This window comes from Panthera pardus, unplaced genomic scaffold (assembly GCF_024362965.1).
Source record: "Panthera pardus isolate Hobbes unplaced genomic scaffold, ASM2436296v1 HiC_scaffold_1, whole genome shotgun sequence".
Lineage (NCBI taxonomy): Eukaryota > Metazoa > Chordata > Mammalia > Carnivora > Felidae > Panthera > Panthera pardus.
In genome coordinates, this window is record NW_026526654.1 from 29,148,176 (window position 1) to 29,379,221 (window position 231,046).

Sequence of the window (231,046 nt, forward strand, 5' to 3'; positions counted from 1 at the left end):
ACACTAACTCCACCGGAAATGAAGCCCTCCGGAACTCTAGTCAGGAGACCTGGTATGGCTGAGGATTTGAGCTGTTCTTCCAGGGGACAGGCCCGCTGTGCTGGAGCTGAGGCAAGTTTGACAGAGAAGGATAGTCCTGTCAGAGCATGGAGGGGTGAGGATTGCTGTAAGCAAGTTAGGCAGCCAATCTCTGCAGGGAGTTGTGTCTCTCAGGTGGCTGTATTTATGCTGAGGAGCAAGGGAGGGAAATGGTGCTGGCTAGCTCCTTTGTTCCTGGAGAGGAGTTTCTGTGAACACTGCCTCTCAGGGATGTGCTCTGAGAAGAGCAAATAATCTCCCCACTGTGTGCCCAAAGCACATTTCAGATAGCTGTTCCCATGCTGTCTGTCCCTGAGTTATTTGCCTAGCTTCTCTCTAGGAGCAGTGCAGTACCCTCTGGGCTCTATCCCAGCTAAGCCTTCTGATGTTTAAAACTTCGGTCTTTAAGTCCCATTGGTTGCAAGAACTCATGAAGTGCAGTCCTTTGTATTTTCCAAGCCAGTGGCTTTGGGGAAACATTCTCCTCTTGCATCTCTCTGTGTGCTTCTCTCTCTTGCCCTTCTCCATGACTGTGGCTAGCTCCCCCTCCACAGCATGTGCTATTGGTTTCTTCCCTAAACCACATATGCGCATTCCCTACCTTCTTTGATGTGGCCTCTTCTGTCCTACTCAAGTATTTGTGGAGTTTGTTCTGTCAGTCTTCAGGTCAATTTCTCCAGTATTTAGGGTGATTTGATAGTTATCTAGTTGTGTTCGTGGGACAAAATGAACCTAGAGTCCTCCTACTCCATGACCATCTTTCTCTCTCTTCTAAATATATTGTTAAAGTGTAATGTATCATTAGCATGCTTTGAGAGTGAAAGGAAAGAAACTTGGCAATTGGAATGATAATTTCAAAGAGAAAATAAAAATTCTAAGAATGATTTTATCTTTGAGGAAGAAAAATGGTTTTTGGGATGTACCAATAATATCATATTTGAATATCATAAGAGGCTAAAATTCATGTTTAGAAAAAGAAGTTTTATTGTCACCTTAAAATTAAATCCAGGTATTCTCAATAGTAAGATATACAGGTTTCTGTGTTAAATATCCATGAAAATAGATTTGATACACTCTTCTGTAGACATGGTATTGATTCATTTAGATTATGATATGTTTTTTTCTATACAAGAACATTCCTCAGCTTTTCATATTGCATAATCTCTATTATGCTTCTTATTAAAATTATGATGTTTCATTAATTATAACTTTAATATTAAATATTAAAGCAACCTTATGATGGTACCAATTATTCATGAGCAAACCCAACTTACTCTTAACATCAAAATCACACTATTTTTAAATATGGAAAATAAAGCATTTCCAGTTGAGGATATTGGAGATGTATTGATCCTTTCAATAAATATTTTTAAATGTTCTGTGCTCTTTTATGTGTTTCCCTCTAAGTATTTTAACATGCTACACATTTTAAGAGTGAAAAATAATTCTGATTGGCAAATAAAATTCTCATGTTGGGGAACTTATAAGAATAATAATAATAAAAAAAAACCAGACATCCAATGTAATTTTAGATGTCCAGTGGAATTTGTGCTTTGGCTGGAAATATCACCAACTGAATTGCCAAAAATGACAGTCATTTTGTATAATAATGCAAAGGTATAGTAATGGCAAAAGACTGAAGAAATGTGTGGAGAGACAGATATGAAATCTTCTGTGAGGGACAAAGAAGACATACCACAATGTCCAATATAAAGTGAATTTCAGCATATAGCTTCATATGTTGCCATCTTATCCTTGTCCTATCACAGCCACCAACCACCATCACTCACTGAATTCTTCTTTGTTTGATGATGTAACTATTTCTATCAGTCTGCTCTTGGAAAGAATCCTCATTTAACCCTCCACTTGCTAACTGCTTCTTTTTCCACCATCACTCTTTACTCTGAACGTTTCTGAAGGAAAATGAACTGTCTCAGGAAACATCTAGCAGAAGGTGAATTACTTTGAAACAAGGTGCTGTTTTTTTCTCTCATGCATTTTGTACTGTAAACATCAGTGCCTCTCTAGTATTTCTTGTATTTTTAAATTTTCTTCATGGATTTACGAACTTTTTATTTTATAATGACTTTATTTATGCCTAGTATCTTCAAAACAGTAAAAATAATTGAAATCCGAGTTGTTTTCTCAATCTATACATTTATAAAGGAAATATGTAAGTGTTTGTGAAATTAATAAGATAATGTAGGGAGTTCTCATGGCTAATTTTATATATAATAAAGTTATTGGAACCAGGAAATTCAGATGAAAAAGAAAGTTAACTTTTTTTTCAAATATAAAGGATGTCATTTTAGGCAGAAAAATAGTAAGTTGTACTTAAAACTTGTTTGAAGCTTTAAATTTTCCTCAAATTGATACGGTAAGACTTAGCTTGAATGAATATATTGGCTGTCCTGTGTGTGAGTTTGTGTTCTAGCAATGACTTGTTTTTCAGATGCAGTAAGTTGCCCTTGAGTCCCCAGTCACAGAACACTTCAGATTTTCCCTCAAACTCTGCCTACTCCTAACACCCTGGTAACTCCTTAAACAGGCAGTATTCTTTGTCTTTCTACAAGGAGAATGATCTCTCTGGGTACTTTTCAAGCCAGAAGAGAATTGAATTTGGTTCAGAAGGACCTGCTTGGGGAGTCTCCCTGCCCCTATTTGCACTTGATGATCTTTGGTATGCCCTTCAACTACCTTCTGAGACTTTCACTTTGATACTTCGGTGCAAATGCAGGATACCAGTCCGGCTATTAGCTCCTATCTCTATTTTCTTCTGCCCACAATTATGCAATTCTTAAAGAATAGGCTTTCTATACCGTCTATATCATTGTAATTTTATGTCCACTCCCATGTAGAATCTACACTTTCTGATGTAGTTAACTCTGCCTTCCTCTTACTATACAGGAACTAAGAGACTTTGAGTATAATTTTTCTCTCAAAATAAAAGAAGTTTTTCAGATATGAAAGTTACTCAAAATTACTATGTTAGTGATGAAAGGGTGAGTACTAATGTTTCCAATCCCAATATATTTATACTTTAACAATGCAAAAGCAACCATCTTCTATCTCTGTGCCTCCATTCATGGAAACAATTGCTAGAGTAGGCTGGAGAGATTGTTTGAACTGAAATGTACAAGACAAGAAAATGATGTTTATGTTTGTTACTTTGTAGAATTGGTATCTTATGTAGTTAACTAAGTATGTTTGAAATCTTAGAGAATAAAATCATTAACATATTTTTTTTAGAATTAAAATCTAAGATATTAAGATTTTATTTGTTTAGTCATAGGGCAAAGATAATTTTGCTTGATGATTTAACATTATCTTACAAAAGATACTACCATTAAATTCTTACACATAAGCCAATAAAAGTAAAGTTTTCTTCTCCTTTTATACTTTGAGAAGTGACTTTATAAAATAAAATGATTTTAATATTCTACTTCTGTCTTCCATTATTAGTAGTCAATTTGTTAGGCTGCTTGTGAACTGTTAATCTCCTCACATTCTACAAATGTTCTATTGAAATGTGTTTGGTCAGTTGAAAAAAGTAAATGACCAATGCAGAGCTACCATGTCTATTGGGATTAGAGGAAATCAAAGAAAAATCACAAATTAACAGCAAAATAGTTTATCCAATTAAAATTTAGTACTACTCAAATCTTTCAAATTGCTCATATTCAAGTTACTTGGTAGAAATACTTTATTTTCCAACTTGCCAGAATTGATTTTCATAAGCACAATTATTTAATTAAAGTTTAAAAATTATCCATTTACTAATCTTAATTTAAGATTATATTATGTTCTTTTAAAGAGTGTTACTAATTATTAATACTATGTTAATAATATATTATATACTGATATATACTCCCCCTCAATAAAATAAAATAGAAATTAAAATAAATCTAATGAATACTTTTGATAGCCAAGTTGTAGATTAAGTCTATTTGAAATTATTTTTCAAAACAAAGGATGCTTATGTAAAAATGAACACTGATGAATCAGAAAAATAAAAAGCCAAAAAACAATGATTGGCTATGAAGAGGAAGGATATTAAGTTAAAAAATATTTCCAGAACAAATATATAACTACATAGAGCATAAATATGGTATAAATATAATATATGGCATATTATATTTCTAATAATCAAATAAATAAATTCACCAGGGCACATGGGTGGCTCAGCCAGTTAAGTATCTGACTTTGGCTCAGGTCATGATCTTAGGGTTCATGAGTTCAAATGCCACATGGGGAGAGCTTGAGCCCTGCTTAGGGTGAGTTTGAGACCCACTAAGGGTGAGCACCGCTTTTCTCTCTCTCCTTCTCTCTCTCTCTCTCTCTCTCTCTCTCTCTCTGCCCTTCATGGGATTCTCTCTCTCTCCCTCTCTTTCTCCACCCTCACTCACTTGCACCCTTTCACTTTCTCTGTCTCTCAAAAAAAAAAAAAATATATATATATATATATTAATTCACCAAAACTTATTTATTGAGCTCATGACTATGAACCAAATGTAATTTCCATTATTATTTTATAAAATGGCATTAATTTATACATCCCTTCATAGCACCAAGTTATTATGACTTTTCATTACCAACATGCAACCTAACAATTTTCTTCCCTGAACAACTACTACTACATCTTGCAGAAATAAGTTACAAAAGCTAATGCCAGGCTACAAAGGGTTTTTTTCTTTTAAGTTGTTCTATTTTTTTCTATTCTAAGAGTCTGAAGTCAATATCAATACTAAAACTAATAGTTGTCTTCTCATCACACATTTTGATGTGACTATAAATGTTACAAAGATTCATATGAATCACTTTTATGTTCCCTTTTGTCTTGTCTTGAGATTTTGTTCTTACTTTCCGTGAATAATTTTCTGTTTCCTACAGGTTATAGAGGCCCTACTGTCTGAATCATTAGACATCTGAACTCGTCTTATTTGTTCTTTTCCCATCATTATGCAATTCTTAAAGAATAGGCTTTCTAAGAGCATGTAATTCTAGCTCACAATCAATTTTCCTACAAGTATCTGTAAATAAAGTTGAAATGTCTTCTAGTTTCTGTGTTGAAGATGAAAAGACTAATACATATCAGTCAGCCATTTCTACATAAGTAAGCTTTTTAAAATATATAATCATATTAGATTTCCTATTTCTTACATTGATTCATACATGTTACCACAGTTCATCTGGACATATACCTTTTCTATGTAAAATGCCAAGAACTTGAGATACCTTTCAATTCAAAAACTCAAATATTTATGTAGGTAAGAGATTTTTTTTTCTATTAGTTATTAGGATGTATTGGCCCAACAGTTGTTTGTTTTACCATTCTAAAATTCCTAGTTGCATATTAGGTCTCTAGGATCTTTGTTTCAAAGTATCTCTTTTCAGTTTTGCATTGTTTCTTCATATTCTCTCTTTATTGTAAATATTTTATCTGTTTGATGTCCATAGACTTAATTCATTTCTGAGAAATTACCTTTTTTTTCCATTGCTTATAATTAAAATTCTAAGGGGTGCCTGAAAGTTAGTTAAGCATCTGACTTCGGCTCAGGTCATGACCTCATGGTTTGTGTGTTCAAGCCCTGCATCTGACTGTGGGCTGACAGTGTGGAGCCTGCATGGGATTTTCTCTCTCCCCCTCACTCTCTGCCCTTCCCGCACTTGTGCTCTCTCTCTGTGAAAGTAGTTAAATAAACTTAAAAAAAGAGAAAGTTTTAACTATGACATCGTTTATTTTTTAGTTTTGTAAAGTCATTTTGGCTTGAAATAGTCATCTCTCTTATTTAACATAATTTTCCTTTAACTATATTGAGGTTTCTGATCATCAAAGTCACCATATTACAGAGGCTTTATCCTGACCACCTCATCTACAAAAATACTCCATCCCTCTGGCAGCCATGCTGTAAATGATTTATATCCCTTACTTTTATTAGTAGCATTTTTATATATATTCTTACCATATTAAATATTTATTGCTTTGCTTTTTTTCCACTCCTTAAGAAAATATAAGCTAATTAAAGCAGGGAGTTTTTTAGTCATTTTGCAAAAAGAACCATTGGTCTTTTAGGAAGTGAATAAATAAGCTCCTTGAAACTTCTAATTATTTGTGAAATTACAATTATTTTGCTCCTTATTTATTTCTCCAAAACAAATTCAGGGAAAGCAGATCTTGTCCATATAGAAAAGATACGTGTTATTAACTCAGAAAGGAAGTCTTCTTCTGGTGTAAGGATTTCATAAACTAGCCCCCCAAATGGACTCATAAAGCTATAGTCATTACCATCCTCGTCAACACACGACCAGGGGGAAAAAAAAAGTTAGAGAGGGAAGGAGGCAAACCATAAAAAACTGAGAATAAAGTGAGGGTTGATGGGGATGGGAAGGAGGGGAAAGTGGGTGATGGGCATTGAGGAGAGCATCTGTTAGGATGAGCACTGGGTGTTGTATGGAAACCAATTTGACAATAAATTTCATATTAAAAAAAAAAAAGACACCTGCCAGAATTCTCATGTCCCCTGATAAATTTGTGTCTTTTCCACACCTATGTTTGGTTTCCAGGCCTCTCAGACAATAGAAAGCACTCCTATACTCACCTCTAGAGAACTTCTTGACAAGCCTAAATTCTATCTCATTTAAAATAAATGCTTAATTTGTTGAAACTTTTTATTAACGAATTGGAAAAGAGAGAAGGCTTGTATCTATTTTGGCCTTTCTTCTTGTTGCTTTTGAGAGGACTATATTTTTATTAGAGAGTTCTTTCTACAAATACTTAAATATATTTTGTATACTTGTGTTATTGTTTTAATTCAAAGAAATATCACCAAGAGTCAACAGTTTAAATTTTATTTTGATAAAAATTTGAGTATTAATCCAAAAAGTTTTTAAGACATCCAGTGTAATAATTTTGTTATATAGATGAAAAACCTCTCAGCCTTGAACTCTACTGAATATACCAAGCTGAGTCATAATAATTTTACTGTAGATACAAAGACAATTAACATATGAAGTTATTTTTTGTGTTAGAAATTAGTATAAAATTATTTTTAAAGTGTTTATTTTTTAATCTAAGCATAATTAAAAAATATGTTTATTTAATTTTGAGAAAGAGAGAGACAGAGCCCACACGGGGGAGGAGCAGAGACAGAGAAGGAGACAAAGAATCTGAAACAGGCTCCAGGCTCTGAGCTGTCAGCACAAAGCCCAGTGCGGACTCAAACTCAGGAACAACAAGATTACGACCTAGGCCAGAGTCAGATGCTTAACTGACTGAGCCACCCAGGTGCTCCACAAATCTAAGTATATTTAACATACTGTGCTATATTAGTTTCAGTTGTACAATAAAGGGATTCATCAATTCTATATTCAGTGCGTATCATACTAAGTATACTCTTTAATCCCCTTCACCCATTTCACCCATCTCCTTAGGCTTCTCCCCTCTGGTAATCATCAGATTATTCTCTAGATTTAGGTCTGGTATTTTTTTTTTTTTTGTCTCTCTCTTTTTTTTTCTTTGTTGTTTGCTTCATTTCCTAATTCTATGTATGCATGAAGTCATAGGGCATTTGTCTTTCTCTGACTGACTTATTCTGCTTAGCATTACATTATACCTTCTAGAGCCATCCATGTTGCTGCAAATGTCAAGATTTCATTCTTTATGGCTGGGTAGTATTTCACTGTATTTCTTTCTATACCACATCTTCTTTATACATTTATCTATCAGTGGACACTTGGGTTGTTTCCATATCTTGGCTATTGTAAATAATGTTGCAATAGATATAGGGTTGTATATATCTTTTTTAATTAGTGCTTTTGCTTTCTTTGGATAAATATCAAGTAGCAGAATTACTGGATCATATGGTAATTCTATTTTTAATTTCTTGAGGAACATCTATACTGTTTTCCACAGTGCCTGCACCAGTTTGTGCACTATTGTCTTATAATTTTAAATCAGTACTTTAAAAAGTATAATTAAATATGTGTGTACTTGCAAGGAAAATATTTTTTTGGTACACTTAAGTTTGAAAATTTCCTATATTAAAACCTTACTAAAGAAACCATGGCAGTTATTACAGAAAACACTGTGTGTGTGTGTGTGTGTGTGTGTGTGTGTGTGTGTGAAATAGCACTGCAATCTCTTTGTCATTTATAACTTCTAGATTTTTCAAAGCAGATAACTTGACTCCTCCTTAGTCACAATTGAGTGAGGGTACACATATTTCATCTTTTTATCTCTTGCTTTACATCTAACTTCAGAGCTCCTTAATCATACTTCTGAGTTTTCTTCAAAGCCCTTGCCATTTGTCAGCATCGTTATGACACTGAAGTGTCTCAAACTGAAAACAGTATTACAGGTGTGTGACCTTATCAGCCTTTTTATTTATTGCTTATTTTTCACCTGTCACAAAAATATAATGGAAACCTGATATGACAGGACATTTTCAATGTATGACATTGCTCTATATAAATGGAAGGCCTCCGTTTCCCCATGGGATATGTAATTATAGCACATAGTTAAAAATTATCATCACATGTACCATGACACAAATAAGTGACATTTTATACAGAATTTAGGTGTTTTGTATGAGTTCATATAGGCTGAGTACTCTCAATTAAGAGTTAAGATCCAGTGGTAACAAGTTTCAGTTCTTCAAGTTTACTCAAAAGGTTTCTAAATGTAAAAGTACAGCAATTTACTCTTTACATTGGAAAATAATTAATTCTTGAAAAGTTGGAACTTTTTTATAAAAAAAAATAGGGTTGCAAACAAAGTTTTAAACTGATATCTGGAACTAAATTATCAACACCTACTAAACAGTTGAGTATGTTATAAAAGTAAGTTAAATGGCTTGTGTTAATTCCTTCCAAAGTATAAAATCCTAGATTTAGCCAGTAGGTAGGTTGGCCAAAGGCAATATTGGACTTAATCCAAAGATAGATAGAGAAATAAAGAGAGAAAGAGAGAGACAGAGACAGAGAGACAGAGATTGAGAATGAATTAAAGAAGGTAACTTTTCTTTCCTTCTCTAAAGTGGAAGAGGACTCTTCCCCATGACATAGGAGGTCACTAAATACTGGGATGTTTCAAGAAGTAGAAGGTTATCAACGACATTTTTTGACAAGTTATAAAATAAACAGACCGTGGCATGTTTTGGTAAGAAGAGTATGCCTGAAAACTGGTAGATACATAAGAGGACCCAAAGGTATGTGAACAACAGCAAGTGCAGGAGTAGAGGGTGTGTTGACAAGCAATCCCGGAAATAGCCTACCTGAGGTGGAAGAAGTGTGCACAAGCGGAGGAGGGCTGCTATGACTGGCAGTGAGTTAGGCATCTTCTGGCATGCCTTCTACTTCTCAGTAGTGTAATAGAATCTTGGCTTCCTTGTCAGGTGGAAGCAGGCTACAGAGTTTCCTCATACCATCCTGTGCTCCTCTCCCACTTCCCCTAACAACCTGCTTTAGTGGTCTTAATGGGGTGAGGAGCTAGCTTTCTTGTGAGGCTTTTCCTGTACGGAGGCCTACTTCAACCTTGAGGATGATTCACTCTGGTCATCACAGTGCCTTTGGCGTGGTAACCGTGCAAATATATCTGACTCCCTCGGACAGCCTGAGGTCAGTGGTTCCATTTAGGGAAACTTAAAAGCATATGCCATTAGCAAGAAAGAAACTATTTTAAAACCATGAAGGGGTGCCTGGGTGTCTCAGTTGGTTACGTGTCGGAATCTTGATTTTGGCTCAGGTCTTGATCTATCTCACAGTTCATGAGATCGAGGCCATGTTGGGCTCCATGTTAATGGTGAGGAGCCTGACTGGTATTCTTTCTCTCCCTCTTTCTGCCCCTCCTCTGTGCTCTCTCTCAAAATAAATAAATAAACTTTAGAAAAATAAAAATAAAATCATGGAGATTTGAAGGAAATCTATGCAGTCTAATCTTGACTGTACAAAATGATATTAAAAGGCTCTTTTGGTATTTTTTTTTTAATTTCCGAGTTAAGGATATTAAAATTTATCACTTTCTTGATTCATTAAATTTTGGTCAATATTGTATTATTTATATTTGGGAAATCTAATGTTAGCAATATATATGCTTTAATAAAAGTCTTTTTTAAAATGTCCAAATTCACTCTAAAAAATATATATGGGGCTTTGAATGGCTCAGTCAGTTGAGTGTCCGACTTTGGCTCAAGTCATGATCTCTTGGTTCCTGAGTTCAAGCCCCGTGTCAGACTCTGTGCTGACAGTTCAGAGCCTGGAGCCTGCTTTAGATTGTGTCTTCCTCTCTTTCTGTCTTCCCCTGCTCATGCTCTGTCTCTCTCAAAAATAAATAAACATTTAAAAAATTAAAATATATGTATATAATCTCTGATTTTAAGGATGTGGATCTCTCTATCTATATCCATTGCTCAGTCCAGATATTTGTAATTATCTACATGCTTATACTGCCTATCGTGTGTCAATCTTGGTTGTTTGTGTCCACTTGATTTGTCTAGATCTGAAGGCTGTGTTAAAAATCTACTTTACATTGCATATATCAGTCTCTGTGAGCATCTCCCAATAGTTTCTGCTTAATGAAAGTTGTCATTGGGGCACCTGGGTGGCTCTGTTGGTTGAGCATCCGACTCAGGGTTTTGGCTCAGGTCATGATCTCCAGGTTTGTGTGATTGAGCCCTCTGTCATCTGGCTCTGTGCTGACATAGGCTATATGGAGCCTACCTGGGATTCTGTCTCTCCCTCTCTCTCTGCCCCTCCCCTGCTCACTCACTCTCTCTGAAAATAAATAAATAAACCTAAAAAAATAAAGTTGTCATTTTATTAAATGTTACATAGATATAAATAAATGTTATATCTTCTATGTGAATTATAGCAGCATTTCACTCTTTATCTTTTTAAAAAATATTCTTGGGGCTAACTGCTATTTTATCTACTAGAGAAATCAGGTCCCTTGTTTCACTTTTATTGAATCATTTTTGTTTAATTTTTGACCCATTAAATTTATTTTAGCCTTTGTAAAACATTATATTTTAGGTGTGTTTTTTGTATACAACATGAAGATAATATTTTACTACTACATGAACTGGAAATTTTCTTTTTTTCAGTAGATGAATTAAACTTACCTATGTTTATTAAAATGGCAGATTTGTTAGATCTCATTTCTTTAAATTAGTGGTCTTTTCCTTTTCTTTATTTTTCTCACTTTTTTTTTTTAGTTTACTTATTTACTTTCATTTGATATTTAGCAACACAAGTGTTATTAAATCTGTTTTGACATCAGGGAAACTAAAATCCAGTTTTAGTTAACCACATATGGAAAGGCCTCAAGAGCAAGAGGGAATGTACTTAGAGAACAGAAATGATAGAATATGTAACAGAAGATATTATATAATTCTCACATCATGATAATTACCATCCATTCATTCTTCTATTCGCATTTTTAAATATGATTTTGATCCATTTCCCTCCAATGCCACAAGCTTTCATCTGGTTATTCTGTCAACTGCTGCTGGATAGACCATGTTTTGCAGTCTGAAAGCTATGTTTCCCAACATTTGGATTTGAAATAATATATAAATATTTGGATCAATTTTTTTCAAAAAGTATTTTTTTAACAAGGAAAACATTGTACACCACAAACATAAAAATGAAGTGTTGGAGTGCCTGGATGGCTCAGTTGGTTAATCATCCGAGTTCAGTTCAGGTCATGATCTCACGGTTCGTGAGTTTGAGGCCAGCATCCACTGTTTGCTGACAGCCTGGAGCCTGGCGCCTGCTTCAAATTCTGTGTCTCCCTCTCTCTCTGCCCCTCCCCCACTCGTGCTCTGTCTCTGTCTCTCAAAAAATAAGTAAATATTAAAAAAATTAAAACAAAAGAAATGAAGTGTTATGTTTTATCACTTTTGATGCAGTGATTTAGTTATCAAAACTATGTTCAATTCTTATACTCCATAAGGAATTCTGTTGGGATCTATTCCTGACATAATAACAAATAAAGACTTGGTGGACATCAGGAACTTACTACTGAGCAAAAGAAATGGAATCAACACAAATTCATACTTTCCAATATATGGCGATGCATTCTTAAATTTATTAAAAAAAGAGGAGTTATAATTTAAAAAGAAGTTAACAGAGCTTCAGTGAGATTCATAATTAATTTCAAAAGTGCAATGAATAATGAAGAGTAATAATAAATATAGAACTAATCCAAGTGTGGTAAAACTTTTCACTGTATGAGAAGAAAAAAAAATTTGAGCATATCTAATGAAAAAGGAAAAAAAAAGAAACACTATCAACTGAATTCTTTGGTTGTAAGCCATAATAGCAACTCCTATTACTTAAAGAACGAGGGGATATTAAAGAGGTGTGTGTGTGTGTGTGTGTGTGTGTGTGTGTGGTGATTGTGTGCATTTTCTAATGTTTGGAAGTTATGGGAAATCAGTTTTGATAGCAAGGAGAGAGACAGGAAATAACCTATTCTTCCATGAATGCACATCACTGGAATGACTAAATGTAGTATTTCTACCCTGGAGACATACACGCGCGCGCGCACACACACACACACACACACACACACACAGAATATGAAACCATCAGAAACATGAAAATTATGAGTAAAGGCTTCAGTCAGCAAGTTTGTAATTTATTTCAAAACTGCAGCTGGGAGGCGCCTGGGTGGCTCAGTTGGTTAAGTGTGTCTGACTTTTGATTTCCCATGTTGGGCTCCGTGCTGAGAGTGCAGAGCTTGCTTGGGATTTTCTCTCTCTCTCTCTCTCTCTCTCTCTCTCTCTCTCTCTCACTCTCTCTCTCTCTCTCCCCTTCCCCAGCTCACATGCCCTCTTTCTCTCTCTCAAAATAAATAAAATAAACTTAAAAAAATACTGCAGCTGGTATTTATGATTTTTCTTGTACACCAGCCATTACTACACCCAACTTGGTCATGGCCTTCTGCCTGTTCTAAGGCATCACTCTGTGGGGAATGAGCTGGTAGTGGACCTATCTGAGAGCTGATGCAATAGTCTTCTATTTTTCCTTACTGTTGGGAATCATATTAGTTGAGGCTGCTGTAGCAAAGTACCATAGACTGGGAGACTTATAAACAACAGAAATTTATTTCTTATAGTTTTGAAGTCAGGAGTCCACCATCAGGGTGCCAGCACAGACTGGTTCTGGTGAGAGTCCTTTTATGGGCTGTAGGCTGCCAACTTCTTGCATCCTCACAAGGTGTGGAATGGAGCAGAGGAAGCAAGCTCTCTCATACTCTTATAAATATATGCACCCCGTTCATCAGAGTTACACTGTTATGACCTCAGTAACCTTAATGACTCCCCAAAGACCCATCTTCTAATACTATCACATTGGAGGGTAGGGTTTCCACATATGAATTTTGAGGGGACACACATTCAGTTTGTAACAGGAATGTATCACCGAGACATATCCCACTATCATCTAAAAATTTTCAAAATGTTCTACCCAACTCCATTGTAAGAAATGGCAGGAAATAAAGATATGAGAAAAGAAAAAGCAAAATTGTAAGTATGTCCTAATCATCTGTTCATAGGTTTTGTTGGTATATGGTATAAGTAAGGGTTTAATTTTTTGTCAAAAGAGAAGACCTACTATTCTATGACAATCTATCCCAACTACTATAGTATGAAGCCTTAATTATTCTTCTCCAGTGAACAATTATTACTGAATCCAGGTTTTCCTTTTTTCCAACCCAGTAATTTGTCTCTCTGTTTTTGTGGAAACAACATTATATTGTTCTCATTGCTTTAACCCTATAGTTGTTTTCACTGTCTCTTTATGGGTTCAATTGTTGTTTCCTTCTTTCTAAAAATTGTATTTATATGTAGTAATATAATTATGAAATATATAATTCATAATTATATACATTTACAGGAGAAAGTACTCTTACAATTATAGTCCTGATTCTTCAACTGGTTACATGGCAATAGCTTGTACTTATAAGTATCTTCTTCACTACCCATTCCATAGCCTCTTTATTGTCGGCAATTACTTCAACTGGTCATTGTTTTTTGCAAAATGGGACAACAAAAACTTGTATTCCTGAAATATAAAGGTCACTTATTCCTGCTTGAATTTAATTGTAATTTTCCATTGACATAATGTCGGAGTTTATATTATTGGTGCTGGTAACTGAAGTGGGATCATTTGCCACACCTTGACAAAATTTTGTCAGGATAAATTAAAATATATCATCAAAAATTTCACGGGGTGCAATACATGTGCCTAAAATCTGTTTTTAAATATATGTAATCATAAATGTATGTATATATATGTGACTGTTGATTGCAGCAATGAATATGTTGCTAAAACATAAAAAAAATAGTTAAAAGCAAACTTGAATGTCCGTCTAAAGGAAAAATACAAAACGCATGGTGTTACAATGAAAAATAAACACTCGAATGGCTTGTAATTGCACAACACATCTTCCATTGGTGTCTTCCACCCTTCCTTTGCAGTGTCTCATGGGTCCTGCACGTGCACATATATAGGCTTCTACTGTACTAAAGTAATTGCTTTTCCTTCACTACTCATCATCATTTTGGTCTCTGCAACACCCACCCCACCCCCATACTGAACCATTTTCTTTACACACATTTTCATTTTTTTTAGTGAACTCCTACTTATTTTTAAAATTGCATTGCATACTTCTTCATTGTGAAATCTCCCATGAGTCAAACTGACAGATATGTACTCTCTTTTCCTTTGCAACACCCTTGTGTTATAGAATATTTCATATTTTAGGACAACTGGCATTTATCTCCAATATGTCTTGTACTTCTTTCAGATACTAATGTATATTTCGAAGTATGTACATTTAGCACAGCATCAGGCAATAGGAACTGCCCCTAGAAATTACAAAATAAATGAATGTTTATACATATGCTCAAACTAGTGTATGAATGGGTCATACATGTTCTTGTCAGTATTTACATTTTAATAAATGCATTGTATTTGTGCATAAAAGGATGTTAGAATGTTAGTGAAACATATTTGATAAACTAAGAATCATTATATTTTCATGCCATTGAGTTGCGTAACCATTTGGGGTTATTAGTTTTTGCTTAAATCAGAATCATATAATTAAGTGATAAATCACGTAATAGAGATTGAACAATTTATAAAATATTCATCTGGAGATATAAATCAGCAGTAACTATGTTTCTGTAAGTAATCACATAAAAATCGATATGAATGGCATGCATGCTGATCATTTTACAGTGTCTGTATGACATAAAATGTTTTGAAATGACATTTATGTAGCCATTTTTCTGTATTATACAGATTGCATACTAAAACTTAATTTTATCAATATTATGGCTGCAGGGTCAAATAATTTGATCATACTATTGCTTTCTTGCTTTAAAAAATTTCTTGGAAATAGAGTTAAATCAACATCATCTTAAAACCACTGAAAACAGCACTCTTGTAGGTGGGTTTTGTTATATGCTTACTATGTTTCAGGAATGTATAAGGCCCTTATATTAATTTCATCTAATTTTATAATACATTTTCATAGTATTTATTTTTGTTAGTATTTTTAGATGAACAGTTGATTTTCACAGAAGTTAGTTTCTTAACTTCAAATTACTCTTAAGGCTACATCCAAAAATAGAATGCATGCCTATAAAACTGCAGTCAGGCCTGTTACCTAGAAACCGTGTCTTGTTTGTATTTTTGTTTACTCATAAAACATATTAACCTACATCAAAAATTTAGATAAAATAGTTTACAAATACACATGTGGGAATTATACTATCATAGAATTTTAGAAATAAAAAATGGCTACTAGAAATTCTAATTTAAAAAAATATTGAGTTCCATGGAGGTTAGGCAGTGGAAGTTTCTGCACTAAAATATTTTTACGTTGCTTGTAAATTTTATGTGGCAACTTATTTTTGAACATACTTAACACTCATAATGATAGTCCATACTATTTTGTAATCTCAGGAAGTGCTATTGTGCTGGTTATTTACCTGTTACCTTTCAAGCTATTAGTCCCCCTTACTAACATCTTCTGTCTTCAAACTACTTTGCTGTTAGTGTTTCGGAGTTGTGTCCATGCAAAACACATTGGTGGGCAATTGAAAGACGAGGGAGAAGAAGGGACCTTACTTCTTCCTCTTTCTACATCTCTCAGCATTTTTCATATGTGTTCATATATGTGTTTTGCACCTCAAACATCAGCTCTCTGACCCTCAGTATGAGCCAGCTCTGTCCCTCAGCTGTCTGATTCCAGGACATGAGTCTAAGAGACTTTTCTCCAAGCTCCTAATTTTTGGTAACCCCACTTCTTCCCTTTAGTTGTTAATGCTGTGGATGGTACCTGCTTGCTGCTTCCGTGTTCTGTCTCACATGCAGCTTCTCAACAACAGTGGAACCAAGTCCCTGTATTCCAGTCATTAAAAGGCAAACTGGACCTGGTTTTCTCCACTACCAATATAGTACTTTGGTCAGAAATAATCTTTTTAAATCTGCAACCTATTAATTATTTGGTTTCTCACTGAGATATCTTTATAAATAATAGATATTTATATTATATGCAGCAGGTTTTTTTCAATACAAAAAGATGTTTGGATTTTTCATTATTGACACAAAGTAAATGTGGTATATCTTATATATTCACACTTATGTAGATCTTACTAAGCAATTGATTACCATATTTTAAACATTTCTGCCATATGCCCATCAGTGCTGACATCCCATATGGAAGCTAATCTTGACAACTTCCTGTGTTTTGATGGCTGTTCTTACTTGTCTCTCCCGGTTGGACTGTCCTTTCTCTGGTACTTCTTGACCCTTCTCAAAATCAAAGGAAGTTAGCCTGAGGCTTGAACATGAGGCTTCACTTTTGATACTACGTTTTTAAAGACTACAAAGACATTTTGTTAGCCTTCCTGACGAAATGTTCATTTTTCCTTTAATTGCATGTATTATAAAATTTATCATAATTTTTATAAATTTGGAGTACATATGATAGAAACAAGGACCTAGATGTTCACATATTTTAATCTCTGAAATCACTTAATACGGTATTTCATGTATTAACTGAATTTCATTGAATAATAAAATATAATAACTATATATTTTAAAAAAACACTAGAAACCAATATTACCAATGTTTTTGGATGCGATATTGTTGGCAATAAAAACATTGTTACTAGAAGGAAAAAAAAAAAGCAAAGATAAATTGACCAAACAGACTTAAACGATAAAACTGAGAGGTAGTAAAGGATAATTTTACATTGTGTTGCTCCTGCCTGAAGTAAGATTTTCTAATAAATTAGAAGTATCCATAGAATAAGAAAATTAGTCATTTTTACATAACATTAATCAGTTCCATATTTCCTATCGAAAGCATGCTATTATAGAATGGATGTTTGTGCCCCCTCCAAAAAAAATTCATATGTTGAAATCCTTACCCCTAGTGTCATGGTATTAAGAGATGGGCCTTTGGGAAGTGATTGGGTGATGAGAATGGGGTTTTCATGAATGATATCAGTGCCCTTATAAAAGAAACCCCAAAGATTTCTCTTGTTTGTTTCCCACCACGTGAGGACACAGTGAAAATGGACATGTGGGAAGTGAATTTCTTCCATTAAGAGAAACCCTTCAGCAAGCATCACAAGGTGAAGATAATTTAGTAGAGAAAAATCATATCTCTTGCATTTATACACAAGGTGGCAAACAGTGAAATAAATAGCTAGTTTTAGAAATGGAAAGTTTATGAAGGCCCTCTGCTTTAAAATCTCAGTGGAGATAGGAGATTGAAAAACACTGAAAGTAATCTATTAACTTTAATACAAGACTAACGGGGAAGATTGGATGATATAGAAGAGAATAAATAGAAAATGTATGGGACATCTGGTTGGCTCCGTCATTTAAAGGTCTGTCTCTTGATTTTGGCTCAGGTCATTATCTCATGGTTTCTGAGGTGGAGCCCCCTGTGGATACCCAGGTCGGGCTCTATGCCGACGGTGCAGAGCCTGCTTGGGATTCTCTCTCTATCCCTCCCTCCTTTGCATGCTCTCTCTCTCTCTCTCTCAAAATAAATAAACATAAACAAACAAACAACGAAGAACAAGAGTTCCAAACTATGATTAACTTATGGAACAATTATAAATTGTCATTTTATACAATTAAAACACTTTTATATACAACACTTAAAACAATGCTTTTTAACTGTTGATAATATAACAATTACATTATTGTCATATCTGACTTTGTAATCTATTTGTATTAAACTGTTTCTTTAATTGCACCTAATGTATTTCATAATATGTTATAAACCCTAAAGAAAAATATTTAACAAAGTGAAAAAAATTTTTAAATAGACTTTTAAAAGCAGACATATTTAAAAAAGCAGTTAAAAGAACAATTTGTTAGAAAGTTCTTAGCTACACTATGTACACAGCAATATTTACAGCATAGTCTTTGAAGAAGAGGATTATACATCATAGAGCATTACATTTTGGTGTAGAGACACACAACTTTATCCTGGATATGTCATCCTGGAAACAAACAGGTTTTTGAGCCTGAATATCTTCAAAACAGACATCTTTAAAAGTGACAATTCATACTTGAGAATTTAAGATTCATGTTCAATAAAATACTGCATCCTGGTACATAGTATATGCTGAAATTGAAGTGTGGCATTGTGTACAAAAATCACATTAAGGAATGTAAACTGAAAATAGTACTGGGGAGAAACAGTACCCATATTAGTTTCTGAGTTTGAACTTACTTTTATACAAGGTTAATACTGCTTTAGAAAAGAGAATTATGATTTTTATCACTCTAAGCCACTGCTGTTTAGAGTCAAAGTTGACTTTGGATATATCCTCTTCAACTTTTGTACTAAAAGTTACCTAGAGAAACAAAGAAAACAGTAAGTATAGTCTTAATTCTATGCTCAAGTCTAAACCCAGCGTTCTTCCTATAAGATAATGCTTGTCAGTCTAACCTAGTTAACCCAGTTAACCTTTATGTTACCGAATTTATGGGATTCACGTGTTTTCAAATGTTTAACTTTTTTCAATTTTTATGGTATAGTTTAAATATTCAGGATTATTAATTAAGCTTGGGGGGTGGGGAGAACCTAAATATGCATTATTTGTGATATTTAGGTTTTCAAAAGTTTTGAAGACATCGATCATTAGTGATTATTTTAAAAAGGTACTATATGCCTATTGTTAAACTAGGATTATACATAAAACCATAAACAGAAAAAGAAAAACAATGCTTTTTGGTCTTTTTCAATAATTAAGTTTGGTTCCCAAGATTTTCTGTACCAAAATATTTGCTTGTGTTTACATACTTCTGGATTTGAATCACATATTATTCATGTAGGCCTTAAGGGAAGTGAAAATAAAAGTGAAGTCCAGGAAATCTAATTGGAAAATAATTACTAAGAGTGCAAAGAAATAAGAAGTATTTCAGACTTTGAAAATGCTTGCTCTATATAAGTCTTCCGTTTGGTTATCACTTTTTTTGGGGGAGATTCAATATTTAATGTGGATTTACTACATCTAATAGAATTCTTAAGTCAGTTTCTTTTTTTAGATGTAGTTAACTCCAGATGTGTTCACTTGGGAGTGAACCCTCATTCACATTTCACTGTGGAAAAAATGAAGTCCATCAGAGAGAATTTCTTTCAAATATTTGTAAAGACTCATCCATTTTGATAATAAACTGTTCAAGCATTTTAATTCTAATGAGTTAAATTAATCTCCACTGCAAAGGGAAATTTATTTCATTTTATACATGAGGGTACCATTATGGAAAACAGATTATACAAAGCAAGAATACATATAAAAAGGCAAATATTAATTCTGAACTATATATAAAACATCTAAAGCGACCACATCTGTTTGGATACATCAGCAAATTTGGAAACATGGCAATACCAAGATTTTGAACATTTTATAAAGATTCTCTCAAACTCAACCTTAAACCAAAATGTGAAAAATAATTTTGATGGGTTTCATATTTTCTTAATGTGAGAAGAAAGTATGAGATGTTCACAGTTTATTCAGAGTCTGTGATTGCCTCACCTAAGGTAATGATAAAGTAAACATATAAACATTGTATTCGTAGAGAAAAAGCTAACCTCACCGAGCCTTTCCTTAATGCACAATATGTGTGTGTGTGTGCATGTTGGCGAGATTTCTCTCTCTCTCTCTCCTTCTGTCTGTCTCCCCCTCTTCTTATAAGGCCATTAATCCCTTTATGAGGACTCCAACCTCATGACCAAATTTAGCCCTCGTTACTTCCAAAGACTCCCATCTTTAAATACCATGACAATAGAAGTTAGGACTTTAACATCTGAATTGTGAGGGGACACAAATGTTCACTCCATAACAAGGCTTCAAAAGATTGGGGAAGAAAGATATGTGGCAAACATTACCATATTCTAAATGATATACTGGGTGTCCTATAGGGAATTAAGAAATACATACTCAAACTATTAAATGATTTATTTTTAAGTCTTGTTTTCTTAACTATTTCTACCCTTGGCCTACCTCCCTCTTGAGGGTATAAAAAGGCTGATGTAAAGAGGAAAGAAGAAAATATGTTTGGGAGGAAAAATGAGACTTTGCCTGCCATTTTCCTTCCCATCCCTATAGAGGGAAGTGGAGAGGGTGGGTAGATATGTCATCATGCTGACAGATTCCCATGGAATTTGGAAATAGTAAACAATGTGCAGTTCATTTAAAAAGAGCTTGACGTGTTTGTATCTGTCTGAGATGGCAAAACAGGGAGAGAGAAAGACTTTATTGAGACTAGCTACACTTTGTGTAATTTTGGATTGTTTCTCGTGTTCCAGATGTGTGCTATGCAGAGAAGGAGCCAGCTGCTGCCATTCACAACACTGCTTCAGATGGCTGTCTGGAGGGGTCATGGAATGCCAACAGTAAGGCGGACCTCTGGATGAGTAGGCACTGAGAAAACCATAAGCAATCAGCCTAGGAAAATGCACTGCTTCCGTCACGAAAACGGAATTCCAGTATTCTCTAGACAGTCGTGTTTTAAGTGAAGAAACTAAAAATGTACTCTATTTGAGCGGTATCTTTGGTTGCATTCCAAGCACCAGGAAAGCCACAATCAAACCATATTTACTCAACTAGGTGAGTAAAAAATGTTTCTGCCCTTTAAACTTCCTTTCTAACCTCTGCTCTCACTGTTTCCCTGGGGAAATCATATACCATTCTCAAAAAGCAAAGGAGAAAAATAAAAGAGTAAGATAGGGAAGGAGAAAAGTTCTGCCAAATGTCCCTTTCCCACTTATGTCTCCAGTCTAAAGTGGGTCCAGGTCACTGAATGAAGAATCTTTAAATAAAGTTTAGTTTTGCTATTACACAGGATAATATAATTATTGATTATGCAAATCTTTGGTGAGACTGAATGCAACTGAAGAGGCTTCTTATTGTTGTTGTGTTGAGTAACCACAAAAGTAATGAAAAATTCCTTGAATTTAATAGGAAGGAATTAGCCCCTCAGAATGGATTTGTTCAAGAAGTATGACAAAAGAGAATGTTTTCACTTATATCCTGTGGAACCCAACTGTCTAAATCTTGACTCAGCATGAAGTGAAGTATACTGCAGAGTATTTCTCATACCAAGACCTAAATATTGTTAAATTATAATACACCCAAGCAATAAGTGGTGGTAATCTGGGACTCAGATATAATTTGAATGAAAAAAATTCCCTCAGTTTCTAGGTGCTATTCTTTTTCTCCTAGGAGCTTAGACCTAATTACTGAAGTTGACGAAAGGCTTTTTAGAAACCGAGCAATCTTTTAAGAAGTTCACATGTATTATTAACTATTTTAATCTTCACAAGAATGAATATATGTGAGGAAACTGAGACAAGGAAAATTAAGTGACATGACAAAAAATGGAGGTGATTATCAGAGTCAAGATTTGAGCAATGGATATGTAGATTCACAACTTTGTCTTAAATACTATACTTTACTGTTTAATTTGTGATGTTAGCTAGTCTGGATTGGTTACACAACTAACTCCTAAGGACCAGATTTTAATGTTCCTCTACAGAAATTAACTCTTTCCACTTATTTTCTTAAATTCATCATTCAGTTTAAATTCATTTGAACAATATTGGGAAAATCTTTTTTTTTTAATTTTTTTTTCAACGTTTTTTATTTATTTTTGGGACAGAGAGAGACAGAGCATGAACAGGGGAGGGGCAGAGAGAGAGGGAGACACAGAATCAGAAACAGGCTCCAGGCTCCGAGCCATCAGCCCGGAGCCTGACGCGGGGCTCGAACTCACAGACCGCGAGATCGTGACCTGGCTGAAGTCGGAAGCTTAACCGACTGCGCCACCCAGGCGCCCCTATTGGGAAAATCTTTTAACAAACTAACCAGCAATCACAGACAGTGAATAATCTTTAAGCTGTAAATTATTCTCAAATTCTACATTTTTCAGATTCTCAGTGTCTTGTCTGATCTGACATAGGTTGAAACATTTTTTTATATTCTCTATCCAAGTTGTTTTTGTCAATTTCCATGTGGTTTGAAAAATTGAGGTTATTGAGATTGTAGGTTATTCATTACTTAAAAGTGGAACTATTAAAGTCCTATTGAAAATTTTCCCTTTTACCTCTGCACAATGATCCTCCTTTCCACAAAATGCATTTTGCTTAAATTCTTGACTGGCTGACATTATTAACACACTTATTTGTTTGTATTTGCCTGACATGTTACCATCTTTGAAGAAACTGTTGATCTATGAAATATTTCATAGACATCTGTGATAGATTGACTAATGACTCACCAAAGATGTGAGTCTTAGGACTCACACCCTAGGCCCTGATGAATATCTTAACATCACATGGAAAAAGGGAATCAAAATTGCAGATGAAATTAAATTTGCTAATCAGCTAACCCTAACATAGGGAGATTATGCTAGATTATCAAGTGGTCCCAGTATTAACACATGGGCTCTTAAGAGTGGAAGATGAAGGCAGAGAGTATATCAGAGATTCAACATAAGAAAGAAGGAGGAGAGATCAAAGCATGAGAGGGGCTCCTCCCCCTTTTGCTGGTTTTGAAGATGAAAGGAGGGAGACAGAGACAAGAATACAGACAGAATTTGTAGGCTACAGCCTACAGGGAACTCAGTTTCACAACCAGAAGGAACTGAATTCTTTCAACCATCTGAATGAGCAGGGAAATGGGTTCTCTTTTAGAGCTTCCAGAGAGGAACACAGCCTTACCCACATCTTGATTTTAGTCTGCTGAGACCAATGTTAGACTTGACCTATAAGAACTGTAAAATAATAACCCCATGTTGTTTATTAGTCACTAAACTTGTTATGCTTTGTTATAGTAGGAATATAAGACTAGTAGTATAAAATATATTTTATAACATCAAAATATATTATATGCAATAGGATATTAAGGTGGTACCAATTTGCTTCAGTTGTGAGTACAGCATGAAGATAATAGATAACAATTACCAAAGTGGGTGGGAAGATTATCTTCGTGTGTAAAACTTATAACTAAAACTGATGAAAACTAATTCTGTAATTCTTAGAATTCTCAGAAAGATGAAAAATATCAAAAGGAAGGAAGAGAGAAGGTAATTAAATTCTGGACTATTTCTTTGAAGAAAGACCTGCTATGTACCTAAATTCCTGCTCCAAGGTGAATGAGCTATACTTAAAGTAAATGACTCTTCAGAGAATTGCTAGAACACTTAGTATATGACCCCTGCATTTGGGGGATGGTAATTGGACTTATGCCAGGAAAAATATTGGGCATCGGAAGTATTGTCAAGCTGCTTCCTTAGGATAAATGGCAGAGGGAGGGAAAGAGGGAGAGAGATTGGAAGTATTCACAGTCTTTTTCAAATAGATCTAAGATAGGTGCATCCTAAAACAGATGTAGAACTTGTATTTAGGGTCATTTGTGAAGGAATCTTATACCAGAAAAGTTGTGCTGGGGGTAAGAGTCTCTAAAAGTAGTTCTTATAGGGGAGACACTGGTGAACCAAAAGCTGAAGAATATTGTAAAGGAAAATATTGCCCATGGCATGGCATTGCAGGGACAAGTCACCAATGATAGGAGTCTCACCAAAAGCATAAAAGGAAAAAGGAAGGAAAATGTAAAAGTAAAACTAAAAACAGGAAAAAGTTCTCTAAACTCAGGAAAGTGGCACTTTATACTGTCTTGAGACCTAGAAATAATGGTTACTCCCAGGGAAGAAGTAACCAGTCCCCAGATACCTTTTCCAGATAAAAGGTGGCTTCCATCAGCAGACCTTGGGAAGACTAAGCTACTTGTGAAGATTGAAACATGCAGATATTAATTTTTATGCTGAAATTGTTTTGCAACCTAAAGTTTTTCAACGGTGTTATTATCTAAGAGCAAACAGAAAACTCCTGAAACTTGACAAGTGTTTAACCAGAAATTTACTATTAGAGAAGAGAGGAGAAGCAAGAGAAATTTACTATGAATAAATTTAAAGAATGATGAGACAAAATAACTTTTGTTATGAATAAATCAAAAATTATGCTTGTTCTGCATGCTAGATACAATGCAGTGAAATAGAAAAAATAGAAACATTTCTTGGAACAGACTCCTCCCTGATTGTCTATGTCTCTAATTCCACAAGGCTAACTAGTCCTAAAGATTTTATTTTCTGCTTTTTCTCCAATTTGGTAATAGTCATATTTCGCAATAGAGTATATTCTTACATTTTTTGTGTGTTTTTAAAAGTTCTGTGAATGCTATTTTATTATCACTTCCATAACTTCCTTTTCTTTATTCAACATTTTGTTTTTGAGGGTCACTCATCTTGGTACCGCAATTTGTGATTCACTTATTTTAATATAAAAATAAATATTTTAAATATTTAGTATTTTATTGCATGATTACACTACAATATATTTAGCCATTCTGTTGTTAATGAAGATTTAGGGGGTTTTGTTTTTTCTGTTACAAACAAGGCTACCATGAATTTCAGATATACATTCCCTAGTGCCCATGTATTCAGTTTTATCTAGAATAACTGAAGAAGGTTCATTCACTTTCTTAATTAAAATATTAACACATTTTGTTTTAGATTTATTTCTTCTAAGAAAGATGAGATTAGATTTTACTTTTTAATCGATATTAGCATTTTAAAACTTTGTAAGTCTTGGAACACATGATTTCCTTTTTCTCACATTGGTAATTTTTTTTTCTTGTCATTTATTAAATCCTAAAAAAAAAAAAAGGCAGTTTCCTGCATTTGTTTTTTTGGGTGTATGCATGTGAGATATATTTTCAGGCAGATAAATTGTAGAATTTTTATATTTGAATGGCCTACCATAGTATGAGAATAATGATAAACATGATAAATACAAAATAAGACACTATTGATATTTTTATTTTACACATTAGAAAAGCAAGGATCGTCATTTGCTTATAGTCACACAGCTAATGAGGGATAAAATTAGAAAAATAAAAATTGTCTGTGTTTTTGCCACAGATAGCAAGTTAATTATTGAACAACCAAAATATGGAAAGAATGATCAATGTTAAACATTTCTGGGTCCGTTGCATGTATATTTTCCTACTTAGACTTACAGATAATTTAACAAGCTTTTGTTGTTGAAATAAATGAACATATTTAAGGTTGTAATGTTATTACATGAATATTTTGGCTTACTATCAACTGGATCTTAGAATTATACAAAAATTGGTTGCACAACTATAAGCTATCAAAACTGTAGATAAGTATGTCATAATCATTTCTTGTAAGACTAGTCAAAAATATATACATATATATTATATTTTATTTAGTTGTGTCCTAAGATACATGCTTATTTCATATATATGTGAACACATATACATGAATGTATACATATTATAAAATAAAGAAAAACTGAAACTTAAACAAGAAAGGCATACAATGTCAGAATTAAAACTTTCAAGGTCTAGTCATTTTATTTATTTTATTTTATTTTATTTTATTTTATTTTATTTTATTATTTTATTTTATTTTATTTTATTTTATTTTATTTTATTTTATTTTATTTTATTGTTTTTTTTAAAGTTTATTTATTTATTTTGAGAGAAAGGGAGTGAGCATGAAAGAGGGAGGAGCAGAGTGATGGAGACATTGAATCCCAAGCAGGCTCCATGCTGACAGAGCAAAGCCCATCTCAGGGCTTGGTATCACACAGATCTTGAGGTCATGACTTGAGCCAAAATCAAGAGTCAGACACTTAAATGACTGAAATACTCAGGGACCCCAAGTCATATTTTAAAGAAAATCTTTTTTATTGGGAAAAATATCCTGGTAACACGTCAGTCTGAATACATCTAAAAATTCAGTGTAAATTGCAAAGCTATATGTTGTATCTAGATAAAATAGGCAGCCTGTTGGGGTGCATGGATGGCTCAGTGGTTTGGGTGTACAACTTCAGCTCAGGTCATGATCTCACAGTCAGTGAGTTCCAGCCCCGTGTCAGGCTCTGTGCTGACAGCTTAGAGCCTGGAGCCTGCTTCGGATTCTGTGTCTCCCTCATTCTCTGCCCCTCCCCCACTCACACTCTGTCTCTCTCTCTCAAAAAAATAAACATTAATTTTATTAATTAAAAAACAATAGGCAGCCTATTGATCACTTGGTTTTAACAGACTGAGTGAAGTCCTATAACAATCCATAAAGACAAATTTGAGGAAAAGGCTGCTATTTTCTTAAAAATTGAGGATGGTTCCTCCTCTAAAGAGTGCGATATAACAGGGATTTTAATAGTACAGTAGTTCCCCCTTTCTCTGCTGTTTGACTTTTCATGGTTTTAACTACCCAAGGTCAGCTGTGCCCCAAAGCAGATGACTCTGCTCCTGACTTACAGTCCAAAGGTCACTAGTAGCCTGATGCTATGTCATCATGCCCACATCATTTCCCCTCACTTCATCTCATCATGTAGCCATTTTATATCTCACATCATTGCAAGAAGAAAGGTGAGGACAGTAACAGTTAAGATATTTTGAGAGAAAATACCACATTCACATAACTCGCATTATGGTACATTGTTATGATTGTTTTATTTTATTATTAGTTATTGTTAATCTCTTACCATGCCTAATTTATAAATTAAATTTACCACAAGTAGGTATATACAGAAAAAAATGTATATATAGGGTTCAGAACTATACTATATACACAGAGTGTATCCCCTGCCAATGGGGGATCTACCACTATTTGTTTAGAAATTTCATGATTGGGCATCTTGTGGCTCAGTTGGTTGAGTGTCCCAACTGTTGATTCTGGCTCAGGTTATGATCTCACGATTCATGGGATCTTGCCCTGTGTCTTGTGGAGCCTGCTTGGAAATCTCTCTCTCCCTTTCTCTCAGTCCGTCCCCTGCTTTCTCTTTCTCAAAATAAATGAAGGAATAAAAAATAAAAGAAATTTCATGAGACCATGAAGCACTTAATGGATGCCTTGAGATTCCAACATTGCTTCTACTCCCTTGAAAGAACTTCCACCAGTATGCAATTAGTATTTGTTAAATTATCAGTCATTTCATGATTCCAGTCCTTGTAAACATTTTAACATTATATATAGTATCACTTCACTCATAAAAAATGTGAAAAGTCTTTATCAATATTACATTATATATGTTTGCCACCAAATATTACAATATTGACAACTCAAGTTTTATTATTCAAAATATGCTCTCTAAGATCACTTTAACTGTTTCTTTATGAAAACCTATGCAGAAAATATCATCATTGGCTATTTCAATCTGTATTTATTGCCTTTTATTGTAAACTTAAATTACCATTAAATCTGTGAATACATTCATTCAGAGAATATTGTTAGCATCTCTTCTCTTTAGGCACCAGAAAATATGGTAAACATAAAAGAGAAAATAGTGAAACATAAAACATAGGCTGTAATCTTGTTAAAATTTAGATGGTTAGCAAATATCAGTGACCTAAAGCCTGATCCTTTTACATTCAATATGAATAGTTTTGGCTTTTTTTTTTTTTTTTTTTTTTTTTTTTTTACTTATAAGCGTTGTTTATTCAGCAAAATGAATGAATGAATGTGCACATGTAGGTCCCAGTATAAAATTGTATATTATGAAACCTATTTCATTTCTCTTCAGTCTCTAATCAAAGGAACGGATTGTTCTATTTCCAGGATGGTTCTACCAGTTAAAAAATATATATATATGCTGGTGGCCATAAAGAATACATATATCATTTGCAGAGAAATAGTTAACATAGCGATTCTCAATTTCCTTTGACACAAACCTACTTCTTACTAACATACAGAGACTATGCGTTTTGCAAGGGAGAATGAAAAATCTTCAGTATGCTTGCAACTGTCTACACAAATTCAGTAAAAGGGTAGAGGGGTTCCAACATGATCCTTCAGAGAGATATAGTAAGTGGCATCAACATAGACTAAGATATATATTTTTTTTCAGTATGGTGATAGTTTATGATGTAATTTATATTTATGGACGATCCCATTGTAAACTATGGATTCAAGCTGACAGGAATAGTCTTTAAAGTATAATTTTTTAAATACAAAATTATGAGTTTTTCTGATCAATAGTATTTTCCATTTAAGTGGAGTTAACATGTATATAATTCTCAGAAAAATAATCACACACAAGGTATTATTTCCAGGGCATACAATTGTGACTGTAATGCATGATAAGAAAAAGTCACAATCTAATTTTTGAATACAAAATGGAGTTCACATTTTTAAGATGAAACCTTTTACATTCAAAATCGTATTTATTTTTATGTTAAGGCTTATTTTGTCCATGTTGTATTTTAAAAGACTTTATTGGCATTCTAAATTCTAAATATCACTGCTCTTAGTACAATTCTTGTTTGAAAATATTACATTATTTAAATTCTTATCAATTTAATATGGTTATTATTTAATAGCATTAGCAAAACAATTTCATGGCAAAAGGAATGACTACTTTTTCTAGAGTGAGGTCAATTTTAAAACATACTAAAAATACTACCTGTTAACGTGCTTATGATCAAAAGAAGTGTGACTTTAGAGAGCTCAACCAAATGACTGATGTCAAGCCAAAGAAAAACACAATGACTTGTAAATAAATATAATTTTGTCTACTTAGATATTAAAGATTATGCCTTCCTTGCTTGGTGCAGAGAACACAAGCAGATTATTAAAGAAACATCTACAATTGTGTCTACATGCTGAGGTATCAGTCTAGAGTTTTTCTGAGCAACCGATGTCTGAAGTGAAGACAGTTATTCCCTACAGCGCTCGCAGTTTACTCCAGGGAAAACTCAATTCTTTTTATCACAAAGGAAGATAGAACTGGGGAAAAAAAATTAATTGTCAGAGCCAGTAAGATTACCTGAAGCATAATAGAAGAGAAGTTAGCAAGCCCAGGAGTGGGGGAGAAAAAGAAAAATACTGGTGAGAGCACATTATTTATGAAATATTGCAAATGACCTATTGTAAAGAGGATATAAATACTTCTGAGTAAGCTTGATGTATTTTAACTGGTGAGATTGAATTTTCTATACCAAAATTTCTCTTGATCAGTTGCAGTTATAATCCAACTAATGAAAATTCCAGGTACAAGAACAGGCATGGACATTTTAAATTCGAAATAACTTTCATTAGTAATGCTATATAAATCTACTTTAGAACTCATTAAATTGGATTTCTCAACCTCAGATTCATCCATCTTAGTAGCTCAACATATTTCCTCTTTATTCCTTTGTAGTTTAGCATCCAGGCAATGAAAGATAAAATTTGTCTAATGGAGAAAATATTCATTTTTATTCATTAATTCAACAGATATTTACTGAGTACTCATTGGATCAAACACAAGAATGTAATGATGAAGAAAATATTTTTTATGAAATTTACTTTCTACCGAAGGAGTAGAAAGTAATCAAGGTAAGCATGTAAAATGTCCAACATATCGTCTAGTCATAAGAACAAAGGAGAAAAATAAAGGAGGAAAAGAAGAATAGGAGATGATGGGGAGGTGTTGTAATAGCTCCAAATTTGGAACCTGAGCTACTGGAGATCAGGTTTACCATTTACAAAACCATGGAAGACTGTGGAAAGAGCAGATGTGTGGGGAATATCAGGACATCAGCTCTGGGTATCTTAAATTTATGTGTGTGTTTGATATTCATTGGGGTTCATGAGTCTGTGGTGAAAAGGAGAGGTCTAGGAAACCAATTTGACAATAAATTTCATATTAAAAAATAAAAAAAAATAAAAGGAGAGATCTAGGCTAGAAGTAGAAATTTATAAATAATTAGCATATGTTTGTGTGTAGTATTTAAGCCAGGGACACATAAAATTACCAAAGGAGTAAATATAGATAGAGGCTAAGTTCAAGGACAGAAAGACTCTAGTGTTATGACATTGGGATTTTGAAGAGGGGAATCCAGCAAAGCTTACTGAGGAATATTCACTAGAGAAAGAAGGAAAATTAGTATGGCAAACTAGGAACCAAATGAAGAAATGAGTTCCAATGAGAAGAGAAATTAAAATGGCAAGAGAAATATGATTGTATATATATATATGTGCATTTATATGTGAAGTATGATTATATATGTATGATTTTATGCATGTATATATATATACATATATACAGATAAATATACACGCACATTTAGTCAATGTGTTAAATGCTGTTGATAAGTAAAGAAAGATGAATAAACAGCACCATGGATATTGTTGTCAGTGGAGTGTGTTCAAAAGAGCCTGGAAAGAGAAATTGGACACAGATTATACAGAAATTTCTTTCAAGAAATCTTGTGTCAAGAAAAGGATAGGACTATACATTGATAGAAAGTGGAGTCAAAAGCACATAGTTTTGTTTTTTTTTTTTTAATTTTTTAAATTCTTTGGTTGAGAGAAATCACAGCATATTTTATATTTACGGGAACAGTCCAGAGAATAGAAGAATCTGATGATACTGAGAAAGGAAGGAATGGAATTGTAAGGGTAAAAACAAATTCAAAGTGAAAGTAATGTTTTTTCCCATGCAAAAAGGGAAGGAAATTCCCCACTTCTTTCCTTTTCTTGGAACATTTTCTTTAGGTAGCATTTTCCTTAGGTAATTGTAAATTCTTTCTCTGCCCCTTTGATACATGTATGTAAATCATTTAAAAGCTTAAGAAACTCTTGCTGGTCTCACAGTCAAGAATGTTTTTCTCAGGGGCCTGGAAAGCTTCCCTTTGAGATAGAACCATCAAGGAATATAAAGCCCTTATTTCCCAGTTTCTGAGAGAAGATAGGCTTCACTTCAGTAGGTGCCTCACTCCAAGTTGCAAAACCACTTTCTCTCATAAAGATAGAAGTTTATTTTTCCTTTGGATAAAGCCAATTAGCTAACACAGATGGTCATAATTACCAGGTGAATTTAGGATGAACTATGTGTAACCAATGGTGCCATCAATTCCTCCTAGTTAAGAATAGTTTGTCATGAAGATGTATCTAATGGATTGTGTCTGTTTGACTTATGTAAATGGATAATTTCTTTCTGTCTTTAGCAGACTACCTTTGATATACATCACATTCTGGTTTAATGCTTTTTCAATAATAAAACCATTTTCTTTCTCTTCTTCTTTGAAGAGGTTTCCTGGGTTGGCAGGAAATTTTGTTTGTAATTGTATTTCCCCAACAGCATACAGCAACCAAGTAGAGAGCTTGACCTTAGCTAGGAGCTGAGGTGGTTCATCCTCATAGAAGGAAAGGAGACAAATCTATGATCACAAATAAAAGTGTGTCATATTAAAAACACGACAACAGGCTTCAAAAGGAATTGCCTATATTAAGACCCATGTCACCAAACTATGACTTAGCATAATTACAGTTTCTACTCTCCCAGGAATGGAATCTTAAACCAGTCAGTCAAGAATCACCTGATCAACACTAATTAGGCAATCCACCTGATAGACCCCTTCCATTTCCCAAGGGAAAGTGTCCTTGCAATAGCCAACCTCCTTTATTGCCTAGTGCAACTTCCTTGTCCTACTCCCTTGGCCTATAAAAGTCTTTCATTCTGTACAGCTCCTTGGAGCTCCTTTCTATCTGCTATATTAGATGCTGCCTGATTTGAATCAATTTTGCTCAATCAAACTTTAAAAATTTTCAATTTGCATCAGTTTATCTTTTAATAGTAGAGATGATGGTGAGAACTTATGGAAACTCTTTTGATAAGTTTTCTTTCTTGGTGATGAAAGGAAGTGAGACCAACAATGACCTAAAGGATGTGACTTTTTAAGTGCAAAAGTCTAAGATGATACAACTGGTCACCTAGGAGAGTGGGGAGATAAAGGTCAAGAAACACAGTACTTTTTCTAGGCATTGCTAAGGTGCATACAAGAGTAGTAGATTGAAAGTGTAGATAAAGTAAAGAAGGGAATGGGTCTAAGATGACAGATGAACATTGCCCTCAGCAACTGGGAATTTGTTAGTGCTGTTTTTCTGAGCCCAGCAACCCCTGAGATATGAGAGAGAGAGATGAGATCAATTAGATCTCAGTAACAGTTTCATGTTACTTTTTCAACCATATACTTAACTATACAATTTTTTGTTCTCTTTGTCAAACCCTCACCTAGGATTTCAGTTGTGGTGCTTGGTATGCTGACCAAGTTTTACCTGACGAATGCACATCTCTTCTCTTTTCCTGTCTCAGTATTTCTTGGAAGTTCTAGGAGCTCTTGTGCTCCATATAAGAGAATCTTGGAAATTCGGGGGAATTAAAACACTTGGAGATTGGTAGAGGGTGGAAGCCATGGGCAGATATTCCAACCTCCTGGCTTTTAGACAAAACGTCATAAGATGTGCCTGTGTGTCTCTCAGAGGTCCTGATGGAATTGACTACCCACTGGCTACATCAGCATTTTCAGTAATATACCCTACACTGCCTTTCCCCCTTTCTGTCTCATGCTCTCTGCTTCCTTACTCTTGCTTCCCAGTATTATCTAATGAATAAACTAGCTCTATCTCGGTCCCTGTGTTAGGTTCTACATTTAGGGTAAACCAAATTAAATCATATGCTTTTATTCAGGATAAAAATAGAAGTAAAAAAATAAAAATGAAATAATGAAAAAATAAAAATTCCACTCATTAAAGATAGCAGTAACATTCTAAAAAAAATTCAGAGCTTAAGAATGAAAGTAAAGAAACTCAAACTAGCCTTAGCAAAGTGATGAGGTAAAAGGATTTTGAACCTAGAATTCTATACTTGGCTTGAGTAAATAATTAGTGTGGAGGGAAAAATACATTTTTAGACATGCAGTGCATCAGGAAATGGATTTCTGAAAACTTAACCCATGGATTCACTCAGCAAAATATTAACAAAAACATGAATTAAAAAAGCCAAAAATACTATTATGAACAAAAGCATCACCATGACAATTAGGGTCTCTTTGTAATTGCTCACCACTGTAGAGTAACCACGATATCTTGGTAGCAGTCCAGGGTACATATTTGAAGATCTATTTACAGGAAATTATCTGTATATCCATCTGTAAGTAGTAAGGTTCAATTTGTAGTCTTGTGTTCAGTACTCTTAAGACCTGGGATAAAACATGGTAGAAAAAAATATTTTTTAGGCTCCTGAAGATTTATCTTTACTTTTTAGTATTTCCTAGTAGTAAGAAAACAAAATGATCACATTTTCTCAGAATACCATTCCAACATATAATGTATATTATCATATAGATTGTTAAGAAAACAAAAAAAAAATGACAAGATAAAAACTAAAGAGAAATAGCAAATTCTTCTTATTAAGTGCAACATGCTAATCTATTATTATAATTACCCCACTTTGGATACACAGTATTAAATTCAAACATTAATTTATAATGTAGATTGGGTTCCATTTAACTTTATAGTGAAGAAAAATGCTGAAGTATGAATTAAGATATTTTTTCTTTGATATTCTTTTTACTTGTTGATAAACCTACTCGCAAGGTATATGTTTCTCAACCTTTGGGCAAGTTTGTGCCCACACGGAATGCAAAAATGTACTTCAGGGTGCTTTCTTATCTGCCTTGTAATTCATTATAAACTTTTTTTTTTTTTTTTTTTTTTGAGAAGAAGGCTGAAATGAGAGGGAATATGGTGATGGAAGCAATGGTAATGGGAGATGGGAGGCAAAGGAGGTTAGGTGGAGAATGAAGATGAAGAAGAGGAGAAGGAAACAAAAGAAGAGGAAAAAGAGTCTGAGACAGTTTGAAATTTCCTCAGACCAAAAGGAAATTTCCCAGAAATACCCCAAAACTCTTTAGGACTCCTCCATGATTTTCACCTGTTCTCTGGCAGGACCTCTTAGTGTCTTTGTGGTATGTGGGAAGGTTCTAGAAATCTGAGCATTGTTAAACAGTGTGGTAACCCAAACATGAACAGCAGTTGACTTGAAGAGGACAAAGTTACTGGAATAAAGGGGATATCATCACTGCCTATTAAATTGACAACTGGAGGGGACCATGATGCATTTTGGCTTTAAGAAACCGGGTTCTGCCCTCATGCTAAGGGAGACTAATGATAATGGTGCAGATTAAATGTCCCATTCTCCTGTTGGAATAAATGCTTAAAGTCAAGATTGATTTGACTTATCAAAAATATACAGAAGAAAGGTATCTTGTTCTTAGGGTTTATAAACTAAAATTCATAACAGTTTCATGAATTGCCTCATTCCTAGGCATTCAGTCATAAAAGCATAAAAAAAAACCAGTAGGCTTGGGGATATACTAGCATAAAAATGACTCCAATTTGAATCATACTGGGCCGATATGCTTCAACCTCTTCTGTGACCACAGTTAAAAATGGAATTAAGCCTGCTGACTGAACCCTGTGAGTAGGTCCTGATTGAAAGTTTCCAGTAAAGACTTAGAATGATTAGGAGATGCGTGTGTTTTATTTTGCCTTTTACAGGTTTTTGTTTATTGCAATTCAAACACATTTAGACAGATATTTTAGTTTTCAGTTCCCCTGGAAGCATATCCTGAGGCAAATATTTGAATACAAGTAGTTTATTTGAGTGGTGATCCAAGAAACCCTGGCAAGGAAAGTGGAAGTGAGACAGAAGGGAAAAGAGCCAAAATCCAACATAGGGTGCATTAGCAAGCAAGCCTCTGCTGTGGGTAATTGGAGCTTAATCTTGCTGGTGAATTCTGTGAGCAAGTCTACAACAAGCACCTCAGAGCTATTCCTTCCATGTGAAAAGGGAGCCAGAATACTGGTGCACAAATTTCCTTCATTTATTGGTTGAGGGCTTGCCTAGGGAACCTTAATCTTAGCACATCTGTGCATCTCAATGTAACAAAAGAAAGCCCTTAGGCAAAAAGAGTCATATGCTGGCCAGCTCAAGTACAGTGCATTTTGGGGCTGGGGGTGGGGGGAGGGAGGAAAAGGCATTAAGAAGAGCAGACACAAAACTTTTATCACAGAACTCACCTATCCCTATTTTCTGATATCTGACTTTTTGATTGATAAACATTACTGCACGGCCTTAACAGGCCTTTGAATTCAGTTTCTGACATCACCAACTCCTTGATACTCATGATTACAAATTTCTTACTTACTGTCTTAATGCTGGAAATAAGTTTTTAGAAGCATTTTGGAGGGAAAATCACACCCAAATGAACTTGTGTTAAATTAGCATTGTGTAAAAATCTGCATACAATCCAAAATTCATTTGGGGGTGGGGAAGTCACAGAAATGTTCTCTGAAAGATGAATAAATAATAACTTAGTGTATGTGTATATAATTATGTATGTAGTTATCATTTATTCAATATGTATATTATATGTATATTCATATTCTAACATTATGAAGTTATTTAAGTAATAGAGAGGACTTATTTTCTATTTTCCATATTCAAGTTTTTATTACACACAATTATTACATAATTGAACTGAAATTATAGGTCATTTAGAAGGGTAATAAGAGAGTTGTAGATGTAATTCAAATTTGCTAGTATTTGCTTTGGTTGTGAATTGATTTGCAACATCGTAGAGCAATGGAAAAAGATATATTGTCTTGAAGCCTTATTCTCATTTTAGTTCCACCTAATTAAATTTTATATAAAGAAAAAAAATTTGGTGATATATTTTGATTATTAAACTCTTAAAAAAATGGACAAAAATGAATCAAACCATCAAGTTGCAATATATGAGTCAATGCTAAATGTATGGATTGTTACCTATTTTTAAATATGCATTGTTGACCTTCCATACATTTATTCAAAATTTACACTTATGCTTACAACATCACAAATCTTAAGAATATTGTAGACATTCGTTATATCCGTAATGGCAGAGCCTGGCACTTTCTTTGGCCAGGCCATCTAAGTGCAAATACAGGCATTCATATTAAAAATCCCTATGATGTGGGATGTGACAAATGTCTTTTATAATTTAAAAGATAATAACCCTGGTTATCTGCTTACTAAATTTTGCTAGTGCGTATATATATAAATACTAGAAATTTTTACACATACGTGATCGTTGATAACCACAAGAGTGGTATTTTCAGGCTTATTGCTTCCAAAAACAGCTGGAGAAGAAAAGGTTGGCTGTAATTCCTGATTTAAACTTGAGCAAAGAAGATTAAATAAATTATATTTTTAATTTCATTATATAGTGTTTTACAACATTTACTGACGTACACTGAACATTGAAAGAAAGGATAATTAGAAACAAGTGACTTATTTTATAATACTAAATTTTAAGATACAAGAAGTCACTGAATTTTACAATTTCAGTGGATTTCAGAAATAATCTTGTTGGAATCATTCTTTTTGAATGTGAGAAAAATGACCCTCGGCTTAAACTGAAATAGTCAGTGGCTGCACCAACATTTGAGTGCAGACATCCTTTCTCCAAAGCTTATGTACAATGTATCATTGCTTCATTAGTAGTGGCGAGGGATCCAGTCTTCTGCAAACACCTGTAATTATGTTTTTCACCTATCATAGAGTCGATATCTCTGTATTCCCCTAACTGTGCAGCGCTGGTGATCCAGCATCTACAGCCCTGATTATAGTCCTATTGTAAATGGAGCAGAATATGTTAAATGTTTATTGGGAACAGAGCAGGGATTTAAGCTGTTTGTGGGTGTGTGTGCTCTAGATTATAAATAAACCCTTGCCTAGCACAACATGACAATGTAACAATACCCAGCCCTGCCACTGACCTTAAATAAGAAACCCCAGGCATCTTTATCCAGCCACTTACTCATTTCATTTGATAAGATTTTCGCTGATAGGAGAGAGGAAAAAGCTCTAGCTAAATGGTTCACAGAAATGGTGTAAAATGATTGTACTGAGGGAAAAATAGTAGCGGATCATATGGAGCCAGATATTTCCTAAATTCAGGCTACTCTCTGAATTTGTTAATCATCTCTTAAACACAGACATCCTTTCTCCAAAGCTTATGTACAGTGTATCATTGTTCATTAACAGTGTCCAGGGATCTAGTCTGCAAACACCAATAATGATATTTTTCAGGTATCATAGAGCCAGTTGAGGATTCAATTTGTTAAATCAAGACTTTGTTGTTTAAAGTTTAAGTCTTTAAAATACCAGTACAACTTTTGTACTATACAATGGTTACATTCCTTAGGGATAGCTATAATAATTCTATACTCTTAAATGTAGTAGTATAACATTCATAAAAATAAGACTTAAAATACAGTTACTATAAAAGCATTGCATATTAACAATAGAAGTAAATGTTCCATTTGGGAAATGATTTTCAGGTTTGTTCACAAAGCTAACTATTATCTTATTTGATTTGTAAAAGTACATTGTTAGTCATAATCATCAAATATCGAGCCATCATTCAAGGAAAAATCATAGTGCATTTTTGTGTGTGAGAAGAGTTTCTAGTAGCTATAAGACCCGCTTTTTACCTAACCATCTTTCACTAACCAGCCATGAATATTTTTCACACATTCTTCTTCAGCATATCAAATTCAGCACCTACAAAATGAAGTTAAACCTTTGTTCAAGTTAATTCAGAGTGTTCTAATAGAATGAAACAAGATCAAATATGTGAGAACATCTTGAAAATAAAAGCTAGTCTATAAATATTACCTTTAGGAAATGTTTAAGACATAGATATTAAAAAATAATTCTAAGTGTAGAAAACCCAATAAGTAACCCTCATTAAGAACGATGCTTTTCAACAAAATACAGGACTTGTTTTCTTTTTTCTTTCTTTTTTTTTTCTTTTCCCTTTGGCTGATCACTTATTGTCAATGCTAGTAACATAATTATAATTCTTAGCACATTTTTTTTTTTTTTTTTCATTGTGCTTCTAAGTCCCTTTAGATCTTGTTAGGACTTTTTGCCCCATAAATTAACATAACATATTGTTATTATTTATTTAGCAAATGATTGATTTTAATATGGCTTTTTTCAGGCCCATAAACAAAGAAATACAAATGAATCAGTGTCATCTTAATATACTTTAGACTTTGAGAGAACTCTACAGATCATCAAACAAAACTTTTCCTTTTTTTTTTTTTATTTGAGAGAGAGAGAGAGAGAGAGAGAGAGAGAATAATTTAAGCAGGCTCTATGCTCAGCGTGGGCCCAGACAGGGGGGCTTGATCCCATGACCTGAAAAGAAATCAAGAGTCGGATGCTCAACCAACTGAGCCATGCAGGCACCCCAACTTTTCCTTTTTCATATATGCAGAAACTATAATTTTAAATGATTTCCCTTATATTATATAAATAGGTAATAAAATAGCAAAAGCAGATTAACAAAAAAAAAAACTGAGAAACATGATGGATGCTAGAGAGTCAGAAGTTAAGTTTGAGTCAAGGATCTGTCATTTACTAGGTCTATAACATAGAGTTTTTGAAATTTGTTTTGCTTCTTCTGAGACTCTGTATGTGGGACACTATATAAATGAAATAGCATCAAACTTAAAGAATGTTATTACTGATCCTGTGCTTCTGAAACACAATCAAAATTTCTAAATTCATTTGTAAAATTACTTGAATATTTACTTGTAATTTATTTTTATATTTTCAAACTGAAGTAAAATACTTTATGAAACATATGAGCATCTAAACTAAAAATAAACAAAACATAATTCCCAAAGTGGTTTTTATAGACATTTCAGTCTGGAAATAAAAGTTGATCGTAGTTGATGCCAAGACATTTCATGAATCTAAAATGTAGAAATTCATATGAACAATGAAGAATCCTTTCACTGTGAAACCCCAGAGAATTACTAAATAGTTGATTGACCAAATAACTAGAGAGTTCTCAAAACAACTTACATAAAGTGATATTTTATTGTATAAAGAACACAGATGTTTAGACATATGCTGTTCTTTTTTTAATTACATTACATTTTTGAAGAATCCTAAGAGCTAAAAGTATTTTTCATCATTTCAATTTTTGATTGAGTGTCAAATTTTATTGCTTGGCATTCCTTATTCCAAAGTAGGTAACATAAAATATTAACTCTTCTAATATCTATGTGGTAGATGTTTCCACTCTAACAATGAAAATTGCTCATGAATTCTACATCTTATTTTTTCCCTCAAATATGAGGGAAATGGGTTACATTAATTGTAAAAGAGAGAGAGAGACAGAAAAAAATGGGAGCAGCAGCTCTCTCAATGCTCACCAACTCTCTCTTAGAGAATTCTCAGCTTTCTCTAATTTCTCTCTACGTAGTTTTATCAGTTTCCTGAACATTGTTTCTGACATGATTTGATCCTCTCACTCATTTTTTGAAATTTGCCATCATAAACCTCATGCATTTGTAGCCCAGAAGGGCTATCTGTCTTGAGAGCACCTATAACTGTGAACTGCTGTTAAGTTAACTGATTGTGAAATAAGCCTTGAATACCTTACCTCATCACTATTGAAGAAATTGTTATGTAAGTACTGAAAAACTGTTAAAATTTGGTCAAAAGTTCTTTTAGCCTTTATTTATATTTTCATTTCAGCATTCTGTCTCATGGACATAGGTATGATCCCATGATGGTAAAGTGACAAATTCAGTGACAGATATTCCACCCAAATGTCATCCTTACCCAGTAAAATTTACTAAGTCCCTCAAACAGATAGATCGCTACCTACATCATGTTATATATGGAAAAATATTTAACTCCTTCATTTATAGTTAATTCACCAAATATTTATTATGCAACCACTACAGAGATTATCCTAGACAATAGGGGCACCTGGGTAGCTCATTCGGTTAATCATCCGACTTCAGCTCAGGTCATAATCTCATGGTTCATGGGTTCAAAGCCCACATAGGGCTCTGTGCTGACAGCTCAGAGCCTGGAGCCTGCTTCGGATTCCGTGTCTCCATCTCTCTCTGCCCCTCCCCTTTTCATGCTTTCTCTCTCTCTCTCTCAAAAATGAATGAACATTAAAAAAAATTAGAAATAGAAAAAAATAGAAAGGAAATTAATATCCTGCTCAAATTTTGCCTAGTCCCACCATAGGTCCTTAAAAGAGAAAAGGTGCAGAGGGAAAATATTCAGAGTAAAGATAAGGAAAAAAAAAAACACCTATATACAATTAGAAGAAAATTATAAAACTTTAACTTGATGTACTTAATCTTATAATTATGGTTTAAAATATTATCTCTACACATGTTCTAGAACACAATAAAGCATACCTTTCAAATTTATACAAAACCACTTGGGAGAATTGGACTTTTAAATGAGATCACCACAGTTATACATGGAAAGATTATTAATCAGACATTATGGCTATTGCCACTAATTTTCACAACTATATTCTAGCAAACATGCTTAGCAGAATGAATGTGCCTTTCACATAATTGGAAAATTGGGGTTTTCTTTGTTTGTATAAACATAGGTAGGGTTTTCAGGACACTACAGAATGAATGTGGAAATGCTATGACCTCAAGTATAATATTTTGGTCAACACTGCCTTTGGACCACCATAAAAAAAATGCTGCTTTCAGAAGCAAATCAAAGGTTTTATGTGGAATCTTTTCCATGTAAAAATACTTGGTACAATATTACTGTACTTCTGAAATCTGAATAAATTATGGCATATTTCTATTTGGGGAATTGCATACTTAAGCAATATTATAGCTATCAATTCACCTTACAGAGTGCCACCAGATGGAATTTGCATAATGTTTCCAGTGCCATCCTTGTCAATTAATTCTGGCAAGCAAACCAATCAGGTAACAAAGATGGACATTTAAGTCGAAGAAGAGAAAAATGGTTTACTTCCTCCCATGGCTTGATCCTCAACTTAGTGAATGAAATAAGCAGGAAATTTGATATCAGAATTATCACAAAGTTAATAATTTCCCCATATTTAAAAAAAATTCTTTTAACATTTATTTATTTTTGAGACAGAGAGAGAGCATGAACAGGGGAGGGGCAGAGAGAGAGGGAGACACAGAATCTGAAACAGGCTCCAGGCTCTGAGCTGTCAGCACAGAGCCGGATGCGGGGCTCAAACTCACGGACCATGAGATCATGACCTGAGCCGAAGTCGGACGTTCAACCTGCCGAGCCACCCAGGCGCCCCTAATTTCCCCATATTTAACCCACTGTCAATTTTTTTTAGAATGTGGTCTGTAATATTATTTAACATAAATTAAAAAAACATAACTTTTAAAAAGTTTTTAAAAATACTTTTAATATTAATTTAAGATTTAAAATAATTTTCATCCCTTAATAAATTTATGTAAATGAATAAAACTGAAAAAACTAAGTAGAGCCAGAGTAGCAAAGATTTTCCTTTTCTACAGTTTATCCAATTAATATAATGTGCATAGTTTTATAGATGCTAATGCATAACTGACTAATAAAACATAGAAAACCCAATAGTTTCCAAAGGGATATATATTCTGGTAGGAAAAGATAAGTATACCAAGTAACACTCACATACTCATGTGTATCACAAATATATACCACATATATTTTCCTGCAACAGATTTTAGACAAATCTACCCAATAAAACCCCAGTTCCCGTAGAATTTCCAAAATGAAACTAGAACTTTTTTTTTTTAATATAAATTTACTTCATGAAACCTTGAATGGCACACAATTTATTGTGTTATTGTGTTATTTCCAAATTGTTATTAGTTCTTGTATCGAGTTTGATAAAGCTCATATTTTTCCTTTTATTTTAGTTACATATCACATTTTACAAATTAATGAGAGATTGCTCATTACCTACAATATACCATGGATTTCCAGTAGAATTATTTTATTTTTTATGTTAGATTTGAGTGATTTATATGCCCTGTGAATTTTGATTTCTGTACCTCCTAAGTAAGCAAAAGAGCAGACTTGAATGATTAGACCCTCATATTTACATTAGGCAGTATCATTTGAAGTATGTGAGCTCTGTCTATGTTGATTGGTTTCCTTTAAAATCAGCTCTGTTTTCTAAAGAACACTTAAATGTAACTGGAAGGCAGGACATCACAGTGGTTAAGAGCATGGTAATTAAAGTCAAACACATGCTCGACAGTTTATTCTGACACTTAAGACAGAATTTTTCAAAGTAATTTAATATGCCAGGTTTTTTAAATTTCATAATCTGTCAGATGGGGATAGTGATAACTCCTCTAATTTGTAAGAATTAGCTAGTTATTTATAGTTTAGCAAGTAATTAAAAAGTATCTATTAATAATTAATATTGGTGAGAGATACTTGTGACAGTCTATAATATAATAGTCAGGTTTACTTAAGGAAAATGGTCTCCTATAAGATACAAGATTTTTTCAGTGGTATCTTAACAATTCACATATAGTTTTCCTTTACTGGCAGTTTTAAGAAATTTCATATCATGTTAACAAAATTACTGCCAGTTTTTAAAATAACTTGCAAATTCTTAATACTATCAACCTGTCGATTATGGTTTTTCCCACTTTTTATAACCATTTATTATGTTACATTTGTAATTGCCTCCATGCATTTATAGAATCCCAAGTCTTATCAATAACATAAAGTGTTCACTCCAATTTGGCAAAATAAGGAATATAAGGAGCCAGATATCATGGATATAGATTAATGTGTAACACTAGAAAAACGTACAATAATGTTAGTCACACAGGAAAGAGAATAACATGATAGAAAGTAAGACACAGGACAAAGCACTAAAATGCATGTTTCAATTAATATGAGTATGAAAGAAATCATTCTTCTCATGCACATAAATGAGAGAAAGATATATTCGATTTAACAGTCAGGGAGAGGACATGGCTCAAGTTGAGGTCAGTAAACCAGAGTCAGATATTAAATAGTTATAGGACCAAGGCCCTAAGGGCAAGAGAGTCCATGAAGCAGAGGAAATGATACAGTGGAAAAAAATAGAAACCTAAACAACAGAAAACAATCAGGTATTCATGTGTATCAGACGCAGCAGAGTGTAGTGACAATATAGTTCAGACTTTTGAGTTAGACAGATACGGACTGTATTTGGAAGTCAATTCAATTATTATCTGCGTAAATGTGGTTATGACTCAGTCCACTCAACTGTAACAATAGAAAAGATAATATTCTTTCTGGCTCTTAACAAATGCTAATTGTTAGTATTGATATTTTGTATGAACACAGGCAAAGGACCATCCAGGTTTTGAGGTACCTGAAGCTGATGCAATTTGTGAAGTTCTTTTAGGAAAAGAATGTAAATTCCAAATACTTATTTACATAAAAATAAGAACTAGGAATGAGAAAGTAAATCACAAGTTACAAATACCACAAACTTCACAAAGTAAAAAAAAAAAAAAATAGTTAAATGATTTTATTAATGCACAGCTCAACACAGCTAAAGAATACCTTTTTTTCCTAAAATATCATTGGCATATTTTATGATGACTTTTTCATAGTACAGTGATTTCATAATACAATTTTATGGAAATCATAGTTTGCTCTCTCCTCTAGCTTATTTAATTGAAATTTATTTTAAATTATTATTATTATGAAAGAGAAGCAAGTTTAGAAAAAAGTTCATTCAGGTTCATAACTTAATACTGGAAACATCATGCAAATATTCAGGATTATTGTGAAATTTAAACCATTACCAAGATTCTTTCACTTAGGCTATAAAAATACAGGCATTTCCGATTTTCATTTGCTGTGATGTCTTAAATGTTGGCTGTACCGATGCTACTAATTAGCTAGTTTATCATGGCTGATTCTACAGCATTACTTATATAATTGATTTTGTGTGTTATCTTTGTCAGTGTCAGTATTTTATATCAAACCAACAACAAATAGATAATGGCCAATGAGTTCATAATACAATGATAAACTGTAATATCGTTGTATTGAATATAAAACATTCAGTTCATACTCTAAGTACTCAATATTTGTTTCTTTTTCAACTTTTTAAAAAAATGTTATTTTTGAGAGAGAGAGAAAGAGAGAAAGGGAGAGACAGACAGAATGTGGGTGGGAGAGGGGCAGAGAGAGAAGGAGACACAGAATCCGAAGCAGGCTCCAGGCTCTGACCTGTCAGCACAGAGCCTGATGTGGGACCCAAACTCACAAACAGATCGTGACCTGAGCTAAAGTCAGAAGCTTAACCAACTGAGCCACCCAGGCGCCCCCTCAATATTTGTTTTAATGCTATAGACTCATGCCCTACAAATATGAGATTTCTGATACATTCTACTTCATGCAATTCCAATACAAGTGAAAAATTATTTTCTTACATTGTATATATGCTGCATTACTAAGTATATTACTGGAAGAACACTACTTTTTTAAGCACTCCAGACCTACACAACAGGAGAGGAGGTCAGATGAAGAACAAATAAGAGTAGAAAGAAACTGTTCAGTAAATGCAGATTAAAATATATACATATATATTAATATATAACATATATTAATATATATTAATATATATATACAATACATTAATATATAATATATATATATAATGAAAGTGCCAGCAAATTTAGTGTCTGGTGAGAGCTCTTCTTGCTGCCTTGTGAAAGGGCCCTTTACTGGTATATGTGTAGGTATGCAGCTAAAGTTACATGTATAGGGAAATTTATAGGGTTAAAAGTCTATATTAGAAAGGAAGGAAGATCTAAAATAAATGACCAAAGTCCCTCACAGGATGTTAGAAAAAGAGGATCAAAACAGAAAATTGAACAAAAAGCAAATATAACAGAGTACCAAAGCTAAAACTTGCTTCATTGAAAAGTTCAACAAAAATGTTATAATTTTTAATTGAAGAGAGAAAACACCAATCAATAATGCAAGAAATTACGTATCCTATAGACCTTAATAGGTATTAAAAATATGAGACTATTAAGCCAACAAAATTGGAAAATTAGATGAAATGGGAAAATTCCCTTTAAGGTATAAGTTATCCAAGTCACTGAAGAAGAGATAGCCTAATTAATTCTGTATCTATCAATTAATGATAAGTAAAACAAAGTTAATGAGAAGATAACACAAAAATGAAACAACCTGATAATGGATATTTACAAAAATTGTATGGTGAACATCTTATTACAATGTTAAATATTTAATTCATTGATGCTAAAAATGGGAACAAAATTGGTTTATTATCATCTTTTCTGTTCAACATTATACTAGGAACTAAAAATATTAAGGCAAAAATATCCAAAAAGAAGAAATAACAACTGTCAATGCCAGAATATATATTCCTGGACAGGTAACACTACTCTGATTCTTTTCAACGTAAAGTAGTTACTCTTTTGTATCTATTTCATTCAACATAATGTTTTCTAAGTACTTCAGAGTTGTTCTTATTTTCTTACATTATATATATGCTGCATTCTTCTAGAATATTTTTAAATTTGCCTTCCATATTTAGTTCTATGATCTATCGTATATTAATACTTGTGTATGGTATGAGATAGGAGTTGAAGTTTATATTTTTCTGTGTGGAAAGTATATTATTTCAGCACAATTTATTTTAAAAACTTTCTTTTTCCATTGATTTGCTTTGAACTTTATTTTGAAAAAAGTTGACCACATAAATATGGGCCTAATTTTTTGTATTCTCTGTCGTGTTCCATTGATCCATTTGCAGGCATTTACTTGCATTTGAATATCGTATTTGTATTATTTTCCTTTGTCTTTAGTAATAAATTAGCATAAATTTGGTCTTAAAACAACAGAAAGTTACTCTCACAGTTCTGGAGGCAAGAAGTCCAAAGTCAGTTGTACTGAGTCAAGATGTACGTGTCAGCAAAGAAATGCTGTATGTGGAGCCTTTAGGGGAGAATCCATTCTTTGCATCGTTTAGCTTCTGGTCTCTGTCAGTACTCCTTCACTTGTGGCCTAATCACACCAATCTCTGCCTCTCTGGTCACATTGCCTTCTTCTCTCTGGTCTGTCTAATCTCCCTCGTTTCAGTCTTATTAGGATAATGGTGATGGCATTGAAAGCCCACCCAAGTAATACAAAATGATCTCCTCATCTCAAGATCTCTAAGTTAACCTCCCCTCAAAGAGCCTTTTTTCCAAATGAAGTAAAAGATATTAGGATGTGGATTTATTCTGCAGAGACCACAGAATATAAAGGTACTCTAATAGTGCCTTCATAGCTAGTTTTGAAAAACAAGTAATGACAGACCGCTGCATTGGATCTTTCTTTTCAAGATTGTTTTGCTCTTATAGATCTTTGCCTTTTAACATTAATTTTAGAGTCAGTTTTTAATTTCTTGAAAAAAATTTGCTAGAGTTTTGATGGGATTATTTTATATCTATGGACTACTTTAGGACATATCGTCATCTTACATATATTGAGCTTTCAAATCCATGATCCTGTTATAAATAAAGTTTATTTAAGCTTTTAATTTTTTTCAGTAATATTTTGTATTTATCACTGAATAAGTACTGCACATCCAATCACTGTGTTCATCTTCAGGTATTTTATGATTCTTGCTGCTCTTGAAAATTATTCTTTTTTACAAACTTGATTATTTTACTAACTTTTCTGGAGATTCCATAGGATTCTCTTTGTAGACAGTCATTAATTGTAAATAAGCATATGTTGATTTTTATTTCATTTTATTGCCTTATTATACTGGTTATGAATTCCAATACCATGTGAAATAAAAATAGTTAAAGGGGATACCCTTATGTTGTTCCTATTCTCAATATTGTCTAGTTTTACAATTTTTATTGCAGAAAGACACAATCCAATACCAGTTATTTCATCATGACTATTCTGATTACCATAACTGTCAAAACTTACTCTGAAACTTAGTGATCTAATTTAATGATGGCATTTATCTTGCTCAAGAGTCTTTAATTTTAGCAGTACTCATTGTATCCTATCTCTACTCAACTTGGATTCAGCTGGGGCAGCTCAAAGCCTAGGGCCAAAATTATCTACAGGTTTTCTCACATTTTGGCGATTGATAGGGCTATGAGTGATAAATGGGGATCTTAGCTGGAATATCTACATGTCGTTCTCTATGTTTCAGAAATTTGTTACAACATGGTGACTGCACTCCATGAGCAAGTGTGCTAAAAGACAGAGCCAGACTAAAGCTTCATCCCATTTTATGTCCTAGTTACATAAACTACATTGTTACTTCAATCAAATTCTATTTTTTGAAGCACTCACAAAGTTACAGACATTTGCAAACATAAGGAAAGTAGGCTTCATTCACTTCTTGATGGGCATAATACCTTTTTGGAAGGGCAAGTAGGATTATAAATAATGCTGCAAACAGTTTTTTTTAATACAACATATTGCAATGGTTCAATAATTTCTTATAAGGATGTATTTTATTTGACTATTGCACAACAACAATTGTTAACAATTAACAACATAATTGCTCCAGGATAATGAATCTGGGTGACAGGAAGAGAGGGGTAGAAGGGATAAGTTAGCTTTCTTAATTTTTTGTGCATATTAAATATTAGAATACATGTAATTTTTATATAACAGGTACATAACTGGATAAGTAAATAGTATTAAACGCAAAAGACAGCTTCTTATATGTCTTATAAAGTGGTAAATATGATCAAATAGATGTTATGAAGGAGCTCTTGAATAACCCAGTACTTCTGGTGAAGTTCAAGATGACTTTACCAAGGAAATGGCATTTGACTTGGATATAGTTTTTTCCTAATGCTGGGTCATTTCAGTACTAATCTATTTATTTTATCATTTTATAATTAACCTTTCTTTTAGATTTGTTTAAATCTTCTCACTCACTGAATATACATCAGTTTCTTCATTTTATTTTCTAATCATTGGTGGTCAGAACTGAGTCCTGGATGAACTATAACTGAGCCATGAACATTAGATAAATACAGGGCATCCACTATCAAAATGGAGAGGGGGAAATTAATGTACACCTGTTGGCTCTCTCTAAAGAAGCCTGTTGAAAATTATGTTTATTTATTGCCCTAAAAATGTTTTCAACCAAAATGAAAGAAAAACACTATTAAATAACTAGATAATTCATCCAAATCCCTTGATGTAGATTCTTGTGACTGAAACATGGCCAGTCGATGCATTCTTTCTTTACTTTGCCCATCTGGAATAAAGTGTACTATGTTAGAGCATATAAATTTTTTTCAAAATATTTTTCCACGAAAAAGAATTTAAAATATAGACTAAAATCAGTTCATATTGGTAAATAAAATATTTGGGGGGAAACATTATGCCCCAGATATTAATACAGTGCCAAGTGGAAGTAGATACTAAACTTCCTACTCTATGATAATTTGATCACATCAGAAGATATTAAGTATACATTTTGGTAAATAAAAGTATTTGGTTCCTAAATCTAAAAACCAATATTGTGATGACAAGTAACAAAATTTATATGTCTAAGCTCCCACTGAGAATTCAATTGCTTCATCTTCATTACTGAAGAGTGATACTATTTTTAGACTATTTTATGTAAACATACAACTGAGTTGTGAATTCCATAACATGGCAGTTTTGTGCAGGGTTAAAGATGCACAATTTTCAGTGGAACAATTTTATAAACCACCCTATAATTATTCATTCCCAGTTAGCCACTATTTAGAGAATCATGACAGCCACTCTAGAAGTATGTTTGAGAAATTGTGGCTGAATTTAGCACTTAGTAATTAGATTATGTTATTAGAGGAGTGCTAAGTTTCAGTCACTGAAATTTAACAGACTCCTGAAACCTCTAGCTGAGGGTACTTGATTCCATTCCCATGGAAACTGTTGCTGCCTTGACAAATAACCTGTAAGTAGTTTTTGAAAAAACTGAGTGTTAGAGTTTTAAGCCTTTGCTGTTGGTGAAAATTTTAAGCATAACAATATATGCCAGGTAATATTTCCCTTTCCTTAACTTTTTGGAATGACAACTAGAAAAACTAGGCTTTACATAAACAATAATTCCAAGATGGATTTTTATAAATAATTGGTATTTTCTACTGCATGTAAAATGGTATAATACCATTTTTAGGTAGAGTGTAATAAAGAAAAGTATTATTTTTCAAAGCTCAGGGAAATGAAGTAAAGATATAAAAATTAATTTTAAATAACAAGCCAACAGTAGAGATGAAATGGAATAGTAATATCCCATTAAGACAGAAGCAAAAGAAAAAAAAAGGGAGAAAGAAAAAAAGGAACAGATGGACTAAATAAAAAACTAGCAAGGTGATAGACTTTAAAGCAAAACATATCAATATTCACATTAAATTAAAAATATTCTAAACACCCTGATTGGAAGAAATGTATTGTCAGATGGGATATAAATACAACACCTACTAACATGCTGCTTATAAGAAATAACTTTAAATATGAAGACACAAAAATATTAATAATTAAAGGATATAAAAAAGTATACCATGCCAATACGAGTCCAAAGAAATCTAGGGTGTCTCTATTAATATCATCTGGAATAAATTCCAGAGCAAAGAGTATTACCAGGGACAAAGAAGATAGTTTTATGACTAAATAATAATAATAATAATAATAATAATAATAATAATAAAAGTGTTCATTGATCAAGAGAATTTAGCACCCAGTAATAGAGTGGGAATTGATAACGGAAATTGAAAATTAGTAAGTATATGGAAAATTTGAACAACACTCAGAACCACTTGACCTAATTGACCTTCTAAAAAGAAGACTTTTCAACACCAAGAGTATTTTCTGCTCCATAAACAAATCTTATTACATTTGAACAGAGTCAAGTCATATAAAGCATGTTCTGTGACTGTAATAATATTAAGTTAGAAGTCAGCAACAGGAAGATATCTGGGAAATTCACATATATGTGAAAACTAAATTACCCATAGGTCAAAGAAGAAATCAAAAAAATGAAATTAGAAAGAATTTTGCACTAGTGAAAATGAAAACACCACATATCAAGATCTATGAGATTCCCCTAAAGTAGAGCTGAGAAGTATATTTATAACACTAAAGTCATTCTTAGATAACTAGAATTATCTCAACTCAATTAACTCAGTTTTTATCTTTGAGAAATGAGAAGGACCAAAAAAACCAAACCAAAACCAAAACAAAACAAACAAAAAACAAGACTGAAATTGAGCAGAAGAAAGAAACCAGGAAAGATTCGAGAGAATATCACTGAAAAAGAAAACCAAAAAATAACAGAGAAAATCAATAAAAGAAAAAACTTTGCTTGAGTAGACAGGTAAAACTGATCAGTGACTAGCCAGAATGAACCAGAGAACAAGATAAAACATACAAATTACCAATCTGTTATTATACAGAAGCTAGAGTAATGAAGAAATGTTATAAAAATGGCATACAAAAACATGACAAATTAGATGAGATGGACAAATTCCTCGACATAAAAATCTATCACAGCTCACTAAAGGAAAAAAAAAAAAGCAACTTACATAGCACAATCTCTTTTAATGAAGTAGAATTGTAGTTAAATTCTTCCATTAATGGAAACATCAGGCCCAGAAATCTTTACTGGAGAATTTTATGAAAATGCTTGCTTAATAGCAAGAAATAACACCTATCTTACACAAGCTTTTTCAGAAAAAGGGAGAGGAAAGAATATTTTTCAGCTTATTTTTTGAAGGTATCTTTACCTTGGTACCAAACCAGACAAAAAACTTAAAAAAAGTCCATCTTTAGATCGATATCCCTCATGAACATAGATGCAAAAAACAAAAACAAAAAACAGAAAATCAAATGAAGTCCAGCAATTTATAAAAATGATATTATATTGAGGCGCCTGGGTGGCTCAGTCAGTTAAGCGTCTGACTTCGGCTCAGATCATGATCTCATGGTCCGTGAGTTCGAGCCCCGCATCGGGGTCTGTTCTGACCGCTCAGAGCCTGGAGCCTGTTTCAGATTCTGTGTCTCCCTCTCTCTCTGACCCTCCCCCATGCATGCTCTGTCTCTCTCTGTCTCAAAAATAAATAAACATTAAAAAAAATTTTTAAATGGTATTATATCATGATTCAGTAAAGTTTATTTCAGGAGTACAAGTTTGGTTTAGTATTAAAAAATTAATGTAATTATGTATCATATTTTTAAAAAACTAAAAATAAAACTCATATAATTATCTCAGAGGAAGTATACAGAAAATCACTGGATGAGATTCAACATTATTTTTTAAGTTTTTTAAATTATTTTGAGAGAGACAGAGACGGTGTGATCAGTGGAGGGACAGAGAAAGAGGGAAGATCCCAAGCAGGCCCTGCACTGTCAGCACAGAGCCCGATGTGGGGCTCAAACTCAGGAAACTGTGAGATCATGTCCTGAGCCAAAATCAAGAGTTGAATGCTTAACCGACTGAGCCCCCTAGGTGCCTCTCAACATTATTTTTTGATAGCTGCTGCCACAAACCAAGAGTAGAAAAGCATGATCTTACCTGATAAAAACCATAAAAATGTACATTTAATAACAACTTACTGGGCTCTAAGCAGCATAAGTTAAAAAAATAAAAAAGAAAAGAGATTCAGTGACAACGGAAGAAATGTAGAAATCTAATGGAAAACACACAAAAAAAACTACTAAAGCTAAGGAGTTTAGATAATTTCTAAGATACAGGATGGCTACAAAAGCGTCATCCATATATTCATATTCTTTAAATAAATACTAAGAAATTGAAATTAAGAAAGCAATGCCATTTATATAGCATTAAAATTATAAGACACAGAAAAACCTGACACAGAATAAACTGATACTCTGAATATCACACTTTTGATGATAGAAATTAAAGAAGGTCTAGATAAATGGAGAGACCTGTCTTGTTCATAATTCAGAAGATATAAGATGTTATGATGTCAAAGCCTATCTAATTGATCTAACTATACAATGAAATACTAAATTCCAGCAGGCTTTCTGTGGATAGTGACAAATGGATTCTAAAATTCATATAAAAACATAAAATTCAGGGCGCTTGGGTGGCTCAGTTGGTTAAGCATCCGACTTCGGCTCAGGTCATGATCTTGAGGTTTCCTGGGTTTGAGCCCCGTGTTCGACTCTGTACTGACAGCTCAGCTTCAGATTCTGTGTCTCCCTCTCTCTCTGCTCCTCCACTGCTCATGCTCTGTTTCTCTCTGTCTGTCAATAATAAATAAACATTAACAAATTATATATAAAAAAAGAAACACCTTAAAAAGCCAGCTATAGAGAGGATTATAAGTTTTCTGTAACTTTGGAATGAATTAGTGACTCAGAATTAATTATGACTTGGTTGTCATAGTATGTTTCAAATGCTGTCAGAATGAGGGTGAGTAAGCCAAGACAGGAAATAGGGTCTCTTGTTTGAAGAGCTTTTTGGAACTTATTACTTCGTTGGGGAACTTTGTAAGAGAAGGAAACACTGGAATATTTCATGATAAGACCATCTGTTTTAAGTCCTATCCTGATGGTTGACTGATAAATTTTGGGCCATGTAAAAATTATATTTTAATTTATTCTCCCTTATGTTTCTCCCCCCAGCAAGTTTCAATAAAAGGTGTTTAACATCACATAGTTCCTCTCTAATATAAGAGAGTGTGAATTATTTACATATATGGCTTCTCAAATAACTACTTCTATAAACTCAGAATGGGCTAGTAGGATAAAGGCAAAATTTAGATAAATTGAATGTAAATAATTCATAATTGTAGATTTTTAGAAGTATAAACATAGAAGAAAAACAATAAAGTAATGAAATAATCAAGAATTTCATTAAAATATATTTTAATATATAACAATATGTATGTCATTGGCTTACTTTAGCAGCTAAAATATTTAATTCAATCTCTTGTATTTAGTAATAATGTAACTCAAATATGGCCCATTTCTTAAAGTTATATAATAACAATATAATTTTGGTAACTTGAGTTGGTCAAGTGGAAATTAAGATTTTAATTATAAAGCGTCCTTTTTCCAATGGGATTTCTTCACAGTATCCATGTGCAATTTATTATGCCTTCTCTTTCTACCTAACATATTCAGGAATCTACAAAGTGTATTTTTTAAAATCACACTTAATGTGAAGACCCACTATATATTTCCTGAAGGTCATGCATTTTGGCTTCCTGATTTAATTTTATACAGTTGTTCATGATATTTATACATAAAAGCTCTACCATTTATTGGATGTCCACAAATTTCAGGATATCAAGTGTGATTAGCATAATTAGAAAGCAGATATAAATCCTCCCATTTAAACTACAGGCAGGCAGCCAGGGGCACCTGTGTGGCTCAGTTGATTGAGCATCTGAGTTAGGCCTGGGTCATGATCTCATTGTTCATGAGTTTGAGCCCCGCATCAGGCTGTGTGCTGACAGCTCAGAGCCTGGAGCCCGCTTTGGATTCTGTGTCACCCTCTCTTTCTGCCCCTCCCCTGCTCATACTCTGTGTGTGTGTGTGTGTGTGTCTCTCTCTCTCAAAAATAAATATAAAAATATTTAAAAAAAATTAAACTGCAGGTAGGCAGTTGATTGCCTACTGTGTCCCACTGAAGTCTTCCCTCAGGGTCAGGAATGAAAAAAATTGCTAATGAAAAAATTCAACCCCTGTCAAAGATACACAAATTGGAGCACAGTATTGTGCAAGCCAATGAAGCCTGTCATAACAGCACAAATATTCAGTGCAGGCACAGCTGGAACTATGGAACTAGCTAGAATGTATATTCTATGAGAACTTAGAAGATTGTAATTAGTTTTTCTATTAGTCATTGCTTTATTCCAAGTGTCTAGAATAATCTCTGGCAAATAATGGGTACTAAATACATATTTGTTGAATGAATCAAAATAAACAGGTGCATCAAGGGAGCATAATTAAACAAATAAATATAAAAATGGCTCCCTGTCCACCATCATTCAATACGTTGCCAGGTGAAATTTGCTAAATAAAGCAATAATAACAGTTTATTTTTGCATTCTTCCAGAATCACATTCCTACTGTGGTAGTGGAAAAATGTATTCTTACCTAGAAAATAGATCTTAGGAAGGAAATAGCACTAAGGGACTGCCATCATATCTTTGGGAAAGCATGACTTCTGGAATTTGTAAGACATAGATTTGAAATTTAGTTCAGCTTGTAATTGTGTTATCTAGAGTGCAGTCTAAATGAAAATGCAAGGTAACTTAACTCTAAAGGCAGGGTATTTATACTTACCTTTCACATGTTTTAATTTTCCTGATACATCATGAGAATAGAAACTATTTTTTTTTTTATTAAATGAGCATCTTAACTTGATCTTAATTTAAGAAAATAATTGCTTATGCCCCATGGTGAATAGTTTGGCAAAAATGAATGTAGTTAGTGTGTATTGTTAGTTCAGTCCTTTATATATTATAAATTAGAGGAGCTCTTCTGAGAAATACTGTTGGTTTCACACATTCTCTAGAGTCTTATTTGTTTCTCATAAAAACACATCTGAAATTCGGTAGCTTCAGCAGCCTAAAGAAATTTAGAGGAGCCTAAAATCATGGCAGTTATAGGAGTTCAGAAATGTGGTGTGCAGCTTTTTATCACATTTTATGGTGTCCGTAAGTAGAGAGGAACAGTGTTGGTGCTGAAACTCAGTGTTCAAGATCTACATTTTTGTCAAAAAGGTGATCCATTTATTCCTTTTATGCCACCCCATCTGGATGTAACTTCTAGGTTCCAGGATCATATTTTCTTGTACCAAAGTTACATATCTAGTCATGTATAAGGCTAATGGATCATGCTACATAACTTAGTTTCTAATGCATTTTATTTTTTTGCTGAACCACAGGTATATTTAACATGTCAACACAGCCATCCTGTCCATGGTCTGAGGCAAACCATCATTTGGTTGGGGATGTTAATGGCAATAACTTAATCATAACTATGTTTTGTTACATAAAGGTTTACTACTACCTCTTTAATCTGGAAAAAAAAGACATCTGTATTCTATATTCTAAAATTTTATTAAAATTTATGAATGATAACTATGTTAAGAAGTCTTGCTCCAATCTAGGGGCTCCTGGGTGGCAACTTCGGCTCAGGTCATGATCTTGCAGTTCGTGACTTCGAGCCCCATGTCAGGCTCTGTGCTTATAGCACAGAGCCTGGAGGCTGCTTGGGATTCAGTGTCTCCCACTCTCTCTCTGTCCTTCCCCTGCTCTCTTTCTGTCTCTCTCTCTCTTTCTCTCAAAAATAAATAAACATTAAATTTTTTTAAAAAAAGTCTATCTCCAATCTCTACTGATGGATTTAAGTTTTCATCTTTGTCTTTAAAGACAAATAAAGATAGAATGGCTTAGGTAAAAACAAGATGCAAATGGATTATTCTTTCCTCCCTCCCTCCTTTCTCCTTTCTCTCTTTTTTCCTTTTATAACCAATAATTAGAAGGTACTAATTTATTTTTATTTCTTCAACCTTATACTTTAACAAACAAGTCTAAAATTTTTCATATATATATATTTATTTATTTTTTAAAATGTGTATTTATTTATTTTTGAGAGAGAGAGAGAATGAGAGAAAGCATGAATGGGGCAGGGGCAGGAAGAGAGGGAGAGCGAGAGAGAATCCCAAGTAGGCTTTGCGCTGTCAGTGCAGAGCCCCATGTGGGGCTCAATCCCAAGAGCCATGAGAGCCAAAATAAAGAGGGCTGAGTCACCCAGGCACCCTTAAAATTCTTCATATTTTATGGCTATTTTAAGCTGATACGGTTTAGCATTCATTTCTTCGACTACAATTAATAACTACCATTTTGGGAGAAGGCTTAGTTCACAATTTCCAAATACTGTGTTTGTTCATAATAAATGAAATTTCCACGGTACCATAAACAATGCTTGATGTTTACAAAAATAAACATAAGTAGGCATCACCAAGGTATAAAGTAATCCTGGAAAATGGCTCTGGTCTCATCTACAGCCACATTACTAGCTTGCTGGTTGGACTAAGTGTCGAGTTCTACAAAACAAATTGTTTTGTTTTGTTTTTTCACTTTAACTGGATTGGTCTACCTATTGATGAAGTATTTAGAGAAATCCCATTTGATTGATGTACGCTTCCAAAAATCACCTTGTACCTAGTGACAAAACACTGGAGTTATTCCTGGGAGTTTCTAATTACAACCATACCAAAGAGATCAGAAAGCAGATTTTGGAAATAAGAAATAAACTTCCAAATTCTTTCTCTGAAAATAATATTCAGTTATCCCCTCCGATCAGAATTCATGTCTAGTCAGAGCTTGGCTCAGGTTTTTGCCTTTATTGATCTGAATTTGTGTTTATATTTTTTGGAGACAATTGTGGGTCTTCACTTTCTCTACCTACAGCTTCCCCTGCACCCCATGTGGTCAGAGGCATATTGGGTTTCAGAAGCAAGAGGCCATCAACAGAGTGATCCCAGATAGGCACTAACGAAAGGGCCAGCATACTGGGGCTTCTCATCCCACCACCTCCACTTCTTTTCACCGTATTCACTCCTGGATCATCTCATAGAGGAGCTACTATCTCCTACTTTCTCTTTCTCGAAAATTTTTCATGCACCACATCCAGACCATGTGCCCTGGTGCCTTCAGGTCTAGCCTAGTAATAAAAATGGCCAATGAAGGAGCCTGAAGACAACGAGTGGAATATTTCCCTTTACCCAATAGATATCCTTTCTGCCTTAATAGTTCACGCCATACACACCCTAGAACTAAAAGAAATAACCAGCTTCCTCTGATCTTCTGTTCTTTAAGGAGAAGCCACCAAATGGGACTCCGAGTTGCAGCTTGATGTTCCCTTTTCCTTTCTTATTTCAATCTCCTGGCCCAATCTCTCTAGGGTGTTTGGACTTGCTAATTGTTCCGATTTACATGTTCATCCCAGAAAAACGCCACTGGAGCTTCAGTATCATACATACCATTAAAATAATAGTGCCATGAGTAGTACAAACATGCTATGACTTGTTAAAACCCCAATATTCAATAAAATATAAATAATGCTTATTTCAAAACATGTTTTCAATGCAAGCCACTATGTTTCTGGTAAAGATAGAAACTACAGGGTAAACGCAAACCCTAAGGGTGAAAGAAAATTGCATTTCGTTTCAAGTGCTATAATATGTTGTCTGTTTATCAATCTGAAAGTATTTTCTGACATTTAAAGTCAGTTAAACATCAACATTTTAGAAATTAACCTCAATAATGTATATAATTTACAATACAATTTGTATATGTATATGCTGAGATAAAATATATTCATAATGATCAACAAATTGGCATAGATTTTATCTGCATTAAAAATACTAGGAATCAATATTCTCTAATGTCTTAAAACTGTATAGTCAACAGTTGCCCTCACTATCCTCTGGTTGAAAATCATTATTCTTACCATGTAATACAGGTGAAGAAACTTACAGGTTTAATGCCTCAGCTAATGAGATACAGAAAGACAGTTACAGCAAGGGTCAACAATCAGAATTTATTTGGGGATGTCACTTTCAAACTGCTGTTTCACATCGACATCTGAAAGAAAATCAATTATATAGAGCTTACTGGCTTAGAGAATGTCAATGCAATGCAGTTTAATTCATCATTAAACCTGTACTGTCTATTTCACCAGTCTGTTGTTTACTGTGAATAGTAATGCTGAATAAAAACCACATCTGGAGAATAAAGAAAGGTTTATTTATTGGGATGTCTCCTAGACATTGGTAGCATTCCTACCGAAGTGCTTTCCTATCACACTGAATACATGTTTTTTTTAAAGGTTTAAATTCACTGAATGGCACTGGGGTAGAAAGCAGAAGAGATCATCATTCTATCATAATGAATGTAGAGTGCTATTGTTGTAATTTCTGGAATTGCATTAAAATATGCAGGGAAATGAGCTTTCTCAATAAAGAATAATGGATTCAAAGGATAGCTGGAGTGACACAGAGGTAACTAATTTTCCCAATTCCAGACAATTTACTGTCTGACAAAGAAAGCTTATATATATTTGGGGGTGGGGATGGGGAGCATTGTTATCTCCTGGAAATACATACAGAGAGGAAGAGGGCTTCATTCACTGAATCCTTTTATAAAGAATAAACTATGATAACAAATACAATGCAGTAGACTGAAAGTATTGGCTGAAGACATACAAATCATTCTTAAGTGAATACTTCTTGAATATCAGTGAAATAGAAGGCTTAATGTTAATTTGTAATTTACTGAAATAAGTTTAGTGGGAATTAAAACATCTATAAGAATGCCTAACAATTCCTATAAAAAGTTCTAAGATAAAATTCTTAAGCAGGCATTTTGTAGGAGCTGGATTGTAGAAATCTTTTCCTAATTTTATTTGATAACAGTGGTTATGCAAATATTATATTCTGTGGGTTACAACTAAGAGATATATGTTTAGGAATAATATATGAGGGAGGAAATAAATGGAAGAGGAGTTCTCTGTATAAGACCATGCAGGTTATGCAGTGCACGACTCTGGCACTGTTTATGTTTGCTATAATGTGACATGTGTCCCTGGACCTGTTCATGTGATGAGCCCATATAGAAAGATTAGTGTATTTTCTCTAATTTATTATAAAATTGGCCTTTTAATGTAAGAGCTGTAGTGTGACTGCCCTTAATTAAATACTACAGAGTCCTTTGTCCATCTTTCTGTGCTTTGCTTTAGCCAATTGACTTAGATCTACCTTCCACTTCTTTTGAAATCTCTTCACCTCTAATCTGAAGTTTGATTAAGTTCTCCACTGATTTCTTTTATTTCAAAAATTATATTAAAATTTCTAGATGATCTATTTATACCTTTTAACAGTTTTGCCCCTTAACATTTTTCCTTTGCTTTAATTATGATATGATTTTCTATTTATCTGTTTATACACTTGGTGCAAATATTTTTACAGACTTTTTCAAATTGTTTTAACATCATAAATGATTATGTTGTGAATGGTTCAATTTTGTAAATTCTGGTGTACCCCCTCATGGATGATTGGTGTCTGTGTCTTTTATAATTTTAGATAATGCAATCATCTTCAAAATATTCAGGTGTTTTTTGTGTTGTTGTTGTTTTGTTTTGGGTTTGTTTGTTTGTTTGTTTGTTTTACTCTTGGAGTCTCTGAATTCCCTCTAGAGCAGTGAATGCTGCTATGGACTTCTGGTACTTTCGTAGGTCCATACGCAGTTTTTTTCTAACATAATTCTTATGAATTATGTCATGAATTGGATTATGTTCTGTAGCACTGATTTTGGTTCTAGTTTCTGATCTTATTGAGGCCCAAGGTCATACCTCCTCCCTTACAGATACTTTATTAAGCCCATGTGTAGCAAGTAGGTCATATAGCTTTCTATCCTCTCTTCCAATGAATTCATGGGTTTTCTATTTCTGCTTTACATTACCATCTTTTTTTTCTAACATTTTCTAGGATTTATATTTAACTTGGTAGTATATAATAAAATAAGGTTGGGTGTGTATCTGCAAATGCTAGGTTCAGCATGTTTCCAATATGTACATAATTTTATAAATGCTTTTTGTGTCTCTAGTATATCTAAGTCAATGCACATTACTTCCTCTCTAGATCACATATTCTTTTTCTTTAAATTTATTCACTTATTATTTCAGAGAGAGAGAGAGAGAGAGAGAGAGAGAGAGAGAGCACACACAAGTAGGGGAGGGGCAGAGAGAGAGAGAGAGAGAGAGAGAGAGAGAGAGAGAATCTGAAGTAGGCTCCAGGCTCTGAGCTGTCAGCACAGAGCTCAATGTGGGGCTTGAACTCCTGAACCATGAAATCATGACCTGAGCTGAAGTTGAAGGCCTAACCGAGTAAGCCACCCAGGTGCCCCTGGATCACATGTTCCTATTCAGTCTTCTGCATTTTCCATTCCCTCTATGCCATAGTCACCTGGCTATGTGATTACATATACACAGGTATTCCTATTGGATATTTGGTGGAACCAAATTATTATTATTGTAAAAGATATTAAAGATTATGTCTTTCAGTTTCTTTCTATTGCTTAGAAGTAAAGAAACTCACACCGGGAAAAGGCAAGTCATTGCTCAATGTCATTCAGAATGATGTCCTGGCACAATATCACTAAAACACCTTCTGATTTGCAAATAAAAAACTTGTGGATCACATATTTGTAAAATTTGAGAAACTTTATATTGCTCTATTGAAGTAGCACCAGAATTATTATCTCTGTTCTCCAAATACAGATCTTCATTAAATTGAACTAGAGATAGTAATATGAGGCAGGAAAGTGTTTTAAATTACTTTAGCACAGTAACCTTGATTTCTGTTCACATCGTGGCTTTTATTAAGCACTGCGAATGTTGGAAAATGGTTGTATCAATTTTTAGTTTTCTGTTTCCTAAATGGTTCTGGTAATATGTACTTCTAATTCACTATTTTAATTTAGGTTTTAAAATGTAAAAATTACAAAGGTCCTTTAACTAAAGCTTAGTTCTATTATATGAATACTCATGTCAAACCATTTATCATATTATATTCATATGTATCAAATGTATTTTTCAATTTACAAAAGTTGCTTAATATTTATATTTATATAAATCAAATATATTTTTCAATTGACAAAAGTTGCTCAAAAAGATTTCTAGTTTTTATCTTAGACCAATGGATTAGAATCTTTGAAAATGTCCACTAAACTTTTTGTACACATTAATCTTTTTGGTACTAGTACCTTTCAGAATGAGGTACAGAAATTCCTAGCATGTCAAAACTGGTTGATTGCCTTTTGGCCCGTATTTGCTTATCATCTGCATCTCTTGAAATTCCAATCTAATCCTATCTCCCTCTCTTCAGGGAGTTTTGTGCATTTTATGTGTTCTTAAACATTTCATATCACCTCATACATTCTTGCATCAGCACAGGTTGCTTTCCTTTCTTGGAAGTACTTCCAGTTTTTCTGGGAAAGTTTGATGTATCCCTGAAACATCAATTCAAATATTGCCTGGTTTATGACATTTTATAGACTCCTCCAGGTGGTGAGAAGAAAATGAAGTATGTTTTGAGGCAGTAAGCTGTGTAAGAATCTCCATTTAATAATTATAATACGGTGTGAATGTGCATGATCACCTCTGAGTGTTATTGGTAAACACTTTTTTGTTGTTGTTTAAATTATGTGAAAGATAGCTGGCTATGCTCCCTGGGTCTGCGTGCATCTGCTCTTTGGAACCACTCACACTGCTTGATGTGATTTGACCACCGAAGTTTTGCTGCTCATTCACAAGACCTGAGGAGTTACACATTTTTGTAGACTATTTCTTATTCCTTTGGGGAGTGTTGTGAGGGCAAGGAATGTTTTACAAGTGAAGGCAACTAAATTTAAGTATAAAAAAGCCTCTTTCTGCTTAAGTAAGAATTAAACAGAACATAAAATTAAGAAGCAAAACAAAACATGTCTCTCCTACCTCAAGGCAACTTGCTCTTAGTCCCTCCTTGCTGTGGGGACCAGAGTCGTATGATCTCTCTAAAGGTGTTTAATCATGTAACTTTCTTGCACAAAAATAAAATCAAGAGAATTTACTATTCATTTTTAAATTAAATTTTTGTTGAGATATGATTGGCATATATCATTGTGTAACTTTAAAATGGACAAGGTGTTGATTTGATACATTTATATAGTGCAATATGATTCCTACTGTAGCATTAGGTAACACCTCTATCAGGTCACATAATTATAAATTCTTTTTTATGGTAAGAACATTTAAAATCTGGTCTCTTAGCAATTTTAAAGTGTATAATACAATGTTATTGACTATAGTAGCTAGGTAGTAGGTTGTACCTTAAATATTCATTAGTAATCATAAAATATCTGCATGTTTTAAATACAGTCCAACAAAACAATATTTAAAAAATCCTCTAGAGAGTACACGTTGAAAGTAAAGTTTACCAAAATACTTGTACAATTTATGATCTAGGCAGTACTGCCTATGAATTCATCTTTTACAAGTACTTACACAATTGCTCACTGATATATTACATGTAAGAGAAAAGAAATAAGGAAAAGAAAATTTAGCCATCTAAAAGAACATCAGTCAAGGCATTCTGAGGAAAAAAAGCTCTTAATCCTATTCTAATCCTACCTCCTGAAGCTAACCATTCTTAATAGTTTCATATGTATTCATCCAAGATATATGTCTATCCAAATACTATCAAAAGATATTTTAACAAAAAGGAATTATGTTATAAATACTACTCTTTAACTTACTTTTTTCACTTAATAATACAATACTATGGATTATATTTTTTGCTATTCCAATGCATAGTGCTCAATTGTATATTCTAACAGCCACATAATGTTATTTAGTATACTATTTTACACACTTTCAAAAGAATAATTCAATTTGTTATGGTGAATTTAACTGATATGCTATGATATTTTACTCCCTTTATGAAATTTTATGATGCCCCAGCATATAGAAATGTTGAGTACAAAAGTAATTTTAATATATAGATAAGCTTAAAAACAAGAAAAGGGGATATCCAAGTGCTAACAAAATAGAGAATTCAAAGCCACAGTGGTAAGCTGGAATTAAAGTTGCATTAGTGTTTCAGCCTATTTTGACTCAATATATGTTTAGTGGCTTGGATTTTAAAATTAATATGGAGATCAGACACATGCATGGTTATAACAAAAACTGATAAAACCTTAGAAAGCTGGAAGCTGAGCAAAGCCATCATGTCTGTGAATAAAGAACCTTGTTAATGATTTCACATGCTGCAGTCACAAAGGATACATAGAAACTTACTGCCAGTGGTCAGTTAAAAAACAAATCTACGCTTAGGTAAGGAGAGACTTTATTTGAAAAGATTATTTAATAAAGAGAACAGTCTGACCTCAGCATGCATGAGTGTCTCAAAATCAAAGAGAAAAAAGCTTTTCTTTTATAGGGAAGAATAATTGGGGTTAACAGGGACTTTGTAGGGAAATGGGTCAAGCAGATGGGAGTGAACATACAGTATCAATTGAGCTTTTTAACAGAAAACATACTCTCTATGGTCGGCCAATTCCGAGAATGAGTTTTTAAGGGGAATGTTCTGCACTATATTGATTGTTGAAGCTTGGAGTCAAGCCAAAAATCAGGGAGAATGGGAAAGAAACTTGTGAAGATTTACTAAAGTTTAGTCACGCCAAGTCATTGAGTCAGTTATTAGTAATTATGAGCATTTGGTCACAACTGGGATCATTCATCAATGAGTTGGCAAATTCACACCCCAGGAACTAAAGATAATAGAGCAATCTAAAAGAGACTTAATTCATTTAGGCTTAAATGCATTCAGAGAGATAAAAAATGAAAATATATATAAAATTTTATTTTATATTTATATTTATTTATATTTTATAAAAATAAAAAATGTATTTTGAAGTTACAAAATATCATAGCTAAAAACTAATAGACCCTAAATTGCAAGGATTCACAATATTGTAAATTGAAGCTAGATTTGATAAAGTACCAAATAGAATTTCTATTAAATAGCCTACAGTTACTACAATAAAAGAGTAACTTAAAGTAAGTTAAACAATAGCTAAAGAAAGGATTAATGAAATGTTTTTTATATAATAACTGGAAGAAAATAATTGGAATATACATAATAGGCAAAGGATTACTACCTATGTTTTAAATGTTTTTTAAAAAAACAGTAGAGAAAATGGTCCAAAATAAAAATGACAACTCAAAAGCTAAAGCATAAAAGGCCAATAAATATATGAAAGTTATAAGAAAATTAAAACAAAATACCATTTCTCAGATACGATATTCAAAAAAAACTAAGAGTTTTTAAAACCATTAGTTAAATTTGGGAAAATAGATCATGTTATGTACAACCTTGAAAGGAAAGGAATTGTTGCCACAACTGAAGAATAATTTGGCATTATCTGTTGAAATTTTATATGTGCATCTTTGCCCTGGAGTGTGTACTTCTACAAATTTATTTAATAGGAGTCTCTTTAAGTTGGCATAAGTATATGCAGAGTTTATGATAAAAAAAACATTGAAACACTCTAAATTTGTAGTCTTAGACAAATTTTAATAAAATAGATTTTAGAATATACTTGTGCAATAAAGTTAGAAAATCTGAGGGTTTTCAATGTGCTTTTCTTGGCCTATATTTTATCTGCTTTTTTCTCTCTCTCTATATATATTATCAAGAAAAAAATCAGTAGTTGTACTGCTATGATCCTTTTGAATTGGGGAGGCCCCAAATGCATCTTAATTAGAAAACATTAATAATTATAGTAATTGGCTAATTAGTTTACTTATTAACATTATCAAATAGTTTGTAGTAGACAGTGTTAATAGTTAAATAGTTAATGTAGTAGACAGTGTTTTATCTGCTATGGCCAATAAGCTGAAACACTCATTTTAAGATGTCTGTATATAGTCATAAGACACAGAGAAGACAACTCAAAACCCAAGCAGCTTTTAGAGCCCTGAAAACTGAGTTGTTTATCAACATAAGATAGGGCATATTTTGATAACACAAGTCAAAATGAAAGGCTCAATGTGATGTAAAAGTCTAGTAGAATGATATTTTGGAATATTATCGGGTTTTTTTGTATCTTGCTGGTTATTGCATTGAGATAGCTAGCTATCTTGTAGTACAGAAGAATATTTTGCCACAAGCAATAAATGGTACAAACATTAAGAACAATGTTTTTGTATTGTGGTGGGTAGCAAGGTTGAGGGGAGCTCAATGTACATTTGCCTGACAGATACAATGCAGCCTAAACTTTCCAAATCTGTTAATTCTTCTCCAGGTGGATACAGCTAGAGAATCAGGAGGAGAAAAATAAAATTTTCTATTTCGTACGTTCCTAGGTAAGTAAAATTTTGAACACTCCATCTGTTAGGTTGGCGAGGATGAGACTAGAGATTTGTGCAAACTCCCCATGTTAACACATGATAAATGAAAAAAAAAAAATCCAGTAAGAAAAAAAAAATGTCTAGTTGACAATACAAGGTAGATAGTGTCTTAAGTGCCTCAGGTAGTCTCAGCAGATTTCCTGTGGCCTGATGAGATCCCAGAGCAACCTAATTGTCCTGGGTGCCAAAATACCCACTAAATTATAAACAAAAACTTACATATTTAAATAGGCAAAAAATGGTGTCTGGGTGCCTTAGTCAGTTAGTGTCCAACTTCATCTCAGGTCATAATCTCATGGTTCATGAGTTCAAGCCCTGTGTGAGGCTCTATGCTGACAGCTCAGAGCTTGGAGCCCGCTTCGGATTCTGTATCTCCTTCTCTCTCTACCCCTCTCCCACTTGTACTCTGTCTCTCTATCTCTATCAAAAATAAATAAAAATTAAAAAATTAAAAAAATAAATATGCAATAATAATAAAGACATGTTTCATAAGAAGAATTAAATGTCAGTTACATGCTTGTCACTATAATTTAGGACTCTGATAAAAAAGGTGGTCACATCTGGTGATGGTAGACAGCAACCTAAAGTCACATCAGTCAGTCTTCTTGCCATACTGCCATATGCCCCAACCCTGTATGATATTTAGGGCAGAGCATTTGGGAAGGTAATACCCATTCAACTATCTGAAACTTACTTTTTAATGTTAACTGGGTAAGAAAAACAATGAACTCTTTTGGAGGCACTTGAGAAGAACTAAAAGTGGTAATATTTTATATTAGGTAAAGTATGGAAAAGTTACTTCTTTTTTCCCCAGAAAAGATAGCTAGATCAATTGATCTATTGATCAATCTATGTAAGTAAATAGATTTGCAATTTATCTATCTAGAATTTAACTGATATAAAGATCTTCGTCTATAGATGATGGATTAGACATAGACATAGACATAGACATAGATGCAGAGGCAGAGGTAGAGACTGAGACAGAAAACAGACAACAACCAAGATCTTCTTTTTCTGAATTCAGTATATTTTCTTATTATATCACATCGCTGCCAGTCCCACCATCTCCCCCATAAGAAATTTGCTTTGATTGCTTTGTAAGGTAAATGAACTAGTTTCTCACCTGCAGGGTTTGCTTATTCTTCTTAACACAATTCAGAGTTAATGATCCCAAATAATTGTTTGAGCTAGTTCAACGACCATCTGCCAAATGAAAAGAGACATTTCCTTCCTGGGAATGAAAATGGGTCCGCATATATGTTGTTATATTTATGTCTCTTGAAATAAATGCTGCATGGGATCTGATAACAACAAACTTGAGTCGTATTTATAATAAAGGGGTCCATTGTTTCTAATGATAATAATTGCCACAACCATTTTCAGAGCACATTTTATTTGGTCCTTTGTTAATGACTTTATGGGAAAGTATTATTAACTTTCTCTTCCAGAAAAACGAATTGTATTTAAAGGAGATTATATCACTTGCCAAAGGTCACCCAGATAATAGGTGTCATAGACAGAATGAAAATTGAGAGGGTATTCTTAGCCTTTGTATAACACCATTTCAGTTTACTAAAAGTAATATGATTCTGGGTCTACATTTCTATTTATAAAGGTATATACCACTTTGAAAGTGTTAATTTATTGATGTTTTCTATATTAGTTGAACAAAACTTAATCTTCTAACTGCTTTGTTGAGAAAAACACTGCAGGGGAATAAGAGCAGAAGAAGGAAAACCAATTAAGAGACTGTGACAGTAATCAGAATAAAGACTATTTGTAATAGTCCAGGGTGGTGGCAGTGAAAAAAGTGGTGAGAAGTGGTCAGATTCTGTTGTATTTTTCAATAGCATTTGATAATGAATTGGGAATGGAGTGTGTGAGAGAGACAGTAATCAAGGACAGCTTCAGGATTTGTTGCCTGATTGCCTAGACAGATAAGGTTTCTGTCAACTGAGCTGGGAAACAGTTTAGAAAAAGTAGGCTTTGGGGTCAGGATATGGGACAGTAAAGGGCAGGAGTTAGTCTTGGGCATGCAAAAGTTGAGATGCTTATTGAGATGCTTATGCAAAAGTTGAGAGCTCCCGAATTGGTTTGAATTCAAGAAAACAGAGACTTGATATAGATGTTAGAATTTATAATGTTTTTGGATGAAATGAGAGTTGGGGTACAATAGTTAAGGATATTACTACAGAAGGTCAGGAAGATTATAGCTAAAAGGTCAGGCAGACAGACACTAAAGCACGTAGCCCATAATTTTCAAGTATCCCTGGGAAATTTTTATGACTTACTGATAAAGCTGCTACTATCTCAGTCTGTAGCAATAAAGCAAGTGAATCACAAGTGATCGCTTCTCTGGCTGTGACTCTCATGTCTGTCCATACATCTGGATGCCACTCCCATTATTATCCTCTTTTTCTGGTACCATCCAAATATTCTGTGAGTTCTCACTGGTGACCTACCCCAGAACCATAGAGGGAGGTAGATGCCAAAATATGTATTTCTTATCTGTTCCTCACCATGCAGAAGGGGCCTTAGAAGGAGATACTGGCTATGCCTAGGTGGAAAAAATTAATCTAGTACAACTTCCTTGTCAAAATACCTATTAAGAACTTGGATAAATTTTATTTTTTAAAGAATGAATTAGCATTAGAATTATAAATTTGGTAGTTGTGCTTGTTTCCTAGAGCTGTCATAATAAAGCACTACAAACTGAGTGGTTTTAAAAACCTGTGTATCACATTCCTAGAGGGCTTTCAGAATCATAGTGTCATCAGAGCCATGGTGCTTCCTTGCCTTTTGCAGCTTCTGGTGGCAGCCATAAATCCTCGGTGTTCCTTGGCCAACAGTAGCATCACTCTAATTTCTGTCCCTGCTATGACATTGATTCTCCCTCTGTTTCTCTGTCTTCACATGGTATCTTCCTCTCCTTATAAGGATACCAATCATATTGGATTTGGGCCTTCCCTAAGAGCCCATCTTAACTTGATTCCATCTGCAAAGACCTTCTTTCTAAATAAGATCACATTCACACATTCACTGGTACTGCAGTTAGGACCTCAGCATATTTGCGGGAAGGGAAACAATGTGCTATCCAAAGCTGTAGATCTAAATAAAAACACATAGGAAGCAGATTTAGGTAAGGAAAATTTGTGGCCGAGAGATTCTCATGTGGCACACACAAGAGATAGGCAAAATCAACAAAGGAGATTGAGAGAATGGTTATTAAGTAGGAAGGTATATGCGTTTTCTATTGTTGCTGTAACAAATTACCACAATTTAAGGGCTAAAACAAAAAAAATATTATATTTTTGTTCTAGAGGTCAGATATCTAAAAAGGGTCTTATGGACTAAAATCAATGTGTCTGCAGGGCTGCATTCTCTTCTGGAAATTTGAAGGCAGATTTTGTTTCTTGTCTATTCTAATTTTTAACGTTGAAATCCTTGGCTCATAGTTTTCTTCTGTCTTAAAGCTAGTCCAGTAGTTCCATGCCCCCTTTATCTACAATTTTGTTTTTCATGGTTTCCATTATCCACAGTCAACTGCAGGCTGGAAGGAGATGATCTTCCTTCTGACACATCATAAAGTGAACAGTAGTAGCCTAATGCTGTGTCATAATGCCTACATCATTCATTTCACTTCATCTCATCTCGTAGGCATTTTATCAGCTCACATCATCAAAAGAAGAAGAATGAATACAGTACAAGAAGATATTTTGAGAGAGAGACTACATTCACATAAATTTTACTACAGTATGTTGTTCTATTTTATTATTGGTGTAGTTACTCTCTTACTATGCCTAATTTTTAAATTAAACTTTATTGTAAGTATGTACATGTAGGAAAAAAACATAGTATATATAGGCATTGGTATAGTCTGTGGTTTCAGGTATCTACTGGGATGCCTGATCCACTAAGAGCATGTCTCCTACTTATAAGTGGGTAGCATTGTAATAGCCAGGTAAATTTTTCCCACATATTATTACTCTGACACTGATGTTTCTGTCTTACTTTTCCAAATTAAATAGACCCTTGTGCTTACATTATCTGGACAATCCAGGATAATCTATTTTAAGATCCACTTCTTATCACTTATTCTACTTGTAACCATAATTCACCTTTGCCACGGAACATAACATAGTCACAGTTTCTGGGGATTAAGACATGACTGTCTTTGGTAGACGATCATTCTGCTTACCACAGGGGGAGGGTGGAAAGAGTAATGTTCTTAGGTCCAAATTTTGCAGAGAGAGGAGAAAATGAAAAAGCATGGTTGAATCTTGCTGATGGCTTCATTAAGTTAACTAGGTCACTTGCTGATTGTTCATGAGGTTGAGAAATGAAAATTGACCATGAATTTGTCATCTGGGAAGACATTGGTAGTATGAGAGGAGTTCATGTGTATTAATTTGGGTGAGAGGCTGGTATAAGTAATTCAGTCAACAATAGTAAGACAAAATTTAGATATAGCAAATACAGACAACTCTATCTAATATTCATTGGAGAGTAATGATGTATCAATTATCATTGAGTATTCACATAATCCACACTAAAACTGTATTTAATAGGGGCGCCTGGGTGGCTCAGTCGGTTGGGCGGCCGACTTCGGCTCAGGTCATGATCTCATGGTCCGTGGGTTCGAGCCCCACGTCGGGCTCTGTGCTGACAGCTCGGAGCCTGGAGCCTGTTTCGGATTCTGTGTCTCCCTCTCTCTGACCCTCCCCCATTCATGCTCTGTCTCTCTCTGTCGCAAAAATAAATAAAGGTTAAAAAAATTTTTTTTAAAACTGTATTTAATAAAGTGGACACTTTTGTTATTCACATCTCTGTAACATGATAGAGAAATATTGAACGTGCTATGGTTGATTTTCACTATTAATATAACTTAAAATATGTCAAAAACAATATGATAAGGAGTGTTGTATGGTGTTAAGCTATTTTAAATTCTATGGTGATGAATCTAATGTTATTCTGTATGCATTTTGGTCTACTTTATTTTAGAAATGGAAACTGATGTATTAAACATCCCTTTGATTTTGGGGGAGAATTCTTTAAATATATTATATTTCTTCTTTGGCACAGAATTAGGAGATGACTACAGATATATTCATATATTAAAGATTACCTATTACTAAGAGATTACAAACTATATAGGTGGAAATAAAAGGTTTCTGATAGCTCCATTAAACTATAGCATTGTTTTAGCGTTTTATTAAATTTATTATGTTGAATATCCATCATTTTAAAAATCATACTTTGAGAACTGTAAATTCTAAGTTCTTCTCTACCAGTTGGATGCTATTTTCCTTTTATAATGTACCTAAGTAGCCTATGCTTCAGCTCCCTTGTCTGTAAAGAAACTGTAAGCCTATCAACTACTGTGTTGTATTCATATAAAACTAGCATAATTTGTATAAATTATGAAAAAGATACAAAACTTTTATTTTAACTTAAAGTAAATATTGAAAATAGAAATTAAGATGACATCAACTCATATTAATATATGAAAAAGTAGTATTTTTTTGGAAGGGGGAAGAAAATTCAAATATTGCAATGTACCTGCAGAATCTCATGATGTTTCCTCCTAAGGTATTGCTAAAGATAACATAGAAATAAATTTTATATGGTATAAATAAAAATTAAATAAAAATTTGGTATAAATAAAAATTTGGAAAAGACAAATAATGACAAAATTAAAAATAATCAGATTCTTTAAAAAAAGTTATGTCTGGATGTTGATGATATATTTTCATAGTCATGAATTATTGCTGTTATGAGTACACACTTTTTCATATGGGTTGATGAATATTTAGTTATAATATATATTTATTTTTGTATACTTGACTGTATAGCTTGGCCTAAACATATTTAAAAGTTTTGTCCTTTAAAAAAACAGATTTAAAATATTTTTCTGTATCAAAAGTATTTATGGTATACTCAATATGTGCCAAGCCCTATTCTAGGAACTGCCTATATAGCAATTAAAACACACACAGACACACACACACACACACACACACACACACACACACACACACAAAGCCCTGTCCTCATGCTCCTTACATTCTATGGGGAAAAACAGATTTTAAATACAATTAAAATACGGATTTATTTATGTAATAACATCTATTTAAGCCGTATGGATTTTTAACTAGATTTTTAACATTAAAGCTAAATCTGATATTTTAAAGGACCTATATCATAAGACCACATTACTACCACTTTTTAATGAACTTTTATTTTTATGTTTGAATATGATGATCTAGCCAATTGAAAATTTTCCCCCCAAATTGTGAACACACTTTTAACTGTGTGCATTGAGGCAGCAAGGAAATTTGAAGGAATGTTTTGTTTTTATATGCAGTTATTTTTTTTAATTTTTTAAAAATGTTTTTATTTATTTTTGAAGAAAAGAGAAACAGAGCATGAGCAGGTGAATAGCAGAGAGAGAGGGAGACACAGAATCCAAAGCCGGCTCCAGGCTCTGAGCTGTCAGCACAGAGCCCGATGTGGGGCTTGAACTCACGAACTGGGAGATCATGACTTGAGCTGAAGTCAGGTGCTCAGCCGACTGAGCCACCCAGGCGCCCCTTGTTTTTATATGCATTTAATAATATTATTATAAAATTGTGATCACAAACATAAATTTGAAGTGCCCCAAAGTTTATAAATAAAATAAGTAAGTATTGGTTTTTAAGTGAAAATTAATATATATATCTTTCATATTCAAATATCATACACAAATTACATATATATTTTTGTAGAAATATAATTACTGTTTTCAAGATACTGAATAGTTTCCTGTGAAAATATATAAAGAATTTTTTTTAAGTTTATGTATTTGTTTTGAGAGAGAGAGAGAGAGCAGGAAGGGACAACACAGAGGGAGAGAGAGAATCCCAAACAGGCTCTGTGCTGTCAGCACAGAGTCCAATGTGGGGCTCCATCCCATGAACCGTGAGATCACAACCTGAGCTGAGATAAAGAGTCAGTTGCTTAACTTACTGAGCCACGCAGGCGCTGCTTTGTGTAAAGAATTTTTAAAGTGTTTTCTAAATGTATCATGTTTTAATTTCCCCTACATTGAACTCTTTTGAATGTCAAATGAATGTTTGCTTATTATTATTACTTAATATTTTAATATAATATAGAAGCAATATTATCATGAACTTTTAAACTATATGACATCGGTATGTGTTCACAAATTTGTATGCATTGCAGTTGTCATGAAACTAGTCAGAGCTTTTCACAGAATGTGCAATTAACCAATGTTCAAAATTGCTTTTTCTATCTGGACATACTAATAGGTGCAGAACATTTTGCTAGAAAAACTATATAAAGATTATTCTGCCATATTTTAACACTAGCTAAGTAATTGGATGCATTAGGAGTCTAGGAATTTCAGCACGAATCTGCATTAATCCCCACCAAGCTTGAGTCAGACATAGCAGAAACCCTGAAGGATTCTGTGCTCTTAATTACTGCTCCTTTCTTTCTCAATATAGAACTCCCCTGGTGATGAGCGACTGAAGAAAAATCCATCACTGAGGCACTCAAAGTTTATAATCCTTACCAGTGACCTTTTCATGAACCCAAATTTAAGGACATTTTTAAAAGAAGGAGTGCTTAAGTATAACATTTAAGAAACTGACTTAATTAAAACAGTAAACATTAAAATAATCAAGTTGCTTGGCATAAAACCAATTCCTACTAGATCACCTGTCAGTATGCCAAACAATAATTTTTGGGTTTGTTTTTAAACTTAACCTTCTCAACAGAGACTGATATTTTTTTAATCAAAAATAATTTTATTTTAAAGATATTTTTTAAAGGTTACAATAGACCTAAATTTGTTATAGTTATAAATATAAATATAATTTTAAAAATATTAAAGATTTTAATGTAAACACTTTATTTTTAAATTCTGATTGCCTTTAATAAATATTCATATTTAGGAAATCTTAAATATGGCCGCCTTGTCTTCACTCCAGAGCCTCTTGATTTGTTTCATTTCCAGAATGATTTTGAGACTTGACAATGCAGTAGTCTCAGTGAAACTCCACATCATGAGATTAGAATATACTTGATATTTCTCAGCCTAAAGCATCATTTAAGTAAAAATTTTTCTTTGATTGTCATTCATTTGAGCCGTCAGTACTTTTCTACCATTGCCTGTATTGTGCACAATGATATTTTAGTCTTTTGTAAAATGCCTGTAGCACAGTGTTTTCAACTGCTATGAACACTCAATCTAACAATTTAGTGGATTATCCCTTAGTTCTTTCAACGTTTGTCACAGTTTCTGGTGTCTAAAATGTGTTGAAATTTTGTTGAGTTTGTATATGATCCCAAATGACCTCAAAGTTCTGAAGAGAGTAAGTAGGGGAAGAGAAAAGGATGGTCCATTTCTTTCCAAATGAAAATAAAAACTTTATTTAGGATATTATTCTTCTTGGTTCTCAAGAAGGATCTCCTTCTCTTGAACATAGTCACCAGGGTAGACTATTGTAGTTCCTTGAAGCAGATTTCTATGGTTATGGTAAGAAATTGGATCAAATGTGATTATTGGCCATAGCTATAGATTTCAGCCTCCAAGCAGACAAGATAAAATTCTTACCCATTATGGGATCTAAAAAAGGATATAGTTTATGACTAGATGATTTATTTTAATGAATATCTAATTTGCATGTATGTTTAAAGTCATTTTTGCCTCTTACATGTTATAATTATCAGTGGAAACGTAACTGTGTTGATGAAACTGTTAATTGCAACTGTATTTCAAACAGTATATTTTGATTACTGATGTTTTCAGATAATTTGCAAATGAGGAATTAATATTGCAAATAATTCCATAATATGAAAGCCAAGCAGTTAAAGCTTTTCTGTTTTTTTTTTTCAGTTAACTTACAAGAGCAGAACTAGTATTACAAACATAATTCTAATATAAAAGCTATGCAGTTAACATTTTTATACTCCCTGTAGATACAAAAGTTAAGAAACTAGATGAAATAAGTTCATAAATAAGTGTAAACTCCAAATATAACTTATCCTAAGCATTGATATAAAAATGATATATAATGCTAAAATTTTTTATGGGTAGGCTACAGATGATATCCATCATCCTATGAAATTCTTCCACCTTCCAATCTTTTGTCAATGTAATCGCTATTATTCATAACTGGATATTTATATATACTATATATACTGTGTTACCCAAACCCACTGTAATTCCCTTGAGTATAAAACCATATTTTAAAAGCATCTATAATAGTAACTGGCACAAACTATTAGCACAAACTATATTATTGTATCAGAATCTATCATTTCTCTTTCTTATATTTAAATATGGGACAGAAGGATCTCGTGAAATATACTCCAAATTAACATTATTATATAATACTTACTAATCATCACTCTAAACACAAAGAATAAATTTCTCAGTGAGAGTATTAGAAGTGACGTGTCACCTAAAAATATATTTTTAGAGGCAATAGTAATCTTTAGACTATATTTATAATTAGATGAGTCTACAAAGAACTGTATTAATGCTCAAGCCTGAGAGTAGAACTGGCCGTGGGTCAGAAATTTTGAGTAATGTTTGGCAGGATACATGTGAAATAATTTTTTATCACAAAGTGTTTATAACCCTATTTCTTCACTATGACTTATTCATTGACTTGTTCCTTCTAAAGTGAATAATAGAGCGATTGGGTGGGGCATAGCTCTTGAAGTGATCTTAGAGATGCTTCTTCTGACAACTCAAGTGTTTGTTGAGACATTTAGTATGATTTTGCAAGTTTTGAATATCCTTCAGAAATACCAACTTCCCCATATATTTTCATCTTAATTCCACTTAATTCCATTTAATCTTAGAATTCTTCTGGCCTCCGTGACAATTTTCATGAGGCAATTTTGAAAATTCCCTCAGATCCAGATGGAAGACATTCACCAGATAAGTTCCTGATCAACAACAGGCGATGTTGAGGAATAAAGACTGACTTAGTTTAATTTTACTCATTTCAATCTTTTTTGTTCATCCAACAAACATATTTAAAGTACTTGCTATGGGTAAGGTACTTAGTTAGGCCTTGATGATATAAAGAAATATTAAAATATAGACACAGAGTTTAAGATACTTATGTTTTAATAGGATAAATAAATAAACAAATCAGTGATTATAGTCTTGCAGATCACTGAAAGAGAGAACACTCTGATAGTTGAAGATTAGCTGGAGTTAGGAACATGAAGTAAAGGGCTGAGACATTTCAGACAAAAGAAACAGCATTTAAAGACATAAAAAAAATGACATTTTATGCAATCAGAAAAGAATATAAACCAGACTTAACCTTCTATTAATGATTACAACGTGACCTGACTGATTCTTTGCAATAAACCGCTATAAAACTTGTACATAAAACACAAAACAACATTGGTGAACAAAAAGACGTAAGCAGATTTTGGTGGAGGCACATATTCATAGGAAGGGAATTTTACAAAGTATATTCCCATTTTTTGTGGATTTTACCCTGAAGTCATGCATCATTAGGGAGGCAAATGAGGTGGCAGTGGTTGTGGAAGGTCCGTAGTTTTGTGGCCTGGAAATTTTGAGAATTGAATATGGGGAGATACTAGTTTTCCAAGAGAAGAAAACATTGTGAAAGAAAAGAGACAAAAAAACTCTCAAATTCTGTACATTGTATCTCTGTTTGACCCCTCAATCAATGCATGTCTAGACTGAAAAAAAATAAATAGCAAAAATCATCCAAAAGAAACCTCAACTAAAAACAAAGGATCTGAAATGAGACCAGAGATAAGGCCCATGAAACAGTTTTTTATCAAGTTCAGTTAAAATAATTGAATGCTAAAGCTGAAGACACAACTCTCAATAGAGAAAAATAAAATAATCTGTCTCCACTAAGTGATATTCATAATTTCCAGGACTCAATCTAAAATTACCTGATTTATGAAAAACCAGGTGAATGCAAAACATTCACAAAAGAACAGGAAATGAACTGAAACTGGTAAGATGATCCTAATATTATAAGTATCCAAAAATATGGTAAAGTAGATATTATAACTACTGTAAGAAAAGTTTAACATAGTATGTTCCTGATGAAGGGAAAGAGGAATTCTCGGCAGACATATAGGTATAATAAGAAGGAAGCAAAAGAACTTCTAGACCTTAAAAAGTACTATATCTATGGTAAACAAACAAACAAACAGTTTACTAGATGAAATTAAAGGAGATGGCAGGGAAAAGACAAAGTAACCTTGAAGGTAGTGCAATAGAAATGACCCAATGCGGGGGGGTGCCTGGGTGGCTCAGTTGGTTAAGCTTTCCACTCTTGGTTTTCGCTCAGGTCATGATCTCAGGGTTTTGTGGGTTTGAGCCCCACATCAAGCTCTGCGCTGGTAGCAGGGGGCTTGCTTGGGATTCTCTCTCTCTCTCTCTCTCTCTCTCTCTCTATCTCTCTCTCCCTCTACCTCTACCTCTCCCCCCACTCATGTTGTCTCACTCTCAATTAAATAAACTTACAAATTAAAAAAAGATCCAATGTGAAGAAAAAAGAGAAAACAAATTGTAAACAATGAACAGAGCTATGGGACTCGTTAGATAATATCAGATAGTCAAACATCTGTACAATTAAAATCCCAGAAGGAAAGAAGAAAGGAGAAAGAAAGATTAGAGCAGAAAAATTGCATATATATATATATATATATATATATATATATATGTGTGTGTGTGTGTGTGTATATATATATATACACACACACATATACGTACACATACATACACATACACATATACACATAAATACAAAAACATATGCACAAATACATATATATGTGCATATAAATATGTGCATCATATAATTTGAAGATAACTCATTTAATTTCCCCACATTTGATCAGGTAAACTTTTAGTTTCATCTCATTGAATTTGATCAATTTTTAGTTGGCTTTCCATTTTGTGATTTTGAAAAGTTTCTATCTCTATGTGAGTGTGAGTGTACACTTTATATGTATATATATACATATATATAAAACAAATAAACACAAGTTTATGTATATGCATATGTATGTATATATATATGTGTGAATATATAATAGTAGATGTATTTTACATATGCATGTATACACACACACATATATATATGAAATTTAGTATTGTTATGAAATTTAATTTTATTAATCAACTAAACAATATATCTTGCAACACAAAGACAGGTATAAAAATATGGGCCAACTTCATAATTTTTGCCCAGTTTGCTATTGCTTCACCTTGAACTGCCGTCTCTTTGCTATTGATGATGCATAACAGTTAGGGTGAGCATGTACCCTCCAATATTAAAGGCATAAAAGGCAATACAGAAGCTGATGCTCTGCTTGGGACATGTTATATGGTGCTATAATTTCTGACATAAGGGTATCCATTAATTAGTTTGTTTATTTGAAAAAAAATAGTATTTCTTCAAAATTTGAAGACTGCCAAAATGATCCCTTGTTAATTGAGCAATCTTTTTTGAACCTTGGGTGAGGTACTGTCATAACTATTCATCATAAAAGTTTGTTTTTCCCTTCTGAATATATTATTACCAATAAATTTACATTCAAATGTTTTTATATCCATTTACCATGCTAACCTTAGTCAACTTTTATACTGGAGTTGCAAAGTTTGTTTTTTTCTAATTCTACCTTTGCTTCTACATTTGTTTCCTACTTTCTTCTCCAAAGATGCAGTTTCCATAAAGGTAAAATTTTAACTTATAATAGATCTTGGAGAAGTGCAGGGACATAGAAATTCATCAGGGGGTCTCCTTGGTAGGTCAGTCAGTTGGGTGTCCAACTCTTGATTTTTGGGTCAGGTCACGATCCCAGAGTTCTGGGATTGAGTCCTGTGTTAGGCTCCATAGTGAGCATGGGGTTGGCTCAAGACTCCCTCTCATTGTCTCTTATTCTGTCTCTAAAATAAAATAAAATAAAGTAAAATAAAATAAAAACATAAAAACCACTTGAAAAAAAGGAAATTCAGCAGAGAGAGAATGAGACAGTAAGAGATTGTGAACCAATGAAAAAGACTTTCCCAGAAATAGCCTGGTCAAAAATCATATAGCACTTTTTAAAGCTACAGTGGCAGAATCAATACAAAGAGTTGTCAGAAAACCAGTCAGTACTGATATGTCTAGATTTGAGAGGATCAGCACAGACTACTTCATGCCTTATTAGGGGATTTAAAATGTATACAATTATTCTAGTCTTGGAAGAATAATGGCAGTTTCCTTAATCCACATGCCTGGGAAATTTATGGAGTTAGGATGCTGGACAAAAGGATATGGATGATGAGACTTATGGATGGTGTCAGGCAGGAACAGAACACTTCAGTGACTGAGTTGTATTTGTACTGATATACCTTCTTTCTATTGGGACCATATTGTCACATGAGAAGCTATAAATGATTGTTTGAAAAATTAAGAATTAGGTAGACCTGGAATATAAATTATATTATTTACCACAAAGGAACCCTAAGAGAGTATAAAGAGGAACACATTATAAAAAATAAATGATGTAATTTAAATGTAAATCCAGATCCCACTTTATGCCTAAGAAGTAGGAAACTGGAGTGTCACTTCTCCTACCACCACCACAACAAAAGCAGGATAATCTAAAAAAAAAAAAAAAATCCTAAACCTACACATCAAATATCTGAAGTTACAAAGCAATGGGATGGCCTAACATCTAAAGAAGGACAGATGAGTGTGAGAAGAGACAGAGCCCAAGGACTAGCTCACTGATGGCAGAGGGTTAGGAAGGGGAGGATAGTAGTGTCTTACACATGAGTAAGAAGGATTTAGTTACAATTATTAACTTATTGCTAGAGACTGATGTGACTTAGCATGAGAGCTGCAGGCACATTAGAGATTTTGTAGCCACACATGGGTTTTTAATCATGAAACTCCACAAGGCATACACAAGAGGGTCTGAGGGATGATGAAAGGAAGGCTGGATATAGTCACCACATTGTATGAGCACAGAAGAAGGTAGAGGCAGCCACAAGAAGAAAGGCAAGAGCCTTACCAAAACTCTCCTCTTCTAAGGACAAAAGCCTGAAATTGAAAGAAGGGAAACAAACCTTATGGATCATAAGGTAAAACTTGAATGTATTGGACATGGAAAAGGAAGATTTTTCTATCCTGGGGGTATGGCCATTTGAAGGCATACATAGAATTTCCTTGGGAATGACAGTGGATGGTGAGGGTATTCTCACCCTCCACAGAGGGCATCCTTAGCTTTTAGAATACCCTTTTGTCCTTGGTCTCAGGAGCCAGGTTTCTCCAACAGGCTAGCACACACTGAGTAATGGCAACAGCTATCTACCTCAGGAGAAGAACAATAGTACAGAGAAAGACACTCTAAGAAAAAGGTGCACAAAAAGTCCTAAAGTTGAGGGCAAAATAGGAACGATGAGGGGAAAACTTCAGCAAACCAGCCCCCACTCTCTAATCATAGGTAACGCTAGATGTCTTTGAGGTTGATATTAAACTCCTGTTAACTATAACAGAAACAAAACCAAAACCTAGTTCTTTTGCTGACTAGAATAATTCAACCCCCTACATTAAGGGCTTAGCAGCAAGAGGAGTATTGATATTCAAAGTCATAAGCATAATTTATCTCAGAATCAAATGTTCCTCACAATGTTTAGTTTCAGAAAACATGATGCACACAAAAATACAAGGTAAAAAAACATTATAAAGTTAATGAGCAGTAAAATAAAACAGAATAAGGGATAAGGTATGGAATTTTAAATAACAAAAACTAATATGTTAAAAGACCTAATGGAAGGAACTTCCTGTGTCTGGTTTTCCACACAAGGAGCTTGAAAGTTGTCCCTCCATCCAATCATTAAATAAAAAGCTGAATAGACAGAAAAATCAACAACTCTTCAAGTGAAGACGAAGACAGAATGCCGTCCCCATGATTGGACAGACAAACACAGAATAACAACTTAAAGGAGTGGAAATTATTGCAGTAATGAGTGCCCACAGAAGTAGAAAACCTAAATTATATTTGACCAATTACTGGAGTCTCAGTGTAGACAATTCTGAGAGTTAAAAAACTCCAGGAGAACCCTATAATTTTCTAATACTTCACTCATAGTAAATATGGGAGAAAAATCCTCTCCTGCCTCCAGCAGGGGGAGAGGAAAAGGAACCATTTGGAAATTTGGCAGACCTTACTCACAAGGCCTGACCTCAAGAGAAATTCCAAAGCTGAAGCCAAATCTGCTGGGGTTTTCACAGAGCTTAACTGACTTGAGGGAAAGAAAATACCCAACTCCGTCCAACTCTTATCTTTCATGTGAAAGAAGAAAAATATCCAACTTCAGCACAGGCTAGCCATTCTCTCCCAACCTAAGAGTAAAGACAAAAAACAAAACAAAACAAAACACACACACACACACACACACACAAAACACCCCATGGGGCCCCTGGGGGACTCAGTTGTTAAGCATCCACCTTCCGCTCAGGTTCTGATCTCCCAGTTTGTGAGTTGGAGCCCCGCATTGGCCCTGTGCTGACAGCTCAGAGCCTGGAGCTGCTTCAGATTCTGTGTCTCCTTCTCTCTCTGCACCTCCCCCGCTAGTACGCTGTCTCTGTTTCTCTCTCAAAAATAAATTTTAAAAAAACATTAAAAATGTTTTTAAAAAAGACATCCTGAAAATACTTGTTGAACACTTTGTGGTCCAGAGGCATAGGCTCACTAAAGACTGATACATAATCATGGGACTATGGAATGCTTTCCCTCCTCTGACACCAGCACATTCCTAAAAGTCTATTTATAGCAGTCTCTTTTACTGGGTACATCATGGCAAACTATCAAGAAGAAATTACAGGCCATGCCATAGGCAAACAACACAATTTGAAGAGACAGAGCAAGCATCAGAACCAGGCATGGTAGGGAGGTTGGAATTATCAGATTGCGAATTTAAAACAATTAGGATTAGTATGGTAAGGGTTCTAATGGATAAAGTTAGACAATATGCAAGAACAGATGGGTATTGTAAACAGAGAGATGGGAGCCCAAGAAAGAACCAGAAAGACCTGCTAGAGACAATACACACTGTAATAGAAATGAAGAGTGATTTTTTGGTGGGCTTATTAGTAGATGAAATGGATGAGGAAGGAATCTCTGAGTTTAATAAAAATGTCCAAACCTGAAAGCAAAGTGATCAAAGACTGAAAAAAAAAGAGATAAAAATATCCAAGGAGTGTGGGACTATGAAAGGTGTAACACAAGTAATATGAATACCAGAAGAGAAAGAAAAACATACAGGAACAGAAGAAATATTTGGAAATATAATCATTGAAAATTGCCCAAAACTAATGTCAGAAAACAAACAACAGATTCAGAAAGCAAGATAAGTTGCAAAAAAAAAAAAAAAAAAAAAAAAAAAGACTCCTATACATGTAATTTGCAAATATAGGAAAATCAAAGATAGAGAAAAAAATCCCAATAGAAACCAGTGTATAAAAATACCTTATGTATAGAGGAATAAAACTTGAGGGAATTTGTTATCAGTAGACCTGACTTGCAAGAAATGTTAAAAGAAGGTTTTTAGAGAGAAGGAAAATAATATACATCAGAAACTAGGATCTAAATAAAGGAAGAACACTGAAGAAGTGAAAGTAAAATAAAAACTTTCTTTTCTTTTTTTTTTAATTTTTAAATGTTTATTTATTTTTGAGAGAAGACAGAGCACAAATTGGGGAGGGGCATAGAGAGAGAGGGAGATACAGAATCCAAAGCAGGACCCATACTCCCAGCTGTCAGCCCAGAGTCCACCGCGGGGCCTGAACTCACTAACAGTGAAATTATGACCTTAGCTGAAGTCAGACGCTTAACCAACTGAGCCACCCAGGCGCTTGGAAACTTTTATTTTTTTTATTCTTAATTAATATAACAGCTAATAGTTCTTTCAAAATAATATGAACAATGTATTTAATTATATATGCTTATGTTATTTGTCTTATGAATATATGTAAGATTATATAACATTATATATATTCTTTTTGTTTTTTACATATAAGTGAATCAAAGACATCAATCATATAAGAGACAGAAGGGAGGAATTAGGATTATTTTGTTGTTAAAATGTACTCATAGTACCTGTGAAGTAGTACAGTATTATTTGAAAGTAGACTTTGATTAGCTGTAAATATATATTGCAAACACTACAACAACCAATAAAAGGAAAAAAAAAGAAAAAAAAAAGAAAGAAATGAGTCATACAAAATTCTCATTTAAAAGCACCCACAAGGGGCGCCTGGGTGGCTCAGTGGGCTGAGTGTCTAACTTTGATCAGGTCATGATTTCATGGGTTCAAGCCCCATGTAGGGCTCTGTGCTGACAGCTCAGAGCCTAGAGCCTGCTTCAGATTCTGTGTCTCCCTCTCTCTCTGCCCCTCCCTTGCTCTCACTCTGTCTCTCTCTCTCAAAAATAAATAAACATTAAAAAATTATTTAGAAAAAACACCTACAAAAAGAACAAGACTGGAAGACAAAATAGAAACAAAGAATAAAGGCATCAAACAGAAAATAGTAACAATTGTGGTAGATATAATTCCACTATATCAATAATAATAACTGAACGTCAGTGGTCTAAATGTACCAATGAAAAGACACAGATTGTCAGAATGGAACAAAAATCACAATACAACTGTATTTTGTTTACAAGAAACCTACTTTAAATATAAAGACACATGTAAATTAAAAGTAAATCTATGGAGGAAATACACTATATAATGCTAATTTTTTAAAAAAGCAAGAACAGCTATATTAATTTTAGACAAAGTAGATTCCAAAGGAAGGGAAGTTATCAGGGATAAGAAAAGCATTGCATTATGATACAGAGGTCAATTCTCTAAGAACATAACAATGTTTACTTTGTAAGTGCCTAACAATAGAGTGTAAAACTATGTGAGGAAAAAACTAATAAGACTGCAAGGAGAAATGGATTAATTCATTATGATAGTTGGTAACTTTAATAGCCCTCAGTTAAAAATGGACAGATTCAGCAAGCAGAAAATCAGTAAGGACATAGCTGAGCTTAACAACACCATGAATCAACTGGATATAATTGATATCTATATTGTTGACATTCAACAATAGCAGAATACTTACTCTTTTCACACCTAAGTGGAACATTTGTCAAGATAAACAAAATTCTGGGCCATAAAATATACATACAGAAATTTAAAAGAATAGAAATCATAAAATGTCGGCTCTCAGACCACAATGGAGTCAAACTAGATATCAATACAGAAAGATAACTGGAAAATTCCAAAATATGTGGAGATTAAACAACATACCTCTAAATAACATGAGTCAAGGAAGAAATCTTAAGAGAAATTTAAAAATATTTTAAACCAAATGAAAATGAAAATACAGCTTATCAAACTTTGTGGGATGCAGTGAATGAAGTGCGTAGAGGAAAATTAATAGCATTGAATGCATATATTAGAAAAGAAATAAGATCCAAAAAAGATAACCTGATTCTACTTTAGGGGACTAGAAAAAGAAAAAAAAGTATTTGATAAAATCCACAACCCATTCATTATATATATATATATATATATATATATATATATATATATATATATATAAAACACCTCTCAGTAGGTAGGAATTGAGGAAAACTTCCTCAACTTGATAAAGCATAGCTACAAAAAACATCTAGGTAACATTATACTTAACAGTGGGAAACTTGTAGTTTTCTAACTGAGATCAGCTACAAGGTAAGGATGTCCCCTCTTTTCACTCCTTTTCAGTTTCACTCATTTTAGCTAATGAAATGGGACAAGAAAAATAAATAAGAGTATGCAGATTGGAAAGGAAGAAATAAAACTGTTCACAGATGACATGATTAGTTATGTGGAAAATCCAAAAGAACTGACAGAGATAGAAAATGGAGTGTCATCATTAAAATTCTGAGAAAACAAAACAAAACGAAACAAAAACTCTTAAATCCTGTGCTTTAGTCAGTGAAAAAATACTAAATTATAAAGATAAAAAATATATTTTTAGAGAAATAAGTGCTTTTATTTCCATCACACTTTCACTATAGGATGCGTTAAAAAAAGATTCCTCATTCAAAAAATAATTCCAAGCCGAAACATGATTCTCCATAAATAAATTAATTATATGGAAATGGATAAAGTAAGGATAAACATAAAATAGAAGATAAATTATTATATTTACTTTTTAAAATATAGTTGAATTTATAAAGCAAAAGTAATAACAAAAATAATGTATTTTGAGTTTATGGCTTTTGCACCATTAAAGTATTAGAAAACAATAGTAAAGAAAATAAAATGGAAGGGGCAAGGTTGGTATTATGTTTTGTAGGTTCTTGCAGTATAAAGCAATATGTCAATTGAATGTATGGTTAGTTAATTAAAGTTATGCGGTTTAGAGTAAGAAAGAAAACAGTGAAAGAAATAGAAAAAAGTATAAATAATAAGTCCGAATTGGAGATAATATAAAATCAAAAAGGTAAATAATCCAAAAGCTGTCAGAAAATGATGATAAAATAAAGAAAATGACAATGTTGATACATTACATTTAATATAAATATTACATTAAAATTAAAGTTATCAATGCACAAAAATTTAAAAGAAAACAGATGGTCACTAGATAGAGTGAGATCTAATTTTATACTGTCTACAAGAAATACACTTTAACTGCAAAGGTAGGAATGCTTTAAAGGTAACAGGGTAGAAAAAGACATTCTAAGCATGTACTAATCAAAAAAATTGAAGTGGCTATATTAATATCAAACAAATTTGATTTCAGACCAAGGAATATAACTAGGGATGACCAGGGCATTGTAAAATGACACAGAGATTTAAAAACCAAAAATTGATGCCAGTTCTAAATGTGTTTACACTTACCAGAATCCTACATAATTCATGAAACAAAACCGCGGGAAGAAAGGAGGTACAGGGAATGACAACTGGAGACTTCAATATATTTCTCCCGCTAGAAAGAAAATCAGAAAAGATGAGAAGAATAGGAAAGCACTTCCAACCAACTGAACATAACTGGTAAGGTAAGAATATGAAATCCAACAAGAGTATAATACACATTCATTCAAATTCAATGGAGTATTCAAGAATATATTTCATATGTAGGGAAATAAAAGCATCTCAACAGATTTAAAAAATATAACTTTTATATAGAATTTGTCTAACCACAAGAGATTTAAACTAAAAATGAAAACAAAAATGATATTGGAAAATTCCCAAATATATTTGAATTAACACATTTCTAAAATTACCTACAGGTCAAAGAAAAAAGTTACACAGAAAATGACATATATATGTAAAATATGAAAATTATATACATATATATAATTGAAGTATAATCGACACACATAAATGCAGTTACTATCCATCGCCATACAATGTTATTACATATTATTTACCATATTCCCTATGCTATACTTTTCATCTCCCTGAGTTACTTATTTTATAAATGGAAGTTTGAATACCTCTTAAACTCCTTTATGTGTTTCTACCATATTCCCGACCACCTACCCTCTACAATATATATTTTAATGAATGAAAATGAAAAACAACATAAAATATGTAGATATTACTGAAGTCATACATATTATGAAATTATATCTTTAAACAATAATATTAGAAATATAGACCTGTAACAAATAACTTAACGTTCAATGTTATAAACGATCAAATAAGTAGAAAAAACTAAACCCAAAGAAATCAGAATGAATGAAATATAGAAACAAAAATTAAAGACGTTGAAAACAGACAAATAAGAAATTCAATAAAAATTAAATATTCTTAGTTCTTTAAATGATTAAGAACTTGAAAATCCATTAGTATAGATTAATCCAATAAAAAGATAAAAGACACAAATAGATCACAAAGATCAAAGAGATACCACCATGGACCATATTGAAATTTTTAAAAAATAATAAAGGATTATTTAAAATATAGATGCATAAATCTACAGTTTAGATAACAATGGGCAATTTTTTCAGAGACAAAAATCTTAAAGTTCATTCAAGAAAAATAGTTTATGTGAATATCATATATATAACAATAGATTTTTAGTTAATATCTTTCCAAGAATGAAATCTCTAGGCCCGTTTGGTTTCAGTGGGTATTTAAGGAATTGTAATAATACAACGAAGAAAGGTCTTCCAGAAACTAGAAAAGAGACTCCTTTCAAATTATTTTATAATACCAGCATGTATCTAGTACCAAAATTAAAAAAATAACATTATAAGAAAAAAACTTAGGAAAAATAGCAGTGTATTATATTGGATCATATATTGTGAGAAATTCCCAATATTAATACAAGATATTAATAATGGAGGAAACAGTGTGAGGTAGAAAAGAGCTCTCTGTATTATTTTTGCAAATTTTCTATAAACCTAAAACTATTCTAAAATTGAAAGTTTATTAATAACTCTACAGTTAACATCCTACTTTGGTCAATGACAGACTTCTTTTCCCTTAAGTTTTGGAGCGAGACGTATCTATGCTTCTCTGGTTATTTTTAACTTTATACTAGAGTTCCTAGTGGGTGCGATGAACAGATAAATAAAATACTAGTCATACAGTTTGTTAAGGAAGAAATAAAACTCTCTACTCCCAGAAAGCATGGTTCAATATACTATATAGAAAATATTAAAGAATTTGTCAATTAGCTACCAGAAGTAATAAGTGAATTTAATGTGTCAAGATAAAAGGTAGATATGCAAAAATTCATCATACTTCTTTATAACAACGAGTATCTGATTACTGAGATTTTAAAAATAATGCAACATCATAAAACATGGAAAATATAGGTATAAATCTAACAAAATGTATTCAAGATCTATGCCAAAAACAACAGAGCCAAAGATCCAAATAAAATGAACTCTACTGTCATTAATTGGAACATGTAAAATTGACCATTTCCCCCAAATTGATGTAATGATTTCACATAATCCTTCAAAAATCCCATTAGTATTTTTGGTCAAAATCAACAAGCTGATTAAAAAATGCATATGGAAATGAAAATGAACTTCAACAGCCAAAACAATTTTGAAGAAGTGACGTATTGTTCCTCATTTCAGTCTGCTGGGGCTAATACCTGTGCCTTTAACCATTTTCAGCAAAATCTGCCCAGAGCACTGTCCAGCCCTGGGGCAAATGGTAGTGGGGCAGAAGGAAGGGAAACCTTCTTGTTGGTCTTTGAAGAAGCCGCTAGACAGGCTGAGGCCACAGCCACAGTCCTTTGAGAACAGAGTTCGCTTCCTCTGGCACTGGCAAATGAAACAGGACTTCAGGCTACCATCCGGACCATGTGCACTGTTCCTGCCAATCTTGTGTTTGGGGGGATGACAGGCCATTTAAAACACACACAGTGCATTCTTATCACAAAGCATCAGCTTCTTCAAGTCTTCCCCTGCTTGCTGCAAGGTTTTGAATAGACTCCAGTGTCGGTTCTAACACTTTTTGCCAGCTCATTAGTTACTGTTGGGGAGTTAACAGAACTCTAGAATAGGCATGCTTAACTCCTTCCTGTTCTCCTTCTCTACCTGCAAATACACCAAATATGTATTGTTTTCTTTATTTATTGCTTAACTTACCCATCCAATTATGTAACACAAATGTGTTGATTTTCTTTTGCTCATCATCTTCAACTGTGCCTGGCAATCGTAGTAATAAATTAAAGAAGAAAAAGAAGAGAGCTATAGGAGGCAGACTACTTCTTAAAGTCTTGTTCCCAAAGTGGCACACATCACTTCTACCCCCATCTCGCTTGGTTACATGTCTGAAAAATACAGTTCAGAAGAAGAGTCAATGGGTTTTAGTATACTGCAAGCAGTTTCCTACGTGGGATAGTAAGAACTGGTTTCCTTCCAGGTCATTACTAAAGAATAGTGGCTATTTTTCTTAGGAAGACTAGGCTGGAGTGAAATCCAGGAAGAGAATGTGGATATGCTAAGGTCTGGAAGCAGGTGAGAGTTTGGAATATTTCATATCTGAATGAATACTGGTGTGCCAAAAGGGAGAGTAGTGAAAACTGATGTTGGAAACCATCACCAAACAGGATTTTTGTGTAATATCTTATATATTCTACTTATATAGTTATATTCTATATATTATGTACAAATTGTTTAAAGTTGTATTTGTGTTGCAATGAGAAGCTGCTTAATAGATATTAACCAAACAGAAAGTATACTGGTTTTGCATATTTTAGGAATCACTAACCCTGTAAATGCAGAATTAGCAGGCAGCTTAAATATGTTTATAGACAACTAGGAAGCTTTGACTAAGTGAATGGCAGTAAAGATAAAAATAGATATATGGAATATAATGATGTTTATTGGGGAAACTCAACAGAAAATAGTTGACACACACATGCAATTTGGGTCTGAAAAAAGGTGTAGTCTTTTGTTTTCAAATACTTGAAAAGATGTAGTAAGTAGTGTTCTGGTTACTATTTGGAGTTGCTTTTTTATTCAGTACCTTGAATACAATGCATCCTTGATATATACATTTTAAATGAATCAATGTTTTCTTTTAATTATTTTTATTTATTTTTTAATTTAAATTTTAGTTAATTAACAGCAATATTGGTTTCAGGAGTAGAATTCATTGATTCATCACTTACCTGCAACACCCAGTGCTCATCCCAACAAGTGCCCTCCTTAGTATCCAATATCCATCTAGCCCATCTCCCACCTACCTTTCTCTGTCAACCCATAGTTTCTTCTCTATCATTAAGAGTCTATTGTGGTTTGTTTCTCCATCTCTTTCTCCTGACCTCTTCCCATATGTTCATCTGTTTTGTTTCTTAAATTCTGCATATGAGTGAAATCAATGTCGTATTTCTCTTCCTCTGATTGACTTATTTCGCTTAGCATACTACATTTTGGCTCCATCCACATCATTGCAAATGGCAAGATTTCATTCTTTTCAATGGCTGTGTAATATTCATTATATATATATATATATATATATATATATATATATATATGTGTGTGTGTGTGTGTGTGTGTGTGTGTGTATGTATGTATATGTATATAGTACAATTGTTGGATTGTAGGGTAGTTCTATTTTTAACTTTTTGAGGAACCTCTGTAATGTTTTCCACAGTGGCTACACCAGTTTGCATTCCCACCAACTGTGTAAGAGGGTTCTCCTTTCTCTGCATCCTTGCCAACACCTCTTGTATCTTGTGTTGTTAATTTTAGATATTCTGACAGGTGTGAGGTGGTATCTCATCATGGTTTTTATTTGTATTTCCCTGATGATGAGTGGTGTTGAGCATATTTTCATGTGTCTGTTAGCCATCTGGGTATCTTCTTTGGAAAAGTGTCTATTCATGTCTTCTTCCCATTTCTTAACTGGGTTATTTGATTTTTGGATTTTGAGTTGGTAAGTTCTTTATAGGTTTTGGATACTATGAATCAATGCTTTTAAATACAGAAAAAGTACACTAGTGGCAGAAAAGAAAAGAATAGCTGTGTGTATGGAAGACATTCAGTTTAGTATAAAAAAAGAATGGTCTGAAAATAAGAAAAATGTCTTAATTTGAAACCAGATGTCTTAGAGTCAATGCCCTTTTCATAAAAGAGGTTGGATTGCCTGAGGTTAGACATGGAATCACAGAGGAAGAACTACCTACTTAGCAGAAGCATTTGAAAAGCTCTGTTCAAATTTAATGGGCAAGGAAACTTTGTTCAAAAAGGAGTATTTCAAAACAAGGTAGACAAAACCAAAGACCAGCATGGGGGCAAGCGTTTGCAGGCTGTCTTCCTCTCAGTGTTCACCTAACTTTTCACCATAGCAGTGGATAAGTATTATCAAAAAAAGTGGCATGTGTAATATTAAGTGATGTGCTTGGGGCAAAGATAAAGAGCATTCAAACTTGCGTTTTAAACATGTCATTCATAATTTCCCCTAATACTGTAATAAATATGTAAATATATTTTGTTTAAAAGAGGCAGCGTTTAGATTTTCTTATATGACTTCCTTGGTAAGTAATACATTTTATACTTCAAAATCATACATTTTTGTGGCTAAATCAACCTGAAAATTGATACTTGGTATGAAAACATATTTGTATTTTAATATATTTTGGAAAGAGTTATTAGAGTCTTGATTGAACCTATTACCTACTGTGAAAATGAGAAAGATTTTTTAATTAGCTTTATTGAAGCTGTGCAGATAATGATAAATGATGAAAAATCCTTTTTTTATTTTTGCTTGTTTTTGTTATTAATATTTGTTTAATGGAATTCAGTATATAACCAGTTCACCTCAGCCGTTTAATTTTCAAAGTCCATTTTACTAAAAAACTCTTCATTAGAAAAATTCAACTTTCAAAATGGAAAATCCCTTCAAATCCAAATGGCAGTTAAACAAAATAGTTTAAGTTGATCCTCTGCCTCAAGGGATAGGAAGAATAGGTCTGAGTCAAAATACAATGGGAAAGGAAGAAATGTGACAAAAAGTGAGGCAGAATAATGCGACATGTATTCATAAAGGTTTCATGAAGAACTCAAAAGTAAATTTCTCTAAATTGGCACTCAGATATGAGCATTTGTTCAAACAGCAGAGCTCACATTGTAGTAGTTGCAGAAATCAGCAAATGTGCCAAATAGTTTCTATGTTACTCCTTTTCCCCTTTCTGTTGCCACGACAGAAGTAAAGTGAGTTTTTATGGGCATTCTCTGTTGAGATCAATAGTGTATGTGACAACTATCAAATCATAGAACCCAGGGGTCTGAAGTTTTACTAAAAAGGATTGGCCCACAAACTGAGACAGGGACTCTCAGAAGTAGTGTTTTAGTATCTACTGATAATGGATTTTGAGGACAACTATTTTAATCTCAGTCTGTAACTCCAGTCAGCAACCATCCTCATCTTCCTCCCAGTACACTTTCCCTAAGCTACAAGGAATCATAGACTTGAAAGGATTCTTCTCTCCCTAGAACACTCGGAGAAAAGGGATTTGACTCTGTGTGTGTGTGTGTGTGTGTGTGTGTGTGTGTGTGTGTGTGTGTGAGAGAGCCCATTGTAACACTTAGTTCTGCTGTATTATCTGATTCTGGTCAATCTGCTTGGTCCACTTCTGACTTTGTTGCTCAATGTGATCTGCATGTTATGATTACTTGTTTCCATAGTTCTGATACTGCCATCCATCTACCAGGCACACTAGAGAGAGCCACAGGTTGCTTCCCTGGAACACCACCACCTTTGGTCTGCTCTAGAGAGACCTTCTCTGGTAGGCTTCCAGAGAAAGGTTGAGCACAACAGATGATATTTTCAGCATCCAGAATGTGATGTAACTCCTCTTCTTTCCTAGTTGCTTGAGTATGTTTAGCCTCTTGGCCTGTAGTTGCATATTTCCAAAATACTCAGTTGACTTACTGAAACCTAAACAAGAGAATATGGACATTTTGGATTACAGATTTTCTGAGCTGTTAATGTCATCAATCTATTTGCTATACCCACTTTAACTCATAACCAGAGAGATTATATATATACATTTATGAAATTAACTGTACAAGCTTTGAGAATAATCGCTGTGGATTTTCCTGTTACTAATATCACTACACTTGGCCTTTGCTGACATTTGATCATTGAAATATATATATTTTCCTTCCTTCAGCCTTTGGGTGCCATTTTATATTTAGGTGAATTTCTTGTAACTAGTAGAAATATAAATTTAGCTTTTCTCAGTTTGATTTCCAGAAATGGAAGTGAAGGCATCCATGTTTAAGGTGTTGACTAATATTTTCATTTTTATTACTGCTACCTCAAAAAATAGTTTATACCTGCTAGCCATTTTATTTTTTATTTATTATATTTAAAATTTTTATAATAATTTAATCATATTATTATTCTATTCTATTTTTAGATACCCCAAAGTTGTATTTGGATGTATTTGAAATATACTTTTATCAATATTAATACATGGCCTTTTTAATAGCCCAACTTTCATCACCAGGGATCTATTATAATAAGTTAATGAGTTAATGATCCCCAGTAGATTGTGAATATCTTGGAACTAGAACTTAGCACTATTTCTATCTCATTTCCAATGTCATAACAGTTCATGCCATACAGACTGTACTTAAGGGAATAAGAGTAAATAGATTATTTCCTAGATCCTATTGAGACGATTTTCAACTCTCTTTAAGGGTCCAACCTTCTTTAGTATCCATCTTTCATTCACTAATGTAAGCTGTTCCACTTTAGTTGATCATGCTAGGAAATACATCTCCATGATTATTCATTTCTTACCCAAGTAGTCTTCATTGTTTCAATAGCATTTCCCTATTCCGACCTATTTTTGAATTACACTCTACCTTTCTTCTAGTTTGTAGCTGGATTCTGTTTACCTATTGTCTAACTACTCCCTTCCTTTTTCAAATCTCTCTCAATCCATGTCTCCTCAGAATTTAATTAATGGTTAACTTTTAATTCCATTCACATGCATATACAAACATGGACATTTTACAACTATATTCAGTAATTATCAAGTACTCGTTACTAAGTACTAAGAATACAGAGGATTTGAACAATGGTTTTATTTCCAAAGAACATTAAAAGTGTAGAATTGCCTGTATTGAAATTAAATATATGCTTGGGCTATTATAAAAATGCATTTTCATGTTGAACAAAGTTCATTAAAATCTAATGTCCCTTCGAAGGATATAAGGTCTCACCTGACCCAGGATTAAATTCAACAGCTTCAGTTGTGTGTTCATTTATGGGGGCTGAATCCTAGAGGATTATTGACAAATTTGGGTATCCAAAGGCTGTGTTTTCAGAAATAATGGAAGACACTGGTAGTGTTTAATCTGGAAAAGAGAAATACTTGTAGGGCCTGTCATAATTATACTCAAGTGTTTGAATAAATTTTCTTGAAAAATTGGACCACCGTTCCTCAATGAGAGGAACTCATAATCATAATTGAGGAGATAGAAATTAATTCAGTATATGAAAGGACTGTTAGATGTCCATCACTGAAATTGGCCAGGTTTGAAATTTTTATATCTCAGTCAGTGGAAACATTTAGAGGCTGGTAGCCATTTATTGAAATAATTCAAGCAAAAAAGGTTGGTGATGGACTGTGTGATTGATTGTTTGAGATCTGTTCCAATCCTATGTTATTAGGGGTCTATGAAATATAAGTCTCCTCTTCTTATTCATAGTATTCTCATTTTTACTTTTGAAATGTTTGTAGATTTATAATAGAATTATAGCAATCTACTGGGATTATTACCTCAGAAAACAAACTGAAGGCAGCAATACAATGTGATTTATATAAATAGTTTCAGTAGGGAGTTTCAGTATGTGAGTGATGAATCACTAAATTCTACTCCTAAAACCAAAAATAATAAATAAATAAATAAATAAATAAATAAACAAACAAATAAGGAGTTTCAATAATGGAAAATATGGTGGGTTGGAAACTTAAACCTTCTCTAGAATGATTAAATTCATTGGAGGTACAAACCTAAATATAAATATGATATAGTTACTTATTTCCCTGTATAAGTTGAAATTTCAATTTATGGAAAAGAGAATAATTACTGTAGGAGAAAATATTTGCTATCATTTAAGGAGCTAGCTAAGGCACCCACCATGCCTTTGCACCCTGTGAGATTCTATTTCTAGGTTAGTCTGTTGCTGTTTAAAAAATGTAGGTTTAAAGCTAGGTTTGTAGTTATTCATATATTGATAAAATCAAATAATTGAGTGGATAAAAATTTTTAGATATTCTACTCTATGACATTGATAACATGGTACATTGTTTATTTTAACAATGCACTAAGGAAAGAATAATTATCTTCATGAAAATAGATAAAACTTTTATCCATCAGAAATGGTCCATGAATGTTTTATAAGTAAAGCAGGAAGTGCAAAAACATATGATACACTCAAGGTACATACTTACGGGAAAACAGGATTATAGGAAAACAATTGCCTTTGGGTCACTTAGATCAGACAACAAGTAAGGAAGAACCTAATTCCAATATTTGGACAGTCAAATGAAATGATCAGCCAAAGGAAGTGGTAGAGGAGAGAGATACATTACTGAAAAAAGCACATGGATAGGAGAAATCAGAGCATGATACATACTTTAAAATTCTGGGATTTGGGAAGGAGACAAGGAAGTCTGAGAAGAATTCTAAGTAGCTTTCTGAGTTATGAGCTCAAAAAACCCATTAAAGTCCCTTTAGGGAAGATTTAATTTTTAAAAATATAATTATTTATTGTTTTTGGAGTCAGATTTGTATTTGTATTAAATTATATTAAATGTATATAATAGGTATAATCTAACAACATGCAGAGACTGAACCAAAGAGGAATCCAATATTTTATGTTATTTTCTTCATCTAATTTTAATTTAAAATTCAAGTTATTGGGGCACCTAGGTGGCTCAACTGGTTGAGCATCCAGCTGTTGATTTTGGCTCAGGTGATGATCCCAGGGTGGTGGGATCAAACCCCACATCGGGCTCTATGCTGAGCATGAAGCCCACTTAAGATTTAAGATTCTCTCTCTTTCTCCCTCTGCGCCTCTCTCCTGCTTGTGCCTTCTCTAGCTAAAAAAAAAAAAAAAAAAAAAAAAAAAAGAATTCTAAGTTTTTTTTACAAGGACTTTATTAATTTTTAAGTTTATTTATTAATCTTGAGAGAGAGAGAGAGAGAGTGCATGTGCCAGCAGGGGAAGAGTAGAGAGAGAGGGAGAGAGAGAATCCCAAGCAGGCTCCATGTTGTCAGTGCAGAGCCCGACACAGGGCTCAATCCCATGAACTATGAGATCATGACCTGAGCCGAAATCAAGAGTTGGATGCTCACCTGACTGAGCCACCCAGGTGCCCCTAAAGACTATTTTATAACGTATTTTCACCTGAGTGTTTCCATACAAAATTGTTCCAAATAATTATCTTCAGGAAAAAATTGGGAATTTTGTCTCTTTGCGCCAGCATATATATACATTGGTTGTATTCTGTAACATACAAGAAATGCATAATGATTAATTACACTTGGTCACCAGATAAAATGATTGAGAATCTATTATAATTAGCACTAAAATGTAACTAAGTTAAGAATCATGACCTATTGTTTAACATTAAAAAGCAACATAACTTGAAGCAATTGCAGGTAATCAACCTCCATTTGAGAATTGTCCCCTTCCTCAAACAAAGAAATGTGAAGAGTTGAAAATAGCATCTTTGGTTTTTGGTAGTTCACTGACTCCCTGCTGTACATCTTCACCTAAAGTAGCATTTTAGAACAATTAGTGACTGTAGAGAAGATTATAATGTCAAAAATGTGGGATTATGACTTTAGCTAAAGAATAAACAGCAGGAGGAGAAAGTCTATTAAGGAGTAAATATCCTTTTTCCAGAGAAGTATGGTTTGCAATTAGAAAGAAATGGGAACAAGAGAGAACAGAAAGACTCAGTTATAAACACTTATGAATTTTTATATTGTTGTTAGTTTTTACCAGGAAAATATTCCTATTAAGTAAACAATCCACTGATAATAAAAAATTAGAATACTGTAATTTTGAGATGTTATTCTTTCTCCCAAGGGAGATAAATGTTTTTAGAATAACAAAGATGATGAGGACCGAAGGAGTAAAACATTAAAAGAAGTTTGAAAAATACTAAGTAACTATTAACTTTGAATGACTAAACGTATTTAATTTAATAACTTGAATGAAGAGCTCTGCTAAGGTACATGGAAAGCAAAGTAGACATCAAGAGTCTTGAAATACTCATTTCACCCATATCATAATATAAACCAAATGAAATTTTAAAAAATAGGTAGATTCAAGACCCAGACTGTGCAAATATTTATTTCTTAACTTAGCTCATTGTTATTTTTTCAAATAATGTTGCAAAAAAGAGAGAAGATAGAAAGAAAGATAGATACAGACACAGAAAGGTGATGGGAGACAACTGAGGTCATAGAACATGTTTTTGAGGAAGCTTCTTAAAAATGCAATTTCCTTCCAAAATATTTTAATTTTAATTCCCTCAGTAAATTGAAAGGAACATATTAATACATCTGAAGGACAAGTACAATTTTAATTTTAAAAAATCAGAAGAAAAACTTGAATTATTAACTCCATTTCATGATAAATTAATTCCACATGCAATAAGCTTTTTGACTGACAGTTTTCAAGGGAAAAAATTGGAATTCTAAAAGAGATAAATAAACATGGTAAGATAATGACTGAATTAAGAACTTGAACATCAGAGGGAATAAAAGTGATGAGTTCTTTTGTTTGTTTGTTTTCAAATTTTTATTTACATTTTAGTTACTTAACATATAGTGTAATATTGGTATCAGGAGTAGAGTTTAGTGATTCATCACCTAAATATAACACCCAGTGCTCAACACATGTGCCTTACTTAATACCCATCACCCATGTAGCCCATCCTCTACCCACCTCCCCTCCATCAACCCTCAGTTTGTTCTCTATAGTTAAGAGTGTCTTGTGGCTTGGTGTTTTCTCTCTCTCTCTCTCTCTTTTTCCCCCTTTCCTTTATGTTCATCTGTTTTGTTTCTCAAATTCTACATATGAGTCAAATCATAGAGTATTTGTCTTTCTCTTACTGACTTATTTTGCTTGGCATTACATACATCCACATCATTACAAATGGCAAAATTTCATTCCTTTCGGTGGCTGAGTAATATCCCATTATACATATATATATATATATTCCATAATGTATATGGAATATATATATATAGACCATTATACATGTATATGTATGTATGTATTATATATGTATATATATACCATATATATGTATATATATATACACCATATACCATATATATGTATATGTGTTATATACATATATATGTATTATATATGGTATATATATATATATGGTGTATATATATGTATATATGTATACCATATATATATATATATACACCATATATATATATATATATATATACACCATATATATACCATTATATATATGGTCTATACATATAATGGCATATAATGGTATATACCAATGGTATATATACATTATATATATGGTATATAATGGTATATATACCATTATATATATATATGGTATTTAATAGTGTATATATATACCACTTCTTTATCCATCCATCAGTCAGTGGACATTTAAGCTCTTTCCATAATTTGGCAATTGTTGATAATGCTGCTATAAACATCAGGGTGCATGTGCCCCCTTCAAATCTGTATTTTTGTATCCTTTGGGTAAATACCTAGTAGTGCAATGGCTGGTTCTTAGGGTAATATTATTTTTAACTTTTTGAGGAATCTCCATGCTGATTTCCACAGTGGCTGCACCAGTTTGCATTCCCACCAACTGTGTAAGAGGGTTCTCCTTTCTCAGTATCCTCGCCAACATCTGGTATCAGGTGTTTCCTACGTTAAGTTTAGCCATTCTGACAGGTGTAAGATGGTATCTCATTGTGGTTTTGATTTGTATTTCTCTGATGATGAGTGATGTTGAGCATTTACTCATGCGTCCATTGGCCATCTGGATGTCTTCTTTGGAAAAATGCTACTCTTGTCTTCTGCCCATACCTTAAATGCATTATTTGTTTTTTTTGATTGTGGAGTTTGATACATTTTTATAGATTTGAATACTAACCCTTTATCGTATATGTCACTTTCAAATATCTTCTTCCATTCTGTAGGCTGCAAGAATGTTAAATCCAATTAGTTGTTCCTACAGTAGACTGAGTAATGGAGAGGATAGTGGGAAATTAAGTGGAGAGAGGACACAGGTAGATCATTGTATTAGTTGGGGTTCTCCACAGAAACAGAACCAATAGGATATGCGTGTGTGCACTTATGCATATATATGTGCGTATATACACACATACAGAGACTGATTTTAAGGAATTAGCTCATACAATTATGGAAACTGATAGGGTTAAATCTGTAGGTCATATCAGCAGGCTAGTAATTCAGTTAGAATTTGATGCTATAGCTGTGAGGCAGAATTTTTTCTCCAGGAAACATCAGTTTTTGCTCCTATGGATTTTTAACTAATTGGACATGGTCCAGCCACCTAAATGAGGTTAATTACCTTTACTTAATGCCAGCTTATGGTAGTTGTTAACTATCTAGGCTAACAGCAACACCTACATTAGTGTTTGTTTAAATAACTAGGTACTAAATCTTGGCTAAGTTGACACATAAAACTAACCATCAAAATTAGGTAGTCTCCTGGATTATGTCAAAAGATTGTCATTCAGACTAAATGCAGTGAGAGCCTTTGAGAGGTAGAGGCCATATAGAAGGAAATGTCATGATTGTAAACCTGGAGCCTAACAGCAAGACATTTATACTATCTGCTTATTTATGATAATGGTTTGGAACAATAATAGACGTATTTCAAGGATGATCATCAATTGGAATATGAATTCATTTACTTAAAGAAAATTCCCCAAGTATATCAAGAAAATTCTCAGTAACAATATCAAGCCTCCCAAAAAGGATAAAGACTTCACTTCTGTTAAATGTTTATAAAATTTTTTAATGTTTATTTTTGAGAGAGAGAGAGAGACAGACCACAAGGAGTGGAGGAACAGAGAGAGTGGGAGACACAGAATCCAAAGCAGTCTCCAGGCTCTGCGCTGTCAGCACAGAGCCCAACATGGCGCTGAACTCACGAACTGTGAGGTCATGACCTGAGCCAAAGTCAGATGCTTAACTGACTGAGCCACCCAGGCACCCCTGTAAGTGTTTATAAAAATAATTTACCAAAATACTCAAGGAAAAATATACAGATATTTCCTTAGACTGAATTTTTGCTTTATTTGCTTTTTAAATATTCAGATGTTCTTGTTTTAAAAAAAATCTGATACGTACAATATATTCCAATTAAAAAAGATAAATTTGCATTGATTCTTTTCAGTAAAAACAGATTTATTATAGTATCTAATCAGTGTAAGCAAAGATGCTGCATATATATTTTTAATAGCTAAAGCATAAATTGAAGTTTACTGATATAAGGAGAACATCAGTTATATTCTAGGTCAATTTATATGATGGATCATCGACACTGGGAAATTGGACTTAACAATTATGGAACATAGGGATAGAATAACAATGTAGGTGCATTAACATAGATTATGCTTTTATGACTTTTCAATCCTATATTGTTTTTCATAACCTAAAAATATCCAACTCTTTTTGAATAAGCATAATTAATACACTTATCCCTTTCCTAGTTATACTAAAATTTATGTACTACTATCATTATTATAATATTATTTAACTCATAGAAATTGCTTTCTTAATATGAGTTATCTAGCTTATAAAAATCATAACTCTTTGCATTCATATTAAACTCTTTCTTTAAGGACTTAGATAACTTTAGTCATTAGCTAATTGAGTCACCAAATCATTACATCCTTGTAATTTATAAAGCAGTTAATGGTTCCCTTCCTTTCCTTCTTTGATATTAATCTTTATTTGAAATGGAAATATGGTATTTTGATAGCATCTGTTTTTATTATTCGGAATGGCTTTGGTAAAAGTAACTCAATTCATATCATTTGTAAAAATAGCAAAAATTTTTATAAAGAATATTTAGGGCAGTGCCTGCATATCTCTGTCAGCTAAAGATAGGACTCTTGGTTTCAGCTCAGGTCGTGATCTCATTGGTCCTGAGTTCAACCCCGCATGGGGCTCTGTACTGACAGCATGGAGCCTGCTTGACATCCTCTCTCTTTGCCCTTCCCCTGCTAGTGCTCTCTCTCTCTCTCTCAAAATAAACAAATAAAAACTTAAAAGAAATAAAGAAAAGATACCGCAGTCCATTTCTAGATTCAGGCAGTCCATTTAACACTGATTTTCATTTTTTAATTCACAATTATGATTCTATGGTAGGCAGTTTCTTAGACCGGAAAGATGTATGGAAATGTGCAATGTAGAGTATATAAAAAGCATAATGTGGTCCTTTGTAAAGTTGTGTTATAGGTTTATCATAACTAGTATGCTTCTTTTAGAATATATTGGTAACTATAGAAATGAACCAAACGCATAATTGACTACTTTAATGAAAACATACAACACTGCGGAAGTCTCAGGGGAACTTGGTTGTATGGATAGTTGTATGGCATTAACACAGTACTCCAACCTGACCCAGAGAGTCTATCTTCAAAAACTGGTTCCTGTGGTACATTTCAACTCATTCTGTGTGGTTGGTTCCCTATTGAGTTCATCTCTAGCTTCTATCTTTGCTTTTGGAGACCTTTGACTTCAGAAGTTACTCTGAAGAAAACTCACAAAGGTTCTAAGAGTTATAGATAACCTCTACTTAAAAAAAACAGTTTTTGTAGTAGTATTACTAAGGTAGGATTCATTAGTAATGCAGTCTAAAGTAAGAAAAGTCTACACACAAAATGTCACAATAAGTAATAATCCAATCAATAAAATGCTGTTATTTTGAAGATATTTTTCAAAGCACAATTGCAGATCAAATTGTAAAAATGTGTAACTTGCAAATTATTCCTGCACTTAGGGTAATAGTTAAGGATTATTTAGAAGCCACAATATTGTAAATACTTCTCCCAAAATCTATAGTAAACTATCTTAATCTTTTTATTTTCATTTCTTTCAATTTGGACAATGCAATTATCTCAATTTTATAGAAGCAAAATCTTCCTAATTAATCCAGAGATTTACAATAAGAAGTTAAGGAAACTGCCCATATGTTTTAAATTGTTTTCATAAAATAGCAGAGGCACACTTATCTATTCACTCATTCATTTAATAAATATTATGAGATTTCCTACTATGTACCAGGAATACTGCTAGATACTGGGAATAAAATTGAGAGCAACAAGAAATACAGTTCCTTCTGCTGCGGAACTTTTGGTCTAATGGATACACCAGCAATAGGAAAAAGAATAAATATACTGCTACAGATTGAGCTATGTTCTAAAGGGAGGAAAAGAGATTCTTTGAAAAATAAGTTAGAAAAATATCCTGATTTTGAATGGGATATCAGGGGTGAGGAAAAGCATCTGAGGGAAATTTATAGCTGTCTTAAATTCTGATGTTTGAGTAAAGTTAGAAAACCTAACGTTGGTTATCAAAGATTTGGCTTAAAAGGAAGAACTAGTACAGAAAGGGGGAAACAATGTTAAAGAACCTGTGGTTCAAGAAAATATGGAACACTGGTTGAATTGAAGCAGGGTCCATGTGATCTGAGCAGAAGGAACCAAGAGAAGATTCATAATAAATCCGGATAGAGCGGTAGGCAGTGATCACATCACTGGGCCTTTTACACTTTTGAAGAAATGATTTCTTTATACAAACAGCAATGGAAAGCTGATGGAAATGTTAAGCAAGTGAGTAAAACCATCTGTTTGAAAATGTCTTGGGCTTTCATGTGAAGAGTGGATTGGAAAAGACCAGAGTATATTTATAGACACGAGCATGAGAAACACAAAAGGTCAGCCTTAGAGTTGGCAAAGAAAAGCTAAGACTTTGGACCTGGTACATTGACTATGACTTGTGAGGAAGTGGAAGACTTCACATTGTCTGGCTTGTACTTCAGCACTTATTTCCAATTTGGGGGGGTGGTAATTTCATAGGATAATTAGAATGTAGTTTTAGAAATCTTTGAGATGCTGAGACATTTAAATGGATAGATCTAGTAGCTAGTTAGGTATATGGGCTGGTAGCCTAGGAAGAGGTATTAGGTATTAGGTATTAGGTATTGGGTATTGGGTATTGGGTATTAGGTATTAGAAGTATTCCTAGGTAGCCAAGGAAGAGGTATGTGTGTATATATATATATATATATATATATATATATATATATATTTATATTTTATTCATATGTATATTCATATTTATATTTATATTTATTTATGGATGTCATCCACTGATAAGGACCTCTGAAGCACTGGGATAAGTAATTTTCCTAAAAGGAAAGTAGAAGACAATTTGATAAAAGAATCTGGGATGATACCATTAAGTATTAGTGCTTAAACACTAAAAAGGCAGCTTTGGAAAGAGAAGGTATTCAAATTTGGGAACAGTTTGCAGGGAGAATCAAAGTTTTCAGTATTTGTTGCAGAAGAGAAGCAGGGTATTAAAAGTGGAGTCTCTCTGCTCTGGAAGGGGTAGACTCATTAATTCCACTTTTAGGGCTAAACATTAATAGAAAAATGTTTTTTCCAACATGATTATTCTCGGAACTCCTCACATGTTCTTAGTTGTATTTTACTCTTAATCTTCACCTTTTCACATACAGTATAATTTGCTTACTTGTAATATTAACTTCCACTTTCTCTGACAGCAATGCAAACTCCAAAAAGGAAATTTTATTTTTCTTGCCTTTTTTCTTTGACAATACCTTACACATAGTTGCTATTCCATAATATCTATGGAATGAATGAATGAATGAATGAATGAATGAATAAGTGAATGAGATAGTGGGATTCTTTGTTGGCAAAGAGGTTGGAAACGGTGTCTGAGTTCAAGTTATCATTCGGCCTTTAAGACTCTTAGTCCTTTGGAACTTTATCATTTAAGTAATTGGAAACTACTAAATTTTTTTTATAAAAGAAATGATACAATAAGAGTAATATTCTATAATGGTATTTCTTGTAACACATGAAAACTTTATTGGATTATAGTAGAACATTTTATAAATATGACTTACAATCTGTCCTATCCACAAAAATTTGGAAAGGTAATAGCAGCTTTGGAAAGAATGTATGTTATGTAAGTCTTGTCATTGCAATCTTGGTAAAGCAAGTAATGAATGAATAGCAAAGCTAGAATTAGGAAGCAACTTAGTACAATGGACAGGGTGGGGTGTGTGTGTGTGTGTGCACGCGTGTGCATATGAGTGTGTTAAAATGTGTCACAGAGAAACCACTCAGGAATTAGAATCTGTTCAACTTTTTTGTATGAATTTCAACTGCAAAATTCTAGTTGTTCCTAATAAGCCTAGCTCTTGTCTATCTCTCAAAACTCAGCTAGTGAGTACGGGACATCCTTGTTTCGTGTCTTTATATACTGTATGGGTATATAAGGAACTGTTGTCAATTTTTATCCCCTGCCTCAGCCTTTGAATATTTCTATCCAATAAACCGTCATTCAGAGCATCTGGATCCTTGTGTTATGATGAGTCCATTTTCCATTTTAATATTGAAAAGACAGGAAAGAGAGGAAATTGTGCTCCCTTTCTTTAACCACTAATAGTGATTTTAGCATTTACCTGCTTTCATAGGAGAGCATAACCTCATTCACTAGGGCATAGTTCTTGTAATCATTTAAAATTTTCTTCCTGATTTCTGAGTTAAAATGTGCCCCTTCTTACCCCAAAATGGGTAGTATGACTCGTCCTGATTCATCAGTTTAATAGGAAAATAGGAAAAGGGAAAGAGAAATATAAATGTCCACCCATAGTTAAGGAGGGGCTTAGTTATAAAATAATGCTAATAAAACCAGGCAGTGAAAACCGGAAAAAAAGCTATTGTATGAATAATACACCTTCTTATGATGATGACAAATAAAACCTGTGAGATAACCTAGATTAAACTGAGTGACGATGCTTCCACACTACTACTTTAGTCCCTATCCCCAAAGCCTTCACCAACTCTGAAATCTAAGTTAGCAAGTAGCACACAAAAGTATATTTGATTGCTGCAATTTGGCATATTTTATGTTCACGTATCTCATCATATATTTATTTGACATTTTCTAGTGAGCACTAAACAGACATCAGTGATTTTGTAGGACTTTTTTTTTTAAGTGAGCAAAACGGTTCCCTTCTGTCACTATCCTCATGCACATTTTCCATATGTTGCACTGCACCTAGACTTGTGACAATGTGGCAGACCTATATGTAGGTACACTGTGAGGGTTTAGAGTCACAATGAGTATATTTTAACCCTATATCAGTCACTTACTTTTTATACACCTCAGTTTTCTCACTGGAAATAAAGATTTCATCTGTTGAGTAGAGTGCTTTTGCAGAGTCAGTGACATAATGCACATAGGGCACATAAACATCATGCCTAATTTGTAGAAAGCCCTCAAAATGGCATGTTGCCATGACCATTAGCATAGCCAGTGACCGTTATCAAGAATAGTACATCACAAATATATAACTAAATGGGAGTAAATGTGTAATCACTAACTGTGAGTCAATCAGGGGAGGATTCAGATTACACTTTTTGTGGCTTATTCACTGTTTTTATAAAGTCTGTTGCTTTCACTTGTGGCATATATCTAGGTATATTTACATTTTGCCATAATATACATTCTGCATTTGCTTTTCCTTATTTTCTGACATTGCTATCACTCTTCAGGTGTATGTATTTTCACCAGGAAACTCTGAAAATACAATTGCATTACATTCTATGTAATAGATACAAGATCTTAAAAATGATTTTGTTCATAGATTTCCTAGCAAAAAAAGTAGGGAACTAAGGGAGTCAGGGAAAGAAATAGTTAGTTTTACTGTTAAGAAAGAAGCAATAAAAAGAAGAAGATGACCTTGAGCAGTGGCTTGTGGGAAAATAGCTTAATTGGGACCCTAGTCATAGGGCACAAAGACTACAAATAAAGGTACGAAGAAAAATTCAAGCCCCACAGATTAGCCCTAGACCAGAAAATGCACCTGTCTATAGTGACAGATTCAATGATAGCGAATAAAAACAAAAAAATAGCATGTAGAGTAGAAATATATATCAACCATTTATTAATATTCCATAACTAGTCTTACTCTGTCAATGGGGGTGCTAATAATTCTTGAATGATTGCTAAATGATCTCCATTATGAAATATTGGTGGGTTATTATGAATGCAACAAAGCTTTCTTTTGATAATTATTTATGTTATTACATGTATAATTATTGACAAAAATCTATTTGAATCATTTCATTTAAAGAAGTATTTATAAATTAGGAATATGTGATTATATCTCTAGGAATGACAAATTTTAATGAAGAGTAAATTCATTGTATATCCAAGTATGGAAATTCCAACCACAGTTTTCTCTACTTACTTAGAGAAAAGAATAAACTCTATAATGTATACATTATTAATTTGTTTCCAGCAAAAAATAATTTATTATAAACAAAACAAAATGGAGAAGACAGAGAAGCTGAAGATCATTGAATGCAAATTGTTGTTTTACATATAAACAATGTGATGTACAAACATGTATGTCATTGGGCTCAGATCATTCAGAAATAAATGTTTATATTTACATTTTAATTTATGTTGATATCTGTATTTGTATTCATATTATTCCTATTAATATTAATTTAGGATATTGACTTTGAAACATTGCTTCACCAACCTTAATGCACAGCTGTCAACAGGATGCTGTTTTATTTTCAAAATTATTCTTTAAAAGGTTCTAGTTCTTTTGCTTTCTTTTTATTCTACATTATCACCTTTTCTCTCAACAGGTCTTAAATCATATTGCTACTTTCTGTATTTTCTACATCCCTTATTTTCTTTCCTTTTCCTAAAAATTGTTTTACTCTCTGCCTCATGAGTCCTTTCTTCATCTGTAGATTAAAAGAGGAATGCAACCCTAATATTAAAGATACAGAACATAAATATTCTGTTCATCCATGTGACTATAGTATTAGTTCTTCTGGAAAAGTCTCCACTAACCTCCATCTAAACTGGCATCTCTCATCATCATTCTTTATCCTTACATGATGAAATATTCCTCCTTATTATTGTGTTTTAACATTTATATATATATATAATATATATTACATATATATACACAATACATTTACATATAATATATAATATATAATAATTATAATGTATAATATATTACAACATAATATATAATTATATATGATATATAATTATATATATAAATACATATATAATACATATATATACACAATACATATATATTTTGGGTTATTTCATTAATTTCACTAATAATTTACATAATACTAAATAAATTACTTTAGTCTCTTTTTTACTACAAGATATTTATATTTCGTTTATCAGCTTGAAAAGCTATCATCTGCAAGTAACAAAAATCTAATTAAGAGAGGCTTAAACCATACAGAGATTTATTATCACACTTAACAAGAAGTGTAGATGGAGGTGGTTGCTGGCATCAATTTGTCTGCTCGACGAAATCTTCCAAGGATCTGTTCTTTTTCTTTTGTTCTCTTCTATAATCCTAGCCTTTGGTCTTTTTTCCTCCTTTTATCACCTCATGGTTACAGCAGGACTTCCACCATCTTTAGCATGAAATCTATGTTTCAGGTGGGATGAAATGATAGAGATAGCAACACAAGGCTCCTGTCTTGCACTTTCATTGGTAAGATCCAGTGAAGAAATGGGCAGAAAACATGAATAGACACTTCTCTAAAGAAGACATCTGGATGGCCAACAGGCACATGAAAAGATGCTCAATGTCACTCCTCATCAGGGAAATACAAATCAAAACCACACTCAGATATCACCTCACGCCAGTCAGAGTGGCCAAAATGAACAAATCAGGAGACTATAGATGCTGGAGAGGATGTGGAGAAACAGGAACCCTCTTGCACTGTTGGTGGGAATGCAAACTGGTGCAGCTGCTCTGGAAAACAGTGTGGAGTTTCCTCAAAAAATTAAAAATAGTCCTACCCTATGACCTAGCAGTAGCACTGCTAGGAATTTACCCAAGGGATACAGGAGTACTGATGCATAGGGGCACTTGTACCCCAATGTTTATAGCAGCACTCTCAACAATAGCCAAACTATGGAAAGAGCCTAAATGTCCATCAACTGATGAATGGATAAAGAAATTGTGGTTTATATACACAATGGAGTACTATGTGGCAATGAGAAGGAATGAAATATGGCCCTTTGTAGCAACGTGGATGGAACTGGAGAGTGTGATGCTAAGTGAAATAAGCCATACAGAGAAAAACAGATACCATATGTTTTCACTCTTATGTGGATCCTGAGAAACTTAACAGGAACCCATGGGGGAGGGGAAGAAAAAAAAAAGAGAGAGGTTTGAGTGGGAGAGAGCCAAAGCATAAGAGACTCTTAAAAACTGAGAACAAACTGAGGGTTGATGGGGGGGTGGGAGGGCGGGGAGGGTGGGTGATGGGTATTGAAGAGGGCATCTTTTGGGATGAGCACTGGGTGTTGTATGGAAACCAATTTGACAATAAATTTCATATATTAAAAAAAAAGTTTTGACAAAAATTTCCTAGCAGACTTGCCCTTACGTGTTGCAGGTTGAAGTTGGGCATATAGCCAGCCACTGTGAACAAAAGCAGTGGAGAAAGGGGAGTTGTAAACCTGTGCTGATCAACTAATGGACTTTACCTGCCACCGTATCTTCCATGTATACTATACTGTTTCTATCTCCTGGATTCTGTGAGGACTTTAGCACTTTAATAATTTATCTTTATATGATTGTGCCTAGTACTGTTGAACTGTTTAAAATGGAATTAAATTGGATCATTTTTTCTGTTCTTTATCTTAAAAATTACCCTCCTGTTCCAGTCTTAGGCATTAACAATGATTGATTTAAAACAAAGGAACAGGGAGACCATGTCATCAGTCCTTCTTAGCAGTTGTTCTGAATCGTTTGTTGAGTTAAACGATATCTAATGATCTGCTATCTATTTGTCAGTTTCTCTTCCAAATGTAGACCCTGATAGCAAAAATCTTTTTTCATTTATTTCTACCAGTTAATACATAGAGATTTTTAGTATTTCCAGAGACTTTAAATAAAGCACCAGTCTTTTACCATTTTTAAAGAAGTGTTAACAGTAATGAAGTGCATGGAACCAACTTCTTTTGCAAATACAAGAATTACAGCACATCTGGCATCATTTCTGCTGGCCCTGCCCTGCTGTTTTTCCTCAGTGGGGACATGGGCTCCAGATGTTGCCGATGCAGCTGGATAGTCACCCACATTCTATCACCCCAAGGCACAAGAGCCTGAGCCAAAACCAACTAAAAATTTCTGTTGCCAAAAACGATCCGAACAGCAGAAGTGCCTTGAAAACAAATGATCAGGTCCTGAATCATCAGAAGTCTGCTTCATAGAAATTATTATATTTATGAAAATAGACAAAGAAGTATCAATTGTTTCATTTTTTCTGTAAAATATTTATAAAATTTTGGTATGAAATTCCTTACTCATTATAAACTACATCATAAATGTTATCTGTTTTACCTTCTAGATCCAACAGAAAATTATTTTATTTAAAATAGAATTAACATTTATACTCCTGATACATATGTCTATCTAGAAAGTAAGATTGCTTAAGATGTAGTGAAAACAGAGATTTTTTCTCTGACTTGAGAATTATATCTTAAGAAATAAAATATACATAAAAGTATTATTATATAGACTTTTTGTGAATAAAGATACTTTCACTGTGTTGTGCTCCCTCTTCTCTCCCAGCTCAAGAAAATTTATTAGGTAATTTCTTCTATAAAAGCCAAGGTTTAGGTTTGCTGGTAGACCATTCTTCACTTCATCAAAGTATCATAAGATACTTCTCTATTTTCTTTTGTTTTAAGTTTATTTATTTTGAGAGAGATAAAGAGTTATCAGGAGCTCAGGAGGGGCAGAGAGAGAGAGAGAGAGAGAGAGAGAGAGAGAGAGAATCCTAAGCAGTAGCCCGATGTGGGGCTCGAACCCATGAATCATGAGATAATAACCTGAGCCAGAACCAATAGTCAGATGCTTACCTGGTTGAGCCACCCAGATGCCCCACTGTTTTCTTTTTTTGAAATCACATATTGAGGTACTATACTTCTCTTTTACCTATTTTCCTCTAGATTTGTAAACTTCCCTGCTAATTACTTTCCTAGTATTAGTGATAAAAATAAATTCATACAATGATTAATTACAAACACAAGTTTTTTATTTTACTGTTCTACAGGTCAGAAGTCTTCAAGTCAATTAGTCAACATAGCTGTCTTTCTCCTGGGGACTCTAAGGAAGAGTCTACTTCCTTGCCTTTTCCAACTTCTGGATCTCTCCTCCTTTCTTTGATCCATGGCTCTTCCTTTATCTTCAAAGCGTTCCCTCTCTCTCTCTCTCTCTCTCTCTCCCTCTCTCTGTCTCTCTCTCTGTCTCTCTCTCTCCCACTCATACTTCCATCATCATATTTTTTCTGGCTCTAACCTTGTTGCCTGTTTCTTTTTTATAAGGACCCCTGTGACAATCCAGAAGGACCCAGACAATCCAGGATAATCTCCCTATTTCAAGATTTTATTTCAGTTTATTTATTTATATTTAGAGAGAGAGCATGTGCATGCGCAAGTGGGAGAAGGGCAGAAAGGGGGGCTGGATAGAGATAATCCCAAGCAGGCTCCACGTTATGCTTAACTGACTGAGCCACCCAGGTGCCCCAGCGCTTTCAAGATTATTAACTCAATTACATTTGAAAAATTCCTTTACTATGAAAAGTTACACATTTAAAGATTTGGGGGATTAGCATGTGGGTATCTTTTGGCTCCCATTATTCTACCTACCCAACCTTCCCTTCCAATTATTACAAGAAATAATTACATAAAAGGGCTGCCTCACAAAACTAGCTATCACTAATTTAGTATCTAGATGAGAACTATCAGAAAATGAGCTGAAAACATATATAGAAGAAAAAATAAACTACAGGTAGTCAATTTTACATTCTTAGTTCATGGAATAATGTATTGATCTTTACTTCATTAATAATTTGCCATGATTTGATTTCCTTAGCCACAGAGATTTAGATGTAGACGATTATAAGGAGAAAAAAGTGCTGATGCAGAAGCATTTGTAAGTAGAAACCAAGAGCCTGATACTCTTCTTTGAGCTAAGGATTAAATTCCAGAGTCAGTAAACTCAGGTTGTATGTAAAATTCGAGTATACATGTAGAAACCTTAAAGTATTTCACCATATTCATAAAGTGTGGGTACCCAAAGGAAATGCAGTACTAATGTGAAACAAAGAAAGATAAAGTTATTATAAAAGTTCAAATTTATCACATCTAAGAAACTCGGCAGGATAATTTACAAGAGAGAAATATTTCTATAGAAGATTTTTCAATAATTGTTTTTTATTATTGATCATTTACTAATAATTCCATAATTTTATACCTAAAAGAACAATTATATAGATGGTAGGCATTATGGAAAAATACATTCAAAATATGTGCATGTGGTGAATATTTAACCTTGAAGCCTGAATGGGGTCACTGGTTATACACTGAAGTGCATCCTTTATTGGGGGTCTCAGGAATACACATATTTGAATAAGACAACACATAAATTCTCTTGTACTAATCACCTAGTTATGGTTCGTGTCTCAAAGTATAAGTGAGTATACATTAATTAGCCTCTAAATGCATGCTGATTAGTGTGTTTGTAAAAATAAATTAAGAATATGCAGGTATCAAATAAAATGGTAAGTTTTCATCATCCCTAGAATTTATAGAACTTCCTTCTCTTGACAAATAGAGATAGTCAGTTGTGAACATTACTTTAACTCTTGACTTCATTTTATGTTTATACCGCATAAGGTATAATTTTTCTACTTGCTCTTTGATGGATCTGTAGTTATCTTTATTTACTTTTGTTATGAAAAATTTAATTCAACTATATATTTTTCTTTCTCAGAAATTTGGGATATAAGCAATCAATCTTTACACTCCATCGTGTTGTCATGAATAAATTAGTTGTCAAGTGAGAGGAATATCACCTCAAATGCTTCATTGTGCAATATGCACATTATAATAGAAGAATTACCTTACTTGCTACTCATCTATCATGTTCAGGCAGTCTTTAAAAAAGACATAAGCAGATGTCAGACATCTGGAAGTTTCAGGTGACAGGTCATTTTGAGAGAAATAATTTAAACTTTGATGGTAAAAATGGAAATGTGTAGTTACTTTATGCTACCATGGAATTCTAAAACAAAAATAAAATAAGAATCTCCCTTCTTAAGGTTTTATATCTTTTTAATATACAGCTCTATGTTTTATAGGCTTTACATGCATGACAAGGGAAAATAGAAAGAATGAGAGAGAAAGCAGGGTGAACTATATGCGTTTTACCATGTATATTATCCTCAATGATTTTTTTAAAATTTTTTAAATTTTTATTTATATTCCATTTAGTTACCATACAGTGTATTCGTTTCAGGTGTACAGTATAGTGATTCAACACTTCCATACAACAGTCCGTGCTCATCACAACAAGCCGCACTCCTTAATCCCCATATTTTAAATTCTTCAAGACTAAATTAATAGACCTGAATGCATTGATTTTGGAAGAAAAATTGCACCTCAGAAACTGGATATTTCTCTTTTTAATACTAAGTAATGATAACATTAAGTATGTTTGCTAGGAGGCCAGAAAAATAGGATAAAGTAATGTGAACTAACATTTATTAGCTGAACCAAATGCTTTACGTTAACTGAACTGAGTGGTTTATCTTACATAATTCTTTTACTGACCCTATAATACTAGACTTCAGTATGGTCTAAATTTCAGAAGTAATAATTATGAGGGCTATACATGTTAAGTAACATGTAAACAGTAATACAGCTAGTAAGTGCCCAAGATCTGGGATTTGAATACATTCATTCGCTCAACAAATGAGCTGAGCAGGTGCTAGAACACTGAGGATGCAAAGTCTTACCGCCATTGATTGTACATTATACATTCTACAGGAATGTATACTGATAGCTAATAGATCAAGTGATGTTAAATAATAAGAAGAAAAAGAATAAAAAGCAGATAAGAAATTAAGTGAACAAACTTTACAAATATGGGGGGGAAGAACATAACCTGCAGAGAAGCTGGCAAGTATAAGGCTCGTGTGTCAAGAAAATAAAAATGCAAGAAGCCAGCATTAAGACTTTGCTGGTGATGGATTAGGTGGGTACAAGATAATATGTGGCCTGGTCTTACAGGTCATAGTAGGGAGGGACTTCAAGTGTAGTCTGATATAGGAAGACACTGGATAATTCTTTATCAGAGGAGGGATATGTCTGTCATAGCTTACATTTTAAAAGAATCACTGCCAGCTGTCTGTAGAATTGGGATGAAAGAAGGGGTAAGAGAAGAAGAGAGGACAGAGAGGCTAACTAATTTCTGGGAGACAAAATATATTTGCATGTACAAAAATAGTAGTGATGAAATTGTTTAAAACTTTGTAATCATTTTGAAAATAATCTCTACAATTTTTCTATTGTTTTGGACACTGATGAGAAATGCCAGATAAGAACTTTGATATTTTTTATTCTTTTTTTTTTTTTTTAATTTCAGAGAGAGAGAGAGAGAGAGAGAGAGAGAGAGAGAAAGGGGCAGAGGGAAAGAAAGAGAGAATCTTAAGCAGGTTCCATGCTCAACATGGTGCCTGATATGAGACCCAATCCCACAACCCTGGGACCATGACCTCAGCCAAAATCAAGAGTTGGACACTCAACCAACTGAGCCACCCAGGACCCAAAAAGTTTGATATTGAAGTCTGGAGGACTACACCATAAAAATCCTGATGATAAAGATAGAGATTATAATTGGACCTCAGCCCTGGGTTTGGATGATATTGCTTGGGGAAAGTTTGTAAGTATAGAATACAGCCATGGACAAAACATTAGAGAACGACTATGTTTAAGATCAAGCAAAAAAGGAGGGAATTGTAAAAGGAAGTTAAAGTTAAGTGGGCAGTGAGTTCAAATGGAAACAAATAGAAAGTGCTATCTTAAAATCAAAGAAATCTGATTTCTTTCTAATTGGCTAGGAATAGGAAGTAGTAGGAAGTGTGATTTCCTATAATTGGCTAAGTAAGGTGACAGAAGTTAGTTTATTTTAGTTGAATACTGTGAAATAAATGGTGGGTTTTGTTGACCATAACATTGAGAGTATCAACAGGAAAGTGAGAGACATAAAACAGTTTGAGGTGAGTTAAAGAGTGGAAATTTGGGGGGCATCTGGGTGGCTCAGTCATTTGAACCTACAACTTTGGCTCAGGCAGATCATGATCTCACAGTTAGTGGGCTCAAGCTGTGCGTTGGACTCTGTGCTGATGGCTCAGAGCCTGGAGCCTGCTTCAGATTCTGTGTCTCTCTCTATCCCTCCTGTGTTCACACTCTGTCTCTCTCTGAAAATAAATAAATAAAAATTTTAAAAAATAAAAATAAGCAAAAATCTAAAAAGTGGAAATATTTAAAAATCGTCTTTAAATAAAGATAATATCAACAAGACTGATATAACAGAAACAAATCAAATAGTATTTGATAAAAAAAAAAAAAATCACCAAGGCTACCAGAAGACCAAATGACTAGGATTAAAAAACAATAGGCAATAGCTGATGTGGGGTGAGTGAGTAAGTTTATTTGTTTATGTTGGCTTTCTGTGGGGAGATGGTTAATTTTACACCCAATTTTGTAAGTGGTGGAGGACTAATTCTTAATAAAATGGCAATTTGTGTTATAAGGAGAGTGATTGTAAATTAAGGAGTAATGCTCTTCTGAAACCTGGAGGAAGTGGAGATTCAAAGAACAGAACACAAGTGGAGTGAATTTTCGTTTTTTGGGGGATAAATAAAGGGACTTTTTTCCTATTATAACAGAAGAGAAGAAAGAGAATGGGTGAACATGTAGGTAGGATCATAGGTATGGTAGGATGATGTCTCTACTAAATTCCTATGTGCTAATCTCTCAAACTTGTGAATATATTACCTGTCATATCAAAAGTTATTTTGAAGGTGTGATTAAGTTAAATTATTTTTTCATTACTTAACGTTTATTTATTTTTGAGAGACAGAGAGAGACAGAGCATGAGCGGGGGAGAAGCAGAGAGGGAGACACAGAATCCAAAGCAGGCTGTAGGCTCTGAGCCACCCAGGTGCCCCTTAAGTTAAACTTCTTAAGATGAGGTGATTAACCTATAGGTTCCTAGTGGGCCACCTTTGATCATAAGGTCTTTTGAGGCAGAAAGGTAAGATAAAGAAATGTGAAGATGGAAACAAAAATTGGAGAGATGCCATTATTGGAAGAAGCCCTTGAGTTGGGGAATGCAGGCAGTCTCCAGAAGCTTAAAACCAATTCTCTCCCAATGCCTCCAGAAAGAATGTGGCCCTGATCCCATGTTAATTTTAGTCCCTGAAGACACACTTTTGGAGTGTAAGAGTGAAGACATCTCTACAAATGTAAGAAAATAAAGTTGGTTTCTTTCAAGCCACTTAGCAGTAATGTGTTAGCCAGAGAAAATAAACACTTAGGGTTGATTGTGGGAAGATAAGGAGATAGCAACTAAGCACTTCTTACAGAAGACAGTATATCCTGAGAGGCACATAGAGGATTAGAGAATGGGAGGTAAGAGGACAGAAGAGCATGTATGAAAGTTTCATACAAAATTTGGAAAATTTAGCCAAAAAGGCAAAGCAATGGAGTTTCTCATGAAATTAGAGAAAAAATAGTCTTATCATGTCTACCGGCTTTACTAACCAGTATTCATAGGCCCAAATGCAGAATAGAGAGGCATTTCTTCTGACTAATCCCGCATGGTTTTCAGTGCGGTAAAATGGAGTGACGGATGCACAAGTGATTTGAGAACATTGGCTGGAGATTGAGTTTTATGACGAGCAATGAATCATGACAAGAAGTCCTGAAGCCAGAAAAGGGTTGATAAATTGTGCTCCAAAAGGTGAAGTCAAGTGGTGTAGACCTGAATAGGTTGATGGTTTGTACAGAGTGGGAGGAATTGAATGCATAATTATAGAATGCAGTAATCAGAGTGGGTAGCTGTGAGAGACAGAGTCCAGGATTTTTGATGATTTACCAGGTTCATTTTACTTAGTGTAAAATCACTAATAATGTTACAGAATAATTTTTAAAAAAGCAAATTTACGTCAGGATCAAAAGTCTTCATTCAAGGAGAGTAAATCACCAACAAGTCAACACTTGGCAACAAGAAAGAGGTGGAGAGGATGGTGTAAATGACATTTTCCAGATGGAGGTGACATTTTCCTGAAGGAGTAACTTTTCAGAGAGGAGGAATCAATGTTTGGACAGTCACAGTGAGAAACAAAGATGATATTATTGCTGTCTATTTAATTGAGAATACACATGCAGATTTGACAAATGTTTACAAAACCAGTTGTTAAAAATAATCATTACTGTGATGATAAATGATTTTAAAAACGTCTCTTCAAAAACAAGATATACCACAACAAAGCACAACAATGTAACATCACTCAGATTTCCTTAATGTACCTATAATTTATTTTGACTACAGATTTGTCAAGAGAGCTATAATGGGAAAACTCTTCTGCCTAATAATCTGACAAGGCTCTGCTTTATCTATTATAAATATGTAAAAATTTCTTAAGGTATGATTGCAAATAGGTGCCATAGTATATTTTATCATAAGTTTTGATTTATATAGTTTTTCATAAGGGACCTTTGAGTACATCTACCAATTGCAATACGGAAATTAATGCTAAAGTAACAAAACACACTCTTGGAAACCATTCCAAGCCTGCAGTGGAGTTTTTATCACACACATACACACACACACACACGCACACACGCGCACACACACACACACACACACACACACACACACACACACACAGCAGCTTTGGACAGATATGAACCCAAAAGAATTATAGGAATCTTCAGGCAGGAGGCCCTCCAACAAAAAATTCTTTTCTATTAAATTTTGGCAGCCCGGAATTTGAAACCTGGGAATTTTTAGTAGACCATAAAACTCTCAATTAATTATATTAATTACAGCATTTTAATTAAAGCAATAATTAATCCTTGATTAAACATAAATCAATATCTCATTTCTAAACTAGGGTTATATACAATACAACAGGGGATAAAGTTCATCAAGTAAAATGAGACAAATTTTAACATTAGCTCTGATTTTGTTTTACAACTGAAATGGAGCTATGTTAACTACTGCAACTTTTGTAATCATGTCTGTAGGCATTGTTTTATGATTCATATAGCTAAGCCTTTTTTGTCATAGCATGTTGTTGCTTTAGTCTCCACTGGAGACTATGATTATGGTATAATCATTCTGTTTGAATTTCACGTTTATTTCTGAGGATACATCATGGATTACCTTGACAACATGACAGGAAAGACAATATCCAAAGTAATTTCCAGAAAGACACATTAAAATTGATTCCTTTCAATTTAAGAGGTATTTGTTAAATTGGTTACAAATTTTATTTAGTGCTTTTAGGGGGAAATGGCTCAAGGACAATTTATGCTTCTGAGGGGCATATGCTTATTTTGCAGAAATACTACTGCCTTTATTTGGAGTCTGATTGGTTAAGCAGAGACACTATCATGAAGTTCTAAATAAGAAATTTGTAAGCTATAATAAATTCAAAGCAAAATGAACCAGATAAGAGATATACAAAATTAGTTAAAGAGAACACAATGGCAGCAAGACTCAAGTGTATCCACATTTTACTGTATTCACTTCCCTAATCATACTAGTCTCTTTCTAGTTTCCCTGAAGCTTTCAAATATCATTTTACATATGAGTTTATTCCATAGCTGTATAAAGGATAAAAAGAAGGTTAATGTGAGGCTGTGTGTGACTTATCACCTTATCTCTCTGAACTTTATGTATAAAGTTCCAAGATTAAAAAGTCCTATTTTTCTTAGTTTGGTTACTGGCATTACACACATGTATGAATGCATCCTTCTTACAGAGTATTGTCAGAGGAGATTGCTTTCTTTCTTTTTCTTCCTTCTCTTTCTTTCTTTCTTTCTTTCTTTCTTTCTTTCTTTCTTTCTTTCTTTCTTTCCCTTTCTCTGTTCCTTCCTTCCTCCCTCTGTTCCTTCCTTCCTTCCTTCCTTCCTTCCTTCCTTCCTTCCTTCCTTCCTTCTTTCCTTTCATTCTGTCTTTCTGTCTATCTTCCTTCCTTTCTTTTTTTCTTTCTTTCTTACATTGGCTGCCTCTCAACAATCAAGAAGATAATGACATACCCTAGCAACTGGCAGAATGAGATAAAAGGAGGGATTTATGACATTTCTATGCATTTTGGAACAAGATTCTATTAGTTGCTATTTTACCTGAGTTTTGACTCTGAAATGTTTACTTTTCAACTGAAAAACTGATTTTTTGTTGGTATGACACTGTTACGTGTAAACTTCCTTATCGCTTTACAATCTTGTCTTGACTTGAAGCTGTTTTTTTTATTTGTTTGTTTGTTTCTTTGTTTGTTTGTTTGTTTGTTTGTTTTTCCTGCAGTCTACTCAACAAGAGATCCCCAAATCTCTAGCCCTAAAGCCCCTGCAGTGGTGGAGTGTTTGGACTCGACAGCCTCCTCTCTCCTACAAACATGTCAGCTTTTCTGAGACCAATAGCACTGGCTCTGCAGTCTTCTCGGGGTCACTACTTTAATCTATTGAGCTTCTGGTTCCTCACCCCCACATTCATGTATGATGATTTCAGCTACTCTATTCAAAATTCCTCAGTGGCTTCTCATTGTATCTTGAACAAAACCTAAACCCCAAAGCTGGTATGATCAAGCCCCTTCCTACCTTTGCAACCTTATCTTGAACTTCCTCTTGCTCACCAAGCATTCCACATACAAGCTATTTTCCAGAACCTCAAATATGCCCATTTTGTCCCACCTGTGGGTTCTTATGTATACTTTTTCTCCTTGTCATCAGAGGCCAGATGCCTCTCTTTCTTTAGAACTCAAGCTAAATTTCTTTCCCTCAGAGTTGAGGTGTAAGGGAGTCCATTTGTTCACTACAGAGAGACTGCTCTCTCCTTAATACGAAAATAATTTTTCTAATACTAGAGTTAGGGGATCTTCAATTCTATCAGGAAAGCTGAGCATCTGTTATGAAGTCCAGTACAAAATGCTCCAGTGTTCAATTACTCATAGCTAATCTACTTAACCATACAGTATTCAAAATAATTTTGTGCTGTTTGTTGCAAAATACATCATGAAATATATTTTAATAATCTCAATGTATGTGTTTTCTCCTAAGTGTTGGTTCATGATCAAAAAATTGGCTTATGTCTTTCCACAGTAGGGAAGATCCATTTGACTTTTACGAGGCAATCTGCCAGGACTCTGAGCCATCGGCAACCTTGAGACAACATTTAACTACTAGTGTCAGGCCCTAGAAACTGTTTATCAATCTCTTTCTTCTATTTGCCTTCAGGAGTGAAAGTCCTCTCCTGTTGTACATTGAACCACAATTTAAAACTCTCCTCCCCTTCCCTGACACTGCACTTTCCAAGAATGTTGCTAGCTTCTGATGTATTATATATAGCCTCTAGAGAAGAAGCAGTGTTTGTATAATCACAAATCACACAGTGGGATCCAAGACTCCAGGTGATTTTCATCTTGGCAGCTAAGCATATATGATATGCACTTCATTTTTACCTCGATGAAATGTTGAAAAAATATATGTAGACACATATTTGAATCACAAATATTTTGAAATTCATCCTACATTAAGCATTCTTGGCTTTTGTCCAAAACAAACCCTCTAACAGTGCCAGTCACACACATGAACCACTGCAGGTATGCAGGAACACATAACCCCCCAAGACACTTAAACTTACCTAAAAGAAGGCTTTAAAAATTTCTTCAGACTTGGCATGTTCACAGGGCAGTCTAGATCAAGTTAGCAATAATCTCTGCTTCCATGAAGAATTCTAGTATTTTTATTTAATTTGACATGTATCCAGTAACTGTACCTTAATACAGCTGACCCATTATGAGCCAAGGAAATTTATAACCCAGATACAAATGTGGCCCAGAAATACAAAGTAAAATTAAATTGAATCCCATACCATTCCACACTGTCTGGGCGTTCAAACTTTGGAAGAATTCCTGAGGAGCATCTCTGTATTTTCTCAGGCTTTTAAGCACATCTTTCCAGTGAGCTGTCTGATATCTCCACCCAGGCTCTGTTCAGAGCTTCAGAATTGTCTGCCTTTCCCCATACCTTGTTAGTTCTGCACATATCCAATCTCTTGAAGTTTCATCTTCTATCCCAAGTAATTAAATAATTATTTTCCCCTGAACAATACTATTTTACTCTCTACAGAACGATTTAGCATCACCTATTTACATAATAAAATGTCTCCCAATTATCTTTCAATGAGTTATGTTAAAAAATCATAGACTTTATTATTGTGACATGACTAGATTTTTAATAGACAAATCATATTCTCAGATTTTATTAATCACTCAATTTGTTACCATGTTTAATTCAGTAGTATCTTATTTAGGATATTAACATATTTATTTGTGAGATAGGTTTATAATTGTTAGATTGTGTTCATATGTGCTTTCAGTTCTTGCTTTTTATAAGCACAGGGCCCCAATCAGAGCAAGAAACAAGAACGAAAACATGATTACTCCCTTTCTCTCTCTTTTAGTCTCCATAAATGTCTCCCATAGGCAGAATTTAACTTGAAACTAACTAGAATATGGAAGGATGAGTGTGAATCTGAGACCCAAAGACCCTTATTTCTTTATCTTGTCACTGGACTGTAGTTTAAATGAACTAAAACATTCCTCCATCAGTCTTCCCACATTTACTTTTTCCATTCTTATATTCCTTTTGTGCTCAGTTATTCTAGTTAATTACCTCGATGCAGCTTGGGTGGTCAGTGTTTTACCTTTTGCAGCATGGTTCAAATCTTCATTCTGGGGTAATCTTAGCCTTCAGGGGCCTGATTGCGTTGGGTTGCTATAGTTTTTCATTAACATTATGACTGGAATGGCAGTACTATGAGGCAGAGAAGAACACACCACAAGATCCTGGCATAATCTTCCACATATGCATAATGTAGCACATTTGAATAAGAAAAATAACCACTTTGGTCTATGCCACATTTCCTTCTTTCTTTTTTTTTTTTTTTCCTATTAGTCCGATGCTATGCTAAGACTACAATGGCTAGCAGTCAATCTAGACTTCTACATCAATGCAAGCATGACTGAATATCCTGTCAAAACAAAAATTGTACTGAACAAAGTTAGAGAGCAAGAGAGACTTTATTCAAAACTATTGCAATAGGAGAGAGACGCTGGAATCAGCCAGAGCTTAACTCCACTAAATACAAAAAGGTCAAAGAGATTTTAAGAGCTGGGGAAAGAGGAATCATAAGCCATTTGCATTTGCTAAAGGGCTTTATTCAAAGGTAAAGTGAACTTTCTGCTATTTTCATGAAAGGAAGGAGTTTTACAAGTTGGAGGAAGGTGTCTTTCATAGTTAGGGCCCCACATTCATTCCCACAGAAACTAGGATATAAGGGGCCCTGTCCCTTTCATACTGAATTTCAAAGAGATGGCACCCAGGTCATTGAGAAAGACATGCCTGATTGCAAAACTGGCAAGACTGTTTAAAAATATTTATATTGTGGGACACCTGGGTGGCTTGGTTGGTTGGCGTCCAACTCTTGATTTGGGCTCAGGTCATGATTTTATGGTTCGTGAGTTTGAGCCCCGTGTCGGGCTCTGCACTGGCAGTGCAGAGGCTGCTTGAGATTCTCTGTCTCCCTCTCTCTCTGCCCCTCCCGTGCTTGCTCTTTATCTCTCTCTCTCTCTCTCTCTCTCTCTCTCTCTCTCTCAAATAAATAATAAAAAGTTTTAAATAAAAATGATTTATATTGCAAAGAGGTAGCTTAAGAAAGAACAATTTGAAATTTTCTAAAATGAATGCTCTCAGAAAGGGAATTTAGAGCCTAGATTCAGAAAAAAAGCCTGTGTAAAGTTCAGTCTATCTGGGGAGAAGGTATTAAAGCCAATGTGTCAATGCTGATGGAATCATTTCTGCATTAAATACTAACACCTGTAAACAGGAAATTAAATTTTTGTGCCTCTCCTGCATGTACTCTTTGATACCTGAACTAAATGTCATTGGTATGGAAGAAACAGAATTATTTGCTGGTGACCGGTTTAGAACAAATGCTGTGTCCTGAACCAAAGTTGATAGGACAGTGACTCTCATTGCACCTTGTTGTCCATTCCAGTAACTGTGAGAGCTGGCCAATGATACATGAAAGCTGGAGTCATCATGCCCACTGAGGACTCAGGACTACTTCAATGGCTACGACCTCCCAACTGTACTAAGGGATTCTAAAACACATCCTTTTATGCTCCTTTCAAGGATGTTGTCCTTCTTCTTACCAATAAATTGCCCAGTATTGGCAGAAACCCCTGGCCCTTGTTGGGGGGTCTTAGTTAATAGTTGGGTAAACCAGACATGCATGTTAAAATGAATTCCACACCACAGTTTCTTTAACTCTTTAGATTCTTTATTCTGGAAATACAATATCAAATACAAGTTTAGTGTTAGCCATATATAGAATTTTCAATTTTGTAGTAGCCACACTAAAAAACAAAACAAAACAAAACAAAAAACATTTTGGAGACACCTGCGTGTCTCAGTCGGTTGAGCATCTGACTCTTGATTTCAGTTCAGTTCATGATCTCATGGTTTGTGAGGTGGTGCCCTGTGTGCTGAGCCTGGAGCCTGCTTAAAATTCTCTCCTTTCTCTCTGTCCTTCCCCCTACCCCCTGCCAATAAATAAATAAACATTAAATATAAATTAAAATGAAAAAGACACTTTAAAATATTTAATATTTTCTTTAATTCACTACATTAAAACAATTATAACTCCAACATGTAATCAATATAATCTCTATTAATGATCTTTTGCTTTTGTTTTGCACTAGGTCCTCAAACTCTGATGTGTATTTTACACTTAAACCACATCTTGATTTGGAGGAGACACAGTACCTTGATAGATACATTTAGCTAGTGGATACTGTATCAGACACAATAGTACTTGACTATACCCAGAAATCTCTGATATTTTAATCTCATGCTGAGTATACCACCACTAAATCTGTTTCAGAGATCTAGCTGAAAGACGGAAAGAAAGAGATTCCTAGTTGCTAGATGTAATACTTTGAACTTAACATTTTTTTTTTCCTCCCATCTTAGGTTAGCAAACTCGTCCACAAATTACCCATGGCTTGAGGATATGAATTTGAAAACCAGGAAACACTTTTGACATCTCAGGTTCAACTTCTTAACTGGCACACTGGGATATGCTGGCATCTGAATGTAATTATAGATCAACACTCATTGACAAGAGATAGGAATGAAGAAAACTGACAGGCACTTGAAAGGTAAGTACCTAAATTAAAGTCTTAATGGACTGCCAATTAAGGCAAGACAGATTTCATCAGACAGTGGAAGAGGAACTGTCTCTGCTGTCTAGAAAGGCTCAGTGGAATGTGGAATCTGTGGACCCCAGAATTACCTAAATGTCATCATTCCAATTTTCAGGTGTCATTTTTTTTTCAATGAGTAACTTTACCAAAGAAGTCTGTGCATTCAACCTACATAACAATTTATCATGCACTAGTTAACAAATTCATTGTAAGGTTTTAGGCAATACGGTATATTTTTATGATAGTTTTGAAACCTACTGGTTTTGTCTCTGTACCTTGATCATTGAACTGAAAGAATCCCGTTGTTTTCTTTCTTCGATTTTTCAGTGCTGTGAGAAGCAAGAGTTTCAGAACCCTTGTCTTTTGCATGCCCCGTACAAGCATTATGTTAGTCAAGTGCTTCGTCCTCCATAGCTATGCCTTCAGTAGGCATTTTCTTCCAGGTAACCACAGGTGATGATTTAAGTGGCAGTTTTGACATGATGTGCCCTAAATTACTACAGTTCCATTCTCTAATGTTAGTCTCATCCTCATTGCCTTTAAACCTAAAGCAGGTCAGACAGCCCTAATCCTAAAATGTTATCCTTGAGGTCTGGCTGTTTGCCACCATGTTTGGTACTGATTACTGAGTCACTCAGGTTTCAGCTGCAATTCAATGTGTTTTAACGGGAAAAAATTAATATGATGGAATCTTCAAAACAACATCATCAACAACAACAACAACAACAACAAAGCAAAGAAATTGGAACCTAAAATATTTGAGCTAGTCAAAAGAGAAGTAGAAACTAATTACATATAGCATATTACAATTGTGAGATAAGTAGATTTCCACTGATACTTAATGCTTTTCTTATTATAAATGATACATTTTTATTATAATTTAATGTAATTATATTTATTGAGCATTTTCAGGGTGCCATGAATCTTGAGATTGATATGTGTTTTATTTGTATTGTTGCACTGATCATTCAGCACCATACAATATTAGTACTTGTACAATGACTTCTTTCCCAATAAAAACATCAGGAATTTGGTGGTAAAGCCACCTGGCCAAGGTCAAACAACTGTTAGGGCTGAACCAGGGCTTGAAGCTTAGTCTCCCTATCTGAATAACCGCCCCCCCCCCCACCTTGTTTTCAACTGTCATATAATACAGTATCTCAAAATATAAAACTGCCAGCAGTATCCCAGAAGTCACTAAATTTTGATAGACTAGCCAGCACATGCAAGGCTGATATAAACAGATATTTAATATTTGTCTCTTCTGGTGCCATGCATAGGTTAATCCAAGAAGAAAAATGAAGGTCAGAACACCATTCAAGTATTTTTGACTTAGAGGCTACTTACTATTTCACTGTGACCATTGTAGATAATATTCAAAGGAAATTTCTGATGTGCATTCCTTTCCTTGCAGGGTATGCAATAGCCATGGAATATTATTTTCTTGAGATCAATTGGTTGTAGTCTTTCCTGAAAGGAGAGAAATGAACGAAGTGACCATATGTGTTCTTTTAAGATGCTTTGAATTAATTTGCAATTAATATTTTAAAACTTGAAAACCCACATACAGAGAAATGCTGATATCATAAGCATACCTCTAAACATATTATTGTAAGAAAACCCTTTACAAACTTCATCCAGATCATGGATCAGAATATTCCCTGCACTGCAGAAGCCTCCCTCTTGTCTCCTCCCAACACCACCCTGTTTTTTCAAAGGTAACCTTGTACTGTCTTCTAATTTCATAATACATTTTTCATGACTTAAAACTGTATATGAAGGAATTGTATAATGTATATTCTTTTGAATCTGGCTTCATTGATTAAGTATTATGTTATTTATTTATGTTGTTTACATCTCTAGTTAGCTGATTTACTTTGATGTACAGTATCCTACAGTACAATTACCACTATTTATCCATTCTATTCTTGATGAACATTTGGGTTGTTTTCCATTTCTGATAATTATTAATAGTATTTGGATAGGGGGGCACCTGGATGGTTCAGTCAGTTGAGCATCCGACTTCAGCTCAGGTCATGGTCACACAGTTCGTGGGTTCAAGCCCCGCGTCAGGCTCTGTTCTGACAGCTCAGAGGCTGGAGCCTGCTTCTGACTCTGTGTCTCCCTCTCTCTCTACCCTTCCCCTGCTCACGCTCTCTCTATCTCTCTCTCAAAAATAAATAAATGTTAAAAAAATAATATTTTGATAGAAATTCTCATTCATATTTTGATGAATGTGTACACACATTCCCATTGGGTATAAACATGTTCAATTTAGCCATAATATTTCTAAGAATTTTATCAACTGGAAGATTTTGACTCCCATTGACAATGTTTGAGAGTTCCTATAGATCCATATCTTCAGTAGCACTTAGCTTTGCCAGTATTTCCCTTAGAACTATTTAAGTGAGTGCGTAGCTATGTCTCATTCCTCTTTCTGAACATGCATTTACATGATTGTTAATATAGTTGAGCACCTTTTTACATATATTTTTGGCTAAGCATCTTTTGCCCATTTTTCAGTCAGGTTGTCTTTCTTGATTTACACAATCTTGTATATATATATATATATATATATATATATATATATATATATATAATATTAGCCTTTTATCAGTTATAAATCAGTGTTTTTCAAATATTATCTCACATTTAGTGACCTGCACTTCCATTCTTTTAATTTTGTGTTTTGAAGAAAGAAATTCTAATAAAGAGCATTTGGAGTAATGTTATTATCTTAGTGATAAGTGAGAGTGTAAATGTGGTTTCTAAAGAGCAGTTTTCATGAATGACTTACCTAATAAGTATTCTGAATTTGACATTTCTCTTTTATATAAGAACATTATCTACTAACTGCCCAAGGTGGCTCAGTTTCTTGACCGTAATTGGGAAGTCTCAAGGCTTTAAGTCGCAACACTTATAAAATCCAAACTGAAAAGAAATTGCTTCAATGAATACCTATATCTACTAATTCTCCTTCCCTTTGAAGATTACAATTGTTCCTATATTAGTGGTTCAAGTTGAATTTTTGTTAAAAGAAATTTCTCTTACACCCAAGAGGAATTTGTTCCCATAGCAACAGCATAATATATTTTGTTTATTCTTCTAGGCTGATAGCACTGCAGACTTTAGGTTTTGACTGATACTGATCTATTTTATTCTTCTTTGTAAGCTAAGGAATATGCATTGCTCAATTTCACAGGAGACTAGACCCTATCAATTTCCACTACTTTCACAATTTCCAACACTTCCATGTGATATTTTGAAAAGTGTGTCCCATTTCAGATTACTTCTGGGAAGTTGAGACTTTCTGTTTTCTTATAGGCTGAAAATCTTTGTGATAGTGGTGTTGTGAAATATATTTCATCTTATTCTTTCCTGTGCAGAAAACAAGTGATAAGCAATTTCTTGGTCCCTTAATCCACTCTAATTCAGATCGTAATAATATTGATTTTATGCTTTTCCTGAGCATATTATTTTATCTTTTTAAATTTAATCTTATAAGGAGGGGTGTGTGTGTGTGTGTGTGTGTGTGTGTGTGTGTGTGTGTGTTTGAATTAGAAGTTAATTCTAACGCTATTCTCTGACACCGGAAGTGAAAAGACATTTCACAGTTTTTTAGGGTGACATCAGATGATCTGAGCGTATTACAGAATTTCCTCATAGGAAAGATTTCCTTTCACTTCAGTCACTTGAAAAAGCCAATATTATAACATTAATTAACCAGAATCATGAATCAGAATAGGAGACAGAAACACAATACAAAGCAAGTATCAATCATGGCATAGTTGTTTCATTCCCTGCCAGAGTTCTCAGTTTCTTAAATGGTAAATCAATCATACATGTTTGAAATGAATTATAAAGGAGGAAGAAGATTATTAAAGTGTATTGCATATTTTGACAGCAATTCCACGATTAACCTTTAGTTTTACAAATAAGCCTCTCTTCAATGAGATCATTGCACAATGTTACACAACACATAAAATGAGAATTTAGAATTCAGACACTGTCTTGTAAGACAACGGATCCCACACATGATGTTGTCAGTCCCCTCGAGGCCTTTTGAGGTGATCTTGAACATGGTATTTGACCAGATTTTAGGAATTCTGTGGACGATGTAGTTGATCCTTACCATGACTAGAATCTGATACTTCTACATACTGTTGCTGGAACACTCACACAACAAATCAATATTTTCTTTATACAATACAGTTATGTTTGTGTGAATTAATAGTACATCTAAATTATATCAGTTAGTTTAAGAAGATTCTTGATATCAGGACAAGGCAGAGGCAGGTCATGAATCCCCCCTTATTTGTTGTTGCTGTTTTAGACTTAATTTTGGGGGGCAGTTTTAAGTTCACAGCATAATTGAAAGAAAGGAAGGTATAGAGATTTCCTATAACCCCTCTGCCCCTACACATACATAGCCTCCCCCATTATGTACATCCCCCCCCCCCAGAATGGTACATTTAAGACTGATGAACCTACACTGATACATCATAATCACCCAAAGCTCTTAATTTACATTACTGTTCACTCCTTGAGCTATATATTCTGTGGTTCTGGACAAATGTATGATGGCATGTGTCCATCATTATAATACCATGCAGAGTGTTTTCACTGCCCTAAAAATCCTCTGTGCTCCGCTTCTTTACCTCCCTCACCCACCTCCAACAACCACTGATCTTTCCAGTCTCCATAGGTTTGCCTTTCCCAGAATGTCATACAGTTGGAATGATACAATATGTAGCCTTCTCAGATTGCCTTCTTTTACTTATTAATATGTATTTGAAGTTAATCCCTGTCTTTTTATGACTTGATAACTCATTTATTTTCAGTGCTGAATAATATCCCACTGTTTGGATGTTGCACAGTTTATTGATCCATTCACCTACTGAAGGACATTTTGGTTACTTCTAAGTTTTGCCAGTTATGGATAAAACTGCAATAAACATCTGTGGATAGGTTTTTGTGCAGACATATGAATTTCTTTTTAAAATATTTGCTGTAGCCTACATTCCAATTTAAAAGGCTACTTCTTATACATACTTTTGTGGGAGGGCTGGGTCATTGGGGTAGAGAATTGTTAGTATGTAGTGTGTAATACTGAAATATTAGAGAAACTGAAGATTGGTGAATGAGAACCAATTGCTAATGAAGTTAATCCTGCAGTCATCTTATCAGGTAGGCATCAAGATTAATTGTCATAAAATTTTACATTTAGTAAAATTTATGCTTTTCCAAGAGGTGGTCGCAGTACAAATAATAAAATCAAAAACTAGTGATGTGGCAGGTAGAAAATAAGATGGCCCTCATGACCTTTGCCCTGCTGTATTATTCCTGTGCTTATATTGTATTATATGGCAAAAGATAGATTTTCTCAGTGAGCCTAATGTAATTACTCAATTCTTTTAGAAGCAGAGTTTTCTCTAGCTGGTGACAGAAATCAGAGATGTTCTAAGTGTGTAAGATTCAGTGCACTCTGCTGGTTTGAAGAGAGGGGTGGACTCACAAGAACAAAGATAGGCAGCTTATAGATGCAAAGAAGAGACCCCAAATGACAAACATCAAAGAAATGGTATTTCAGACCTATAACCACAAGCAACTGAATTGTTCCAATAATCATATTATGCTCTGAAGAAGATTCTTCCCCAGACCATCCATATATAAACCTAGCCCACTCCATAATTTGACTTTAGCCTTCTATAACTGGAAAACAGAAAACCCAGCTAACTACCGAACTTACGACTTACAGAAGTGTTGTTGCAGGCTGCTAAATTTATGGGAATTTGTTGCACACCAGTAGAAAATTAATACAATTTTCATACCTGGAAATGGGTACTGCATTAATGAGTTCCTTAAATATGAAAGTTTTTTGGGGAAATGGTCAGCATGGAGAGACTGGAAAAAATATTTATTTTTTAAAGTTTATTTAGTTTTGAGAGAGACAGAGTGAGAGACAGAGTGTGAGTGGGCGGAAGTGGCAGAAGAGGGAGACAAAAAGTCAAAGCAGGGTCCAGGCTCTGAGCTGTCAGCCTATATAGCTCTGTGTATGGCTCGAACTCACGAAAAGAGCCGTGAGATCATGACCTGAGCCGAAGTCAGACACTGAACCGACTGAGCCACCCAGGAGCATGATAACAAGATTATATTTCCTTGAACAAATGGTTACTAGAAATAGGGCACTAAAGACATTGATGTTGAGGGGTCGGAAGGAAGTTAGATGCACGTTATTGGAAACTTGAAGGAAAGGAAAGATCCTTTGACCTCTGCCTCTGAGATCAAACCACCTTCTCTCTGACTCTGATGCTCCTGCCACCCTTATTTAAGGATTTCTGTGATAACATTGGGCGCGTTTCGATTAGCCAGGATGACCTTCCCATCAGAAAACCTTTAACAATCAAATTTCCATTGTCCTTTTTTCCATATAAGCTAATATATTCAGTTTCCAGATATTAAAACATGGACGTGTTTTGTGGGTGGGTGACATTCAACCTATAGCAATATACCTTCTGGCCCTCAAAGATTCACATCCATCCCCAATATTCATACAAAGTAACTTCAACCCACCCCCAATATTCCTCAGAAGGCTCAACCCATTACACCATCAACTCAAGGTACCAACCTCATCTAAATCTCATCCGCTTCAAAGTCCCAAATTTCATTATCTAAACAAATTAATTCAGGTTTAGATAAAGTTCTGGATATAATCCATCCTGAGGCCCAAGTCCTCCATATCCCTTGACCTGTGAATCTAGAAAACAAGTCATTAACTTGAAAAATACAATGTTGGAACAGGCATGGGAAATTCCCATTCAAAATTGGAGAAAACTGAAAGAAAAAAGGAGTCATGAGTCCTGAGCAATTTTGAAACCCAACCTGGAAACATCTGTTAGGACTCTTATTTTTTCAGCTTTATTGAGATATGACTGATAAATAAAATTCTTGCTCTGAGATCTCAGAATAGAGGCCATCCTGGTGACATCTTGACTTTAACCCTGTGAGATCCTAAGCAAAGTACTCAGCTAAGCTTGCCAGAATTCTGATCTAAAGAACTGTTAGATTCTGGAGAATTTTATAGTGACTTTTAGTAAGGATCTTTTTTTTTTTTTTGTAAATGTTTATAATGTAATGTTTTGCAATGTTTATAAATGTCTATTTAATAACCTGTCTCAGAGTTTTATTAGGTTTATCATTTATAGGTTGCAGAATATGTTTTCTTATTTCTAAAATAAAATTTTAAAAGAACTGTAACAAAATAAAAGAGTATTGTTTTAGCCCACTTGATTTCTGTTAATTTTGTTATGCAGAAATTGAAAATTAATATATGGGCAATAAATGACATGTTTTAGTGACATCTCGGATACCATGGTCATATAGCACCCACTTTGGGTATTCCTCTCAGGGAATCATTCTGATTCCAAAGTATCATTCTGTAAATCATAATAGAGTTTGAAAAGTCTCATGAAAATGTGGTTTCAAAATATTCTTCAGTGTCTTTGATTTAGTATCTGGCTGTTATATAACTGTATAACCAGTTTGTTGCGAACTGCTGTGGTGGGAGGCAGGGTATAAGATGTCATTGAAGAGGATAGAAATATTCAACATCAGTGGCATAGATACTGGTAATTCCTAGAAGACTTGCACTCACCCTCCGCTATAAAATGATATTTCATTAGTTAGGGAATTTTGAGTGAATTACTGTTTACTAAAAGCCAAGAGAGAAAGTCAGCTCAAGGTCTCAAAAAAATAATTCTATAATCCTTGTTCAGAGAGTTAATCCTGATGAACATTAAAGATATATGCCAGGGATATTGGGGAACGATATATTGCTATAACTCAATGGATGGTAATGATAATTGTGTTTCATGTAAAAATGATGTTGGAGACAAAGAATTGAGAACAATAATAATGTACCAAAATTTAACTTAAAGAATAATTTTGAGTTTCTCCAAATATAACTTAATAAAGTATAATGGAGTTCCAAGAGTTAGCCCTAACCTCTATTGAATTTTTTTTAAAATGCCTATTTAAGATAGTTGGAGAAATGCAGTGTCTGAGTAAGAATTTAGTATAGCCGCAAAAGATTCTGAAAACCCATTGAGATTCACAATACCAGGGCTCTTTTTTACATATAAGAAATTTCTGAAACTAACCAGTGGTGATGTTTTAGTATTTTCTATTTAAAATCTATTTGAAGTATATAGATTCTGTTAATTTATTTACTTTTTTCAGGAAGTTATTAAAATAATCTAACACCTTAAAACTACAATCTTTATTTGGAATAAAATATCTCACACTGCTCATATGTTAAACTGTTGAGTTTTAAAGGAATATTAACAAATCATTTATAGAAGATTAAAGAAAGTTTTAAGAAGTTATTAAAAGTAAATTTTGTGTTCTTTAATCATTCTGGTTTTACAGTAAAATATAATTAGAGTTACTTCCTGAAAAAAAAAGGCTAATAATATAACCTGTAAATACTAAACTTAATGCAGTAAAATTGAAGAGATGCAATTAATGGATTAAAGGGATTTGAAGAAATTAACAATTTGTCAATAAAATCAACAAATAGCTCCCCCCCCATTAGATCATATAAATATTAGACTAATAATGCTACTGCCTGTTACCTTTAAAAATAAATCTCAGGTTGGGGCACCTGGGAGGTTCAGTCGGTAAAGTGGCTGACATCCGCTCAGGGCATGATATCAGGTTCGTGGGCTTGAGCCCCGCTTGGGGCTCTGTGCTGACAGCTCAGAACCTGGAACCTGCTTCAGATTCTGGGTCTCCCTCTCTCTCTGCCCCTCCCCCACTTGGGCTCCGTCTCTCAAAAATGAACAAACGTTAATTTGTTTTTAATAAATAAAAAGTAAAATTAAATCTCAGGTTAAACCAGAAAGGCAACATGTTAGTGTGTTACAGTTTATGAAAAATCACTTTGTGATAAAATTCTGCTTCAGACCCTATTGTCAGTGATGTACATTTATACACATTTGACTGGATTGACTATGTTACTCAGTGAAACACATGACTGACTAGACTTTTTTCGAGGTAATGTACAAAATAGCATAGTTAAAGAACCTTCAAGAATACTTGATTCTTAGTAGCTTTAACTATTAGATCTGTTAAGTTTTCCTCCCTTAAAAATAAAAAGAATCCATAGTACTCCTCTTTATTATGGCCAATCTAGTTAGGTAATATATCTTTGAAAAAAATAGGCACATTTCACATCACCTCTCTCTCTCTCATCTCTGTATCTATCTCTATGTCTACCTGTCACTGTCTCTTTTCTTTCTTGCATTGTTCTTAAAGAAAAGTGACAAAACTACTTTTTTTAATTAAAAAAATCAATTCCAGTAAGTTGGTAGTAATTATAATAGCTTCTGATAATGGGAAGTTCATATAATAAACAATAACAAATTATCATTATTTATCAATCAAATACAAAATAAAATTTATTGGAACTAGAATATTTCCTATACACAAAATTTTATTATGCTCAGTAATTAATATAATCATACTATGCTGATCTCATTAAAACTGAAATTTTTTTACATATATGTGATAAATGCATTCCAAAACATTTAAGTGATAAAAGAAAGGAAATTAATCTTTCATAAAAACAAAAGTGCTTACTTAATATATTATATAATAATATCAGGATATATTATTAGCAGAAAAAGCACGTATATGTTTTCTACTGTGAAATTATTAGCTTTCATTGAGTGACTCGTTTAATATAAATTGTTTAGGGTAATGGATTCTACTATTTCCACTGAAAATGCACTGTGAGCTTAACTATTACTTCTCACCTAGACTTAAAGGGAAAAAGCTATTTACTTGAGTTAGAATATATTAACCTGAAGCACTGTGCTTTGGAAGAGAATATGTAAAACTGTTTTATGAATTGGTTGAAACTGATGGCATTAAGTTGTAATCTTATATTAAATATATGTTTATAGAATGGGAATGACTTAGATATTTGTTCTAGGTCAAGAAATTTTCTGATAATTATGTATCAGAAAAAGTTACCTCCTTTTTACTTAGATCTTCTATGGTATGGTGGGATGAAGAAGCATTATAGCCTAACAAAGGTAAGCACGAGTTCCAGTCAGAAATTACTTGCGTTGGAATCTCACCTCTTCCACTTAGTGGCTATGTGATCAGGGACAGATCCGAGTATCTCTTCAGAAGGGTCTCTTTCAGCTCTATTGTCGCTCTCTTATTTCTTAACATGTTTAAACAAAGAGACTTGCATTTCCGTTTGACAGTGGATTCCACATATTTTGTTGCTGATCCTATTCATAAGTTAGTATGTATGAAAAAAATCCTTGGAACTATGCCTGGCATGGAGTGGCCATTAATTCAACTCTCAAATTCCTCAAGTTCTGAATATGTTTACTAGGAAGTCAGTTACATATATTGCTATTATAAGGCACTTGGTACTTTTTATTCCTGAGTACAACGTGCCTCTAATCTCCTGTGTTGTTAACAAATTATTGCTCATCAACATCCTCTTTCAGTAGCTACTGTATTAATGCAAGTAATCAACTTGTTAATATGAATACTTTTGGATTACAAGAAACAAATTTTAATTTCATTTCTTATTTGTCAAACAGTACTCCTTGCTTAACTATTTGTGTGAGTTGTGTGTGTGTGTGTGTGTGTGTGTGTGTGTGTTTATATTTAAATGCAAAGTAAATCCAGGAGGATTTAAGTTGTTAACCTGAAAGATGTTTCCCAGTGAATGACAAAAATGTTAGTATATCATTATTAGGACTCTTACTTTACCTCTTAATCTTTTAATCATCTTCAAATTCTTAAACTAATACTTCTGGGATTTTTTTTGTTATGAGAGTAGAAAGAAAAGGCACTCAGTCTTTCTGATTTGTGTCTATAAATAGTTAATTTTCTTCATTAAATTTAAGACCTGTAAGAGCAATAAATATGTTAATTTTGTCATTGCTGAAATATTTATGTTTATTTATTTACAAATAATAATAGATCAAGGAGTATTTGGGGATGAATAAATTGGTGTACTGAAGACAAAATGTAGGGGCACTTGGCTGGCTCAGTCTGTAGAGCCTGTGAGTCCTGATTGCGGGGTTGTAAGTTTGAGCTCCACATTGGGTATAAAGATTACTTAAAAAAATAAAATCTTAAAAAACAAGAAAAGAAAATGTAGATTATCTATCAGCCAGACCAGGTTTTCTGGATGGAACTCCTCCAATCACATATCCTCACCTTCAATATGGCACATAGCAAGCCTTTTCAAGCTTCATTCACTGACTTTTCTTCAGTTCAGTAGTATTTTCTTCCATTATATCAGTGGTCATTGTTTTTAGCACATTTGTTCTAAATTTCCATTAAAAATCCCCATTGTTTAAAGATTTCAGCTTTATTTGTTATGGGAAATTGGCTACATAAAAGTGTTGGAAGAAACTGTTGGTGGAGCCAAAGGAGAAAGGGGATTATGAAAGAGTAGAAGGCAGGAGGAGCTCCGTACGTGCCTTGGCTCAAACACATGACTTGCATGTGTCCCTCAGATTCTGGACAGTCAGCCACTCTCACTCTCACTGGTTGGGTTGGAATAGCACTGGTGCTGTCGAGGAGGAAACCAGTGGGCTGATGTTGCTGAAGACCACTGCGGCCTCTGCCTGCTGCTGTTGTTCCTGGAAGATCAATCAGGAGCAGAAATTGAAAAGAAATGGAAGGAAACCATGAACCAAAGAAATCATTTTCTTTGATTACAGAAAAAAAAAAGCCATTTTTTGTCCTTTTCCCTGTTAATTTGTCATTTTTCCTCTCTTTAGGTTCACATATTTTCCTTTGGTTCACAGAATGCTTCTTACTCAATATTTTGTGAATGTTTCTCAAGTTTTATTGAAAATTAAGTGACTTTTATGTAATAATCGAATTTCTAGGTTTGGGAGCCTGGATCTCATTAAACAGATCATTCCTGACATCCTTTGAAGTCCCTTTGTAGGCCATTAGATAGGTCATCAAATAATCAAGTATAAAGTAGAGAAGAAAAACATTCTGTGGTAGTGAGCACTCTATGGAGAATTAAAATAATGATACAATACATAGTGGCTTGTTAGCTATCCTAGATGAGGCAAAGAGGAAAGACTCTCTGAGAAGCTAATATTTTATCTATTGTTTGGGGGACAGGAAGGATCCAGATATTCAAAGACAGAGGTACAGATTATCTTAGGAAAAGAGAAGAACAATTGGAAATATCAGAAAGCAAGAACAAGAAAAAAAAAGAAAAGAAAACTGGCATTCTCAGATGACCAAAAGAAGGTTGATGTGCCCATGTAGGGGTTAGGTGACCTTAGGACTTTAACCAGTTTAAAGAATCATTTTCATTTAAATATGATGAAAACTCATTGTATTTAAGCAGAGGAATGGCTTAATAAAAAAAAAAAAACAGACTGGAGTTTCCATTGATTTAGAATACAGTAAAAGTAATGAAATATCACTTACAATACTAGGTTATCAAAAGAGTGTGGCTTAACTTGCAAGCTTTCTCTTCTGCTTCTAGGGAAAACGTCTGTCATGCTATATATAAGTTGCTCTATGGAAAACCCTGTGTTGTGTGGAATAGAGAGAGCCCACTGGCCAGTAGTGATGAACTGAGGCCCTTAGTACCACATCCCGAACTGAATTCTACCAATAATTATGTAGATGATTTCAGAATTAACCTCAGTTGAGCCTTAGACTTGAACTCAGTTAATGTCCCCTGTTAAGATTTCAGATGAAGCTGTAGCTCTGGCTAAAAGCTTGACTAGAGTCTCATGAAACTCTGATTCAGAGGCACCAAACTAAGTCACACCTGCGTTCCTGATTCACAGAAACTAGGATAGAGTACATTTTTAAACCACAGTGTTCTGATTTAATCGTTTTGTTGATTAAATCATGCATATCAGCAGTGTGTATGTATGTATGTATAAAGATTTGAGATTTAATATAGTGGCATATTGGGATAAAACAGTGTATATAAGTGTACTACATCTAAATTTTGGAAGTTCTTTGTAAAAATATGATTGAAATATCATTAGCCTTAGTTAATTCAAATGATGAGGTTACCACATTTCTCATGAACTCGTAATTTATTGAGTGGTCAGGAACTTTTGATGTGCCCCTGGTTAGAAAGTATTACTGTATCAGTCAGTTTCAAGTTTCATTTCTGGATACATGAAATGGAAAATTTTTAAGTATTTCAGAACTGGCAATGGGTTTATATGTTAAGGTATAAATAAAGATTATGATTTTCTTTATGCATGAAAATATAATAAAAGAATGCTAGGTGAATATAGAAACCAAAAGAGAAAGGAAAACTTTGAAGATGAAGGAGACAGTTTATAGCATAAGCATGACAAAAAGAAGCAGACAGATAGCAGTAAGCAGTCATATTAATAGTGGAACATTATTGGAAAGATTTATTAACTGCTGCAGTTACTTATTGGCTTAGAATGGCCTTAAATCTTCCAGGACTTGTGACTTGTATGTATGGTCTATGGACTTTGAAAATGTTATCCCTTAAAGGAAGTTTTGAACTGAATACAATACAGGTCACATAAATAATTTAATTTTTCTAAGAGCCACATTAAATAAATGGAACAAGTAGAATTTATTTTCATATATTTTATGTAATGTGTTTTTCCAAAACATTATCATACCAATATGTAAGCAACATAAAACTTACTGATTGAGATGTTTTATATTCCTTTTCTTCCCCAAACTAATGTGTATTATAGCATACCTCAACTCAGACTAGTCGTATTTGAAGTACATAATATTTACTTGTGGCTAGTGGCTACCACAGCTTAGCCCTGTATACCATTCTACACATGTTTTAAATAAAATCACACACATATCATTTATTATGACTGAAGTTTGTTTCTTGGAAACAAAAGAGCCTACCTAAAATATAAATCAACTATAGCTAATTGAGTTCATGTGGATTATTAAAAAAAAACCTGGGTTATATTTTAGGACCTGTGTTTTTGAACATTTTTGTAAATTACTTGATTAAAGATGAAACACAATAAACTGTTAATAAAATTTCCCATGAAAATGAGAATGTGAGGATGATTCCAAATCAGAATTCCTAAGGGTTCAACAAGACTACATTACATCTACCAAGTCCATATTAGGTAGGAACAACTGTAAAGCTCCAAATTAATGTTTAAACTGAGCTTTATAATGCAGGACAGGAAAAGGCATAGCTTATGATCATCATTTAGAGCAAACACAGAAGTGTTAGCTGATGTAAAATTATGATAATCTAGCAATTTTATGGTTACAGTTCCCTTGGTAACAGTAAGAATAGCTGGAGAGAAATCATGACGATAGCTCTGGCTGATCTAGACAGACCGTATCTGGAAGGGAGTTCTCGGTTTTCACTGAGACACATTAAGGAAGATTTGAAAGCTGGATAGTGGAGTAACTAGCCTAGAGTAGGACTCAAACCACATTTAAAGATAAATGAATACAGAAACTGCAGATGTCCTACCCGCAAACGGGTAGGCAGTGTGTGTGTGCTTTGGGTGAGGAGGGCTGAGAGGGGGCCGGCAGCATCTGAATGAACAGGAAAGAGATGGAGGATTTCTGCTCTCTTTAGATATTTCAAAGAATTATATTTGAAAGCAAGTAAGTGTCCTGCAACTCAGAAGAGACAAATGGGACCACTGGTACAAATATGTAAGACTTTAGCCATATTTATCTTAAATCTATCCCCATAAGGAATTTGGTCTTTCAAAGCAGTGATTATCTGATTGCTGTGTTACAGCAAAAAAAAATAGATGATTCTTGGGCTAGACTTAAAAAGGATCCCTATGTGATTCTTTGAAATGCATACATTTTGGCCTTCTGATAATTAACTATAGGAGGAGAAATTTAAACAAAACGGATTTAAGTATCTACAAAGTAAACATCCAATACCCAGAAATAAAACCTGACATGATCTTAGTTTCTAAGTATTCATTTCTAGTGTTATCTTTATACAATTAAAAAATATATAAATGTGAATGTATTTTATGCAATCTTTTATTATAAAAGAGAATTATACTGTATGTACTTCTTATGTTACCCTTTTTAGTCTAAGTTACTTCTCTCCAGATCAGTAACTATAGGTCTAAAACATTTAAACAGGTAAATAATATTCTAAAATACAGAAGTGTCACAATATATTTAATCATTTCACTATCAAAAGACATTTATACTTACTCAGCTTTCATAAACTGTAAGCAAACATTCTTTTATACCTGTGAAAGATTACTAGAAGTGGAATTGCCTTGTCAAAAAATAAAATTTCTATAGTATTGATGTGATATATTTACTTAAAAATGCAAATTAATACATTTACAAAGTGGCTTTCATATAGGGAACACATCCATAAAAAAGGAACATACAAGCAAAAAATAAATCCTAAATTGTTAGATTTCAAAGGACCTGAAATTTGTTAATATTTCTTTTTCTCCGTTGAAAGATTATGGCTTACCAAACACACAAACACATAAACTTACACCTTGATTTCAAATAAAAAATATTCATAAATATCTTGAACCTTTATTCAAAATTTGAAAAAGAACAAAAACTCTATCTTAAACATGTTGATTTATATTATATTTCTTTAAACTGAAAAATTCAGGTTTATAAAACTAGTTTCAGAAGAAAAATCTCTTTAAAACATATCATGCACTTTTTTTTCCTACTGTAAAATATAATATCACTTTAGATTGACCCTGAATACACTGGGTATAACAACCTAAAATAAAACATAAAATTGGATAAATATTTTCCCCTGACATATATTTAATACACAAATCATTTAATAGGGTTTGGAATCAGTACTTAAATGTGTCTTCTTTCAACTCTCTTATATTCATGCTATGCTTATTTTTATTTTTATGACATAAGTTTCCTTTCAATATCAAAAAAAATTGCTGTTCTCCTACGTTTAATTCTATACAGATTTTAGGACAAGTCAATTCCAATCAGGATTGCTCCATAATCCCTGAGCTCCCATACACTGTTGAATTATCTTTCTAAGTAGTCTCTGCTGCCTCATTCAGAAGCATTTTAAATTATGTAAGACCTGTTTCAATTACTCAGAACATTTTACAAGTGATTTCAGGGCCCAATTTTATGGTATTATTAAAATGTAAGGTATTTCTGTTTGAACAGTTTAAGTTCCATGTCTCTGTGTTAAAATACTGAGCATACCTGTTAATAGACAAAATTTTTGATATACAAAACTGCAGAGCCTTTAAATGGGCAGCTTAATTTGTCCTGTCAAAAAATAAGTCTATCTGGATAGTCTGTAAAGATTGTGCTTGAGCTGTTTTAGCAAAATTTATGTACAAAGTTGGGCAAAAATTCCCATTTATCTTTAAAATATAAACAATATGTATCTAAAATATCCAGGAAATTGTGATATCCTCCATTCAAAAATTATTTATTTATTTAAATGTTTCTATAATTTCACTCAAACAAGGAACTTTAAAGTACAATATTTTAAATGTTCTGTACCTAGGAAAATTATCTTTACAAAAACAAGTTATTAAGAATATAAGCTTATATAATTGAGGTGCATAAGTAACAGTAAGAAAGCAATCCAGTTAAAAAACAAGCAAAACGTGTGAATAGACGTCTTACCTGTGAATATAATAGAGGTAAACAACTATATGAAAAGATGTTCAAATTCATATATCATGAGTTACAAATTAAAGCAATGAGATGCCGTGGTGTCCCCAGAGTGACAAAAAATACAAAAATCTGATTAACACCAAATGCTGACATGGATGTGGAGTCATTTGTTGCTGATGGGAATCCAATAGCTACTTTGCTGTATAGTCTGGTGGTTTCTTAACAAATCTTAACTTAGCCTACCATATAGACATACCAGTCACATCCCTAGATGTTTCTAGTAATTTCCGGCAAATGAGTTACACAGTTATGTCCACACAAAACCTTCACGACGCATGTTTATGTCAGCTTTATTCATAACTTCCACAAACTGTAAGCAACAAATAGGTGAATGGATAAACAAACTGTAACACATTTATTCATTTGAATATTATTCAGCAGTGAAAAGATATGAGCCATCAAGCCACAAAGACACATGGAAGAACATTACATAGATATTGCTAAGTGAAAGAATCCACTGTGAAAAGTTTACATACTGCACAATTTCAACTACATGACATTCTGGATAAAGTAAAACTATGGAGACAATAAGAAAATATCTTTGGTTGCCAGAATGTTGGGAGGAAAGCAAAAGTGATAAGCAGGTGAAAGATAGTCCATATTCAGGGAAGTGAGACTATTTTGTATTATACTGTAAGAATGAATGCATGGCGTTATGCTTTTGTCATAGCCCAAAGAAAATAACACAAAATGTAAACTCTAATGTAAACATATGGACTTTAGTTAATAATAACATAAATACCATGTCATAAATTTTAACAAATATACCACACTAATTCAAGATGTACAAAATAACTATGTGAAGGTCATTAGTGATAACCACACTAATGCAAAATGTAAAGATAACTATGTGAAAAAACAACTAGGTGAAGGAATATAGTGGGAGAGGTATATGGGAACTCTCTGTACTTTCTGCTCATTATTTCTGTAAAAGTTATTCTGAAAAAATAAAATATATTAAGTTTTTAAATGCTATGCACCATAATATAGATTTGACCATGTTACTGTGGATGTTCATAGGAAAAGTGGTAAAATGTTACTTATAGAAAATAATTTTCTTATTTAAAAATGAAAAATGAGTAAAGAAAAAAATTTCACAACGGATTTTGTGAACTCTTCTGGAAAATACAAGAGCAAAAATAGGAAAATCATGAACAAGATTATATTTTTTGAATCACGAATAGCCTTTTGAAGAAAACCTCATTATTATGTTATTTGTTGTCCTCACTAAAATTCTGGGGAACTGGGGATAATCAATCAGCAAAATGAGTGAAATATTTTTATTTCTTTTTATCTTAGGAATCATCTTAATGACTCCTAAAATCATGGCTACATCAGTTTCTCTGAAGCAGACTGTATTTTATCTGCTATACCTAGAAAAAAAATAGAAATTTCAAAATGCCCAGAAATAAGGGTGCTTGATAGCTCAGTTGGTTAAGGGTCTGACTCCTGATTTCACCTCAGGTCATGATCTCATGGTTGTGAGATCCAGCCCTGGGGGGCTCTACTTTGGGCATAGAGCCTGCTTAAGATTCTCTTTCTCCCTCTTCCTTCCTCTGCCCCTCTCTTGCTCACATGTGCACCCACATCCACTCTCTCCCTCTCAAAAAATTAAAATATATTTCCTATATTAAAAAAATAACACTTCAGAAATAGAAGTCAATAATATATTTTTGTGTGTTCTTTATAATCTATCAAATGTTCAAACCACAGGCAATATTGAGTCTGACTGTAATGTACAGTGCTCTGCCTGAGGATGGAAATCTTCAGCTACCTAGGCAGCCTGAAGCCCCATGGCCAATGTTACTCTGTGGGGGCCTGGGAGTGGTGGGAGATACATCTGCCTGCAGACTAATAACCACTTTAAGGAGTGCAGGACAAGATTTGATAAAGGAGAGATCTTCAGACACCTTTATGTGTTTTCCATGGCCAACATGGTAAAACAGTGACTTCCTTTTTCCTTAACATGGGGTAAAACAGGGGCATGTGTCTTCATAAACTATGAAAATGATAAGGAAGCTCATGGGATTCCTGCCAGACAAGGGAGGGGTAGAGATTTTAAGCAATGGATTTATATAATTCTTTCAGAGTACAGATAAATGAACTTTACAAAGACCTTTGACTAACTGCTTAAAAATACTCCTGTGTACCTTGAAGAAGAAAAAATTATTATGTGGCTATGTCATATCATCTCTAGTGGCTGTCCAAAAATGCACAAAAATGAGGAAATACACATTCGCCTTCATTATGATGCTGATGCTGCATAAATTTGGAAAAATACATGAGTAGGCATAATGTCACTATGCAAAGCCAAAATATCCAAAAGTGTCTACTAAAGGTTAATGTATTACATATATAATAGAAAAATAGAAAATACAGTAAACACACATATTCCCTTTTTTTTTCTGCCTAATATATAGTTCACTTTTATACTTCTTTGATTTTTTAAATTTCTGGGGTTTTTTGATATTTAAGACAATAAATCAGATCACTAGAAATAGGAAAAAATAGGAGTATTTTGTTGCTTTCCGGAATGGCAGAAAGAGAACTATTTAATCATTATCAAGTTCCATTAATGAATACGAATATTCATTAATATTAAATGAACATCGTCAATTTAATCCCCTATTTGGGGATCGCAATGGGAAAATCATAATTTAGATTAAACTGTTGGTTAGACTCTTTGATTTTTACATAAGGAAATGGACTTTATGAGTTAGTTGAACGTGGAGTCTAACCATTCTTGACAATCTAGAATTAATTATTCAGTAATGACATGAAAAACATTTTCCTGTAATCAAATTATCTTGAAGGTACCAAAAAATTGCTTTAAGTAGTGATTTGAGGAACTTGGTTTGGTTAAGCTTCCGACTTCGGCTCAGGTCATGATCTCATGGTTCTTGAGTTTGAGCTCCGCTTAGGGCTCCATGCTGGCAGCTCAAAGCCTGGAGCCTGCTTCGGATGCTGTGTCTTCCTAGCTCTCTGCCCCTCCCCCACTCATGCTCTGTCTGTCTCTCTCTCAAAAAAAAAAAAAAAAAAAAAAAGTGATTGAGGCCATTTTCTTAGAGCTCTGATGTAACTTACTACAAGAAATAACTTTCTGAAAACTACTTAGTTTTTTACTTTAGAGATACATTTCCAATATCACTTCTGATACTCAATGAACTCAGTATGAGGTCTGTTTAAGAAATGGTTTTCACAGCTAAAGATCAGTATAATTGTATTTCCTTTAAGGTGATAATTATAGTATCTTTGTCCAAATGACATATGTTGTCAACTGTTGACAGTTAACTTGTAAGCAAAGTGTCAGGAGCTCGTAGGATATGGAGTATATTAAATAGAAATATAAAAAACAAATTATTTTTCAGGGTTATCTATCATAGAGAATATTTTGCACTCTTTGTGAAAGAAGCATCCTGAAATCTGAAGCTACCTTTTTGCCTGCTAACTTAGAATGATTGAAAGAAAATCTCCTGAATAGTCCAAATAAAGTTGCTCTTGTTAACATGACTTTTTTTAGGTCGAATCCAGATATTTTAATTTTCTCTCCTTCTCTCTCATGATAACTGTGAAGAGACTGGTCCAGTATAGACAGAGGTCTTTTGATGGGTTAGGGCTAACAGAAATTAGTTTTCACACTTACGAAGATAAAATGCAGTTTGCAAGCTGAACTCTACTGGAATGTTGAGGTCAAAAAGCTAACAATTCAGAGTGGAATATTTAAAACTGAGGGTGATTATGTTTTCGCTGTGCAGAAGCTTTTCAACTGATGTGGTCCCACTTGTCTATTTTTTCTTTGGTATCTGTGCTTTCTATGTCATACCCAAGAAATCATTGGCAAAGCTAATGTCAAGAAACTTTTCTGGTCTGTTTTGTTCTAGTGGTTTACATTTTCCTATCTTACGTGTGAGTTTTTAATCTGTCTTGAATTGATTTTTACACATAGTATAATACAGGGATCCAATTTCATTTTTTTTCACATGGATATTCAGTTTTCCTAACATCATTTGTTGAAAAGACTCTACTTTTGATATTGTATATTCTTGGCATCCTTGTTAAAGATCAGTTGACCATACATGCGTTATGTTTATTAAATTATTATTATTAGGCATATATGCCTAAGTTTATTTCTGGGCCCTCTATTCTGCTCAATTTGTCCATGTGTGTCTTTATGCCAGTGCCATACTGTTTTAATTACTATAGCTTTATAATACATTTTTAAATCAAGAAGAGTCTTATCTGTAGCATTATTCTTCTTTCTCAAGATCACTTTGCCAATTTTGTGTCTTTTGTGATTCTGTATAAATACTAAGATTTTCCCCAATCTTTCCATACAAAAGGCCATCAGGATTTTAATGAGAATAATGTTGAATTTGTAGATTACTTTTGGTAGTAGAGACATTTTAATAATATTAAGTTTTCTGATTCATGAACATGGGTTGTCTTTCCAATGATATGTGTCTTCTTTCCTTACTTTCAGCAGTGTTTTATTGTGTTCAGGGTACAAATGTTTACCTATATGGTTAAGTTTATTTCTACATATTTTATTATTTTTGATGCTGTTATAAATGGTATTGCTTTCATAATTTCTTTTTGAGTAATTTATGGTTGGTATATAGAAATGAAACTGATTTTGTACGTTGATTTTATATCCTGCAACTTCACTGAATATTAGTTCTAACAGATTTTTTTTTTGAGAGTCTTTAAGGATTACTACGTATAAGAGATTATGTCATCTGCAGTAGACTTAGTTTTACATCTCTCTGTCTGATTTGGATGCTTTTTATTTCTTTTTCTTCCCTAATTTCTCTGGCTAGAACCTTCAGTACCACGTTGAATAGAAATGGCAAGAGTGGGCATCCTTGTATTGTTCCTGATGTTAGAGAAAAGCTTTCAGTTTTCTTCACTGAGTATGATGTTAGCTGTAGGTTTGTTACATAGGCCTTTTATTACTTGAGGTACATTCCTTTTATACACTATTTGTTGAGTGTCTTTATCATAAAAGTGTGTTGAATTCTGTCAAATGCTTTTCTGTATCTTTTGAGATAATTATGTGATTTTAAGAAACAATCAATGGAATAAAAGACAACCTACAAAATAGGAGAAAATATTTGAAAACCATGTATTGAAAAGGCGTTAATATCCAAAATATAGGGGCACCTGGGTGGCTCAGTCGGTTAAGCGTCTGACTTCAGCTCAGGTCATGATCTCATGGTCCGTGAGTTCGAGCCCCACGTCAGTCTCTGTGCTGACAGCTCAGAGCCTGGAGCCTTCTTCGGATTCTGTGTCTCCCTCTCTCTCTCTCTGCTCCTCCCCCGTTCATGCTCTGTCTCTCTCTGTCTCAAAAAATAAATAAATATTTAAAAAATATGCAAAATATGTAAGAAATTCCTGCAACTCAAAAGCAAAAACTCAAGTAGCCTGATTTAAAAAAAATAGGCAAATGCAGGGTTGCCTGGGTGGCTCAGTTGGTTAAGTGTCCGACTTTGGCTGTGGTCATGATCTCACGGTTCAAGGGTTCGAGCCCCGTGTTGGGCTCTAGGCTGACAGCTCAGGGCCTGAAGCCTGCTTCAGATTCTGTGTCTCCCTCCGTCTGCCCCTCCGCTGCTTGCACTCTGTCTCTCGCATTGTCTTAGGGATAAATAAACACTTAAAAAAATAGGCAAACACCCTGAAGAGATATTTCCCCAAAGAAAATGTAAAATTGGCCAAGATGTAGATAGAAAGTGTTCATTATCATTAATTGTCAGGGGAAAGGTAAAGCAAAGCTATGAGTTATCACGTAACATCTGTTAAGATGGCTATTACTAAAAAAAAAAAAAAGTTAACAAACGTTGGTGAGGATCTGGAGAAATTGGAACCTTGTACCCTATGGTTGAGTATGTAAAATAGTGCAGCTGCTGTGGAAACACAGTGGAAAGGATGTGCTTCAAAATATTAAAAATAGAACTATCATATAACCCAACAATTCCACTTATGGGTATTTATCCAAATGAATTGAAATCAGGATCTTGAAGAAGATATGTGCAGTTCCATGTTCATTGCAACAACATTCACAAAAGCCAACCTATGTAAAAATCCTGTTTTCATTGATGGAAGAAAGGATTGGAAATGTGGTATATTCTTACAATGGTATATTATTAAGCCAAAAGAAAAAAAAAAGAAAAAAAGAAGTAAATAACTGCTGTTTGTGACAGCGGAGATGAACTCAGGGCACATTATGCTAAGCAAAATAAGTCGCTCACAGAAGGACTTTTCCTGCATGATTCTACTTACATATAAAAGTAGTCAAACTTACAGAAATTGTACAGGACGGTTTCCAGGGGCAGAGGACGAAGAGAATGAGGAGTTGTTTTTCAATGTGTATAATTTGAGTCATGTAATATGAATAAATTCTAGAGATCTATTGTATAAACATATGCCTACAGTTAACAATACTATACTGTGCTCTTAAACATTTGTCAAAAGGGTAGATCTCATCTTAGGTGGTGTTGTTACAAGTAAAAACAAAACAAAATGAAATTTAAAAATTCAAAGAACAAAGGGACACAAGGAAAAATTTGAGAATGATGTGTATATATGTTTATTACCTTGATTGTAGTTATAGTTTCACAATGTGTGCATATATCCTAACTCACCAATTTGTATACATTAAATATGAGCAGTTTTTTTGTATATCAATTATACCTCAATAAAACTTTTTTTTAAAAGTTAAAAAAAAAACACTTAGGGAAATGATAACCATGGAGTGACATGATTGTGCCAAACAAGGATTCTGAAGGAGAATCAAATAGTACAAGTTGGTGAGTGAAGTTATGGATAAGAATTCTTTGCTTTTGATCGAACAGTGAACACAGTGGCACCCTATCCTCATCTTATTTTGCTTTAGTCTGAAGTTTGATTTGATTTGGTCAATGCATAAACGTCTTGTTTTAGACATTTGGAGGATGTATTTATTTGTTTCTTAATATCAGTGTCTTTAAGAAGGACATATAATCCCTTTTAACAGAACTGTTAAGCATATTTCATGCACCAAGCAATACCTTCATACACTTAACTGATCTGCATGGATCTTAAAGGATCTGAAAGTTTGTCTAGTGACCCAGACTTGAATTAACATTTTGTGGGGAATTTATAGTCATGATGCTTTAGTATGAATTAAAGTTTGGATCCCCTAAAACCAGTACTTTTATTTTGAAGGCTCTAAATGATAACAAAGCTTAGTGAATGTTCAGTCTTTCAAATGCTGTGGTCACCTAAGCACCACTTATACTGGTGACATTTACATGTAGCAGCTTCCACTATGGCTTGCTACCCAACATAAGTAGAGATTGTTCCCAGCCAGAGAGGGGCCAAGTCTGCTGTCTGTAGTCTCTGAATGAATATTTTTTTAAGTATGCATATTTTATAAAATTATTTGTAATATATCCTATGTTTAATAAATGTATATACATTAAATTCATAATTAAGGGGCAAGAGAGTATCATGTAGACAATATTCCATTTGGAAAGGAATATTTTTAAACCAACATTATTGTTTTTGAGTCTGCCTACCAATGGGAACTATCATTCCATTTACTCATTTAGTCCATCACTTGCTGGTGACTGATTAGTATTTACTGAGCATCTTGGGTACAACAACATCTGTTAATAGAGGATAGATTGTTGACTAGAATACAAGGAGCTCAAAAGTAGGAGGATGATAGCCATATAAATAAATAAATTAAACCATTTTATAGATATGGATATATATATTTATTTACATTTTTATATAATGTAAACAAATGTATTTAATTTTTTATTAATTCATTATATATATATAAAACTAGAAGCACAGGCAAAATATAAAAAGAGTGTATTAAAGTGGAAACTGTAACAGCAAAGCTTTATAGAAAACATAATATCTGAGCTCAGATTACAGCCTACATGAAAGGTCCTTGAGCTGAAAGGAGTAACAAGGGTTCCTCGTTAAGTGGCAAAAATAAATGTATATACAGAGAACATGAAACTTCATAATGCCTTAGAGAAAGTGTTAACAATCTGATAATCCAAGTATATGTGTAAGGATAAGTGGAAGATGGTAAAAAGCAGCAAGATAAGAAGCCAGGATAATAGGCAGAGGCCACATCATAATTACTCCATCCCCCATTTCTTCAAATTGGCCATAATTATTTTAGACAATAAAGGCACAATGAACTCTAGTTGCTCAGCCATGTGTCTTTTTAAACAACTACAGGAATAGCTTGACCTTGACCTCTTTGCAGACTCCCAGATCTACCCTGAAACAGGACCTCTGGCCAATATATGGACACAGATTGCATAGTTCAGTCAGAGATTCTTTTTACACATTTTAAAAAAAGTAGATTAAAGGATAAAAGAAAGAAAAGAAAAGGGACTGGTAAATGTGGGGTGAAAAAGCTTTTAGTTACACATCCCTATAAAACAAAATATTTTATATTTCTTGCAGGGTTCACAAAAAGTAATGTAAAGCATTAGGAAAGAATAATTTTAAAAAATGGATCCTAAATGTACTATTCTCTTTTGCTTGGTTAGGATGATCCCGTCCAGAATGCCAACCAGGAAGTTGAATTGGGATCAGGACTGGGGTGATGATTGCTTGATCATTAGAGACAAGTGGGGACCTGACACCAATCTGGCTTCTTAGTAAAAATGAAAGCAAGGGAAGAGACACTGCACTAGGTCAAATGCATGTGATTTTGTGCACAGTTGACTATGTAAAATAATTGGATGCTAAAGATATCAGAAAGGAATTAGAAAATATAGTAAGATATAAGATAAGGTAATAGAATTCAGTTTTAGCCTTTGAAAAACACATTTATGCTCTTTTCTGATGCTGGTTGTTACATGGGAAAGATATTTTGAAGATCAGTTCTTGCCAGCTAGATTTAAGAGGGATTGGGGATATACATATTCATTAAATTATGAATTCCATAATCAGGGATTCTGCTGTATTTGTCATTTTAATTATTTTTGTATCACGATGGCTAACATTACTATTTGCATGTGGTAACAATATATAGTAACTAATTAGCTTATCAGTAAAACAATGCACTTTAAGCCTAGAAATATAACTACTAGATTTTCCATCAGGTACAAAGTAATTTCTACAAGGTCCAAACAACTTCTAATAGGAGAAAATAGAAAAGATACATCCTACCCTGTGGGAGTAATTATTCTCACAATGGTAGTTTTATCACATAAAATGAGTTATTTAAGTGATATATGGCATCTTATATTCCAGAGGAAGTCTTTTCATATGTAGCCACAGATCTACTACTCACCTGCCAAATATGATGTGTCACAAGTATTCATTTTAATTTAAGGGTCTTGGCCTTGAACTAAAATGAATGTTGATTGAGGAATCACTTATAATGGGGCATACATATTAGAGATTTGCCTGAGCACGTTTTGGAACTCTGGAAAAATATAAACTATTTTTATTTTCCAGGGTTGTGTCTGACATCTCATGGTTGACAGGTCAATCCTAATAAAACTATATATCTGACAATTTAGATGGCAGGCAGAGGATAGAGATCAATCTTCACCTAGAAAAGGTGATGGAATATGTCATAAACTAAGAGGACACAATTATATTGTGACCTTGTATTTAATAAGTAAATGACCCTTAAATTTTAGCAACTTGAGTCAGTTCCATGATATTAAATATCTTCTTCTATATGTTGAATTAAATTATATGATAATATTTAAATGTACCATGATAAAAAGCCCAGAAAATATGAACATCATATTTCAAGGACAAAAAAATAGCTAAGGATTATTTATATTATACACGTTATATTTAATATATGCAATTATAAAGGAATCTCAGGGAATTTTTATATCTCTTAAAACTTCTTAAACACTCAACAAATTAAGTGGTTATACCTACATAAAATTACAATTAAAACCATTTATGATGGAATTCAAATAACAATTTAAGTAGGCTGTTTCGTTATTGTTGCATTGTTTTCAGGGAAGCCACATTTCACTGACCTCTTATTTTAAAATGTAGCTCAACTAATTATTCCCTGGTAATAGTAGAAAATAGCTGATGCCTCTCCATATCAACATTAATGCTTTGTTTGCATTTGCTCCTGTCAGATGTCATTAAAAGAGTGATGCTAATAATCAAGTGATCATATCTTGCCATCTGCATTGCCTCATAGAATTAGTCAAGCTTTGCAGTAGTATCTTCCATTTGAAAAACAGAGAAAGCTTATACAAAAAATAGGGAATCATAAAAAGATGTTTTAATTATTTATAAATACACAATGTTTGCTATGTTTATAAATATTAGTTAGAAAATGATTGTTTAAAATTTCTATTTATATAATGTTGTTCAAACAATCCTTTTTTTCTTAAAAAAATTTTTTTAGGAGTGCCTCGTGGCTCAATGGGTTAAGCATCAGATTTTGGTTCTTAATTTCAGCTCAGGTCATTATTTTATGGTTCATAAGATTGAGCCCCATGTCAGGCTGTGCACTGATAGCATGGAGCCTGCTTTGAATTCTCTCTCTCTCTCTCTCTCTCTCTCTCTCTGTCTCTCTGCCCTTCCACTGTGCATGTGTACTCTCTCTTGCTCTCTCTCTCTCAAAATAAATAAATGAACATTTAAAAATAAATAAAGTTTAAGTAATCTCTAACCCACCATGGGGCCTGAACTCATTACCCTGAGATCAAAAGTTACATGCTGTACTGACTGAGCCAGATAGGTACTCCCTTTCTTTTTTCCTTCCTAAGATAGTATGAGTAACAAGCTTAGATTTAAATATGTTACTCCAATGTTTATGGGAATTTATATTATTTAATTTTTTTCAATGATTTTATAATATGAAGATAAAATCAAATTTACATTTCAGGAAAGGTTTTCCATTCCAATAATGACAGATAACAAGTATCACCTTTTAGAGAAAAAGAAGTAATAATTAAAAAAAAAAAACAAAACTACTTGAAAACTCTCCAGTTCAACTCCAAACTGGCAGAATCTAGAAGAGCTGAGAAGTACCTCACTCTTTTCTCACCTGTTTGAGAAACATCAGCGATGCCTGTGTGAATAGAAATAACATTCATTCACCTATAATGTAACCAGTCAGATCTCTTCAAAACTTTACATTTTTATCTTAAAATAGCCTTTTAAAGTGTTTTTCCTGAATTCAATCTACTTCAGATCAGTTTTCTTCATGTTCAGTCAGTACTGAAGAAGGTTAATTCCTATTCATTCTCTAGAAACATTTTAAAATAGTCGCATGAAGACAAAAGAGGTTAAAATAAAACTGTATGCTATATGGGTATTTTGCTGCACTCCCAGCTAGGTAGAAGAATTGATTGATTTTGGTTTTTTAACAGAATCTGAAAACCATGGAGTAGTACTTGTCACTAGGCATTAATACCAAAGAAAGACAGCTGTGGGAAGTATCATTTAGCTAAAATGAGTGAATCTGATCAGATTTAATTTTCTTTTCTTTTTTTTGTAAGGAATTATTTACATATTTATTTATTATTATTATTTTTAATAAATTTATTGTCAAGTTAGTTAACACAAGTTAATACACATTGTGCTCTTGGCTTCAGGAGTAGATTCCCATGATTCATCACTTACATACAACACACAGTGCTCACGACAACAAGTGCTACAGATTTAATTTTCTATCCCTGAGAAGTTAGGGAGTGCAATATTGAAATTACTTCATTGGTTTGTTTCTGCCCGCCCCCCCCCCCCAAATGTGCTCTATGGCTAAGAGAAGGAAAATAAATACTTGTTTACTAACCCTGACCTCTTAGATTCCAGTAGAACCCAAGGGGAAAACAAGTGAAGATTTTAGGAATAAAAAAAATTTAAATATCAATGACCACCAAAGTTAATTTTAGACATTTCAGGTAAAGCATAGTTATGCCTCCCATGATCAAAAAAATTTCAAAAGGTTACGGATTTAATTGTGTTTGATTCTGAAAGCTGATACTCACACTATGATTAAGAAGGTCTAGTGGAGGAAAAGTGGATCCATACTAATAGTGGTCATATCATGAGAGAATGTAGGACTAAAAAAATGAGGTAACTATGATTAGCTTAGAATACTCAAGTCAAGAAAGAATGAACTATAATGAAACACTACAGTATAGGCACATCTACCATATTTAATGTTGCATGAAAAAACAATTTGCGTGAATATTAAAAAGCTTATACAAAGTTTAGAACAACCGAAGCTAAACATTATATTGTGTGAGGATGCATGCATGGGTGATAAATGTATATAATATAAAAGAAGGTAATGACAAAACAAAATTCAATATCGTGGCTTCCTCCTGAGTCAGGAGAAAGGACTAAATGAAGTACAACCCATAATTAAATACCAGGGTTTTGATGATATAATTTTTAGGCTGAGCCATGGTTTCATGACTGGTGGTTTCATGTCTTCATTTGATTATTATGCTTCATAGCATTTATATACATACATGTATAAGTATGCACATTTTACAATGTAAATATTTTTAATGTGCAGTTCATTTATAATGTATAAGGCGTTTATGATCTGGTTGGCAATGAGAATAGTGAAAATATTCAGATGGTTAAGGTTAAGGTTATTCAGATGGTTAATTGTAAAATTTATATGGACAATGTATAAAAACAATCAGACAGTGAAAAATAGATTGGTGTGCAGTTGTACATTTAATTTTTGAAAAGAGCATAGAAGACAATTTAGACATGAATTTTATGCAAATAATATTTCTGATGGCAGTTGTCTCTTTCTTGTTGTAATGAATGCATAGAATGTTGTCATCTTTCCTGGCATTCAAATTCAGTAAGAGAAAAGATGTAAATTCTATTCTCCAACTTTACAAATTTTAAGTTTTAATTATTAGCAAGGCTAACTCTAGTTAAATCTCTGGTAAATACTCTTTTACTTAGAAATCCTAAAATAGGTTTGATTATATGTTAGAGAAAACATATCTTTCAAAAAATAAAACTAATAAAGAACACTATTAAAATAAACTTTCATTCATTTAATTTCCTTTTCCATCTCACTTTTTAATGAATATCAAAAGCAATAATTACTTTAATAATGATTTTGATAGATCACTTTAAAATCTTTATTTCATTTTGGCTTTTGATTTGTACAGTAGTTTTTATCGATTGTAATTGAATTAGAGAAATAAAATTAAAGGAGGAAATTTGCTTAGCCATTGATATTGTTTTATGACATTGTTGTTATTTTTATTTAATATCATACCATTTTCTCAGTGAAAAATGATAAGGTTCAATCCCTTTGCCTGGGATTGTAACAAAACTAGAACTAGGACAGAAAACTATTATGCTGCTTATAGGTTGATTAAAAGCCCTAGGCGCAGGACAAATTAGTTTAAATTATGTTAGATTCCTGATAATCTGGGAGCACAGAAAGTATTCTATATTAATGGGCTAAATGGGTGTTAGTGTTAAGGAGGGCACTGTGATGAGCACCGGGTGTTATATGTAAGGGATGAATCATTCAATTCTATACCTGAAACCAATTTTATCATGCATGTTAACTAATTAGAATTTAAATAAAATCTTGAAAGGAAAAAAAAAAAACATTTGAAAATATTTTCATTTGAAGACAAATGTCCACTGTATATTAATGAATGACCCCAAAAGACTTCTGAATCTATAGAACTAAAAAGAGGCCAAATATCAAAGGGATATCAAATAAGATGGCAGTTCTCTGGAATTGCTGACAATGACTTCCAAATCCTTTCAGCTCTGAAGCTTAGAGATCAAAGAGCATCATAAAGGCTCCTGGCATGTAAGTGTGATCTCTTTAAACATTATACTAAGCCAGTCAAGAAATATGTGTTGCAGTAATCTGTGTTCTTATAGTCAATGTTTTTGGTAGGTGGACCTGTTTATTTAAGCTGCATCACTGAATAGTTTTCAAGGAGTCACATCACTAATTAACTTATTTCTATTGTATTTTCTCAAAAAAAAATTCCAGGATAGTTTTCAAGCATCTTATATGTAAAATCACTTTCACACCTTTTTGTCCTTTGATCACATTTTGGTAAATGTAATCTAGGGTAACACTATTCATTACTAATGATTTTAGTGTTGTATAGGTGTTAAATAATATTTTTATATAAATTATTTTTACTTCCAACTTCACAAATGCAATTATAATTATCAGCTACTACTGAAAATAAAATAAAATACCATTTACATAATGTACTAAGGACAAAAGTCCTTAAAGAATATTAGAGTACCTAGTTTAGGCTAAACACATTTTGAAAAGCTTTAGAGAGTAAGCAGGAATCGATGCATTTGTGTATACGTATAATTAGAAAATAAATAAAGCAGGCAAGAAAAAAAAGAGAGGAGAAAGAAATAGAAAAAAAAAGAGATGGAGTTATTACAGAAACTGATCAAACAGGTGTCCTTATTTGTATTTATAATTCTGCAGTTGTACACTCTTCCCAATTTACTTTTTCATTTTGAGATTTGCCATATATGTAAAATAAGATTTTTTTAAGATTTTATTTTTAAGCAATCTCTACACCCAATGTGGGATTTGAATTTACAACCCCAAGATCAAGAGTTGTCTGCTCTGACTAAAAAAAAAAAAAAAACAAAAAACAAAAAAACCCAACCAAACAAACAATGTTTGTTTGGGAGGGAGCCAAAACATAGGAGACTCTTAAAAACTGAGAACAAACTGAGGGTTAATGGGGGATGGGAGGGAGGGAAGGGTGGGTGGGGGGTACTGAGGAGGGCACTTGTTGGGATGAGCACTGGGTGTTGTATGGAAAGCAATTTGACAATAAATTTCATATTAAAAATAAATAAAAAATAAATAAATTGAATGTTTAGGGAATTTCAAAGTGTTGATTTATACATATTAAATATTATTAGTTATAAAACATGTTGAATGTTATTAAACATTAAAAAGTTTAAAACTTGACTTTCATAGATAGTATTCAAATATATGACTACACCACTTATTTAGTCATTTGTTACTGTGTACATATAATTCCCAAAGGCCAACAATGGGACAATTTGAGTAATAAAATAAATAATGATAACACTGAATTATAACTCAGAGAATGAAAGAAATCTGTGAGTTTAATTTTTTTAATTATTTTTTAGTGTTTATTTATTTTTGACAGGGAGAGAGACAGAGCATGAGCTGGGGAGGGGCAGAGAGAGAGGGAGACACAGAATCCAAAGCAGGCTCCAGCCTCCGAGCTATCAGCACAGAGCCCGACGTGGGGCTCTATCTCAGGAACCTCGAGATCATGACTGAGCCGAAGTCAGATGCTTAACCGACTGAGTCACCCAGGCACCCCTTCTGTGAGTTTATATTGAGGAAATAAATGTACAGTAAAATTATTGGGCAAAAGTTTGAGGAAAAATAGAATAATAACATAGTCTCAAATTACCTCCCTTCAAGATGATTATTTATCACAAAAGAAAAAAAGAATACATTTAATGTGACAGAGTCTTACAGAAGTCATCTTCACCAGTTGAACAAGGTGAATGACACCAATAATAAAAAATGCCAGCATTGTGTATTCTCTGACAGAATACATTGAGAAGGAACATAACTTCTGTGGTTATTGCCAAAATCGCATAACCTCATTAATTTAATTATGAGAAAACATCAGATAAACCCAAATTAAGGGTCATTTTACAAAATAAATAATTAAATAGTGTTCTTCAAGGTAATGAAATACAAGGAATAACTGAGGACTGGCACAGATTAGAAGAGACTAAGAAAACACCACAATTGAATACAATATGGAAGCCTAGGTTGGATCCTGGAAGAAAGATAAAAGTTTAGTTTCATTCATAGTATGATGCCAATATTTGCTTTATTTTGAAAACTGTAGTATGGTTATGGAAAAAGTTAATGTTAAGGTAAGACATATATAGGAATTATTTCCACTATTTGGCAAAAGTTTTGAAAGCCTAAATATAGAGGTAGATAGATAGATAGATGTAGTAATTACATCTAATTATATATTCTCTCCTGAGAGGGAGAGGGGGGGAGAATATGTAATTAAATGTACTTTTAATAAATAATATTTAATATATATCATATGTCACCAAAATGAACATCTGTATACAAAAGCTAATCAATGTCTATTGGAAGTTCAATGAAAATGAACTGAAATTAAATAAAATTTAAAATTCATTTTTCAATCACAGAAGCCATATTTCAACTGCTCAGTAGCTTAATATGGCCAGTGATTGTCATTTTGGATATCACAGATTATGTGATAATTCCATCAATGAAACACATTCTATTAGAGCTACTCTGAAGTCTAAGAGCTTGTATAGGCTTCTGCATTATCTACAAGTGAATTAAATGATTAAAGCAATTTCATAGAGTATCAAGATTCTGCATATAGCAATTTTTAATCTTTTCTTTCCCCATGAGCCCTCATGAAACATTGACTGGAGTAAAATTATCTCCCCTGATATTTAAATAGCAGGCCATGTCTACTTTAACACCGTTATATACGTGACATTTACACGGAGTTTGGCTATTGCAAAATAATTTTTAAATTAACCAGAAAACTACATGTTCTAAGTCAAGTTGAAGGAGAGCAGCATACACTTAACAGAAAGAAGTATGTTTGTATATGTGGGGGTGTGTAAGGCTTAAAGTTGAGTGGTAATAGGACTATGTAAATAATATGACACAGAAGGAAGGGGGTTAATCAGTGGTGCTTACTCTTGTTCCTTTCACTTGCTTTTTACCAGGTGAAGCGCTTGAATGTGCTTAATGATGAATGTGGTTTTAATAGCTGCCTATATAATATATTGGCTAGATTAAGCCATTTAAAGATCCCATCTTATTCAGAAGTGTAGTCAAAAATGGGTTTCAAATATTTTCTGAACAGGATAAATGTAAAACAACCATAACAACCCTATTTTGTGATGACGCCTCAGAATGTGTATCATCTGCTTCCTCCAGACACATCCACAATGACTGGGTAAAATCCACACTGATCTCATTCTTTCAAGGCTATTGCTTCAGAAGAAGGAGCTGTCAACTCCTTGTTTTCTCTTTCAAGGAATCACTTACGGGATTGACACACAACTATTATCAGTTCAATTGGTTTTCTTTTGTTTGGGCAACTAAGTTAGTGGAAACTAATGAATTTAAAAAGGAAAAGTACAGGCAAGTATTGACCAGTAAAGCCAGCATTTCTGTTCACTCAAAATCACCAACTTTTAAATACTTTTTTTAGATTTCTACCCTATTCTCTCATTAGGGGATGAGACATAATTTATGTAGGAATTTCTCCAGAAATAGGTTAACAGTTAGCTCTTATTGCTTCATCCTCTAAAATGAGATAATCACTAACAGAAAATTTAAAATCCCACATATGCCAGCTAATTATATGTGCACTTTGTCAAATGAATGAATGAGAGCATACTGCTTCTAATTAGCACCAGATGAATAAAGATGTGTTTAAAATAAATATGTCTATATGCGTTTTGCAAGAAAGGTAATTATTTTCTAGTTTTATTCATTTGTATATAAGAGGAACCCAAATATTTTTTACTAGAACTGTAAGGACATTTCATGTATGTAAAAATATATTCCATTTGATTGTGTCAGTAATGTCTTGTTTACTCACAGGACTTAATTAGCTGGTGAGTCATACAGTCAATATTTAAATATTTATATAAAACTAGATGGAAATGGTCTGTGCTTCATTTGACAGCCACATTTTAATTATTCAGAATATACCAGCTAGGTGTTTATTTTATTTTGTTTGAAATTATTTACTGTTCCCCTTCAGCATATAATCTAATCATTATATCTGTCTTTTTCCCATTTCTGATTACTTAAGAGGAGATAGAGTATAAACTCTTACATATTCCAGTCACAATTCTTTGCTGACACGATCCATTTATGTTCAATAATTCACCTCTCTTGTGTCACTCAGACCAACTTGGTATTCATATCTCTGTGTTACTTGACATTCATCAGGGTCTTGTTCTCTTCTTGGTCAGAGATTGAGAAAAGAAAAATAGTCGTAAATACATGAGGCTCTGACATGAATACACAAAGAACACTATTCTTGGTAAAAATGCTCTGTGTCGGAATCATCAGATACAAGGCTCTCATACAAAGCATGCAGAGAGAGTGAGCGAGCCAGCAAGCAAAAGATTGAAACTGAGCAATTCAGGGGTGAAAAATCGACCATCTGAAGTGGCCTAAGCTAGGGACCAGTGACAAATGTGGCTCTGTGAAAGTGCTGTGTAACGAAGGGGCCATTGTCCTTACTGTTCTCCTACCACAAGTCCTTCGTCGCTTCTCACTCTCAGAGAGAAAAGGGAACATACAGATTCTCTGTCCTGTACAAAGAGCCTCACATTTTCCTCCTTGGCCTAAGGTGAGACCACAGTGAGCCAGGCAGTAGATAGATACCTTTCATGACTTTTATCCTCACTTTCAGATGACATTTTTAAAAGGACAATTAGGCTATCACAAGGTTGGAAAAGGAATATTATCTGTCAATTAACAATTATATATTCTAATAAAGAAAATTATCTCTAGTAAGGAAAAGGTAGAACTGGGAAGATAACATTTAAAGGACCCTTATCATCAATAATACAAATGAAAACAATATCATCCATTAAAAATTGTTTAGCCTTGTGAACCAGTTACTGAGATAAGCACTTTCATTATTTCATTAAATCTTCAAGACACCCTTATAAATAAGATATCATCATTATTATTATACGTTTTGGAGATAAGGAAACTGAAGCTCAAAGTAACATAGCTAATAAGTGATAAAGGGAGCTTTCAGTATATTTCTATTTGATCTCAGAACCCAATTTAATAATCTGATTGTTCCACTGCTTTAATGGTCTTTTAAAATGGTATCACTATTATTATTTCCTCTCATAAGAACATAATAAAAATGAAAAGAATCATCAGAACAAATTTCAAATCATGAATTACCTGAAAACAATGTATTTCATGCAATTAATGAAGCTTCAAAGTGTAATATATTCCATAATACATTATTCTGGTAATATTTCAGTAGTGGACAGTTTGAGCAAAATCCAACATAACTCACTAAGACCATTATAAATAGGGCAAGTTAATAAAATGGGGATCTCACTGATAAGACACACCTCACTACATTGTGATGTTTTTGTTGAATGAACATTTTTATTTGGGAGAGGAAAAGCCTCATATAGAAAAAGCATGGCATACTTGTTTGTGAAATATATTTGTGACAGCTAGTTTTATCTTTTTTTTATTTTTATAATTTTTAAATTAAAAAAATTTAACATTTATTTTATTTTTGAGAGACAGAGAAAGACAGAAGTAGGACGCTTAACCAACGGAGCCACTCATGCACCCCCGAATTGCATTTTTAAATGCTACATACCAAAATTCCAAAAAGGAATTTTAAATGTTATTTTCAAAATGTTGTTATCTATTTTTCATATATATCTTACCTTCCTAAGATGAATTAGTTTTTAACAGACTGAATTTTCAAAATTATATTGGTCACCTAAATTTTCCTATCTTTTGATTATGTTATATTTTACTTTCTCAGTGTAGACATTGGCATTATTTAACCTACTCTTTTGATCAGTTAAAATGTCATGACTTTCAGTTAAGTTTGTTTTATGAGATACACGAGTACATAGTGTAAACACATCCACTGCCCTATCTTTAGCAATACAAAACACACACACACCCACATCCACCCACACATAGGGAGAAAGAGAGAGAGAGAGAGAGAGAGAGAGAGAGAGAGAGAGAGAGAGAGAGAAATGTCTATTAATAGTAATTCAGATATAAAACAGGAAAAAAGATTGAGAATCTTTTTTTTTTTTTTTAATTTTTTTTTCAACATTTTTTATTTATTTTTGGGACAGAGAGAGACAGAGCATGAACGGGGGAGGGGCAGACAGAGAGGGAGACACAGAATCGGAAACAGGCTCCAGGCTCCGAGCCATCAGCCCAGAGCCTGACGCGGGGCTCGAACTCACGGACCGCGAGATCGTGACCTGGCTGAAGTCGGACGCTTAACCGACTGCGCCACCCAGGCGCCGAGAATCTTTTTTTATTTGCCATGGAATATGCTTAAGGGAAGTGAAAGCTGATCAAAGAGTAAAGGGTAAATTGCATCCAAAAAGGAAGGAATCAATTCAGAAAAATTCAAATCATATAGTAAATTACTCTGGTAGCCTAGTAGAAAAAAAGGGACTAATATTTTCCATTAAAATGTAGAAAATATATTCATATATTACTGAATTTCATAACAAGTTGTTGAATTTCATAACAAGAACGCCCTTCCTATTAGATAGCTATCTATATACTCCCAAAATATTCCTAATGTTTAGTTCCAATTTTATGGATAAGAAGAGAATCAGAAGACCCTTATGGATTTCTCAAAATGTAATTTACTAAAATCAGTTATATTTTAGTATTTCTAAATGGTCATATTTCAAAAAAAGGGGGGAACGAGGGAAAGGAAGAAAGGAAGGAAGGAAGGAAGGAAGGAAGGAAGGAAGGAAGGAAGGAAGGAAGATAGCATTCAAATAGAGCTACAATTGTCTATCCTATCCCTCAGTTATTCAAACCTGTGGAATTAAATGTCCGGGTGATTCTCAAAAGCCTAATATGGACTGTGATTCATAAAAATGTGTACACATGAACAGTGGATTTAATGCCTGGTAGAAAATAATTTACTGTAAAGAGACTTTCCTTGATTGTTTAAGCCCTCAATGTTACAGTTAATGTATTAAATAAAGGGTTACTTAATATAATAAATTAATGTGAGCAATCTTTAAGGAAATAAAGGGATAAGGAAACAAAATAAACCACCTAGACTACATTGCAAAATTGTTTATTAAGTCAATTAGTTATACACACATAAAATATTGATTTGTTTTGAGGTATTTGCCCATTTTTTTGTTTCAATACTCTACACAGTTATAATTGGACTACATGGTTTATATATTCAGGAAGATCCATACACAGATGTATATTTGTTAGGATGAATTGGTTGACTTAATCTTACATTATGTCCCTAACACCTAATTTCTTTAAAAATTAAATTTTACAGTGATTTTTAAAATGATCATTGTGGCAGAAGACCTTTACATATTTTAAATGTGTATTTATTTATTTTGAGAGAGAGAGAGAGAGAATGAACAAGTGGGGGAGGGGCAGAGAGAGAGAGAGAGAGAGAATCTCAAACAGGCTCCAATGTGGGGCTCAAACCCACGAATTGTGAGATCATGACCTGAGCCAAAATCCAGAGTCGGATACTTAACTGAATGAGCCACCCAGGCACCCCAGCTTTTACATAATTTTATTTGAAACTTGACTTTCAATATATTTTAATGCACTGTGGGGTTTTTTGTTTATTATAAAGCCTATTCAGCATTAAAATTCTCCTTTATCTTTATTGTTTACTTTATTTGTGAGGATGTTGGAATTTTGAGATAAAATAGCTGGAATTAAGCAATGCAGTAAGAACATTTTCTTTCCAAGGGAATGCCTGCATCTTCTGCAAGATAATAAGTTCAGTGGCAGAGACTATTGATTATCTAATTGTGATACCTTTTAATTAAATTCTGTATTCAAATACCTCAAAGGGAATGTGATTACTTGTGAAGTAATGCATTCTCCGTGTTCCTAATAAAACTGTGCCTAATGCTTTGATTCTATAGTCTGAATGGTGCTCCTAGAGATAGATTCAATACCTTCACAAAAAATACTGGTTTATATCCTCACATTTGACAGCTTAACACATTTTCCAAATGGTCCCAAACCTTTCTTTACCATTTAGGATCTTAAAAAAAAATAGTGCAGCTTTAATTTCATTTAGATCTTACCATGTGCCTAATAGACACCTTCTTCAACTGTCATTTTCTCAGTGAAAACTATTTTGCCACCCCTACGCAAAACCCAGTTCCACCCAGACTTTAAAATCCCAGTTTTTCTGTTCTACATATTCCAATGACTGTTTAACCATCTTAAATTTTCTATATATTTTTCTATATTTGGCAAGTACTTTTATGTATGTTTTGTTCTTTTATGTATGCTAAGCCTATGAAATGTGCCTAGAATACAGCGAATAATTAATATTCATTGAATGATTTGTATTTATATAAACATATCTAAGCTGGTGTTAATTTTTGAGTTGGGCATGAATTTAAGAATATAATATTTAAGGTGATGTTATATTCTTTCCAGATAATGATAGTACATAAGTTTCATAATGGCAGGAGACAAGGTTGTAATTTTAAAGAAGATATCACTCAAGTTAGTGATTCAATGTTCTCAAATTTAGGAACACTTCTTCCTCTGAGACTGTTGTTTCATTCTAGGATTGTGTGTCTTCTAAACTGTCAACCACACAGTGGTAAGGAGCCCTATCAAAACAAGGACCTTCTAAATTAATTGTAGTATTAACATATTACCTATTCACTTTATGTTCTTAAATATTTGAGTTGAAGGAGCTATATCATAGACTATTACAAATACATTGATTATCAGAAAAATATATTTATTTTATGTTCTAAATAAAATAAAGCTACTTGCATGTGTTGATTTTATTGTATAGCAAGTTTCTTGTCAACATTCTTTGGTTTAAGTATTTCTGATCTGAAAATATCACAGTATCTGCCCTCTATCTCCTACTTATACTTCAGTTATAAAAGTAAAATTTCATTTTATCTTGCAGAAACAATCATCTATCATCTATCTATCTATCTATTTCTCTATCGTCTATCTATCATCATCTATCATCTTTTCTCAGAACTTAGAAGCCATGTTATCCTTCCGTGTTCTTATTATAAGGGGCAGGGAAGAGAGATAGACCACAAGTCCACTTCATTCAATCCCCAATATGTGGTTGTAGTAGCAATCATAAAAACATTATTTACATCATATAGTCTCTTGACCATATTTGAAATTAACTAAGTTATTAGCATTTCAATACTCAATTTAAAAAATAGTACACACACACACACACACACACACACACACACACACACACATCAGGCTTGAGTTTAAAGAAATGAACAAATGGGAATACCTATTGCACTAAATGAGACATCACAATAAAATGGGGAAGATTAAAAGAACTTTAAAAGTCTTCTTACAATGACCTTACAAAATACTTGGTGAAAATACAGTGTAAACATCCAGAGAGTTTTAGAATACTACAAATGCCACTCAGTGGCCATATTAGTTTGCTAGGACTGCCCAGGAAAGCACCACACACTGGGTGGCTTAAAACAATAGAAATTTATTCTCGCACATTTTGGAGGCTAGACATCTTGAAGTTATTAGAAAGGCCATAATTTCTTTAAAAGCTCTAGGGGATGGGGCGCCTGGATGGTTCAGTCAGTTAAGCGTCCGACATCAGCTCAGGTCATGATCTCATGGTGGGTTTGAGCCCTGCATCGGGCTCTGTGCTGACAGCTCAGAGCCTGGAACCTGTTTGGGTTCTCCCTCTCTCAATGCCTCTCTCTCTCTCTCTCTCTCTCTCTCTCTCTCAAAAATAAATAAACATTAAAAAATTTTAAAAACAAAGAGCTCTAGGGGAGGAATCGAATCCTTTCTTACCGCTTTCAGCTTCTGGTAATTGCCAGCAAAACTTGTCATTCCTTGGCTTGTAGATATGTAACTCAAGTCTGCTGATCTTCACTCAGCTTTCTCATCTGTGTGTCTGTGTCCAGATTTCACTTTATTTTTAAGGATAATAATCAATGGAGTAGGGCTTCCCCTAAGTTAGTATGACCTCATCTTAAATTGATTATACCTACAAAGATCCTTTTACCAAATAAGGTCACCATCACAGGTTCCTGGAATTAGAACTTGTACATATTTTGGGCAAGGGACATAATTCAATGCATAACAGGGGTCTATATAAATCAGTGTCAGTAATTTCTTCTGTGAGAGAATTTAAAACATATTAGTATTTTAGGCCTAATATTTCAGACTTTTTAATCTCCTGTCCAGTGCCCACTCTCTGTTTTTGAAGATTGGTCGGAATGGGGACTAAAATGAGAGGGGTTGGGGACAAGAGGAATTAGACATTCAGGCTGAAGTTTGATACTATTGCTGGAATGTCAGGGTTAAAGTTAGGTAGTTGTTATCCAGAGAGCATACAAAATAACTAAATTCAAAATTTTAGTTAAAGCAATGACCAAGGAAAATTGCTAATGTTCAAAATCAGTCTTTGTAGTTGTCCAATTATACAGTGGAAATGGGAAATAAGTGAGAAAATGGGTATATTTTAAGAAATGGTGTACTTGTGTGAATTAAGTGGCTTTGTTTGTGACCTGAACTGTCAGCCTCTTGTTTTTAGCAGATACTGTCATGTACATGTGTTGGATATCATGGTCCTTTATTTAGATAGATCAGAATGCTCTCAAATTACATCTTTAATTTGTGAATATTTTTACCTAAATGAGCACACTGGTACCTAACTACCAACATATCAAAATGAAAGTCACAACTATGACTTAAACCTGAAAACCTTTGTTTCATGTAAATGACTTTACATTTTTCAGTTAAAAATACAACCACGCTTTTTTTTTACACTCTCTTCTAATCCTTTATCAATTATTTAATTATTTGTTTCCCTGTATGCCCTTTCTTCCTTTTCTCTTTCCCCATTGTCACTCTCCTAAATCAGCTTTTCTGTACCTCTCACTTTGACTCTTGTAAAGGCTTGATAATTGTCCTGCTGGCACCAGTTGTTTTCTTCTTCTCTGATTCATCCTTTAGAGTTCCACTTAAAGATTGATCTCCTTAAAACATATCTTTGATCAAGATCCCCCGATCCAATTAAGGATCAAAACAAAAACAAAAACAAAACTCTCTCTAGTGTTTCAAACTATGATCCAAACTACTTTCCATTCATAGAATCCACTCACTATTTCTAACCTTTGAGACAATAAACATGGTTCATGCCTTCCTTTCCTTATGCATTTTCTTATAATTACCTCTGTTTGGAATAATGTGTCTTCTACATTTACATTTATCAAAATTCTTCCTGTTTTCCGGCGTTTGGCCAAAGAATAATAATGTCTTCTAGCTCACTGAAATGCAGAGGAAAATTCTATCAGGACCACCCATGTATTAATTTATCCTTTTAAATCAATCCAATTTATTCCTGCTACAGAAGTCAATCTATGGTACTCTGCAAGTGTCATTTCACATGCAAGCTACATAGACAGGGCTCTGTGGTCATGAACTTCTAATCTAAGGTTTGTGAAATCCTATATATAACTCAATTTCCACTATTAGGTTTAATACAATGGTTTTTTCAAAGCATGTTTGCTATGCATGGAAATTATGTCTTCTCGTTGTTAAATATGATGAAATTCCTCATGCTTAACCTCACAGAGTTAGTTCTCAGACAAAAAGGTGAGACACACTTCTTGATTTTACACCTTGAAATTAATGTGTCAAGATTTAGTTAGTATTTGGCAAGTCATTCTCACATTTATGGAAGAGATCCGTCTACCTACGTAATGACAATGGCAAGTGATAGAAGATAGTTTAGTGAGGGAGCATGAATCTCAAAGTAATATTCTTTCTGGAGTAATGGGAGCTATTAAAATTTAGAAGAGGATGGAACAATTTGAAATGATATTTGGAAGCAAGGAATTGCTGACCACACTTTTTCATCTTAAGAAAGATTAAAATGTAAGTGAATAAATAGGACTTATTCCTATTTATTACAGATGGACAAACTGTAAATCTTGATCTATTTCAAAAAACATCTATTTCAGCTGTTTCACTGACTTATCTTCCAAGAACAAATGCATTCTGGAGCTCACAGCGTGTTCTCAGTTTTCCTTACAAAGGGACAAGAGTTTATATTTCAGTTCCCAGTATTCAGAACAAATCAGAATTAAGAACTCAGTACCATATTACTTTTGGAAAACAATGGGCAGTTTTCTTATATACAAAAAAAAATGTAAGGCTCTCTATCTAATGGGAACTTGCAAAGAGTAAAAGAAATAATATATGTAAAATTCCTCAAAAATTCCTCCCATATTTATTGACTGGTTGAGGGAAAGCCTAAGATGTAGACGGACTCTTCCTTGAAAAAGTTCACGGGCTTAGAGTTGCAGGAGTATAGGCAAAAGGCTGCAGATTGAATGGGCTGGTAGATTTGGTTGCAAATGAAGACCTACAGATTTTTGAAATGAGAATTTTGATAAGGAATGATGGTTATGGAAGTTTTGTCATATGATAATTAAGGAAAATAGGGACTCTGTCCACAGTAAAATTATTAGACTCCTAAGGTAGCATCATGGGCAGTATAACAGAAGTGAGTTTTCTGGGAACTGAGAGGACACCTTTTAATCAGTGATAGAGAAGACACCCAAGGATCAGCCATTGGAGGGTGTGTGCACCTCACATCCTTTCAAATAACCCTCAATATTCATTTTGTATCACAATGTTTAACACGGTCACCACTGAAAAAAGATGCTTAGCATTTGTTTCATCGAGCGCTTGTACCCTCACCCTTCCTCAAACCTGGTAACCTGGCACTACACAAATCAGCAGAAGATGTTATGACTTGAAAGGAATAGAAAGGAGCAAAATGCAGCCATAATGTACATAAATAATAAAGAAATCAAATTGGATGAATCCAAATTGATAAAATATGTGTTTTAAAGAGTAGTTTTCAAGTAGAAGACCTAGAAAATATGTCCTTTAAAAAAACAGTTCTTTTCAGCATCTTTTTTATCCTCCACCAACATCACTGCCTTCTGTAACTATGAGTAAAATTTTTAGCTAACATGTTTTATATGGGTACAGTCACAAAGAGGACAAAGTAGCAACCATGTCATCAGTATCACTAATTCAATTGCACAAGACTCGGAAATAATTCCTCAACTAAAACTCAATCTCAATTTTATTTATTTATTTTTTAAATTTTTTTTAACGTTTATTTATTTTTGAGACAGAGAGAGACACAGCATGAACGGGGGAGGGGCAGAGAGAGAGGGAGACACAGAATCGGAAGCAGGCTCCAGGCTCTGAGCCATCAGCCCAGAGCCCGACACGGGGCTCGAACTCGCGGACCGCGAGATCGTGACCTGAGCTGAAGTCGGACGCTTAACCGACTGAGCCACCCAGGCGCCCCAATCTCAATTTTAATTTATTTAAAAATTGTTTCAATAATAGAGAAAATATTCTGTGGGATAACCCAAAAGGAGAGAAAGTTAGAAGAATACCAAGAAAGTTTAAAATCTTTACTTTCTGATAACTCTTTACTTTCTAATAACAAAACCCAAAACAAGGTACCCTGGATTGTTAGCTGACCCTTTCCAAAGCACACCAAACCAATCTGTTGATCAGTGAAAGTTTTTATTTATTTATTTATTTATTTATTTATTTATTTATAAAGTTTATTTATTTATTTTGAGAGAGAGAGGGAGGGAGAGTGTGCCTATTTATTTATCTATAAAGTTTATTTATTTCTAGAGAGGGAGGGAGAGTGTGCATATTTATTTATTTATTTATTTATTTATTTATAAAGTTTATTTATTTATTTAGAGAGAGGGAGGGAGAGTGTGCTTATTTGTTTATTTATTTATTTATAAGGTTTATTTATTTATTTCGAGAGAGAGAGGGAGGGAGAGTGTGCATGTGCATCTGTGCATTCATGGGAGGGGCAGAGAGAGAGGGAAGGAGAGAATCCAAAACAGGCTCTGCACTGACAGTGTAGATCTCCACACAGGGCTCTATCCCACTAACCGTGAGATCATGACCTGAGCTGAAATCAAGAGTTTAACCGAGTCACCCATGTCTCCCAAAGCTGTCATTTAAACTACTGCACCAAGGAATAAATTAGAGGGAGAATACTAATAGACTGAGTAATTTTACAGTGGTATTGGAAGGTGGGCAATTGGTTAGTTTGGGGATGAGGTGAGGACATGCTAGCTTTGGATTTGTAGAAACAAGAGGAGAAGGAGCTTTGATGGACAAACTGTAAATCTTGATGAAACGTCTATTTCAGCTGTTTCACTGACTTATCTTCCAAGAACAAATGCATTCTGGAGCTCACAGCGTGTTCTCAGTTTTCCTTACAAAGGGACAAGAGTTTATATTTCAGTTCCCAGTATTCAGAACAAATCAGAATTAAGAACTCAGTACCATATTACTTTTGGAAAACAATGGGCAGTTTTCTTATATACAAAAAAAATGTAAGGCTCTCTATCTAATGGGAACTTGCAAAGAGTAAAAGAAATAATATATGTAAAATTCCTGAAAAAATAGTGCTCACTTATTATTCCATCACCCATGATAATCATTTAATAATTGCTTTGTAGTCCTTCATCTATATCTAAATTTATTCATAACTTATCCATATTAATATTTATTTAAATATTATTTTTATATTTTTTGCCATCACTCTTTTTCTAGTAATTTCCTTTTTTCTATTATGCTATATATCTGAGATTCAGTTAAGTTTCTTATATAGCCCTATTCATTCATTATCACTGCTGATAAAAATTGAGTGTTCTTATTTCTTCTTAAAAATACAACACAGCTGCTATGACTATCATTTTGCTTTTGTTTTTGGTGTAGATTCTAGAAATTTTTAAGAAATCTGAGTTAAATTGGGTCCTTGTTAATTGGTACCTTGTTAATTGTACCTTGTTAACTTCACTAAACTATGTCAAATAATCCAAAAAATTATAACTATAAACCTTCCCCAGCAGTGTATTAAAGTTCCAGTTGTTCCAAATGCTTCCCAAGATATGGTGTATTAGCCTTTTTAAAGCTTTCTGTTTCTGATGGAGATGAAATTGTATTTCATTCTAATTTTTATCAAATGGGATTCTTCAAGTGAAGTTGAGTATTAGTGAATATGTTTATTTCCCATTTGTGTATTTATTCTATTGACTGCATGTTTTTAAATTTGCCAATTTTTCTATAGAGTTGTTGGTGTTTTGATACTGATTGGTAGAAATATATAAATTCTAGTCACTAATAATTATTGATTATTTGTGTGCATATATCTTCTCGGTGAATAGCTTATTCCCTTCCTTGTTGTCCTTAGGTAAATAGAAGTTTTGTGTTTTCATATAAAAATGTCATTTTTAAAAACTATGCTTCTTTTTGTGTTATGTAAGAAATTCATAACTACTCTGTCTGGTCATGCAGATACTCTCCTTTTTGTTTTTCCTGATAGTTCTAACTTTATGATTTTAACATTATTCTTTTCTCTAGTAATTGAATTTTTGTGTTTGGATAAATTATGGCATTGCTTTTTTTAAGGTGGGTAACTAATTTTTCCAGCACTATTTTGTGAAAATACCATAATTTTCCCGTGACCTGCAATATATATGTGTGTGCCTGTTTATAATGTCTCATGTGTGTTACACTGATTTATCTTTTTCTGTGTCAATACCACATTTCTTCATTACTGTACTTTGATAACATGTCTAGCTATCTGGTAAGGCAACGTCTGTAACCTTGTACTTCTTCAAAACCTTATTAGTTATTCTTGTTCTTCTGCTTTTCCCAATACATTTTAGAATCAATATTTCAAGTCCTATGAAAAAACTCTCTCAGAATTTTGATTGAAGTTGCTCTAATTTCCTAGATTATTTTGGGAGAGAAATGAAAATTTTACCATATTGATTCTTCCTTCCCATAAACATGGTTATTATTTCACTAATTTATGTCCTGTCTATATTTTTCAAAAACTTTCTTGATGAGTATTATGGAAGTACTTTGTTATATTTACTTCATGACAATTTATATTTTTGATACTGTTTGAATAATATAATTTTATATGCTATATATTCTAATGTTTAAGGCTGGAGTATAACCATGTAATTTAAAACATGTGTTCAAAAACAAAACTGATTGCTGGACTCCCTTTTTTATATCTACTACTTTGTACCCTTCTCTTGGGTTACCTAAATAGATAATCAGTAGTGAGAATGGTAATGACACCAAGAAGTTGTTATTGCCCTATTCTGCCAACTGAACCTGACCTGTGTACCTTTTAGGATAATAATTATAACATGTTTGGCAAACTATATATCCCTACACATCATTATAATTAAATCCAATTCAACATGAATATTATCAAATGTTCCAAGAGGTCCACACAAAATGTTAGTTATTGCTACTTCTAAGTGAACTTAGTAGAATAGAAGGCATTCATTTCATTCATTGGAGATGTGTTCATTTTTTCCTATGAACTCCACACCAGTATATCTATGCCCATTGCCTATTATGAGATCTAAACTTTTACAGTAAGATTTAGATTGTTAAGGTGTAAAAATGTAAATTGAATTTAGAAGTGATGGTCAATAACAGTACAATGTGCAGAGGTGCTTCATACATATTTATTTTTATGAAAACAAACTTGTCTGAGCCAGGCTTGAGTTATTATTTTTTTTTTTTTTGCTACTGTGTGGGAATCAATAATCTCCTACAATTTCGAGAATTAGACACCAGAAATATTTCTCTAGTATTTTAATCCAGCAACCTATAGAGACCAAGAATCCTAAGAATTGGAGACAGAGGGAGGTGGGTGGTTGGGAGAAGGATTGTCACACGTTGAGTGATTTTGCAGCAGGGAGAGTGTATGCCACAGAATCAAGCAGACCATTTGTTTTATGTAGCTTTTATCATCCTCCATTTTCTCAATTATAAATTTGGTATGATTCTATTTATGCTTTATAATGAAGATTAAATAATATAATACGGAGCTTACCTCAGAACCTGACAAATAATAAGCACCCAGAGATGATAGAAATATAATCATACATTTTACAGGGCAGACAACCTTACCATGGGCAATTCATTACTTCAACTAAAACCTAAGCAAAAAAAGAAAAAAAAGTCATTATGATTATCCCATAATGGCAGATTTGCAAGGTCCTATGGAATTGAACTTGCTAAAGTTAAAAGATACAAAGAAAATGTTGTGGAATTAACTAATATTATAAATGTATTCATTTTGTAGGTTTCTGCTCTCACACTTCAGCCTTATCTGCAACCTCCCTTCTTTGCTCACAATACACCCCTTAATCATATTGACAACAGGTGCATTGCACAGTTTGTCATAATTCAAATGCACACTTCAAATGCTCATTTCCCTACTGTAATGCGGCTGAATCCTTCTTACCTTTAGGCCTCAGTTACTTATCTTTACACGAGGTCTTTCCTGATATCCCTGTCTAATGTAAACCTTCGCACCAACAGAATCTTCCATTATGTTGCTCTGTTTATTTATTTCCTTCATAACCTTTATCACAATCTAAAATTTCTGAACTTACTGATTTTTTTTCTACCTCATTAAAATAGTAAGCCCCTTAAGGTTAAGTTTTTCTGATTTATTCTATATTTTCAATACCTAGAACAGTGCTTGAAAATAGAAATTTAGGCAATGGTGCCAGTAAGCAAATTTATCATTAAACTAATCAAACAGGAATTTGCTGGATCTCTTCTAGTAGTTTTGATCTCACCTTCATAGAGACTGATTAGTTCTTAAAAGGAATGCAGCATCTGTCTTTATTAATATAGAAATAGGCAAACTGTTTATATCTATAAACACATATTTATATATAGAAATAGCACACACACACACACACACACACACTCTACAGATTGTTCTGGATGGTATTTTCAGGATTATATTTGACTCAAACAAGTAATGCTTAAAGTTAACTGAAGATAAATTAAGAACATTTACTGCCTAAAATATTATTCATATATTCTTGTCTATCATGTATACATTAGTCATTAATTAGTGTACTTTTGTAATATTTTATATCTTAGATCACAACATGAAGCAAAAGATTTTCAATGTGGGATGCACAGGGCAATCTGACTTTTTAAAAAAGTCTACCGAGTTTGTTTAAACCATCTGGAATCATACTGTTTATCTGACATATAAATGTCTAAACATATTTATTTTAATATTGAAATTCTGAAACCTTTCTGGAAATAGACAGTAAACAATAAAACTACATTAAAATACCTTGTAGTTTCTCACTGTGCAAAGTTGATGCAGTTGACTTTAAGAAGTCATATGTGAGTAAAGAGAGACAGATGGCAAAGTGTGACAGGTAGGCTGAGAAACATCGTGGCATAAAGTTACTGCCAAAAAGATAAATTAGTTAATAGTACACTATATAGAGATTATAACATAATTAAAATGTTAAACTTTACATAACTACAGGATTCTTGGTAAAATTCAGTATCTTCTCAAATGTATTACATTATATTATTTCTGATCGATTTCAAGGTAAATAATTTGAAAATTTTAAATGACATCCTAGTGGCTATCACCCATCTATAATGAAGCTCTTTATTATATATAACCTGAATCTCACCTCCAATGATTCAGTCAATTCCTTTGTATTTTGTTGGTGGGAGAACTGAATAACAGATCACTATCTTTCTCTGAAATAATTGGATCTGGGTAAGATGTGATCTGAAGATCGTTATGAAGTTGAGTAGTTGAAAGTAATGAAATTCTCACTGACATACACAGCAGCTAGAGTTCCTGCATCAATATGGGTTTATTTGAAGATATAACAACAAAGAAATACGAAGTAAATGAAGGGGAAGCAGATACAAAAACCTCTGAACAGGGCAAAGACCTCTGAGAAACTCCTTCTGGTTAGCACATTTTTCACCTCAAATATTAGCCTTTAAAACTCACAAGCAACTGAATGTATAGTTTAATAATAAAACCATTTTTGACTATCAAATGTCCACATCTGATGCATGAAAAGGGGCATTCTGGATTGTGTGTCTGTTCAATATTAACAAATATAAAATAGGACAATGATATGACACGGTGATTTCCCAAAGAAAATTTTACAACTGAACCCACCAATTGTCCAAGACTCGAATTATTATGTTCCATGTTGTTAAAGGGTATTAGGAAAAGATGAGATCTCAGTACAGATCTACTAATTCCATAGATTGATCTACTAAGACCATAAAACAATAATGGTGACTATATGGTAATATGGTTGTCACTTGTGGATTTTTAGATGTCAAGGAAGAAACACTTTCTTACTTTTTTTGAATTCTTTGTAATAAGAGATTTCTTTCAGCTAATGAGGACAAGATTCTTCCTTCTCTTCATTGCTAAGGTCCTCCATAAAAGGAGGGATGAATTCACTGGGTTCTTTATTGGTCAGTTTCTTGGTGATATAGCTGAAAACCAAATGTCATCAAGAAGCTCATTCCCCACTCCCTTTTCTTATAAGCCCACTGGGCCTGGCCCAACCCTGAAGAGGGATATGTATAAACTAGTGAATAGGTTCATCACACTGGATGTGTAGTAGGAAGGCTGCCTTGGCTCTGGGTCCAAAATGCACTTTCCAAACCAGACTTAATAATAATGACGTTAATCCTTCAACACAATATTTGCCTTGAAACTCTCATGATTTATGGAATGTTTGGCAGACAATCTATGAGATGCCCCTAATAATGTCTTGTATAATCTATTTTCCTTGTATAATTTGCTTCTGATCAGTAGAATACGGCAATGTTGACAGAATGTCCCTCCCATGTTAGATTACAAAAGATTGACTTCTATCTTGAAAGCCAACACTTCTTGAGAACAATTTAAGAACAATATTGGCTTCATATTATAATTAATTATTTGTAGAATTTGTAAGTTCTAAAGGAATCTAAAATAACTCAGGTGATGTCCAGATTTCTAGTTTGGGTCACACAGTTGTTTTTGATTCTATTATTTGAGATGGGGAAAGTAGAAAGCCAATCAAATTTGGGGAAAACTTTAACAATTGTGGTTTTAAAATTATTAAGTATGATACAGCTGCAGACATGCAAATGACTTATCCCACAGGCACATAGATATTTGAGTTTAAATTATACCCAAGTGCGAACATAAAAGTTAAAGATATGTGCTTGTAAAATAAGAGCATGTTGAGATTATAAGAATATGTGGGATCTCTATAGAAGAGAAAAAGAGTGAGAAGCATGAGAAGAAATATATAAGGGTCAACTGTAGAGAATAGAGTCACATAGGTACTTAAAGTGCCAAGAAATACAAAAAGAAGAAAGACTAGTACTGGGGAGGAAAAAGGAGTAAGGTTGTGTCACTGAAGTTGTGATAAAATATATTGTCATATGCATTTAAAAAAATAATTTTAGAACCTTGCTTGAGATTGTGGATGCTATATCCCCCATCTTTATCTTGATAAAGTTGCTTAGATTTATTTCATAGATTTTCTCCAATTTATTTGAGCATGGTACTTTGTGCACAATTTAAGAATTAACATTCTTTAAGACAGTATTAACGAGGCCAAGGTTTCTAGTTTGGGAAAGAATGAACATACAAGATTGAACATACAGTATGCTCAATGGAACAGAAATATCTAATAGGATTAAATATATTTAACAAATTTGCAACATGAAAGATATTGGCTTCCTTTAACCAGGAAGTTTCACCAAGAATTTAGATTATATAGAACCAAAGAGTTAATTGGAAGTTAGTGATAAAGGCATTGGGAAGAATTGAGTTTCAGAGACTACAATTTAAAGAAAACTATGAAGATATTACAGTAGAGGTAAATGAATGGTCACGTAGTGTTCTTGTAAAATAGGAGAAAATTGAGCTGTTTATTAAGATGTGAATAAAGAATCACAGAGAACAAAAACAATAAAAAATCAACAGAGAGAAAGGTCCAAAAGATGTAGAAAATACATCATAAAAGAGACACAACGAGATTCCATAAAATAACAGAGAGAATATTTTCGTGGTCACTGGCAGAGGATATTGATTTTGACAAAGAATATCACTCACTGAAACTGAAGGAAAAATAGTAAGTACAGTCTGTGATGCTGGACAAAGACAGATTCACTCTTCTAAAACAGGGCAATTCCATAAACATAGTGAAATTGATTAAATCTATTGCAGACCAAATATACGTATGGTACACTTTCAATCATACAGCATACTGGGGATGGTAGTATCATAAGCAAAGATTAGATAAACTAGTACTAAAAAGGATGAAAATTATTATAAACTGTTAAATGCAAGAACTCAAAGAAATAAAACGATTTTGAGTATATAATAGCCATAAGTTTGTATATGTAACTATAGGTTTTTCTGCAATATTAAAAGTAATAAATGCTTCAAGCAAGATTGTTGTTATTCCATATTGATTTAGTACCCAGATAAAGATAATAGAAGTGCCTAACTTAGAGGGACTGATATAAGTACTCAGTAAATGTTAAAAGACTTCTGCTTTCTGCCAAGATTTAGAAGCAAAGACCACATTTAGTCTCCCACCTGATTCAAAGAAAAACAGGGACAAAATCAATAGTTCTGTTTTGTTTCGTTTTGTTTACATATTGCACATCAGGCAACAACAACAAAAATATTAACTGAAAATCAGGAAACGAATGAGATGAGTTCTTAAATTGTATTGGCTCATTGCCATGGAAGAGTGTCTAGGCCATGGCTAAGGTGTGAGAAACCGAAGGGGAGTCCTCCAGGCTCTTGAATTTGAAGGATATGTACACACTAAACTCTAATAAAACATCCACCAGCTAACAAATAATTACACTAATAAGTAGACAAAAGAAGAATAGAATCATAAAATAGCAAAATTCAGTTAATAGATTAAAAACTATACCAATAATCATATCAACTGCAAGTGACTAAAATGCCCTAATTAAACACAGAGATTTTCAGGAAGAAGAAAAATGATGTAATACATTTGCAGTTGGAAAACACATTAAACAAGCTCCTGCAAGACCTGATGAAGTCGGCTTCTCAAAATAGTGAATACTGATCTCCTAAACTTCCTGAAAAAGTTCCTGGCTAAACAGAAAAGGAACATAAACTATCTGGAATACCAATGTAGCTATCAGAAGGAATTAGACAGGCTGACTGAGAAGGAGGTCACATCTGAAAAACCAGGTGAAGCATCAGGTAAAGAGGCTTAATATCTGAAGGCGACACAGTGAATGTTCCACTGTAATAGGTTTCAAAGGCAGCTACTTAAGAATCTTGATCTCTATTTGACAGAAGACTGCTTTCCTTTTCATCTAGTATCCCATCTTCATTGTTACACATAGAAATAAATTGGTTTTGCATTATAAAAAAAAATACATGTTGGGGTGCCTGGGTGGCTCAGCTAGTTAGGCATCCAACTCTTTTTTTAAATTTATTTATTTATTTATTCAATATATGAAACTTATTGTCAAATTGGTTTCCATACAACACCCAGTGCTCATCCCAAAAGGTGCCCTCCTCAATACCCATCACCCACCCTCCCCTCCCTCCCACCCCCCATCAACCCTCAGTCTGTTCTCAGTTTTTAACAGTCTCTTATGCTTTGGTTCTCTCCCACTCTAACCTCTTTTTTTTTTTCCTTCTCCTCCCCCATGGGTTTCCCATGGGAATCCTCTTGCACTGTTGGTGGGAATGCAAATTGGTGCAGGCATCCAACTCTTAATATTGGTTCAGGTCACAATCTCACAGTTTGAGTTCAAGTCCCGTATCCGTCAGCACAGAGCCTGCTTGTGATTCTCTCTCTCTCTTTCTCTCTCTCTCTCTCTCTCTCTCTCTCTGTCCCTCCCCCCACTTGCACGTGCATATGTGCTCTCTCTCTCTCAAAATAAATAAACATTAAAAAATTAATAAATTTTTTGAAAAGAAATACGTGTTAAATACCATGGCATAGATTTCAAAGTAAAATGATATTATAAGATATATCATATTAACACTAGTCAAAATAGAGATGGGGTGCCTGGGTGGCTCAGTCACTTGAGTGCCTGACTCTTAATTTCAGCTCAGGTCATGGTGTCATGGTTCATGAGTGTGAGCCCTGCATCGGGCTCTGTGCTGAGGGCGTGGAGTCAGCTTGGGATTCTCTCTCTCTCTCTGTTCCTCCCCCACTTGCTCTCTCTTTTTTTCAAATATAAATAAGTAAACTTTAAAAGAATATATAGCATGTCAGGTAAAATAGCTTCAAAAGCAAAGAATCTTGATAAATATAAAAAATGGCCGTTTCTTAAAAACAGAGTTGTCAGTTAACTAATAACATAATTCCAAACAGTATATACCTAATTAAGAGAGCTTACAAATGCATGATGCAAAAACTGACAGATTTTAAGGAGAAGATATATCAAATTGTATTGGAAATTTCAACACTCCTCTCTCAATAATTGATAGAATAGAAAAATCAGCAAAAATATAATGGACTTCAACATTATTAATCACCAACATAATAATATTTATATAACACTTCACCCTCTACTAGCAAAATACATATTATTTTAAAGGACATTTGAAAGAGTTTTGCAGATCCTGGGCCATAAGTCAACTCTTGGTAAATTTAACAGGATTTAAGTCATATAAATGATGTCTGGCCACAGTGAAATTAAATTAGAAACCAATAAGAGAAAATCCTCTGAAAAATCCCCAAATATGTGGAAACTAAATAACCTACTTCTAACTAACCGACAGGTCAAAGGGAAATCAAAAGGGAAATTAGAAAGTATTTTAAACTAAATGAAAATAGATACATGCCATATTAGAATGTGCGGCATAGCTCTAAAACTGTAAATATTGGAAAATTTATATCTCTAAATGTCTATATAAAAAATAAGAAAAAATCTAAATCAATGTCTTCAGCTTCCAACTTAAAACTGGAAACTGAAGAACAAAATATATACATGCACAGTTATCAGAAGAAAATAAAGACGTTAGAGGAAATAAAAAATAATTGAAAACATAAACACACACACGCACACCCACACACACACACTGAATAAAACCAGAACCTGAATCTTTTGGGAAGACTAATGAAATTGACAATCATCAGCAAAAACAAAAACACAAAAGAGTATACACAACTTACCAGGAATGAGAGAGGAATCATTCCTAGAGATGCTACAGACAGTAAAGAATAATAAAGGATAATTATGAACAACATTATTTCTAACAATTGAATGACTTAGATAAAACAGATTCCTTGAAAAGAAAGTATACCTAAACCCACTAACAAGAAATATATGAAAAGACATAGAAATAATAATTTATTAATTAAATAAAACAATAATAATTAATAATAATGAATTAACTAAAATGGTAAAAAAGACACCACAGACACTAGAGAAAATATTTGTAAATCATATACTTAATAAGGGACTTGACTACAGACTACATAAAAAAACTCTTACAACTGAAAGCTAAGTAGATAAATATACCAATTTTAAAACTGGGCCAGGGATTTCAACACTCTCTAAGGAAGATATGCAGATGGCCAGTAAAGAAATTAATCAGTGCTTAGTGTCATTAGTCATTGAGAAGTGCAAACCAAAACCACAATGAGAAACCACTCCACACTTACTAGAATGACTTTAATAACAATAACAGACTATAATGGTATTGATGAGGATGTGGAGACCCTAGAATTGTCACACTGCTGGTAAGAACATAAAATGGTATATAGTGGCTTTAGAAATCAGGTGGCCAGTTTTGAAAAATGTTAAACATAGAGTTACAATATAAGCCAGAAATTTCATTCCTAGGTTTATAACCAAGAGAAATGAAAACATATACCCATATAAAAATTTGTACATGAATGTTCACAGCAACATTATTTATAATACTCAAAGTGGAAACAATGTAAATGTCAATCAACCATTTAATGCATAAACAAAAAGTGGTATAATTGTACAATGAAATATTACTCAATAATAAAAAAGAACCAAGTAGTGATGCATGCTAAAACATGAGGAACCTCAAGATCCTTATGTTAAATGAAAAATGTTATACACAAAATAACATTGATCATTTGAATTTGCTTTTTATGAAATGTCTAGAAAAGACAAATCTCTAGAGATAGAAGTAGATTAGTGGTTGGTTAAGGCTGGGGTTAATGAGGAGAAATGGGATTATCTACTAACGAGAAAAAGGTTACTTTTTAGGGTGATGGTAATGTTCTGAAATTAAATTGTGATAATTGCACAACTCTGTAAATATGCTAATATTGAACTAACTGTACATTTTAAATAGGTAAATTCGAAGATATGTAAATACATTTCAGTAAAGCTGTTTAAAACAAAAAACAGGTAAAAAAAACAATAGTCTAATAGCAATGTTATAAATTAAATTTATGGTTAAAAATATTTCCATGTTCATTGATGAATTCTACCAAAGACTTAAGGGAAAAACAAAAACAAAAACAAAAAATTCCACACAAACTTGTTCAGGAAATCGGAGAGAAGGAAATACTTCCCAATTCATTCTATCATGTCAGTATTATGTTTTTACCAAAACCAAATAAAATCTATACTGGGATAAATAAACATAATAAAAATTCCTGACAAACATAGATGCAAAACTTCTAGACAAAATATTAGCAGATCAAACCCAATAATATATATAAAAAATAATGCATCGTGAACTTTGCCCCACAAATGCAATATTGATTTAACATGCAAAAACCAATCAATGTAAATTATCATAATAACAACAACATCATCAAGAGCAAAAACAAAACATGATTACCTCAATAGAAAAAGAAAAAAAGCATTGCACTAAAAGTCCGTGTTGATTCCTGGTAAAAACTATTAGCAAACTAAGAAGAGAAGAGAAATTGCAAAGACTGATAAAGGTCGTCTACAAAAAATTACAGCTAACATCACATTTTTTGCATGGATTTGTAGACCAATTTAGGGAGAGTTTACATCATTACAATATTGAAATTTTCCAACAGTTTTCACAGTTTTTTCTAAATGTTTCAATATTCTGTGCTTTTTAAAGTAAACGTCTTCCCGTTGTCTCCACCATGATTTTGCAAGCAGGTTTTGGTTTTTTCCTCATCCACTTCTACACACATGCATTTCATTTTACCATTCTTTGTTTTTGTATTTTTTCTTACTTAACATAATATTGAATTTTATTCACTTGCTTGGCTTACTTTCTCCTCCAGTAGAAAGAAAGCATTAAGAATACAAAGTTTGTGGGGCGCCTGGGTGGCTCAGTCAGTTAAACAGTCGACTCTTGATTTTGGCTCAGGTCATGATCTCGAAATTCCTGAGATTGAGCCCTGCTTCAGCCTCTGTGATGACAGCGTGGAGCCTGCTTGGGATTCTCTCCTTTCTTTCTACCCTTCCCCTGCTCGTTCTCTGTCTCTGTCAAAATACATAAGTAAACATTGTTACAAAAAGAATACAGATTTTGTTTGTTTTGTTCACCTCTCTTCCCTAATGATTGGGAACATCTCAAAGGCGGTGTTCAATAAATATTTACTATCTTCAGTGTTTTTTTTTTTCCTTTAATTACTTAATATGGTAAATTACTTCTTTACCAAATTTATTGTTAAACTATGTTAAAATAAACCTCAGTTATCCATTTTTGGAACTAGCCCTACATGTTCATGTTTTAGTTTTTAATGCATCGTTTGATTTTTATGCTAATATATTATTTTTAAAATATCAATGCATTTTTTCTGTTGGTAGCTGCAACTGTTTTTATCTTCTATGAGCTTTTTCAAGTATTTTTTTTTCCTCCTACACATTTGTTAGAATTTGTCTCTCTGTTGATTCCTTGGAAGTTTATTTAAACTACTGATTCGGTTTATTTAGTAATATTGATCAATTATGTTTCTTTGTTTTGTTTTTTTTTTTTAAGTTTATTCATTTATTTTGAGGAGAAAGAGATAGAGAGAGCACAGGCAGGGGATGAACAGAGAGAGAAGGAGAGAGACAAAATCCCAAGCGGGCTCTTCACTATCAGTGCAGAGCCCAATGCGGGCCGAAACTCATGAACCATCAGATCATGACCCGAGCCGAAATCAAGAGTTCAACACTTGACCGACTGTGCTACCCAGTCACCTCTCTTTGTTATAATTTTAAAAGAGAATTGTCTATTTAATACAAATTTTAAAATTTATTTCTTTATTCTAGTCCTTCCATTTATTTTACATGCTAATGTTATGGAGCTGCGCTTTGATTTTAAGTTTGTTGTTTTACTTATGGAATTTAGATTCAACATTGGTTTCGATCACCAATCAGAAAACTATTTTGAAATTTGTTTACTTTTTCCCTGATTCATCTTTCCTACTGGGTTCAATTTACATCTTAATGCAGTAATTCATTAGTTATTTTATAACCCTACGAATGTGAACTCGGTCATTTGCATCAAAAATCCCCTTCCTTATATCCTAGCCTTGAATTGATAATTATCTGGGTCAGCCAGTACTCACTCAGTAAACTTTTACAACTTACATTCTTTTTCAAATAAATTTTCTTATTATTCATTATCTCCAGTAATTAAAGTGTGACTCAATCTGTTCAAAATACAGTAAAACCTTGGTTTGCAAGCATAATTTATTCTGGAAACATGCTTGTAATCCAAAGCACTTGTATATAAAAGCAAATTTCAAGAACCATTGGCTCAGTTGTGATCATGTGATGTTCTGCATCTTGTTCTGCACTCTTTATCAGGTTAAAATTTATTAGAAAAGTTTGGTCGTCTTGCAGAACACTCACAGATAAGCTACTCACAATCCAAGGTTTTTACTGTAACTTGCTGATTTTCACTCATGGTTAATTGTTTCTTCATGAATTTTAATTTCTTATTTCTAAGATAATTTTCAGTGGGGATATTTCTTAGGTCTGTATTCAGCTTATACTGCCTGAGTTGTGAGATAGTGTCTCCATAGCATTTTGTTTTCGCCTTGGAGACATATCAGTGTTTTTTATGTTAATTTCTCAAGTTACACAGTGCAACATATACAACTTCAAACTGTAAACAGATGCAAAACACATTTTCAAGATAATATTATCTTGGGGGAGATATTTAGTCCTTTCCCAAAGTCTAAGCATAAGCAAACCTGCTTTTTAAAAAAATTGTTTTATTTGAGTATAGTTGCCATACAATATTACATTAGTTTCAGGTGTACAACATGTGATTCAACTTCTCTGTAAGTTATGTTTTATACTCAACTCAAGTGTAGCTATCCATCTGTTACCATACAATACCATTGCAATATCATTGACTATATTCCCTACACTGTGCCTTTTATTCCTGTGACTTCTTTAATCTGTAACTGGAAACCTGTATTTCTCACTCCCTTTCACCTGCTTAAACAAGCCTGCATTTCATATCACTGTGCTTATGGCCAGAAATTATTTCATTCTCCCTTTCATAGTCCCTGAAGATAGTCTCAGTCCCATCTTCAAGCCTCATAGTACTTATAGGACATAGTTTTACCTCTGATTTCCTCACGATCATAAACACGCAAGACCATCACTGTTACAAAACCTGATTTCCTCACAACCATAAACACCCAAGACCATTACTATTACAAAACCCAATGATTCCACTCCCAGTGCTGTTCCCACTTTTGTTAATAGGTTTATGATATTTTCTTTCTCATTTATGGGTTTCCCTCAGTTTCTGTGAGTCCAGTTATACATTAATTCTTTCACCATTATTATATCTGATATTTCATACCATTTCATTAGAAAAAAAAATTCATGGTTATCCATTTTTCCAGAACTAGAAGTAAAGTACTTCAAATTTCTCAGCATTTAGTTTCTGGACAGGTAGCTTATATTTTAAGTCTGCCATGATTCGTGCCTTGTAGGCACTGGGACACTAGCTACCTCTGTCTCCAATACAATATTCAATTCCCATGTTCCTTTCTTCACACATTTGTTTTGTATTTGTTTCCTAACCTCCTATTTTTCTTCCAGGAACGAGAGCTCAACATAACTGCAGCATTTGGTTTGAGAGTATTAATACCTGGATTTTGAAAGACAATTTAAAGTAAAAATGTTCCCGTCCATGAAGATTCACATTGCAACTGCAGCCACAAGGTGTGACGTTTTTCTCTTCCTCTTTTTCTTCTGAGAAATATGCTTTGATTTTTTTTTTTTTACTGGTGGCCTTTTTTATTCAAAGAAAAAGTAAAATTAAGTGAGCCAGATAGTATCAAAATGAATGTATGGATCAGGTTATGATACCTGATCCCCCCCCATGCAGGAGCGAACAGCTCCTTATAAGCTTCAGTAAGACAGTTTGCACTGAGATGGTTTCATGAGGCTACAGTTTGGCTGTTAATTATCCAATTATATTTAGAGTAAATTTTTAAATTTTCCTTCCACTGTAAATGCTTTCAATAAAACACCTCTTGTTTAAATGACTGCAGTCTGGAGAGAATGAGCAATATACTGAACTCTCAGGACATCCCATGTGCCATTTAATTATTTGAACTTCATTAAGGCCATGGTCTTTGGAAGCAGTCTGACAAGACTCAACTCCATCTCCAGTTTCCCAGAAAAAGAAAATTATCTTCTCAGGTGTGATTTATGTAAGTAGTTATTAGCCTTCAGTTTTAATGGCTCACAAGCACTCAAAGTCTGCTTTCTACCTTCATATTTGTACCATAAAGGTAGTGTTTGTTTGATCTCCACAACTTTCCAAGTTTGTTTTGGCTTCAGGGTAATTGACCTGCTGTTTGAGCCTAATGCAGGGCTCAAACTCACAAACTGTGAGATCATGACCTGAGCTGAAGTTGGATGCTTAACTGACTGAGCCACCCAGGCACACTCATTGTTTGTCTTTACTAAAGCACTAAAGATGATTCATTGATATTATGGTGGTGCCTGAATACAGGGAAAGTCCAAGATACGTCAATTCCTAGGGAGTTTCAAGGATATTATTATACAGAGAGATAGTTTTACTAATAAAAAGCTGTCACTACTGTTTCCTCACACTTTCTCCATGATTTTACCCTTTTATGTAATTTTTATACATACAATCAAAGCTCCTGTGTTTCTTCCCTTGAAATGACAATGACTACCTTTGAAACCATAATTTCCATGTTTTAGAGGTAGAGATAGTGGGTTTTTTGTTTCCTTTTGTATTGTTTTGTTTTGTTTTAAGTTATACTCTGAATTAAGAGATTGTGGGATCCTATTTTCCACCTATAATGAAATGAATGAGACAGATCCATAAAGTGTCCTGTTCTTAAGGAAATGTTTTGTGTCATACAAAGCTTCCACCAGTCCATCGAAAATTCTTTCAGTAGAGACAAAGTTTAAGTTTTTAAGCAAGCCATTCTATTGTTTTGCTTTCCCCATAACTTTTAGACAGTAAGTGAGTTAAAAAGTCACTGTCTTTTTGAGTTCAGTCTAAAACTGTCATGGCCCTAAATTGATTACCTAAGTATGCACAACAGAGGAAGTAAATCCTGTTTGCCTCAATAAATAAATAAATAAATAAATAAATAAATAAATAAAAGGAGGTGTTTTAAAAAAAACATTTTTTTGAAATAACACACACACACACACACACACACACAAGAATTCGGGGAAGTACATGGAAAGTTCACATTTGTACTTATTATAAAATGGAAGGGACTTTTTATTCTACTTCCTGATGATGCCATGGGCAGAAATGCCTCATTGTGAAGATCATTTTAATCAGCTCAATGATACAAACTCAGAATAGTTTGTGGTCATTTGTCAGAAGCATATAAATTACTCAGACCTATTTTTTGAGAAGCAGCCTTCCCCTACATCATCCTATTAACAAATCTCTTGCTATGCCTCTTGTCATCCAGAAATATCACATCCTGTTAAGGCATCTATTTAACTATTGTTTAGGTTCGATTATGTTTTTCAGAGAATTGTTTGTAGATATTTGGGGGAAAGAGGGAAGGAATAAGTTATTAATCAACTTCTACATGTTTTTGAATTTAGTTTCTCGGCAGGGGGGATTGGTTATACTGTTTTATTTGTCACTGATATTTCAGTTACTGATATGCCAGTGACCCGAACCTTATCATTTAGTTGACTATTTGCTGCAACCTGGGAAGCAGTGTTCATAAGTACTGGGTTACATCCTAGTTTTGCGACTGTGATGATTCCTTCCTTTTCCCTTTGGTCTCATTGCAAGGGCAACAAAAGGATACATAGTAGTGACCTTGTACTATTTTCTTAAGGACAGAAGTTTGAAGAACTGTTGGTGAGTCATATATTAATTACATCACAAACATGAGGATACAAATTGGATTATAGTTTGACTCTATATTTAAGACTTCTACTTAATAAGATAGTTATTAATACATATAATGATGAAACTCCTGAAAAATCCTAGCTTGATTCTTAGTAAACTATTTTTTGTTGTTGTTGCAGGGCACTCATTACCTTTCTCACCTTATGGAGGCTCAAGTGTGACATCATCGTGGTCGTGGTTCTTACGGAAGGTAGTGTCTTCTAAATTTCACCAAACGAATTGAACTTACCCCTGAGCAGAACTGTGAGCACTGTTTTAATCATTCTGTTAGTGAATCTTGAAATGGTTGAGTAAGAAGTCAAACTTCCTAAACTGTATTTACATATTCAAGAGAAAATATAGCTTTTTGGGTTTTACATGGATTAGTTTATCCCATGGGAAGGCACAATTTATAACATCAGAGTGTAAAGCATAACTGAAAATAATTTGAAGTTCCCAGTTGGTGTGAAAAGAAGCATATAAAATACTACTCTTTCATACCTATCTTCTCTATGAAGATTGTGGACTTGTTTCAACACTATTTCCTTTAATGGGTTCCATGAACATGACATCAGGTCTTGTCAACATATTTCCTTTAAAATGTACCATTTATTGTAAAAGGTACCATGACCATGAACATGCTCAGAGACAGCAACTGTCAGTCCTGCCCTGTTCTCCTGTAGTTACAATTCTTCTCACGTTTTTTACTTCATTTAAAACACTCAAGTCTAAGCAAGTATAAATCTGGGATTATCTGTCCAAATAGTCTTTTGAGTATGATACAGTAGCAAATAGGTTTTCTACTCTTTAATATGTTTAAATTCACCCCATTTAAAAATTTTTCCATTATTCAGTTAAAGATAAATGCCAAGAAAATTTTCTAGGGTCATAATAAATAAAAGGAAACACATGTAGTGTTTTCTAACCTACTTTTAAAATGTTGACCCCTTATTTACAGTTTCTGAAAGCCTAGGGAAATATTTTTTGAAGTTATAGAATTGAATATATTAAATACAAGATTCATACAGCTATGAAACAACTTGATAAATCTCTCTTGTTTTCTTTGAACCCTCTCTGTATGACTGCAATTAATGCAACCTGGGTAAGAGACAACTTCAGTAATTGTTCCAGGGTCCTGCATTAGGTTAGTGAGAGAGTAGAGTCCTTCAGAGATGGTCCTGAAATATAAACATCCATCATATCAACTGGACTCAGTTCCTCCCAGAATTTTTTTTTTCCCAGAACTTGAGGTGCATTTTGTATGATTATTGCTGACTTTACTTTGACTTGAATTGCCACCATTCTCTTTGAGTGTAGAGTCCTGCTTTGCCAGGAAGAACTTATTCTGCCTCCTGGGTGTGGCTGAGGAGTCCAAGGCTGGTGAATACACTTCTTAGATATCATTCTCGGGCACTTAAAGAGGACAATTTATGTCACATAGGCCCTTATTTACTACTACTATTATTCAGTAATAACAGTTTCATAAATGTACATATATGGTTTTTGTTTTTGATAACTTGTTTTCTTTATTTTTTTATATTATCAGTGGCATTCATTACCTCAAGAAAAAGAAGGATGATAAGGTAAGAGAAAGCAAAATAATGAAATCATTTCATGTATTTTAAACTTCAAAATAATTCTTTGAAACTTACTGCTGTGACATAAGTTTAGCAGAAAAATTTTTCATCCAAAACTCAGCTAAGTCTTAATATATTCTATGAATGAAGTTTATTTATACTTTTAAAACATGGATGGAAGAATCCATAACAGGTAAAAGACAATCCCAACTCCAACTGTTCTAACAAAAAGACAGCATGAGGTGGGTAGGGGGAGGGGTGAAATAGACAAAGGGGATTAAGAGTACACATATACTGATGAACACTGAGTGATAGAATTGTTGAAATATTATATTGTACATCTGAAACATAACACTGTATGTTAATTATACTTCAATTAAAAAAGTAGTCAAGACAAATAAAAAATGACAAAAAGAAAGCAGATAATTGTTGGTTGGGTCTTGGAGAAAGGGGCTGGTTCTGCATCCACTGGAGTCTAAATCCCTAGGGGAGTGGGAGAAGGGGACTTTCAGGTAAGCTTGAGAATTTTCAGACAAACGTGGTCAGGATTTCTGGAGTGGACCCTTAGAAGGCAAGAATTATTGTCTGTGACGTCATCTTGGGTAACTGACGATAGAAATGAATTTGTGGTGTGTTCAGGTAGAAAAAGACCAAAACAAGTTCACAGACATATTTTCTGTCCTAAGGTGGTTCTAAAAAGATGCAGAATTTTTTCTATGCCAAACAATGGTTCAGAAGGGGCTCAGGACAAACAAGAAGCTGTGAGAAAGTTATGGAGACAAGAAGAAAAGAAACATAGACAAAATAAGAATGAATTGCATTTTTTAAACCACCTAGAAATTTGTCCAAATTAAGAAGAGTCCAAGGATGTCTTGTCTTATGTCCCTGCCCTCATTACACTGATACCATGGTACTGTAAAGACATCTGGAAATCCTGACACCCAGAAAGAAAGAGGGGGTGAAATCAAAATTGACCAAAAAACAAAACAAACAAAACAAAACAAAACAAAACAAAACAAAATTGAAAAAAAGTGACTTTAAGTTTCTGTTCAAATCAGAAAGGGAATTTCTATATAAATTAGTTTCAGTTACAGAAATTATTTTATCATGTATACCAGGAGCTATTCTTATAAAAATAATATACAACTTCATAATTTTCACATATAACTATCTATATTTAAGATGTATTTCAACAGATCCACAACTATATGGTCAACTCCTCTTTGATAAAACAGGAAAGAATATCCAATGGAAGAAATACAGCCTCTTCAACGAGTGGTGTTGGGAAAACTGGACAGTAACATGCAGAAGAATGAAACTGGACCACTTTCTTATACCATACACAAAAATAAATTCAAAATGAATGAGAAACCTAAATGTGAGACAATAAGCCATCAAACTCCTAGAGAAGAACATAGCCAGCAAACTTTTTGACCTCAGTCATAGCAACTTCTTACTAGACATGTCATTGGAGGCAAGAGAAACAAAAGCTAAAATGAACTACTGTGGTTTCATCAAGATAAAAAGCTTGATGATAGGAAGGAAACAATTAACAAAATGAAAAGGCAACCCACAGAATGGAGAAGATATTTACAAGTGACATATCAGATAAAAGTTTGGTATCCATATATGTAAAGAACTTATCAAACTCAAGACCCCCCAAAAATAAATAATCAGTTAAGAAATGGGCAGAAATCATAAACAGACACTTTTCCAAAGAAGACATACAAATGGCAAACAGACATATGAAAAAAAAAAGCTCAACATCTCTCATCATCAGGGAAATACAAATCAAATCCACAATGAGATACCACCTCACACCTGTCAGAATGAGTAAAATTAACAACTCAGGAAACAACAGATATTGGCAAGGATGCAGAGAAAGGGGAACCCCCTTAGAATGTTGGTGAGAATGCAAACTGGTACAGCTACTCTGGAAAACAGTGTAGAGATTTCTCTGAAAGTTAAAGATAGAACCAACCCTACAACCCAAAAACTGTACTACTAGGTATTTATCCAAGGGATACAAAACATACTTATTCAAAGGGGCACATCCACCCTGATGTTTACAGCAGCATTATCAACAATAACCATATTATGGAGAGAGCCTAGATGTCTATCGAATGATAATAGATAAAGAAGATGTGATATATATTTTGAAAAAAAAGAAAATATGAAGTAATAAGAAACAAAATAAAAAATGAGTTTTAGATTAAACTCAAAGAATAAAACAAATATCCATGCAATCAAATCAAATCAAATCAATCAATCAATCAATCAATCAAATATGTTTCTGCAACTCTCTTAGATAATTGGTGGGGGTAGTGAAAGAGTCACTATGAAGTTCGAGGGAAAGCTATAGGAAATGAGTGAGGAAGGGTTCCAAGGAATGCATATTATGACAATGTTTGTCCTCGTAAGCCTCCATGAAGTTGTGTTCTTCCAACACACTTCCAGACTTACTGCTAACATGCTCATCATTCCCTGCAACTACTACAAGGTTATCTCAAAGCTCTGTATCCCCAAATCAGTGTGTATAATTGGACAAAGCAGAAATCACATTGGTGCATTGTAACAACAATAATTTTTAAAAACATGATTATTAACTATTTTCATGAAATGATATAGTTCCTTCTTAAATTAAATTACTATATCATAAAATGGTACAAATCTTATAATTACTTAGTTGCAAGAAACCTTCATTGTTGTGGCTTTGGGTGAAAAATTCTCATAGCTATTTGTTTCACTAAAAATAATAAAAGCCTTTATTTTTACTGGTCTTAATACAGCCTTTAACAATACAATTTATGGTTTCATTTTATTTTGATTTATATGATGTCTTCATGAAAGAAGCTAATGTGTTCAAAGATTTTTTTAAATTAAGATATGCTGGGTTTCTAGGTTAGTTTAAACCATTTCAGATTTTCATCATGCTAATCTAATATAAAATTAATCTCACCATTTTATACAGCATATTTTGGCAAACTAGGTTTATCAATTAAATACCAGAGTACATAAGAGTAAAAAGAAATGGGTTTTTTTGCTTTTTTTTTTTTTTATTCAAGACACACTTGTTGAGCACTATTTAAATAATAAATAAACCATAGTAACTCCATTCAAAAATTTCACAGTGTAGTGAGAAATATACACCCATCAATGAGTTAGGATGAAAAATAAAATAGGAACAGAGAAGAGAGTGAAGGATTGTAACAATTATTGTATCTATGTAACTATAGACAGAATCGTTTTTAGACTTCCTAGTCACTCAGAGCAGAGGTCATAAAATTTGCTGTCCTGCTAAATAAATAATGGTATGGAATACATTAAATAGTATTTCTGGAGTCTACTTAATTCTATTTTAATGCTCAATTTTTTGTTGAATAAAAAAGATATTTGTACATGGAAATGCATCCAATTACTCATATTTGTTATCATAGGGTGGCAGAATTAAATATAATTTTTATTTTCTTACTCAAAATTTTCTTTTTTGAAGGAAAGCAAAAATCCACTTTTCCTCAGAAAGATGTTGATTATGTAAATAAATTAATTCTTCTTGGTAAACACATTTGCTAGAAATAAATTCATGCCTTACTCAGGGAACTAGCATATACATCACTCCTCTACAGAATAAGGAATGTTAACAGGATTATGTGCAGGGATTTTTATCACAGTATTATTGATAACAATGAAAGACTTTAGGATTTACTAAAACAAGGCTAAGTAAATAAATGTATAAAATGGAAAATTGGCTATCCATTAAAATCATTTTAAATACTAATTAATGTCATGGAGAATATTTGTAGTACGATGTTAAGTTAAAATTTACAAGCAGATACGAATTCAGCCAAATGTGATCACAGGTCATCTCTTGTTAGTGAAATCAACTGTGAGTTTGATTTTCTTGCTTGAACATTTTTTTAACTTTCAAAATCTCTATGTTTTTAAAAAAAAATTTTTTTAATGTTTATTCATTTTTGAAAGAGAGACAGAGTGCGAGCAGGGGAGGGGCAGGAGAGAGGGAGACACAGAACCCAAAGCAGGGTCCAGACTCTGAGCTGTGAGCACAAAGCCAGAGGCAGGGCAGGAACTCGTGAACCGAGAGATCATGACCTGAGCCAAAGTCAGACACCCAACCAACTGAACCACCCAGGTGCCCCTAAAATCTCTTTGTTTTTATAATGAGAAAAACTTTTCTCAAGTGGCAAAAAGTAATTGTTCAAAGAAGCCAGGTCATTTTCTGCTACCGAAAAGTAACTAGGTTTCTTTTTCTTTTACTTTTTTTTTTTTTTTCCGCTGGGAGGGGTCACTATTTAGTCCCCATCACACATTTCACCAATCCACCCACCCACCTCCCCTCTGGTAACCATCAGTTTGTTCTCTATAGTTAAGAGTCTGTCTCTTGGCTTGTGTGTGTGTGCCTATGTCTTTTTCCCTTTGCTCATTTGTTTTGTTTCTTAAATCCCACATATGAGTGGGGTGCCACAGTGGCTCAGTCGGTTGAGTGTCCAACTTCAGCTCAGGTCATGATCTCACAGTTCCTTCACTTTGAACCCTGCATAGGGCTTGCTGCTGTCAGTGCAGACCCCGCTTCAGATCCTCTGCTCTCCTCTCTCTCTGCCCCTCCCCTGCTCATGCTCTCTCTCTCTCAAAAATGAGTAAACATGAAAAAATTCCACATGTGTAAAATCTGACATGAGTAAATTCTGACTGACTTATCTTATTTTGCCTTGCATAATATTCTCTAGTCCATCCATGTTTTTGCAAATGGGAAGATTTCATTCTTTTTTAGGCTGAATAACACTTTATATATATATATATATATATATATATATATATATATATATATAATTTAACTTTCAAATATGTGTGTATATATATGTGTATACACACACACACACACACACATATACACACACACACACACACACACACACACACACACACACACACCAGTTCTTTATACACTCATCAGTTCATGGACATTTGGGCTCTTTTCATAATTTGGCTGTTGTAAATAATGCTGCTATAAACATTAGAGTGGATATATCAACTTGAATTCACATTTTTGTATTCTTTGGGTAAAGACTTAGTAGAGTTATTGCTTAATTGTAGGGTAGTTATATATTTAACATTTAGAGGAAACTCCATACTGCTTTCCAGAGTGGCTACACCACTCTGGAGTGTTCCTTTTTCTCCACATCCTCGGCAACACCTGTTGCTTCTTGAGTTTTTGATGTTAGCCATTCTGACAGGTGTGAGGTGATATTGTAGTTATACTTTACATCTCCCTGATGATAAGTGATGATGAGCACCTTTTACGTGTCTGTGGGCCATTTGTATGTCTTCTTTGGAGAAATGTCTGTTCATGGCTTCTGTGCCTTTTTTAATTGGATTGTTGTTTTTTGGATATTGAATTTTATAAGTTCTTCATATATTTTGTATACTAACCCTTTATCAGGTCTGTCATTTGCCATATCTTCTCCCATTCCAAAGCTTGTCTTTTGGTTTTGTTGATTGTTGCTGTGCAGAAGTTTTTATCTTGATGAAGTCCCACTACTTCATTTTTACTTTTATTTCCCTTGCCTCAGGAGACCTATCTAGAAAGATGTTACTACAGCTGATGTCAATAAAGTTACTGCTTATACTCTCTTCTAGGATTTTTATGGTTTACTGCCTCACAGATTCGGTCTTTAATCCATTTTGAATTTATTTCTGTGTGTGGTGTAAGAGAGTGGTCCAGTTTCATTCTTTCCAATGTTGCCCAATTTTTGCACACTCTTTGTTGAAGAGACTGTCTTTTTTTCATTGGATATTCTTTCATGATTTGTTGCAGATCAATTGGCCATAAAATTGTGGATTTATTTCTGGATTTTCTATTCTTTTTCATTGATCTATATGATTTTTTTTCCAGAACCATATCGTTTTGATTACTACAACTTTATATTATAACTTAAAGACTGAAACTATGATGCCTCCAGATTTGCTTTTCTTTTTCAAGATTGCTTTAGCTATTTGGGGTCTTTTGTGGATCCATACAAATTTTAGAATCGTTTGCTCTAGTTCTGTAAAAAATGCTGCTGGCATTTTGGTGGGGATTTCATTAATTATGTATATTGCTTTGGGTAATATAGACATTTTAACAATATTTGTTCTCCTAACCCATGGGCGTGGAATGTCTCCATTTCTTTATATCATCTTCAATTTCTTTCATCAGTGTTTTGTAGTTTTTAGATTATGGGTATTTCATTTCCTGAGTTAACTTTACTCCTAGGTATCTTAGTATTTCTGGTGTAATTGAGAATGAGATTGCTTCTTAATTTCTCATTCTGCTTCTCTATTATTGGTGCATAGAAATGCAAATGATTTCTGTGCATTGATTTTGTATCCTGCAACTTCAGTGAATTCGTTTATCAGTCTAATAATTTTGGGGTGGTCTTTTGGGCTTTCTACATATAGTATCAAGTCATCTGCAAATAGTGAAAGTTTTACTTCTTTCTTAACAAATGTGGATGCCTTTTATTTCTTCTTATTGTCTGATTGCTGTGGCTAGGGCTTCCAGTACTATGTGGAATAAAAGTGGTTGACAGTAGACATTCCGTCACTCAGGTTCTCAGTTTTTTCCCCACTGAGGATGATGTTAGCTGTGAGCTTTCATATAGGGCTTTTATAATGTTGATGAAAGTTTCTTCTAAACCTATTTTTTGAGGTTCTTCTTTTTTTTTTAATCATAAATGGATATTGTACTTTGTCAAATGCTTTTTCTGAGTCTGTTGAAATCATCATATGGCTCTTATTCTTTTTCATATTGATGCTATGTATCATGTTGATTGGTTTGTGAATATCAAACCACCCGTGTGACCCAGGATAAATCCCATTTGATCAGGGAATGATTCTTTTTTTTTTTTTTTTTAATGTATTGCTGGATTGACATCTGGATGGCTCAATTGTTTTTTTGTTTTTTTTTTTAATGTTTATTCATTTTTGAAAGAGAGATAGAGTGCGAGCAGGGGAGGGGCAGGAGAGAGGGACTCTTGAGTTCAGCTCAGGTAACGATCTCAAGGTCATGAAATTGAGTGCCATGTTGGGCTCCATGCTCCACATGGAGCCTGCTTAAGATTCTCTGTCTGCCGCACCCCTGCTCTCTCTCTCTCTCTCTCTCTCTCTCTTTTTCTTTTATTTCTCTCTCTCCCTCTAAAATAAAAGAAAATAATAAATATATTGCTGGACTCCATGTGCTGGTATATTGTTGAGGATTTCTGCATCTATGGTCATCAGAGATATTGGCCTATAGTTCTTTCTTTGTGGTATCTTACCTGTTTTTTATGTATAGGGTAATGCTGACCTCATCAAATGAATTTGGCTTTTCCTTCATTTTCTATTTTTTTGAATAGTTTGAGAAGAATAGATATTAACTCTTCTTTAAATGTTTGGTAGAATTTGCCTGTGAAGCCTGGTGCTTGTCCTGGACTCTTTTTTGTTGGAAAATTTTTTATTATTGACCCAATTCTTTGCTAGAAATTGGTCTGTTCAAATTCCCTATGTCTTCCCACTTCAGTTTTGTTAGGTTAGATGTTTATAGGAATTTATGCATTTCTTTTAGGTTGGCATATAGTTTTTCATGATATTCTTTTATATTTGTTTGTATTTCTGTGGTGTTGGTTCTTATTTCTCTGCTCTCATTTGTGATTTTATTTATTTGGGTCCATTCTCTTTTTTTCTTGATAATTGTGGCTAGAAGTTTATCAATTTATTGACTTTTTTGAAAGAACCAGTTCCTGATTTCATTACTCTGTTCTATTGTTTTGTTGTTGTTGCTGTTTATTGTTGTTTATATAATTTATTTCTGTTCTAATCTTTATTATCTCCTTCCTTCTGCTGGCTATAGGTTTTGTTTATTCTTCCTTCTGGCTCCTTTAGGTATAAAGTTAGGTTGTTTGAGATTTTTCTTGCTTCTAGAGGTAGACCTGTTTTGCACTAAACTTTCCTGTTAATACTTTGCTGCATCCAAAAAGTTTTGGACTGGTGTGTTTTCTTTTTTTTTTTTTTTTTTTTTTTTTTTTTTAGTTTCCATGTATTTTTTAAATGTCTTCTTTGATTTCCTGCTTAACCCAGTCACTGTTTGGTAGTATGTTGCTTAACCTTCATGTTTTGTGGTCTTTTCAAATTTTTTCTTATTGTGGACTTCTAGTTTCATAGTGTTGTGGTCAGAAAGGGTGCGTAGTATAATTTCAATTTTTTTCGTATTTGTTGAGACCTGTTTTGTGAACTAATATGTGATCTGTTCTGGAGAATGTTTCATGTGCAATTGACAAGAATGTGTACTCTGCTGTTTCAGGATGGAATGTTTTGAATATATCTGTTAAGTCCATCTGGTCCAGTGTATCATTCTAAGACACTCTTTCCGTATTGATTTTCTGTTTAGATGATTTGTCCATTGATGTAAATGGGTTTTTAAGGTCACCTACTATTATTATGTTATTATTAATTTCTTCCATTATGTTTGTTATTAACTGTTTCATGTACTGGAGTGCTTTCATGTTGGGTGCATAAATATTAACAATTATTATATCTTCTTGTTGGATTGTCCCCTTTATTATTATATAGTATCCTTCTTTATCTCTTGTTACAGTCTTTGTTTTAAAGTGTATTTTGTCCTTGGGGGCCTGGGTGGCTCAGTGAGTTAAGCATCTGACTTTAGGTCATGATCTCACAGTTTGTGGGTTTGAGCCCCACATCGAGCTCTGTCCTGACAGCTCAGAGCCTGGAGTCTGCTTCAGTTTCTGTGCCTCCCTCCCTCTCTGCCCCTACCCCACTCATGCTCTGTCTCTGTCTCTCTCTCTCTAAAATAAATAAGCATTAAAAAATTTAAAAATAAACAAAATAAAATATTGTGTCTGATATAAATATTGCTACTCTGGCTTTCTTTTCACAACCATTTTCATAATAAATATTTCTCCAACTCCTCTTGTTCAATCTGCAGGTAATTTTAGGTCTAAAATGAGTCTTCTATCAGCAGCATATAAATGGGTCTTGCTTTTAAATCCATTTTGTAATCCTATATCTTTTAATTGGAGCATGTAGTCCACTGGCACTCAAAGTAATTATTGATAGGTATGTATTAATTGCCATTTATTACTTGTTTTGTCATTGTTTCTGAAGATTTTCTCTGATCCTTTCTTGTCTTTTACTCTTTCATAGTTTGCTGATTCCTTTAGTGATGTATTTGAATTTTTTTCTCTTTATTCTTTGCACATTTGTTATGGTTTCTGATTTATGGTTACTATTAGATTTGTATGTAACATCCTCTGCAAATAGCAGTATATTTTAAGTTGATGACCGTTTAGGTTTGAGCCCATTCTTTACTTTTCCTCTCTCCAAATTTTAGGTATCTGGAGTCATATTTTACATCCTTTTATTTTGTGAGTTCCTTGAATGATTTTTTAACTGAAATATTCATTTTTATTGTTTTTGTGTTTTCTACCTTCATGCTGTCGTTTTTGGTCTTTTCTTTCCACTCAAAGAGTTCCTTTTAATATTTCTTGTGGGGCTGCTTTAATGGTCATGAACTCCTTTAGTTTTTGTTTGAGAAACTCTATCCTTCTATTCTTAATGATAGTCTTGCTGGATAGAGTATTCCCTGGCTGCAGGTTTTTCCCATTTAGCACTTTGGATATATCATGTCACTGCTTTTTGGCTTGGAAAGTTTCTGCTGAAAAATCCACTGATAGTCTTATGAGGTTTCTTTTGTATGTAACTGTCTTCTTTTGTCTTACAGCTTGTGATATTTTTTCTTTATCTGTATTTTGCCATTTTAATTACAATATGTCTCGTGTGAATCTGCTTTGGTTGATTTGTTAGGGGTTCTCTGTGCCTCATGGATCTAGATATCTGTTTCTTTCCCCAGATAAAGAAGTTTTCAGCTATTATTTCTTCAAATGAAATTTTGCCACCTTTTCACTCTTTTCTTCTGGTACTCCTATAATACAACTGCTATTAAATTTGATGGAGTTACTGAGTTCCCTAAGTCTATTCTCATTTTGCATAATTCTTTTTTCTTTATTGTTCAGCGTTATTACTTTCTATGACTCTGTCTTCTAGGTCATTAAGCCATTCTTCTGCTTCTTCCAGCCTGCTGGGTTTTTTTTTTTTTTTTTCCCATTAAGTGTGTTTCTCATTTCATTTATTGACACTTTTATCTCAGCTATGATATTCCCTATCTCCATGTTAAGAGTGTCATGGATGTTTTCCACTCTTTTCTCAAATCCAGTGAGTATCCTTATGTTCATTACTTTAAATTCTCCATCAAGCATGTTACTTAATATCAGTTTTTCTAGGATCTCTGGCTGTGGTCTTGTCTTGTTCTTTCATTTGGGACAAATCTCTTTGTCTTCTCATTTTGTCTAAGTCTCTGTGCCTGTTTCTCTGTGTTAAGAAAGTCAGCTATGTTTCCTGTTCTTGTTATGAAGAAGAGGTCCTATAGTGCCCTGCAGCTTAGTGTCCCCTATTCCCTAGGACCCTGTGCTTCCAGAAGTGTCTCCAATGTGTGCTGTATGTACTCTTTTGTTGTGTCTTGGGCTACTGTATCCTTTAGGCCAGTCTACAGAGGCTCTCTTTGCCTGTTGTGGGCAGAGTTTGGTTCTTTGCCTGGATGTGGTGTGTTTTAACTAGGTGTGCTGTGGTCTGCTTGTGAAATGAGACCTGTTCCCACTTCCACTGGAACTGAGGCCTTGTAAAACTCATGGGTAGGGAGATACAGTGTGGGAAGGGATTTAGACTGGTCTTGTTGGGGAGGGGTCCTACTACATTGGGGCTGAGGTAACCATGACTGGAAAGGGCAGTTTCACCAGAGAACAGAGGTCAGGGCTTGGTGTGGGCAAGTTAGGTAGGGAGTATTGGCACTGTGCTGGTTTCCACAGGTGGCTCTTTGTTTATGCTGAAGGGTAGGAGAGGAAAATAACACTTTCCAGTTCCTTTGTTCCCAGAGTGGTCTCTCCATGAATGCTGTCTCTCTGGGACTGCTCCAAGATGAGCAACTCACTTCCCCGCTGTGTGCCTCAGACATTCTTTAGATCACTATTCCCAGGATATATGTCTACAAATTGTTTGCCCTGCCTTTTCGCAAAGAGCAGTCCCAAGGCCCCTTGAGCCAAGCAGTCTGACCTTTAAAACTCCAGTCTTGGGGTGCCCGCATGGCTCAGTTGGTTAAGTATCTGACTCTTGATTTCTGCTCAGGTCATGATCTCACCATTTGTGCGATCGAGGCCTATACCAGGTTCACAGACAGCATGGAGTCTGCTTGGTATTCTTTCTCTCTGCCCCTCTCCCACCTATACATGTGTGCATGAGTGCATGCTCTTTCTCTCTCTCAAAATAAATAAACATGTAAAAAAACAAAAACAAAACCAAACAAACAAAATTCCTCCAGGCGTTAAGCCCTGCTAGTTACAAGAACTCACAAAATTCTGGCCATCTCACTTTCCAAGCCAATTGCTGTAAGGATTCCCTTTACAGGCTCCTGTATATGTCAGTCTTTCACCTTTCTCTGCAACTGTGGCTCCCTCCCCACAGCGGTGGCCATGGTCTGATCCTCTCCCAAATTACATCTCTCCACTTCCTACCTTCTTTGATGTGGCCTCCTCTACCATTAGTTGTAGTTTTTTCTATACCATTCTTCAGGTTGATTTCTGGGGTATTTAGGATAATTTGATAGTTATCTGGTTGTATTTGTAGGACAAGCAAGCCTAGGGTCCTTCTACTCTGTTGCCATTTTTCTTCCTATCCCAACAAGTAACAAGCTTTTCTTTCCCTTCCATGCTCTCTCTCCTCTTTTTATCTGTGACTTATTTGATTCACCAGTGTCCACACCACATAACATGGAATAGTCAAGAATTACTGTAATAGAAAAATAAAAAAGTGGGAGAGGTTAGGTAGTCATATTACAAAATTTTAATGTACAAATATCATGATTAGATTTTAACAAGCAAAATGTGATTTTAGATCAGTTAAGAGAGTTGATGTTTGGAGAGTGTATTTATTTGCCCAATGTGTCCTCAAGAATGATTCACTTAATGATAACATGCAAATTATGTTCTTGAAATGGAAAAATGTTATGGATAATATGTTACCATTAGTACCTTATTTTCCCTAAGCATGCCCTTTCTTCACATATATACATAAAAAGAGAAACCCTTTCTTAAGCATATTTGGCATTTGTATCATTGTCAAGATTGGAAGAATTAACTATTCTCCCAATCCTCATCTCTAAATTATTTATCCTCTTTTTGTTGAGAATTCAGTTCTTTTTTATGAAACTCACTTTTATTCAATGTTATGCTTACATTATTTTTTTAATTGTTGCTCTTTGAACTGCTTCAAACACTCTATAATCAAAAATTACATGATTATTATTTGCTGTCATTACTTTCCAAAATAAGACACAAATATCTAAATCATATAACTGTCTTTACTATGTAATTTTCTAGTCAGAAATAAAATCTGTATTCTTACAGATTTGGGTGAAAATGTTCAATAAAATGGTTGAGATGGAGTGCACCATTAAGCAAATTCATCTGCCCCATTGTTCACAATATTTTAGCTATTCTGATAAAATGCTGCAAGTGTTTGCAGATATATGGCACACTTCACCAGCAAATCATCATTTCCCAGACAAGATGTTATCCCATCATGGCAGTTTCTTCTGCAAATCCCACATTTATCATAATTCTTAACTTCACAATGCTCTGAAAATGAGAATTAGTATGTGATATGGCTTCAAAATGAAACTTAATATAACCATATTGCTTATCAGAGAAAGGAAATTCAAAACAAATATAGAGAAAGAATGTGGAACCTAGTCTTTTTCTTTACATTGCTTGACATATCCAACCTCTCTTGTGATGGTAGAGTCATATGAAAATCATTATGACTGTAGAATGAGTTTTGGAAGGCTAAATTGGCTTCTAAAAGCCATATAGTAGGTAAAGGCACTTTTGGAAAAATAAGCACAGATCCTTTTGTTTTGAAAAATCTAACCCTTAATTGATGGGTTTCAACCATGAATAGAAAGTAAAAATACTCAGAAAACTTTAAAGAACCAAAGAAAAGAATATCCTTGCTCCATATCAGACAACTGAATCACAACCTGTCAAAGTAGGTCCTGGTCAATATTATAAAATTTGCCTAACTGAATTTAATGCACAGTTAAAACTGAAAACCATGCTTTACTCATTACTTTGTTCTGGTATTACAATTGAAATTATTATGTAATATATATTGATCTTAAATCACATGCATAATATAACAGTAATGTGGGGGATAAGCTTAGGAATCGTATGGGCTTACACCAATGGTTTAACAAGGCACAAAGAAATACAAAGTCAATAAAATGCTCACATTCGAGTTTGGGTAAACCAGATTGGCACTCCAAGAATAGGGGGGTGCAAAGACATCCCTAGAATAGGGAGGCACAAAGGAGTCAGGAATAGGGAGGTGCAAAGGCACCCCAAAATAGAAAGGGGGTGCTGAACCCTCAAAGAGAGAAAGAGAGAGAGAGAGAGGCAAAGGCTTGAAATAGAAACGGTGCAAAGGTGCCCAATACATAGGAATAACAAGATTGGATATTCAGGGTGAAAACACCCCAAATTTAGTACTATAGAAGAAAGCTGATTTCATAGGAGAATAGGGTCAGGTTAGGTAAATTGGTGAATTGGATTTTGGACCACTGTGCTGCAGGCCGGAGCAGAAATGGTTAACAAAAGAAAAGGTGCCTAACCCTGCGGTTATTCCCCCTATCTGTTCCATCCCCTAGGCTGGCAAAGATAAACAGGCAGAGTGCCTCCTGTCTGCTGTTAACAACAGCATCTACCCATCTGCCTGGCATCTGGATTTTGTTTTATATTGACCCAAACCCCAAACACTCTATATCTTCAAAATCCCCTTTTCCCCTTCACGTCCACAAGTTAATGTTCCTAGTTTCTTTGTCTCTTTGTACACGCCCATCACATTTGCAAGCCTTCTGATCTGTATAAATACGGGGCAAGGACTCTTATTGGGGCTCTTGTCTTTTTCCCGGACATTAGCCATCTCTCATTTTAATCCTGCATCCACTCTTTTGCTGGCCCAAAGAGAACTTTAGACTTAGAGTCTATGACACACTAAGAGGTTTTTTTTTTTTTTCTTTCAAATGTTTAGTTATTTATTTTGAGGTAGATAGAACATGAACAGGGGAGGGCCAGAGAGAACCCCAAGCAGGCTCTGGGCTGTCAGCACAGAGCCTGACATGGGGCTCGATCTCACAAACAGTAAGACCTGATGTGAGCTGAAACCAAGAGTCAGACATTTAATCAGTTGAGACACCCAGGCTCCTCAGCATTAAGGACTTTACAATTGACATAGAACTTATAACCTTATTCATTCCTGAATATTTATTAAGCATGACCTATTTTCCAGGTTCTGGTGTGGTCTGGAAGTAAATATGTAAATAAGACATGGTCTTTGTCTTGATTATTTCCTCATTTTATGGTAACAGTTGCTCATAAGAATGAATCAGTGGTTCAGTTTCAAATACTGTAACTGACAATAATTTTGGTTATATGGACAAAAATTACATTGTCTACCATCAAACACTTTTAGAAATTCAATCTATAGGTCTATTATTCATGTATTTGCAATTGCTTGAAATTAAGGAAAATGAGGTATATTTTTAAATACTTTGATGATACTGCTATCTTCCTCATCAATACACACACACACACACACACACACATATATATATATATATATATATATATATATATATATATATATCACATTTTGTCCTATTGCAAGAATTTTGACAAAAACTGTGTATTTCTGAAAAATGACTTTGAAGTTTACTGGAAGTCCCTCTAACCCCTTAAGTCTATTAATCTCTGTATTGACGTTGTATTTTTATTAAGAGGAGCCACAAAGCACATAACCTGTGGGGGATATATTTCCCTTAATCCTCCTACTTTAATCCCCACAGATGCTATTTTCCTAGGTACTTATATCTAGTTTCAAATATTATTGATTTTGTCAAACTTCCCTTTTGGGTTTCAAGACATAATTTATTTTCTGTTTGGTGTTTCCAATTTAACACCTTTGTGTCATACGGCAGCAATGATGAGAAGGAAATATTCTTACAACAACATTAACTTTCAAAGTGTACAAAAATTAATTCGGTTTTGATTCAATAAATAATTACACTTGAAAAGTCTCTTGAGAAATTATGAACTTCATACCATAAGCATTAGCCTATTATTGACCTTACACTCCCTGGGAAGAATTAGGAATTCATGACACAGGTTTTCTATTCTTGGACTAAATGTCTCTTTGGGTATGAAATGGCCCAACATTTCTCTGACCAAGATCATATTGTCAAACTATGCTTTGCATCCCTGTAGTACAACAAATTACAGTTACAAAAAATGTAATTTTATTACTAAAAAAAAAGACAATGAGAGCTCATGGCCCATGACCACAAAAGAGGGTTTAAATATTTGACACTTATTAGTAAATCATAATATAGTATTAGATCATCTAAAATCTTCAGGTCTTAGTTTTCCCTTCAATTTACAGGGGATTCTTATTCTTATCATTATGCTCCTATGTGATTATTTAAAAGAAAATATTTTGTCTGTACAGAAAGCATTCAATCATATTTTTATTTAGATCATTCTGATTCGAAATGACTGAAACTAATCTCAATCTAACATGGAAAAGGAAAAGAAGAATCAAATGAAGATTTGGAAAACACAACCATGGAAAGAGCTGGTATTCACTTGGACTTCAAGAGAGTTGGAAGCAGCCCTTTCTCAATCAGCTCACCTGTGTTATGGTCTGTTTTTTGTTTGGTTGTCCCTATGATGGTTTCATTTCCATTTCATTTCTATTTTCATTTCAAGCTGGCGTAGTTGCATTTTATCTTCAGTCACCAGATAGCAATTTCCTTCCAGCTCTCTCTGCCTAATTCTGGTGGAAGAACTTCTTGATCTAAAATGTGTCAAGAAACCAGAATTAGAGGACTACGATGGACCTCATATGTACAGACAAATCATACATGTCATTGTTATAATTGACATCTATGCCTATTTCATCATGTGACCATGAATAGCACCCCTTATATTCTCAAAAACATCAGGTTTGAACAATAAAATATAAGGTCACCCTTAATATTTATCATGTGCTCAGGAAGAGAAAGCTGGTGTACCAGGCTGGCAACTTCAAGTATTCACTAAGAAAAATTGAGATAATAAACAATTGCTAAGCACCATTGTTTTCAATGCTTTAATTTTTTTTTTACACTTTCTCGATTGAGATGAGTAACCTATATTTTGCTTTGCAGGTTCTTTTAATTAACATTCTTCACCTTACCCCACTTTGCATATCACACAGCACTTCACAGAGTACTGAAAAACCAAATGTCAGGGAGTAGCAGGGCTTCTACTTTGTTTAATGAGAAGTACCACATACCACAGAACCTTCTTTTTCTAACGTTGTTGTCATTCTCTAACATAAATTTGGACAGGAAATGAAATAATCTGATGTAAATCGCCTGCCACAGCTTATTGGGCTAGGGTCTAAAGAAAAAGTAAATAAAGGATAAAATTCCCGTCAAAAGTATTTGCTAAAGTGAATATGGAATAAGAGAAGCAAGATGTTAACAGTAAGCATCATTTTAAAAGCATTTCAATGACAGACTTGCTCAGGAGTTCCTGAAGTTTGGTTGAAGTTCTTTATTCTTTAGCTACAAATCACTTACGCTTATTTCCTCCCCATTTATAATTGCCATTCTTTTTACATCCCTAAGTGTCCCTGAGTAGCACAAATGTGCAGCCATGCGAGGGAAGAGTTTTTCAAAGGGCTAGTAACTGCGGTTTATTTAAAAATTCTGATGGCTGGAAAGGAAGCGATGGAAGCCATGCAGGGAAATAGCCAGCAGACAGATCAGGTCTCTTGCAGGAATGAACTTACATTGCATGTTGGCTCAAGGCTAATTTCAAAAGTGTCTAAAGAGTAACTATATGAAGAGGAGTAATTATAGATTAAAATTGCCAGCATCATTCTACCATCATGAACATGTCAGCAAATAAAATATATAAAATATCTGCTCAAGCAGCAAATAGAAGACTTTTCTCCTAAGTTGCAGCTCCTGAGAGACATTTTCTATCAGAACATGAGGGTATTTTTCAGGTTAACAAACTAAAGTCCTGTGAGAGAGTTACATAATTGTGTGAGGAAGGACAAACATCAGATAAGAGTTACTGGTTGCTTCTGTTTAGCCCTTGTCAACCACTGCCTCAGACTAAAGTATTCTTAGAACTTTCTATAACAAATACAATGTATCATTTGTGTTAGACTGTAAAATGGCTACAAATCCATCCCCCCTCCCGTTTTTTTGCATCCCTCCCCTTGCATTGCAACTTTGCTCACCAGGTGGAGTCCATTGTCAAAACCTGTGATTCTATCCCTCTTGCACTGAGCCTGGAACCTGAGGCCGCCCTCTGTACACTTACTAATCTGCTAACAGATGACAGGGGAGATGGAAAAGAATCAAGCTCCTAAGACAACAGTTTCTAACAACCAGACACATAAGTGTGGCCATCCTAGATGAGATGAGAAAGTCTAGAAATATCAGAATTCTGAGATAAATAATGGTAGTTGTCCTAAGCCTACAGAATGGGAGGTATTTGTTAAATAGCAAAAGTTAACTTGTACATCAGAGTGTGAACCATATGTAATTTTCATTATGGTATAGATTCAACCTTTCCAACTCAATCTTTATTTTGGCATTTGAAATTTCAGGTCAAAAGATCTTTCAAGATCATCTTCAGATGATACCATATATACTTGTGTTGTGGCTGATTAATTCAATATTAAAATCTAATCAAGTATTAGTTGTTTATATTTTTGGATGATATTAAATAAAAGGTCTCTGAACTAACAGGATCATTCATAGCATAGACTGTTATCTGAGTCCCAAAGCACATAATTAATTAATCAGATTAGAAGTGGGACTTATGAAATGGTTGCCTGGAAGAATTTATTCCTGTTTTTATATTACCAGGAAATAAGTGGTTTTTAAGCAGCATATAATACATAAGAACATTGTGTTACTGCTACGATCCCATTGAATTAAGTTTACTGTATGATTATATTTTCTTCTTTTCTTCCTGGAAATTTAAATACAAGTAAGATTCTCAAGGGACTGAAATTGGAGATAAACCAAGAAGTTACAGTGTTTAGCAAATGTTTACTTGAAATATGCATTTCTAATTAAAATATGAGAATGACCCCATGATAAAGTTTTAGGGAACAAATGAAGGGAAGTTTAAGTTGTGCCACCCATGATCTCAAGAAATAAATAATAATAAAATATTATTTTCAAAAGAGTTGAACTTTAAACCACACACACTTTGGACCAAAGTGGTAATATATCAAGCCACTGTAAATCTTAAGATTCATAGGCTCAGAAGACTTAACTATAACCTAATGTAAAGGTATTAATATAATTTTTTCTAAAACTCTCATTCGGAAAAGGGATAGCTCTTCCTTAGAAACAGAAATTGGAACCACAATGGGGAAATACGGAGAGTTTGCTTGCATACATTCAAAGGGGCGAATGTGCCTTGGCCTAAGAACAAAGACTTTTATGCTTCAGTGGCAGATGTGTTAATGTGGAGATGGGCATGTGAGCCTGCCTTGGCCAGATGTCAGAATATGGCCCACTATTCTTAACCCTGCAGTTTGCATATCATGCTGAAATAGCTGTGATAATATGATCTCCCATGTGGCATGGCACAGCGAGAGTACTCTCCTTGTGGTTTGAGCCTCCAGGCTTTGGGGTAGCCTTACTTACCACGTATATTAATAAATGGTTGTGAGGATTATTATTGACCTTTAGATCCATATCTTCTGTTATACCAACGTGGCAGGTTTATGTCTTATTGTAAACAGGTCTATTGATATTCTGGCTTTATACTTGCTGCCTATGCGCGTGTTGGCTCTGAGGGATCCCCGGACTGATGAGTACATGTTGCATTTGCAGTCACAAGTGCTTCCAACCACATATGATCACAGTCTTTTTTTTTAATGTTTATTTATTTATTTATTTATTTATTTATTTATTTATTCATTTAGAGCAAGAGTGCACATGTGTGAGCGGGGGAGAGGCAGAAAGGAGGAGAGAGAGAGAATCCCAAGCAGGCTCCGCACTGTCAGCGCCGAGCCGTATCTGAGTCTGGATCCTACAATGGTGAGATCATCACCTGAGCGGAAATCAGGAATCAGATACTTAACCCGTGGAGCCACCCAGGTGCCCAGCCGTTGGTCTGGAACTGTGCTGATTCACCGCAGGGATTCCACGCTAAGGAGACATGTCTGGGCTCTGCGTCCTGCTCTAAGGACTAAAGACTGTGGGACATACCCACAGTCTGCTTCTGCCTCTTCCTTTCCAATTGTTGTAGAAGTGCATTAAGATGACTCTGAACCTGGAATTCTAAAGAAGAGTTTTACTGCTTATTACATATTCTCTGACAACCTGGAGAGCCTCTCTCATTCCAAAGTAGGGCATAAGGGGCGTCTGCGTTGTTAAACACTTCACAGGTTGTTCTAATAAGATAAAAGCTAGTGGTGTCTTAAATGTTGAATAAAGTAAATAAAAAGTATCAAAATTTTCTCATTAATGTCTCATTTAAAATGTGCAAACGGATCTACGTAGACAGGGAAATCCTCTGAGACTCTTAAGCGGATGACATGCTGGAAGTCAAGCACTGGCTTCAGGGGAGGGAAGTTGCTTATGCTGAGGCTTTGGGCTTCCTGTAAGAGCTGCTTTCACAACATATTTACCAAGATTCTGTATCCAATGCTGCAAGTGGTCGTATCTCTTGGGAGACGTTCTGAGTATAAGAAATGTTAAATTTATCATGATGTTGCATCTTGGTTCCCTTGAGAAGCAGCAGTAGCAAAGCTAGAAGTCTACTTAAAATAAGAAATAGCTTTAGGAAAACCTTGAGGGAGAGGTGATCTTTGGGGGCAAAACAATTTTGTTGTTATAGCTTGATTTTTTCCTTTGTTCTAATTTAAAATGCAAGCTTCTAAAAATGCAGCTGGAAATGTACCTAAACCTTCAGTATAGCTTCACTTTTTATTTTCTTTAAGAATTAGAGCTCTGTCTCTTCTTTTAATTCAGACTTAAAGGGCTATAATGTCAATTAAATTGTTTTTGCTATTACATTATAGAATTATTCTTATTTTTTAGGTGTTTGGGATGTTAAAATCACAGCATATAAAACCAACAGGCCCTGATGCAGAGAAACAAATAAACATCTTTTCTTACTATGTATGCAGGTTTGTAACTCAATAAATAAAATGTGGGTTAAGTGTGGAATTAAGACGTGCGCAAGCACATGGCGGGATGCATAGGGGCTCACAGGTGTTTCTGTAGTGTACAGGGTAAGGATCTCTGGCTCTGAAGTCAACCAGTATGACTCCAAATCCTAGATTCCACATCTCTTGCTTGTGTGACCTTGACTGATTTATTTAACCTCATAATCTTCATTTTCCTTGCTTATAATTTGGAGATAATAATGCTACATACCCCCATAATGTTGTTGTGGAATTAAATGAGATAATTTATATAAAACATTGAGCTTGGTATATGGCACAATATATATATATGCCTCAATAAAGGGTTATTATTATTATTATTGCTGCAAGATAACATAGGAAACAGACAAGTTAAGTTGTAAAAGTAGAGATTAGTGAAAGAAGTTTTCTGTATACCAAGATGAGGCATTTGTACATTGTGATGAAAGGAACGTGCAACCATTTTTGCATGGATTTGTGAGTGGGCTGATGAAATGTGTGAGATAGAAGCATCATTTTATTAGTTTTAGGTAAGGTGACATTATGAGCTACGGACACTGGTACGTCTATCTCCACCCCACACTTAGAAAATTCACACATTCTAACATTCATATTTAGAGTGATGAAGGGAATATTGAATTAGGTAAACCCTTGACTCAACAGCTGCAATAGGCATAGATTAGCGCATGCTAGAACATTTAGAAATCCTACTTAGAAATTAGAGAATCAAATTGAAAGAAAGCAATATGACATCATTCCCAAACACCTTTGTGCTTCAAAAGCAGGAGACCCAGGTAGACACTGTTGTAATCATGTGTGATCTAGTGACAGGTTTTAATAAGTGACAGGTTTTTAATAAGGGCATGAAAACATTTATAAGTATCTCATAATGACCTTCACCAAAACCTAGTAGGATATTATTATGATATGTATCAATGACAAAGTCACAGACACCACTGTTACTCCACTGTTTTGCTTACATTCATAATTGAAGAAAATGTTAAATTTTAGTTACAGATTGTTGAAAAAAAATACATAACCTTTTTCTTTTCCCATTGAGGGTCATTGATCCACTGAATTTTATACACAGACTCTTTCATGAGATAAACGAAGCCAGGTTACTGGACTGTATAAAGCAAAGGCAACTAACACTCCAACTAACACTCCTTCTAGCTGTCATTTGTTTGTAATGTTAAGAAACAGGTTTTTACTTTATAAAAGTCAATTAAATATTAGAATTATTTCAGCAGTTTGTACATACCTAATTTTTCCATTCATTGCCTATTTATTCTTCTTTCTGTCATAGATATTACAAGCATAATAAGGGGAAAGTAGATGGAATGTTTGATTGTTATGTTATGTAGTTGTTCTCTGTACCATATAAACATTTGAACAGAAACATGAAAGAGAGAAGAGGAACTGAAATAAAGATCTGGAGAATATAATTCTAGTGAGAGGGAACAGGATGCGCAAAGGACCTGTGGCAAGAGTATAATGGGAATGTTTTAGGAATATCACAGATGCCAGACAGGCTACAGCATAGTGTTCAGAAGGGAACAAGTAGAAGATAAAGGCAAGGGAAGTACTGTGTGTGTGTGTGTGTGTGTGTGTGTGTGTGTGTGTGTGTTTGGGGTTGGCAGTGTTGGTGAACATTATATATTAGATCCTCAAAGGTAATGGAAAGAGAAACACTATGAATAAAACTCTCAATTAATTGGGAAGCTCTATTAAGATATTTGATACAGAGGAGCACTATACTTTGTTTTACAGTTTAATCATTTTAGCTGTTGTATAGAAAATAGAGTAGGGAAGAGAAAGGGGAGAAGCAAGGAGACAGAAAAATTGTGGAAATAATTCAGATGAGCAATGGTAGCTTAAGCCATAGTTCTGGTAAAGTTGCAACTGGAGGGATACAGTTTCCATTTACTGACGTAGAGAAATCTGAAAGCACAGTAGTGTCCCTAAAAACGAAATTAAGTTTTTGGACAATTAATTTTAGATGTTATTGTGAACAAACAAATAACATTTTGGTCACTCAAAATCATTAGAATGTTCTTCGTAATAACCTTCTAATAAACGAAGTGAAGGATGTGAGGCTGTATTTACTACAATATTCCCTTTAGGGAGTATGTTGCAAAAAAAATTCTCAAGCAGGATTCTGCCACAGACAGATACAAAGATTTATTGGCAGGTAATAGAAAAGTTCTCTAAGAATTTCAGTTCAATTCTTTGTTGTTGTTGTTGTTGTTGTTGTTTGTTTTTATTTTTCAGGAGCTCTAACCTCACCTTGTATGGAATGTTTATTCAAGACGAATAGAAGAATATTCTAGATGCCAAATCCAGCAAATTTTGTGGTCAGAGTCAGGCCACTACTCTGTAATCAGTTTTCAATAAAAAAGTCTGTTTTAAAAACAAAAGCTTTATTATAATTTCCAAGAAAGGGTAAGAGAACCCTTCTACTCTTATCCATGTATCTAGATGAAATAGAAAACGTGGAGATTTTATTAAAAATTTCAAAGAGCACATAAGAAGATTATTTCTGTATGCATAAGAATAATTTTAGCATCATAATTGGTTCTTTAGAAGACGATATATTAACAACTTCAAATTTATAAACAAAGATTAGTTTGAACCTGGATTTCACTACACAAATCATTTAACACTAATGTTCAAGAGTAAAATTAAATATAATCTTTGGAATTCATTTACTCTAAATATATAATAGTCAGAAACATTTTCTCAACATTAGAAATGATAAAAAACCAGGGGCACCTGGGTGACTCAGTTGGTTAAGCAGCTGACTTTGGCTCAGGTCATAATCTCACAGTTTGTGGATCTGAGCCCCGCGTCAGGCTCTGTGCTGACAGCTTGGAGCCTGGAGCCTGCTTCAGATTCTGTGTCTCCCTCTCTGCCCACCCCCACTCCCGCTGTGTCGTGTGTGTGTGTGTGTGTCTCTCTCTCCCTCTCTCTCTTTCTCTAAAAAATAAACTTTAAAAATAAGATTAAAAAAACCAAAGTAGCAAAATTGGTGATACTTGATGATATGATTGTTTACCAAAACATTAAACAGAATCCTCTGGAGAACTTACAATCAAAAGTTAAATGATCAAAATTCAAATTGAGAATATTGAAGGATGAGGTCACTTGTTTCGTAATAGCAACACTATCTATAAAAACTAGGAATAGGCCTAAATAAAACTATATTCAAGACCTGGAAAACAAAAGCTAAAAAATGTACTGGGAAGTGAGAAAAGAGTCTTGAATAAAATAAGATATACACTATGTTTCTGGAGGAAGAAATTCAATATTTCAAGTATGTCAGCTCTCCTAAATTTCATCTGGGAAAGAAAATGTGAAAGAATAGAGAGAGCCATGCAAGAGGGAAGAGAAGTGGGGGTAGGAGAGGGAGAGGAATATCAGATATCAAACTTCATTTTAATCAATTATTGCTTGTAAGGTTTGGTTAAAAATCTACCCCCAAAACCAACAGCACACTGTACAAACTGTATGTTAGCCAATTTGACAATAAATTATGATAAAAACATAATGACTTGATCAAAGTTGGTCTGAAAACGTATTCTTAAAAAAAGTATTCTTTCAAATAAAACACTATAATCCTATCTATCTGCTGGCCCAAGTTTTAATTCTGAGTGGTGCATCACTTATAAGAACTGACCAGAAAACAAAATAAAAAAAATCTATAAAGCATTAATGGCTTGGTAAGTATGATTTACTACTTTGTTCCTTATTATTTTTCTTAAGTTTCCGAATTACTTACTATATGCAGCCACAGCATCACAGCTAGCTTTCACTGAGGATTTCCTAGATTCCATGTAATGTGAGAAGGAAGCACTTTACATGGATGCCACATATAATCCTCACAAAAAATTACACAAGGTAGTGACTATTCATCTCCATTTACAGGTGAGAATGGGTTTGAAGTGGGTAAATAACTTTCACTTTTACAGGTAGTATTAAGTCCATATAAATTACTTTAAAATACCTACTATACTTTTATAAGCAGATAAAAGTTTTAAAACAAACAACACAAAATTTTTGTGGCAATACTATAGAGATGATAAGGTGGAATTGAGGTTCCCTGTTAGGAGGATATTATAGTTTTCTAGGTGAGAAATAAAAGATTGAGCTGGGGCAGTGGAAGCCAATGTGAAGTTAAATTTAAGAGCTATTTAGGAGGTAGATAAATGGAACTGTTATCATTGTAGCTATTGCTTATTTACTGTTGAACAGGAGTCCCCTGACATTTCCACAATCACTGGTATAAGGCAGAAATAGCCTCACGGAATGATCACAACTAAAAGTTTGTGAACTGCAAAGATTTTTTAATGTCTTAGGATGCTATGGTAGAAGTTCAGAGGACTTGTGTTTTGTATTTGTATGTGTGTTGCAGGAGGGGGCTTTCTGTATTTACATAAGTTAGATTGGTATGGGAAAGCTTCTTGATTTGCTTTTGCTTGAAGGAAAGTTTCAGGTGCCTGCTGAATACCAGTGCTATTGGTAAGCAGCTGATTATTTTCTGCCTCTGTGTCTCTCTCTTTCTCTCTTTCTCTCTCACCCGCACACATACACAAACATGTTTGTGTCTATACCATATCCTATGGTATAGATTTTTTTTTTTAAGATTCCTTAACTTGTTAAGAATAGTTCTTAAGACCCAACTATAGGCTACCTGTAAGAATTGCATTTTAGGTATAAATACAAGATTTTTAAGAATAGTGAAAAAAATAGATCTTCCTATCACAAGTTAAGAAAAGGCTGAAATGCCTATACTAACATCAGTCAAGTAGATTTAATCACAAAGAACATTATTGGGGATCAAGGGGCTATTCCACAATGATAAAGTGCCAATTCATCAAAAGGGACTATCCATGATAATTTTGTATTTACTTACCTAATAACAGATCTACCAAATACCTGAAAAAAACTTCCCTTTCAAAGGGAAAGAGACAAATGTACTTTATAGTCAAGAGATCCGGCATCTCTTCTTAATTAATTAGTAGGACAAGTAGACAGAAAAGATACAGAAAATTTTTAAAACACTGCCAATCTACTTGAACAACTTGGCATTTATAGAATGCTCCACCCAATAACAGCCAAATTTGCATTCTTGAGAAGTGTCAGTGGAACATTTATTAAGATAAAATAAGGACAATGGCCCCCTTATTGGGCTCTGTGCTGACAGCTCCGAGCCTGGAGCCTGCTTCAGATTCTGTGTCTCCCTCTCTCTCTGCCCCTCCCTTTCTCATACTGTCTCTCTCTCGCTCTCAAAAATAAATAAACATTATTTTTTTTAAATAAAGAAGATAAAATAGGGACAAAACAAGTGTCAATAGGGGCGCCTGGGTGGCGCAGTCGGTTAAGCGTCCGACTTCAGCCAGGTCACGATCTCGCGGCCCGTGAGTTCGAGCCCCGCGTCAGGCTCTGGGCTGATGGCTCGGAGCCTGGAGCCTGTTTCCGATTCTGTGTCTCCCTCTCTCTCTGCCCCTCCCCCGTTCATGCTCTGTCTCTCTCTGTCCCAAAAATAAATAAAAAACGTTGAAAAAAAAAAATTTAACAAGTGTCAATAAATCACAAAGATTTTGAACTGAACAAACTATGTTATCTAACCAAAATAGAATCAAATTAGAAATCGATAACAGAAGAACTCTGGAGAAATCCTGAAATATTAATCTGGTTAAAGAGAAAATTAAAAAGTATTATGAACTGAATAAAAATGAAAATATAACATTAGAATTTGTGGGAGGCCTCTAAAGCAACACTTAGGCCAAAATTTATAATACTAAATACTCATATTATAAAAAAAGGAAGTTCTCAAATCTTGACTTCAGCTTCCACTTTCAGATGCTGGATAAATCAGCACAAATGATACATAGGGTAAGCAGAAGAAACAGAATAATAATGATAAAAACAGAAATGAACAGTGACACACACACAAAAACCAAAATAATAGAGAAAACGGAACAAAGAGCTGTTTTCTTGAGATTAATAAATTTTATAAGCCTATAACCTAAATGATTAGGAAATAGGAGAGAAAAGAGTTTGCCTTTCCTCTAGGATAATAAGGTGGTCAGTCAGCTTTTCTTTGGAAATTCTTAGATATCTGTAGAGTCCTCTAATCACAAACTTGGAAAGGAGAGTTTTAGAGGTGAAGCAAAGAAAGGTGGACCACGAAGCCTCAACATTCTGTATGATGACATCCTCTTAATCCCCCAAATGTAGCCTGGCACCTTATTCATCCCCTGTATCAACACCTTGGGTTTCTGAGAACATTCTTATTTAATTTCTGTAGAAACCACCTTCCAGGTGTCCTGTTGGGTAGAGCTGCACATCCAGAGGTCATTGAAAGGCTTAATGAACAATTGTTATTTTCACATTCTGCTTCTCAGCCACCTGCTATGGTAGCTGATGCATCCAATTCCTGGAAATTGATGACATCTTCTAACTGAATTGCCTGGATTCTCTGTTCTTCCTCTCTATGGATTTTTTTTTAAGTTTATTTATTTTCAGAGAGAGAGAGAGAGAGGGAGAGAGAGAGAGAGTACAAGGGAGGGGCAGAGAAAGAGGGAGAGAAAGAGAAACCCAAGCAGCTTCTGCACTGACAGCTCAGAGCCCAACATGGGACTGGTATCCACAGACTGTGAAATCATGACCTGAGCTGATATCAAGAGTCAGACACTTAACCAACTGAGTCACCCAAGTGCCCCACCTTTCTGTGGATTTATGGGTTTTAAATTACCCAATCTGCAAGTTACTCACCTTCATTTGAACTTTTTCTGCATGATTTTTGATATCTCCCACTGTCATGAAATACAGAGCTTATGATTCATTTCCTTATACTAATTTCTTTGCATAGCTTTGAAGTGGTTTTCGTTAGTCCTGATAATGCCACTTGTAGAGTGTCCCAATATCATCCATTGCATTTAGTTAATATGGTCTCTAGTTTTTGGGTGTTTTTTTTTTTTTTTTAAATCCGGAATAGTTCGATAGCCCTTCTTTGTCTTTCTTAACATTATTCCTTGTTTGTTGTTTATTTACGGTTTATTATTTGTTGAAGACATAAAAGCCAGATGTTTTGTACAATCTGTTATTTATTTTGAGAGAGGCAGAGTGAGAGTGGGGGAGGGTTAGAGAGAGAGGGAGAGAGAGAGAGAGAGAGAGAGAGAGAGAGAGAGAGAGAGAGAATCTCAAGCAGGCTCTGCAGGGTCAGTGCACAGAGCCCTACATGGGGCTCGAACTCAGGAAACCGTGAGATCAGACCCTGAGCTGAAATCAAGATTCGGATGCCTAACCAACTGAGCCATCCAGGTGCCCCAAATCTTAATTGGATTTTTCAATGTTTCTTCAGGATTAGATGTGTTTTATTTAGTAAAGATACTGCATAAGAGATGCTGCATTATTTTTGGTGTCTCATATTGCAAGGCACATGATGTTAATTCCTCTCCCACTCTTGCACTCTCTCTCTCTCAAAATAAATAAATAAACATTAAAAAATATGGAACGGCAAAACTACAAATTAGATTTTAAGATTTATTTGCGATTGTATTTATCTTTACCCTGGAAGTACATAGTCAACATAATACTATGTTCAAAACCTATTGTATCCCTTTTTTTTCTTTGCCATTATTTAATTCACTTGTAATACAGATAGGTTCATTGGGTTCTGTTTGTTTTCAAAATATAAAGGTTGTATCTGATAGTTTTAAATCAAGACAAAGCATCAGGATAATGATAACATATACTTTGAAATGATATATATATATGTGCATAAATCTCATTATTTTAAAACACATTTATATTCTACATGATACCAACATAATCGAATATGACAAAAGTTTTTTCCTCCAACTCTCTAAGATCAGTTTTCATTGTTTCCAGAGTGAACGAATCATATAAATGATGCCTGTATAATTTTAAATAATCTGGAGAAAAACTATTTATTTGAGTGATTTGGATCTCCTTTATCTAGCCAGGTATATATATATATATATTTTTCTCAATTTCTTTTTTGAAGACAGGGTCTTAAGTTGAAAATTTGTTTCTCTTTGATATTAGTAGACGTTTCAGGAAAAGGAAGTTTTTACGTGTACGAAATTGATATTTTTGCAATATTTTGATGTGTAAATTAAGACAAAGTGCTTCCTTATAGCTGAATAAGAACAGATGCATGTGATGAATATAAGAAAAACAGAAACAGATGGCATATCAAATTTATAACATCTTAATTTATCCCTTTTTATGTAACACAATTACCGTAGCAAGCATACTATATTTAACTGGTTTTCTTGGAATCTGCCAGTTCCCTAAAGAAACAGAATGGCTTTTTAAAATGTACCTCATACATACACACATAACAATGTTTTGATGTTATTGTTATTGGGATGTAGCAACTTTCCCAATTAAAATGCACAATCACTCACATTATACTTTCTGAATTTGCATGAGACAATGTAGTTACTTATCTTCCACTAATCAAATAAAATTCTAAATAGGGTAAGTTTCATAGGAAAATATTTCTCTAGCACCAGCAGGAAAGGAGATGTATATTTCTCTATCATTCCAGAAGGAACACATGTGTAACTCCCTTTGCTTTTCCCTGATATACTTTCATGAATTTTAAAAGTATTAATTTTACCGCTTTTACCATGACAAAGATTTCTTTACATACCTCTGAAAGCAAATTTTGATGCAAGATAAGTTCAGCTTCTAATACTAAGAAAAAATTAAAGAAAGCATTCAGGCAATTATGTGAAAAATACAGATGTCTAAAATCCTCTCAAGCTATTGAAAACCAAGAAGGATTTAGTCTTGGATTATCCTGATTGGTAAAATTGACTAAATAATTCCTTAATTCTCTATTTGATTATTATTGTGTGATTACAGACTTGAATTAAATCAATGTTCATGACAAGTCTGGATAATTTGGGTTGCCAAATCCTCTTTTCTTCCGTAGACATTTTGTCAGTTTCTTCAAGTTGCTTACAATCTTTCTTATTCTAAAGGATGAACATATAGGTCACTCTGTAATACAGTCAAACAACATTTTCCAACACAATAGAAAGTATGTGCAGCCTTGGGAACAGCTAAATTAGTTTCAACTTTTCATCAAGTTCATTGTCACATTATTGACTAACCTATGGTCCCAACATTTAAGCCCTTATACACATCTTATAAAATTAACTTGCTTGTGGTTGAACTTAAAGCATATGGATCCTTTCAGTTGTCTCATGATTATAGAGTCTCACTGCAGTAAATGTGAAAACATGCTCTTTGAACCCTCTCCGTGTGTATATTTTTTTAGACCTATGTATCTGATCTCATTAATTCTTCTTACTGCAAGTAGGGGAATATATACATACATATATATATATATATATATATAATATAAATATATTATATAAATATAAATATATATATATAAACATATAACAAATAAAAGTAGAACATAGTAAATAAACATATAAAAATATATTTAATACAAAGTAATTATTATAATCCAATTTCCTGAAAATATTAAGAATTGGGTTCTTAACAAAACAAAAACTGAGCAGTAAATATATGTGGTTATTGTTGTTGTTTACATGGATAGACATACATAGTGATTCCAATTGTAAAATCATATATTTTTAAGGCAAGGCTACATCCAACCAACATAAAATCTAATCTTGGCCATTTTTTTATGTTGTTAGACTTATTGCTTAGAAAATATACTGCATTTTTTGGCCATTTTAGTTAGAGTTCACCACAAGAATGCGAATTATGATAAGCAGTGAAGCAGAAGGCTGATGACTCAGATTAAAAAGCAATCAAACTAATAATTAAATTATCTGCCTCATATTATCTCTTTGACTATGAGCATTTCTTTAAATGTTCATTGCATAACGTTAATAGCTTTCCTACTACAGTGACACTTGCAATTACAGATAAGGTATGCAAACATATTTGTACTCTAGTGAGGTCTTTAACCAGAAAATAATGTTGTGCTAATATCATTTTGTTTAAGAATATGGGGCGTCATTAATTTGGTGTTCATTTTAAGGTATAAAAGTGATTAATTAGTCATGACAACCTGGTATATGAAACATAATTATAAAGGCATCCAGGAAGTCAGTCTTTTTCATGTTTGTATAATGCTTTCCTAAATTAAATATAATGGGGTTTGGAACATAATTAAGATAACATAAGGCAAGTCACACACACACACACACCACACACACACACAAACTTAAGAAACAAAATATTTGAAGATAAAGAATTCTGAGTTTAGAAAATTACACAATATAATTATGTTTATAGAAACAGGTTTTATTTAATCTTAAACGTTAGGACTAGTATGCCTATGCACATTTAAAGAAATGATGCTTTCATACAAATTCAAATCACATTATATTTTGTTCTGTGAACTAACTTGTACCAGGAATTATTCTGGTTCTCTGATATATATTATCTAATTAAATGGGAGGATTCAGTCAGAGCCGGGAATGAATAAGCATGAGTGGAAAAGAATATGATATTCATTCACTCATGAAATACTGATTGGGCCCCATTAGGCACAAGTCACTGAATTCCACAGTATGCACTTTACGGTTAGATTCAGAAATAAATAAAACTGAAAATTGTCACTGGGAAAGAATTTTACAGGTGACAAAAATGAACATGTGAAGTGCTTTGAGAAACAGAGGAGATAAGTATAATTAATTATCGAAAAGGAGGAAATGAAGGCAGAGGGGAAACAAGAAGGAAAACCTGTATTAAGGTGATAGCATTTCTCTGCTTCTTTGAGACTAGGAGGGAATGGTATATACAAGTGAAAATGAAGGACAGATGGGAATACACACAAAAGAAAATATGGAAGTTAAGATACAAAGGTATAAAAGTGTAAAGTTTATGAAAGAAAAGACAGTGTTTCACATTTTCTATTATTATTAAATTAGTAAAGTTTTTTTTTTTTTTTAAGTATAAGACTTTTCCAAAGCTCGAAACCTTAGTTGGAATTCAAATGTTAAAGGGTAAATAAAAGTTTGAATTCAGTTTCCATATGGGACATATGCTAATTTCTTCCACCAAGAATCTACTTACCCTTCTTCTGGTTAAAGAAGAAGGCTTCATGGGCACATAGCCTGTGCAGTAGCACACGGCTCCATGCTGAGAAGACCACTGTGCTTGGTTTTATGCTCTGTTGTTGCTGTCTTAAAATCCGTACTTTTTTAACATGGAACCCTGCAGTTTCATTTTGCACCCCACAAATTGTGCAACTTTTCCAGACAGCACATTTGACTTCCGAAGAAGCATACGGCCTCCTCTCCTTTGAATGGGCTCCGACTTATCTTGGACTGTAAGTATCATCACATTATCCTTGAGGTAGAGATTCATAGGAACATCAATCTGAATCACGAGCGAAAGTTAAGTCTAAGCTGATTTTTTTTAAAACTGTTTAGTATTCTGAGACTTCTGAAGTTTCTTTCTTCCATTGAATGAGAAGCCAGAGGGATATTAGTTAGATCTGGAATGAACACAGTCATCTTAAGGCCATGATGTAAAAATCCGTGTGAAATGTAAGACAGCACGAGGAGGAGAGTAGAACTGATCAGGATTTGCACTGGTTCCTGATGCACCATATGAGCTCCTAAAACCGTGCTGCCTTTGAAGTTGGCCAAATTTCTTAACATTTTAAATTGAGTCAGTGAATTCTCCATTTGCTCCAGCCAAGTTTTATTACATTCCATCCGCCTTTTGCAATAGAAAGAATCCTTATAGAAATTAATTCAATAGAAACAGAATAAAGAAAAAGTTTCTTTTTTATCTTAATATTTTACAAAATCTCTTATATAAATAATAGGATTGTGGACAAATTATGACTCAAATTTTTCCAGTTATAAAAGTACAATATAAAAAGAACTATTGAGGTTGAAGCGGGTTAGCACCCCTCCTACTCCACACTGCATTTATCTCCTTCGGTGGCCCTTAAGAATATACCTTTGCTGTGTTCTGAGACCACAGAGCACAGTTACAAAAATTCCAATCTTTTTGTATGAAAATGACGTGCATAAAATTTACCAGTGAAAAAGAAGCTATTGGATTCTTTGTACCTTTCTTTATCTATATTTAGTAATATAGTTTATTTTCTATTCTGACTAAAATACATTGGTTTTTAAATATTTAATGATCTGGGGGCACCTGGGAGGCTGAGTTGGTTAAGTGTCAAACTCTTGGTTTTGGCTCAGGTCATGGTCTTGTGGTTCCTGAGTTAGAGCTCCAAGTTTGGCTCTATGCTGACGGGGCAGAGTCTGCTTGGGATTCTGTCTCCCTCTCTCTGCCTCTCCCTTGCTCGCTGTCTATCTCGCTCTCTCAAAAAGTAATAAACATTAAAAAAATAAATGTTTAATCATCTGTGTGTTTTATCTCTTATAAAATATTTATTATATCCTTATCAGACTGACAGTGATTTACTAAGAGGCCATCTATAGGTGCATCACTTTCCCAGTCTCTACTAGACTAAATATAACTGATTTATTGATTTAGTCATGAAAACATAAAAGAAAAAAAAAAAAGGTTTACTACAATGAAGGGATAACATCCATCACCTTTTAACATAAGATGTCTGTCATTCTTGAAAGACAGTTTTTTGTGTGTTTTTTTACTTCCATGTCATGATTATTTATCTTATTCTGCTTGCATTTTCAGATATGACTAATGGAGCTAGGAAACAATGGTATGTGCAAAAATTTAACTAGGCTATGAAACTGGAAGCAGAAATTCTGTAATGTACAATTTATGTATCTTCAGATCTATTGCCATATTTTTTCCAAATCTTAAGATGCCACTGCTTTTAAGATGCATCATTATTTTATGTAACACTAAGAAATTTAAAAATAGTCTGCTGAATAACACTGAATCATTTGTTAAGACTCACTAAATATGAAAATTATGCACAATAGAGTCAAGGAAATATCATTAAAAATGGAAAATGGTTTTTAATAAATATTTCAACTAACAGTAGACAAGGGACCAGTCTGTTTGCCTGACCCAATACTAGAGGTTGTCTGAATTTAATTTTTGCTATATTTAATAATTATTCTTACTGATGAATTATAGCATATTTTCAAATATTTATTATCATTTGTGTTTCCTCTTCTGTGTGTACCACATTTTCTTCTGCGTATTTTTACTGGCATGTTTGTTTCTTTTCTTCTTTTAATTACTAAGGTATTCCAGGTTATTTTTCATTTTTTAATTTATGCATATTATTATTATTGTTATCTGAATTTTAGTTGAACTGTTCATGCTCTCTTCACACAAGATTTTTTTAAGACTTTATTTTTTGAAAGCAGTTTTAGATTTATAACAAAATTAAGAGAACAGTACGGAGATTTCATATATACTCCGTGATCCCAGGCATGCATAGGCTCCCCCATTATCACCACCAGAGAGGTACATTTGCTACCAAGGATCAACTCTCATTGACATATCACAATCACCCCAAGTTCATAATTTACCGTAGTGTTCACTTTTGGTGTTACATTTTACCTTTACATCCAAGCTCATTTTGAATTAATTTTTGTGAAGGGTATAAAGGCTTGTATCTTGATTCATTTTTTCGCATGTTGATGTCCAGTTGGTGAGTATTTGCTGGAGTGACTATTTGTTCCATTGTATTGCCTTTGATTCTTTGTTGAAGGTCAGCTGACTATACTTACAGTACTCTATTTCGGGGCTCTCCATTCTGTTCCATTTTCCTATTTTCTATTTTGCCAGTATCACATTGTCTTGATTACTGTAGCTTCATACTAAGTCTTGAAGTCAAGTAAGGTCAGTCCTCCAACTTTGTTTGTCTGTTTCAATATTGTGTTGGCTATTCTGGCTGTCTTGCCTCTCCATACACACTTTAGAATAGCTTTGTCGGTATCCACAAAAAATGTGCTGGGATTTTGATGGAGATTAGATCAAGTAACATAAGTTCTTCATATTAATGCAGCCACCTTTATGATTTTACTTTTGTGTTCTATTTAAGAAATGCTTTCCTATCCTAAGAACATATACATATTCTCTTAAATTAAAAAAAATATTTTAGGGATCCCTGGGTGGATCAGTCGGTTAAGCATCCGACTCTTGATTTCAGCTCAGGTTGTGAGTTTGAGACCTGCATTGGGCTCTATGCTTGCAGCGCAGAGCCTGCTTTGGATCCTCTGTCTCCTTCTCTCTGCCACTGTCTGTCTCTCTCTCTCTCTCTCTCCCTCCCCCGCTCTTGAAAATAGATTTTTTTAAAGTTAAAAAAATATTTTAATGTTGCTTTATATTTAAGTAATTAATCTATCTTGAATCATTTTTTGGTATGTATGTGATGTGAGGCAGGAATTGCCTTTTCATTTCTTTTCGCAAGTAAATAAGTCAGTCATCTACTGATCACTGGTTGATTGATTTATTGTTCCCCCGTGATAAACCACCACTGCCATAAATAAAGTTTTTATATATGTCTGGATCTATTTACTGTCTATTCTATTTTGTTGTACTAATTATGAATCCTTATTTCAATCTGTGTTATTGTATAGCTTTATAGTTAATCATAATATCTGTATAGCAAATTACCTCATGTAGATAATTTTCAGAAACACATTTTGACCTTTAGTGGCTCTTTGTATTTCCCTATGTGTTTTAAGTTGCATGAAGACCAATTTTGGAATTTGTACTGAAATTTCATTAAGTTAGAAGATCAGTTTGGAGAGAATGGTTATCTTTTTAAGATACAGAGTTTCCTTATACATCAATATTATATCTACATTGATTTAATGTCTTTTAATGAATTTTATTTCTTTCTAAACATAAATTATTCATTGCTTGTAAAACTCACTATCTCGTATCCCACTTTTTCATCTTGGTAAATTTTAAGTATTTGTAAAACAATTTTATAAGCAATTGTTTAAATAAGATATTGTATTGCTAGTATGTAGAAATTCAATGGATTTATGCAGTTATCCTCTGTCAACCTGCTGAACTCTATTAATTTTAATAATTCATAAATTATTTTCTGTTCCATATGCAAACAACCTTATTTCAGAAGAAAGGCATGCATGAATTATTATATTTTCAATATTTTAAAACTAACCATAAATCCAGCTTCTAGTCCCTATCCCAAATAGGTAGCGGGGGAAAAATGTAATCTCAGATATTCCTATGATTCACACACTCTCCCTTTATTTGCATAAAGTCTGGAAAGTGTATATGTTTTACAGAAAAAAAAGGAGTCTCAAATCCCTAGTCCTTTATAAGCACCACCAGCCCACATGGAGCCTTGAAATCTTGTGTTTACACTATATACAGTGGTTGGGAAACTGCCAAGCCTCAAAATTCTGGCTCCAGCCTCTCCAGAGATACACCACATAGCCTTTCCCTATGGGGGGAAGAGAACTGTGTGAATGCTTCCAACATTCTTGGACACTTTCCACAGCTGTGGAGCCACAGTCTCCTACCTGTCATCCTTGAGGCTCTGTATTTCCTGTCCTGCACAGTGTCCCCATTCGTGCATATCAGCTTAGCATAATCACTTGAATGAATTCAGGTTTATGGAAGAATAAAAAAAAAAAAACAAACTGCTGAATTCAAGTAACTTCTGTTTTTTGTTGGTTTCTTTTGTTTTGATTTGATTTTGTTTTTGTTGTTTAGCCTAGGGAGAAGGGTGTCATGGGGAAGAAGGAACCTAAGAGAAGACTTACTGCTTGTAAGTCAGAGGCATTTGGTAGAACAGAAATTCATATCTCAAAGTACAGTACCACACTTGTGATTTGCTGGTGGGATTTCAGGGCAATTGAGATAGGGAGTCACTCTTATCTCTTAGTTCTACGCTCACGTTCACACATGCGTATACATGTGCTGTATTAATTTCCTGTTGCTATTGTAAGAAATTACCACAGACTTAGCGGTTTAAAATTTATTGCCTTATATTTTTAGAGGTCAGAAGACCAAAATCAGTCTCACGGGGATACAGTCAGGGTGTTGGCACAGCTACTTCCTTCTGGAACAATCTTTAGAAGCTGTTTGCATTCTTGGACTTATGGCTCCTTCCTCACATTACACCAGTCTTTTGCTCTGGTTTTTGCTTGTGATACTATTCACTTTGACCCCCTGCCTCCCTCTTAGAAGGATCCTTCTGATTCTTTCAGGACTACTCATATAATTCAGGATTAGCTCCCCATCTCAAGATCTTTAACATAATCCCATCTCCAGAATCTTTTTTTACTGTATAAATTAACCTTCTCACGTGTTCTGGGGTTAGGACACAGATGTTTTGGGGGGGATCGGTAATTGTCTTACCACATCTGACTATTTGACTTTGGTATTTTCGTGCCCCATAGGAACTTCAATCAGAAAAAATGTCATGTTTAATTTTAATATTCTTATGGATTCTCCTATATATCTCAGTTGATGGAAGCAACTTGCTCAAAAACATCCCTAATAATCATCCTGTATTCTCTTTTCCCCACATCCAATAATCTTCTAAATCAGTTATTATATTTTTCTTGAATATTTGCTGAATTCATCCCTTATTTTATCTCTCATTGAGTTTATGTTTAATTTTTGTCTCATCTCTTGCTTATTTACCATAAGAAATTTTGTAGTCTTCCTGCCATCAGACTCACCCTCCCTCAGTCATTTAACCCTATGGTCATCAGAGTGATTTTTTCAAAACATAATCTGGTCATTTCCCTTCTCTTCCCAATAGAAAATCTTAAGACATGAAGTTGAATTGTGTGCTTGCTACCTGTTGTTTGTAGGAGAAAATTAAATGCCTAGAATTGGTTGGCAGGGCCTTGCCTAGACTACATACACTGGAGTGACTGTGATTGAACTTAAGGTTCCCCACTGGACCGAATGCTCTACAACACAGACACCAGGACTCTCCTGCTTCCTATTGAATTTCCAGTGACTCACACAGTATATGCTTAATTGGTTGGATAAAGGATTGAAGGGCTTTTAGAATCTGATCTTTCTCTTTTAAGGTTTTCCTTTACCATTTACACACACACACACACACACACACACACACACACATCTCAAAATCATGTTGTACTGAATTGTTATTTTGCAACAAATTTGCCATTGCTTTTCCAGTTTTCCAGTTCCTTTCTTTCTTTTCCTCCTTGACTTAATGGGGGTTTCTAGGAACTTCAGTCTGAAGTGTCACTTTCTAATTAAAAATAAGACAAAAAATGAGTATTAAAAAATGTGCATCTGTCGTCTTGAAACAAGTCTGTGCCATCTGCTGGCAACTTCCTATCTTGTTGCATAAATGAACAATTATATTTGAATCTACAAATTCTAACTTAAATGTTTCTAGTTCAGTGTGTGTGTGTGTGTGTGTGTGTGTGTGTGTGTGTGTCTTTGTAATACTTAAGAATTCATGACGAACAGGCTCACATAGTTTACAGGGAATTAAGTAAAGGACTTAGGTACTTTAGGTACTTGATTTCCATTGCTGCCATTCAAAAAATTACAACCTTAGTGGCTTCAAATAACACAGATGAATTGTCTCATAGTTGAATAATGAGACTTCCAGGTTGGCATAGCTGGTTTCTCTGCTGTGAGTTTCACAGATGGAATCAAGGTATCAGCTGGCTGTGCTCCTATCATAAGATGCTGGAGAGAATCTGTCCCCAGGCTCATTCAAGTTGTTGACCAGATTGTTGTGCAGTTACAGGACTGAGGTTTCCATTTCCACTGCTGTTTGCTTCAGAAACATGATTTTCTTCTCATGTTTCCCAAGCGCCCCCTTCACCAACTGCATCTTCCTCTCCTGTGTCCTCTCTCCTGACTTCTGTAGTTGAATCTTGAGCAGACTCTTCTGGCTCCTGTCTGCTTTTTCAAGGCCCTTGTGATTGAACTGGGTCCACTCAGATTATTGAAAATAATTTCCCTATATTACTCTCAGCTGACTAGTAGCCATAATCTCATCTACAAAGCCACTCCCGACAGTATCTAGACTCACTTTTGATGGAACAAAGACAAAGCAGTCTTCCAGGGAGAGGAACAGCTTTAGAATTCTGCCTGCGAGGTACTGACAAGGGAGAAAAAAATTTGAACCTATTATTGTCGAATGGCATCAAGAAATCTTTGAAACTTTCAGGAGACTGTCTATAACAATGAGGCAGGGACTAGAAGCTATAGAAAGAAGCAATGAGAGTTTTGTTAGATATCAGGGCCCTTTAAAATTTCCCTCTATATTGCTTATATTTTAAGCTAGTTTATTTGTGTTTCTTTCCCAGATCTTCTGGCTAGAATGAATAGTAAACTGCTTTAAACTAAAATAGTCTCTTTGTTATCTTTACGAACTAATAAAAAATAGACAAGCTGAGGACACAGATTCTAGTCTGCTGCAGGCTTGAGCAAAACAGGAGGCCAGGTGGGAGCAGGATGGGTTGCGGGCTGAGGAGAAAAGAAGACACAGATTGTTTGCCTGGGGCCTGCAGGAACAAAGGGAAGGCTTAGCTGGCAGAATAGCCATGGAAGAATTATTCAAGATTAGGGGACATATTTCATTTTTAAGACTTAATTACCCCAAATCAAAAATTTTAAGTTGTTTTATTGGTTATCTAATATTTTTGATATTCTGTTTTTTTCCTCACACATCCCCTCTATAGATGATCCAAAGAAATATGTAGTGTGCTTGATTTTTATAAAGAAGAATCGATTGAGAGAGAAATACAGGATACAGCATTATTTTTAAGATATATTTTCAAATTTGGTATTTATATGTGAAAAGAGTATAAGTGTTCTTTTAGCTCCTTTTAATATTCCATTGAAATTTTGAAATTTTATAAGTATTTATTGTAATAAATATGAAAAGTAGTATTATTATTTTAAGTTAATAATTAGATGACTGCTAAAAAGCTACTTTTTTGCATGAGTGGTAGCATCTATTATTATGTTTCTTCTTCCTCTTTCATTTTATACTTTGGTCTTTCATCCAATGGAAAGCATATCCAGAGGCTCTAAAACTTGCCACATGCTGCAATATAAAAATGAATGAGGCAGTCCCAGGCTTTGATACAATCAGCTTGTTGTGAAAAGACCTGCAAAAAAAAAAAAAAAAAAAAAAATCAATTCACTGAGAATAGAGAATGTTACAAATGAGGAGGCTTCTAAAAGTCAGCCTGAAAACATAACTGTTTTAGAATGTGAAGTAATCACCTAGTAGCAGGACTAGCTAATGGAGAGGGTTTATTTTTAGATCACCTCTTGAAGGGTGATTCAATCAACATTTGATTTTTTTTGTTTCCTCTCCCCACCATAATACTCCAACATGCGTAGTCCAAATTGAAATCATGCTTTCATGCAAACCACTTCCCTTGGCCTTTTGCCCCTTTCAATCATATTCTCTTCCATTAGAGACATTCTGGAGCAGCCACTACTATTATGGAAGATTGAACAATGTTGCCAAGCCTAGGTGGAATGATTCTGAGTTATCAGTAAGGATACCTCAGTTTAGGGCTACACTGACATACAGAGTGCCAAACTGCTAATGCTCTTACACATTATCTTACTCTTCTTAAATGAGGAGGGAGGAAGATGCAGTAAAATACTCCAAATAAAATTATACTTGTATGAGAATCAAAACTCATGCTCCTAGTCATAAGTGTGGTGCTGATTAACCATGACGCAGCTATGGTCATTCTCCGAACAGTTGTTAAGTCATGTGATAGTTAAGTAACTCCCATTAGAATGTGATGTGTGTATGCCTGTCTATATATAAGCATGCATGTATGTATTTATTTCTACCTAGAGTAGTTTCAAAATCTCATTGTGTTTTTTAATAATTTTCAAAAGGTTGTTTTCAATTTCATATGACAAAAATATTTTCTTACGTTATTAATCCTCTGAGTTATATAAAATTACTAATGTAAATTCACACAATAATGTAACTACTAAACCACAAAAATAACTATAATTACATTTTTCACACATAAAATGAAGATCACAGGAAATACGTTGGTAAAATTTTGCAAAAGAAATACATTAAATGAACACATTCAAAAGTATATTGATTATTTCACCTTCCCTTTCATTGCAAAATAGGATGTATACAATCAGTCTTAAAATACCAAGGATTATCTTAGAAAATTCCTAACCTGGGGCAAAAACTTGAAATACCATGGAAATTTTCATCCATTAACTGCTTTTGAAACACTCTTTATTATCAAAATCATCAAGTTTAACCAATCATTCAAAGTGAGATTCTTGAATAAAATCATTCTGAGTGATGTAACTCTAAGAACACTGAGGCTGAATCCATCCTAAATAATTTATAATACAAATTCTGTAATTTAAATACTATCACCGTGTCAAATGAATTTTCCCATCATGAACTGAAGGGAATTTTATCCTGAAAATACAAATGAACACATACTCCAAGCACAAATCCGAACCAAAACCACTGTGATGCAAATGAATAGGTACCTATATTTTCTAAGAAATATATATTTGTGAGATGTGAATTTGTAATATTCTTTTGAGATTAGTGACAGTGGGAAGAGAGAGTGACGATTTCTAAGTTTTATTTTTTCTTTTTAACTAGCTCACACCTGTTTATTCAGATGAATGATTATAAAGTAATACAAATAAGATTTGCAGACTGGTTTCCTAGACTATCAGTTTTTATGAATAACAATAATTATTAAGCCATTCAGGAACAAGCTAAGAAACATATTATTTTTTTTCTCTTTATTATTGTGTCAATGAGATAAGAAAGGGAAGGGGCATTTAGATTATGAGTGACATATTTAAAAACCTGAAACCTGAATTTCTATAAAATACGGAGTGAACTGCAAGAAAATATACCTGACCTTCTCTTATGTTCTGTGTCTGAGACTGTGATTGAAAGCATTTTTTACCTGGCTGAGGGCACAATGGCTCTGCTATACGTCTTCCCTCTGCATCCCGAGACAATATGCACTGTCTTTCTACACAGCACCTATTATAACACCTGCAATCATGATGCTTTGAGAGGGGATAGAAGAAAATTCCTTTTCTTACTCGACTTGTACATACTTTCATGTGTGAGTGGTAGGTATTGTGAGGAATAGATGCTAACATCTGGAATATCAAACTGGTCATTCCAGAAGGCCAGAAATAACTGGAGACTTAATGAATTTTACAGTCAGAGAGAGTTCTTGTCACAATCGTTAGAGAGTTTGGAGGGTAACCGACAGGAATGATCTTGAGAAAATAGCAATTGCTATAAAAAACAACACAAGTGTTTTGAGCACTCTGTTTCTCCGAATCGCGTTCAAGGTGGAACTCAGGCTTCTTCCTGAGCCAGGAGGTGTTTCTGGTTCAACAAAAGATCCTCAATTCTTCTGACTCTCAAAAGCATAATTATTTTTTCTCTGCTCTGTGGATAGAATCCAAGGGTGCATTCCTAGAGTGACATCTTCCACAGCAGGAAAAGTGGGTGGTGATCTGTAAAATTGTAAGGGGATTTTACTGTGTACATTGATATATACCATTATTTTTTATTTGCAACTGTAGAAGTATAAAAAAATATGTGCAATGTATCAGTTGTGTAAAGGAAAGAAAACAGTCTAGGCAATTAAGATAGGAAGGGATTTAATCTAGGGTGTTTACAAAATAGATGGGAGAACTGAAAAACAGGCTCTATTTTGAGTTTCCCTCAAGAACATTACAGATATGAGTGAACTGTACTGTATTTCAGTTTACTTGCATGGGGCTAAACCAGGAGCAGAAAATCACTGCTGCTGCCATAGCTACCTCTCACACCCAGGAGACAAAACCAGAGAGGAAGGATGTCCCAGGGATGGCTCATATTTCCATGTCCTTGCTTGCCACTAGCATCAGTCAGGTACTGCAGTAAAGTGACCAGTAACTAATTTTTGCTTCCCAGTCTCAAAATAGTACATGAAATGTTCAGTTGAAATCCCCAGGTGCAAGTGCTTGGGCAATATAGTTCCTAATTTTCCAATATTCTCAACTAAGTGAGATGGAACATGAAATGGAATGGAGTCCCCCCAGAAAACCCAGCACATACATCATATGACCTAGTAAACTTTAATGCACACAAATAATACCAGACATTTGAAAAAAATGATATGTTTCTTTCAGAAGTGTAGATTCAGTTTATTTGAACCTTGGGAATTTTTTAAAAAGCTTAACTTAAATTGTTTTGATAATTCTGTTTCAAAATCATATTATCAAGTACTATTCAGATATCCTAATATAACTGATTACAGATTTATAGACATTTGTCAATTATTGAATATTTAAATTTTGTAAATTTCTCAGCTGTCTGCAGTATCTCTTAAACACATGTAGATATAAATAATTAAATGTGTAATGATTTGGTGTTAGTTACCAAACCATTTGAGCCTCATGCTGCTCTTCTGTGAAGCAGAAATAATAAGAATTGAATGTTCAAAAGTTTAAACACCATAATCCATTACAAAGCTGAGAAAATGACTTGTGTATGGCAAGCATTCAAATATTATTAGCTATAATGAGAAGATGGCCATGATTACGATTGATGATGTAGAAATCAGAGAAGACTCTTATTAAAATACCTTGAACATTTGATTCAGTGAATATTTAATACTAATATTTTTCTCTGTGACTCTTAAGACACTACCAGCATCACAGAGATAATTTGTCTTTATATTTTCTTTACATTTCCTTTGATGTTGGAAATTCAAACATGTTATCAGGTTACATGTTTTGCACTTATTTCCTAAATTTTGTCAGGTGCCAAATAAATATTTTTCTCCCAAAGCCTGAGATCTATCTTCAGTTTATTATTACATATATACCCAAGTATACAGTATATAATATTATTATACATACTGTGTATATTTATTGTATCTATGTATATACTCTATATATGATTATATTATTTTAATTATTGTATTATATCATATAGTTATATAATTATTACATATAATATATAAATATACAATATGTATATATATCCCTGGATGTATAATCTAATTATCTTACATTCTCTTTAATCATATTTATCTCTATTTTTCACCAATATGTGATATTTTCAAATATACATTTAAGAATAATTTGGATTTAAAGATATTCTACAAAGTTAGTACGGAATTCTTGTATATCCCATACCTAGCTTCCCCTCTTGTTAAGATCTTACATTACTATGATATATTCAACACAAGTAATGAAACAATATTGACGTTTTATTATTAGCTAGAGTTCATACTTTATTCCTATATCTTTAGTTTTTAACTAGTATCTTTTTTATTTTCTAGAACTGCATCCAGAATACCATATTACCTTTAGTCATCATACTAAATCATACATATCACCTTAGTTTTAGTTTTGAGGGTTTCACAGCCTTTTTTTCTTTCTTTCTTTCTCTTTCTTTCTTTCTTTCTTTCTTAAGAACTGTGATAGGCTAGTCAGGGGTTTTGTATAATTTTTCTCAATTTAGGTTTGTCTGATGTCTTTCTTATAATTAGATTTGGGTTTTGCGTTTATATGAGGAAGAAACAGAGTGAAAGAACCATTCTCATCAAGTACTATCCTGAGTATGTACTTTGGGCATGGTTTATGACTGTTGATATTGACCTTGTCCACCTGGCTGAGACAGTGTTTATCAAGATGTCTACTGTAGTTACTTATTATGCACCCTTTCCATCCAGTACTCTTTGGGAGGAAATCACTATGTGCTTCACACACATAATAAGTGGGGAGTTATGTTTTACTTTCTTGAGAAGAAAGTATCTATATAAATTATTTAGAATTATGAATGGGATTTTTATTTATCCTTCATTTATTATCTTATTAATCATTAATATTAGAATGGACTTGTAAGTACCTATTTACGGTTTAGTTTATAATTCAATATTACTTTATATTTTGTGTCGCTTAAATTTTTTCAACTTTAGCCATTGGAAGCTCTTTTAATTGGATCCTGTGCTCCTTTGACATATTTATACCAGTTTGAATTTCTTAGCATATCCTTACTTTCAGGTATACAGGATACTCCAGGCTCAGCTTGTATATTCCTTGGTCCAATCTTAAAATCTGTAATTTCCCCAAGGATCCCTGGTTCCTTTTTACATTAGCATTTGAAAACAAGATCTGAGTAATTGACTATTGAGTGTACTTGGTCTTAGAGTATCATTGCTTCTAGGCTCTCTCAGCAAACAGCTATTGGAAATGTGTGTGTGTGTGTGTGTGTGTGCACGCGTGTAACTCAGTTTCGTGTTCATTCATCTGTATCTACATTGAGCTAAACATGAGTTCATACTTATGTGACCAACTCTAACCTGCCATCACATGGTTCATTATAGCCTCCCCAGTGCTTCTTGTCTATGACTTTCCACTCCAACAGCGAGAAAACTAGCTCTCACCATCAACCATCCACTTATTTATTTGTTCAATCCCAGTACGCAAGTGGCAAGTGTAGTAGCTTCAGAATTGTTAATCTTCCCCACTGAGAAACAACTTGGCTAACTACAGTGCACACTGCCTAAGTGGTTTGGTCTTTTTCTTAGAGTTACCACTCATTTCCAAAGTCTCTTGGATCAGTAATATTTCCCCCCACTGCTTCCATTAAATTGTTTAATACTTAAACACAGTTTTGTGGGGTTTTTTTGGTCACAGTCTATATTCCATTCTGGAATCACTAACGTTAATAATTAATGTTCAAAAAAATTTCTATACACTAAGGTTCACTTTTTTTGCTGTGTCTTTCTGTG

General features: G+C 33.8%; 2 long non-coding RNA genes across 3 annotated transcripts; both read left to right on the plus strand.

Moving 5' to 3' along the window:
* The first annotated feature begins 20,937 nt into the window (after nt 1-20,937).
* LOC109264174 (uncharacterized) lies at nt 20,938-134,860 on the plus strand. Of its 2 annotated transcripts, none has more exons than XR_002078626.2 (3): nt 20,938-21,227; nt 122,349-122,536; nt 134,756-134,860. It is a non-coding gene; the product is annotated as an uncharacterized LOC109264174 (long non-coding RNA). The 2 variants fall into 2 exon arrangements; XR_008420853.1 differs by lacking the exon at nt 20,938-21,227 and adding an exon at nt 65,219-65,281.
* A 47,183-nt stretch (nt 134,861-182,043) lies between these two features.
* Nucleotides 182,044-185,921, plus strand: LOC109264175 (uncharacterized). The gene is made up of 3 exons (XR_002078627.2): nt 182,044-182,162; nt 184,485-184,555; nt 185,891-185,921. It is a non-coding gene; the product is annotated as an uncharacterized LOC109264175 (long non-coding RNA).
* Nucleotides 185,922-231,046: the final 45,125 nt, after the last annotated feature.